Genomic DNA, 202,473 nt, shown 5'->3' with positions numbered 1-202,473 from the left:
CGGGGTCACGAGCTGAGGCGCACAGGTGGGCAGGGGGCCTGGGGAATGGGGCTGGCAGTGTGTGAGGAATTTGGGTGCAGGTCCCGGGTGATGATGACCCAAGTCACGGCTGCTTCCCCCCTGGCCTCATGAAGGTGGGGTCTGTGCCCCTCTGCTCAAGTGGGCCCTGGAATCCGGCCCAGTGCCCAGCATGAGAATGGAGGAGGGAAGTGTCCTGGACGAGCAAATGAGTACATGGCAGCCCTGAGCTTTGGAGCCTAGGAGGTGGGAGGAACAGGGACGCCACCACAAACGCGAAGCATCCGCGGGAGCACCCGGGGGTGCAGGTTCTGGGGAGCGGAGGCCCCGAGCTGAGGTGACACGGGCCGCTCCGTTTAAAAACAGCCTTTCACTGTCAAGTTAGAGTCTGTCCGACTGTCTGTGTGCTGCATGTGGATCTGTTTTTCCATGTGAGCTTTGGGGAACACCAGTTTGAGCACAGAGATTCAGAAGGGCAGCCCAGACCACCAGGCTGAAGCAGCTAGAGAACTCTGTACGTGGTCACCAGGGGACTCCTGGCGCTGCGAGGGAGGCCCCGAGCCTCGTGCCCCCGTGAAGCTTCAGCTCCCCTCCCCGGCTGTCCTTGAGGCTCTTCTCACACTCAGATGCACGTGGCTCAGAACACAGAGGTTGCAGGGGAGCTCCTGCTGGGCCTGCCTGCACTCCAGGACACATCCTGAGGAGGCTCTTCCAGACACGGTGCATTCACTTAGAAGGTCAATTTGTGTAATCTGAATATGACTGGAGTTCATCTGTGTGCCTCCTAGGACACAGCTAAAATTGGGACACTGGGGTCAGCCTCCTCCTGGTCCCTTGGAGGGCACACGTTACGAACAGGCTCTCCAGCTCCAGGAGCTCCTGAAGGTCTGCGGAGAAGTTCGGGTGCAGGAGGCCTCAAAACCATAGTTCCTTTCAGATCCAGTTAATATCAATAAATTTAAACATTTTATTTTCCAAGCAAGATGGCTAATGCCTGTAATCCCAGCACTTTGGGAGGCTGAGGCAAGCGGATCACTTGAGCCCAGGAGTTCAACTCTAGCCTATGCAACACAGTGAGAACCCATCTCTACAAATAATAAAAATGAACAGCATTGTCTTAGTATATTCTTTTAAAAATAGGTATTATGAGATTTATCGCTGAAGCTCTCATTTGTTTAAAGTGAAATTCAACTAGAAATATATGTATTATTCGGCCGGGCGCGGTGGCTCACCCCTGTAATCCAAGCACTTTGGGAGGCCGAGGCGGGCGGATCACGAGGTCAGAAGATCAAGACCATCCTGGCTAACACAGTGAAACCCCGTCTCTACTAAAAATACAAAAAATTAGCCAGGCACAGTGGCGGGCGCCTGTAGTCCCAGCTACTCGGGAGGCTGAGGCAGGAGAATGGCGTGAACCCGGGAGGCAGAGCTTGCAGTGAGCCGAGATAGTACCACTGCACTCCAGCCTGGGCAACAGAGCGAGACTCTGTCTCAAAAAAGAAAAAGAAATATATGTATTATTTATCTATAAATCTCACTTGTTCCTGAAATCTAGTGAGATTTAAAAGATTTCACTGGCCAGTTGCGGTGGCTCACGCCTGTAATCCCAGCACTTTGGGAGGCCAAGGCAGGAGGATCACTTTAGCTCAGGAGTTTGAGAGCAGCCTGGTCAACGTGGTAAAACCCTGTTTCTACTAAAAATACAAAAAAAGAAATTAGCTGGCTGTGGTGGCGGGGCCTGTAATAGGAGGCTGAGGCAGGAGAGTCGCTTGATCCCAGGAAGCAGAGGTTGCAGTGACCCAAGGTCATGTCCTTGCACTCCAGCCAGGGCAACAAGAGCAAAACTCCATTTCAAATAAATAAATAAATAAATAAAAATAAAACATTACCAATTTTTAACTTTTTAATTTTTATGTATTTATCTTTTTGAGATGGATGGCTGACTTAGTCCATTTTGTGTTGCTGTAACAATACTGGAGACTGGGTAGTTTATAAAGAAAAGAGGTTGATGTAGCTCATGGTTCTACAGCCTGGGAAGTTCAAGGGCATGGCCCTGGTTTCTGGTGAGGGCTTTTTGCTCTTTTTTTTTTTTTGAGATGGAGTCTCGCTCTGTCGCCACCCAGGCTGGAGTACAATGGCGTGATCTCAACTCACTGCAACCTCTGCCTCCTGGGTTCAAGCGATTATCTTGCCTCGGCCTCCCAAGTAGCTGGGATTACAGGTGCCTGCCACCGTGCCCGGCTAATTTTTGTGTTTTTAGTAGAGATGAGGTTTTGCCATGTTGGGTAGGCTGGTCTCAAACTCCTGACCTCAGGTGGTCCACCCGCCTCGGCCTCCCAAAGTGCTGGGATTACAGGCGTGAGCCACCACGCCCAGCCTATTTTTTATTTTATTTTATTATTTATTATTATTATTATTATTATTATTATTATTATTATTATTTTGAGACAGAGTCTCACTCTGTCACCCAGGCTGGAGTGCAGTGGTGCCATCTCGGCTCACTGCAACCTCCGCCTCCCAGGTTCAAGCGATTCTCCTGCCTCAGCCTCTGGGGTAGCTGGGACTACAGGCATGTGCCAACGCAGCCAGCTAATTTTTTGTATTTTTAATAGAGATGGGGTTTCACCGTATTAGCCAAGAGGGTCTAAATCTCCTGACCTCATGATCTGCCTGCCTTGGCCTCCCAAAGTGTTGGGATTACAGGTGTGAGCTACTGCACCTGGCCCTATTATTATTATTATTATTCGTTTTTGAGATAGAGTCTTGCTCTGTCACCCAGGCTGGAGTGCAGTGGCACGATCTCAGCTCACCACAACCTCCACCTCCTGGGTTCAAGCAATTTTTCTCCCTCAGCCTCCTGAGTAGCTGGGACTACAGGCACGCACCACCACGACCAGCTAATTTTTGTATTTTTAGTAGAGACAGGGTTTCATTATGTTGGTCAGGCTGGTTTCAAACTCCTGACCTCGTGATCCGCCCACCTTGGCCTCCCAAAGTCCTGGGATTACATATGTGAGCCACCGCGCCCGGCCTGTTTTATTTTATTGTTTGTTTTGTTTTCTAAGAGACAAGGTCTCACTCTGCTGCCCAGGCTAGAGTGCAGTGGCACAATCATAGCTCACTGCAGGCTTGAACTGGCCTCAGTGATCCTCCCACCTCATCCTCCTGAGTAGCTGGAACTACTGACTGGCTCCATTGCACCTGGCCTTCCTGTGGTTTTAATTTGCATTTCCCTGGTGACTAATGACATTGAACATCTTCTCATGTGTTTATTGGCTATTTATATATATTCTCTTGTGAGGTAGCTTTTCAAGTCTCTTGCCTATTTTGAAAATTAAGTTCTTTTCATTACGGAGTTACAGGAGTTTTTAAAAATTCTGCTTAGATACTTCTGTCAGATGCATGTACTGTGAATATTTTCTCAATGTGTGGCTCATGTTTTCATATTTTTCATTGTTTTGATGAGCAAAATGTATTTTTTCTTATAAAATTATCATTTTTTTCTTTTATAGTTATCACTTTTTAGGTCTTAAGAAAATTTTTCCTATCTCAAAGGAACAAAGACAGTCTCCTATGTTTTTTTTTTTAATTTTTAAAAAACTTTTTACTTTTTTAGAGATGGAGTCTCTCCCTGTCACCCAGGCTGGAGTGCAATGGTGCGATTTCAGCTCACTGCTAACTTCACCTCCCAGGTTCAAGCAATTCTCCTGCCTCAGCCTCCCAAGCAGCTGGAATTACAGGCACCCGCCATCATGCCCAGCTAATTTTTATATTTTTATAGAGACAAGGTTTCACCATTTTGGCCAGGCTGGTCTTGAACTCTTGACCTCAGGTGATCCGCCCACCTTGGCCTCCCCAAAGTGCTGGGATTACAGGTGTGAGCCACCATGCCCAACCAACAGTCTCCTATGTTTTATTTTTGGGAGCTTGATAATTTTAGCCTTTGCATATAGGTCCATCTGAATTTTATTTTTATGTATGGCATAAGGCAGGGATTAGTGCTTTTGTTGTTATTATTATTGTTAAAACAAGCCCAATTTTCCCATAGAACTGTTTACAGTGTTTTGTTTTGTTTTGTTTTGTTTGGCTAAGCATAGACATTGACCCTCTTGGTCTTGAAGCTTGAGAAAATTAACATTTGTTTTATCTGAATTCCTTTCTTAGGAATCCAGTCCTCAGGCCTTCCAGATAGTATCGGGGAGCTGAAACTTTCCAGAACACTAAATCCGACCACCCCCAGCTGCCTGTTGACCACCTCCTCTTCCTTACCCCTTCCTACTTCCTAATTTCCCACCCATAGTTACCTTCCTTCCCTGCTATCTAAAACCCTAACTTCAGTGGGTTGGGGAAGTGGATTTGAGACTGGTCTCCTGTCACCTGCTGACATCATGACATCACTTGCAATAAAGCCTTCTTCCCTGGCAATACTCGTTGTCTCCGTGATTGGCTTTCCATTTGGTGAGCAGCTGGACTTGGCCGAACCCCTGGCATTGGGCAACGTTGGTAATCAGATACCCCGTACTGTTTTTTCAACAGACTTTGCTTTCCCTATTGAACAACCTTGGCACTATTGTCAAAAATCAATTGACTCTGTATGTGGGGGTCTATTTCTGGATTTTTCATGCTGTTCCACTGATCTAGTTCTTTTCTTTTTCTCTTTTTTTTTTTTTTTTGAGACAGAGTCTCGCTCTGTCGCCCAGGCTAGAGTGCAATGGCGCAATCTCGGCTCACTGCGACCTCCCCCTCCCAGGTTCAAGCGATTCTCCTGCTTCAGCCACCTGAGTAGCTGGGATTACCGGCGTGCGCCACCACGCCTGGCTAATTTTTGTATTTTTAGTAGAGACAGGGTTTCACCATGTTGGTCAGGCTGGTCTTGAACTCCTGACCTCGTGATCCACCTGCCTCAGCCTACCAAAGTGCTGGGATTACAGGCATGAGCCCCTATGCCTGGCCTCACTGAGCTAGTTCTTATACCAGTATTATTATACCATTCTTATACCAGTATTCCACAATTTTAATTACTATAGCTTTACATTAACTCTTAAAATTGGGTGCTGTACTTTGCGAGACTGAGGCAGGGGGATCACAAGGTCAGGAGATCAAGACCATCCTGGCTAATACGGTGAAACTCCATCTCTACTAAAAATACAAAAAAATGGCCGGGTGCAGTCGCTCACGCATGTAATCCCAGCACTTTGGGAGGCTGAGGCGAGTGGATCACGAGGTCAGGAGATCGAGACCATCCTGGCTAACATGGCGAAACCCCGTCTCTACTAAAAATACAAAAAATTAGCCGGGCGTGGTGGAGGGCACCTGTAGTCCCAGCTACTCCTGGAGGATGAGGCAGGAGAACGGCGTGAACCTGGGAGGTAGAGCTTGCAGTGAGCCGAGATCACACCACTGCACTCCAGCCTGGGCGACAGAGCGAGACTCCATCTCAAAACAAAAACAAAAACAAACAAAAAAACAAACAACAACAACAACAAAAACAAAAACAAAAAAATGAGCTGGTGGCCGGGCACAGTGGCTCACACCTATAATCCCAGCACTTTGGGAGGCCGAGGCGGGCAGATCACGAGGTCAGGAGATAGACCATCCTGGCTAACATGGTGAAACCTCGTCTCTACTAAAAATATAAAACAATTAGCCGGGCACTGTGGCGGGCCCCTGTAGTCCCAGCAACTCGGGAGGCTGAGGCAGGAGAATCGCTTGAACCCGGGAGGCAGAGGTTGCAGTGAGCCGATATCGCACCACTGTACTCCAGCCTGGGTGACAGAGCAAGACTCTGTCTCAATTAAAAAAAAAAAAAAAAAAGTAGTCCAGGTGTGGTGGCTCATACCTATAATCCCAGCATTACTTTGGAAGACTGAGGCGGGAGGATTGCTTGAGTACAGGAGTTCAAGACCAGCCTGGGCAATATAGTGAGACCCCATCTCTACAAAATTTTTTTTTTTTTTTGAGAGGAAGTCTGGCTCTGTCACCCAGGCTGGAGTGCAGTGGCGCAATCTCGGCTCACTGCAAGCTCTGCCTCCCAGGTTCACGCCATTCTCCTGCCTCAGCCTCCTGAGTAGCTGGGACTACAGGCACCTGCCACCATGCCCGGCTAATATTTTTGTATTTTTTAGTAGACACGAGGTTTCACCGTGTTAGCCAGGATGGTCTCAATCTCCTGACCTCGTGATCCGCCCGCCTTGGCCTCCCAAAGTGCTGGGATTACAGGCGTGGGCCGCCGCTCCCGGCCTCTACAAAAAATTTTAAAAATAGCTGGGCATACGGTGGTGGGCACTTGTGGTCCCAGCTACTCGGCAGGCTTGAGCCCAGGAGTTCTAGGATACAGTGAGCTATTACCATGCCACTGCATTCCAGCCTTGGTAAGAGAGAGAGACCCTACTGCTAAAAAATAATAATAAGGCCAGGCACCGTGGCTTATGCCTATAATCCTGGCACTTTGGGAGGGTGAAGCAGGTAGATCACTTGAGCCTAGGAGTTCAAGACCTGGGCAACATAGCAAGATCCTGTCTCTACAAAAAAAATACAAAAATTAGCTGGGTATGGTGGTGTGCTCCTATAGTCCTAGCTATTCAGGAAGCTGAGGTAGGAGGATCACTTGAGCCCAGGAGGTGCAGGCTGCAGTGAGCCATGATTGCACCACTGCACTCCAGCCTGGGTGACAGAGTGAGACTGTCGAAAATAATAATAATAGTGGGCCGGGTGCAGTGGCTCACACCTGTAATCCCAGCACTTTGGGAGGCCGAGGCGGGCGGATCACGAGGTCAGGAGATTGAGATCATTCTGGCTAACACAGTGAAACCCCGTCTTTACTAAAAATACCAAAAAATTAGCTGGGTGTGGTGGCGCGCGCCTGTAGTCCCAGCTACTCGGGACGCCGAGGCAGGAGAATCGCTTGAACCCAGGAGGCAGAGGTTGCAGTGAGCCCAGGTCGTGCCACTGTGCTCCAGCCTGGGTAACAGAGTGAGACTCTGTCTCAAAAAAAAAAAAAATTTTTTTTTTTTGCTTGAAGCATTCATTCAGTAATCTTTAAAATAATTATTTTTATTTTATTTTTTATTTTTTGAGACAGGATCTTGCTCTGTGACCAGGCTGGAGTATAGTGGTGCGATCTCGGCTCAATGCAGCCTTCACTTCCCACATTCCAGCGATCCTCCCACCTCAGCCTCCCGAGTAGCTGGGACCACAGGTGCTGCCACCATGCCCAGCAATTTTTTTTTTTTTTTTTTAGTAGAGATGGCATTTCGCCATGTTGCCCAGGCTGGTCTCAAACTCCTAAACTTAAGCAATCCACCCACCTTGGCCTCCCAAAGTACTGAGATTACAGGCATGGGGCGCCGTATGGCCAATTATTATTATTATTATTTTCGAGACGGAGTCTCACTCTGTCGCCCAGGCTGGAGTGCAGTGGCATGAACTGGGTTCACTGCAGCCTCTGCCTCCGAGGTTCAAGTGATTCTCCTGCTTGAGCCTCCCAAGTAGCTGGGATTACAGGTGCCCGCCATCACACCCAGCTAATGTTTGTATTTTTAGTAGAGATGGGGTTTCACCACGTTGGGCAGGCTGGTCTTGAACTCCTGACCTCAAATGATCCACCTGCCTCGGCCTCCCAAAGTGCTGGGATTACAGGTGTGAGCCACTGTGCCCAGCCTATTATTATTATTTGAGACAGTGTTGCTTTGTCACCCAGGCTAGAGTGCAGTGGTGTGATCACTGTTCACTGCAGTCTCCACCTCTCAGGCTCAAGTGATCCTCCTGCCTCAGCCTCCTGAGTAGCTGGGATTACAGGCGTTACCTGTGGTTGTCCAGGTTCTTGGCGTTTTGAACAAAGAATTGGACAAAATGCACAGCAAAGCAAGGATAGAATGAAGCAGACGTTGACTGAAAATGAAAGTACACTCCACAGGCTGGGGGCGCCCAAGCAGCAGCTCGAGGGTCGTGGTTACAGAATCTTCTGGGGTCCAGTACCCCTTAGAGGTTCTCCATTGGCCACTTGGCGTACATTCCACGCAAATGAAGTAGCAGCCTGTGATCAGTTTGATCTGTTTCGGAAAGCAACCAATCAGAAGGACTTTCAATTTTCCATCTGCCACGCAGAAAGCGGGGAAGGGTTTGCAAAGGGAGTAGCCTCTGGTCCTTTTGTTACTCAGGTGTGGGAAGTTGGGGTTTTACTTTTGATTTAGTTCTAGGAAGTCAGCATGAATCAGCCTTAGGTTCCCTGCCTCGGTCCCCTATTCTTCTGCCTCACAGGCACACGCCACCACACCTGGCTTTCTATTTTTTTAGAAATGGGATCTCACTATGTTGCCCAGGCTGGTCTCAAAGTCCTGGGCTCAAGCAATCCTCCCGCCTCGGCCTACCAAAGTGCCAAGATTATAGGCATGAGCCACTGTGCCTGGTCTAAATAAATTATTTTTGGCCGGGCACGGTGGCTCATACCTGTAATCCCAGCACTTTGGGAGGCCAAGGTGGGCAGATCACAAGGTCAAGAGATCCAGACCATCCTGGCCAACATGGTGAAACCCCGTCTCTACTAAAAATACAAAAATTACCTAGGCACGGTGGCGTGCGCCTGTAGTCCCAGCTACTCGGGAGGCTGAGGCAGGAGAATTGCTTGAACTCGGGAGGCAGAGGTTGCAGTGAACTGAGATCGCACCACTGCACTCCAGCCTGGGAACAGAGCGAGACTCCATCTCAAAAACAACAACAACAACAAAACTGTTTTATAGTTACCCACATAGCCACTTTCCCAGGCGTTCTTTATTTCTTGGTGCAGCACTGGGATTCCACTGGAGATCATTTTCCTCTGGTCTGAAGCATTTCTGTTTGTTGGCTGGCCATGGTGGCTCATGCGTGTAATCCCAGCACTTTGGGAGGCTAAGGTGGAAGGATCACTCTAGACCAGCTTGGGCAACATAGTGAGACCTCGTCCCTATAAAAAATAAAAAATAGGCCAGGCGTGGTGGCTCACGTCTGTAATCCCAGCACTTTGGGAGGCTGAGGCGAGCGGATCACGAGGTCAGGAAATTGAGACCATCCTGGCTAACATGGTGAAACCCCGTCTCTACTAAAAATACAAAAAAAGAATTAGCTGGGCGTGGTGGCAGGCGCCTGTAGTCCCAGCTACGGGAGGCTGACGCAGGAGGATGGCGTGAACCCAGGAGGCAGAGCTTGCAGTCAGCCGAGTGAGCCACTGCACTCCAGCCTGGGCAACAGAGCGAGACTCTTGTCTCAAAGAAAAATAAAAGGGCCGGGTGCGGTGGCTCATGCCTGTACTCCCAGCATTTTGGGAGGCCGAGGCGGGCAGATCACGAGGTCAGGAGTTTGAGACCACCCTGACCAACATGGTGAAACCCTGTCTCTACTAAAAACACAAAAATTAGCCAGGTGTGGTGGCAGGTGCCTGTAATCCCAGCTACTCAGGAGGCTGAGGCAGGAGAATCGCTTGAACCTGGGAGGCGGAGGTTGCAGTGAGTTGAGATCGTGCCATTGCACTCCAGCCTGGGCGACAAGAGTGAGACTCCATCATAAAAAATAAATTAAAAAACAAAAAAAGGAATAAATTATATAATAATTTCTGTTAGTATTTTTTTGAAGGCTGAGTCTTCTGGTGATAATTTTCAGCTTTTGTTGATCTGAAAATTTCTTTCATTACCGTTTCCTTAATTTTTTCTTTTTTCTTTTTAATAGAGACGAGGTCTCACTATGTTGCCCAGGCTGGTCTTCAACTCCTGAGCTTAGGTGATCCTCTCACCTCAGCCTCCCAAAGTGCTAGGATTACAGGAGTGAGCCACTGCACCTGGCCACCTTTCCTTAATTTTTATTTTTTTTGAGACAGAGTTTTGCTCTTGTCGCCCAGACTAGAATGCAGTGGCACAATCTCTGCTCACTGCAACCTCCGCCTCCCAGGTTCAAGTGATTCTGCTGCCTCAGCCTCCCAAATAGCTGGGGTTACAGGTGTGCACCATCATGCCTGGCTAATTTTTGTATTTTTAGTAGAGATGGAGTTTCACCATGTTGGGCAAGCTGGTCTCCAACTCTTGACCTCAGGTGATCCACCCACCTCGGCCTCCCAAAGTGCTGGGATTAAAGGCCACTGTGCCTAGCCAATTTTTTTTTTTTTTTAATTTTTGAGACAGAGTTTTGCACTGTTGCCCAGGCTGGAGTTCAGTGGTGCGATCTCGGCTCACTGCAAGCTCTGCCTCCTGGGTTCACACCATTCTCCTGCCTCAGCCTCCTGAGTAGCTGGGACTACAGGCACCCACCACTACGCCGGGCTAATTTTTTTTTGTATTTTTAGTAGAGACGGGGTTTCACCATGTTAGCCAGGATGGCCTCTATCTCCTGACCTCATGATCCACCCGCCTCGGCCTCCCAAAGTGCTGGGATTACAGGCGTAATCCCAGGAGCACCCAGCCGCGCCCAGCCAATTTTTGAAGGACATTTTTGTTAGATATTCAATTCTGATCTCAATGACTTTGTTTTACTCTTAGCATTTTACGGATGTCAGTTCTTTGTTTTCTGGCTTCCATGGCTTTCAATGAGAAGTCAGCTGTCATTCTTATTCTTATTGATGCCTCCATGAATGTATTGTACCTTTTTTTTTTTCAGACGGAGTTTCCCTCTTTTTGACCAGACTGGAGTGCAATGGCGCGATCTCGGCTCACTGTAACCTCTGCCTTCCAGGTTCAAGCGATTCTCCTGCCTCAGCCTCCCAAATAGCTGGGATTACAGGCATGCACCACCAGGCCCGGCTAATTTTGTATTTTTAGTAGAGACAGGGTTTTTCCATGTTGGTCAGGCTGGTCTTGAACTCCTGACCTCAGGTGATCCACCCCCCTCGGCCTCCCAAAGTGCTGGGATTATAGGCGTGAGCCACCGCGCCCGGCCGAATGTAATGTACCTTTTAAAGTCTGCCTCTTTTTAGGACTTTTCTCATTATCATTGGTTTTCAGCAGTTGGACTATGATATGCTTTTATGTCTTTTTCTTTGACTGTATCTTTTTGGGAGTTTGCTGAGCTGTTTGGATCTGTGGGTTGGTATATTTTCACCAATGTATAAACTTCTTACATATTATCTCTTTAAATATTTCCTCTGCTCTATTTTCTTTCTCCCTACTTCTTGGCAGTCAAATTTCACATTTATTCAACCATTTGATCTTGTCCCACACGTCTCTAATATTCATTTCTGTTTTCTTTTTTTCTCATTTTCCTTCTTTCTTTTTATCTTGGAATTTTGATTCAGATTATTTCAACCGATGTAACTTTGAGTTGAAAAATCTTGTCTTCAGCTGTTTCCAGTTTGGTGTTTAGATAATTCGATAAATTCTCCATTTCATATATTTTAGCTTTTTCTTTATACTGGTGAACTTAACACTAGTAAAGTTTACACACCCCCTAATCCTAAAGCCCTTACTCCTAAGGTGTTCCCTTTCTGGGGTCTCAACTGAGTGCCCAGGTTGGACCAAGATGCTTTACCTTTGCTGCCATGTATCCCAGTCCTGTGTCCTCTGCGATCGCTTTTCAGCTCCCTTGTAACAGCAGCAATCAAAAGAGGTTCAAAAATCTGAGTTAGGTTGTTGTAATAAAACTTCCTCTCGTTCTATTTATTTCTATGTATACATTAATGAAATAACAGGGATAATATTTATATACACCTGTCTCATTATAGCAATAAGCACTTTTCATCAGTGGATACATGAGTAAATTGTCAGCGGGGAAAAGCTCCAGACATGTTATTAAAAGATATGTCTCCAATGTAATTCAATTTTTTGGTCTTAATAAAAATTTACAGGCTGGGCACGGTGGCTCATCCCCGTAATCCCAGCACTTGAGGAGGCTGAGGCGGACGGATCGCCGGAGCTCAGGACTTCGACACCAGCATGGGCAATATTGCAAAACCCCGTCTCTGAAAAAATTCAAAAATTAGCCGGGCGTAGTGGTGCACACACCTGTAATCCCACCACCACTCCCGGTGTATTTTTAGTACAGACAGGGTTTCTCTGTGTTGGTCAGGCTGGTCTTGAACTCCCAACCTCAGGTGATCCGCCTGCCTCGGCCTCCCAAAGTGCTGGAATTATAGGCATGAGCCACCGCACCTGGCCCTAATTTTTGTTTTTGTTTTTGTTTGAGACAGAGTCTTGCTTTGTCGCCCAGGCTGGAGTGCAGTAGTGAGATCTCAGCTCACTGCAAGCTCTGCCTCCCAGGTTCACGCCATTCTCCTGCCTCAGCCTCCCAAGTAGCTGGGACTACAGGCACCCGCCACCACACCCTGCTAATTTTTTGTATTTTTAAAAGAGACGGGGTTTCACCGTGTTAGCCAGGATGGCCTCGATCTCCTAACTTCATGATCCGCCCGCCTCGGCCTCCCAAAGTGCTGGGATTACAGGTGTGAACCACCGTGGCTGGCCAATTTTTGTATTTTTAGTGGAGATGGGGTTTCACCATATTGGCCAGGATGGTCTCCATCTATTGACCTTGTGATCTGCCCGCCTGGGCTTCCCACAGTGCTGGGATTACAGGTGTGAGCCACCATGCCTGGCCTGCCCATCTTTTTTTGTTGTTCTTTTTTTCTTTTCTTTTTTTTTTGAGACAAAGTCTCACTCTGTCACCCAGGCTGGAGTGCGGTGGCACGATCTTGGCTCACCGCAACCACCGCCTCCTAGTTAAAGCAATTCTCCTGCCTCGGCCTCCTGAGTAGGTGGGATTACAATCATGCGCCACCACGCCCAGCTGATTTTTTGTATCTTTAGTAGAGACAGGGTTTCACCATGTTGGGCAGGCTGGTCTTGAATTCCTGAGCTTTAGTGATCCGCCTGCCTCGGCCTCCCAAAGTGCTGAGATTACATGTGTGAGCCACCACACCTGGCCTGTTTTTTTTTTTTTTTTTTGGTTAAATGATACACTTCCTATTTATCATTTCCATAGTTATCTCAATGTCCCCTAAAATCCCTCTAATATGGCTGGGCGCGGTGGCTCACACTTGTAATCCTGGCACTTTGGGAGGCCAAGGCGGGCGGATCACTGGAGGTCAGGAGTTCGAGACCAGCCTGGCCAATATGGTGAAAACCCGTCTTTACTAAAAATATAAAAATTAGCTGGGTGTGGTGGCACACGCCTGTAATCCCAGCTACTCGGGAGGCTGAGGCAGGAGAATCGCTTGAACCCAGGAGGCGGAGGTTACAGTGAGCAGAGATTGGGCCACGGCACTCCAGCCTGGGCAACAGGGTGAGACTGTCTCAAAAAAAAAAAAAAGAAAAGAAAAGAAAAGAAAAAAAATTCCTCTAATATATAAGTGAATATTTAATGAAACAATTTTTTCTGTCTAGGAAATCCTGCCAGAACACTTTGCACCTGTAGGAATTTGTACTATAATTACAAACACATATATGGCAATTAAGACATGTAAATGTAGGCCGGGCATGGTGGCTCACGCCTGTAATCCCAGCACTTTGGGAGGCCCAGGCAAGCGGATCACGAGGTCAATAGATCGAGACAATCCTGGCCAACAGGGTGAAACCTCGTCTACTAAAAATACAAAATTAGCCAGGCGTGGTGGTGAGCACCTGTAATACCAGCTACTTGGGAGGCTGAGGCAGGAGAATCACTTGAACCTGGGAGGTGGAGGTTGCAGTGAGCCAAGATTGCGCCATTGCACTCCAGCCTGGGCAACAAGGGCAAAACTCCACCCAAAAAAAAAAAAAAAAAAAAAGACATGTAAATGTTACATTCAGAGGGACACATTAATTTCCATTTCTTTTAGAAGAAGTTTTTACACACTGAAGGAATAAAAATGCATGAACTGACCCTGATGTCTCCTGCCTGGGGCCCCCAGTTGGTGGTTCCTGTTCAGGATCTCCACTTTATCCTGCTCCGTTTAAGTCCAGTCTCAAGTCTTTCTGCTCACACTAAACTCCTTTCGTACCTACATTATGATGATGATTATTATTTTCGAGACAGAGTCTGGCTTTGTCACCCAGGCTGGAATGCAGTGGTGCAATCTCCACTTGCTTACTGCAATTTCCGCCTCCCGCGTTTAAGCGATTCTCCTGCCTCAGCCTCTCAAGTAGCTGGGATTATAGGCACGTGCCACCACACCCAGCTAATATTTGTATTTTTAGTAGATACGTGGATTCACCATGTTGGCCAGGCTGGTCTTGAACTTCTAACCTCAAGTGATCCACCCACCTCGGCCTCCCAAAGTGTTGGGATTCAGTCATGAGCCACCGTGCCAGGCCTCTGTACCTAAATTATATCATTTCTCTCTTCTAATTGTTCTTTGCCATTTAACAAGCAGCAAATAGAGGAACCCTGGGGTGTTTGCTATAACCTGTATATATAGGCTGTAATAGGATCTTCTCCTCACACACCCTGCAGGAACCACCATGCTGAAAGAAGTGAGACAATTCAGGGGGCAGTCCCTTCCCAGCAGAGACTAAATTGGTACCATTTGTTGCTATTTCAGTTTTGCGAAGATGCGCGCTTGGAGCCTAAGCCATGGTTTCTAGGGCTGACACTGACTTCCCACGGAATTCTTCCTGTTTAAGAGGTTGTAGACTTTTCATGATCCTGAACCTTGAACGTCTCCACAACTGGTTAAGTACCCGTGAGATACATTTACAGGATTTTTTCTTTCTTTTCCCTATTTTTTTTTTTTTTTTGAGACGGAGTCTCCTCTGTCACCCAGGCTGGAGGGCAGTGGCGTGATGTCTGCTCACCACAACCTCCGCCTCCCAGGTTCAAGAGATTCTACTGCCTCAGCCTCCCAAGTAGCTGGGACTGCAGGCACGCCCCACCATGCCTGGCTAATTTTTGTATTTTTAGTACAGACGGGCTTTTACTATGTTGGGCAGGCTGGTCTTGAACTCCTGACCTTGTGATCCACCCGCCTCGGCTTCCCAAAGCGCTGGGATTACAGGTGTGAGCCACCGCGCCCGGCCACAGGATTTTTTCTTTTTAATGTTAGGAGTTTCATTGATTAGTAAACATCTGGACTATTGATCATCTTGATTTAGATGGGATCTCGTAATTTTTTAAACGGTGGCGAAATTCTGTTTTTTAAAAACTTAGTATCAGATTGGTTAAGATATTAACTATTCGTTCATGACAGTTCATATATATATAGTTCATATATATATAGTTCATATATATACATATGAGACGTAGTTTCACTCTTGTTGCCCAGACTGAAGTGCAGTGACGCGATCTCGGCTCACTGCAACCTCCACCTCCCAGGATGAAGCAATTCTCCTGCCTCCGCCTCCCAGGTTTAAGCAATTCTCCTGCCTCAGCCTCCTGAGTAGCTAGGACTACAGGTGTGCACCACCACACCCGGCTATTTTTTTTTTTTTTTGTATTTTTAGTAGAGCTGGGAGTTCACCATGTTGGCTAGGCTGATCTCGAACTCCTGACCTCAGGTGATCCGCTCGCCTCGGCCTCCCAAAGTGCTGGGCTTACAGGGGTGAGCCACCGCGCCCGGCCTCGTGTATATTTTTAAACTGTGTGCTGACGACAGTTAAGTAAATGTGATTCAGAACTTCTGCGTATTTTGCAGGACAGTTTTGACACAATGACATGACTCGCTGGCCAGGAAAGATAACGACATCCAGTCCTGGAGCTGCTGGTTAAAAACGAACGTGTCACCGGGTCCCCTGGGTCTGAGGCCACGCGGCACGCGGCCCCTCCGCGATGTTCCCGCACCTCGCGGGGAAAAGGCCGCTCGGCGGCCGGGCCTGGGCTCACGGGCCGCCGCCTATCCGCACCCCGGCGTCCACGCCGGGTTGGGGGCCGCTGCGTGCCTGGCGCCCGCTGTGACCTTGGGCCTGGTCCCGTCCGCCGAGCCTAAGGCGCTGCCAGGCCGGGCTCAGACCCCCGAGCTCCCGCGCCCGCGCCGACCCCGCGCCAGCCCCGATCCCGCGCGGGCTCCCGGCCGTCCGCCCCGGGTTTTCCGCGGCGCCCGGAGTCGGGACTGCGTCGGGCGTCGCCGCCGGACGTGCCGGCAGCTTGGTGCGACGTGTCTTGCCATTGGCCAGCTTCGGTAGCCCCACTGCCGTACGCCGCCCCCATTGGCCGGCGTAGCCGTCCGTCAGCGAGGGGCGGGCCCGGCGTGCCGGCTCGGTGGCGCGGCCGCGCGTGCTCCCGCCCCTCGCCGCCGCTCGCTCCCTCGCCGGCCGGCGGCCTCGGCTCGGCCCCCTCCCTCAGCTCCGGTGCGCGGCGGCCGACGACCCGCGCGGCCTGGGCCTCGGCCCGCGCCACCGGCGCCCGCGCGGAGCGGCCTGGGGGCCCTCACGCAGGCCCATGGCGGCGGCCGCGGCGGCGCTCTCGGGCGCGGGCACGCCACCCGCGGGCGGCGGGGCCGGGGGCGGCGGGGCCGGGGGCGGCGGGTCCCCGCCGGGCGGCTGGGCCGTGGCGCGCCTGGAGGGCCGCGAGTTCGAGTATCTGATGAAGAAGCGCTCGGTGACCATCGGCCGCAACTCGTCGCAGGGCTCGGTGGACGTGAGCATGGGCCACTCGAGCTTCATCTCCCGGCGCCACCTCGAGATCTTCACGCCCCCGGGCGGCGGCGGCCATGGCGGGGCCGCTCCGGAGCTGCCGCCCGCGCAGCCCAGGCCCGACGCCGGCGGCGACTTCTACCTGCGCTGCTTGGGCAAGAACGGGGTATTCGTGGACGGCGTGTTCCAGAGGCGCGGGGCGCCGCCGCTGCAGCTGCCGCGCGTGTGAGTGGCCTCGGGGCGGGGCGGGCGGGGTCTGCGGCCTGCAGCGCCTGGCAGGACGGGACGGGACCCGCGCCCAGTCCCGGGACCACCCACGAGCGGGGGCCCGACTCTCCCACAGCCGGGACCACCAGCGGGACCCAGGCCCCGGCTGGATCCCAACGCTCGACAGCCCCTGGCCCCGACCCCCGTCCTCCCGGTCCCCCTCCTGGCAGGTGCAGCCCCCCGTCTTTCCGCCTTCCTGGAGCCGGGGCTGCGGGCGGCTGCGCGCGCGGGTCAAGGTTTCTGGGTTCTGTGCGTGCGGGGAGTTCACGTGTGCTGTTTCTATTCTGCAGCGAGGTCGCGCTGAACAGAAATGTGAAAACGGTGTGCGGTGGGAGGAACTGCCCCGAACTAAAATCTATGTCTCTTAACCGATGAAGGGTTGTCTTTTGTCTTTTTTTGTTGTTGTTCAGTCGTTTTCAGTAGTGAGCTGTTTCAAGAGTGCGGTGTTTTAAGCAGGAAGGACTCTGTTTTCCCTGCTGTGTTTTCAGTAGCCCAAATTGGAAGACGCTTCAAGCATGATGGATTTTCAATCTGTGCTCTGAACCTTAAAATTTAGGGAAAACTAGATGCTTTTCGCATAACTTCTACAAAAAGACAGTTGATTAGGAATTATTATAAGGTCATGTAGAGTGTTAAGTCAGCCTGATAGGGAACTGTCTATCCTGCTACAAAACAATTTAGCTTGGTCCTGTGGGTTTATGAAGTTATCATTTACTCTGCTTGAAACACAAACTTGTTGTCTAGGAAATGCTAATTATTCCTCAGGGGCTCACTTCTAGATCATTGCAAGTACAGCCTTTGTCCACACAAACTGGATTTTTTTTGTTTTTTGTTTTTTGAGACGGAGGCTCACTTTGTCGCTCAGGCTGGAGTGCAGTGGCGCGATCTTGGCTCACTGCAATCTCCGCCCTCTGAGTTCAAGCGGTTCTCCTGCTTCAGCCTCCCGAGTAGCTGGGACTACAGGCGCCTGCCACCGCGCCTGGCTAATTTTTTGTATTTTTAGTAGAGACGGGGTTTCACCATCTTGGCCAGGCTGGTATTGAACTCCTGACCTCGTGATCCACCCGCCTCGGCCTCCCAAAGTGCTGGGATTACAGGCGTGAGCCACCGCGCCCGGCCTACAAATTGGAATTTTTAACGCTTTCGGTTGTTGGAGATGTTGGTAAGAGCTGTTGCTTTTCTTCTTGACTTGCGTGTTGTGTGTGTGCGCATGCGCTGTTCTGTTTCTTAGCATGGAAGGGTGCACCAGCGTATTCCTTAAACTTTGGTAGTAGCATTTTAAAGAATGTTATTTTCAGGCCGGGCGCGGTGGCTCACGCCTGTAATCCCAGCACTTTGGGAGGCCGAGGCGGGCGGATCACGAGGTCAGGAGGTCGAGACCATTCTGGCTAAGACGGTGAAACCCCGTCTCTACTAAAAATACAAAAAAAAAAAAAAAAAAAAAAAAAAATTAGCCGGGCGTGGTGGCGGGCGCCTGTAGTCCCAGCTACTCAGGAGGCTGAGGCAGGAGAATGTGAACCCTGGAGGTGGAGCTTGCAGCCAGCCGAGATCGCACCATTGTACTCCAGCCTGGGGGACAGAGGAAGACTCCGTCTCAAAAAAAAAAAAAAGAAATTTTCAAATGAAAATGCTATTTATGTGTGTTTATACTGTAGACGGTATGAAATCAATGGTAGGGTCCTAAATGGCTACCCTTTAATCTGACTTTTTTTTTTTTTTTTTTTTTACAAAATACTGTGTCACAACAAAGGAAGTTATGCGTCTACTGTGGGGATCTTGAGTTTTTGTTTGTTTGTTTTTTATTTTGAGACACGGTCTCTGTGACCTAGCCTGGAGTGTACTGGTATGATGACAGCTCACTGCAGCCTCAAACTCCTGGGCACAAGCGATCCTCCTGCCCCAGTGCTCAGGAGTTTGAAGTTGCTGTGAGCTGTGATTGCACCACTGCATTCCAGGCTGGGATTACAGGTGTGAGCTATGATCTCAGCACTCCTCCCACATACCTGGCCAAGATTTTGAGTTTTTTGGAATTTTTTTTTTTTTTTTCTGAGACGGAGCCTTGCTCTGTCCCCCAGGCTGGAGTGCAGTGGCGCAATCTCGGCTCACTGCAAGCTATGCCTCCCGGGTTCACACCATTCTCCTGCCTCAGCCTCCCGAGTACCTGAGACTACAGGCGCCCGCCACTACGCCCAGCTAATTTTTTTTGTATTTTTAGTAGAGACGGGGTTTCACCATGCTAGCTAGCCAGGATGGTCTCGATCCCCTGACCTCATGATCTGCCCGCCTCGGCCTCCCTAAGTGCTGGGATTACAGACATGAGCCACCGCGCCTGTCCCGATTTTGAGTTTTTAAAGAAAATTCTCCTCACCATTCAGCCAGAACGATTTGTATTGAATTGAATTCTGCACATGCTAACATGATAAACATGGAGATAAGTTGACCTTTCAGTGAGGGCCAGAATTCAGACCTTATTTTTTTTGAGACGGTGTCTCGCTCTGTTGCCAGGCTGGAGTACAATGGCGTGATCTTGGCTTGCTGCAACCTCCGCCTCCCTGGTTCAAGCAATTCTTGTGCCTCAGCCTCCTGAGTAGCTGAGATTACAGGCACACACCACCACACCCAGCTAATTTTTGTATTTTTAGTAGAGACAGGGTTTTACCATGTTGGCCAGGATGGTCTTGATCTCCTGACCTTGTGATCCACCCGCCTCGGCCTCCCAAAGTGCTGGGATTACAGCTGTGAGCCACCACGCCTGGCCGAATTCAGACCTTTTGAACAGTAGGAATGAGTCTTGCAGTAGAGATTAGTAAGAAGGGCAGTGAGATGGAGGCTGGGCCTCCCACTTGTGCTCAGGGAAGAGTCTTGTGGCCACCGAGGCGAACATGTATCCTGGACTTCTCATGGGCCTGGGACTCTCTACCCGTACTGAGTACACAAGGGGATGAGTGGCTTTTTTCACAGAGGGGAGTTTAGCATTTGTGCAGTGTGAATTAAATTATTAACCTAGAGGATATTTCAGCACTTCCTTTTTTGTAAGGTATCATTTCCAAATTTGTGGTGTAGGGCAGTAACACAGGTTAATGGAATAAATCATAAAGAATTGGTACCAGTGAAATGCAGATAAATTGTTTAAAATCTTTTTTTTTTTTTTTTAAGACAGTTTTTCGCTCTTGTTGCCTAGGCTGGAGTGCAATGGTATGATCTCGGCTCATTGCAACCTCCGCTTCCTGGGCTCAAGCGATTCTCCTGCTTCAGCCTCCCGAGTACCTGGGATTACAGGTGTGCACTACACCACTGCACCCAGTTAATTTTGTATTTTTAGTAGAGACAGGGTTAATCCATGTTGGTCAGGCTGGTCTTGAACTCCTGACCTCAGGTCATCTGCTCACCTCCGCCTCCCAAAGTGCTGGGATTACAGGTGTGAGCCACTACACCTGGCCCTAAAATCTTTTTTTCTGAATTTAAGCTCAGTGTTCAGGTTGATGATACAAGTTCTTTTTAAGCTTAAAAATCAAATTAAATGTATAAGCTTGAAAGCACACGTAACTTAGAGTAATTATGTAAAGGCCAAAGTATTATTACGAGTCTCACTCTGTCGCCCAGGCTGGAGTGCAGTGGCGTGATCTTGGCTCACTGCAACCTTGGCCTCTTGGATTCAAGCCATTCTCCAGCCTCAGACTCCTGAGTAGCTGGGATTAAGGAGCCCACCACCACGCCTGGCTTTGTGTTTTTTGTAGCAACAGGGTTTCACCATGTTGGCCAGGCTGGTCTCAAACTCCTGAACTCAGGTGATCCGTCCCGTCTCCGCTTCCCAAAGTGCTGGGATTACAGGCGTGAGCCATTGCACCTGTCCTAAGGCTGAAATATTATTAATGCTTATTTCAGATTTGTCTACTAAATTTAACATCACTGTAGAGTTAGAAAATAATGTAACAACCCGTCGTTGGTCTCTTATTTGAACCACAATGATTTTATTCAAATTCCAACTTCAAAATGAATTTATGTTTTGAATTTATATTAAAAATTATCAGAAAATTTGCAAGAGTACATAAGTAGTTTAGGTTTAAAATTTGGCTCATTTCATTGAAATACTAAATAATGTATTAATGTGGGGGAAGAGAGAAAGATGAGGAGTATGATCCTGTCCTTGTCTGCTGTATTTTAATAATTTGACTAAGATGTGGCTCCAAATACTGTTTCCACAGTGGCTGGGGAGCCTCGAGTCCAGTGTGGTTGGTGGGGGCTCAGTGTGTACAAAGATTGTCAGGGTGTGTGGTTTTCTGGAAAACAAATGGCTTCTTCAAGTCCTTGATTTTTGGATACACAGGATGCAGGGCTGTGTGTAAAGAAAGGCAGCGTTTTCCTCTCTCAGAGCCTCTGACTGACCTGAGGCGCAGGTGTTCCTGGGAGACTGGAGGGTGGGCTCCATGGGGTTGTCTGGGCCCCACCTGGCAGGGCTCTTGGCGGTGAGCCGGTGGAGGTTGCCTCCCACGTGTGGCTGGCCCTGTAGCCTGGCTCTAGAGAACCTGCAATTCAGGCTGGAAGAGACTTTGGAGCAGCTGGAGCGTGAGGTCTGCCTGGGTCTGGTGGGGAGTGTTTTTACTTTGCCAGTGATAGACTGAAATGCCCTCTTTGAGGACAAGGTGGCTTTTTTTTTTTTTTTTTTTTTAAATCGGTCTCTCTCTGTCGCCCAGGCTGGGGTACAGTGGCACGATCTTGGCTCACTGCAACCTCCGCCTCCCGGGTTCAAGTGATTATCCTGGGTTAGCCTCCCGAGTAGCTGGGATTACAGATGCCCGCCACCACGCCCGGCTAATTTTTGTATTTGTATTTTATTTATTTATTTATCTATTTATCTATTTTTTGAGACGGAATCTCGCTTTGTTGCCCAGGTGGGAGTGCAGTGACGCAGTCTCAGCTCACTGCAGCCTCCGCCTCCTGGGTTCTGGGTTCAAGCAATTCTTCTGTCTCAGCCTCCGAAGTAGCTGGGACTACAGGTACGTGCCACCATGCCTGGCTAAGTTTTTTTGCATTTTTAGTAGAGACGGGGTTTCACCATGTTGGTCAGGCTGGTCAGAACTCCTGACCTCGGGTTATCTGCCCACCTCGGCCTCCCAAAGTGCTGGGATTACAGGCGTGAGCTACTGCGCCCGGTTGAGGACAAGGTTCTTATTTGTCCAAGGGCCTGGTCTGGAGGCTATGATTAGTAAAGTGTTTTTTAGGAAGATCAATTGGACAGGACAGTTTGGGTTTGTTGTTGCTATTTTTGTTGCCATGGTAACAAACTAAGTATAATTTATGAATAAAAATAGGCAACTCTTTAACAGTTGTTTATACTTTGAAAATGTCAGATGAATTTGACACATTCTGATCAGTAAGATCCCGGAATATCTAATAGTCAAATATAAATAGAACAAGTTGAATTTACTATTGCCTACAACTATTTAACGTGCTAAACTAAAACTCTGTTTATTTAGAAAAGTGACCCCTGTCCAATGCCAAATGAACTCTATCAGTTCTACCCAGTGGTAATTCCACACTTTCTTACGTGGCATGAATTCCACACTTTCTTATGTGGCCTGAATCCCACACTTTCTTTGTTATGTGGCATGAATCCCACACTTTCTTATGTGGCCTGAATCCCACGCTTTCTTTCTTATGTGGCATGAATCCCTCACTTTCTTTCTTATGTGGCATGAATCCCACACTTTATGTGGCATGAATTCCACACTTTCTTTCTTATGTGGCAGATTGTGTTTGGTAATGTCACATTTGAAGACTTGCTTATTAAATCAGAGACAGTATCTTCCAAGGTGAAGACTGGAGAGAGATGAGCCGACAGTCAGTGGCTTCTGGAGCTTTCCAGGTGGAGACTCCAATAAATGAATTGAGGGAACTCACAGTGATTCTGTCCTACTCAGAATGCAGATGGGCAGAACTGAGCTTCCCGGAGAATCCCAGTACCAGAAAGAAAAAGTAAGAAGGAGGGGGTCCTGGGAAGGAGATGGCCAAGGGACATGGCTTGGCAATCAGGAAGTCTTGGGCAGCCTTTGAGAGGGATGTTGTCTCCAGGATAAGGAAGGAGGCTGGACACAGGGCTGGAGAGTAAGGAGGGAGTGGAGGTAGAAGGAGTGCATGTAAAGTGGGGGCCTTTAAGGAGAGCAGAGTTGAGATTAGGGTTAGGAAGAGCAGAAACCTCATCACTAAGGTGAAGTGGCCGAAGGAACCACCAAGAAATGGGAGTTGAGCCTGGGTGCGGTGGCTCACGCCTGTGATCCCAGCACTTTGGGAGGCCGAGGCGGGTGGATCATGAGGTCAGGAGATTGAGACCATCCTGGTAAACACGGTGAAACCTCATCTCTACCAAAAATACAAAAAATTAGCTGGGCATGGTGGCAGGCACCTGTAGTCCCAGCTACTCGGGAGGCTGAGGCAGGAGAATGGCATGAACCCAGGAGATGGAGCTTGCAGTGAGCCGAGATCGCGCCACTGCACTCCAACCTGGGTGACAGAGCGAGACTCCGTCTCAAAAAAAAAAAAAAAAGAAAGAAATGGAGTCGAGGCCTGGTCAGCTCTTTGCCGAGTAGACAGCAGACGATGTGTGAAGGAGGACAGCTCCCAGTGGAAAAGAAAACGAGATTGTCTTGTTTGAAGAGCTGAGCAGAGCTGGTCGGAACGGAGCCGCTAGGAAGGTCTGGTGTGTTTCCGTATTGAAGGGCTGCAAGGGTGGCTGAAATGCCTTCGTTTTGCGACCTGAAACTCCTGACAAGCTTGTAAGTGGAGCTGAGCCTGGGACACAGGAGTTGGCATGTGTTGGCATAAATAAAGGGATGTTCATAGCAGAGGGCAGATGCCGCTTTGCACTTTGAAAAGTGTTCAGTGTACAAATCAGTTGCCTTTAATAACTATCTGTATTTAAGCTCCGCCTCCTGGGTTCAAGCGATTCTCCTGCCTCAGCCTCCCGAGGAGCTGGGATTACAGGTGTGCACCACCATGCTGGCTAATTTTTGTATTTTTGGTAGAGATACCGTTTAAAGAAATTTTGGCTGGGCCCAGTGGCTCTTGCCTGTAATCCCAGCACTTTGGGAAGCCGAGACAGGTGGATCACCTGAGGTCAGGAGTTCGAGATCAGCCTGGCCAACATGGTGAAACTCCGACTCTACTAAAAATACAAAAATTAACTGGGCATGGTGGCGGATGCCTGTAATCCCAGCAACTCAGGAGGCTGAGGCAGGAGAATCACTTGAACCCACAGGGTGAAGGTTGTGGTGAGCCGAGATGGCGCCACTGTACTCCAGCCTGGGTGACATAGCAAGACTCTGTCTCAAAACCGAAGATATTCATTTGGCAAATTGAGATACATTGTTATCACTGATATGTAGACACAGAACACAGTGCAGCTATTTTAGCATAATTGTTACTTTAAGTTAAAAACCCAGTGACCAACTTACTTCTGCCTCACCTTAGTGTTTAGTACTTCTTCCAGTGGTAAAACTCTGTGTTCCTTTTATTTTACTATTTAGAGTCTCACTCTGTCACCCAGGCTGGAGTACAGTGGCGCCATCATAGCTCACTGCAGCCTTGAACTCCTGGACTCAAGCGATCCTCCCACCTCAGTCTCCCGTGTAGCTGAGAGTACAGGCCTGCATGGCCATTCAGGGCTAATTTATTTTTTTTTGGACCTGGGGTCTCGCTATGTTGCCCAGGCTGGTCGCAAATTCCTGTCCTCAAGCAGTCCCCCCACCTCAGTCTGCCAAAGTGCTGGGATTACAGGTGCGAGCCACCCCGCCTGGCCTATACATGTTTTCAAGTGCTGATCATTTATTAATAGTGAAGTGATTGTAGTCAGGCGTGGCTCCCCCATTTACTGGCAGGTCCCATTTAGACCTGCGGTTGCAGAAGTACAGCACAGCTCCATGCATGATTGGTGGAAATATTCCAGGAGATGAGGCTGTTATAGTAACAGCAGATTTTTCCATTGTGAAAATGTAACTATTCTTGCTTTGTTGAAGAGAAAGATTTTTTTGGAAAATGAAGAAAAGAGGGTTTCTAAATTAAGGAAGCTTTTAATGAAAGCAGTTGGCATTTGGGTAGTATTCTTATCTGTTTAACATTTTTGTGGGGCTCTTGTTTTCTTTTATGTTTGGTTTTTGGAGCAATTTATAATATCTTAAATAATGACAGTCATAGTAAATCAACCTCCACACTTTTTCATGAGGAATTTTTGAATTTGCTGCTAAAATGCAGTACAGGAGGGCATGTTTAAGGCACACGTTTCCATCTCTACAATGTGAAGCGGGCTTTGAGCACGGAACAAGGTGTTACAGCTGCACCTAGGAAGTGGTGGCAGGGAGACCAGGAAGTACCTCGCGCCAGAGCCACAGCCCCTGCGGCCCTGCTTTCCTCGTGCACGTCAGCTTAGAGTGCACATTGGGCTTCAAACGCCTCTGCTGATTTGTTAGGAACAGAGAAGGTGCTCTGCTGAGAATTCCATAGGTTTCTAGACAGTATTTGGTTTTTGCTGCAGTTTGTCGTTTGAGATGGAATGCTTGTGTTCTTTGTCCTGTGAAGGGCATTGGAGTACGACACCAGGGTGAGTCTGCCTCCTTCCCCTCCCTGGGACGTATGACAGTGTCTGGAGACACATTTGGTTGGCATAGACTGGGAGGACTGGTGCTACTGGCATCTAGTGGACAGAGGCCAGGGATGCCGCTAAAAAATCTTACAATGCACAGGACACAGGAGGGGAGAGCCGCCTGTTGCATAGCAACCTAGCAGTTGATAATATAATAAAAGTTGATTATGACTCTTGGTCCTACTGGTGGTAAGTTTTGATAATTTTTTTTACAGATGATTCCTGCTTAAAACCTTTATGCTACCAAAGCATCTGTTCAAATTATACTTGAAAGCGCCTTTTTTTTTTTTTGAGACAGGGTCTTGCTCTGTTTCCCAGGCTGAAGTGCAGTGGTGTGATCTCAGCTCATTGCAGTGTCCACCTCCTGGGTTCAAGCGATTCTCCTGCCTCAGCCTCCTGAGTAGCTGGAATTACAGGCACATGCCACCACACCGGCTAATTTTTTTTTTTCAAGATGGAGTTCTGCTCTGTCGTCCAGGCCGGAATGCAGTGGCATGATCTTGGCTCACTGCAACCTCCGCCTCCCAGGTACAAGTGATTCTCCTGCCTTAGCCTCCTGAGTACCTGGGATTACAGGCGGGTGCCACCAAGCCCAGCTAATTTTTGTATTTTTGGTAGACAGGGCTTCACCATGTTGGTCAGGCTGATCTCGAACTCCTGACCTCAGGTGATCCGCTCGCCTCGGCCTCCCAAAGTGCTGGGATTACAGGTGTGAGCCATGGCGCCCCACCTGAAAGTGCCTTTTCTAAAACAGAGCCTGGAGGTTGAGACTCATTGCGGAGTCACTAGATAACTCCTCCCTTTGCAGCTTTGAAAGGACACTCTCGGAATGCAGTTCTGTCTTGCTGTCCTTGGTTGTAAGAAGATACAACTAGGTCCCTTAAGGCAGTAGTAGCCTAACATTGTTACGTTTGTAATGTGTTCTTTTAGTCGTATTTATTGACTTAATTAGGCTGATACAGATATTCTGAGAACCAGACTACCTTAGTTACATTGATACAGATATTCTGAGAACGTTTATCTTTAGTGTGAAAAAAGACAATGAGCTGTAGCTGAATTGTTCCAGTTTTTTGTGTTCCTGGTTCCACTGGAGAATGAACTGATGATGTGACGTCATTGTTAGCACAGCCACGCTGGGAAAGATGGCTCTCAAGGTGCTGTTTTTAATGGTGTTTAGTGATTAATAATTGGCAGTAAGAAAACTCATCTTTTGACTTTTATTTGAACAGATGGAATATAGAAAACCTGAAATAGGCCGGGCACGTTGGGTCACGCCTGTCATCCCAGCACTTTGGGAGGCCGAGGCAGGCGGATCTCCTGAGATCGGGAGTTTGAGATCAGCCTGACCAACATGGAGAAACCCCGTGTCTATTAAAAATACAAAATTAGCTGGGTGTGGTGGCGCATGCCTCTAATACCAGCTACTCGGGAGGCTAAGGCAGGAGAATCACTTGAATTCCAGCCTGGGCAACAAGAGCGAAACTCCATCTCAAAAAAAAAAGAGAACACCCGAAATAAGGAAATTTAAAATTACTGATGTGTTTTTTTTTTTTTTTTTTTGAGACAGAGTCTCGCTCTGTCACCCAGGCTGGAGTGCAGTGGCGCCATCTCAGCTCACTGCAACGTCCTCCTCCCGGGTTCAAACAATTCTCCTGCCTCAGTCTCCCGAGTAGCTGGGATTACAGGCGCCCACCACCACGCCCTGCTAATTTTTGTATTTTTAGTAGAGACGGGGTTTCACCATGTGGGCCAGGCTGGTCTCGAACTCCTGACTGCAAGTGATTCCCGTCTTGGCCTCCCAAAGTGTTGGGATCACAGACGTGAGTCACTGCGCCCAGTCTACTGTTGTGTTTTCAAAGTGGCTTTTTTGGTCTTGTATTTTTCAGAATACAATAGCATTTTGAGTGTATAGAGAATGTTTTAAAAATTTTGTGTTTTTGCCATTTCTGAGCTGTTGGAGGATGTTAGGATAATGAACATCATTTTGATAGCCATTTGAGCTGGGTGGAAGAAGATGTGGTTTAAATATAAACTGTCTGTTCTGGGTCCTCCTTGAGGACCTGTTCCCACTTTGCCAAGCTTCCCCCTGGACTTGTCCACACGTGATTAAACACAACTGAAATCCTGTATGCTTGAGTGAACTGCATGTAAGTGTTCTGTGGGCTGGGCTGATTCATCTTTACGTTGTACACTTCCTGGGGTTGTAGCCTTTGACCCCTGGGTGACCTCCTCCAGGAATTCTGGGTACTCGATAGGACTCAAATGTTTATTGCTGAATTGGTTGGATGTGGGCTTCTGAGTTTGGATTGGGTGAATACTGTACCATAGGAAACCATGTAAAACAGTTATAAATTTAAGTCAGATTAAATTCACTTCTGATTCTACAGTTGCTCCCACTTTTTTTTGTTTTTGTTGATGGTAGACTCCCCAGAGTGACTTTTTTGGCCTTGTACAGTCATGCATCACTTAACGGTGGAAATCATTCTGAGAAATGCATTGTTAGGTGATTTCATTGTTGTGCGAACATCATAGAGCATACTTGTACAAACCTAGATGACACAGCCTGCTGCACACCCAGGCTGTGTGTATATCCTGTTGCTCCTACAGCCACATGCTGCACAAACTTAAGCAACGTGTGACTGTACTGAATGCTGTAACATGGTGTTTGTGTATCTAAACATATTAAAACATAGAAAAGGCACAGTAAAAATAAGGTACAAAAGATAAAGGTACAGCTCTCTAGAGCACTTAGTATCAGCAGAGCTTGCAGGACTGGGTGAGTCAGTGAGTAAATGGTGAGTGAATGTGAAGGCCTAGGACATGACTGTACACCGCTGTCAACTTCATAAACACTGGACATTTAGGCTATACTTTATTTATTTGAGAAGGAGTTTCGCTTTTGTCGCCCAGGCTGCAGTGCAATGGCGTGATCTTGGCTCACTGCAACGTGTGCCTCCCAGGTTCAAGCAGTTCTCCTGCCTCAGCTTCCCGAGTAGCTGGGATTACAGGCGCACGCCGCCACGCCCGGCTAATTATTTTATTTTATTTTAGTAGAGATGGGGTTTCACCATGTTGTCCAGGCTGGTCTTGAACTCCTGAGCTCAGGTAAACGCCCGCCTTGGCCTCCCTAAGTGCTGGGATTATAGGTGTGAGCCACTGTGCCCGTCTTATTTATTTTTTTGAGATGGAGTTTCGCTCTTGTTGCCTAGGCTGCAGTGCAATGGCGCGTTCTCGGCTCACTGCAGCCTCCGCCTCCTGGGTTCAAGCAATTCTCCTGCCTCAGCTTTCCGAGTAGCTGGGATTACCAGCACCCGAGACCAGCCCAGCTAGTTTTTGCATTTTTAGTGGAGACGGGGTTTCACCATGTTGGCCGGGCTGGTCTTGAACTCCTGAGCTCAGGTGATCCATCTGCCTTGGCCTCCCAAAGTGCTGAAATTACAGGTGTGAGCCACTGCACCTGGCCTAAATGTATTTAAAAAGAGTTTTCTTGTCAGGTAAAAGAAAAAAATTGTAAATAATGTATTAGTCTTAACATACTATAATTTTTTTTACTTTATAAACTAATAGTTTAAAACACGCATTGTACAGACATAAAAAATATTTTTTGTTGTTTTTTTCTGAGACTACGTCTCACTGTGTGGCCCAAGCTGGAGTGCAATGGTGTGATTGTGGCTCACTGCAACCTCTGCCTCCCGGGTTCGAGTGATTCTCCTGCTTCAGCCTCCCGAGTAGCCACCTCGCCTGGCTAATTTTTGTATTTTTAGTAGAGATGGGGTTTTGCCGTGTTGACCAGGCTGGTCTCGAACTCCTGACCTCAGGTGATCCGCCTGCTTTGGCCTCCCAAAGTGCTGGGATTACAGGTGTGAGCCACCGCGCCTGACCACACAAATATTTTTATATTCTTATTTGATAAGCTTTTTTCTGTTTGTAAAATTATTATTTTTTTCTTTTTAAACTTTTTTTGTTTAAAAACTAAGACTGAAACACACACTAGCCTAGCCCTACATAGGGTCAGGACCAGCAGTATCACTGTCTTCTACCTCCACATCTTGTTCCACTCCAAAGTTCTTAGGGGAAGTAACGTGCATGGAGCTGTCACCTCCGGTGATAACGCCTTCTTCTGGATACTTCCTGAAGGACCTACCTGGGGCTATTGTATAGTTAACTTTTTAAAAATAAGCAGAAGCAGTATACTCTAAATTAACAATAAAAAGTATAGTGCTGCCGGGCGTGGTGGCTCACGCCTGTAATCCCAGCACTTTGGGAGGCCGAGGCGGGTGGATCACCTGAGGTCAGGAGTTTGAGACCAGCCTGGCCAACATGGTGAAACCCTGTCTCTACTAAAAATGCAAAAAATTAGCCAGGCGTGGTAGCACACGCCTGTAATCACAGCTACTCGGGAGGCTGAGGCAGGAGAATTGCTTGAACCCAGGAGGCAGAGGTTGTAGTGAGCCGAGACTGTGCCTGCACTCCAGCCTGGGTGACGGAGTGAGACTGTCTCAAAAAAAAAAAAGTATAGTGCAGTGAATACATAACCAGTAACAGTCATTTATTATTATTAAGTATTACATATTGTACGCGATCGTATGTGCAGTACTTTCATACGGCTGTTCGCGTAGTAGGTTCGTTGACACCAGCATCACCCCAGACTCATGAGTAATTCATTGCACTATGACATCACGATGGCTAGGAATAGGAATTTTTCGGCTCCATCATAATCTTAACGGGACCCTCATATATGCGGCCCATCATTGACTTGAAACGATGTGAATTTTGTTAGCCGGGTATGGTGGTGCGCAGCTGTAGGTTAGCTGGGCGTGGTGGCGCGCAGCTGTAATCCCAGCTACTCGGGACACTGAGGTTGGAGGATCACTTGCACCCAAGAGGTGGAGGCTATAGGGAGCCGAGATCACACCGGTGCACTCCAGCCCAGGCAACAGAAGGGGAGACCCTGTCTCAGGTCGATAGGTAGATAAGATAGCCGGGCATGGTGGCACACACTTGTAGTCCCAACTGAGTAAGACCCTGTCTCAAAAAAAAAAAAAAAAAAAAAGAGAAAAATAGCCAGATGTTGTGGCGAGGGCCTCTAGTCCTAGCTACTTGGGAGGCCGAGGTGGGAGGATCACTTGACCCTTGGAGGTTGAGGCTGCTGTGAACTGTGATTGCACTATTGCACTCGAGTCTGGGCAGCAGAGCAAAACCTCGACTCGAAAAAAAAAGAAAAGATGGCTGATATGTAGAGGGGTAACCTGTGGAAGCCTGGCTGCATATGGACAAAATTTCTTGTAATTGAATAAAAATGTTCGGATAATGTGTGTCAGGGCACATGACTTGTCGTACTGCTTGGTAATTGTTGCGGCTCTAATATAGGAACAAGTCAGACCATGAAGTTGGTGGCTTGTTGTTCCCGAGTCTTTGCACCGGGTGCTGCTCTGCTGCTTCTCCTGCAGAGCATGTGCACAGACCTGGCTCTGCGTCTCATGCCACGGGCTAGAGGAGGGGCCAGGCTCCTTCTTGCTGAGAACTTTAGCAGAGCTCTGGAGGAGACCCTCCTGGGACTGCGCTACTGGAGCACATCCTTATCGCACATGAGATGGTCTCTAGCTCTGATCCTTCTCACCACACACTTCAGCCCATCCAGATTTGACTTTAGTGACTGGGTGGCTCCGCACTCACTCCTGTTCCTGTCTCCTCTTACAGATGGTAACGAACTCGTTGAAACATGTCCCCAGAAGTAATATTTTATTTTCCATGGATCTTTTATCTTGTTCTCTCTTAAAAGTTGTTTTTCAGGCTATGCATTTTCTTGTTGACACAAATCTACCTGTTAATTATTGAGTGCTGAAAAACGCACATTTTTTTGAGGCAGGTTCTTGCTCTGTCGCCCAGCTGGAGTGCGGTGGCACCATCTTGGCTCACTGCAACCTCCACCTCCCAGGTTTAAGCGATTCTCCTGCCTCAGCCTTAGGAGTAGCTGGGATTACAGACGCCTGCCACCACACCTGGCTGATTTTTGTATTTTTTGTACAGATGGGGTTTCCACATGTTGGTTAGGCTGGTCTTGAACTCCTGACCTCAGCTTATCCACCTGCCTTAGCCTCCTAAAGTGCTGGGATTACAGGTGTAAGCCACCGTGCCCGGCCTTGGCCTTCATGATTTCTGATGAGAAGTCAGCTGTTAACAGTTATCCAGTCGCTTATCTCTTGCTGCTGTCAAGATTCTCTCTTTTTTGTCTTTTGGCTTTCAACACTTTGATTAAAATGCGTTTCATTTTGGGTCCTGTGAGTTTATCCTACTTGGAGTTTGTTGAGCTTCTTGGATTTGTAAAATTCTTGTCTTTCATTAAACTCGAAAAGGTTTTGGCCATTATTTTTTCAGACATTCTTTCTGCCCATTTCAGACTCCCATGGTTGGTTGGTGAGCTGACATCTCACGGGTCCTTTAGGCTCTGCTCGTCTTCTTTGTTCTTTCTCCTTTCTGAGGAGACTTGCGGGAGCAGAATCTCAGTCTTCCTATCTTCAAGTTTCCTGATTCTTCTTGTGCCTGCTCAGATGTGCTACTGAACTGCTAGCATGAGCTTTTCATGTTTGTCATTGTACCTTTTAAAAGCTCCAGGATTTCTGTTTCGTTCCTTTTTATGCTGTCTCTGTCGATAGTCCTGTTTGGTTCACACACACGTTGTTTTCCTTATCTCTTTTAGTTGTGTGTTTTTGTTTTTTTTTTGAGAGGGAGTTTCTCTTTTGTTGCCCAGGCTGGAGTGCAGTGGCGCGATCTGGGCTCACTGAAACCTCTTCTGGTTCAAGCGATTCTCCCGCCTCAGCCTCCCGAGTAGCTGGGATTACAGGCATGCGCCACCATGCCCAGGTAATTTTGTATATTTAGTGGAGATGGGGTTTCTCCATGTTGGTCAGGCGGGTCTGGAACTCCTAACCTCAGGTGATCCACCTGTCTCAGCCTCCCAAAGTGCTGGGATTATAGGTATGAACCACCGTGCCTGGCATTTTTTTGTATTTTTAGTAGAGATGGGGTTTCACCGTGTTGGCCAGGCTGGTCTCAAACTCCTCACCTCAGGTGATCTGCCCATCTCGGCCTCCCCAAGTGCTGGGATTACAGGTGTGAGCTACGGTGCCCGGCCTGTGTTTTTATTTAAGTTTTTGAGCATATTTAAGGCAGTTGTTTCAAAGTTTTTGTCTAGTAAATCCAGCATCTGGCCTTCCCCAGAATAGTTTCTGTCAGTTTTTATTTCTTTGACTGAGTCATACTTTCCTGTTTCTTTGTGTGCCTTGTGATTTTTGTTGTTGTTGCAAACTGGACCTGTGATGATTAGAACGCAGTAGCTCTGGAAATCAGATTCTTCTCCTTTCCTTGGGTTTGGTGGGGTTTTTTGCTTGCCAAAGGATATAGGGGCCGTTTTATTTAACGACTTTTCCAAGCTATTGTTATTGCAGACTATCTTCCTTCGTTATGTAGTCACTGAAGTCCTTGTTCCTCAGCTTGTGTTTAGTTGGTGTTTTGACAAAGACTTCCTTGAATGCCAGGAACTCTTCCAGTCTTTACGAACTGGCTCTGTGCCTGAGCCCTCCTTGAACTCTTGATGGGCTTGCCCTTGGCCTAGGGATGAGCCCAGAGTGAAAGCAAGCTCGAGGCCTGAGGAGGTCTTCGCAGAGTGGGCATTTTGCCCTGGGCATGTGTGTAGCTTTCTGAATTTTCCAGCACACACTGAGGCCTCTGAGTGTCCTGATTTCCCAGAAACACACCCAGTTTTTTGCCTTAGGCAGTCTGTTGTATGTTGGGACTGTAATCTTCTGCCCCAGGCATCTGAGAGTTAAATGGGTTTGAAATGTTTTTAAGCTTTTTTTGGCCTTGGATCTGACTTAGGCAAAACAGAAGAGGAGTGCCTTGTGTCAGTCAGACTCCAGACAGGTTAGAACAGACACACACAATACATTTTGAATGAGGTCTCCAACAGCTTCTGGTAGGCACTTAAGGTTAGAAAACATTGTTTAGGAAAAGAATAGAATATAAAGCTTAGCGGTTGGTTGTAGAAGGTTCTTGCTGCTGGATCCACTCAGCTCCTGGGCAGTTGGTGGAGGCCAGCCTCCAGCTGACCAGTGAGTGGGACGCTGGGCTGGAGCTGCTGGTATTATGTTAGGAAAGTTATTCCTGAGAAATTCAGATACTTATTGACTGAATTGGTATGATGCTTATAGTCTTTCTTAAATGATTAAAGTTTAACATATTATTGAATTTAAAAATATTGTGAAATAATACTTGTTGTAGAACATTTAGACCGTAAAAGTGGATGTGAAAAATTATCCATTGCCGGGCGGGCACGGTGGCTCACGCCTGAAATCCCAGCACTTTGGGAGGCTGAGGCGGGCGGATCATGAGGTCAGGAGTTTGAGACCAGCCTGGCCAGCATACAAAAAATTAACCAGGCATGGTGGTGTGTGCCTGTAATCAGCTATTCAGGAGGCTAAGGCAGGAGAATTGCCTGAACCTGGGAAGTGGAAGTTGCAGTGAGCTGAGATCATGCCACTGCACTCCGGCCTGGGTGACAAGAGTGAGACTCCATCTCAAAAAAAAAAAAAAAAAAAAAAAAAAGGCCAGGCACGCGGTGGCTTATGCCTGTTTGCCAACACTTTCGGAGGCCGAGGCGGGCAGGTCACGAGGTCAAGAGATTGAGACCATCCTGGCCAACATGGAAACCCCATCTCTACTGAAAATAAAAAAATTAGCCGGGCGTGGTGGCACATGCCTATAATCCCAGCTACTCTGGAGGCTGAGGCAGGAGAACCCCTTGAACCTGGGAGGTGGAGGTTGTAGTGAGCTGAGATCGCACCACTGCACTCCAGCCTGGCGATGGAGACTCTGTCTCCAAAAAAAAAAAAAAAATCCGTGGCCGGGCACAGTAGCTCTCACCTGTAATCCCAGCACTTCTGGAGGCTGAGGCAGGTGGATTGCTTGAGGTCAGGAGTTCGAGACTAGCTTGGCCAACATGGTGAAACCCTGTCTCTACAAAAATACAAAAATTAGCTGGGCATGATGGTCGGTGCCTGTAATCCCAGCTACTTGGGAGGCTGAGACAGGAGAATCGTTTGAACCCAAGAGGCAGAGGTTGCAGTGAGCCGAGATCGTGCCATTGCACTCCAGCCTGGGCGACTGAGCAAGACTCCGTCTGAAAAAAGAAAAAAAAGACATAGGCCGGGTGGGAGGTGGGAGGATTGCTGGAGGCCAGGAGTTCGAGACCAGCCTGGCCAACATAGTGAGACTTCTTTCTCTACAAAAAATTTAAAAATTAGGTGTGGTCGTGCATTCCCCCAGTCCTAGCCACTTGGGAGGCTAAGATGGGAAAATCCCGTGAGCCCGGGAAGTTGAGGCTGTAGTGAGCCGTGCTCGTGCCACTGCGCTCCATCCTGGGTGACAGACCAAGATCGCGTCTCCAATTAAAACAACATTAAGCTCATTTTGTCAAAGGAAAAATTACCGTCCTCGCATTTGCCTTCGTTGTTGCGACGGAAGAATGCCCTTGTCCTCTGCTGGTGGACACAGTCCCCACAGGAGCTGCGTGGGGTTTTTCCTGTGTATCATGTATGGTGTAGAAGAGCAAAATGCTCTGCACCGTGTTTTATAGGGAGTGAAAAAGAACCCCACCAAACTTAGGATGCATCTTTCCAGCCGGGCCCTTCCTCAAGCCCCTCACTGTCACCTCTGGCCCCAGGGCAGGCCTGGGGCTCACCCCTTGGACAACACTGAGGCCCAGCCCAGAGAAGGGACTTGTACCCTATACCATACCCACAGCTCACAGCCACTCAGCCCAGTGTGGGTTACCCCAGCCAGATCTCCTTCCAAAGCAGTTAGAAGAGTAATGATGAAGAGTCCTTCAGAATTTTGATTCTTCTTCCTCTCCTGGTTTATCTTCTGGTGGAAAGAGAAAACACTTTTGGAATGTTTAAGACTGAGAGGTGATGGGATTTCTTTTTGAGCTAGAAAATGTGGTATGAGAATGGGAGGGAGAAATAGAAAAGTATTGAAGCTTTTAAAACTGTAAGGTGGCCGGGCCTGGTGGCTCAGGCCAGTTATCTCAGCACTGTAAGGTGGCCGGGCGTGGTGGCTCAGGCCAGTTATCTCAGCACTGTAAGGTGGCCGGGCGTGGTGGCTCAGGCCAGTTATCTCAGCACTGTAAGGTGGCCGGGCGTGGTGGCTCAGGCCAGTTATCTCAGCACTGTAAGGTGGCCGAGCGTGGTGGCTCAGACCCCTAATCTCAGCACTGTAAGGTGGCCGGGCGTGGTGGCTCAGGCCTGTCATCTCAGCACTGTAAGGTGGCCGGGCGTGGTGGCTCAGGCCAGTTATCTCAGCACTGTAAGGTGGCCGGGCGTGGTGGCTCAGGCCAGTTATCTCAGCACTGTAAGGTGGCCGAGCGTGGTGGCTCAGGCCAGTTATCTCAGCACTGTAAGGTGGCCGAGCGTGGTAGCGTGGTGGCTCAGGCCAGTAATCTCAGCACTGTAAGGTGGCCGAGCGTGGTGGCTCAGGCCCGTCATCTCAGCACTGTAAGGTGGCCGGGCATGGTGGCTCAGGCCTGTCATCTCAGCACTGTAAGGTGGCCGGGCGTGGTGGCTCAGGCCAGTAATCTCAGCACTGTAAGGTGGCCGAGCGTGGTGGCTCAGGCCAGTAATCTCAGCACTGTAAGGTGGCCGAGCGTGGTGGCTCAGGCCCGTCATCTCAGCACTGTAAGGTGGCCGGGCATGGTGGCTCAGGCCTGTCATCTCAGCACTGTAAGGTGGCCGGGCATGGTGGCTCAGGCCAGTAATCTCAGCACTGTAAGGTGGCCGGGCGTGGTGGCTCAGGCCTGTCATCTCAGCACTGTAAGGTGGCCGGGCGTGGTGGCTCAGGCCCGTAATCTCAGCACTGTAAGGTGGCTGGGCGTGGTGGCTCAGGCCTGTAGTCTCAACACTTTGGGAAGCTGATGCGGGAGGATCAGTTGAGGACAGGAGTTCGAGACCAGCCTGGACAACATAGATGGACCCTGTCTCTACAAAAAAAATGAAACAATTAGCTCTGTATGGTGGCACATGCCTGTGATTCCAGCTACTTTGGAGGCTGAGGTGGGAGGATTGCTTGAACCCAGGAATTCAAGGCTATAGTGAGCCATGATCATACCACTGCACTCCAGTCTGGGTAACACTCAAGACCTTGTTTAAAAAAAAAAAATTAATTAAAAGATATATGTAAATGGGCCGGGCATGGTGGCTCACGCCTGTAATCTCAACACTTTGGGAGGCTGAGGTGACTGGATCACCTGAGGTCAGGAGTTCGAGACCAGGCTGGCCAACATGGTGAAACCCTGTCTCCGTTAAAAATACAAAAAATTAGCTGGGCATGGTGGCACTCACCTGTAATCCCAGCTATTCGAGAGGCAGAGGCAGGAGAATCTCTTAAACCTGGGAGGTGGAGGTTGCAGTGAGCTGGGATCATGCCACTGCACTCCAGCCTGGGTGACACAGCGAGACTCCATCTCAAAAAAAAAAAAAAATCGAGAATTGAAAGAGCTTGTTGGACGCGGTGGCTCACGCCTGTAATCTCAGCACTTTGGGAGGCCAAGGAAGGCGGATCACCTGAGGTCGGGAGTTCAAGACCAGCCTGGCCAGTGTGGTGAAAACCTGTCTCTACTAAAAATACAAAAATTAGCTGAGTGTGTTGGCAGATGCCTGTAATCCCGGCTACTTGGGAGGCTGAGGCAGGAGAATTGCTTGAACCTGGGAGGTGGAGATTGCGGTGAGCTGAGATCATGCCATTGCAGTCCAGCCTGGGCAACAAGAGCGAAACTCTGTCTCAAAAAAAAAAAAAAAAAAAAAAAAAGAGTTACCTTTCAGAATGGGCTCAACCGCTTGAATGATTTGGAGAATTGGAGGTAAGAGATTTTGGTGTTAATGACTTTAACTTCCCTGTCTTATGTCCATTCTTTCTGCACAATTGTTGTTTGTGGGTATGCGTCCTTCTGCACGTAATATGTTTGAAGCCTTTCCAGTGATCCCATGTCTATACCCCCTTTCCCCTGTGTAGCCATCCCATTGGCCTGGATGCTTGGGGTTGGTTTGTCTACTCATGCCCCTGTCTTTTCTCCTGGAGGTGGCACACTCCAGTCCAGCACCCACCCTCAGGCGTAACCCTTTCCTTCCTCCCACACGCCTGCCCACCGGATGCTACTCTGCAGCTGCCTCTCCTGTAAGACCAGCCGTGAAGGTTCCTGCTCAGATGCTTTCCCTATGTCTGTCTCTCAGTGCCATCTAGGGAGGGAGCAAATAGTTATCAAGTTAGCACTTTATTCTGTCTTGAATTCTCTAATTGTTTTATGCCCACTAACAAGGTTGACAGCTGAGGTCCCATATCAGTAAGTGAGCATTTATTATTTTTTTTTCCCAGCGCGTCACACCTGGGCTTGTTGAACAGAAAAGCCTTTTTATGTGTTAATACTATGTTGGCTTGAAATGGAGTGGCATCTTCAGGGGCTGACAGTGGCATAGCTTGGAGTGTGATCTTTCTCAGACAGAGGGGTCCACAGTGGGTGTGTGTGGTGTGTGGCTGCTGCTTCATTGTCCTTGGAGTGGGCCCTCCGAGCGTTGGAGGGTGTTTGAGACCAAGCACATTCCTGTGTGGGCAGCTCCGTCTTCTCTGGTTCTGCTGATGGATTCACTTTTTAGCGTAGGTGTCAGTGGGCCAACCTCAGGGGCGTGCAGGGACAGGGATAAAGGGTGTGGTATAAGCACAAGTAGGCCTGAAATAGACAGGTTTTTGGAGTTAGAATTTTAAAATAGTTGTAGATTCTAAATAACTAATGATTTACAGTTTTGTTTTGTTTTGTTTTGTTTTTTGAGACAGAGTTGCGCCGTATCACCCAGGCTGGAGTGCAGTCGCACGATCGTGGCTCACTGCAACCTCCGTCTCCTGGGTTCAAGTGATTCTCGTGCCTCAGCCTCCCAAGTAGCTGGGATTACAGGCGCCCACCATCACGCCCAGCTAATTTTTGTATTTTTAGTAGAGACGGGGTTTAACCATGTTGGCCAAGGCTGGTCTCGAACTCCTGACCTCCCGCCTCAGCCTCCCAAAGTGCTGGGATTGCAGATGTGAGTCACCACGCCTGGCCAAATTTTTAAATGTATTAACTTGTATCTGTGTATTACAAATTGATACTTGTGTGACAATCAGATATGACACTCAAAGGAAAACTGATAATTTTTTTTTCATACTTAACACACTGTGAACTGCATTGTACCTGTTTCAAGAGGTAGGAAGGGTGATTTTTTTTTTTAATAGATGGAGTCTTACTTTGTTGCCCAGGCTGGAGTGCAGTGGTGCGATCGTGGCTCACTGCTCCCTCGAATTTCTGGGCTCAAGGGATCCTCTTTACCTCAGCCTCCTGAGTAGTAGGGACTAGAGGCACAAATCACTGCATCCAGCTAATTAAATTTTTTTTTTTTTTGAGATGGAGTCTCATTCGGTTTCCCAGGCTGGAGTGCAGTGACACAATCTCAGCTCACTGCAACCTCCACCTTCCTGGTTCAAGTGATTCTTTTGCCTCAGCCACCCTAGTAGCTGGGATTACAGGCGTGCACCACCACGCCTGGCTATGTTTGTATTTTTTGGTAGAGACAGGGTTTCGCCACGTTGGCCAGTGTGGTCTTGAACTCCTGGCCTCAGGTGATCCACTTGCCTCAGCCTCCCTCCACAAATTTTTTTTTTCTTATTTCTTTTTTTTTTTTGAGACAGTTTCGTTCTTGTCGCCCAGGCTGGAGTGCAATGGTGCGATTTCGGCTCACCGCAACCTCCGCCTCCTGGGTTCAGGCAATTCTCCTGCCTCAGCCTCCCGAGTAGCTGGGATTACAGGTGCGCACCACCAGGCCCAGCTAATTCTTTTTGTATTGTTAGTAGAGACGGGATTTCACCATGTTGGCCAGGCTGGTCTTGAACTCCTGAACTCAGGTGATCCGCCCATCTCTGGCCTCCCAAAGTGCTGGGATTCCAGACGTGAGCCACCATGCCCTTCCCCAGTTTTTTATTTTATTTTATTTTATTTGATACGGACAGGGTCTCACTGTCCTGCTCAGGTTGGTGTAGTACTCCTGGGCTCAAGCAGTCTTCCTGCCTTGACCTCCCAACTTTGAATTACTGGGATTACAGATGTGAGCTGCCACACCCAGCAGAAGGGCAGTTTTGGTGTTGATAGGAGAAACAGCAGAGGACCCTGCTGGCAGGAGAGGACAGGTACAGAGTGCGGCCAAAGCAGTATTACCAAGGGTTTGGTCAGCTTTAAAAGTGGTCTCTGGGCCGGGTGCAGTGGCTCATGCCCAGTACTTTGGGAGACTGAGGCAGGAGGATCAGTTGAGGACAGGAGTTCGAGACCAGTCTAAGGAACATAGTAGGACCCTGTCTGTACAAAAAATAAAAAAAATTAGCTGGGTGTGGTGGTGCGCACCTGTAGTCCCAGGTACTCAGGGGGCTGATGTGGGAGAATTGCTTGAGCCCAGGAGGTTGAGGCTGCAGCAAGCCATGATTGCAGAGTGAAACCCTGTATAAATGAATAAACGAATGAATGGTCCCTGGTACTTAACAGGTTATTTACCTGGAAAGGAAAAGTAGAATAAGTTAAACTTCTTCAGTGCTGTTACCAGAGTGGCCAGTGGGTCCTCAGCAGAGGACATTTGCCACGTGGGGGTTTCGTTTGATACTGTGATTTTTGTCTTAAAACTGTTTTCTAAATCCACTTCACAACTATTTGTAAATGCTTAGTAAATAAAACTGGACGTGCTATCAGAATAATATTTTGAGATACCTTTTTTATTGTGTTGTGTTGTTTTAGAGATAGGGCTTTGCTCTGGTACCCAGGCTGGAAGTGTCAGTGGTGCAGTCATAGCTCACTGCACCATGTTTTTTAATAGATGGAGTCTTACTTTGTTGCCCAGGCTGGAGTGCAGTGGTGCGATCATGGCTCACTGCTCCCTCGAATTTCTGGGCTCAAGGGATCCTCTTTACCTCAGCCTCCTGAGTAGTAGGGACTAGAGGCACAAATCACTGCATCCAGCTAATTAATTTTTTTTTTTTTTTTTTTTTTTTTTGAGATGGAGTCTCATTCGGTTTCCCAGGCTGGAGTGCAGTGGAACTCCCGGGCTCCCGTTATCTGGGGAGGCTGTAGGTGAGAGCTTTTGGCATCTAAATGAAGGCTTCTTTTAAGGGGCAAACTGATCGCTCAGTGCTGTGTGAGCACCTGCTGTGGGGGTGCCACACCCAGGAGCTGAGCAGAGGCCCACCGCAGCTGCCCACTTGGAGCCCAGAGCTTTTGCCTCTTCTGGCAGCTTCTCTTTGCTTGTTTGAATAGTTCTGGGCTCTGCTCTGAGAATGGTCACGAGAAACTGGAGCAGTAGGAAGGCCATGATAGGGAAGAGTCTTTCTTTTATTTTTATTTTTTAGTGAGACAGGGTCTTGCTAGAGTGCAGTGGTGTGATCATGGCTCACTGCAGCCTTGAACTCCTGGCCTCAAGTGATCCTGCTGCTGCAGCCTCCTAAGTAGCTGGGACTACATGCCAGCATGCTTAGCTTTTTTTTTTTTTTTTTTTTTTGAGATGGAGTCTTGCTCTGTCACCCAGGCTGGAGTGCAGTGGCGCAATCTTGGCTCATTGCAAGCTCCGCCTCCTGGGTTCATGCCATTCTCCTGCCTCAGCCTCCTGAGCAGCTGGGACTACAGGCACCCGCCACCACGCCCGGCTAATTTTTTGTATTTTTAGTAGAGATGGGGTTTCACTGTGTTAGCCAGGATGGTCTCGATCTCCTGACCTCGTGATCTGCCCGCCTCAGCCTCCCAAAGTGCTCGGATTACAGGCGTGAGCCACTGCGCCCAGCCAAGCTTTTTGTTTCTTTTATAGAGATGAGGTCTCACTATGTTGCACAAGCTGGTCTCGAACTCCTGGGCTCAGTCGATCCTCCCACTTCGGCTTTCCAAAGTTCTGGGATTATAGGCGTGAGCCATTGCGCCCAGCCAAGCTTTTACTTTGAAAATTCTTTGGCTTTTACATTTTATGCCATGTGCATTTATCATCTGTTAGTGACAACAACAAAAATACTTATTGATCATCTTCTCTGGACAGTAGTTAAATGGATTTATTCCTTTTTTTTTATGTAAGCCACCTAATTTTCCCCTTAAATTAGAATATTTGTGGAGAAAGTCCTAGGGAAATGGCACTGTGCTGGTACAGTACACACACACATGCCACCCAAAACCATGGGCCCAGAGATGCTTTGGAATCAGAGCAGACTGGATTTTACAACAGTAGCACAGCGTGTGTACTGGGTATGATTTCTTATTCCCAGCACTGCGTCATCCAACATGTGAGCATTTCTGTTGCTGAACTCATGAATATTCTCACTAAGTGGGCTAATTGAAGGGTATAATTAGCTCTTTCTCAGTTTAGGTCAGAATTGGCTGCCAGATGATTTCAGGTCAGATTTTTTGGAGCTTTTTTGCTTTCTGGAATTGTGCAAAAGGGATTGTGGACCTTTATGGGGCATAGAGCGACTCCAGGCAAGTCGCTGTGGGAGGGGTGTGCAGAGTGAAGTGCTGGCGGGTGGCCGTCCTCAGTGGCTTTGGGACCTGGTTTCCGTCCAGCTCTGTGTCTGCAGTGCTACTGTCTGTCCCCCTTTCCTCTTGGGAGCCAGTGCTGCCCACCCAGGTCCCGGGGGCGCACCCTCTCCATGGTGTGCTCTGTTGCTCTGCGTTTACGGAGATGGAAAAAAATAATTAAAAAAAAAAAAGAATTGTCGATCTGCCCCGTCTGTCCTACTTGAGCGTTTCTCGGACCTGTCACCTGTTCTTCCTTCTTCCCCATTGCTGCTGACCTAGTGGTTTCTCACTTGGACTTCTGGAGGGGTTTCTTAGTTGGTCTCCATTCCTCTCCACTTTGTAAAAGTATCATCTAGAAACAGAAAAGTGCACAGATTCTAAGTATAGCTCAGTAAGAACCACTGGCACGGTCTGTTCTAGTGAAGACGTGATGTCATCAGCATCCACCTCTCCCAGCCAGGGCCTCCCACTCCTCAGCTTGGAATTCCTATCCCGAATTCTAAACCATAAATTAGTTTTGTTTGCTTTTGAACTTCATATCCATGAAATTGTACAGAGTCCTTTGTAGGAGACGGTGTTTGTTTTTTATTGAATACTGTGTTTCTGAGGTTAATCCATATTTTTGCACGTAGCTATTGGCCATTCTCATTACTGGAAAGTAGTAATGTGGATATACAACAATTCAATATTCTGCTATAGGTGGACATTTAAAGTAATTTTATTTGGGGCTATTATGAATAATGCTGCTGTGAATATTCTTATAGTTTTTTGTTTTTTTTTTGATGTTGGAAGGCTTTTTTTTTTTTTTGAGACAGAGTCTTGCTCTGTCTCCCAGGCTGGAGTACAGTGGCATGATCTTGGCTCACTGCAACCTCTGCGTCCCAGGTTCAAGCGATTCTCCTACCTCAGCCTCCTGAGTAGCTGGGATTATAGGTATGCACCAGCACACCTGGCTAATTTTTGTACTTTTAGTAGAGACGGGGTTTCACCATGTTGGCCAGGCTGGTCTAGAACTCCTGACCTCACATGATCCACTTGCCTTGGCCTCCCAAAGTGCTGGGATTACAAGCGTGAGCCACCGCGCTTGGCCGATGTGTTCAACTTTCTTACCAACATGTTGGAAAGTGCTTTGTGCAGTTTATAGCCATTTACACTGTGTGAGATCCAGTTCAGGGTGCCTCAGAACTGCCTCAACTTTTGACATTTTCTTTCTTTTTTTATTTTAGATATTTTAGCAGGTATTGTGGTTTTAATTTGCATTTCCCTAATGACTAATGATGTTGAAGATCCTTCTATGTGCTTATTTGCTACCGAGCATGGTTGTTGTTTTTTTTGAGATGGAGTCTCGCTTGGTCGCCCAGGCTGGAGTGCAGTGGTGCCATCTTGGCTCACAGCAACCTCCGCCTCCTGGGTTCAAACAATTCTCCTGCCTCAGCCTCTTGAGGAGCTGGGATTACAGGTGCCCGCCACCACTCTCGCCTAATTTTTGTATTTTTGGTAGAGACGGGATTTCGCCGTGTTGGCCAGGCTGGTCTCAAAGTCCTGACCTCAGGTGATCCACCTGCCTCGGCCTCCCAGAGTGCTGAGATTGCAGGCATGAACCACTGCACCCGGCCAGCGTGGTATATTAAAAATACTTTCCTGCACATTAGCAAATGTTCACCTCTCGGTGCAGCTCGCCTTGTAAGTGTGGTGGGGAAGCTAGGAGTCTGAGTGCACATGCAGGAGCTCTTCGCTGCAGGTCCCGAGTGGAGGGAGAGGTGATCTGTAGAGTGCCCCAAGAGTGAAGGGCTGCGTCCCAGTGTCAAACAGAGGTAACACCTCGCTTTGCTTTTCCTTTTTAAACGGTGACGGGGGTCTCACCATGTTGTCCAGGCTGGTCTTGAACTCCTGGGCTCAAGTGTTCCTCCCACCTCAGACTCCCAAGTTCAGGGATAATAGGTGTAAGCCACTGAGCCCAACCTAAAACTCGCTTTTAAATAAAGAACTCAGGCCGGGCGCGGTGGCTCACACCTGGAATCCCAGCACTTTGGGAGGCCGAGGCAGATGGATCACCTGAGGTCGGGGGATCGAGACCATCCCACCCAGCATGGTGAAACCCTGTCTCTACTAAAAATACAAAAATTAGTCGGGCGTGGTGGTGGGTGCCTGTAGTCCCAGCTACTCTGGAGGCTGAGGCGGGAGAATCACTTGAACCCGGGAGGGGGAGGTTACAGTGAGCCGAGATGGCACCACTGCACTCCAACCTGGGTGACAGTGCAAAACTCCGTCAAAAAAAAAAAAAAAAAAAAAAAGGAAGGAGAAAGAAAGAAAGAATACACTGATCTCTATTATAGTGTATACTGTCTATTACTACTCTATTTTAAAGCTACAACCTTAAGCATCATACTCCCTGTGTTTAGAATATTCAGGGTGTAGTATTGTGGTTCACATTGTAGTATTGTGGTTCTCCATTGTGGTTCCCTGGAAGTGATCAAGGTGATACTTTACATTCAGGGTGTCCAGTCTTTAGGCTTTCCTGGGCCACATTGGAAAAAGTATTGTCTACACTAACAAGAGCTGGTGAGCTGAAAAAATCACAAAAATCATAATGTTTTAAGAAAGTTTATGAATTTGTGTTGGGCCACATTCAAAACCATCCTGGGCTGCATGCAGCCCATGGGCCGTGGGTTGGACAAGCTTGTTTTAAGAGTTTAGGAAGAAAAATAATACTTCTGGTTATTTTTTTATCCTGCTTAGTTGCTATTTTTCTGTTTTACAGTGTGCAATACTGTAATATAATTTATACATATATTAATATATTGTTGCCAGCTTATTTTTACTTTAAACTTTTTTGGGGGGAATATTTCACATAAAACAAACTTAAGGGTACCTTTCAAAGAGTTTTGACAGCTGTATACACCATGTAGCCGAAATCACAATCAAAATAATAGATCCAGATATTACCCCTCACCGCAAACCTTCCTCTTGCCCCTTGGCAGTCAGCCGCATCCCCCTGGAGAGTCCCAGACACTCAACTCTGCACCTCCCCTCCCATAGAAGTGTTTTCTTCCAGGGTTTCATAGACATGGAATCATGTAGAATATACTGGTGTTTGGCTCGCTCTTATTCACATGGTATATTTGAGGTTCATCAATGTTACTTGTGTGGGCAGTTTTCCTTTGCGATTGCTGGGTGGCAGCTGAGTGGATTCTCTTCTATGGATGTACCCCCATTTGTGGATCCATTCACCTACGGCTGACTGTCTAGACAGTGTCCAGTCTGGGCTGCTGTGCATCACGCTGCTGTGAACGTCTGTGTAGGAGTCACATTTGTGTGAACTGGTGCTCTCACTTCTCTTGGCAGATAACTACAAGTACGAGTGGTGGGGCCAGGTGGTCAGTGTGCATTTATTTCACAGAAAAGCTGACCCACTTTTCCAGAGCAGTTGCACCAGTTTGTATTCTTGCTGGCAGTATGTGACAGCTAGTTGCTCCATATCCTTGACAGCACTTGGTTTTGTCAGTCTTCTTATATTAGCCATTGTCTGGGTGTGTAGTGGTATGTCAGTATGTGTATTTTTTTTTAATGCTTTGGATCATTTACATCAACCATGGTTTAATTTGCCTTGCTGTTGAGCATCTCTACATGTGCTTTTGGCCATTTCTATGTCATCTGTAGTGAATGACCATTTTTAATGGGTTGTTTACCTTCTTACTGAATATTAAGCTTAGTTTATATACCCTGAACAGAAGTCTTTTGTGAGATAGGTGTATTGTGAATATTTTCTCCCATTCCATCCTTTGCCCTGTTGCTTGATACCGTATTTCATATATTCAAATATTGATTTCTACTTAATTTTTCACTTGGAGGTGTACAGTCAAAACCATTTGGAGGCGACTGCTCGGCTGAATTAGCCGAAGGAATTGCTGTGGACTGAATAGAGGAAGGAAAGGACCCAGGCGCTGTCCCACAGCCTCTCCCGTGACCTCACCCTGGGGGAGGCATGGGTGTTTGGCGGAGAGCCCTTTTTGGTTTTCCGTGGATGTCGTTTGGGCGGGTGTGGGGTAGAGTGTCTCAAGAGCATTCTCACCTCCGAGGAGTGGTTGCGTCTTGACGCATCGGCACAGGAGGGCTGTGCACTTTCCACTGCCGCCACCCGCGGGACCTCCAGAGAGCCTGACCCCGCCGTCTGCACTAAGACCCCCAGCTGTTGTCCGGTGATCCAGGTGAGAGGACCAGCGTGATAGTTTCTCACAGCAGCCTCTGGCAGGACCTGGAGTGGAAATCTTCCTTAGTCTAAAACACATCCCGAATGACTGAACGTTATAGGAGAATGTGTCTTTGTTTTACGAGGCCACTTGAAGTCGACCTCCCTCCTCTTCTGGGTGTGGCCCTTGCCTGTAGCTCCGAGTGTGAGGGTCTTAAGTGTGAGGGTGTGTGCTCCTGAGCCAGCCTTTACCCCAACAGCAAGTTGCCACACCGAACTGCAGACCTGGCAGCCCTTTCCAGCAACTTCCTTATCACAGTTACAGTGCAGCAAATGGGAGAGGGGCCAAAACCCCCAAAATTATTCTCCTTATTACAGTTACAGTACAGCAAATGGGTGAGGGGGGCCAAACCCCCAAAATTATTCTCCTTATTACAGTTACAGTACAGCAAATGGGAGGGGGGGCCAAACCCCCAAAATTATTCTCCTTATTACAGTTACAGTACAGCAAATGGGAGGGGGGGCCAAACCCCCAAAATTATTCTCCTTATTACAGTTACAGTACAGCAAATGGGAGGGGGACAAAACCCCCAAAATTATTCTCCTTATTACAGTTACAGTACAGCAAATGGGAGGGGAGACCAAAACCCCCAAAATTATTCTCCTTATTACAGTTACAGTACAGCAAATGGGAGAGGGGGGCCAAACCCCCAAAATTATTCTCCTTATTACAGTTACAGTACAGCAAATGGGAGGGGGACAAAACCCCCAAAATTATTCTCCTTATTACAGTTACAGTACAGCAAATGGGTGAGGGGGGCCAAACCCCCAAAATTATTCTCCTTATCACAGTTACAGTACAGCAAATGGGAGGGGGGGCCAAACCCCCAAAATTATTCTCCTTATTACAGTTACAGTACAGCAAATGGGTGAGGGGGGCCAAACCCCCAAAATTATTCTCCTTATCACAGTTACAGTACAGCAAATGGGAGGGGGGGCCAAACCCCCAAAATTATTCTCCTTATCACAGTTACAGTACAGCAAATGGGAGGGGGCCAAACCCCCAAAATTATTCTCCTTATTACAGTTACAGTACAGCAAATGGGAGGGGGGGCCAAAACCCCCAAAATTATTCTCCTTATTACAGTTACAGTACAGCAAATGGGAGGGGGGGCCAAACCCCCAAAATTATTCTCCTTATCACAGTTACAGTACAGCAAATGGGAGGGGGGGCCAAACCCCCAAAATTATTCTCCTTATTACAGTTACAGTACAGCAAATGGGAGGGGGACAAAACCCCCAAAATTATTCTCCTTATTACAGTTACAGTACAGCAAATGGGAGGGGGACAAAACCCCCAAAATTATTCTCCTTATTACAGTTACAGTACAGCAAATGGGAGGGGGGGCCAAACCCCCAAAATTATTCTCCTTATTACAGTTACAGTACAGCAAATGGGAGAGGGGGCCAAACCCCCAAAATTATTCTCCTTATTACAGTTACAGTACAGCAAATGGGAGGGGGACAAAACCCCCAAAATTATTCTCCTTATTACAGTTACAGTACAGCAAATGGGAGGGGGACAAAACCCCCAAAATTATTCTCCTTATCACAGTTACAGTGCAGCAAATGGGAGGGGGGGCCAAACCCCCAAAATTATTCTCCTTATTACAGTTACAGTACAGCAAATGGGAGGGGGGGCCAAACCCCCAAAATTATTCTCCTTATCACAGTTACAGTGCAGCAAATGGGAGGGGGGGCCAAACCCCCAAAATTATTCTCCTTATTACAGTTACAGTACAGCAAATGGGAGGGGGGGCCAAACCCCCAAAATTATTCTCCTTATTACAGTTACAGTGCAGCAAATGGGAGGGGGACAAAACCCCCAAAATTATTCTCCTTATTACAGTTACAGTGCAGCAAATGGGAGGGGGGGCCAAACCCCCAAAATTATTCTCCTTATTACAGTTACAGTGCAGCAAATGGGAGATGGGGGGCCAAACCCCCAAAATTATTCTCCTTATCACAGTTACAGTACAGCAAATGGGAGGGGGGGGCCAAACCCCCAAAATTATTCTCCTTATTACAGTTACAGTACAGCAAATGGGAGGGGGACAAAACCCCCAAAATTATTCTCCTTATTACAGTTACAGTACAGCAAATGGGAGGGGGGGCCAAACCCCCAAAATTATTCTCCTTATTACAGTTACAGTACAGCAAATGGGAGGGGGACAAAACCCCCAAAATTATTCTCCTTATTACAGTTACAGTACAGCAAATGGGAGAGGGGGGCCAAACCCCCAAAATTATTCTCCTTATTACAGTTACAGTACAGCAAATGGGAGGGGGACAAAACCCCCAAAATTATTCTCCTTATTACAGTTACAGTACAGCAAATGGGAGGGGGGGCCAAACCCCCAAAATTATTCTCCTTATTACAGTTACAGTACAGCAAATGGGAGGGGGACAAAACCCCCAAAATTATTCTCCTTATTACAGTTACAGTACAGCAAATGGGAGGGGGGGCCAAACCCCCAAAATTATTCTCCTTATCACAGTTACAGTACAGCAAATGGGAGGGGGGGCCAAACCCCCAAAATTATTCTCCTTATCACAGTTACAGTACAGCAAATGGGAGGGGGACAAAACCCCCAAAATTATTCTCCTTATTACAGTTACAGTACAGCAAATGGGAGGGGGACAAAACCCCCAAAATTATTCTCCTTATTACAGTTACAGTACAGCAAATGGGAGGGGGACAAAACCCCCAAAATTATTCTCCTTATTACAGTTACAGTACAGCAAATGGGAGGGGGGGCCAAACCCCCAAAATTATTCTCCTTATTACAGTTACAGTACAGCAAATGGGAGGGGGGGCCAAACCCCCAAAATTATTCTCCTTATTACAGTTACAGTACAGCAAATGGGAGGGGGACAAAACCCCCAAAATTATTCTCCTTATTACAGTTACAGTACAGCAAATGGGAGAGGGGGGCCAAACCCCCAAAATTATTCTCCTTATTACAGTTACAGTACAGCAAATGGGAGGGGGACAAAACCCCCAAAATTATTCTCCTTATTACAGTTACAGTACAGCAAATGGGAGGGGGGGCCAAAACCCCCAAAATTATTCTCCTTATTACAGTTACAGTACAGCAAATGGGAGAGGGGCCAAAACCCTCCAAATTACTCTCCAAGCCAAAGAAAAACTCTGGAGTGCTCGATAGCCACTTACAGACCTGCTCATCAAATGCGTTGTTGGAACACCTAACACCAGCCTCCTGGTTATGAATGTTTCTGGAATCGAGCCTCCCTGATATGTGCCTACAGAAGCGGATCTGCCTGAGGACATGCACCATTTCCTAATATTTATACCTTAGAATATAGAGCCAGCTTCATAACATGTGGGGCCCAGTGCAGAATGAAAACGTGGGCCCTGTAGTTGAGAAAGCAGGAAAAGGCCGGGCCCAGTGGCTCATGCTTGTAATCCCAGCACTTTGGGAGATTGAGGTGGGTGCATCACTTGAGCCCAGGAATTTGAGACCAGCTTCAGAAATACAGTGAGACCCCCATCTCTACAAAAACAAAACAGCCAGGTGTGGTGGTACGTGCCTGTAGTCCCAGCTATTCAGGAGGCTGAGGCGGGAGGATTGCTTCAGCCTGGGCTTTCAGTGAGCCATGATTGTGCCACTGCCTTCCAGCCTGGGCGACAGAGCAAGACCTTGTCTCTAAACACACACACACACACACACACACACACACACAAAAAGAGCTTCTTCATGTCTTCCGTGGATTCCTGGCCTGCCATAGTGTTTTTAATTTGCCACTTGACTTCAAGCTTTCCCAGGAATACGTGTCTGAAGCAAGGCACCCCTGTTCACACCCCACCAGGGACATTGGACAGTTGTGGGGGAAGAAGGGGGTGCAGGAGCAAGATGGGCTGTGTCCCATTGAACTTCACTACAGAACACCAATTTAAAGATAAATGATTAGGAATTTCAAGATGTTGGCAGTAAGGCATTAAACTCCATGCCTGGCCCTTCTGAGGTGGGCCTTTTTTTTTTTTTGAGATGGAGTCTTGCTCTGTCCCCCAGGCTGGAGTGCAGTGGCGCAATCTCTGCTCACTACAAGCTCCGCCTCCCGGGTTCATGCCATTCTCCTGCCCCAGCCTCCCGAGTAGCTGGGACTACAGGCGCCTGCCACCACGCCTGGCTAATTTTTGTTGTATTTTTTAATAGAGACAGGGTTTCACCGTGTTAGCCAGGATGGTCTCGATCTCCTGACCTTGTGATCCGCCTGCCTCAGCCTCCCAAAGTGCTGGGATTACAGGTGTGAGCCACGGCGCCCGGCCCTGAGGTGGGCTTTGTGCAGCTGTGCTGGCCACACAAGCCTGAAGCCGGCCTTGTCTGTATGCAGTAAGTGTGCTTCACTGAAAGATGACACTTGCCAGCCAGTACTGAGCTGGGTCGTTAGGTGTCAAAGCCCGTTTTAAGCTTCGGAGGCTTAGGTTAGAAGATTTGTGCTGAAAGGCCGGAAGTGGTGGCTCACGCCTGTCATCCCAGCACTTTGGGAGGCCGAGGCAGGCGGATCACGAGCTGAGGAGATTGAGACCATCCTGGCTAACACGGTGAAACCCTGTCACTACTAAAAATACAAAAAATTAGCCAGGCATGGTGGTGGGCGCCTGTAGTCCTAGCTACTCGGGAGGCTGAGGCAGGAGAAAGGCGTGAACCCGGGAGGCAGAGTTTGCAGTGAGCTTAGATTGCACCTCTGCACTCCAGCCTGGGCGATAGAGCGAGACTCCATCTCAAAAAAAAAAAAAAAATTAAAAAAAAAATAAACATGATGGCGTGTCGTGAGTTTTGAAGGATAAGAAGTTAAAGCTGGCCGGGCACGGTGGCTCATGCCTGCAATCCCAGCACTGGGAGGTCAAGGCGGGTGGATCACCTGAGGTCAGGAGTTTGAGACCAGCCTGGCCATCATGGTGAAACCCTGTCTGTACTAAAAAAAAATTACAAAAAATTAGCCAGGTGTGGGGACATGTGCTTGTAGTCTTAGCTACTTGGGAAACTGAGGCAGGAGACTCACTCGAGCTTGAGAGATGGAGGTTGCAGTGAGCTGAGATCACGCCACTGCACTCCAGCCTGGGCAACAGAGTGAGTCTATCTAAAAAATAAAAATAAAAAACATAAAAATTTGAGGCTGAGGTGATAGTTGCTGCTTGAGGTTTATTGCTGATGACAAAGTATGGGCTATTTAGGGTTTCTAATGTATTTCTCATTGTCTTAAACGGTCTTCAGCTCTGTCAAACTGTTTATTTGTAATTTGTGTGCTTTAAGATGACACTTGCCACTCAGACCTCCTCCAAGGAGGGGCAGGGGAGCCCATTCCTGGGCCTGGCACGGTGCTCCACCTCCTGCACACCCCTTTCTGGGGCAGGTCCTTGGACTGTGGGGAAGCACCCGCTGCACTCTGGGTGGTGGCAGCCTTGGGCCCTGGGCTCCCCCTTGTGGAGTCCTCAGGGTGTGAGGCACCACAAAATTATTCAAAAAATGAAGTGGCTTCCAAACACTCTCCATGTCCGCACTCCCCTCGCGGTGGACCAAGGCACACCCTCCCAGGCTGGCCATAGGCCTAGACTAGCGTTGAGGTTTGCATTGGACATGTTGAAGGCTTACAAATGTTTTTCTTTTTCTTTTGAAATTACTTCAGAATTAAAGCAAAATTGCAAAAATAGTACAGAGAACTTCCGTTTTCCCAGATTCCCACTCCGTTACTGTTTCACCAAACCTGCATGTTCAGGCTCTCTCCCTCTCCTGAAACATTCCAGGGGCAGTTGCAAAGGTGGCGCTTTTCCTGCAGGCATCCTCTTCTGTGCCTGCCCCGGTGAGAACTGCTACGGCAACTGTGTGGCCTAAAGGCCGACCTTCTCCAGGCTTCACCCACCATCGCTCCTGCCCTTCACTGATAGGCCCTGTGTCACGCTGAACCCTCCTGTCGCTTTAATCCCCTTCTATGTGTGGCCATCCTCAGCCTTTGTCTTCTGTGACATTGATGTTTTTGAAGAGCACAGCATTAGTGATTTCGTCGAACGTCCCTCAGTTAGGATTTGTTGGATGTTTCCTCTTGATTAGATCTAGGTTAGTTACCTTTGGCAGGAACTCTAGAGGCGAAGTTGTGTCCTCTCAGGGCACCATGGCCGTGTCACCCTGGTGTCGTTTTGTGCCATGGACAGTGATGCTGGCTGTGAGCACTTGGCTGAGGTGGTTGAAGAGCAGCATCCCAAACAGGGCTCTGGAGTGCCACTCTGGTCAAGCGTCTCCGCGTGCTCTGCAAGGCTCCAAACCTGACAGGTGCTCTGTAGGTCACCCCGTTACGTAAAATCACAAATTGGAAAGAGTTTGTTAAATTTTCTTTCTTTTTTATTTTTGGAGACAGTCTTGCTCTGTTGCCGAGGCTGCAGTGCAGTGACATGATCTCGGCTCACTGCAACCTCTGCCTCCTGAGTTCAAGCGATTCTCCTGCCTCAGCCTCCCGAGTAGCTGGGATTACAGTCATGCGCCACCACACCTGGCTGATTTTTGTATTTTTAGTAGAGATGGGGTTTCACCATGTTGGCTAGGCTGATCTCGAACTCCTGAGCTCAGGTGATCTGCCCGCCAAGGCCTCCCAAAGTGCTAGGATTACAGGCGTGAGCCACCGTGCCCAGCCAGACTTGTTTTTTAAATAGGCAGAAAGGAGCTCACCCATGGAGCATTTTTTCTGAGTCGTCTGAGTTATCTGTGTCACGGCAGAAAAGGACGTCAGGAGTCTGGGGGAAGCAGGGCCATCCTGGAGGCCACAGCCCAGGCAGGTGCCAAGGCCAAAGGCAGCTCTTCTGTGCTTGCCTCTCAGAGTAGGACTGCCTGGGACCAGACCTGCTGCTCCTGAGCTGTGTTGGCCCTGGCCTTGTCTCCTCTGCATGTCAAGGACACATGGCCTGCTCGAATGGCAGGGGCTTTTGTTATGCAGGTTCCCAGCCATGCCGTCACTCCACAGAAGCACAAACATGGTTTTCGGGGACTTTGGATGTTTCTGGAGGGGTCTGACTCTGGGTCTGTGTTCATGAGATCCACATTCACAGGCGTGGCTGCGAAGAGGCCCCTAGACCTTGGGATGTGTGCTGAGCCCTTAAGACATGAACCACCACTAGAATCGGCTAAGCTCCAGGGACACAGCAGTTGCGCCTGTGGTGGAGATTGTCCCAGAGGGATGTGTGTCCTGTTGCTGTGACGCAGATGGTGGATGGGCCGTGGGGCTGCTTTCGAGTACTTTTTTTTTTATTTCCCGAGACGGAGTCTCGCTCTGTTGCCAGGCTGGAGGGCAGTGGCGTGATCTCAGTTCACTGCAGTCTCCGCCTCCCAGGTTCACGCCATTCTCCTGCCTCAGTCTCCCGAGTATTTGGGACTACAGGCGCCCACCACCACGCCTGGGTAATTTTTGTATTTTTAGAAGAGATGGGGTTTCACCATGTTAGCCAGGATGGTCTCGAACTCCTGAGCTTGTGATCCGCCCACCTCGGCCTCCCAAAGTGCTGGGATTACAGGCGTGAGCCACCGGACGTGGCCTCAAGTACTTTTTTGAAACTGGTTGTAGGGAATAGTTTGACAAATCGGCTAGTTGGTTGAACTTGCTTTGCATAAAGAGACATCACTAAATATAACTCTCCTTAAAGTTGGGGACTTACTTAAATCTGATTCATTTCTGTGGGGCTGTATGATGTTGGTTAATACTGAAGTCTTGCAACAAACTCTGGCTTTGTTCCCAAGGAACCCGTCTTTGGAGTCCTTAGAGCTTCTTCGTGAGTCTGTTAATTCATAAACTCCAGACCATTGGCCTGCACGTTGCATTTGTAATAATTTCCATTCCCACAAGAAACTAGAACAGGAGAATGAGAGAGCCAGGCTGGGAGAAGGATGTTTGCGACACTGAATCCAGTTTAAGTTGTTGGTTTGTTCAAGTGAAGGAATTGGAATTTTTATCAGGGCCCTCTGAACAGGTTTGAAACTGTCAGCTGTTGCATTGCTGCCGGGTCAGTTCTGATTTGTGGTCTGAGGTGCACACCCCCTCCCAGCTGGTCTGTGTCCTCTTCTGGGATTCGCGTTTCTGGTCAGTTTTTACTTAGGGATTTGCCATTCTGCTTTCTGCCACCTAGTGTTCCTTTCATGTAATGCATCTCTTAACCTGTCCCTTCCTTCCATTTTTGGTCAGACGTCTCAGGCTTGTAAACAGATTCCTAGTCTATACTGAGCTTCATTACAAATCTTGCAGAATCCAGTAAGGTTTTTTTTTTCTTTTTTTCCAAGACAGAGTCTTGCTCTGTCACCCAGGCTGGAATGCAGTGGCTCGATCTGGGCTCACTGCAACCTCCGCGTCCCATGTTCAAGCAATTCTTCCTGCCTCAGCCTCCCAAGTAGCTGGGATTACAGGTGTGGGCCACCATGCCTGGCTAATTTTTTTTTTATTTTTAGTAGAGGCAGCATTTCACCATATTGGCCAGGCTGGGTTCGAACTCCTGACCTCAGGTGATCTGCCCGCCTCGGCCTCCCAAAGTGCTGGGATTACAGGCGTGAGCCACCGCTCCCAGCCCCAAATAAAGTACTTTTAGGAACACACAGTGCCAGGAATTGGGATGGGCTGACTGTGTGAGACAGCCCCCTCATCATCCTAGTGTCTTCCAGACACTTAAACTCCGTCATTGACCCCAAGTGCTTCTCTGGAGGAAAGTTGCAGGGCCAGGGAAGAGGCACCTCAGGCCTTGGGAAGTCAGGGGCCCTTCTAGCCAAGACACCAGCTGCATATGGACCTGCACTGAGCTCATTGCTCTGCAGCCATGTGGGGAAGACACAGGTCCCAGGAGGATCTAACCCCCGGCATCTGGTTTCGCCCCCACCTCCGTTCTGTTGTAATATTTTGCGGCTCTTTTTAGTGTCATGAGGCAACTCATCCAAAATTATTCCACAGTTTTTAATTTCTAGTTTTGAAAAGGGGAACAAGGATTTCCAAGGTAACTGAACTCCATAGAGAACCTGAAAACAGTTTTAATGTATCTTGTTTCGAATGTAACCTACATTCAAATAAATTATAATTATAGTGTGGGTATCCATGCAGTCACAACCCAGGTAAAAGAAATAGGTCACTGTCACCGGGCGCGGTGGCTCACGCCTGTCATCCCAGCACTTTGGGAGGCCGAGGCAGGCGGATCACAAGGTCAGGAGATCGAGACCATCCTGGCTAACATGGTGAAACCCCGTCTCTACTAAAAATACAAAAAAAAAAAAAAAAAAAAAAAAAAAAAAAAGAAATAGGTCATGGTCAGCACAAAAGCATAGAAAATGGCACGGTGAACCCCCCACGCCTGTTATATGATCCACATTTTGCTCATTTCTACATCCATCTGCATGGACGGCTTTTATTTTTTAAAACTGTCTATTGAAGTATGCTGTCTATACAGAAAAGTGTGTGTATCGTGCGTATGCAACTGATGCATTTTTACACACAGGAACTCTCACTGATGCAGTCAGAATCTAGATTAAGAAAAAGCAAGTTGGCCGGGCATGGTGGCTCACGCCTGTAATCCCAGCACTTTGGGAGGCCTAGGTGGGCGGATCATGAGGTCAGGAGATTGAGACCATCCTGGCCAACATGGTGAAACCCCATCTCTACTAAAAATACAAAAATTAGCAGGGCGTGGTGGCGGGCACCTGTAATTCCAGCTACTCAGGAGACTGAGGCAGGAGGATCGCTTGAACCAGGGAGTCGAAGGTTGCAGTGAGCCAAGATTGGGCCATTGCACTCCAGCCTGGGCAATAGAGTGAGACTCCGTCTAAAAAAAACAAAAAAGCAAGTTACCAGGACATCTGGATAGCTTTTAAATGTATTTCATGGCTCATCAACGTGGAGAGGCTCGCACTTAGATTAAAACACAGAGCACCTCCCTCACCTGGCTGGGGCTGGGGCCGGGGCTGGGGCTGGGGTGGGGCTGGGGCTGGGGCTGGGCTTGTTCTGTGGCAGCCAGGATGGAGGACGAACAGCACATCCCCATGATATTGGTCAGGCTGTGAGCAGATGGCCAGCAGCACCTTCCTATCTCTCTCTTTTTTTTATTTATTTTTTATTTTTTTTTTGAGACGGAGTCTCTCTTTGTCACCCAGGCTAGAGTGCAGTGGCAGGATCTTGGTTCACTGCAGCCTCCACCTCCTGGGTTCAAGCGATTCTTCAGCCTCAGCCTCAGCCTCCTGAGTAATTGGGATTACAGGCACGTGTCACCACACCTGGCTAATTTTTGTATTTTTAGTAGAGTCAGGGTCTCACCATGTTGGCCAGGCTAGTCTTGAACTCCTGACCTCAGGTGATCCACCTGCTTCGGCCTCCCAAAGTGCTGGGATGACAGGCGTGAGCCACCGTGTCCAGCTTCTCTTTTATTTTTATTTTATTTTATTTAAAAAAAAATTTTTTTTTGAGACAGAGTTGCTCTTGTTGCCCAGGCTGGAGTGCAATGGTGTGATGATCTCAGCTCACTGCAACCTCAACCTCCCAGGTTCAAGCAGTTCTCCTGCCTCAGCCTCCCAAGTAGCTGGGATTACAGGCATGTACCACCACGCCTGGCTAATTTTGTATTTTTAATAGAGATGGGGTTTCTCCATGTTGGTCAGGCTGGTCTCGAACTCCTGACCTCAGGTGATCCTTCCGCCTCAGCCTCCCAAAGTGCTGGGATTACAGGCGTGAGCCACCGCGCCCGGCCTATTTTTATTTTTTATATATATATTTTTGAGACAGAATCTCACACTGTCGCCCAGGCTGGAGTGCAATGGCACAATCTCAGTTCACTGCAACCTCCGCCCCCCAGGTTCAAGCGATTCTCGTGCCTCAGCCTCCCAAGTAGCTGGGATTACATGCGCATGCCACCATGCCTGGCTAATTTTTGTATTTTTAGTAGACATGGTGTTTCACCATGTTGGCCAGGCTGGTCTTGAACTCCTGACCTCTGGTGATCCACCTGCCTTGGCCTCCAAAAGTGCTGAGGATTACAGGTGTGAGCCACCGTGTCCGGCCTCTGCCTTTTTAAAAAAAACTAGAAATGGGATCTTGCTCTGTTGTCCAGGCTAGAGTGCAGTGGTATGATCACAGCTCACTGCAGCCTCAAACTCCCAGGCTCAAGCAATCCTCCAGGCTCAAGCAATCCTCCTGCCTCAGCCTCTGAGTCACTGGAACTACAGGTGTGCACCACCATCCTGGGTAAGTTTTTAAACATTTTTTGTAGATATGTGGGGGTCTTGCTGTGTTACTGATGCTGGTCTTGAACTCCTGGGCTCAAGTGATCTTCCTGCTTTGGCCTCCCTCAATGCTGGGATTACAGGTGTGAGCAACCGCACCTGGCCCTTTTCCTCATTTTAAATGCCCTGTGCTCCTGAGGATCCTCTGCAGTGGAATGTTGTCACAGCACTGATTGTCTGTTGTCCTTAATTGGAAACATTGGGGTTGGGTACAGTGGCCCATGCCTGTGCTTCCAGTACTTTGGGAGGCCAAGACGGGAGGATCACTTAAGCCCAGGAGTTTGTGACCAGCCTGGGTGACATTGGGAGACCTTGTCTCTACAAAAAATGATAATAATAAAAATTAGCTGAACATGGTGGCGTGTGCCTGTAGTCCTAGCTACTCGAGGCTGAGACAGGAGGATCCCTTGAGCCTGGGAAGTTGAGGCTGCAGTGAGCTGTGATTGCGTCGCTGCACTCCAGCCTGGGCTACAGAGCGAGACCCTGCCTGAAAACGAAAAGGAAACAGAACCGATGCAAGGGAAGGATGGCTCAGTGTGGCAGTGCCCTGTCCGCGGAGAGCACTCAGCCAGGTCTGGACGAGGACATTGTGCATAACTCTACGGAGAAGTGCGAGCTCACAGATAATATATATGGGGGTGTGGTCCTGTTGTGTGAAAAGCAAACGAAACACTAAGACGACATTGGGTTCCCCATCATTCCAGGGCTACTGCCCCCACAGGGGAGGAAGAGCTCGCCTCTTTCCCTGTTGGAATTGTGCACACTGCTGGAGCCCTCTCCTGGGAGGACCGGCGGGGAGTCTGTTCTGCTGGTCAAGGCTGGGCCTTCTGCAGAAGTTCAGGGTGGACATGGAATAAATATAGCACAGTGGACACCAGATGTGTCTGTGGGAAGAAGTCACTGTTCACATCTTTACATCTTTTTTTTTTTTGAGAGCTCTGTCGCCGAGGCTGGAGTGCAGTGGTGTGATCTCTGCTCACTGCAAGCTCCGCCTCCTGGGTTCATACCATTCTCCTGCCTCAGCCTCCCGAGTAGCTGGGACTACAGGTGCCTGCCACCACGCCTGGCTAGTTTTTTGTGTTTTTTTTTCAGTAGAGACGGGGTTTCACCATGTTATCCAGGATGGTCTCGATCTCCTGACCTCGTGATCTGCCCAACTCGGTCTCCCAGAGTGCTGGAATTACAGGTGTGAGCCACTGCGCCTGGCCCACGCTGGTTAATTTTTATGTTTTTAGTAGCAATGGGGTTTCACCATGTTGGTCAGGCTGGTCTTGAACTTCTGACCTCAGGTGATCCTCCTGCCTCGGCCTCCCAAAGTGCTGGGATGACAGGCGTGAGCTTCTGAGCCTGGCCTAGTAGTACAGTGTTTGATTTGGTGTCCTGAGTGTCTGTATGTGGATGTGGAGTGCGGTTTTCCACTGAGCTTCAGTCTGAGGTTGCGCGGTTGGTGCTCGCTGTTCTTCCCATCTCTGCTACTGGCTGGCGACCGTGCGGACTCCACAGCTGCGCTCAGCTCAGAGCCAGCTTCGTGTGCGGAGCCCAGCAGGGATGGCGGAGCCGCTTGGCATCCAAGCACCTTGCCCTGTTTGTGTCCACCTGGTTCTGCTGTGAGAACCCCTGGGTTGTAAGCCGTTAGGCTGGTATGAGAGGGTGGGTGGTCCTGGGAACATGCCCCCACGTGGGACGGGCTGCTCATTAGCAGTGAGGAGGACTCAGGAGATGATGGGTGGGAGTCTAGGGTGGCTTTCGGATCCTGCTGGAACCTCGTGCCAGGCTGGTCTTCCTTGTTGTCCTCAGAGGAGGTGACAGCTGTACACACACACCACCCCCCACCCACCCCCCTTGTTTGCAGACTCTAGAAGTAATGTCTGTGTAAAGGGAGCTGAGCTCAGTCGGATCTCAGATACATGGCAGGTGATCAGTTTTATTATTTATTATGTATTTATTTAGAGCAGCACTGAAGGCTTATTAAAAAGCTTTAGAGCAGGAAGGAAAAGAGGTAAAGTACACCTGGAAGAGGGCCAAGCGGGTGACTTGAGAGATTAAGTGCCGGTTTTCTTTTAAAATGTACTGATAAACAGGTGTTTGCATCTGGAAAGTCTAAAGCCAGCAGTGAATGCCACTGAATGTGAAGTGTTGCAGATCTTTGCTCTGGATAGACTTTTTTTTTTTTTTTTTTTTTTAATGGAGTCTCGCTCTGTCGCCCTGGCTGGAGTGCAGTGGCAGGATCTCGGCTCGCTGCAGCCTCTGCCTCCCGGGTTCAAGAGATTCTCCTGCCTTAGCCTCCCGAGTAGCTGGGATTACACGTGTGTGCCACCATGCCTGGCTTATTTTTTTTTGTATTTTTAGTAGAGATGGGGTTTCAGTGTGTTAGGCAGGATGGTCTCGATCTCCTGACCTCATGATCTGCCTGCCTCAGCCTCCCAAAGTCCTGGAATTACAGGCATGAACCACTGCGCCCGGCCCTTCTCGCTGTTATTTAAGGGAAGCGGTCTCACTCTGTTGCCCAGGCTGGTCTCAAACTATCCTCCTGTTTGGCTTCCCAAAGTGCTAGGATTACAGGAATGAGCCACCGTGCCCAGCCCTTCTCCCTGTTATTTAAGGGAAGCGGTCTCACTGTGTGGCACAGGCTGGCTTTGAGCTCCTGGGCTCAAGCGATTCCACCCCTGGCGTTGTGGTGCAGCTGGAAGCATTTTGCTATCTTTTGTTTTACTGATTCTTTTTCTTTTTTCCTTTGTTTCCTTTGGTTTCGATACCAGTGGTCCGTTTCTCTCTTGGTCTTAGTTGATTCAGTTAATAATTTGCAAGGATGTAAAATAAAATAGAGCTTTATAGACCAAAAGATCATTGTCTTAAATATATCATTTATAGACGAGATCAGGCATGGTGGTTCACGCCTGTAATTTCAGCACTTTGGGAGACTGAGGTGGGTGGATCACTTGAGCCCAGGAGTTTGAGACCAGCCTGGGAAACAGCCTGGCATGGTGGCATGTGCCTCTAGTCCCAGCTACTCAGGAAGTTGATGCGGAGGATCACTTGAGCCTGTGAGTTCGAGGCTGCAGTGGGTCAGTGATCGTGCCACTGCTCTCCAGCCTGGGTCATAGGGGTCTTTGTTGTTGGCCAGGCTAGTCTCAAATTCCTGCACTCAAGCAATCCTCCCTCCCCAGCCTCCCAAAGTGCTAGGATTACAGATGTGAGTCACTGCCCAGCCTTCAGACGTTTTCTCCTGAAGGTGAACAAGAAAAGAAGGTAGCTTACTTTTTCAGTGTCTTAACAGGGGTTTTGGCAGAGAAGCTTTTTCAGTTTTCATGATGGGCGCGTTTTGAAGGCCAGAGCTGATGGCACTGGTGGATGGACTCCTGTATTTCTGGCCTGAGCACCTGAGTGCTGCCTGTCCCTGCTGAGGGGAGTCCTGGGAGAGGAGCGTGGGCTGGGAGTCTTGTTTGAGACCCCCAGTGTTGATGCATATGAGGGGCCAGAGTGTAGGGAGACCCTGGAGCTGGAAGTGGGGATTTTGGAGCCATTTGGGTATGTGTAGAGTTCAAGGTCTGAGGCCTGGATGAGCTAGGAGTGAGGGTAGAGGGAGAAACTGGAGTCGAGGCCTGGAGCATTGAACATTGAACATCGGGCGGTAAAGAGAGGAGGTTCCGGTAAGGGATTGAAAAGGAGTGCTGCAAAGTGGGAACCAGAGAGTCTGGTGTCCTGGACACCCAGGAGGTGGTCACTCTGTGAGGTTCTGCTCTGTACACCAAGACCGTGGGGAGGACTGGCCGTCCTGTGTGTGCCTCACAGGGAAAGGAGAGGGGCAAGGGGAGGCAGCGGCAGCACGGCAAAGAAGCGAGTGTTGAAACCCTCGGGTGCTGTCCTTCCCGACCCCAGCTAGAGGGTTGGGAAGTGTCTTCTTGGAGACGTCCCTGAAGCGGGAGGGCCATGGCGTAGCTTCCGACCTCCACAGGCTGGACCCTTCTTGGGCAGGTGCTTGAAGCGGGAGGGCCATGGCGTAGCCTCCAACCTCCACAAGCTGGAGGTGCCCCTGGGGCAGGGTGGTGGACAGAGTCTTCCTCTGGGGGGGGGGGGGGGGGTGCCCGCACTGGGTGCACAGATGTGAGCCTGGCTGAGTCCCACGCCGGGTGTGCGGATGTGAGCTGGGCTGAGTGTGGCCGGCCGCTTGTTTGCGTTGTTTGTAGACAGACAAATAGGCTGTTGTTGAACTGGGTTCGTGGTGGGGACTTAGAGACTCTCAGAGTCTATGGCTATTTTTAAATTTTATTCTTTGAAGGTATTTGGCTTTCATGACCTTTGTTTGGTTATGTTTTACTTGAGTCATGTCAAGGAAGCTACATGAAGTGTGAACCAGAGTGTTCACTGCAAACCTTCTCCCCTGTAGCTTAATGTCCCTGGCTCTTTGTTTGCCAGAGCCAACAGTGAAAAGGGCGATAGGATTTTTTATTTAAAGAAAAGGAGGCCGGGCGCCATGGCTCACGCCTGTAATCCCAGCACTTTGGGAAGCCAAGGTGGGCGGATCACGTGAGGTCGCGAGTTCGAGACCAGCCCGACCAACATGGAGAAACCCGTCTCTGCTAAAAATACGAAATTAGCCGGGCGTGGTAGTGCATGCCTTTAATCCCAGCTACTCGGGAGGCTGAGGCAGGAGAATCGCTTGAACCTGGGAGGTGGAGGTTGCAATGAGCAGAGATAGCACCATTGCACTCCATTCTGGGCGACAAGAACAAAACTCCGTTTCTTAAAAAAAAAAAAAAGGAAAGGAATTATTTTTCTTAAATAAGAAAACTACCACGAAGTTATTGCTTTGTGACCCAGATACATTTGTATGTTTATTTTGAAAGGAAAAATAGACACTGGGTGGTATTTGAGTTTTTTTTTTTTTTTTAACATTTTGATATTAGTTTTTTTTTTTAATTGATCATTCTTGGGTGTTTCTCGGAGAGGGGGATTTGGCAGGGTCATAGGACAATAGTGGAGGGAAGGTCAGCAGATAAACATGTGAACAAAGGTCTCTGGTTTTCCTAGGCAGAGGACCCTGCGGCCTTCCGCAGTGTTTGTGTCCCTGGGTACTTGAGATTAGGGAGTGGTGATGACTCTTTAACGAGCATGCTGCCTTCAAGCATCTATTTAACAAAGCACATCTTGCACCGCCCTCAATCCATTTAACCCTGAGTGGACACAGCACATGTTTCAGGGAGTACGGGGTTGGGGGTACAGATCAACAGTATCCCAAGGCAGAAGAATTTTTCTTAGTACAGAACAAAATGAAGTCTCCCATGTCTACCTCTTTCTACACAGATACAGCAACCATCCGATTTCTCAATCTTTTCCCCACCTTTCCCCCCTTTCTATTCCACAAAACCGCCATTGTCATCATGGCCCGTTCTCAATGAGCTGTTGGGTACACCTCCCAGACGGGGTGGTGGCTGGGCAGAGGGGCTTCTCACTTCCCAGTAGGGGCGGCCGGGCAGAGGCTGCACTCGGCACTTTGGGAGGCCAAGGCAGGCGGCTGGGAGGTGGAGGTTGTAGCCAGCGGAGATCGCGCCACTGCACTCCAGCCTGGGCACCATTGAGCACTGAGTGAACCAGACTCCGTCTGCAATCCCGGCACCTCGGGAGGCCGAGGCTGGCAGATCAGTCGCGGTTAGGAGCTGGAGACCAGCCCGGCCAACACAGTGAAACTCCGTCTCCACCAAAAAAATACGAAAACCAGTCAGGCGTGGCGGCACGCGCCTGCAATCGCAGGCACTCTTGAGTTTTGTTTTAAGTCTACTATAAGACCCAAAACATATTCAGGCACTTAGTTTAAAAGGAGTCATGTAAACTAAGTAGTATTTGAGTCTTTTTGAATCTATGCTTTTTTTTTTTTGGTCGGGGGAGTCAGGGCCTCTTGCTCAGACTGAAGTGCAGTGGCACTATCATAGCTCACTGCAGCCTCGACCTTCTGGGCTCAAGCAATCCTCCTGCCTCAGCCTCCTGAGTATCTGGGACCACAGGCATGCACCACCACGCCTGGCTAATTTTTTGTAGTTTTTGTAGAGGTGGGGTCTCGCTGTGTTGCCCAGGCTGGTCTTGACCTCCTGGACCCAAGTGATCGGCCTGCCTCAGCCTCCCAAAGTGCTGGGATTACAAGCATGAGCTACGATACCTGGCCTTGTCTGTGCTTTTTATTTTCCTGTATGGCTGGTCTAAGTAGTGTTTTCTTACTGGTGTTTTTAAAGTCATGAAGCACCTTAGTTGTGGTTTTGTTTGTTTGGCGACTTGTAATAACACAGTGAGCTGAGCTTGGAAGTGTTGCATCCATGTCCTCAGCTGCTCCAGTGTTGTAGGGACACGTGGGGACTCTGCCCTGCCCCGGCTGGGACAGCAAAAGGTGCTGATGGTGGGCTTTTCTTTTCCAGGTGCACATTCAGGTTCCCGAGCACAAACATCAAGATAACGTTTACTGCCCTGTCCAGCGAGAAGAGAGAGAAGCAGGAGGCATCCGAGTCTCCAGTGAAGGCCGTACAGCCACACATCTCGCCCCTGACCATCAACATTCCAGACACCATGGCCCACCTCATCAGCCCTCTGCCCTCCCCCACGGGAACCATCAGGTGCGGCCATGGGGATGGGGGACTGGAGCATCCTTAGTCCCAGTGGCAGCCCCAAGGAACGCCTTTCTCCTTCCCTGGTGCTGACTTATGTGGAGAGAGAGAATGTGAGGTGGTGTTTAAAATATCATTGGATTTCTGCTCTGAATTTCCTGCATTATGAAATGCAGTTCCCAAAGGTTCCTGGTTTTTATTTACTCATTCCTTTTTTTTTTTTTTGAGAAGGAGTCTCTGTCTGTTGCCCAGGCTGGAGTGCAGTGGTGCTATCTCGGCTCACTGCAACCTCCGCTTCCCAGGTTCAAGCGATTCTCCTGCCTTAGCCTCATGAGTAGCTAGGACTACAGGCACCCACCACCACGCCCACCTAATTTTTGCATTTTTAGTAGAGACAGGGTTTCACCATATTGGTCAGGCTGGTCTTGAACTCCTGACCTCAAGTGATCCGCCCACCTCAGCCTCTCCAAGTGTTGGGATTACAGGCTGAGCCACTGCACCTGGCCTGTTTACTCATTCTTCAAAAGATGTTTTTAAAGTGTTTTTTTTTTTTTGGAGATGGAGTTTTGCACTGTTCCCCAGGCTGGAGTGCAGTGGTGTGATCTCGGCTCACTGCAACCTCTGCCTCCCGGGTTCAAGTGATTCTCCTGCCTCAGCCTCCTGAGTAGCTGGGGCTACAGACATGTGCCACCATACCCGGCTAATTTTTTGTATTTTTAGTAGAGACGGGATTTCACTGTGTTGGCCAGGCTGGTCTCAAACTCCTGACCTCGTCATCCACCTCCCAAAGTGCTGGGATTACAGGCGTGAGCTACCACAGCTGGCTGGTTTTTGTTTGTTTGTTTGTTTGTTTGTTTTTTGTTTTTAAGAGATGGATTCTGGCTGTGTTGCCCAGGATGAACTCAAACTCCTGGACTTAAGTGATCCTCCCGCCTTGACCTTCTGAGTAGCTGGGACAACAGACGTGCTCCACTGTGCCTGGCCTGGGTTCTTTTTATTGGAGTCTAAATGAAAGGGCAGACAGTGGTCTAAAGTCTGAGATAGATTTTAATTTGAATTTTGAATTTTTTTAGAGAGCCCACAGCCTGAAGAACCATGAGCCAATTAAACATTTTTTCTTTATTTTTTTTTTTAAAGAAGAGTAGAGAGCCCAGAAATAAACCCTCACATAATGTAGTCAAATGGTTTTTTTTTTTTTTTTTTTTTGAGATGGAGTTTCACCCTTTTTGCCCAGGCTGGAGTGCAACGCGCGGTCTTGGCTCACTGCAACCTCTGCCTCCCGGGTTCAAGCGATTCTCGTGCCTCAGTCTCCTGAGTAGCTGGGATTACAGGCATGCACCACCACGCCCGGCTAATTTTGTATTTTTAGTAGAGACGGGGTTTCTCCATGTTGGGCAGGGTGGTCTTGAAATCCTGACCTCAGGTGATCCACCCACCTCGGCCTCCCAAAGTGCTGGGATTACAGTCGTGAGCCACCACGCCTGGCCTCATCAAATGGTTTCTGACGAGGGTGCCCACATGCCCACACCATTCATTCAGACTTCCCAACAAGTGGTACCAGGTAAACGGTATGTCCACATGGAAAATAATGAATTTGGGCCCTTATCTTATACCATGTGCAAAAATTAACTGAAAATGGATCAAAGACCTAAATGTAAGTCCTGAAACTGTAAAATTCTTAGAAGAAAACATAGGCAAAACCTATGACATTGGATTTGGTATTGATTTCTTGGATTTGATACCAAAGGCACAGGCAACAAAAGAAAAAGACAAATTGAACTTCTTGAAAATTTAAAAAAATTTCTGCATCAAAAGACAACATCAGTAGTAAAAAGGTGTTCTGCAGAATGGGAGTAAGTATTTGCAAATCATACATCTGACAAGGCATTAACATCCAGATTATAGAGAGAACTCCTAAAACTCAACAACAAAGAAACAAAAGACCCAGTTCAAAAACGTGAAAGACATTGTTTCAAAGAAGATATAGAAATGGCCAATAAGGACATGAAAAGATATTCAGCATCAGTAGTTATTAGGGAAATGCCAATCAAAACACAGTGAGATCCCACCTCACACCCATTGGATTGGCTGCTATTAAAAAAAAAAACCCAGAAAATAGTGTTAGTGAGGATGTGGAGAAATTGGAACTGTTGTGTGCTGTTGCAAGGAATGCCAAACCGTGCAGCTGCTGTGGAAACAGACTAGCAGTTCCTCACAAAACTAAAAATAGAATTACCATGTGATCCAGCAACCCCACTTCTGGATATAGACCCAAACTGAAGGCAGGGTCTTGAAGAAATATTTGTATGCCCGTTTTCATAGCAGCCGTATGCACAATTTCCAGAGAATAGAAGATACAATGGAATATTATTCAGCCTTAAAAAGGAAGGAAATCCTGACATATGCTGAAACATGAATTAACCCTGAGGACGTTATGCTCAGTGAAATAAGCCAGTCATTGAGATTCCTAGAGTATCACATTCGCAGAGACAGAAGGCAGAATGGAGAGGTGGCCAGGGGCTGGGGGCGGGGAGGGGAAGCCGGTGTTTCTTGGGGACAGAGCTTCAGTTTGGGAAATGAGAACATTCTGGAGCGGGGTGGTGTGATGGCTGCACCTCTGTGTGAATGCGCTTCATGCTGCTGAAGTGTGCAGTTTAAAATGGTTAAAATGGTAAATTTTATGTTGTGTGTATTTTACCACAAAAGAAAAAAAAAATAGGCCCCCTGGAAAAGCATCCGTTGTGCACGTGTTTGTGAAACGGAGGTGTGGCCAGTGGACTCTGGCCACCATCCTGTGCCTGGTGCTGTCTGAGAGTCGCCCCGGCTGGCATCAGGGCCTTCTCGTTGCTGCTCTCTCCCCCATTGCTCCTTTGCTGAGAGGCTGCCCTCTCTTTTGGCTGAATTTGGCTGAACTTAACTGAGTGGGCCAAATAGTAAATGTGCGAGTGGGTAGGCAAAAGTCAGTCCTGCCACCCAGTGCTTATTAAGCACTGCATGAAAAGGACACAGAATTCCCTGGAGTAGAATGTGCCCGAGTTTACCTGAGTCACATACAGCTCACCGCCAAGCAGCAGCCTTGAAGACCCCACTTCAAATGTGACTGACAGCAGCGGTGGGTGCAGGGGAAGGGTCGGTCACAGCTGCAGCCCTGAGGTTGGGTCGGCTCCCAACTCCGCCTCTCCTCCCACCTGCTGCTTTCTTTTCATCCTGTGTTTCCTTGCTTGCCCCTCCCCACACCTGCACAGACCTTTGTCAGGGGGAACCCAGGTCCCCGGGGCCTCCAGGTGGAGCGAGCCTGAGCAACCTGACTTTCCAAACCTGCCGTCCAGCCAGCAGGTCACTCGCCTTCCTCGGGCCACACTGGCTGCATCCTCCACTTGTTAAAAGTTGGCTCTTTAAACTCATAAATTGTAGATGCTTTTTCTCCAGTGCTTTAAGGATGGTTGCTGGCATTGAGTAAATACTTGTTGAATGGGTGAGTGAGTATACCAGTGGTGCATATTCATGGCGGAAAGTCTAAGAAGCACTGCAGAGGGTACAAGGCCACTGGTGTGTTGCCCTTTCCCTCCTCCTCCCCACTTCTCCATCTCCCTGGCCCTCCTTTTGAGTTGTTTCTCAGAGGTCATGCCTTTAGGTTTCTTGGTTATTTTTTCTAGACCTTTTCTGTGCATTTGCAATGTTTTTCCCCAAAAACCCCTCTCTAACTTATAAAATAATCTTATCTTGATATTGTTCCATTTCAATGGCTCGTTCTTTTTATTGAAGTGCAGAAAATGAGGCATGGAGAGAATCTGCAGCTCCTTGACTTACCAGAAATGCACGTGCCCTTTAATCGGCACAGAGATCAAGAATCAGAACACTCCCTGTGCCCCCGTCCAGCCCGGTGGGAAAAAGTGCCTGTTTGAAAACGGGCCTGATTCTGTGTCCCGGGCGCCCCCAGCTGACCCGCTGCTGCGTCCCGGGCGCCCCCAGCTGACCCGCTGCTGCGTCCCGGGCGCCCCTAGCTGACCTGCTGTTGTGCCTTCAGCAGGTATCCATGTCCACGGCTTCATCTTCAGTGGAACCGCTTGCTCCACTTCCGCTCCAGGGGCCTTGGCTGGCAGACCCCTCCCCTCCCCCACCTCCCCGACTTTCCCTGTCTTTTCTGTGCCCCCTGTCACAGCTCCTCAGTGAGGACCTCTGTGCCTATCTTGTGTCACTTTGTGTCTTTAATAAGTTCTGGAACCATCCGGAGCCTCAGTTTCCTCACTGGTGAAATGAGTGGGCCACTGCCTCCCGAGAGCTTGTGTCACATTTCATGAGCTGACGTTTATAGAAGCAAATACCCTATTTCCACATTGCTTCTTGGGACGATCTTAAATTTTACACATCATTTATAAGAATCTGTGTTTCCGTAGGAAATGCTGATATTCTCTTCCTTTTTTTTTTTTTTTTTTTAACATTTCTGTATTTGTTATCCCTGTAATTAAAGCCAGTTGCTGAAGCACAGTAGGATGTATGCACTGTGATAGACTAATAGGAACAACTTTTTCTCTTCCACAGCGCTGCAAACTCCTGCCCCTCCAGCCCCCGGGGAGCGGGGTCTTCAGGGTACAAGGTGGGCCGAGTGATGCCGTCTGACCTCAATTTAATGGCTGACAACTCACAGCCTGAAAATGAAAAGGAAGCTTCAGGTGGAGACAGCCCGAAGGTAAAGGCTTTGTAGCCTTGAAGCAGCCCCTGGGGGACAGTGTGTAGCCACAGGGCCCTCAGTGTCACCTGCCTGTCACTCACCTGCCTGTCCAGTGACAGCCCTGCCAGGGCATTGGTGGGGATGTGGGCTTGATTCTGGTGTTGCTGCTGTGTTCTTGGTATTGGGGCTTTGCAAGTGTACTTGTTTAGTCGTTCAACGCACATCTTAGGGTCTCCCTAATAGCTGTAGGCCCAGGTGCTGAGGGCTGGGCAGACAGCGGAAGATGGAGGAGTACTTTGGTCTTTGTGGAGCTCATGTGTGTTTGTGCCGGAGTTTATCCCCTTGTCCCAAACTCTGAAGGTTATGCAAACGCACACCCTGCCACTCATGTTTGTATAGGGCACGTTTGTCACTTGTTTGGACAGCAGTTGTTGAGAGTCACACTATGACCTGGCACGTTTGTATTCTTTGACCCAGTAATTTTCCTTTTAGGACTTTGACCAAAGGAAATGGATGAAAGTTTGTATAAAACAATGGAATGCGGCTGGGTGTGGTGGCTCATGCCTGTAATCCCAGCACTTTGGGAGGCCGAGGCGGGGGGATCACTTGAGGTCAGGAGTTGGAGACCAGCCTGGTCAACATGGTTAAACCCCGCTTCTACCAAAAAAAAATACAAAAAGCCAGGCGTGGTGGCACGCAGCTGTAATCTCAGCTGCTCCGGAGGCTCAGGAGGGAGAATCACTTGAACCCTGGGAGGCGGAGGTTGCGGTGAGCTGAGATCACGCCACTGAACTCCAGCCTGGGTGAGAGAGTGAGCTCCTGTTTCGAAAAAATAAAATAAAAAATAAAAAGAACGCAACCTCAGTGTCCCTAGGGAATGGTGATTAGGATATTGTGCTTCCACTTAGGGAATAGCATGCAGAGTGTTTGCTGATATGGAAATATTCCAGATGTAATGCTGAGTGGAAGAAAGAGAGTAAGAACCATGCATGGTATTACTTGATATATTGAGGAAGTGTGATCTATCCCAGCAGAACGCAGCACAGCCATGAGAATGAATAAGCCACAGCTGTGCATCCCCCACCTGCGGCCGACTACGGCGTCTAACACAGGGTGCTAGGCAAGGAGGGCGCATCACGTGTGGTGCTGTTTCTGTCAGGCTTACAATTGGACAGATCTAAGTTGTATTGTTTAAGGATGCAGCCAAGTGGTAAAACGTAGTAAATCCCAGCAAAACTGTGGTCACTCTAAGAAGTCAGTAGTAATGGTGGCCTCTTGGAGAAGTAGAGGTAGTGGGCTGAGAGGGCCCATACGAGCATGTTGGGGATGCTGGTGGTGCCCTGTCTCTTGACCTAGTATACTGATGTTCACTTTGCAAAAATTTGTTCAGCTGACATAAATGTATCATGAGCTTTTCTGTCTGTTTTATATGTTTTTCAATTTAAAAAGTTTTTAGAAACATAGAAGAAAATCACAGGGAAGTACACCAACAGCACAGGCACAGTGACGAAGGCTTTGTTAGCTGTTTAAAGGAAGAGACGTAGCGGGCAGTGTGGCATGCACCTGTAGTCACAGCTGCTCGGGAGGCTGAGGCAGGAGAATCACTTGAGTTCAAAGCTGTGGTGAGCTACGATCAATCCTTGACTAGCCACTGTACTCTAGGCTGGGCAACATAGCAAGACCCTGTCTAAAAAGAAAGAATTAGGTGTGTGGAGGGTCTTCTTGTGATTACATTTTTCTGTTTAGAAAAAGAAAAGCGATAGGCCGGGCGCGGTGGCTCACGCCTGTAATGCCAGCACTTTGGGAGGCCGAGGCGGGCGGATCACAAGGTCAGGAGATCGAGACCATCCTGGCTAACACGGTGAAATCCCGTCTCTACTAAAAATACAAAAAATTAGCCGGGCGTGGTGGCGGGCGTCTGTAGTCCCAGCTACTGGGGAGGCTGAGGCAGGAGAATGGCGTGAACCCGGGAGGTGGAGCTTGCAGTGAGCCGAGATCACACCACTGCACTCCAGCCTGAGTGACAGAGTGAGACTGTCTCAAAAAAGAAAAAGAGACAAATTTGACTTTGGGAGGCCAAGGTGGGCGTATCACTTGAGCTCAGGAGTTTGAGATCAGATTGGACAAAAAAGCAAGATCCTATCTCTACAAAAATACCAAAAATTAGCCAGGCATAGTGGCATGCGCTTGGAGTCCCAGCTGCTGGGGAGGCTGAGGTGGGAGGATCACCTGAGCCCTGGGAGTTCACGCTTCAGTGAGCCGTGATCAAACCACTGCACTCTGGCCTGGGCGACAGAGTGAGACCGTGTCCCCAGAAAAGAAAAGACAAAAGTCCCTCTGCCCACTCTGAGCTGTCAGCGCTGAATGCGGCCTGTGCTGTGGAAGCCCATGTGGGCGCCTCTGATATCCTTGCCGCCTGTCTGTCAGCCTGCCTGTTTCCCATTCCATTTGTGTTTATCCTTGAACAGTATCTATAATTGTTCGTTGTAAGACTCCATGTATATAGTATCATCTTGAATGTATTTTTTCATCCAACATTATCTGTTGCTCTTCATCCATCTTGACAAGCGTGTTGCCCAGAAGTTCACAACCAGGAGTGATTCCCTTTCCCAGTGGGCTCGTGCCTATAAGTGTGGGTTTCAAGTTGTCACTATGACAGGGAGCCACCAGTGGCCTTGAAAGAGCCAGGACCAGGGATGCCAGCCTGTCAGCGGGGCACTGAGCAGCCAGGATGTCTCCAACCCCAAGGTGAAGCCTCCATGGGGCTCTTCGTGGGCCAGGGGGCTCCTCCTCATGGGCGGCAGGGGCTCCTTGTGGATGGGTATTTGGTGAGTCCCAGGGGCTCTGAGCAGCCCTGGCCACCCCTGGTGCTTATGCCTGGGGAGGGGTGCTGCTGGCTGTGAGCCCTCAGCCAGCCTTACCCACCCCTCGCCTGTACCCCTGGGGTAGCTGACAGGATCTGGTCGTGGTTGAGGTGCTTTGCCTTGGACTCCACTGAGGTCAAGCAGACTTTATGTCTTCATTTTTGACATTTGGATTTTTTCCTTATGTAATTTTTAATATTCTTTATAGTTTTCCATTTGTTTCCTCCATGTTTTCGAATTGTATTACTTTCATAGTAAGAAAAATTAGGTATTAGGCTGGGCGCAGTGGCTCACACCCGTAATCCCAGCACTTTGGGAGGCCGAGGCAGGCGGATCACCTGAGGTCAGGAGTTTGAGACCGGCCTGGCCAACATGGTGAAACTCCGTCTCTACTAAAACCACAAAAATTATCCGGGTGCGGTGGCGGGCGCCTGTGATCCCAGCTACTCGGGAGGCTGAGGCAGGAGAACTGCTTGAACTCAGAGGGCGGAGATTGCAGTGAGCCAAGATCGCGTCACTGCACTCCAGCCTGGGCGACACAGCGAGACTCTGTCTCAAAAAAAAGAAAAATGAGGTATCAGAGGAACACTTAAAAGCACTGAGAATCTTTAAATCTAGTAAATTTAATACAAAATGTGGTAACTTCAATATTACTTTTGTGTTTGTTTTTTAAATACAGGATGATTCAAAGCCGCCTTACTCCTACGCGCAACTGATAGTTCAAGCAATTACGATGGCTCCCGACAAACAGCTCACCCTGAACGGGATTTATACACACATCACTAAAAATTACCCCTACTACAGGACTGCGGACAAGGGCTGGCAGGTAAGTGCCTTCAGTTTGTTGTTAAATAGAGGCTGATGGATACCCAGAAGAAAGTGGAGCGGCTGCTGTCTGGAATGCAGGCACAGGTTAGGAAGGTAGAAGAGGGGGTTGGAGCCTCCCGTGCTGGGAGGAAGAGGAGTTGGGGGCCGGTGCTGCCATGCTCTGCCTCACCTTCTTCGTGTGGAGCAGAAGGAAGCGTGGTTCTGGAGGAGCGTCTAGGCCTGCGTGCTTTACTGTTGTGGAAATTCATGTATCTGCATAGGATTTGTGAAGTGTGGATTGTTTGAGATATTTCCCTTTGACCAGTGCAGTTCATATTTGAAATGTAGGAGAGATTTAAAACCCAGCCTGTCCTTCCCTTTGGCATTCTCCTGTCTTCCTCATCTAGTCCTGCTAATGGACAGAAGTTCTGAAGTTTGCAGAGACAGTTTTCAAACCACCTTTTACCAAGGAACACTTAGAAGACATCTTAACCAGTTGGCCGGGGTGAAAAACAGATGAACGTGGTGTGCCCTGTCTCAGCCGGGGAGCCCACCTGGTCGTGGAACCACGGGGCTACCCCCAAGAGACACTTTGAAATCTGCAAAATATTCCCTTTGGTCAGCTCACACACCAATAATTTTTTTTTTTTTTTTTTGAGTCAGAGTCTCGCTCTGTTATAACAATAATTTTAACCCTTTAGACTATGTAGGTTTTTTCTCTGTGTATCTGTGTTGTGTTGGCTGTTTACTGGATGTATATGAGAATCTTGCTATTTGAAATAATTTGGCAGTGGGTAGGTTTGAAATATAGAATATTAAAAACATAGAGAAGAAATGTATGTATGCTTATAGTTTTTTAATTCATTAAGTAACCAGGAACATCTATAGAATTTCTTTGAGGCTTTCATTTAATGAGTAAATGATCCTTAAAAAAAAATCTAAACTACATGGCTTAGTGGTGAGGGTGGTGCAGGGGCAACTGTTTTCTATTTATTGAAGGGGAAAAACCTTTTTTCTTTTAACCGCAGATGTATAAACACGTTATATTAAAATATAGCCTACCGGCCGGGCACAGTAACTCATGCCTATAATTCTAGCACTTTGAGAGCTGAGGCAGGTGGATCGTGTGACTCTAGGATTTCGAGAGCAGCCTGGGCAACATGGCGAGACCCTGTCTCTACAAAAAATAAAAAAAAATTAGCTGAGTGTGGTGGCTCACGCTTGTAGTCCCAGCTACTCCAGAGGCTGAGGTGGGAGGATCACCTGAGCCCAGGAAGCAGAGGTTACAGATACCTGTGATCACACCACTGCACTCCAGCCTGGGTGACAGAGCAAGACCCTGTCTCAAAAAGGAAAAAAAAAGCCTACCAGCCACGTCTTCCATATTTCCTTTGTGGAGGGGCTTGGGGGTCTTTAATCATGGAAGGTACAGAATGAGACCCAGCCTCCCCTCTGGCCCACCTTGTGCCCACCCCCCCATACCTGGAGCGTCTACACCCTGTCCTGCCTGCCTTCCTGTCTACAGCAAGGGGGCATCTCTTAATTGACCGTTAGGAGAATGCTGGATTTGGAGAGTAGTTCCATATTCAGTTACATGTCAGGGTCTCTTAACATATTGCATGCTAAATTCTGGCCGTATTTACTCTATAAAACTGAGGCTGTGCTTCAAACTGTATACATACACACACACACACTCTCCCTCTCTCTCTCTCACACACACACACACACACACACACAAAACCAGACAATAACTTCTACCCATGTTCCAGTGACCATGGCTTTATGGCTTTGTCAAGGAGAGAAACTCCACATGGGGTCCAGCTTGCTCTGTGGGAGCGTGTGAGGGTCCCTCAGAGTTTACAGCTTATTCTGATGGTTTGAGATACCAGTTACCTGGGGCTTTGTGAGTGTGTTTCTAAGAAGCTTTATTAGACTCTAATGTGGTTCTCTTAAGTGGTATTTCTGTGTGTTTTTTCTAACATCCATTTATTTGAGAACTACCTATGAACAGGACAAGGCTTTCTTGCTAAAGAGGGTGGCTGGATAAAGGCCTGGCCTCAGTTTTGGGGGGGCCCAAGTCAGGACAGGCCTTTTGGGGAGCAGAGCCCTTGGAGCAAGCCTCTCCTGGACCACAGTCGTGAAGTGGCGAGGACCCCACGGGACCCCTCATGCATGCCCTGCTTTCTGTCGTCTATTGCAGGTGCCTGCACAGCTCACGTCGGCAGGGAATGACAGACTAGCACACGTCAGGCACCCTTCTCTGCTGAACTGCTATTAAACTTGTTTCTGTTGAAACATTTTCTCTCCTGTCTAGATGGAGGTCTGTAAGTCTACAGCTGCATCTCTTTCCCCAGTAAGGCCACTCCTGTGTCATTTCACGCCTCGTGGCTCCAGCTAATTAAGCGGGAGAAGGATTAGTTTCTCCAGATTCCCCCTAGTTCATGGACATTACTCTCTCTCTCTTTTTTTTTTTTTTTTTTGAGACGGAGTTTTGCTCTTGTTGCCCAGGCTGGAGTGCAATGGCGCGATCTTGGCTCACTGCAACCTCCGCCTCCCAGGTTCAAGCGATTCTCCTGCCTCAGCCTCATGAGTAGCTGGGACTACAGGCTTGAGCCACCACACCCGGCTAATTTTGTATTTTTAGCAGAGACGGGGTTTCTCCGTGTTGGTCAGGCTGGTGTTGAACTCCCGACCTCGGGTGATCTGCCTGCCTCGGTCTCCCGAAGTGCTGGGATTACAGGCGTGAGCCACCGCGCCTGGCCAATGTACTTTGAATTTCTTTCTGTCCTCAGCTGTACCCTTGGCTGTCGGAATAGTGACCCTCACGGGCTCTTCCTGTGCCATGAGATTCTCTGAGCCGCCCTTCCCAGTGCCTCACACCTTATTCTGACTTCGTCCCTCCTGGCTTACAACAAAAGCCAGGTGTTTTGTATTGTCTACCTATGGTATAGCTTTTTGGTCAATCCACAGAGGACATCTGAGGGTGAAATGAGATGGTCTGAGGAATCCTATTTGAAAAGATGTCATATGTCTTTCCTTTGTTTGCATTTACCTCCTATGATTTGATTTTTTCATGGTACAAAAGTATTTAATAAGTGACACTTCAGTACAGAAAACACAGAGCTTGTAGCTTGTCCTTTAAAACCAGGACGGCCAAGTGAAAAGTCAGTACAGAGTCTTATTTTTACTATTAAAAAATCAAAGGGACACACTGGGCATTGAACTACTACGTTTTTTCTTCTTTCTAGAGATGACATACGTGTTTTCTGATAAGTAATGTACCACACATTGCACTAAAGCAAAGCAGCAAACAGCCAGTAAAGCTGTGCCCTGCCTGCTGCTCCCGCAGGGCTGGACCAGTGGAACACCATCTCGGTAGGAGAGGAAGAAAATGCAGAGTCCCTAACCCAGAGAGCCTAACAAACTGGTTTATACCGGAGTGATCTTCAGCAAACACGCAAACACACTAACATGCTGTAAGAATGTTTTAGTCTATTTCTAGCACACAGCATACATTCGTAGGTGCCCAGACAAATAGGAAGGAACGCAATCGTAGAAAGCATTTTTGCCTTCACAGCACTTAACACCTAAAAAGCACACGGCATATAATACTTTGATCTTTAAGTGGATAAGCATGGAAGTCCCAAGATCATATCCACTAGATTAGCCTGAGTATTCATCTATAAAAATATATATTTTTAAAATAATGCTTAAAAGAGACTTCTAGAAACAGTGGGACTACATCAGGAGCAGAAGACAGCGACACAAGGACTGCAAATGTTAAGACTAGGAGTGGCTTTTCACGTGGAGCTTTTACGTAGAGGACGTCTCTTTCTGTTGATTGCTACAGCCGAGACAAGCTGTGATCACAGGAGATTCTGAAATCTCAAGCTGGGCTTGAGTAACACCCTAGATAGACATCAGGAACCCCATTGAGGCTGAAGTACTGAAACTGACCCATGTGAAGAAGAGATAAAGAGATGCAGATGTGCAAAGATTCACGCAGAGCCTGCTGGGACAGAGGGTGGCGGCGGGTTCGTCTACACATCCACACCAGCGTGTGTGCTCGGGTGGCGGCGGCGGGTTCGTCCACATGTACACACCAGCGTGTGTGCTCGGGGAAGGACCCCCAAAGTGGAGTGCTGGACATGGGCTCGCTCCAGAGGCGTCTGACTCAGAAGCTCCTGAGAGAAGTGTCTCCTTGAGGAGGGGAGGAATAGTACGGTTAATGAATACAAGAAGGTGTTTCAGGAGAAATAGGTGTAGAAGGGTTAGGTCATTTTGGTTTTGACCTGTCAATGCTTAACATAAATGAGGAATTACAAAACAGAGTCAGTCTTTTTCCAAGATGTATTCTGTCATCATGAGCTGAGCCTGTTGGGCTGGTGACATCCAGAATGTTCCAATTCATTGGCTGGAGGGAGGACCCACTGCCACAGATTGTTCTGGGAAGCTGGCACAGAAGATGATTGACACAACGAAGTCACCACTAAGCCACTGCTTAAGTCTAGTCCTCGGCCTTCTTTTTCTGCTCTGTAGTCCAAAACTGTGAAGGTAGCAGCATGTCGAATATGTCACCAGCTGCTTCATTTTTATGGTGCTGTAATGTGGTGGTGAAAGCTGCCATGTTGAATCCAGAAATCCGCTCCAGCAGCTGTTCTTCAATATATTTTTCTACCAAACAAATGTATGCAGGCTGGGCGCGGTGGCTCACGCCTGTAATCCCAGCACTTTGGGAGGCTGTGGCCGGCGGATCACCTGTGGTTGGGGGGTTCGAGACCAGATGACCAACATGGAGAAACTACGTCTCTACTAAAAATACAATATTATTAGCGGGGCATGGTGCTGCGTGCCTGTAATCCCAGCTACTCAGGAGGCTGAAGCAGGAGAATTGTTTGAACCCACATGGCGGAGACTGCAGTGAGCTGATATCGCGTCATTGCACTCCAGCCTGGGCAACAAGAGCAAAACTCCGTCTCAAAAAAAGAAAAAGAAAAAAAGAAATGTATTCATTAAAAATAGGTGTGTAGGTGAGTTTATTCTCTTCCATGTCTTCAAACTCCAGGTAGTACTTGTCCATGAAATTTCTCTGTAATAACTGGAACTCGTTATCCATGACAATGTTCTCTAAATATCCAACCACAACAGCAAATTCATCAGAGGTGGAGGAGAAAGACAGCACAAAGCTCTCTTCTTCTAAGGTGTCCATCACTGTAGCCCCGAACAGGCTCCTACCCTGCCTGTGGCCCAACCTGCATGCAGGGCGTGGCGGGCGGCCGGGTTAAGGTCTCGCAGCCAAAGCTGCGGCCTGCTCACTGCCCAGTCACGGCGGCACCTGCGTGCCAGGCCCAGCCCTGGGTTAGGGCCCCGCCGGGCCCTCAGTGCGTACCGCTGACACTGCGGGTCAAGGTCTGGGTGACTCCGAAATGATTTTTTATGGTTTTATAATTTTACTTAACCCAGAATTGAGATAACTGTTGTGACTATGAGAAGTTTGAAAGGACGGGCCTCTCAGCCTCCAAAGGGACTAGAGCTGGTTCCTTTTATTTATTTTTGTTTTATTTTATTTTATTTTTTTGGGACAGAGTCTTACTCTGTCGCCCAGGCTGGAGTGCAGTGGCGCGATCTCAGCTCACTGCAACCTTTGCCTCCTGGGTTCAAGTGATTCTCCATTCTCAGCCTCCTGAGGAGCTGGGACTACAGGTGCATGCCACCACGCCCGGCTAATTTTTGTGTTTTTACTAGGGATGGGATTTTGCCATGTTGGCCAGGCTGGTCTCGAACTCCTGACCTCAAGTGATCCACCCGCCTCGGCCTCCCAAAGTGCTGGGATTACAGGCGTGAGCCACCGCGCCCGTCACTTGATCTCTTTTAAAGGGAGGACTGTACTCTGGACTCACCTTCACCCTTGCACTTTTGGAAGCGTTCCTGGACATTAGACCCATCCTCTGAAAGGAACTTGTCCTGTTCCTTCTCCTCAGTTTCTGTACACGTCCTTACTGTGCAGAATGCACACTGGAGCGCACTCAGGGCTGGGTGAGGTTAAACAGACAAACCGTCCTTGAGAAACGTGAGGTCTGCTTAGGAAGGCTGCAGGAAGGCACAGAGGAGAGCCCCGGAAGGGAGGGAGCTGGTGCTCAGGGAGGGCTGATTTTCAGCAGACGCTCAATTTGGAAAGCCTTTGGGGGAAAGATAAGTGCTCAGAATTGCAAATCCTTTTCTTCATGTTTAGCGTTAAAGAATAACAGCCCACGTTTTCTCTGAAAGCTTTACAATTTCTGAATCATTAGAGTCCAGTCAATGTGGTTTTAATACATGTAGCAACAGAATGAAGGAACATCCATCCTGAGTTTGATCAAATTACAACGGCCTTAAATTACCTTAGAAACATAGTTACTTTATTCTATTTGTGTCTACATTAAATGTCTCATTAATTCCTCATATTTTCTGGAGTCTTGTTGGCTGGCAAATCACAAGTAATCTTTCTTCATTTGCCCTTGGAGTTGTTGTCAGGGAGATGGATTGGAGAATAAAATAGGTTAGAATCTATTCTGATGCTGCGGACTGGGTTCTTTTACGTTTTCAGGACAGAAAATAGCAGCTCCTCAATTCCACAGACTTACTTTGCGTCTCGTAAGTGATGGTGGTGGTGACGCAGGGGCAGGGCTTCTGGCCCGTGTCACGTTCTTCTGCTCACATGGCTGGAGTCTGGCCCCGAAGTCACCTTTTCTGCTTCCAGATTCCCACTGTGCTAACCTTCTTTCGTCCTAAGAGCATGCAAATTAAATGACTCCACATCAGTCAGTACAGCCACAGCCTTCACTTCGGGGCTTGTTGACTGTTGTCTGTTCTTCAGCCTCGGATGCTGCGTGGGGCAGCTCTTTCTGAGTCCCCGCTTAGGAGGACTGGTCCTGGTAGAACAGCGAGAGGGGAAGTCGTCCTTCTCAGGCAGTGGCTGGGATTGCCATTTGCACTGCTTGAGGGTTTTATATTACCATCGTGTGGGTTTGCTTTTCTTCAGTCCTAGTCTCAGAATCTACCTTCTACTTCACACTTAAAATTCTGAGAGCAGTTGGCAAAGCTTTGCCTTCTCTGTCTTTGTCGGGGCACCAATAACAGTCATGTTTGATTTTCTGGAGGAATTGATAGAAAGATTGGGCGTCAGCTAAAGCCAAATAAAACATTATAGCAGTATCTGTGGTTATTAGAATATTTGAAATCTCATCTGATGCCCTTACCTATAAACAGTTTCACAAATCCCACACATGGCCTAGCCCACCTCTCCATGTCGCCCATGAAGTAGCTCCATCCACAGGGCCCAAAGGCATTAGGATGGCACTTGAACAGCCCCCGAGATGGGTTGTAAAGTGTTATTTTATATGTTGGATTTCTTAGTCACCTTTGACGATTTGAAATTCAGGCTGAGGCTTGCAATTCTAATAAGGTTAATTGGGGAATTTAGAAATGATTTTTTGGATAGCTCCAGATTTTGTTTTGAGTGATCACCATTTTAACACTTTAATAGCTTAATTTTAAATCTACACATTAATGTAAATTCACGAAATGTTTCTATGAACCCATGATGTTCGTCCGGCTTTGGCTGTGACGGTGCGGCCTGAGTCAGGTCCCAGCGGGGGCTTTCTTCAGGGTATCTGTCAACTCTTAGCTGGGCTTTTTTTTGAGATGGAGTCTTGCTTCTGTTGCCCAGGCTGGAGTGTAGTGGTGCGATCTGGGCTCACTGCAACCTCCTCCTCTCAGCTTCAAGCGATTCTTCAGCTTCAGCATCCTGAGTAGCTGGGACTACAGGTGTGGGCCACTGTGCCCGGATGATTTTTGTATGGGGTTTTTTTTTTTTTTTTTTTTTTTTGAGATGGAGTCTTACTCTGTCGCCCAGGCTGGAGTGCAGTGGTGCAATCTCGGCTCACTGCAAGCTCCGCCTCCCGGGTTCACACCATTCTCCTGCCTCAGCCTCCCGAGTAGCTGGGACTACAGGCGCCCGCCACCACGCCCCGCTAATTTTTCGTATTTTTAGTAGAGACAGGGTTTCACCGTGTTAGCCAGGATGGTCTCGATCTCCTGACCTCGTGATCCGCCTGCCTCGGCCTCCCAAAGTGCTGGGATTACAGGCGTGAACCACTGTGCCCGGCCGATTTTTGTATGTTCAGTAGAGACGGGGTTTCACCATGTTGGCCAGGCTGGCCTCAAACTCCTGATCTCAACTGAGCCACTGCGCCCGTCTGGCTTTTTGTAATAGAAAGAATGATGCACTGATGAGGAGCTGGGAGGGAAATTTTTCCTGTGTACCTTACGAAATTATTTCAAAGATCAAATAAAAAAACAGGTACTTTGCCAAGTCCTGTCTTCCTGGAAGATGGTGTCCATCCTGATTTTCAGCCTCCTGCTCATTTTTCTTTTTTGCTGGTTTACCAAATACTTTATAGTGGATTAATTTACTTTTAATGGCATGACAGATTCTGTAAGCTAATTCTGTGTGAAAAAGTATTTTAACAGAATGGCTCACATCAGCTCTGTTTGTCTCCAAGCAGGGAGAGGTTGGCAGCTAAGTCATTGCCTCCACCTGGAATGCTCAGTGCTGACAGTTGCAGTCCTGGGTTTCCCACCTTGAAAGGAGATGGAGTCAGAAATGGCCTCTGTCCGCGCTGTGCGGATTGCTCATCCCTCCTGTTCCCAGCTCTCCACCCTGCCTCCCGGGGCCCGTTCTGCCACAGAGTGCGGTGTCCTTTCCTCTTTGGAAGCCCATAGCAGCCTTGGGCGGAAGGGCTCAAACCCCAGGCTGCTACTTCCCTTGAGAATTGCTCACCAAGGCGGGAGGGCTGCTCCTTCCACACAGCACAGCCTGTAAACGTCACTCTCTGTCATCGTTTATAAGCATGATGACTGGGTTTTCACGCTTCTCCATAGGATGGGCCTTCCTCAAATCTTGTTATGTTGTCAGCACATTACTTGTGTGACGCAAAAGAAAAAAAATTCACTCTTGCAGTCTGCCAGGCCCAATATGTAGGTTTCTGCTTTTTAGGGCACTAAAACGAGGACACATTTTTATTTCTCAGCAAATAAATATATGAATTCTACGTATTTTTTTATGTTTCATAGAATTCAATTCGCCACAATCTCTCTCTGAATCGTTATTTCATCAAAGTGCCGCGTTCCCAGGAAGAACCAGGCAAAGGCTCGTTCTGGAGGATAGACCCAGCCTCTGAAAGCAAATTAATAGAACAGGCTTTTAGGAAACGACGGCCTAGGGGCGTGCCCTGCTTTAGAACCCCTCTGGGACCGCTCTCTTCTAGGTAAGGAAAAAGAAGAACAAAAGGCCTCACTTCATGCTTACTAAACTTACCTTCAGTGTATTGGGAAAATTTCCTTTTGAAAATGAAGGAACTACCAAATGCATTATGATTAAATGTTGGGATGCGGATTTGAGCAAAAGTGTTGGGTGCTGCCCAGGTGTTTCTGGTTCTAGTGGTTGAAACATTTGAGACGATTTGCAAAGTTTAAACTGCATTTGACGCAGTGATTGTTGCTTCATGGGGCTCATCGCATGTTGTTCATACCAGTGCCACGTCGACGTTTTTCCTTTCCTTTGGCACAGGAAAAGTTCTTTAAAACTACTTTTTAGGCCGGGCGCAGTGGCTCACGCCTGTAATCCCAGCACTTTGGGAGGCCGAGGCGGGCGGATCACCTGAGGTCAGGAGGTCGAGATCAGCCTGGCCAATATGGTCAAACCCCGTCTCTAATAAAAATACAAAAAAATTAGCCGGGCGCGGTGGCGCGCGCCTGTAATCCCAGCTACTCGGGAGCATGAGGCAGGAGAATTGCTTGAACCCAGAAAGGCAGAGATTGCAGTGAGCCGAGATCGCGCCACTTCGTTCTAGCCTGGGCAAAACAGCGAAACTCCGTCTCAAAACAAAAACACACTACTTTTTAGCTGCTTAAGCTCGAGTTGACTTATACAGTGTTAATTTGCCTGAGTTTAAATGCTTATTTTTAGCTTCACTAATACTGTTTTTAACCAAAAACACAATGAGCGTAATGTAAGTCTTAAATGCCCACGGACCTGCCCGCTGCCGGCTCCACCGTCAGTGCACGGGAGCTGCTTAGAGAGGGCAGCTAGCTCCGCCCCACAGCCGCGCCGCGTATGTGGGTGAGGGCCCGTGATGGCCCTGTCACACACAGGCTGAGTCTGTCTACCCGAGTGTCCCGCTCAGTTCACAGGCGTGCAGAGAAGTAGAACTTAACACAACAGTACTTGGTTGTCAGGAGACAAATGACACCCCCTTTGCAAAGTGCACTTATTAAAACAGCAAGTGCTTTCTGAGTGCGTCAGCTGTAAACATGCAATGTCTTCTTCTCGGTGACACAGGAGTGCCCCAGCCTCTCCCAATCACGCTGGAGTGCTGTCTGCTCACTCTAGTGGCGCCCAGACCCCTGAGAGCCTGTCGAGGGAAGGTTCGCCGGCCCCCCTGGAGCCTGAGCCTGGCGCCGCACAGCCCAAACTCGCTGTTATCCAGGAAGCCCGGTTTGCCCAGAGCGCCCCAGGTGAGACAGCGGGAGAGGAAGCGAGGGCCCCAACAGCGTGAGCCAGACGCGGACGCCTGGGCTCCACAGAGAAGAAACAGCCGGACTGGAGGCCTGCCTGTCCCTCTGTACCTTATACTAATACCTGATTTTATAGGCCTTGGAAAACTAATAGCACTGGGAGTGTTTTTTAAAAATCAATGAACGTTCTTTAAACGACACTGGGTAGATGCCTGAAATAACTTAGAATTAACCTGTTTCTTAGTTTGTCATTCAAAAATCCATGAAACAGCCCCCGCACCCCCACCCCCCGCAAAAAAAAAAAAAAAAAAAACAAAAACAACAACCCATGAAGTAGACAAACTAGACACTGGAAGCAAAAACATGTCCTTTTTTTTTTTTGAGACAGAGTCTCACTTTGTCACCAGGCTGGAATGCAGTGGCGCAATCTTGGCTCGTTGCAACCTCTGCCTCCCAGGTTCAAAGAATTCTCCTGCCTCAGCTTCCCGAGTAGCTGGGACTACAGGCACACACCACCACACCCAGCTAATTTTTGTATTTTTAGTAGAGACAGGGTTTCACCATATTGGCCAGGATGGTCTCGATCTCTTGACCTCGTGACCTCATGATCCACCCACCTTGGCCTCCCAAAGTGCTGGGCGTACAGGTGTGAGCCACCACGCCCAGCCTAACATGTCCATTTTAAGGAATAGGTAAAACAGTTTGCAGTTTACTTAGTCATAATGTGGAATAAAAATGTGTGCCCTGGGGAATTAAACAAACAAACATAGTGTGGAAATGTGTCCAAACTAAGTCTGTTACAGTTGACAGAAAGTGAATTGGGTCATTTGGGATTCCTGACCCTGCCGGGCCAGAGAACAGCCCTCCCCTGCCCACTGGCGGTGGCCCCTGACAGCCATGTCTCCCTCTCTTTGCTCTAAGCCCCCAAACCATGGCAGAGGCCCCTGACAGCCGTGTCTCTCTCTCTGCTCTAAGCCCCCAAACCACAAAGGGCAGAGGCTGGGTGCCAGAGGCTCTGTGACAGCCCCACTCTGTTTTTGAACTTTCTGCTTCCCTTCCACTCGTTACAGGAGGAAGATGTTGATCCTAGGTGAATGTGGCCCTCGTCTTTCTGGCCTACAGGGGCAGTTTCTTCTTCTTTTTTTTTTTTTGTTCGTTTGTCTTGAGACAAGGTCTTGCTCTGTCACTCATGCTGGAGTACAGTGACGTGTTCTTGGCTCACTGCAGTCTCCACCTTCCAGGCTCAAGCAATCCGCCCTCCTCAGTCTCCTAAATAGCTGGGGCTGCAGGCGCACACTAACATGCCCAGTTAATATTTGTCGTAGAGACAGGGTCTCCCTATGCCCAGGCTGATCTCAAACTCCTCCCACCTCAGCCTCCCAAAGTGCTGGCATTATAGGCGTGAGCCACTGCGCCCGGCCCAGTTTCCTCTTTTATTGAGTATTGACATTTTCTTTTTTATAAAGAACTGTGGGAAGAGGGGTTACCAGATATCTAAATAGAGCCAAAATTGCATTTTTAGCAGTTAGAGATAGGAATTAAATACCCCTTTTAAAATACTACACCTCCCTCATTATTAGTAACTTTACTATTGTGAGGTGAAATAGGGCCATATCCTGTATTTTAAATTAAAGTTTGTATGTTGCTTGTCAGTGCTGAGTGTGAGAACCTTTGTTTGTAGAAGTCAGTATCTGTAAGTGTCAGTCCTGCTGTGTCTTTCACCAGGGTCACCTCTGTCCAGTCAGCCAGTCTTAATCACCGTCCAGCGGCAGCTACCACAGGCCATCAAGCCTGTCACCTACACTGTGGCCACCCCAGTGACCACCTCGACCTCCCAGCCACCTGTCGTGCAGACGGTTCACGTCGTCCACCAGATCCCAGCGGTGTCGGTCACCAGTGTGGCCGGACTGGCCCCAGCGAACACGTACACTGTCTCTGGACAAGCTGTGGTCACCCCGGCAGCCGTGCTGGCCCCTCCTAAGGCAGAGGCCCAGGAGAACGGAGACCACAGGGAAGTCAAAGGTGGGCAGGGGGGGAAAGGAGGAGAGGGGAGACCACAGGGAGGTCAAAGGTGGACAGGGGGGGAAAGGAGGAGAGGGGAGACCACAGGGAGGTCAAAGGTGGGCGGGGGGGAAAGGAGGAGAGGGGAGACCACAGGGAGGTCAAAGGTGGGCAGGGGGGGAAAGGAGGAGAACGGAGACCACAGGGATGTCACAGGTAAGCAGGGGGGGAAGGAGGAGAGGGGAGACCACAGCGAAGTCAAAGATAGGCAGGGGGGGAAGGAGGAGAGGCTGCCGCATCAGCCTCACACTCTTGGAAGTCCATAAGATTTGCTCATCCTTGGCCGGGTACAGTGGCTCACACCTGTAATCCCAGCACTTTGGGGGGGCTGAGACGGTCGGATCACCTGAGGTCAGGAGTTCGAGACCAGCCTGACCAACACGGAGAAACCCTGTCTCTACTAAAAATACAAAATCAGCTGGGCATGGTGGCAGGTGCCTATAATCCCAGCTACTTGGGAGGCTGAGGCAGGAGAATCACTTGAACCCGGAAGGTGGAGGTTGCAGTGAGCTGAGATTGCGCCATTGGACTCCAGCTTGGGTAACGAACGAAACTCCATCTCAAAAAACAAAAAAAGATTTGCTCATCTTTTTCTAATTTGCTGTTTGTTTTAGAGACATTTTCTAGCAGGTGTGATAGCCATCTGGTTATTGTTTTAAACTGGCAAGATTTTTATTTGCTTTCCAGTAATATTAATGTCGTTTCTTTTCCTTTTAATTTCAGTGAAAGTAGAGCCTATTCCCGCCATTGGCCACGCCACGCTCGGCACTGCCAGCCGGATCATTCAGACGGCACAGACCACCCCGGTCCAGACGGTGACCATAGTACAACAGGCACCTCTAGGTCAACACCAGCTACCAATAAAAACTGTAACACAAAACGGCACTCACGTGGCATCAGTCCCCACTGCGGTCCACGGCCAGGTGAACAATGGTAAGACGTGCCGGTCGGTGGCTCCCCGCGGCTGTGGGTACTGGGAGCAGAGCCCCTTCTCACTCGGGGTTTCGGTTCTGACTGTAACGATTTTAGCTTTTGTCTGAGGCAATGTTTGCATTTCGAAGCTGCAGGAAATCTAGTCATGCTGTAGGAAGTGGTCGTGGAGTCGGCTGTCACGGGATTCCCGTGGGAGGACCTGCCTGAAAAGAGATGAGAGTTTCTAATACGTTGAGAGGGAAAAATACTCTCGCCTCTTGTAGCCTGTCTTTTCCGTTGGCCTCGCGCGCCCTGTGGCCTGTGGCGGTGCTGAGCTGCTGAGGGTGGGGGAGAGGCTGCTTTTCTGTGTGCTTTGCTCTCAAAGTCCGTTGGAGGCCGGTGCACAGAAAACCGCACGGATGTTCTGACATTGACGAGTGGAGACACCAGAACCTCCGCGCCGACACTGGGTTATCTGCCTTCGCCCTGCCCTGTGGAGTGTGGAAAGGGTGGGAGTCCCTGTCGGCTGCCGAGTCAACTCTGGCGTTGGGGCCTGGCTCAGGTGTGGGCTCCCGCTGCTCTGGGTTGGGTACATGCGGGCTGTTGCCGGCTACGTGGCTGATCCTGGCGCTTGCGGGATCTCAAGCAGGCAAATCCGAAGCTACCAACTAAAACTGTCTCTGTGCCCACGACACGCTTTCTTTGAAAGAGGGTACAGGTCAGAAGGCTTTATCACGACGTTTGAATCCTTACCGAACGCTACGAACAGAGACCTTGAAACCTGCAGGTACCTCCTACTCTGACTCAGCACCACCCTGCCTCTCCCCAGATTTATGGAAGAACAAGGTCTGGAACCTTTTCTAGGGAAGACTGACTACCTGGGGTTTTTTTTGTTTTTAAGTAATAGCAACACTTGCTGCCTGTAGATAGATCACAAAGTTTGCAGTCATCAGTTACCTGTTTGAATGCCTTCGTCCCCAAGCCCTGCGTCTCCTCCTTCTCTTCTCTCTGGGTAACTGTGGCTGTGGATGCTCTAAGGTGATAAACCTGGTGGCACTGCAGGTAGCTGGGAGGAGATGGAAGCCGGGAGGGCTGGCGGTTGGAGGGCTGGCGGTTGGAGGGCAGGCGGTTGGCTTTCTGGTCTTAGTCATTCCCAGTCTGAAGACAGGGCGGAGGCCTAGTGATTCCCAGATTCGATATGTGTCAGAATCACCCAGAAGGCTTGGCTGTTAGAGGACAGAGTGCTGCGTTCCCCAGAGTTCCCGACTAGGCATGTCTGGTGTGGGGCCCAAGAATGCATTTCTGAAACAGTCCAGGTCTGCCAAGAGCCTCCAGTGCAGGTCAGAGGCTTTCTGGGTCCACCTCTCTTAGAAGCAGTTTGAAAAACCGTATCCCTGCCTGGTATAGTGGCTCACACCTGTAATCCCAGCACTTTGGGAGGTCGAGGTGGGTGGATCACGAGGTCAGGAGTTCAAGACCAGCTTGCCCAACATGGTGAAACACCATTTCTACTAAAAAAAAAAAAAAATTAGCCAGGTCTGGTGGCGGGTGCCTGTAGTTGTAGCTTCTTGGGAGGCTGAGGCAGGAGAATCGCTTGAACCCGAGTGTGGAGGTTCCAGTGAGATGAGATCATGCCACTGCACTCCAGCCCGGGCGACCGTGCGAGACTCTGTCTCAACAAAAAAAGAAAAACTGTATCCTTTTTATGTATTTAAGTTATCTGGAATTTTTCATTATAAATTTAAGCAAGTGTTTTAATTTTTCACTATTGAAAATATTGATATTTTAAAATAAAGCTTTTACGGGATTATTTTCAGTGTACTACTGGACTCCAAATACAGACATCATGAGATGTCCACTTGCCCACGTGTGGACACACAGGCAGGAGCGGCCCAGATCCTCCCTCGTCTGTGGCCTGGTCTTTCCATCTCACATTCCCCAACAGGTTTTGTACGAGTCACATACTTTAGGCTTAAATGTCATTTATTAGTCATATCTTTTCTCTGCAGCAATAAAATATAGATATAAATATTAAAGTTTGTCTATGAATAACAAAATTGATAAAACCCAAAAATATAACAAATTCTTATAAAACCAAAAATTAAAATGTTACTGAAGATGCCTTTCTTAGTGTATTTAGCTTTAAAGGAAACCAGCTGATTCGTTCTGTATTCACTGATGGTTGCACAGTCCTAGTGTCAGCACTGAGGGCCTGTTTCCACTCAGGAAGGAGAGGACAGTGTCAGCACTGAGGGCCTGTTTCCAGATGTACGTGAAAGTCTGTCAGTGATCTTGGCTGGGTGTGGTGGCTCACGCCTGTAATCCCAGCACTTTGGGAGGCAGAGGCGGGCGGGTCACTTGAGATCAGGAGTTGGAGACCAGCCTGGCCAACATGGTGAAACTCTGTCTGTACTAAAACTACAAAGATTAGCCGGGTGTGGTGGCGCATTCCTGTAGTCCCTGCTACTCTGGACGCTGAGGCAGGAGAATCGCTTGAACCTGGGAGATGAAGGTTGCAGTGAGCTGAGATCATGCCACTGCACTCCCGCCTGGGCGACAGAGCGAGACCATCTCAAAAAAAAAAAAAGTCTTGTCAGCACCAGTATTTTCTATTATTGCTTTCATGCTCCATCCCATAGTTTTCATCCCCAAAGCCAGTGCCCAGTTGAGCAGATGAGAGAGGCTGTTCAGAGAGAGGAGGTGGCAGATGGGCTTTAAGAAAAGACTTCAGGACCAAGAGGAGATTCTGGAAATGATTTTCCTTAAAACAGTGTCGGCTACAGCCTGGATGCTGAACACCTAGGATGAGAACCACTGCACAGGTGCTCATAACTTCGGCCTCTTGTAGTCTTTTATTTTTTATTTGAGAGGTAGTGTCTCACCATGTTGCCCATGCTGGTCTCAAGCTCCGGGGCTCAAGCAGTCTGCCCACCTCAGCCTCCCAAAGTGCTGAGATGACAGGATGAGCCCACCGCCTCTGGCCAGCACGTCTTTTCATGTACTTTATGGTTATTTGTGTATCTTCTTTGAAGAAATTTTTAAGTCCTTTGCCCATCATTTAATTGGGTTGTCTTTTTGTTGTGAAATTTGTAGTTCTTTATTCATATGTAGAGATTTCAGGCCTTTTCAGACATGTAAGTGTAACTCAGAGACATTGCAGGGTTGGTTCCAGACCACTGCAAAAAAATGAATATTGCAGTAGAGCTGCCAGTCACATGAAATTTTTGGGTTCCTACTATATTAAGCAATTATGTTTATACTAAATTGTAGTGTAGTGTATTACCCCAAGGTAAATGTAGTATTTTTACTGAGGAATTATGTGGATGTGGCCGAGTTTTCTGACCCAAGCATGTGGTTAGAATGTCTTGTGCAGGGAGGGACTGCACAGGCTGCCTGAGACTCCCCCAGGGGCACCAGAGGGCTCAGCACCACGAGCAGATAGGCCGAGGCTGGGCTGCCTGCCCTAAGGGGGTTCCATCCTCACCCTGGCCCCAAGGGCAGCCTGGACCAGTTCTGCCTCTGCCACCAGCTGCTGTGGGACCCGGGGCTCAGGGCTTGGCCTCTGCGTGTGTCGTGAAGACAGTGCTGACAGATGGGAGGTGGGGCTGACAGGACGAGGGGTCAGGATGTTCCGGCTATGCACTGTAGCCCCGGCCTTGCAGGACAGCAGGTGGCTTGGTGGGATGATAGGTGAGGTCCGTGGGCAGGCGCAGGGCATGAGCTGCCAGTGTCTTCCTGGAAGGTGACTCTGGGGTTGTCGCTCCAGCTGGAGTGTGCCCTCATTCCTGCTTCCATAGGGGTCTCCACGGAGGCCTCATTCAAACACAGGCGAGCCCATCCCTGGCCTGTCAGGTTCACCAGGGTGGCCCCTGGTCCCATTGTCGCCGTCGTCCACACCCTGCCCACCTGCCAATGCTCCTGTGTCCCCTGCTCTGCTCCAGGGCCCCAAACCCTGTGCAGAGCTGGGGTGCATCATGCTGCCGCCCCATGGAGAAGGCCTGGAGGAGATGGAAGCCGGGAGGCTTCCTCTTACAGGAAGGGAAGCCCCAGAAATGTGCCTGGCACCAAGAAATTGCTCCAAGCTTGTTCCAGAGTGTGGGGAGGGCTTGAGGCCTCCCCTTTTTGAGTACATGGAAAGGAAAGCCTGGCATTTTCTGGAAACGCTCCCAAGTCTCCCTGGCAGGGAGATGTGGGAAGAGTCCAGGCGCCCAAGCTCATGCATATTCACTTCCTCCCATCACACGTGCTGTGTACAAGCACCCTCAGAGCTCGCTTTGGGAGACCCCTGCCTCAGGGCTGCGGGTGCCGCTGTCCACACCACAGGCCATTCTGCTTCCTGTTTCCAAGGCTCACCTCCTGTCTCTGGGCTGCAGGTGCTGTTTCTGGTTTACTGGCACAACTGTGGTTGTGTTTTTGTCAATGACTTCATCTTTGCTGCTCTTGTTTTGAGATACTGTCTTGCTCTGTCACCCAGGCTGGAGTGCAGTGCCGAGATCTCAACTCACTGCAGCCCCGACCTACTGGTCTCAAGCTATCCTCCTGCCTCAGCCTCCCAAGTAGCTGGGACTACAGGTGTGCAACACCACATCCAGCTAATTTTTTGTATTTTTTGTAGAGACGGGGTCTCACTATGTTGCCCAGGCTGCTTTCAAACTCCTGGACTCCGGTGATCCTCTAGCCTTGGCCTCCCAAAGTGCTGGGATTACAGGTGCGAGCCAGCATACCCAGCCAGTGTTGTCGTTTTGATTTGGGAGTTCGGGGCTGAGCTGTGTTTGGCCAGGGCCTCGCCTGCTCAGTGTGGTCCTGGGCTGAGCTGCGGTCCTGGAGCATCTCTTGGCTCACACATTGACTCCTCCGGCCTCTCTACTGTCCTGGTCCTTCATGGGGCTCACATGTGTGTCCTCTTGTTTTCTTTCTGTCATCTTCTTAAGGGTTCACAGATCACTGTCAGTGGAAGGTGTTGCCACAGCTCAAGCCTCACAGTGGAGGAACCTCATGAGGCCCTTCACGGGGCCACTCCCTGTCTGGCCAGGCCTGCCTGACCAGCCCTGCTGGGAAGCCTGGGCCCTGCTGCTGCTTCACCCTGCGACGTTCTCCTCAGGCCCTGCCTTTCGCTTCTTTCGTCAGCATTGTTCCTGCGTTGATCGTTTGCTCCCTCCTGCCTAACTCTGCTCTTCTTCCTTGTGTAGCAGTTACGTGGTCCTCAAATATCATTTGTTGACTCCAGTGTTTCCTGGGGCATCTCCTCAAGCTGGCTGGGGTTCTCTGCATCTCAGCTGTGGTCCCTGGTGTGAGGGCACACGCTTCGCAGTGAGAGTGAAATGCCCAGTTCGCGCTGGCAGAGAGACCCTGTGAAGGTCTCCCTGTGCCAGGCACAGGCTCTTATTCTGAAAGCAGACCCCGTGAAGGTCTCCCTGCGCCGGGCACAGACTCTTATTCTGAAAGCAGACCCCGTGAAGGTCTCCCTGTACCGGGCACAGGCTCTTATTCTGAAAGCAGACCCCGTGAAGGTCTCCCTGCGCCAGGCACAGACTCTTATTCTGAAAGCAGACCCCGTGAAGGTCTCCCTGTACCGGGCACAGGCTCTTATTCTGAAAGCAGACCCCGTGAAGGTCTCCCTGCGCCAGGCACAGACTCTTATTCTGAAAGCAGACCCCGTGAAGGTCTCCCTGTACCGGGCACAGGCTCTTATTCTGAAATGGTACACAGCAGTTTCTGGAAGGAAGGAGGGAGGGAGGGAGGGAAAAAGGAAGGAAGGGAGAGCGATCGGCACAGAGGAAGGTAGATGAAGCCCCGCGCCCCCCGGAGCCCAGCCCTGTTCACCGCGTTGCTGTGCGGGTGCCTGTGCCAGGATCAGCTGGCTGGACGGCTATAGCCCCACGCCTGCAGGCCACATACCTGGGAGAGTGTGGGCCTTCCGAGCCTTCTGGCTCCCGGCCCCACAGAGGAATTACGGTCCCATGTCCCTCACAAGGACCCTTGCAGAGGGAGCAGTGCATCGGCACAGAGCAGGACACAGGGGAGCCGGGCTGAGGCTGCGGCTCCCTTGTGGCCGCCAGGTGCTCACGCGTGCCTCGGTGGGGATCTGGCAGCCAGATTTGGGGTGAGGATTTGATGATGTGGGTATCCCTAGCTGGTCCCACAGTGACGATGGGTGTTGGGTTGTGAGCATGTAAAACGGCAGTGACGTCTGAGGGTCCCTGGACGTCTTTCACACCCAGCCTCAAAGCGGAGCCTTTCCAGGCAGAGCAGCAGCTGCCGCCACTGGATTGACAGCCCCAGAGCAGCGGGATCAGGCCACGCGGACGAGGAGGTGCGAGGCCTCGGGTCGGGGCCTGTGTTCTTCGGGAGCCGCACCCATCATCATTGTGGCGGTGGCAGTGGAGCAGCTGCCCTCGTGTCTGAGCTGCTCCGGCGTCTCTGTCCACAGTATAGGGTCTTCTGATGCTTCCTGGAGGTCTCGGAGGGGCTTGCTGCGTGTAGTACCCACACAGCCCACAACTGGGGTGTTGTCAAGTGTTATGACATAGGTTGCCTGTGGGGTAAAAGTTGGCTGCTAAGAAATGCTCTAGACAGGCCGGGCGCGGCGGCTCACACCTGTAATCCCAGCACTTTGGGAGGCCGAGGCAGGGAGATCACGAGGTCAGGAGATTGAGACCATCCTGGCTAACATGGTGAAATCCCGTCTCTACTAAAAGTACAAAAAATCAGCCGGGCGTGGTGGCAGGCGCCTGTAATCCCAGCTACTTGGGAGGCTGAGGCAAGAGAATGTGAACCCGGGAGGCGGAGCTTGCAGTGAGCTGAGATCACGCCACTGCACTCCCGCCTGGGCGACAGAGCGAGACTGTCTCAAAAAAAAAAAAAAAAAAAAAAAAAAAAAAAAAAGAAATGCTCCAGACACTTCAGTTTGAAAATATTGGAATTTATATGGGGAGGATTAGTGTGCATGGAAGGCCAAAAATGTGAATGCATCTCCGCAATCATCTTTCCAAAAGCCACCCTCTGAATCAGTGAGGACCCTCAGGGTGGGGAACGTCCCCTTGTGAGCGTCTGGAGACTGGAGCAGGCAGCAGCGGAGCCCGTCTCTGTAGATGGACTCGCAGAGGAACTTAGTTCTTTCCCTAAAGGAGCAGGAACAGCTGGGCGCCGTGGCTCACGCCTGCAATCCCAGCACTTTGGGAGACCAGGGTGGGCGGACTGCTTGTGCCCAGGAGTTCAAGACCAGCCTGGGCAACATGGTGAATCTGTGTGTCTACAAAAAAATCACAAAAGTGGCTGTGGCGGTGGCACCTGTAGTCCCAGCCACCAAGAGGCTAAGGCAGGGAGATCGTTTGAGCCAGGGAGGTTGAGGCTGCAGTGAACCGTGATCGCCCCACTGCACTCCAGCCTGGGAGACAGGGTGAGACCCTCTCCACATAATAAGTAAATGGAGGAATAGAAATGCAAGCCGGCACACATCGTCTTTGACAGCATTTTGTGGATAGGCAAGTTCTAACCACGGGGGCAACGTGGGATGCAGCAGGGTTTGGTGTGCCGTGGGGCAGGGGTAATTTGCTTATTTCTCTAAGACTTTGTACAGCTCTATAAACAGATTCCCATTAAGTCGTCCTTTCCTTGTGACAGGTAATAGTGGAGGTGTCACAAGGTAAGTGGCCTGTCTTGCCTGGTTTTCAGGTTCTATGGCTTTTGTCTTTGTTTTTTTGAGAAAGGGTCTGTCACTGAGGCTGGAGTGCAGTGGTGTGATCACAGCTCACTGCAGCCTTGAACTCGTGGGCTCAAGTGATTCTCCTGCCTCAGCCTCCTGAGTAGCCAGGACTACAGGCATGTACAAACATGTCCAGCTAATATTTTTTTTCTTTTGTAGAGATGGGGTCTCACCGTGCTGCTCAGGCTGGTCTCAAACTCCTAGGTTCAAGTGATTCTCTCGCCTCTGCCTCCCAAAATGCTGGGACTACAGGTGTGAGCCACCGCGCCCGGCCTTCTCCTTGTGTTTGAGCTGGAGAGGACAGAGTGCTATACATGTGGTCATGGTTTTTCTTCGTTGAAAGCTGTAACAGTGGGGTCGGTCCCTGTTATTAAGCCTGTGTCACTATTCCCTGGGCCCTAAAAGTGCACCTGGCTCCTGTGACTTGGGGTCCTTTCCCACTCCTCTCCCCAGGGCCCCCTGGCCTCAGAAGGCCCCCATGTGCCAGCTCAGACTGGAGTTGCCTCAGTTGACACAGCAGGCCCCATCCAGGCAGACCAGCAGGTGCTTCTGGAGACAAGAGCAAAGCCTTTTCCGGCAGCCCGGAACCTGGGATGAGAAACGACAGGTGGAAGGTTGTCCAGAGACACCTACAGCGTGGATGCTGTTCCGAGTCAGCGTAGGAGAAAGGCCACTGAAACCAGAGTCACACTGCGCGTCTGTGCATCTCTGGCCCACCCCAGTGGCCCCGGCTGTCTGCACATTTTTTGTAGACACATTAGAGTCAGTTGAGGCCACACCTGCGGCCACAGACTGCGACCGCGATTGCAGGGAGGAGCATCTGAGGTGGTCACAGGGTTTGCCCAGCTCACACCAACTGCAGGTCAGTTCCTGCTTTGCCTTCAGTAGCCTGAGTCCTTTCTTCTTTTTCTTTCACGTTACTAGGGCAGTTGTTCGCTGACGCCTTAATTCTGGGACACGTTCCTTGCCCAGATTCTTGGTGGCTGCTTGTTCCCTTCTCATCGTTCCTGCTGTGTTTTCCATGCTTGGTGTAGGGGGAGCCTCAGAGCTTGGTGTAGGGGGAGCCTCAGAGCTTGGTGTAGGGGGAGCCTCAGGTGGCGTCAGGACGTGCCTGCCCCACCAGTTGCCCTGGTGCCCTCATCACGCCCCGGGACCGTGCACACGTGGGGACTGTTTCCAGACACGCTTTCTGCCCTGGTGCCCTCGTTATGCCCCGGGACCGTGCACACGTGGGGACTGTTTCCAGACGCGCTTTCTGCGGTCAGTCTGTGTGGCAGGGCCCCCTGCCCAGCTCCTGCAGCCTCATCAAGTCTCCCACTCAGGAGGTGTCGCTCCTCCAACTTTGTTCTTTTTAAAAATCGCTTCAGCCATTCTAGGTCCTTGGCATTTCCGCGTGAACTGGAGGATTCCTACACCAAGCCTGCTGGTGTCTTGATTGGGACGGTGTTGAATCCAGAGTGTGTGGCAGAGCTGGCGGAGCCCCTCTTTCTTTGATCTCTGCCGATCTCCTTGATTTCACGCTTGTTTTATTCCACACACCACCCCTCCCCATCTTCTCACCTACTTCAGTTTCCATTTCATGGTAGGAAATTCCTGTAGTCCTCCTGGGCTTGCTGAAGTGATGCTCCAAGTTACAGTCCCCGGGTTGTCAGGCGTGGCGAGAGCCCCTTGTGCTCAGAGCTCTCACGGAACACAGAGCAAGCCTGTCTACGAGTTCAGCCGGTGAGGGGCAGGGGCTGGTGAAGGTGGCGGCTCTGGGTGTGCTCAAGGGCAGGGTCGCCTCCAGGCCCCACGCGCTAAGCCGTGACTCCCTGTGCCACGCCCGTGTCGACACAGCTCACGTGGGCCCGAGGTGCTCATACATCACACTCCTTGTCCAGGATGGTCCTTCCTGGCACCATGTGGTCCTTGGTGCAAACCAGAGTTTGCAGTGCTCGCTGGACGGACCCTTCTGCCTTATTCAGCATCTTTAGATTAACAGAGTCAGTGCCTTCCCAAGAGAGCACGTGTGGGCCTCATCAGGAGCATCTGCCCAACTCGTGTGCGTGTTCCTTCTCTGCCCTGGAGCAGAGGGGTCGCCCTCTCTTGTGGCCCACCCCGGGGCTGCAGGGCTGATGGCTGCTCCCTCCCCAGCTCCGGCACCTCCAGGGCCCTGCTGCCTTTAGCCTTCCTTGCGTGCCCTCCACCTCCCTCAGCGCCTCTGCCGGGACCTCTGCTTCAGGGCCGGGCGTGTTAGCACAGCCCCTCTGCTGTTACAGGGGTCCATGTGAGGTCTCCACGTGGTGGAGTACCTCGCGACAGAGGCTCTGTGAGGGCAGGGCTGGGTGGATGAGAGTATTTAAGTGTCACCATTTCTTTTCTTTCTTTTTTTTGAGACAGAGTTTTGCTTTTGTTGCCCGGGCTGGAATGCAGTGGCATGACCTTGGCTTACTGCAACCTCTGCCTCCTGGGTTCAAGCAATTCTCCTGCCTCAGCCTCCTGAGTAGCTGAGATTACAGGCGCCCGCCACCACACCTGGCTAATTTTGTATTTTTAGTAGAGATGGGGTTGCACCACGTTGGCCAGGCTGGTCTCAAACTCCTGACCTCAGGTGACCCGCCCACCTTGACCTCCCCAAGTGCTGGGATTACAGGTGTGAGCCACCGCGCCCGGCCTCCCAGTTTCATTTCACTCCAGGCCTCTCACTGCTGTTCTCTAATTGACACAGAATAATTGTGCAAGTGTATGGGGCGCACAGTGGTGTCGGGAAGCATGTGACTCGTGATCGGCACATCCGTCATCTCATTGACCATTTCTAGGTGTTGGGAACCTTCTGGCTGTTTGAAACCGTATTGTTGACTCCCATCATCTCGCAGTGCTGCAGAATACTAAACTTATTCCTCCTGTCTAGCTGTCGTTTCTAGTTTTACGTCTTTTTAAAAATTATTCCTCCTGTCTAGCTGTCATTTCTAGTTTTATGTCCTTTTAAAAACTATTTATTTTTTATAGAGACGGGGTCTTGCTATGTTGTCCAGGCTGGTCTCAGCCTCCTGGCCTCAAGGGACCCGCCTGCCTCAGCCTCCCTTGGGATTGCAGGCGTGGGCCACTGTGCCCGGCCTACGCCACTTGTATTCTCTGGGTCATCCAGTCAACTTGAGCCCTGGTGAGGGTGAGGCTGTTGCGTTGGGTGAGTCAGCCGTGTTGTGCTGCCGTAACAGAACACCCAAGATGGAGTACTTTAGCATGAACAGAAACGGATTGGCTTGCAGTTCTGGAGGCTGGCAAGGCCTTCTTCCTGTGTGCTCATGTGGTGATGGGGTGAAGGCATATTCACCCTTTTATAATGAACTCACTCCTGGAATCATGACCCTGTCCCTTGGTGACAGCATTGAGCTGTTAGTGAGGGCAAAGCCTTCATGGTCAAGTCACCTTCTGAAGATGCCACCTCTTAATGAGGCTGCGTGGGCAAGTGAGTTTCACATTTCGGGAGACAGATGCCCACACCACAGCAGTGACCTCATCTCATTCAGGGTATTGGTGCTTGTCAGACACTGGCCGTGACTCGCGTCTGGGTGCATGTGCCTCTCTCTGTGGGGGCCACCCTGCCGTCAGGCGCCAGGAAACCGACATCAGGGAATGTGGGGGTCTCCCTGAGAGGGTGCCATCCTAACACAGCTCCTCCAGATCACGTGGGTGGGCTCAGCGGCCTCCCGTGCCTCCCCTAGGTCTGGAGTCTCCCCTGCCCTCTCGCTGGGCTCCAAGCCTCTTCCTCAGCCCAGCTTCCTGCTTTGTGGCAGCCGTGCTTTCTGGAAGTTGAGCAGCTTCTTTTTTTTTTTTTTTTTTTTTTTTTTGAGACGGAATTTCTTTGTCACCCAGACTGGAGTGCAATGGCACGATCTCAGTTCACTGCAACCTCCACCTCCCGGGTTCAAGTGATTCTCCTGCCTCAGCCTCCCGAGTAGTTGGGACTATAGGCCCCCACCACCTCGCCCGGCTAATGTTTTTGTATTTTTAGTAGAGATGGTGTTTCACCATGCTGGCCAGTTCGAGACTGGTCTTGAACTCGTAACCTCAGGTGATCCTCCCGCCTCAGCCTTCCAAAGTGCTGGGATTACAGGCGTGAGCCACCGCACCTGGCCTCTTGTTCATGTTTTATGTGTAAATTTGTCCTCTGCTATTTCTGTTGCTCAGAGGTGGAAAGGAGAAGGGAACACGATAAAGTCACACATCCACATTGTTGACAGGGGTTTGGCTTCCAGGGAACACACCTCTGTGGCCTCAGGGCTATGTCCTGAATTCTAAAACGGGGCTCTCACGGCCGACCCAATGTCACTGGGTCCCCATTTGCTGCTTGAGTCTTTTCGGAGCCCAGTGTTGACTCCCGCTCTTCGTGGCTGCCCCGGCTATCTGGCCATGAGGAGCTGACCACGCACCTGGCCGAACTCACATGCGCTCCGCTAGGGAAGACCTGGGGGCGGAGGTCGGTCTCTGACCAGCCAGCGTCCCTGAGCATCTGGCCGAACTCACATCCGCTCCGCTGGGGAAGAGCTGGGGGCGGAGGTCGGTCCCTGACCAGCCAGCGTCCCTGCAGGGGACTGCGAGTAGCAGGCGGGTATTGCCCACGCCAGGGCCTGTGGTCTGAGAGGGCTGGCCCCTGACGGACAGGTGGGCAGGTCCCCCTCCCACATCTCTAGGCACCAGGGCGGGGCGTACCATGTGTGCCGTGTTTGTGGTTGGGTTCAGGTACTGCCCTGTAGGCGTGTCTGCTCTGAGCCTCCTGGGACAGCCTGAAGGGGCTGCACAGCTGCGCTGGGGCCTCCCGGGGGTGTGTTCCTTCTCCCGCCCTGGGGTGCTCTGAGTTGGTCTGAGGTTAGAGAAGTGCAGTGGCTGGTGTGTGCGCAGCCTAGGGGCCTAGGGCCTGCTTCTCAGAGCATCACGGGGCCCACCAAGAAGTGCCCCATGGGGAGGTGACAGCGTCTTCCAGAAATGCCGCCGCCCACAAGGAGGACTGGCCTGTGCCGGAAGCTGGAGATGGTGGGGTCCCGATGGCACCTGGTAGGTGAGGGTGCCCCAGAGAAACAGAGCCAAGGCGGCGGCCTGGAGACAGATTCTGTGGAATCTGCCCACTCTGTTGTGGGGCCTGCCAAGCTCAGCATCTGCAGGGTGGACCGAACCCCAGGGAAAGAGTCAGTGCTGGATTCTCAAGAGTCTGGAGGCCCTCCAGGGCAGTGCTCCCTTCAGAGGATCTCAGTCTTTTCTTAGTCCTTCACCTGATTGGATGAGGCCCACCCACTCGTGGCGATCAGCTGATTTACTCAGAGCTGACTGATTTAAATGTTAATCTCATCTAAATAAGTAACTATACAGAAACATGCAGAGTAATGGTTGACCAAAATCTGGGCACTGTGGCTCAGCCAGGCTGGCACATAACATTACCCATCACATGTTAGTTGGAAGCTTGGCCTTTGGAATTAACTCAGCCTGGTCAGCCGTTGGCAGCCAGCAGTCTCTGTTCTGCCCACACACCTCTGTGGACTGACCCAGGACACAGATGAGCAGCATCCATGAGAAACTGTGGTGCTTCTCTCCTATGGGACAGATGGAGCCCTGCTCGCTTCTGTGTGGAAATGGTCCAGGAGCATCTTGTGTGGGTGGTGGGGGGCGAGGGCAGGGCCTCCGCATGACGGAGAGCAGCGAGCGGCAGCCACTCCTTCGCCGAGCCAGCAGGGCCATCTCCTGTCTGCCTCAACCATTACTGGACTCAGCCTTTCTCCCCCAGCAGTGACATCAAAATAGCCTATTTATAGGACATAACAAAGATGATGCCAGCTGTTAATAAAAATGTCCGCTAATCAGGCAGTTCACTTGCTGCAGTTTTTTGGGGTCCCAAGGGCCCAGCCCAGGCTCCTGTGCCCTTGGCCACCGTGGGCCAGTCCCTGGGGTCTTGTGGGAGCCGCCGTGGGCCTGGGAGTGGCAGGACCCTTAGAGGACGAGGGTCCACGTGAGAGCGTGGGGTTCTGAGTCGCGAGGGTTCACGTGAGAGCGTGGGGTTCTGACTCCCTCGTGTCATTTCAGCCGCGGCGAGTCCTTTGCACATGTTGGCAACACACGCGTCTGCATCGGCCTCCCTGCCCACAAAGCGCCACAACGGTGACCAGCCGGAGCAGCCGGAGCTGAAGCGGATCAAGACAGAAGACGGCGAGGGCATCGTCATTGCCCTGAGTGTGGACACGCCACCGGCAGCCGTAAGGGAAAAGGGTGTCCAGAACTAGCGACTGGGAGAGCTTTTCTTTAACAATATCAACTCTGTGGTGCCAAAAGGAGACGTGGCCTCCCGCCAGCACTCGGGGGTGCAGGGCCCTGTGGTTGGACTTCACCTCTCAGCACTGAAAACAGAAAACCCAGCTGGCCTTAACACTCCTTAAAGACAGAAGTCACACTTGAACAAAACCCACACACAACAAAACCTGATTTGGGAGACGGTGTCTCCACTGAGCACCTGCTGGGCTGAGCTTCTACCTACGAGTGAAACTCTGTCCTCCCGCGAGGACCAGGCATCGCTGTGTGAGGACGGCACGGCCAGCGCCTGCTGTGAGTGGGTCTCCCAAGACTAGGCCTCAGGACGCGGGGGGAGCCGTCCCCGCCGCCCTCACAGGACCCACCAGGCAGCGGAGACATGTGGAATTAGAGTATTTTGAGGTGTCCTTTCTTTACAAAATAATGGGGTCTTGGGCATTTCACATCACTCCACTTCTACTCAGACTTTCGGAATCACACAGGCCCTTTCCGTGGATTTCATTTGGGGCAAAGAAACAACGTAGTTTTGTTTTTGTTTTCAGCCTATGGAATGATTTCCTTTTGTCTGTCTTGTTCAAGTTCAGATGAAGCTACTCTGGCATCTGCACGTTTCCGTGTTACAGCAGCTGCCTGATGAATTTTATCCACCTCCATTTCAGCATGTGGCTCGCGTGGACAGGTGGATGGACGCTGTGGCCGCATGGAACCTTGAGAACCCAGGGACGAGCCAGTGCCGGGAAGGAACTGCCGGGACTCACCGAGCTGCACTTAACTGTTCTCTTTCTGGCTATTTTTTGTTGTTTGTTTCTTTGTGTTGACTTTGTCCCTGGCAAAATTTTCCACTCTGAGTAAAACAAGTCTCCTAAGTATTGTGTATGTTTAAAACGACAGAACCATTTCTACTTCATTTGGAAAAAAAGATTCAGTCGTCTTTTATCACAGGCCCTTTTGAAACTCAGATCCCAGGTCTCTCCGTGGTATGTTTGTATTTGGGGTGTCCCTCCGGCTCTAGGCGGCCTCTGACCCGCTGTCTACTCCCCACCTTCGGTGAGCGGCCGCCATGGTGGAGCAGGGTCCGAGCCACGTCCTGCAGGGGACGTCTGGGGCATTTCCTGTTTTGTGGTAGGAAATGTCCCTGACCTTTCAGAACCGAACCCAATCCTGAGGCTGACTCCTCTACGGAAAATGAGGACAGGACGGGGGTGAGGGAATGAGAGTGGGAGCTCCCCGCGCCTCCTCTCCCAGCTCCTCAGGAAGAAAACCGCTCGCCCTTCCCGAGTGTGCCGGCCGAGGGCCGCAGGCGGTGCACATGGGGAGAGGGCGTCAGCCTGATGCTGAGCTTTTAAATGTCATCATCATAACATTATTTATTTAAATGTAGTTATTTTGGTATTTAATTTTTTTTTAGAGAGGAAAAAACCTGTATTTTCCTGGTGGGATGAAATGGCTCAGAATGGTATATTTAGGCAATTTTAAAACATTTATTATTTACATAAAGACCAAATATGATGAATCTGTTCCGTGAATCGTGTCGGCCCTCAGCATGGGGCTGTGGCAGCGTCACTGTGGTGACGCCCATTGAAAGGTATGAAATGACTGCACACTAGCTGGATTATCACTCAGCCGTTTAAGAAATAAAAGCAAAACCATCACGTGACTGAGACCGTGTGTGTGACCGCAGCAAAGCGCAGCGTGTGGATGGATCAGAGCCCCTCGGTGCAGCTGTCTGCATCTTCCAAGCACTTTACAGATAGATACCTTGGAATGTATATTTTTGTCTTCTTACTCAGAAGGTTTGCAGTTTGTAAAATAATCAGGATTCTGCTCTGTCCTGTGTGTGGGGTCAGCTCCCTCCACAGAGGGCTCCAGCTCTGTTGGTCACAGCTGATGGGGTTCTCTGATTGATTGATAGGAGACAAGCTCTCGAGCTCCGAGTCAAGGAACAGTGAGGTCGCCGGTGGGGAGCTTGGCTGGGACACCAAGCAAATGCTTCGTATGTCCCCTTGGAGACGTTTTTATGCAGCTGTGTATGTTACTATCCAGAAGGAGTCGGGGGTAGACTTTCCTGTGTAAGCTCAGTCCATAAACTGGTTACTTCTGATCCTGGAACGTGGACTTTACATGATAGGTCTGGATCTGTTTCTGTTGGGATCACAGGTAAGGAAAATGTCCATTCAAATGGTAAAGAAGGGAGGAGGGTGTTTTTTTTTGCTGTAGGCACCATTCTGCATCTTGAACCCAGACTGAAGTGTGCCTCTCACAGATGGAAGGTGCACACGCTCCTGTCTCCTCACTCTGCCACGTTTACTTGGCTTTTTCATTGGTACCTAGGAATTTAAGAATATCGAAGCGAGAGCAGTAACAAGCCATAGATGAGCAGACTCCCACACCGGGTTTTCTTGCCCGTCTTTAAGGCACTGTTTCTAAATTTTGAACTTAGCTCTGAACCCCCAAGAACTTGAGCACAGCAAGGGTTGCTGAGCTGCTGTCGCCACAGCCCTGGCCCCTGGTGCTGGAGCTGCAGCATCTTTGGGAGAGGTCCTGCGTCGTCCTCAGCTGCGTCGCTGTGAACTCCCGCTCTCCACTGTGTTCCTCAGTGTCTGATTTTCAGGAAGTCTGCTGTGACCTTTGCCCAGCTTCTGAGCTCCTCAGGGACTAGGAACAATTTCAGTAGCTTTGCCCTGAACCAAACGAGAAAACAAAAGGGAACTCCCGTATGACCCACGTCACGTGGTGCACTCAGAGTGTGTGCGGCATGATCCTCCTCTCACTTTAGTAGAGGACGCGGTGGACAGCTGATCTCCTGCAGTCGTCTACCCACTTCCGTCATTGTCCTCCGCTAGAATAACAGAGTAGTTGGTAGTCATGGCCAGAAGGGGGGTGGGGGCAGTGTGAGGACTTGGGGTTTCTGTGCTGTGTGACACAAGGAGATAAGTGACAATCTTGAAGTCCTAACTTCCACTATTCTAGAAAGTATAGTGGTGATTTGTGTGCAAAGATTTGAAATTTTAAAAAAGTACCAAGTTCCTGAAATTCAATAAAATATTTTTATTAATTTTAATGGAATGCAGAGTATCATTTTCATTTTGATTGACTTTTTAACTTCATGCTCTCTTCTGAGCACACCGGAGGCCTAGTGCATTGGCAAGAACTTTTAACCAGGGAGCTGCACTGAGGACCAGCACTGCAGGCCCTGCACGGGTTGAGCGTGCAGGTAGAAAAGGCGCCGTGTCACAGGCAGTGGTAACAGGGTCTTGATTGATTGATCTATGATGTCGGAGTTTTAAAGTTACTTGGAGATTGTGGCTGCCACTATTTCTTCTGCAGACTTTCCCTCCAACCTGAGAATGAAGATCACCGCAAAGCACCTTGAGGGACATTTTCTCAGAAAATGAAAAAGCAGCTCTTGGCCGGCGCGGTGGCTCATGCCTGTCATCCCAGCACTTTGGGAGGCCGAGACGGGCAGATCATGAGGTCAGGAGATCGAGAACATCCTGGCTAACACGGTGAAATCCCATCTCTACTAAAAATACAAAAAAAATTAGCCGGGCGCAGTGGCGGGCGCCTGTATTCCCAGCTACTCGGGAGGCTGAGGCAGGAGAATGGCGTGAACCTGGGAGGCGGAGCTTGCAGTGAGCCGAGATTGCGCCACTGCACTCCAGCCTGGGCGACAGAGCGAGACTCCGTCTCAGAAAAAAAGAAAAAGCAGCTCTTCTGAAGAGGTACTTGGGTATTCAAGTTCCCACACAGAAACACTTTGATCTTTCAGCCCCTGAAAATCTGGTGTGGATCGCTAATGTCTGGAATCGTGACGACATTATCAGTACTCACCCCAGGGTAGCAGAGGGAAGAAACCGTGCTGAAAATGACACAGAGGCCTTTGGGAGCTAAATGATGTTCACGGACAGAGAGTTCATAACGGAGTGTTTTATTCCTTACACTGGGACTGATCCCCTAATTTAAAACAGTTCATACTGGCATAAAAGAACTGTTTGTTTATCACACCCTGCGAGACTGCCTCTTCCAGCAAAGTGAAGCAGTCATTTGTAATTTGTTTCTGCCAGGTCTGCGTCTGCAGTGCACCCGGGCTGCGTTGATGGGTGCTGGGAAATTGTCACTGTTTGTTGCCCCCTTTCTGAGCTATGTCCACAGCAACACAAAATTACAATTCAAGAGTGGGTCTCAAGTGACCTCTGATGACTAAACTGGCTACAAAGATCCCAGTGGACTCCTCCACCCCTGTCTCCTAGGGGTTATGACTAACTGTGGACCTAACAAACAGAGCAACTATCTCAGTCCTATGGAAAGTCAGTCGTATATAATACAGAACAGCAGGCAGACTAGAGCCAGAACAAGGACCGGTGTGATGGGTTTTTCCTGGGTTTTCCCCTCCCATTGCTGAGCCTAGTCCCTTGCTGGGCCTAGTCGGGGGCGGTCTATCTGAACCGCACATTAGGGATGAACATTAAAATCTCCAAGAGAAGCCCGCTTCCCTCTCATCCTGGGCAGAGACAGTCGTGGGAAACTCCTGCAAGCAGCAGCCCCGCAGACACTGGCGACTCCCACAGAGCCCTTCACGCTGACGAGAGGAATTGGAAAACAGGCCCCTGTAGTCCAAAGAGCATGAGGGAAATCCCTGCTCCACTTTGGCCCCAAGCTGGACCTAGTCATAGGAATGGGAACAGCACAGAGAGGCTAAAACCTGGGCTTTTAAGTCAAAGGACACAGCAGAGGAGTTAGAGACCCCCTAAAGCTCCACATGAATGGCACTGACGTGGGGAAAACAGCAAAGGCTATTTGAGCTCAACTCCTGTGTAGACTGGCCCCTGGGTGAACAGCACGACACAGACTTGGAAAACTAGCCTGACACCAGAGTCACAGCTCCAGGAGGCAGGCTGGCACATGCAGTCAGAACATAACTGGGTTACTTGCCTGCTGAGACACAACTCAGCATCCTGCAGAGGGTTTCATGGACTTGGAGTCTCAAGGTATGCCGAATGTCTAGAATACAAAATTACTAAACGTAAAAAGAGCCAGAAAAATCTCAGCCCTAAAGTGAAAAGACCGAATGCCAACTCTCACATGACCCAAATATTGGGAATATCAGATAAAGAACAGTTATTATAACCACGCTCTGTGAAATAAGGGCAAATGCTCTTGAATCAAAGAAATGAAAAAATTCAGTGAATGAACAGAAAAACATTTGGAAACAAAAATGAACTGGGACTTGTAGGACAAGATTGAAGGGTCTACTGTGTATGTCACTAGATTCCTATAAAACAGAGAAACAACGTATACAATTTTTTTTAAAGAAATATTTTAGTCCGGGGCGCGGTGGCTCATGACTGTAATCCCAGCACTTTGGGCGGCCGAGGTGGGTGGATCACGAGTTCAGGAGATCAAGACCAGCCCAGCCGACATGGTGAAACCGCACCTCTACTAAAAATACAAAAATTAGCCGGGCATGGTGGCGCACACCTGTAATCCCAGCTACTCGGGAGACTGAGGCAGGAGAATCGCTTGAGCCCAGGAGGTGGAGGTTGCAGTGAGCCCAGATTGCGCCACTGCACTCCAGCTGGGTGACAGCGAGACTGTCTCATTTTAAAAAAAAAAAAAAATATATATATATATATATATTTTTTTTTTTTTAATTTATTTTTATTTATTTATTTTTTTGAGACGGAGTCTTGCTCTGTCGCCCAGGCTGGAGTGCAGTGGCACGATCTCGGCTCACTGCAAGCTCTGCTTCCCAGGTTCAAGCGATTCTCCTGCCTCAGCCTCCTGAGTAGCTGGGACTACAGGCGCCCACCACCATGCCCGGCTAATTTTTTGTATTTTTCGTAGAGACGGGGCTTCACCATCTTAGCCAGGATGGTCTCGATCTCCTGACCTCATGATCCGCCCGCCTCGGCCTCCCCAAGTGCTGTGATTACAGGCGTGAGCCACTGCGCCTGGCCTGTGTGTGTGTGTGTGTGTATATATATATATATATTTTTTTTTAATAAATACTTTAAAGATTCACGAAGGTCAGTGAATTCCAATAAGATCATCTCAAGGAAAACCATGTTGAGGCAATAAACTAAAGAAAACACATTTTTTTTTTTTTTAACTTGGAAAGCAGCCAAAGAAAACTGACTTATCCAGGTTGAGTATTCCTAATCTGAAAATTCAGTAATCTAAAATCCGAAACTTTCTGAGTGTTGACACGATGCTCAAAGGAAATATTCATTGGAGCATTTTGGACTTCAAATTTTTGAATTAGGAATGCAGGGCGGGGCACAGTGTCTCATCCCAACACTTTGGGGGGTCGAAGTGGGAGGATCACTTGAGCCCAGGAGTTGGAGCACAGCCTAGGCAACTTGGCAAAATCCTGTCTCTACTAAAAATAAACAAAGTGTGGTGGTGTGCACCTGTAGTCCCAGCTACTCAGGAGGCCCAGGCGGGAGGATCGCCTGAACCCAGGAAGCTGAAACTGGACTGAGCCGTGACTGCACCACCACACTCCAGCTTGGGCAATGGGAGTGAGACCTTGTCTCAAAAAACAGACAAACAAGGATGCTGAAATGGAAAGTACATTGCAAATATTCAAAAATTAAAATTAAAAAAATTGCATTCTGAGGCCGGGCGCAGTGGCTCACGCCTGTAATCACAGCACTTGGGGAGGCCGAGGCGGGCGGATCATGAGGTCAGGAGATCGAGACCAGCCTGGCTAACACAGTGAAACCCCGTCTCTACTAAAAATACAAAAAATTAGCCGGGCGTGGTGGCGGGCACCTGTAGTCCCAGCTACTCGGGAGGCTGAGGCAGGAGAATGGCGTGAACCCGGGAGGCGGAGCTTGCAGTGAGCTGAGATCACACCGCTGCACTCCAGCCTGGGTGACAGAGCGAGACTCCATCTCAAAAACAACAACAACAAAGTAAATGTAAAGCAAGCAGGCAACAAAATTGAAAAAAGAAATCAAAATTGAGGGGAAAAAATAAAACTTTTTTTTATTTGTAGAGACGGGTCTTGCTATGTTGCACAGGATGGTCTCGAACTCCTGGACTCAAGCTATTCTCCTGCCTTGGCCTCCCAAAGTACTGGGATTACAAGCATGAGCCACCATGCTTGGCCACTTCTAATTTAAAAAAAAAAAAAAAAATAGAAAACAGGCTGGGTGTGGTGACTCACGCCTGAAATCCCAGCACTTTGGGAGGCCAAGGTGGGTGGATCACCTGAGGTCAGGAGTTGAAGACCAGCCTGGCCAAGAAAGTGAAACCCCATCTCTACCAAAAATACAAAAACTAGCCAGGTGTGATGGCACGCATCTGTGATCCCAGCTACTCAGGAGGCTGAGGCAGGAGAATCACTGTGAAGCCGGAAGGCAGAGCTTGCAGTGAGCCGAGACCTCACCATTGCACTCCAGCCTGGGTGACAAGAGCGAAAGTCTGTCTCAAAACAGAACAAAACGAAACACACAAAGGAATAAGAACAATGAGCCATTCATGAGGTTGGGGCAGGGGACATAGTGACAGAAACCATCCTTGAAGAAGCCTGGAAATTGGACTTACTAGACAAACACTTTGTCTTAAATATGCTCAAGGGGCTGAAGGGAACCAGGGACAAAGAAGTAAAATAAGAACAAAGCCAGGTATGGTGGCTCACGCCTATAGTCTCAGCACTTTGGGAGGCTAAAATGGGGAGACAGCTTGAGCCCAAGAGCTCAAGACCAAGCTGGGCAACACAGTGGGACTCTGTCTCTACCAAAAAAAAAAAAAAAAAAAAAAATCAGCTAGTCATGGTGGCATGTGTCTGAGGTCCCAGCTACTCCGAAGGTTCAGGTGGGAAGATTGCTTGAACCTGGGAAGTTAAGGCCTCAGTATACCGTGATCACACCACTGCAGTTTAGCCTGAACAGTAGAGCCAGACACTGCCCCTCCCTCTGCCCCAAAAAGAAAGAAATGAATAGTGTGTGAAACATTTGGAAATAGCAGAAAATAGAAATTATAAAAAGAGACTAAAAAGAAAGTCTAGGCCTGAAAAGTAAAATAGCTAACATAAGAAATTCACTAGAGGAATTTGGATTTCAGCAGGCATCAGAAAAAGCAGCCGTGAACTTGAAGGTAGGTCAGTGAAATTACCCAGTCTAAGCAGCAGAGAAGAAGAATGCAAGGAAAGTGAACAATAAGGGGCCTATGGGATACCATCGAGCATAACAACATAGGCATTATGAAATTCCAGAAGTAGAGAAAGAGAAGAAGACACACTTCAGGAAATAATCAATGAAAACTTCCCTGATCTGATAAAGACATGAATCTGCACATCCAATAAGCTCAACAAAATCCAAGCAGGAAAAATGCAAAGAGACCCAGAGCTAACCGTATACATACTCAGCAGTAAAAGACTGAAAGCTTTTCCTTTCAGATCAGGAACAAGAATACCTGCCTTCACTACTGCTGGTCAGCACTGTACTGGAAGTCTTAGCCAGAGCCATTGACCAAGAAACGCAGGCATCTACATTGGAAGGGGTGAAAACTCTCCTTGCAGATGGAATGATTATGTATAGAAACTTCCACAGAATACACACACACTCAACCTACTAGAGCCTGACACATGAATTCAGCAGTGTGGTAGTGTACGAGATCAAGACAAAAATAAGTTGTATTTATATGCACCAGCAATAAACAATCAAAAAGGAAATTAAGGCCGGGCGTGGTGACTCACGCCTGTAACAGTTTGGGAGAGCAAGGCAGGAGGATCGCTTCCGCCCAGGGGTTTTGTGTGTGTGTGTGTGTGTTTTGTGTGTTTTTTTTTTTTTTTTTTTTTGAGATGGGAGTTTCGCTCTTGTTGCCCAGGCTGGAGTGCAATGGGGCAATCTCGGCTCAGTGCAACCTCCGCCCCCTGGGTTCAATCGATTTCTCCTGCCTCAGCTTCCCAAGTAGCTGGGATTGCAGTCATGCACCACCACACCCGGCTCATTTTGTATTTTTTTAGTAGAGACGGGGTTTCTCCATGTCGGTCAGGCTAGTCCCGAACTCCTGACCTCAGGTCATCCGCCCAACCTCGGCCTCCCTAAGTGCTGGGATTACAGGCGTAAGCCACCACGCCCAGCCCCGCCCAGGAGTTTGAGACGAAGCTGGGCAACACAGGGTGACCACCACCTCTAAAACAAAATCATAAAATTAAGAATTAGGTAGGTAGGCTGAGTGCAGTAGCCCACACCTGTAATCCCAGCACTTTGGGAGGCAGAGGCAGGCAATCACCTGAGGTCAGGAGTTTGGGACCAGCCTGGCCAACATGGTGAAACCCCATCTCTACTAAAAATACAAAAAGTTAGCCAGGCGTGGTGGTGCACACCTGTAATCCCAGCTACTTGAGAGGTGGAGGCAGGAGAATTTCTTGAACCCGGGAGGTGGAAGTTGCAGTGAGCCGAGGTTGAGCCACTGCACTCCAGCCTGGGAGACAAGGCGAAACTCCATTTCAAAAACAAACAAACAAACAAACAAAGCAAAGCAATTAGCCAGGCATGGTGGTGCATGCCTATGGTCCTAGCTATTTGGGAAACTGGAGCAGAAGGATCACTTGAGCCCAGGAGGTCGAGGCTGCAGTGAGCCTTGATTGCACCCTGGCACTCCAGCCTGGGTGACAGAGCCAAAAAAAAAAAAAAAAAAAAGAAAAAGAAGCATGGCTGGGCACGGTGGCTCACACCTGTAATCCCAATACTTTGGGAGGCTGAGGTGGGAGGACTGCTTCAGGCCAGGTGTTCAAGACCAGCCTGGAGAACATAGACACCGTCTCTACAAAACAATAACAAAAATTAGCCGGGCGTGGTGGTGCATGCCTGTAGTCCCGGCTACTCAGGAGGCTGAGGTGGGAGGATCACGTGAATCCAGGAGACAGAGGTTGCAGTGAGCCGAGATTGCATCACCACACTCCAGCCTGGAGTGAGACCCTGTCTCAAAAAAAAAAAAAAAAAGGATAGGCAGCTGTCGTATATGCTGATAACGGTAAAAATAATGTGAGACATGAAGTTCAAGTCCCTTGTGCAAATACTGAAACTGAGGTAGAAAAATGCTGATTTTCTGGAGTTACACTCTGCTATCAAGGTCAGGAGGACACCCTTTTCCACAGTATCTGGCCAGATCCTTGCCTGTTTTTTCCACATACCTGAGAGAGACTAGGAGATAATTAGCCCTCAGCTCACATGCCCCAGAAGCGTCGTCAGACTCACCATCTGAAACATCTTACACAGATGACAGGCTTCTGGCTGGCAGCCAGCATGGACAACTCAAGATGGGGCCGCAGGTGTCTGTGGGAGGCTCAGAGCAAATGTCGGGGGATTCACGGCCTCTACAGACGGTGGCGTTTCTCTTGAACAGAGCTATAAAAGAAATGACATTTCACTAGGTGCCACCTCAGTCTCAAGTCTACATTTGCTTTTGTTAAAACCCATTGTATGTCTACATTTTGGTGGATGTTGCGTAAGACAAATCATTTTAAAATTAATGCCAAAACCACAAAATCACTAACCTGATCCGAAATTCCAGAATGCGGCAAGAATATTACAAACAAAATTAGAAATAAGAATCCTCTATACCTATACATCCAAAAAAAAAAAATCCCCAAGTATTAGAATTCTTTTTTTTTCCTGAGATAGAGTCTCTGTCACCCAGGCAGGCGTGCAGTGCTGTGATCTTGGCTCACTGCAGCCTCCATCTGCCCGGTTCAACTGATTCTCCTGCCTCACCCTCCCAAGTAGCTGGGACTACAGGCACGTGCCACCACGCCTGGTTAATTTTTGTATTTTTAGTAGAGACAGGGTTTCACCATGTTGGCCAGGCTGGTCTCGAGCTCCTGACCTCAGGTGATCCACCCACCTCAGGCTCCCAAAGTGCTGGGATTACAGGCGTGAGCCACCGCGCCTGGCGAATTCAGCAGTATTTAAGGATAACACACTATGACCAAGTGGGCTTTCCCGCAGGACAGCAAGGTTGGCTGAACATTCAAAAATCAACGTGATGTTCCACGTTAATGGAGTAAAAGATAGGTGTGATCATCACAACAGATGCAGAAAAGTCACTTAACAAAATTAAACAGCCATTCCTAGCGGCAGGCAGGGTCACCCCCGAGTCCCCACTCGGAATAAAGGAAAATCAGGAGGCATCCTCCGAGAAGACCCAGATGCTGGAGTCAGCAGACAAGGATTTGAAAGCGCACAGAGTGCGTACAAATGGGCAGACACAAGCCACCAGCCACGAATTAGAAACCAACTTTAGAACTGACAAATGTATCTGGAATAAAAAAGGCGGCCAGGCGTGGTGGCTGTAATCCCAGCACTTTGGGAGGCCAAGGTGGGAAGATCGCTTGAGCCCAGGAGGTGGAGGAGAAACCCCGTCTCTACTAAAACAATTTTTTAAATAAAAATAGATGTTAACATTCAGGTGTCGGGTTGTCCGAGAGTGATCTTCTCTGGAGGTAGAAACACGGGGCAATTTTGCTTACAAATTTATATTTTTCTATTATGTTATTTTATAAGGAACTTTTTTTTCATTGTATTCTGTGATCCATCTGGAGGAGAAAAATTTTGGTACAAGTTTCAACAATGTCATCAACCAAATGCCTCTGACACAACAGAAGAGAGATGAGGACTAAGTCACGTGAAAGAGCTCTGGCATTCAGGGGCTTGGTTTGGTTGCAGAAAGAAAACACAAATATAAAACTCTTTGATCACAGAAGGCTGCAGACGGCCAGCGCCCCCGACTACAGTGGTGGGAGCGGGAGGGGGCCAGGGGTTCACACAGGCATCACCGCCAATCACAGGGTGGGTATGGGTCAGGGCTGCGTTCCACAAGGCACAAGCCGCCTGTCCCCGCAAGACATCCCAGGGCCACAGGGGAGAGAGGACAGACCAGAAACGCAGCCGGAGTCATCCATGCCCACGAACCTGTAAGATCAGACAGGAAAGCTGCTGAGTAGGCACCATCTGAGGCAGTCACTCTGGAGTCCCTTCGCACCCACGTCCGTGGCGCAGGAGGTTCGTGGGGGAGGCAGCAGCCTGGCCTTGTTTCCCATACACTGCACTTCCCGTCAGTTCCACTTGAAAAGCAGCTGCGCTCCCCTGAGTCCGCCGGCCTAGGGACACTGCGTCCTTGCCGCTCTACAGTGATTTTTAAAAAGCACATGCCTGGGGAGGGCCGGTGCCGCCAGGGCCTCACATGAGGCACGTCCGTGCAGGCCCTCACCACGTTCCTGGTGAACGGTCCTGTGGCACAGCCCCGCCGTCCGCATCAGTTCTGAGGCTGTTCACGTGCACTGCGAGAAAACCCACCCTTCTTGCATGCATTTCCCCCAGATTCATGTTTATCAACTGGTAATTACGCTCCTACTCCCCCACCCAGAGTCAGATCTCAAGTGTTAGACAAGCTAGAGTGACGCCGGCTCACTTGAAGCTGCCACTTCAACATGCAGGGACATTGCCGCTGCCAGCCACCCTCCACCTCCGCAGGCCAGCAGGAGCCTCAGACCTCCCAGAGCCACACAGGCCTCCTACAGATGCATTTCCTCCCTCCCTCCTCCAGAGCTGCCCTCGGGGCACAGGGAGAGAGGAGGGCAGGCCGCCCCGTCCCCCGACGCAGGGAGTGAGGAGGGCAGGCCGCCCCGTCCCCCAATGCAGGGAGAGAGGAGGGCAGGCCGCCCCGTCCCCCGAGGCAGGGAGAGAGGAGGGCAGGCCGCCCCGTTCCCCGACGCAGGGAGAGAGGAGGGCAGGCCGTACCATCCCCGACACAGGGAGTGAAGCTCCAGGCTCCGCACCCAGTGGCCCTGGCTTCCACCTTGTCCTGTCACAGGCCGGCACCTCTTCAGGCCCACAGGCTGTTCTGAAGCCTACAGTCCAACCAGATTCTCACAGCAAGGGGAAGTGTTTGGCTTCATAACACACAATTCTACTTCCCATTACAGGTCCAGACTACAACAAAATTAGTCACTTTTATTTAAAAGAAACATTACAAATAAGTGTGCAAAATTAAACATCATGATTAAATACACATAAAAGGAACATGCATACTTTACAGCAACATCCACACAGAGAATTAGCTGATTACATGACAGTGACAGTAAAAGAACTAAAGAAACCGGCAAAACCGAGAAGTCGCTGCTACGCAGGTTTTACATGTTTGCAATCTGAAATCAAAACCATAAAATAGAGTTTAACGGGAATTTAAGAAAATTAAATATATATCCCAAGTAGCTGACAATGTAGAGCCCATAACCTATTTTAGTTACCAAATGTTAAAAAAACTTCTGTGCCTTTCCTTCCCAAAATGTTAGTGTGTAGCTATTCTTATAAATGAGGGGAGGGGAGACGGTGGACCTGGGGGCTCTGAGGCCAGACCAGAGCATTTCCCTCCACACCAGCAGGAACTGCATGGGCCCTCCCAGACCCTGCTCTGGTAAACGACCCCGAAGTTAAAGGATGTTTTCCCCCATAACGAATGTTCAAAGTTCGTGCATCACTCTGCTGTTCCCTACAACATAACCGGGAAACAGATTTAATCCAAAATGTAACCAGGAGACCCCCTGTCCCCGCCCCGCACACGCCTGAGGTGTGACGGCTCGGCTTCTAGAGTGACCTGGTGTCTGCCTCATTCTAATGGCCCCAACAGAGACGGGGACGCCACGCACGGGCACAGGTGACGTCACGGGCACAGATGACCACGTTGCGGGTACGGAGAAGACCACAGGCTGGGCTCACACGAGGGGAAACATTCACACTGTCTTCTCTCTACAGGGTCAGGTCGTTTTTCTTCATGTTCGGGCGGGAAAAGGAATTCCTTTCTCCTTTTCTAAGGCAAGCTGCTGGTGTTCTATTCAATCTGCTTATCATGTAAGAACTTACATTTGCACACTTGTTCACTTCCCCGCTGCAGACTCAGTAAGAACGACGGAATCTGTTGCAAAAACAAACCTGAACTCGTCCACCCTCTCAGCCCAGTCCCCAGGTCCGTATGGAGCCCCCGTCAGTGTGAGGATGCGGCGGAGCCACTGAAGCTAACGTCACAGCTGAACTCATGGGAGCAGCCAGTGGCCGCCACTCGAGCTGGTCACAGCCACTGAGTTACCTACGGTGCCTTGATGATGATTCTCTCTTTAATACTGGAAATGGGAGTCCTTAGGAAAGCAGACAACCACGTATGGCTTCGAGACCAAGGTCCCTGGGCAGCCCCTCCAGCCCGTGGCCCAGGAGGCCCCTGGGGCACTGGCACCAGCCCCGAGAGCCTGAAGGCGGCAGGTGGTGGGTGCTGTGGCGCCCCCAACTGGAGTCACAGCTTGTCATCGGTCATCTCTAGAAACTGCGCGTAGACATCTCGGATGCACTCCCCCTTGGGGTTGAACAGGAATTTGTAGTAGCTGCCGTCTGCACAAATTGCTGGGATAGAAGGAGACCATTTTACCTGTGTGTTTCTTTCCCTCAAGTTAAAAGCAACGAGTCCCACTGAGCTGAACTGCAAAGGGCCTCTTGGAGCCAGGCAGCTGCTCTGAAAGCCCTGAAAGGCCCCAGGTCCCCACTGAATGCATTCGGTCGGCACCGTGGCCGAGAATCCTGACGGTCTTGGGGTGAGCATCTCATCACCCAGTGTTGGCTACAGGGTTAAGAAACATTCTTGGTCATCTATACAAACATTGGAAGACCTGTCCCAGTGATTTCCTGGGGGAAACTGGAGGGATGGGGGCTGAAGACATCCCAAATGGCCGTGCAGACCGTAAGCGGGACACACGGAGCCCACAGGAGAAACAAGGGGAACTGGGCGGCCATCGGTGCCACAGCGTGGTGCTGGGACGTCTATGGGAAGTTGGGTCTGACGCTCAGCGGATGGAGCCCAGGTGGGGTGGGAGGGGACGTTCCCTCCAGGAAGGACCACTCACCAATGACGGCATTTGGCTCTGTTCCAAAGGCACAAATGCACGGAGAGCCTGAGGGAACCTGAAACTTGGAGAAACTCCACTTGGAACTGAAGTATTTTGGAAGGAAACTGGCTGAGGCCAAACTGTGAAGACAAGAAAAGAAAGGGTGGTTCAAAGTTTACAGGAAAAAAAATCACCTGCGTAAGCTCAGAATATGCTGCTGAAAATACTAAAATGCTCCTTCATATGATTTGAGCTTTAATGAATTTTTTTTTGCCATGCATGACAAAGCCTGTTGTCCAATTTTATTTAAAAAAAAATTTTTTTTTTTTTTTTTTTTTTGAGACGGACTCTCACTCTGTAGCCCAGGCTGGAGTGCAGTGGTGCAATCTCGGCTCACTGCAGCCTCCACCTCCCGGCTTCAAGCGATTCTCCTGCCTCAGCCTCCCGAGTAGCTGGGACTACAGGCACCCGCCACCACACCCGACTAGTTTTTGTATTTTTAGTAGAGATGGGGTTTCACCATGTTAGCCAGGATGGTCTCGAACTCCTGACCTCAGGTGATCTGCCCACCTCGGCCTCCCAAAGTGCTGGGATTACAGGCATGAGCCACTGTGCCCAGCCTGCACTGATTTTTAAACCCCAACAAATATCAAATTAAATGAAAAAGATTTCAGCGCTGATAGCATATGAGGTCTATCCACACTGCTCTGCTGGCACGGGGGGTCCGTCCTGTCCACACTGATGGTGTGGGGGGTCCGTCTACACCGCCCTGATGGCGCGGGGGTCCGTCCCGTCCACACTGAAACACTGGGGACTCCTCTCATCCCTCGGCTTTTCCCCAGCAGGCATCCTAACACCTACCTGGACTGTTTATTCCTTTTTGGATCTTCAGCTGCAAAAATATGCACTGTGCCGTGGTCGCTGGATACGCAGATGAGGGATGCATCCTGATTGAAGTTGATGCTGCAGAGAAAACCAGCACAGCTCAGGCCTTGTGTGGATGTGGAGGAGTCCAGAGACTTAACCCACAGCACCTGTCGACACTGTGGAACACCTCAACATTCCCACTCTGGAGGTGCCAATTCTGCATACCGCCCTTTCTTTAACAAGCCGACAACCATCCCCACAGCACCACAGGTTGAAGCCACAAAGCCACAGCCACAATCCAGTGTATCACGGCAAGTTTTCCTTGGGTGCCCCACAAGTGCAGCTGATGAGCTGTGTGTCTGGGAGAGGGAAGGGACTTCTTGCAGACCACCCTCCACATGCTGCTCAGGGCTGCTCTCACAAGACTTGGGTGAGAAACACACATTCTCTCCAATGATCCTGGCCTCAGGAGGTGCAGGCTGCCCCTATGGAGGTCAGCTGGGCTGGGGCAGGCATTGGCCGCGTGCTGTCTGTTCTAGGAGCAGACAGGGGTGTGCTATGCACACCACAAGGCCCAGGACCTCACAGATAAAGCTGCCGTATTTATAAATTAATTACATTTTGTTTCTTTCTTTCTTTCTGAGACAGAGTCTTGCTCTGTTGCCCAGGCTAGAGTGCAGTAGCACGACCTTGGCTCACTGCAACCTCCACCTCCCAGGTTCAAGCGATCCTCCTGCCTCAGCCCTGCCTAGTAGCTGGGATTACAGGCACGCGCCACCACGCCCAGCTAATTTTTGTATTTTTAGTAGAGACGGGGTTTCGCCATGCTGGCCAGGCTGGTCTCGAACTCCTGACCTCAGGTGATCCACCTGCCTCAGCCTCCCAAAGTGCTGGGATTACAGGCAGGAGCCACTGCACCCAGCTATATTAATTACATTTTCATCTCAAAGACCCAAATGCTGCTCAATACTAGCCAAGGGGGAGGCACCAGGCCTCCTGGCCGTGGCCACAGGGCATGAGATCCTACCCAAGTAGGGCTTCAGCACTAGATACCCGGGGGCTGTAGGGACACCACTGTGGGGCGGCAGTGTGGCCTCTCAGAGTGTAACAGGCTGGAATCAGACAAACCAACATGGTCTCCAGCATCGCCTTAAACACAAGCCAGAGCGCTGGTGACGAGATGAAACCGGCAAAAACACCAGAAAGACTAAAAATAAACAGGGATGAACCCAAGCCCGCCAGCCAGGGCAGCAGCAAGACCCCTCTACAAAAACACAATTAGCCGGGCGTGGTGGTGCACAACTGTGGTCCCAGCTACTCAGGAGGCTGAGGCAGGAGAATCGCTTGGGCCCAGGTCGAGGCTGTAGTGAACTGTGACAGCGTCACTGCACTCCAGCCTGGGCGACAGAGCAAGACCTTCCCTCAAAATAAAAACCCCAAAAATACAACAAAAAAAACCCACCAACAACGAAAACCATCAAATACTGATAAATGCTGAAACAGGGTTAATTACGACATTCTTTCTACTTCTGTGTAATTTCCCACAATAAAAACTTAAAATTAATCACAATTTAAAAAGCTGAAACCCAACCCCCTAGCAGCCCAAGCTTCTCCCTCCTCTGGCCTTACGCGGGGGAGGGTGGCTGCTCCTACCCCCTCTCCCAAATCCCAAAGGCCCACTTCCATGCTGTCAGCCCGAAGTTCTTCTCCGGTGAAGTTGGAGGTGCCCTTACCAGTAAATATTGGCTGCTTGAGATCCTCTTCGCAGTTCCTGGATTAAATGCCCTGATGAAGTATCAAATATTCTTATAAGCGTCCCCTTTGAAAAACAGTGAAGTGTTTCATTATCAAAGATTCAAAACTTTTTCGTTAGTTTTTGAAATGACTCACATTCACAAATCCATTAGTCCACACAAGCCTTTCTCAAACTCACCCACATCATCTACTACTTAACTTTCTCCTCCAACTGCCAGCACACAGTTGTGCCCAAGAACGAGTTGGTTGGTGGCTCCTGGTCCCACGGCACTGGGCACAAGTCAAGAGAGGCTTCCAGAGACAACCTCCTGACCAGGCAGGGTGGACTGACCCTGGACGCCCGCATCCCTGGCTGAGACCCAGGAGGAACACCCAGGCCCAGGCTCCCTGCTCCTGCTACACAGGGAGCTCATCTGAGAAGCATTGTCCGAATCCTAAGTCCCTCAGATAGCTAGGAAAAGTAGCACGGGAATCCGGCCATCAAAAAGGTGAGGCAAAAAATAAATAAATAAAAGGACTTAAACCCATCCATGTCAGCTGTGCTGGCTTTCCCAAGAAAGAGGTGCCCAAGACCTCAGGGAAGTTTTTAACATCTCCTCCAGAACGAGGACGACTCTTCAGCTGATTCTGACAGCTGGGAAAACGAGAACTGCTGCATCTTTTGTCAAACACTCTGACAACATCCAACAAAAAATCTTTATATCCTTCAACCCAGCAGCCCCTACTCCTGGGGGTGCAGTAAGGAGCCAGCTTGTCGGGGACAAGGCAGGAGCAGCCTCACGGGGTGACTGCCGACAGCCTCACGGGGTGACTGCCGACAGCACGGGATGGGTCACAGATGTTGCAAGGCTCTGCATAATCCCATCTACCTGGCTAACCCGGAGGGCACCACTGAGGCTAAGAAAGCAGGAAGCAGAGAAGCATCCACATTTGTAACGGGGATTCTATCTAAAGAAGAAAAGTTGCAGGGAGGTGGGGATGGAGAATCTAAAGATAAAAAGGGTAAGAAAAAATGTACCAAAAATATAGAGGAACCGTATTTCTAATTCATACAAAATTATATCTATTTTGTTGCTAATATAATACCATTCTAAAAAATACTACCTAAAGGGCTGGGTGTGGTGGCTCACGCCTGTCATCCCAGCACTTTGGGAGGCTGAGGCGGGCGGATCACCTGAGGTCAGGAGTTCCAAGCCAGCCTGACCAACATGGTGAAACCTCGTCTCTACTAAAAATACAAACATTAGCCAGGCATGGCAGTGGGTGCCTGTCACCCAGCTACTCGGGAGGTGGAGGCAGGAGAATCGCTGGCACCCAGGAGGCGGAGGTGGCAGTGAGCTGAGATCACGCCACTGCACTCCAGCCTGGGTGACACAGCAAAACTCAATCTCAAAAAACAAAACAAAACAAAAACTACCTAGAAATAACTAAACCTGTTCTCAGCTGAGTCCCAGGAGTGAGCGGGACACACCCCAAGCCACGTGTCCCCACGTGCTGAGGAGTGACCCTGGCACTGGCACCGCGTGAAAGGGCAGGAGCAGGGCCGCACTGAACCTCAGTGCACTGTGCCCACAAACGGATACCATCACCGGCTTGCGGTCTCACCTCCTTAACAATTTATAATTTCCTACAAAGTAACACCGGGTTTGCAGTCTTCAATGAAAACTATAGTAAAAGATACCAATTTTCTTTGTAAAAATCTGAATTCAGGCAAAAAGAAGTATAAAGAACCCCAGATTTAAAATTATTTAAAAAAAATTAACAGTTCTTCTGACCTTGCAAATCAAAGGACAATGTGTCCAATATGTCAATATTTTCAGTTACAATCTGGTGGTAATTCAATGAAGACACGTAACTAAGCAGGTAGAAAAGGGTTTTGAGCTGTCTGTTATCAGGCTGTGAAGACAGGAGCACAGAAGTTGAGTGGTTCTGCAAAATCTATGACAATATGACAAAGCTGTCATACCTGATCACTGTAGTAAACTTGGATGTGTACGTATTTTTGTTTCTTTTTTTTTTTTTTTGAGACGGAGTCTCACTCTGTCACCCGGGCTGGAGTGTAGTGGCATAATCTCGGCTCACTGCAATCTCCACCTCCTGGGTTCAAGTGATTCTCCTGCCTTAGCCTTCTGAGTAGCTGGGATTACAGGCACACACCACCATGCCTGGCTAATTTTTGTATTTTTAGTAGAGACGGGGGTTTCACCATCTTGGCCAGGCTGGTTTCGAACACCTGACCTCAAGTGATCCGCCTGCCTTGGCCTCCCAAATTGCTGGGATTACAGGTTGAGCCACTGCCCCTGGCCCTGTTTCTTTGGCTTATCATATTTTACAAGACACTGCTTTGTAAATAATTAGAAATAAAACCACTCCCTGGGCACAAGACGACCTGTGAAGACTTCAACCTGTCTGGTGACATGACCAGCCAGGTCCACAGGCCCCTGAGGGGCTCCAGGTTGGGGCAGGCCCACTGCCTTTTGAGTCTTGATACAGGGAATGGCCATTTTGCTGAGCCTGCTGCTCCAGGAGGCACGACACCAACAAGGTGAGGGGCACACTTACTTTCTCGGATGCAGTTGCAATTCTTGTTCCCTGCAGGTTGAGTGCAATGCAGCTCAGGACACCCTCGTGTGCAGGAATGTCCACGGGTGGCTTCTCCGTGCTGGCCAGGTCCACGAGCTGCACATGGCCCGTGTGCGTGCCCGGAAAGGCCAGGAGGGAGTTGTTACTATTGGGACAAAGGACACAGAGGCCTGCGTGGAGACAGAGGACACCAATCAAGAACTGCCTTTGACTTCTCACAGCCAAAGTCCACTTTCTGCCCCCAAAGTTTTCCGAAAAAATAGATGTATATCATTTATAAATATCAGAACCACAAATTCAATTTAAAGACTTTTCATTGTAAATAAAGAGTATGAGAGGGCTAAGCAAAGCTACCTCGCATGAGACCTCCTCATAATCAAGACATGTGCTGAACAACTTTACCAACTGTCCGTCCGTCAGGGTACGCGCCACCAAAAATGCAATGCAAAATTATACAGTGTAAAAGCTGCTCCATCAGCAACAGCGTAAACATATTAAAACACGGAGGAATAAGTTAACAGATGTACAAGACCTATCCATGGACTGTAACATCTTGCAAAGGAAGACCACAGAAGATCTGAGAGAGAGCTGATCTGTGATCGTGGGCTGGAAGATTGGCTATTACTATCTAACTCATCTGCAGTCAGTGTGATCACAGCTAACCTCTCAGAAAGGGTTCCTGAAGAAAGACAAGCTGATACTAAGAATTATAAGGAAAAATAAAGGCACTGGAACAGCCCAAATTTTTTATTTTTTTGAGACGGAGTCTGGCTCTGTCACCCGGGCTGGAACGCAGTGGCGTGATCTCGGCTCACTGCAAGCTCCCCCTCCCAGGTTCACGCCATTCTCCTGCCTCAGCCTCCCGAGTAGCTGGGACTACAGCCATCTGCCACCATGTCCAGCTAATTTTTTGTATTTTTAGTAGAGATGGGATTTCATCATATTAGCCAGGATGGTCTCAATCTCCTGACCTTGTGATCCACCTTGGCCTCCCACAGTGCTGCGATTACAGGCGTGACCAAATTTTTTTTTTGTAAAGTAAGAAGAAGATTGCAAGACTTATATTACCTAATTTCAGATTTACTTTAAACCTCTTATCAAGGCAGGATGGTACTGGGATAAAGACAGAAACACAGATCAATGGAAGAGAACAAGAAGTCCAGAAAAAAACCTTGTATTTATTTAATCAAAACAAAGCTACCAAGCTTAGATATCCACATAGAACAGAAAGGCACCCAGGCGTGTGCCTCACACTGAATACAAAAATGTACTTGAAATGGATCGAAGATTTAACTTTAGGTGAAAAGCTACCAAATGTGTAGAAGAAAACATAAAAGAAATCTTTTAGCAATACTTGCAAAAGTGTGCCAGGGAAGAGGCTAAATCTACAACATATAAAGAATTCTTACGGCCGGGCGCAGTGGCTCACGCCTGTAATCCCAGCACTTTGGGAGGCCAAGGAAGGCGGATCACCTGTCAGGAGTTTGAGACCAGCCTGGCCAACATAATGAAACCCCGTCTCTACTAAAAATACAGAAATTATCCAGGTGTGGTGGCGGGTGCCTGTAATCCCAGCTACTTGGGGGACTGAGGCAGGAGAATCGCTTGAACCCAGGAGGCGGAGGTTGCAGTGAGCTGAGATCGCACCACTGCACTCCACCCTGGGCAACAGAGCGAGACTCTATCTCCAAAAAAACAAAAAACAAAAAACAAACAAAAAAAATGGGGCTGGGCGCGGTGGCTCACGCCTGTAATCCCAGCACTTTGGGAGGCCAAGGCAGGTGGATCACGAGGTCAGGAGATCAAGACCAGCCTGGCCAACATGGTAAAATCCCGTCTCCACTAAAAATACAAAAATTAGCCGGGCATGGTGGTGTGCCTGTAATCCCAGCTACTCAGGAGGCTGAGGTGGGAGAACTGCTTGAACCTGGGAGGCAGAGGCTGCAGTGAGCCGAGATCGTGCCACTGCACTCCAGCTTGGGCAACAGAGGAAGACCCCATCTCATATTAAAAAAAAAAAAAAAAAAAAAATTCTTACATCTCATGATAAGATAAACAACCAGCTAAAAAATGGGCAAAACATCTGGGGCACTTCCCAAAAGATCTCGAAAGGGAAGAACCACAGGGAAAGATGTCGCCACCGCCAGTCCTCAGAGAAATGCAAACCAAAACCACAAGGAGATGCCGTTACCAGTGAGATATCATCACACACGCACGGAACGGCTACAGCTAGAAAGACCGACAATGCTGGAACACTCATAAATCATGGATGAGACGCAAGAGGACACAGCCACTCTGGAAAATAAACGGCCGCATTTTATAGTCAGACACAACCACAACATGGTTGTGACCGGGCAGTCGAACCCTCAGGATCGACCCAAGAGACATGAAACTACCCACACAAAGGCTGCTATGGGAACATGCACGACACTCCTCCTTCCTAATAGCCAAAACACGGCCGAAGGGACCAACAAAGTAACACACATACACACACACAGAGGACGAATACGTGTAAAAAAACAAAACCTGAGGGTTGAGTGGGGAGGGGACTGTCCCAAGAAAGTTTTCCAGGAGATGAAACTGTTTTTTTTTCTTTAGAGTCTCACTCTGTCACTCAGGCGGGAGTGCAGTGGCACAATCTCGGCTCACTGCAAGCTCCGCCTCCCGGGTTCAAGCGATTCTCCTGCCTCAGCCTCCCAAGTAGCTGGAACTATGGGCACCCGCCACCACATCCAGCTAAGTTTTGTATGTTTAGTAGAGATGAGGTTTCACCATGTTGACCAGGATGCTCTCTATCTCCTGACCTTGTGATCCGCCCGCCTTGGCCTCCTAAAGTGCTGGGATTACAGGCGTGAGCCACCGCGCCCGGCCGACTGTTCTGTCTTGACTGTGATGGTGGCTACACAACTGTTTACAATGACAGAAATTTACTGAATTTTTTTTTTTTTTTTTGAGATAGAGTCTTGCTCTATCGCCCAGGCTGGAGAGCAATAGCGTGATCTCGGCTCACTGCAACCTCTACCTCCTGGGTTCAAGTGATTCTCCTGCCTCAGCCTCCCAAGTAGCTGGGATTACAGGTGCCCGCCACCATGCCTGGCTAATTTTTTGTATTTTTAGTAGAGACAGGGTTTCACCGTGTTAGCCAGGATGGTCTTAATCTCCTGACCTTGTGATCCGCCCACCTCGGCCTCCCAAAGTGCTGGGATTACAGGAGTGAGCCACCGCGCCCGGCCACAAATGGTATTCTTAAAACGAGTCAGTTTTTTGTAAATTTTACACTAACAAAGCCAGAGGCAAAACCCCCAATATAAAAAGATATGAAGATGGTACAATAAATGACAAAGTCAAACACAATCAATCCTCCAATTCAGAAGACAAGGGAAGGAAAGGCTTGAGTCCAGAACTCAGTGGCTCCCGAAGTGGTGAAAACATAGGTTCCTGGTTCACTGTGGAGGTTCTGAGAGCCCACAGTCACTGGGTGGGAGGGGACAGGGGCCCCCACTCTGTGACTCTGGTCAGAAGGTAGTTTGGGGATGCTGAGCTGTGGGTCCTGGAAGGTCCATCTCCTCTGAAGGCCCCTCTGTGCTCAGGACTGCTCTCACCAAGCACTTTGCTCAGACAGAGACCTGCTTGGAGAAGGGAGTGCCCAGCACAGCCATCTCCATGTGGACCCATTTCCCATCGCCACCCATCTGCTCAATCTCTCACCTTTGGGGTTATAGCAGGTTTCGAAGACGTGCAACTGATGGGGATTGTGTGTGAATGTGAACACCTTAATCATGGAGTCCAAAACCACCACAATTCTGGAAAGAAAAACATGATCAGAGTTGCTTTCCTCAAGAGTCAAACCCAAACATTTTATGCTCCTGTTCTTATCATACTGAAACTGAGAAACACTGAAAATACCACACAGAAAAGGAGTGTTCCTGAAGAAAAAGCTCTGGAGGCAGGTAGCCAGCGCCAGGCCTGGAGCTCGGCGAGTGCACGTGGGCTGGCTCTGCTGAGGGAGTGCTTCTCGCCTGGGTGAAGGTCAGCCTAAGAGACATCTCTGAGGTTCAGAGAGACATCATCAAGCACTCCATCTAGGTTCAGAACCGAGCAAAACACACAGAAGTGATATTTTTATGCTACTGTGTCTGGAAAAAATAAGAAAAATCTGAAAGTAGAAGATCCTCGATCTGGCTCAAGCGTTTGCATTATTATTATTATTACTTTTTTTTTTTATAGATGGAGTCTCACTCTGTCGCTCAGGCTGGAGTGCAGTGGCACAACCTCGGCTCACTGCAACCTCCACCTCGAGTTCAAGCGATTCTCCTGCCTCAGTCTCCTGAGTAGGTGGGATTACAGGCGTGCACCACCATGCCCAGCTAATTTTTGTATTTTTAGTAGAGATGGGGTTTCACTAGGTTGGCCAGGCTGATCTCTTAACTCCTGACCTTGTGATCCGCCTGCCTCAGCCTCCCAAAGTGCTGGGATTACAGGCATGAGCCACGGTGCCCGGCCACATTTGCATTACTAAGGGCCTTTAAATACTGACGTTATTAAAATGACAAACCCACACAAAAATGCAGGAAAGTTGGCCGGGCGCAGTGGCTCACACCTGTAATCCCAGCACTTTGGGAGGCTGAGGCGGGTGTATCATGAGGTCAAGGGATCAAGACCATCCTGGCCAACATGGTGAAACCCTGTCTCTACTAAAGATACAAAAATCAGCCGGGCTTGGTGGTGTGCGCCTGTAGTCCCAGCTACTCCGGAGGCTGAGGCAGGAATTGCTTGAACCCGGGAGGCAGAGGTTGCAGTGAACTGAGATTGTGCCACTGCACTCCCGTCTGGCAACAGAGCAAGACTCTATCTCCAAAAAAAAAAAAAAAAAAAAAAAGGCAGGGAGGTGAAATGACCTCTGTTTACATTCAACTTGCTCGGCTGCTGTCCTCCCACAGCCGACAGAGATGGAAATCTTAGAGTAAAATATGCAAATCATATTAAATAAAAACCCAAATGAATGAACTCTGCGCTATCTTGCTCAACGTACTAGGACAAACTTCCATATTCCCCCTAAACGCCCCTGAGGCCATGGCTGACAGAGCCACCTGCTACTTTCAACACAGAAAATTCAATTTTCCTTTACCTTCAAACCGAAAACCTTTATTGAGAGGCAGCATTTGGCAAAGCATGGGCTAAAAGCCCAGGGCAATTCAAGGCTCAAAACTCATGTCCTCAGCTCTGCACATGTTGGCATGGGACGGAACTCACCATGGTGAGACCCACTGGCTGGTCCACTGTGGCGCACGTCATCCACGCCACCACCTACTTACCTCCAGCGGAGCCCTGGAAACAAACACAATTCGCTGCCTTTCTTGCAGCAATATAAATAATCCTTATATCCTTATGGTCATAAAAACCAGGGCCAACATTTTAATACATCATTTCCTAAACATGTTTCTGCCAAAAATAGAAAAGTATTTCAGCCATCTTTAGAGAAAGTGAAATAGCACTTTAAAAAATTACTGACACCAAACCCACCTATCTCGCCGCAGTTTGACTGCCTTGACTTCTGTAGAAAATTCTATTTCAATAACAGTCTTCTTCTTCAGGTCATCCCAGATCATTACTGAAATATCAGAAAGAAGAGATGAATGCAGTCACAAACAGGCCATGGTGCTGGGATGCAGCGATGCCAGCTTGACGCCTAAGGTGTTTTCTCTTTCCACTGGCACAGCTGCGCCCACCCTCAGGCCTCAGACACACACCCGCACCTGGGAGGCCTTGGGGTACAACTCAAACCGTGAGCTGTGCCAGGGATCTGCCCTCGGGCACCTTCCCCACTCAAAGCGTCTCCCCTTCTTGGTAGCTGGCTGCCCACTTGCTCCCTCCCTGCCCATTCCTCTCTCAGTGCGCACAGCCCGGTCCTGTTCTCAGGTGACCCACTCACTGGCCTCACACACAGGCGCGCTAAGCACATTCACCTCTCTCTGTCAACCATTGCTCCCTCCCCGCCCGTTCCTCTCTCAGTGCGCACAGCCCGGTCCTGTTCTCAGGTGACCCACTCACTGGCCTCACACACAGGCGCGCTAAGCGCGTTCATCTCTCTCTGCCAACCCTTGCCCTTGCCTGGTTACGTTCCTCTCCCTGACCTTCCTTGATTCCACCCGACTGAGCCCATAGGCAAGCCTGACCACAGGTACTGATGTTAAAAGTGCTGCAAATAAACCTGCATCAGGAAGGGAGGTTTCAGTTTTAAAGTGAAATCAGAGGGACACAAATCAGGGCCAACGAGTTCTTCACTCAAGGTCCGGGGTTGTTCTTCCTCTTTTTCTGTTTTTCTTTTTGAGACAGGGTCTCATTCTCTCGCCCAGGCTGGAGTGCGGTGGCGCAATCTTGGCTCACTACAGCCTTGACCTCCCAGGCTCAAGAGATTCTCCCATGTCAGCTTCCCAAATGGCTGGGACTACAGGCATGCACTACCATGCCCAGCTAAGTTTTGTATTTTTGGTAGAGATGGGGTTTTACCATGTTGCCCAGGCTGGTCTCGAACTTCTGGGCTGAAGTGATCTGCCCACCTCAACTTCCCAAAGTGCTAGGACTGCACGTGTGAGCCACTGCACCCAGCCCCTGCTCCTTTTTAAGTTCAAAATTTCTTCTGTCTTGTTTGCCTGCTAACACTGCAACATTCTATTAGCATAAATTAGCAGTTTGTGTTCTAAGGGCTAATGTACTGACAAGCTTTAGGGATGAGAATGCCAACCAGCACCGAGCTTTTGAAGAACCATAGGAGGGATGGGTGCGGTGGCTCACGCCTGTAATCCCAGCACTTTGGGAGGCTAGGGTGTGAGATCGCTTGAGGCCAAGAGTTCAAGACCAGCCTGGGCAACATAGTGAGACTCCCATTTCTGAAAAAAAAAGTTATTAAAAATTAGTCACAGCTACTCAGGTTGAGTCCAGGAGTTTGAGGCTGCAGTGAGCTATGATCACCCCACTGCACTCCAAGCTGGGCAACAGAGGGAGACCCTGTCTCAAAAAAACACACAAAATACACAGCTGGGTGTGACAGCTCACACCTGTAATCCCAGCGCTTTGGGAGGCAGAGGCAGGCGGATCAATGGAGCTCAGGAGTTTGAGACCAGCGTGGGCAACATGTGGAAACGCTGTCTCTACTAAAAATACAAAAAGTAGCCGGGTGTGGTGGGTGCTCCTGTAGTCCCAGCAACTTGGGAGGCTGAGGCGGAAGGATCACCTGAGACTGGGGAGGTAGAAGCTGCAGTGAGCCAGGATTGCGCAACTGCATTCCAGCCTGGACAATACAGTGAGACCCTGTCTCAAAACTAAATAATAAAAATCAAGTTTACTAGTAAAAAAAAGTAGCTTTAAACGCTACAAAAAGTACATTTACTCAAAAACCTGCTGAATACTGCTTTCTTCTAAGTCTGTGAAGTTTCTAAGGCTTTTTCACCTCTTAGAAACTTTATAATGAGAATGAGACCTGAGATTATCTCATACAAATGGCTCCCTTGGTAGCACCTGGGGTCCCCCAGCAGTGCCAGAGGTAGGGCAAGGGAGGCGGCCCTCTAGGCCTCCTGACTTCCATCTAGAAGCTTCCTTTCCTCCTTAATGGTCAACGAAGTTCTCCATGACAAGACACAGACCAATTCACCAGCAGGATTTCTGCCCATCCCCAATTAGCCAGGGCAAAGTCATTCTCCTGCAAATCCTGCCCTGCTCTCTCTGTGGAACCTCCACTGTCCCTTCTGGGTGGGCTCCTCCAGAGGACTCACAAGCCACAGGCCTCTGCCCCTCTGGGCTATGCTAGCAGCCACTCTCAACTCTGCTTTAAAGCTGGCACAGACAAACCTTGTGAGACTACAGAACCGCTCAAAGGCCAAGATCTCAAGCCCTGTCTTCCACTGTTTTTCCTACCGATAATCTCTTCCCATTTCATTTCTCTGCTCCTAATTCCAAAACAAAAATAAATGTATCAGGCAGGGCCAGTCCTCACCCGAGTGTGGTCTCTCTTCCGCACATTCATGTTCACACAGTTCACGGGGCTCTGCTGAGAACTGTGAGCTGGGCCCCAAAGCTTGTCACGAGTCATCTGGAACCTTCTGCCTTTCCACACAATCCTTTTGTGCCTGATCTGATCTGGGCTATTCTATTCCTAAGTACGTGATCTCACCCAGATCCTAGTTCACCCACTCACTTCCCACTTGGCATGCGGTGCCCCCAGAGCCCCATCCTGGTCTTGATTCTGAACTGCCTCCCTCACTGAGCCTCTCCTTCCCTCTTCACCTCCTCCCACCCTACCCACCCACCACTGGGCTCCCACTCAGTCATCCTGTGAGACCACCGGTGGCCTTCAATGTCACCAGAACCAGACGGCTTTTCTCAGGCCTCCTCCCGCCTGGCACTGGGCTCAGACGAGGATGCTTGCTCCACTTTTCCTGCCTCTCCCCATAAACGGGGGCTTCCCACGCCTGCCCCATCCTCTGGTGTCTCTTCACTCACCTCATGCACTGCGTCTAGACCAGAACTTTCCCAAAACACAGATCTGACGGCATCTCCTTCCTGGCCACACGTTACCTGGCATTCAAAGCCTCCCCCAGATCTGCCTCCCACCTCCCCCACCCAGCCTACCTCCCGCCTCCCATCCCCAGCCCACCTCCTGCCTCCTGCCTCCCACCCCTTCCCTCTGTTCTGCCCTCCATTCCTGGATCTTTCGCCTTGAGCCCTCTTTCCTCAACAAACAGCGAGGTTAAGCTGGCATGAGGCACACGGCTGTCAGGAAAGCTATCTACTCCTCCCTCTACTTAAAAGGGCCAGGGCTCTTATGCCACGTCATCTGCATACACACACGTACTCCCACTCCGACAAATATATCCCGAAACCCAGAGCCAAACTGGTGTTTTGTTCTACGTGGCTATGAAACTAATGTTCCTTTAAGTCAATGGCTCTCAGTAAGAAAAAAAATCCTTCTACCTGGCTTTAAAATGAATTCATGACATTTACGATGTCAACCTAAGGTGCAGCAGGCCCGTTTTCCATTTACTGACTGAAAAGCAAGTGTTCTATGACAATGCAAGCGAGTGATGCTCTTTAGGTGCTCCTTATGGGAACAGAGACCTGGTGCCCTCTCCACCTGCTTCCTCCCCAGTGACCAGTCCTGGATATTTCACAGAACTACCAGCGGCCCATGTGCTCCATCTGGGAACAGAGACCTGGCGCCCTCTTCGCCTGCTTCCTCCCCAGTGACCAGTCCTGGATATTTCACAGAACTACTAGGGAAAATCACACATGGCCACAAACATAAACACATTCAAAAAAAGACTGGGTGGGACACGTGAGGCATGATTCTTCAATACACAATTACAGTACCTTTGTTGGGAGGGTATTTCGGCTTTTTTCCACCACCAACTAAAGCTAAATAGTTGCAGCGAAATAACATTTCAACATGGCCAACTCCTCCTTCTAGAAATTCTGAAATGATAGTTTTAAAAAGACAAATGTTACAAGTTAATATGTATATTTTACGATAAAAAAGAAAAGAGAAAGTCAAGACAGGTAACGCAGCAATTTTCTATTTTTTGTAAGAGACAAGATCTCACTGTGTTGCCCAGGCTGGAATGCAGTAGCTATTCACAGGTACAATCACAGCTCACTGCAGCCTTGAACTCCTGGGCTCACATGATCCTCCTGCCTCAGCTTCCCAAGTAGCTGGGAATACAGGACTCATTTTTTTTTGAGATGGAGTCTTGCTCTGTCACCCAGGCTAGAGTGCAGTCGCGCGATCTCGGCTTACTGCAACCTCCACCTCCTGGGTTCAAGCCACTCTCCTGCCTCAGCCTCCCCAGGTAGTTGGGACTACAGGCATGTGCCACCATGCCCAGCTAATTTTTGTATTTTTAGTAGAGATGGGGTTTCACTATGCTGGCCAGGCTGATCTCAAACTCCTGAACTCAAGCGATCAGTCCGCCTCGGCCTCCCAAAATGCTGGGAATACAGACATGAGCCACTGTGCCCGGCCTACAGGACTCATTTTTAATCAGCAATTTATATCTAACTATCATCAGAAATAAGAAAGGTGACTGGCTAAAAAAATACTGAGTGCTAGGTTTCCAACTTCTCTCAGTTTACTGTCATCCTGTTCACTGTTTCATAAAGGCTGAGCACACAACACCCTAGGAAGCTAACTCAGCAAAATGTATGAAATACCTGAATTCACATTTCAAGAGGTGGCAAAACCTGTCAACTCCAAGAAAGCATACTAAAAGCTTTAATGCTTGGGAGGCTGAGGCGGGCAGATGATGAGGTCAAGAGACTGAGACCATCTGGGCCAACATGGTGAAACAGTGTCTTTACTACAAATACAAAAATTAGCCGGTGGGGTGGCAGGCACCTGTAGTCCCAGCCACTCAGGAGCTGAGGCAGGAGAATCACTTGAACCCCGGAGGCTGAGGTTGCAGTGAGCTGAGATCACACCACTGCACTCCAGCCTGGTGACAGAGCGAGACTCCATCTCAAGATAAATAAACAAAAACAAAAATAAAAACAAACCAAAAAAACCCCACAAAACTTTAATGCAAAAGCTGAGACTTTTATCATTTCCTTTTTTTTTTTTTTTTTAAGAAACAGGGTCTTGCTGTGTTGCTCAGGCTGGACTGCAGTGAAGTGATCACAGCTCACTGCAGCCTCAAACTCCTGGGCTCAAGGACTCCTCCTGCTTCAGCCTTGTGAGTAGCTGGGACTACAGGCACCCATCACCGCGCCTGGTTAATTTTTTCAGAAAAGTTTTTGTAGGGGCGAGGTCATACTGTATTGCCCAGGCTGGTCGTGAGCTCCCGGTCTCAAACAATCCTGCCATCTCAGCCTCCCAAAATGCTGGGATTATAAGTGTGAGCCACCGAAGTCTGAAATGCTCCAAACTGCTCATGAATTATGTAAGAGGAAAATGTCCACAGATTTTCAGAGGTCTTCCATGTCCTCCATGACATAAGGATGACCAGTGCTCTCTGAGGGGAGCAACACGGGAACACTGATGAGAAACTCCCATGTTCTGTATGGTTCACCTAACTCAGGACTGTCCACCCAGCTGTCTGTCGGCAATGACTCCCACGTTCTGTATGGTTCACATAACTCAGAAGGACCATCCACCCACCCACTTCTGTGTCTGCAATGACCATGAGCTCTATCTCTCCAGTCACAGCTGCACGAAATGACTCAAAAGCTCCTCAGCTCGATCTTCGAGATATTTAAAATTCAAGGCAGCCGGGCACAGTGGCTCACATCTGTAATCCCAGCACTCTGGCAGGCAGAGGTGGGAGGACTGCTTGAGCCCAAGAGTTCAAGGCCATCCTGGGCAACATAAGGAAATCCCTTCTCTACCAAAAATAAAAATTAAAGAATTCGCCGGCTGCAGTGGCTCACGCCTATCATCTCAGCACTTTGGGAGGCGGAGGCAGGTGGATTACTTGAGGTCAGGAGTTCGACCTGGCCAACATAGTGAAACCCAGTCTCTACTAAAAATACAAAAATTAGCCGGCTGTGGTGGCAGGCACCTGTAATCCCAGCTATATAGGAGTCTGTGGCAGGAGAATCGCTTGAGCCCGGGAGGCAGAGGTTGCAGTGAGCAGGGATTGCACCACTGCACTCCAGCCTGGGCGAAGGAGGGAGACTCCATCTCAAAAAAAAAAAAACAAAAAAACCCAGCACAGGCAACGTGCTTTTGGGACATCAAACTTTTGTGCACCAAAGGATACAATCAACAGAATGAAAACACAACCTATGGAACGGCAGAGCATATTTGCAAACCACACATCTGATAAGTGCGTAATATCCAGAATATATGAAGGACTTTTACAACTCAACAATAAAAAAATTAATAATCTGATTTTAAAATTGGCAAAGGATTTGAGTAGTATTTCTTCAACGATAATTTACAAATGGCCAACAAGTACAAAGAAAGATGCTCAACTTCATTAGGCATCAGAGACATCCAAACCAAACCACAATGAGATCCCACCACCTCATACCCAGCAGGATGACTAATTTTTTTTCTTTTTTTGAGACAGTGTTGCTCAGGCAAGTGCAGTGATGAGAACAGGGCTCACTGCAGAGGATGGCTAATATTGTTTTTTAACCCAGGAAATAACAAGTACTGGCCAAGATATGAAGCTATGGGAACTCTCATGCACTGTCTGATGCAGCTGCTCTGGAAAAAAGTATGGCAGGTCCTCAAAAAACTAAAAAGAGGCTGGGCACAGCAGCTCACTCACACCTATAATCCCAGCACCCTGGGAGGCCAAGGCAGGATGATGACTTAAGGCCAGGAGTTTAAGATCAGCCTGGGCAACACAGTGAGACGCTGCCTCAATTAAAAAATAATAAAAAGGCCAGGCGTGGTGGCTCATGCCTGTTATCTCAGCACTTTGGGAGGCGAGGCAGGTAGATCACTTGAGGTCAGGAGTTTGAAACCAGCTTGGCCAACATGGTGAAACCTCATCTCTACTAAAAATTCAAAAAAATTAGCCAGGCGTGGTGGCAGGTGCCTGTAATCCCAGCTACTTGGGAGGCTGAGGCAGGAGAATTGCTTGAACCCGGGAGGCGGACGTTGCAGTGAGCCGAGATCGTGCCACTGCACTCCAGCCTGGGTGACAGAGTGAGACTCCATCTCAAAAAAAAAAAAAAAGCTGATTTTTATAAATCAAAAAGTTACCATATGACCAGATGCAGTGGCTCATACCCATAAACCCAATACCTTGGGAGGCCGAGGCAGGCGAATCACGAGGTCAGGAGATCAAGACCATCCTGGCTAACATGGTGAAACCCTGTCTCTAGTAAAAATACAAAAATTAGCCAGGAGTGGCAGTGCACATCTGTAATCCCAGCTACTCGGGAGGCTGAGGCAGGAGAACTGCTTGAACCCGGGAGGTGGAGGCTGCAGTGAGCCGAGATCTCGCCAGTGCACTCCATCCAGCCTGGGCGACAGGGCGAGACTCTGTCTCAAAAAAAAAAAAAAAAAAAAAAAGAAAAGAAAGACAAAGTTACCATATGATCCAGCAATCCCACTTCTAGTCATATAAGCAAAAGAACTCAAGGCAGGGTCTGGAAGAGATACCTGCACACCCACGCTTGTAGCAGCATCATTCATAATAGCAAAGATGCAGAAGGACCCGAGCGTCCACAGATGGAGAAATGAACGAACAGCACATGCTCCATACGTGCAATGATTTATTATTCAGCCAAACAGAAACAATATTTCTCATTTATTATTTTTTCAAGATAAGGTCTTACTATGTTGCCCAGACTGGTCTCAAACTCCTGGCCTCAAGCAATCCTCCTGCCTCAGACTCTGAAAACACTGGGATTACAGGGGTGAGCTGCGGTACCCGGCCTGAAATTCTGACACAGGCTGCAACAGAGATCACCTAGAGGACACTACACTAAGTGAAATAAGCCAGGCATATATGATGGCATTCACAGGAAGTCCCTACAGCAGTCAAGTTCATGGAGACAGAAAAGTAGAATGGTGGTTACCAGGAGACAGGGGAGACAGAATTGATGGATGTAGAGTTTGGCTTCCCAAGATGAAATTCTAGAGGTCTGTTTAACAACAATGTGAATATATTTAACATTACTGATCTATATGCTTAAAAATGGTTAAGATTGTAAATTTTATTTTACATAATTTTTTACCATAATTTTTTTTTTAAAAAATGCTACCACTTGAAGACCTTCTTTGCCCCAGGTGTTAGAAGTGTAACTATTTCCTCAATGTAGGTTCAGTAAGTTTTAGAAACACATCTGAGTGACCTGAGAATTATGTCAAGGTCACTAATGTATTCTTCAAACACTATTCAACCGAGAGACAATGTTTAGCCCTTTTATAAACTACACGATCTTAGGCTTATTAATAAAGTTATTAATGCTTGATTATATCATAAGTCTTTTCAGGTTCTTTTTTTTTTTTTTGAGACGGAGTCTTGCTCTGTCACCCATGCTGGAGTGCAGTGGCGTGATCTCGGCTCACTGCAACCTCCACCTCCTGGGTTCAAGTGATTCTCCTGCCTCAGCCTCCCAAGTAGCTGGGATTACAGGCGCCCATCACACCCAGCTAATTTTTGTATTTTTAGTAGAGACGGCGTTTCACCATGTTGGCCAGGCTGGTCTCAAACTCCTGACCTCAGGAGATCCACCCACCTCGGCCTCCCAAAGTGTTGGAATTACAGGCATTAGCCACTGTGCGCAGCCGTCTTTTCAAGATCTAAAAGCAACAAGTCATTCCCTTAGCAAGATGTGATTCTAGCTAATGGTTAAGTAAAGAAATGTTGGCTGGGTGCAGGGGCTGACACCTATAATCTCAGCACTCTGGGAGGCCAGGCCGAGGCAGGTGGATCCCTCAGGTCGGGAGTTCAAGACCAGTGTGACCAACATGGAAAAACCCCGTCTCTACTAAAAACACAAAACTTGCCAGGTGTGGTGGCGCATGCCTGTAATCCCAGCTACTCGAGAAGTTGGGGCAGGAGAATCACTTGAACCCAGGAGGCAGAGGGTGCGGTGAGCCGAGATCGCACCATTGCACTCTAGCCTGGGCAACAAGAGTGAAACTCCGTCTCTCAAATAAATACATAAATAAAAAATAAAAATACAAAAGTCAGCCAGCTGTGTAGTCCCAGCTACTCGGGAGGCTGAGGCAGGAGAATCACTTGAACCTGGCAGGTGGAGGTTGCAGTGAGCCGAGATCACGCCACTGCACTCCAGCATGGGTGACAGAGCAAGGCTCCGTCTCAAAAAAAAAAAAAAAAAAAAAAAAAAGACAACAAACACAGTCAGTCACAGGCACAGTTAGCTATGCGGTCTCTGGGTTTTAAAAATGGAAAGAAAAAAAAGAAAAACAGATTTTTCAGAATCCAGTAAAGAGGCAGAGAAGGAGAGTTAAGGCCTTTCCTGGAATGAGAAGTAATCAAAGATAAGAGCCAAACTTCAGGAATTAGAGAGAACTTCTAAACCCCGCCAAAGAGATTCTCCCATAGTACCTGACCCCCACCTCCTGCAGCTGAAGAGGGGGAAAGGGTCTCCCCACAGAAAGACCAGGGTTACATTCAGAGCTTTCTATGTTCCAGATCCCAAGGGCTGGTACTGAAATATTACAAAGGACATTCCTTGTTACAGAAAAATGTAAGATACAATAAATCTTTCTGAGTTTCTCTTCAAAGGGTTTATTTAGCCTGTTAACTTCCTTATCCTTTGTTCTCGAACTCGACTTTCTTGTTCTTCCTTGCCCCTACTGTAAACAGCCTACCCGCTTCCCGTCAACTCTAATCAATAACTCACACCTGTTCCCTTGGTTACCTGTACACATTGTTCCCCCGAAATTGCACGTCTCACACGCTCCACCTCTGTACCTCACGTCCCCCTCCCCTTCTATATTTAGAAAATATGTACAAGTAGCCTATTGGGTCAGCTCAGATTGTGCAGTCCGACCCCAGCCCATAGCAGAGTGACACAGAGATAGGGACTGCGTTCAGGATAAAAACCCCCTGGTCTCCTTTGTTCTCTGTGCTCTTGCCATCTTGACTGATGCGAGGGGCACCCTTCTGCAGAAGTAAACTGCCTTACTGAGAGAATTAAACTTTTGCCTGAGTGCTGGTTTTACTTCACAGCACCGAGCATTTATCTATTCCTGGAACATTTTATACCCACAAAAAGAAGAAATGCCCAAGCCTGCCCAGGATGTCAGCGTCTACATCTCTAAGGGTCCCTGGCATTCGGACTTGTCTGTAACAGCAACTAAAATTGCAGCAATAGGTTGCGTAGGACACAAAACAGGCTCCTACTAAACATCAGCTGAGGAAAACTTGAGGTACACCCCAGTCCTTGTGGTACAGAGAAAAACCCTCTCCTCTAATCATGGTCTCTATTCTCACACAATCACCAACACAGAAGACTTCTGTGACTAAACCAGAAACCGCGCAGCAAACCCCAGCTGGTCTTCCTCTAACTCAGTTCTGACACCATCTACCTGGAGACAGTATCAGATCCCACAGGTTGAAGGCTCAGTCCCCAAGACCGACTGCACCACACACCAGTCACAAGTTAGAACCTTCAAAACTTCTGACTGACCAGCTTCAAGTTGGGGTTCCCGTGACCCCTTCTTTGGGTTCAATTTGCTGGCACGGCTCACCGAACTCAGGGAAACACTTCCTTATGTTTACCAGTTTATAACAAAGAATATTACAAAGGATACAGATGAAGAGATGCATAGGGCAAGGTATTAGGGGAAGGACGCAAAGCTTCCGTGAAGCTCTCTGAACCCCGTCTCCTTGGGATTTTATGGAAGCTTCATGATATCAGCATTCCTTCCCCAGGGGCAGAGGGTACGGCCTTCTCTGGGGACGGTCTTAAGACCCACAATTAGAAAGGGTGGGGGTGTGGTGGTTAATGCCTGTAATCCCAGCACTCTGGGAGGCCAAGGCAGACAAATAACTTGAAGTCAAGAGTTCGAGACCAGCCTGGCCAACGTGGTGAAACCCCATCTCTACTAAAAATACAAAACAAACAAAAAAACGTAGCCGGGTGTGGTGGCATGTGCCTGTAATCCCAGCTACCTGGAAGGCTGAGGCACAAGAATCGCTTGAACCCATGAGGTGGAGGTTGCAGTGAGCCAAGATGGAGCCACTGCACTCTAGCCTGGGAGAGATTCTGTCAAAGAAGAGGGGAGGGGAGGGAAAGGGAGGGGAGGGGAGGGGAGGAAAGAAAGAAAGAAAAAAGAAAAGAAAGGAAGGAAGGAAGGTGGGGTGGTGGTGGGGAGACAGGACACGTTAGGGTGAAAGGGGGGAAGGAGAAGGTCAGAGGCCTCCCCTGAGGGCCAATATTGTAACAAAAAGACTAACCAGGTCTGTGGGAGTTACCAGCCAGGGTGAAAACCAAAATATATAATTACACCACATCTTGACAGGCCCAGACTCTCCCAACAGAGCCTGCTGCAAAACACAAGAAACTAATAAAAGAAAATGGGGAAAGGGGATGTCTGAATACTGGCATAACTTCTATTCCACTAAGAGATGCTTGAAAAATGAATCACTTTATACAAATGAGTGAAAATCAACCATTCTAGCACTTGAGGCTAATAACCTTTTTATTTTTGCCTCTGTCATGTCGTGCAGTCCCTGTTTCTCGTTCCTATTTCTGTGGAGTTTTATTTTTAAAGAAAACCTTATTTCCCATTATAAAAATTATGCATCATTTCTATAAAACAACACAAAAGCATAAAGTAGAAAACACTGTGAAACAACATCATTTATGTACTTTTTTTGAGACAGAGTCTCGCTCTGTCACCAGGCTGGAGTGCAGTGGCAGGATCTCGGCTCACTGTAACCTCCGCCTCCCGGGTTCAAGTGATTCTCCTGCCTCAGCCTTCCAAGTAGCTGGGACTACAGGCACCCACTACCATGCCCGGCTAATTTTTGTATTTTTAGTAGAGATGGGGTTTCACCATGTTGGCCAGGATGGTCTCGATCTCCTGACTTCGTGATCCACCTGCCTCGGCCTCCCAAAGTGCTGGGATTACAGGCATGAGCCACTCTGCCCGGCCGCGTATGTTCTAAACTTTGTGCATAGATATTTTGTTCCTATAACACCATCTATGCTATTCTCTATGTTCTTTTTCCTTTAACAATGCCATGGCCATCTCTCCACATGAGGATTCAGATTGGTCTCGGCATTCTTACCGCATGAGGCACCATTTTGAGGATGTGCCACAACCACAGTAATCACCCCTTTCAGGAAAGTCATTCGGGTTCTCGAATTTTCCACTCTTGGAAACAGCGTTGCAAGTAATATTGGTATACCGGCACCAAACAGTACATCTATAATGAACACAGCTTGCCAAATTACTCCACAAGGCTCTACCAATTTAACCTTCTACCACCAGGTTACCAAACTTCCCCTTTCCACCTCCTTCCCAAAGCTACCCACCACCTCTGTATCCTCCCCACCTGCAGGAACCACCTGCTACCTACACATTGCAAGCCTCCCATTTCTCTAGCACCTTCACCTGGCACGCTGGGTGAGCACACAGCACGAAGCCTGCAGGACCTGTTGTGAAGCTAGATGTGCTGAGGCTGCCGGGCTGTGTGTGTGTTGGGTCAGGTGGGCTGCTGGGCTGTGTCAGGTCGGGAGGGCTGCCAGGCTGTGTGTCAGGTCAGGTAGGCTGCTGGGCTGTGTGTGGGTCAGGTCGGGAGGGCTGCCGGGCTGTGTGTTGGGTCAGGTGGGCTGCTGGGCTGTGTGTGTGTCAGGTCGGGAGGGCTGCCGGGCTGTGTGTCGGGTCAGGTGGGCTGCTGGGCTGTGTGTGTGTCAGGTCGGGAGGGCTGCCGGGCTGTGTGTCGGGTCAGGTGGGCTGCTGAGCTGTGTGTGTGTCAGGTCGGGAGGGCTGCTGGGCTGTGTGTGTCGGGTCAGGTGGGCTGCTGGGCTGTGTGTGGGTTGGGAGGGCTGCTGGGCTGTGTGTGTGTGGGGTCAGGTGGGCTGCTGGGCTGTGTGTGTGTGGGGTCAGGTGGGCTGTTGGGCTGTGTGTGTGTGTTGGGTCAGGTGGGCTGCTGGGCTGTGTGGGTCAGGTGGGCTGCTGGGCTGTGTGGGTCGGGAGGGCTGCTGGGCTGTGTGTGTGTCGGGTCAGGTGGGCTGCTGGGCTGTGTGTGGGTTGGGAGGACTGCTGGGCTGTGTGTGTGTCGGGTCAGGTGGGCTGCTGGGCTGTGTGTGTGTGTGTCGGGTCAGGTGGGCTGCTGGGCTGTGTGTGTGTTGGGTCAGGTGGGCTGCTGGGCTGTGTGTGTGGAAAGAACAAACCTGGGTGTACAATGGATGCAGGACCCATGTCGTGGAGCAGGGTTGGAGAACACTGCCTCCCAAGACTGAAGGAGCAGGGAAGGCAGGGAAGCCAAGAAGGCTTCCCTGAACTACCGGCTTCCCGTTCCTGCCAAGTGGCAGAAGGCGTATCTGGAAGCAGCAGTCTGCTCAGAGCCCACAGTCTCCTTACTCAATGCACAGTCACCCTGGAGAGAACCATGCCACAAGCCCAGATCCAGGACACACTGTCATGCAGGCTTCCTTCCCCACCACTCAGGAAAGCAAACTGCTACAATTAAAAAGGAACAAGGGCAAGTCTGCTGCTGCTCTTCACTGGGATTTTTTTCTTTTTTTCTTTTTTTTTGAGACAGAGTCTCACTCTGCCATCAGGCTGCAGTGTAGTGGCGAGATCTCGGCTCACTGCAACCTCCGACTCCCTGGTTCAAGCAATTCTCCTGCCTCAGCCTCCCGAGTAGCTGGGATTAAAGGCACGCACCACCAGGCCCAGCTAATTTTTGTATTTTTATTACAGATGGGGTTTCACTGTGCCGGCCAGGATGGTTTCGATCTCCTGACCTCGTGATCTGCCCACCTTGGCCTCCCAAAGTGCTGGGATTAGAGGCCTGGCCTGCTCTTCATTGTTAAACTGTAAGCTGCCAGACACAGAGCAGCAGATGAGTCTGTAAGTGCAGAGCTAAACTGTTTAAATGTGCCATCAAAAAGACAGTGTGGCCCTACTGTATCCATTTCACATTAGGGCCTATCTACTCACATAAGCTGGAAACGGGAGCACACCACACATGCACATGTGAGAACTCACTGCATGCTAAGCTCAGGGACAGCCTGCCCCAGACACAGCCGAGCTGGCAGATGCACAGGACCGGGTATATGTGTGTGATGAGCTAAACCATGACAATGGTATACTTTTCTGGAATTTAGAAGTTTTAGATGTTTCTTGTCTGGTTTTTTTTTTTTTTTGAGACGGGGTCTTGCTCTGTCGCCCAGGATGGAGTGCAGTGGCGCAATCTCGGCTCACTGCAACCTCGGCCTCCCGGGTTTAAGTGATTCTCGTGCCTCAACCTCCCCAGTAATTTGAATTACAGGCATGCGCCACCACGCCTGGCTACCTTTTTGTATTTGTAGTAGAGATGGTGTTTCACCGTGTTGCCCAGGCTGGTCTCGAACTCCTGAGCTCAGGCAATCTGCTCGCCTTAGCCTCCCAAAGTGCTGGGATTACAGGCGTGAGCCACCGTGCAGGCCGTCAAACTCATTTTTATAAGAAATGTTGAATTCACTGTAAACACTTCATTAATTAGGAAGCAGTTGTTAATATGCTGTTGTGGTGTTATGAGAGACACATACAGGTTTTCACCCACGGTTCCTGGCTCGTAACTCCCAGACCTTGTTACAATCTTTTGTTATAATATTGGGTGTGTTAGGCCCTCAGGAACCAGAATCTCTCTCCTGCCCTCCTTTCACCTGCTAAGGCAGAACTCAAATCTTCTCCACCTGATTGTGGGTCTGAAGAACCTCCATAGAGAGGCTCCCACCCTGCACACTGGGAGAAGCAATGCAGATACTATGAAGCTTCCTTAAAAATCCAAGAGGTGGCCGGGGCGCGGTGGCTCATGCCTGTAATCCCAGCACTTTGGGAGGACAAGGTGGGCGGATCACGAGGTCAGGAGATCAAGACCATCCTGGCTAACACAGTGAAACACCGTCTCTACCAAAAATACAAAAAAAATTAGCCAGGCGTGGTGGCAGGTGCCTGTAATCCCAGCTACTCAGGAGGCTGAGGCAGGAGAAAGGCCTGAACCCGGGAGGCGGAGCTTGCAGTGAGCCGAGATCACACCACTGCACTCCAGCCTGGGCAACAGAGCGAGACAACGTCAGAGATAGATATATATATATATCTCCAAGAGGTATTTTCTGTAACACATGTGGAAAAAAAGAAAAAAAATCAAAGAAAAATGAATTTTGAAGTAAAAAAATAAAAAACATAAAAATCCAAAAGGTCAGCTGAACACATGGAAGGTTCTGGAGGGTGGCAGCCGAGGGAGGGCTTGGAAACTCCATAGCCTGTCCTCCGACACCTTGTTCCGTGCTTGCCCTCATCTGTATTCTTGGCAATTATCCTTTACAATGGGTCTGCAACCCCGGGGCAGTACTGGTCCGTGGCCTGTTAGGAACCAGGCTGCACAGCAGGACACAAGCAGCAGGCGAACAAGCATCCCCACCAAGCTCTGCCCTGTCAGATCAGCGGCAGCGTACGATTCTCACAGAAGCATGAACCCCACTGTGAACAGCACACGCGAGGAATGGAGGCTGCACGCTCCTCCTGAGACTAATGCCTGATGATCTGAGTGGGAACAGTTTCATCCCGAAACCATCCCCCCATGAAAAAAACTGTCTTCCATGAAACCAGTCCCCAGTGCCAAAAAGGCTGCAGACCGCTGCTTTATAATAAACTGGTAAATGTGCTTCCCCAAGTTCTGGGAGCCGCTCCAGCACATTAATTGAATCCAAGGAGGGGGCTGTGGGAACCCCAACTTGAAGCCAGTCAGTCTGAAGTTTAGGAGGCCCAGACTCATGCATGGTGGGGACTGGGGCAGTCTTGGGGACTGAGCCCTCAACCTGTGGGATCTGACTCTATCTCTAGGTAGATGGCATCAGAACTGAAAGGACACCCAGCTGGTGTCCACTGCTTGGTGTGTGGGGAAAAATTCCCCACATTCGGTCACAGAAGTCTTCTTCTGTGCTGACGACTGTTGTGCTGTTAAGAGTGGAGAGAAAACATGGTTGGGGGGTTTTTCCCACACAGCTGCTAATGATTCAACTTGGACACCAACGTCTACAACTCTTCTGTAAGCTTCTGGGTCAATTCAGTAAAAAGTATCCTGAGATTTGCAAGTCAAGCTGTTTTAAAATGTTTTGCAACTACTTATCTGCATAAATCCCATCATTATCCCATCATACATTTATCTGCATAAATCCCATCATACAGTGTATGTGGCATCATACAGTCCACAGCACCTATCCACAGCACCTAATGCGCGTGCAGGCATTAATCTGCGTGTTTTACGCACCCTGACTCATTTTTACAATAACTCTGAGGCAGGCATTGTTATCAACCTTATTTCACGTACAAAGAAAGTGAGGTGGCCGGGCACGGTGGCTCACGCCTGTAATCCCAGCACTTTGAGAGGCCGAGGCGCATGGATCATGAGGTCAGGAGTTCGAGACCAGCCTGGCCAAAATGGTGAAACCCCGTCTCTACTAAAAATACAAAAATTAGCCGGTCGTGGTGGTGGGTGCCTGTAATCCCAGCTACTCAGGAGGCCGAGGCAGAACCGCTTGAACCCGGGAGGCGGAGGTTGCAATGAGCCGAGGTCATGCCATTGCACTCCAGCCTGGGCAACAGAGCAAGATCCCGTCTCGGAAGAAGAAAAAAAAAAATAGAGGCCCAAAGAGGCTGAGAAATTTGCCCAAGTTCGCACAGCAACCTGGTAGAGGGCAGAACCAGGACTCAAACGTACACAGCATGGATGCAGGCTGAGGAAACGCACCCTGACTTACAAAATAAACTCCCAGACATAAAGCACCACTTACTGTTCTACATCCCAGGGTTACAGGTAAGACTTTACTTGAAAAGAGGTTTCTGCTGCCAAAAATCCCTGATGTGATGGGGAAAAGGCACAAGAAGTTCATGCTGATCGATAATTCACTAGAGAAATCAGGCCAATGAACAAACCTGCTCAACACACTCCTGTATCCCTCAGCACCTGTAGAAGCTCAACGAAAGAAAGAGGACAGCTCCCTCCAAGTTTATGAGGGGCCATGAACCCTATTTACTTCTCGAAAACAGCCATCCCTTCCCTGCTCCACCTGCAAGGTTAAATTTAGACTCTGAGGGTTGGAAAGGGGAGAAACCAGAAAATGTCCATTAATTCTTACCTTGTTTCTCTTTTTCTTTTAGTGGATCAGTGTTATAGACTCGGAATCCATTTTCCATCCCACATGCAAAGCATCCTAAAGCAGAAGTGTAAAAGAGACATTAATCCCCAGGCCTGGAGTGGTTAAAAGTAAGAGGTCTGGAGAAATGACAACTACTGAGAACTCTTGCAGATGCTCAAACTACACAGACACGATAGATGCTAAGTCACAACTCCTGTCCTTGTAGAAATGTTACTAAGTGACAAGCACATTCAATGCGGGGCATTTTGTTTGTCCTTTAGCAAAGGAGTCTTGGAGTTGTTCACGCAACTTCCCCACTGCAGGGGCCTTCTGTGGCATCCCCATGGCCCAGGCTTGGAGGACGATGAGTGACAAACGTGAAGGACACATCTAGAGGAAACGCACCAAGCAGGCAATCCCGCCCACTGTGGACACCAGGTGAAGGGAAGGGCAGGGTGCTGGGGAGACAAGAGGTAGTCCTAGACTCCAGGAACCGGGAAGGTGAGGAAAGGATGCTCTTTCCCATTTACAGGGTGGTCTCCCGTGACTTTGCTCCCACCTATAAATCATCCTAACTCCTTAAAATCCTGTCAGAGTCTCAACGAGTTACCCAGGTCACTCATCCTGGTCACTGCCTCCAAGTCACACAGCAGGCTGTTAATGGTCCAAATAAACAGCACTGTCAGAAACTGAATAAAGCACTTAAGTGCGTAGATGATAGTGTTAATGCTCGTGTGTGACCCAAGGACTACATCCATCTCCTTAAATGCCGTGTCCAACTGTTGGCTCTATGAAGCTGTGGCTGGAAACAGAAAAAAAACAAACCCCTCAATTATTTTTCACATGAAATGTTGCAAAGTCTGGATCTTTCCAATGACTGCACAAGTGGTGTGAAAGCCCAACGCAAAGGCCTCTAAAACTCCCATTGGAGGCCGGACGCAGCGGCTCACGCCTGCAATCCCAGTTCAAAACACAAGACAAAACAGGCAAGACGTGGTGGCGGCTCACACCTGCAATCCCAGCACTTTGGGAGACCGAGGTGGGCGGATCACCTGAGGTCAGGAGTTCGAGACCACCCTGGCCAACATGGTGAAACCTACTCTCCACTAAAAATACAAAAATTAGCCAGGCATCGTGGCATGTGCCTGTAATCCCAGCACTTTGGGAGGCCAAGGCAGGTGGATCACCTGAGATCAGGAGTTGGAGACCAGCCTGACCAACATGATGAAACCCCATCTCTACTAGAAATACCAAAAAATTAGCCAGTCGTGGTGGTGAGCGCCTGTAATTCCAGCTACTCAGGAGGCCGAGACAGGAGAATCACTTGAACCCAGAAGGGGAAGGTTGCAGTGAGCTGAGATCACACCATTGCACTCCAACCTGGGCAACACAGCAAGACTCCGTCTCAAAAAAAAACAAAAATAAAAAATAAAAATAGAAATACCCAAACCACCTCCTAGAAATCCACAAGAAAAAGGCAAAATCCTCAATAGAAAAATGAGCAAAAGACTTAGACATGTCACAAGAGGATATCCAAGTGGTCAAGAAACACAAAATCAGGAAAATGCATATAAACAACAGAGAGATGTACACAGCCACCAAAATGACCAAAAATAAGAGAAAATATCAAATGTGAGCTGGGTGTAGAGCCATGGGAACTCTTAGACCTGCTAGTTGAGGGCAAAGTGGTACAACCACTTTGGAAAACTATTTGTACTATCTACTATACTCTCAATTCTACTCCTAGGTATATAGAAGTACATGCCTGTGGAAATGTGAACATATGGTCACTGAGAGACATCTTCTAGATTAATCATTACTCTTATTACTCATATTATGCTTATGGTAGCCAAAAACTGGAAAGTACCCAAATGCCCAACCATGGTAGAATGGATATATGAATTGTTGTATGTCTGCACAAAAGAACATTGTACATCAAGAATGATCTGGCCGGGCACGGTGGCTCACACTTGTAATCCCAGCATTTTGGGCGGCCGAGGTGGGCGGATCACAGTGTCAGGAGATCAAGACCATCCTGGCTAAGACAGTGAAACCCCATCTCTATTCAAAATACAAAAATTAGCCGGGAGCGGTGGCGGGCACTTGTAATCCCAGCTACTCGGGAGCCTGAGGCTGGAGAATCGCTTGAACCCAGGAGGCAGAGGTTGCAGTGAGCTGAGATCACGCCACAGCACTCCAGCCTGGGCAAGAGCAAGACTCTGTCTCGGAAAAAGAAAAAAAAAAAAGATCTACAACTATACTCAACAATACGGAAAAAAAAAATCACAAACATGATGTTGAGTAAGAAACCTAGAAACAGCCTGGCGCCGTGGCTCACGCCTGTAACCCCAGCACTTTGAGAGGCCGAGGTGGGCGGATCACCTGAGGTCAGGAGTTCAAGACCAGACTCAACACGGAGAAACCCAGTCTCTACTAAAAATACAAAAGTAGCCAGGCATGGTGGTGCATGCCTGTAATCCCAGCTACTCGGGAGGCTGAGACAGGAGAATTGCTTGAACCTGAGAGGCGGAGTTTGCAGTGAGCCTAGAACGCGCCATTGCACTCCAGCCTGGGCAACAAGAGCGAAAACTCCGTCTCAAAAAACAAACAAAACAAACAAACAAACAGCTAGAAACAAAATTAAGTACAAAAATAAAGTACAGAAGTAGGCAAAACTAATCTATGATGTCACAAGTCAGGTAGGGAGCATTTATTGGAATCAAGGGTGGCCAGGTATATTCAATTTCTTAATTGTCAGTGACAGGTGTGTACAGTTTGGAAAATTCATCACCTGAACACTTATGATATATCCACCCTTCTACAGGTATAGCACACTTCACTAAAAAGACGGCATTACAAACACCAGATGGTTGGAAACCACCCTCTGAGAAGGCTAGGCATCTCCCTTACCATCTCAGCAAAACTTTCTTCCGGAGAAACCCCAGCACACAACCCTGGGGAAGCTGGCAGCGCGCAGGAAGCCTGACCGGTCCCAGAGCATCAGGCATCAAAATCACTGAGAGAGAGTTCTTTCAAATATGTGTAATCCGGCCGGGCGCAGTGGCTCACGCCTGTAATCCCAGCACTTTGGGAGGCCGAGGCGGGTGGATCACCTGAGGTCAGATTGAGTCCAGCCTGGCCAACATGGTGAAATCCCGTCTCTACTAAAAATACAAAAATTAGCCGGGCGTGGTAGCCGGGCGTGGAGGCAGGCGCCTGTAATCCCAGCTACTCAGGAGCCTGAGGCAGGAGAATGGCTTGAACCCGGGAGGAGGAGGTTGCAGTGAGTCGAGATCGCACCAGTCTGGGCGACAGAATGAGACTCCGTCTCAAAATGAAATAAATAAATAAATAAATAGAATTGTCTTCACAAATACGGGATCATACAGCACCTGCCTGGATTCTCTTCAAAAACAAAACTTCCAAAGCCAACATGTAAAGCCTCGCAGAAGCCTGTCTCGGAATAACGGACATTCTTTTCCTCCCCATCAGGACCTTTGGGAAGTGCGCCCTTCAAATGGGAGGTGAGGAGGCAACCATCCGAATCCAGGTCCCGCCCGCCTCCCGCGGGAATCCGACCGCGCCGCCCCGGCCGCATCCCCGGCAGCTCCGAAGCACCTGCGGGGAAGGAGGTCACCTTCCCTGGGCGCTTTAAATCATTCAGTGCTTACACCTGGATTCCGACACGGGAAAAGAAGATTTCCCTCAAAGGCCTCCCTTAAGTCCTTTTACTCCACCAAACACGAAGAAAAATCCCGGGGAGTGGGGGTGGGGAGAATGACATTTTCCGATGGAAACCGACGGGAAAGGTGAGACCCGCACCCCACCCGCGCCACTCGCCACCAGAGGCGTCGGAGACGCCGGCTCCGCGGCTCCAGTGAACCCAAGCGAAGTCAGCTCAGCCACGGCTACCTGCTAAAGACCCTGAAAGGAATAGGGGGCAAAACGGGGTTCTGGGCAGAGCGTCAATCACGCTGTGGGGAAAATCCCGATAACCGTGGAGCCCGCAGGGAGCCAGGGAACCCGAGTGGGCGTGGCGCGCGGGGAGGGGCGTCCGCGCAGGAGGCTGGGGTTCTGTGCCGTCTCCCACCGACCTCGACCTCGGCCCGGGACGGCCGGCTGGGAGCGGTCACAACCCGTGGGTTGGGGGGGCGCGAAAGGCCAGGAGGGTGGGAGCCGGTTCGGGCCTGGTCCGGACCCCGGCTCGGGCTGGGAACAGCGGCGAGGGCCGGGGGCTTCGGAAGGGAGCTCGGGCGGGGCCGGGGTCCCGGGTGGAAGGCCTGGCCGGAAAGGGGCGCCCAGGAGAGGCCTGAGAGTCGGGGACCCCGGGCTGCGGGAAGGCCCGGCCGGGCAAGGCGACAGGGCCGCGCCTCGCGCCTCCTCACCGTGGTCCTGGTTGAAGCCGGCGTAGAGCAGCCCGTTGCCGTGAGGGTTACACGGCAGGAGGTTCATGGCGCCGCCGTGCTGGGTCGCCGCTCCTCAGTGCTGCATGCCTCTCGCGGGGGACAGCGGTCTGGTCCCTTCGGGCCGGCGCTGAGGCCGCCGCGGCCGGAAGTGCCGGACGTACGTGCGTGCGTGCTGGATGTGCGTGTGTGCTGGATGTGCGTGCGTGCTGGACGCCCGTGCGTGCGCGCGCGCCCCACCAGGGAGCCTATGGAGCGCCGAGCGCATCTAACCGAAGCGAGGCGAGGCGAGGCGAGGCGAGGCAAGGCGGGGAGGGGAGGGGCGGGGCGAGGCGAGGAAAGGCGGGGAGAGGCAGGGCGGGCGGGGTGGGATGAGGCGGGGAGAGGCAGGGCGGGCGGGGCGGGATGAGGCGGGGAGAGGCGGAGCGAGGCGGGGCGGGGAGGAGGGGGGATGGGCGGAGGCGGGGCGGGGCAGGGGCGGGGATGGGCGGGGCAGGGGCGGGGATGGGCGGGGCAGGGGCGGGGATGGGCGGGGCAGGGGCGGGGATGGGCCAGGCGGGAGCGCCGAGTACGTTCGTGGGAGGGTCTGGCCTTGTCATGCGCGGGGTCGCCCCGGGAAGGAGGATGGCCCGTTGAGGGCTTGGCAGGGATACCTGACGGTCAGAGGAAGTGGGGAGAGCCGGTAAGGGAGGCTGACCCAAAACTGAGGCCCGGTGCATCATCCCTCATGAGAGGCAAGCCCAGAAGCGCCACAATACTAGGGCCCCCCTTCAGGAGACAGGGACCCCCAGGACACAGAGGGCCCCAAGTCACTCAGCGCCCCCAGGACACGCAGCTCCTGCAGGACACAGAGGATGCCCAAGACACACAGTCCCCAGGACAGAGACCCCCCAGGACACAGAGGACCCCCAAGACACGCAGTCTCCAGGACACAGAGGCCCCCCCAGGACACATAGTGCCCCCAGGACACAGAGGTCCCCCAGGACACAGCACTCCTAGGACACACAGCCCCCCCGGGACACAGAAACCCCCCCAGGACACAGCCCCCCTAAGACACACAGCCTCCCCCAGTACACAGAGTCCTTTCCAGGGCACATATCCCCCCAGAGAACGCACAGCTCCTCAGGACACAGAGGTCCCCCTAAGACACACAGCCCCTCCAGGACACACAGACCGCCAGGACACAGAGACCTTCCCAGGACACATAGCCCCCCCACGACACAGCCCATAGAGGACACAACCCCTTAGTACCCCACCTAAAGGACAGGTGGCCCTCACACAGCACAGACCCCGCAGGACTCCGGGACCCTCAGGTCACATTGCTCACAGGGCACAGTTCTCCTCAACTCTTAGGTCAGGCTGCTGGGGGCATCCTGGTCACAGAGCTTTGTCCCTGGGCTTGGCTCATGCAGTGGATGGCTGTGAAGGCCTGAGTGCTGGCCCTCGTGTCTCTTGTCCAGGGAGTCCTCTCCACTCCCTCTCCTCACTTTCCTGTCCCCTCCTAGGCTCTCCCTGTTCCCTGCAGCACACCTGATCTCCTAGGAGGTCCTGACACTGTCCCCTCGCAGCCACCTGCCTCCACCCCTGTCATCCTCATCCCACCCTCGCCACTTGCCTGAGCTGGTGCTGACCTCTCAGCCATGGGGAGGAAGGAGCTGGACTGTAAGCTGAGATCACTGGCCCACTCGGGCCAGGTGGTCCCTGCATCGTGGGCATTGAACACCTCGATTCCCATACGAGAGGGGCTTCTCCCTGAGAGTGACCAGGAGCCTTCCGATGGCGGAGCGAGTTGGGCCGCCCAGGCTGTGACTAGGGCTCAGGGGCCCAGGTCCAAATCACAGAGCTGGGGCGAGACCTAAGTGCGGTCCAGGGGCTCAGCACCCTCTTCCCTGAAGGGCACTGGGTTCTCCTCTGTGCACACGTACCGGTACCTGCTGTGAGAAGTGTCACGTGGGGGAAGGAGAGAGGCGTGGGTAAGGGACATTTCCCTTCATTTCTCTGCTTGCCACCCTTGGGGCCTCCTTCAGTTCACATTTTACTCAGTCTCCCGGTGGCTGTACAGCCGGGGGTGGGGGCATGTGTGGACATCCACACACAGCGCTGGTTGTGTCCTAACCAGGAAACTCAAAGCAGCCTTGCCCACCACCGTGGGTTGAATGGCGGCCCTCTAAAGATGTGTCCTGGGGGGCTGAGGAGGGAGGATGGCTTGAGCCCAGAAGGTTGAGGCTGAGGCTGCACTGAACTGAGATTGTGCCACTACACTCCAGCCTGGGCAACACAGCAAGACTCTGTCTCAAAAACAAAACAAAACAAAACAAAAGATAGGTCCACCCAGAACCTGAGAATAGGGGCTTCTTTAGGTAAAGAATCATTGCAGAAGTAATTAAGGATCTCGAGATAAGATCATCCTGGATTTGGGGTGGGCCTGAAAGCTGATGACCGGCACCCTTGGAAGAGACAGGAAGGGAGGAGATACAGGGGACGGCAGCCAGTGGGACTGGAGTGCTCAGCCCCAAGTCAGCAAGTGCAGGAATCGTGGGGCCACCAGGAGCCAGGAGAGGCATGAACGGTTCTTCCCCAGAGCCTCCGAGCCTGGGAAGGAACACAGGCTGTTGTCCAAGCCACCAGCCTGTAGGGTTTTGTTCCAGCAGCTCCAGGAATCCCGCCGTCCACTGACAGCTCAGAGGTCTCCACGTGGAAGACCTGAAGCGTGACTTGGAGTGAGGGACACGGCTCATCTCGCCCACCCTTCTCCAAGGCAGGCAGAAAGCAGAGTCTCACCTCTGGGGGTGGAGAGAATAGAAATTACACACACACACACACACACACACACACGTATATAAATACATATATATGTATTTATATATATATATAAATATACATGTATTTATATATATGTATATAAATATACATGTATTTATATATATGTATATAAATATACATGTATTTATATATATGTATATAAATATACATGTATTTATATATATGTATATAAATATACATGTATTTATATATATGTATATAAATACATATACATGTATATATATGTATATAAATACATATACATGTATATATGTATATAAATACATATACATGTGTATATATGTATATAAATACATATACATGTGTATATATGTATATAAATACATATACATGTGTATATATGTATATAAATACATATACATGTGTATATATGTATATAAATACATATACATGTATATATATGTATATAAATACATATACATGTATATATATGTATATAAATACATATACATATATATTTATATATATGTATATAAATACATATACATATATATTTATATATATGTATATAAATACATATACATATATATTTATATATATGTATATAAATACATATATATTTATATATATGTATATAAATACATATATTTCTATATATATGTATATAAATACATGTGTTTTTATATATATGTATATAAATACATATATATGTGTTTTTATATATATGTATATAAATACATATATATGTGTTTCTATATATATGTATATACATATATGTGTTTCTATATATATGTATATACATATATATGTGTTTCTATATATATGTATATACATATATATGTGTTTCTATATATATGTATATACATATATATGTGTTTCTATATATATGTATATACATATATATGTGTTTCTATATATATGTATATACATATATATGTGTTTCTATATATATGTATATACATATATATGTGTTTCTATATATGTATATACATATATATGTGTTTCTATATATATGTATATACATATATATGTGTTTCTATATATATGTATATACATATATATGTGTTTCTATATATGTATATACATATATATGTGTTTCTATATATATGTATATACATATATATGTGTTTCTATATATGTATATACATATATATGTGTTTCTATATATATGTATATACATATATATGTGTTTCTATATATATGTATATAAATACATATATATGTGTTTATATGTATATAAATACATATATATGTGTTTTTATATATATGTATATAAATATATATGTGTTTTTATATATATGTATATAAATACATATATATGTGTTTTTATATATGTATATAAATACATATATATGTGTTTTTATATATAAATATATATGTATTTTATATATATGTATATACATATATATGTATTTATATATATGTATATACATATATATGTATTTATATATATGTATTTTTATATATATGTATATACATATATGTATTTTTATATATATGTATATACATATATGTATTTTTATATATATGTATATACATATATGTATTTTTATATATATGTATATACATATATACGTATTTTTATATATACGTATATAAATACGTATATATGTATTTATATACGTAAATACATATATATAAATACATATATGTATATACATATATAAATACATATATACGTATTTTTATATATATGTATTTATCTCCTGGGCTCAGGTGATCCTCCCACCTCAGCCTCCTGCATAGCTGGAACTACAGGTACACACCACTATGCCAGCTTAATTTTTTGTATTTTTAGTGGAGACAGGGTTTCATCATGTTGCCCAGGCTGGTCTTGAACTCCTAGGCTCAAAGGATATGCCTGCCTCAGCTTCCCAAAGTGCTGGGATTCCAGGCGTGAGCCGCTGGGCGTGGCCTAACGATGTATTGTTTAAAGATACAACATATTTGGACACACATAAACATATAAAGAAAACCAGGAGGATGGTTTGCACAGAATTGGAGATGGTGGTTACTGCTCGGGGCAAGAGAAGAATCTACAGTAGGCCGGGCACGGTGGCTCACTCCTGTAATCCCAGCACTTTGGGAGGCCAAGGCGGGCTGATTGCCTGAGGTCAGCAGTTTGAGACCAGCCTGGCTAACACAGTGAAACCCCATGTCTACTAAAAATAGAAAAATTATCTGGGTGTGGTGACAGGCTCCTGTAGTCTCAGTTACTCGGGAGGCTGAGCCAGGAGAATCACTTGAACCCGGGAGGCGGAGGCTGCAGTGAGCTGAGATCGCACCACCGCACTCCAGCCTGGGTGACAAGAGCGAGACTGTCTCAACAACAACAAAAAAAGAATCTGCAACAGGGGAAGGGTGTGTGGTTGACCCTGAAGAACAGCCCCCAACGACACCCCCATCCCCGTGCTCAGAGCTTGTGCATGTGTTGCTGTATATGGCAGCAGGGACTTTGCAGATGTGACTACCTCAAGGACCTTGAGATGGGGAGGTTAACCTGGATGATCCAGGTGGGATCACGAGGGTCCTTACGGGAAAGAGGGAAGGGGGTCGCTGAGAGAGACCTGGATGATCCAGGCGGAATCACGAGGGTCCTTACAGGAAAGAGGGAAGGGGGTCGCTGAGAGAGACCTGGATGATCCAGGCAGGATCACGAGGGTCCTTACAGGAAAGAGGGAAGGGGGTTGCTGAGAGAGACCTGGATGATCCAGGCGGGCCCCACATGGAATCATGAGGGTCCTTACAGGAAAGAGGGAAGAGAGTCGTTGAGAGAGAGGGCTGTAGTGTGACCACAGAGGCAGACTGGAGGGATGCAGCCGGGAGCCCAGGAATGCTGCTGTCTAGAGGCTCAGGAGGCTGGAGATTGACTCTCCCTGGAGATTCCAGAAGGAACCAGCCCTACAGACACCTTTATTTTAGCCCATTCCTCCAGAACTGTAAGAAAATAAATGTGTGTTCCTTTAAGTCACTAACTTTGTGATAGTTTGTATTAGACTGAAGAATGGCCCTCAAAGATACCAGGTTGTCATCTCTGGAACCTTTAAATGTATTATTCCTGGCTGGGCACAGTGACTCACACCTGTAATCCCAGCACTTTGGGAGGCTGGGGTGGGTGGATCATGAGGTCAGGAGTTCAAGACCAGCCTGACCAACATGGCAAAAACCTGTCTCTACTAAAAATACAAAAATTAGCCGGGCGTGGTGGCAGACGGACACCTGTAATCCGAGCTACTTGGGAGGCTAAGGCAGGAGAATCGCTTGAACCCGGAAGGCAGAGGTTGCAGTGAGCAGAGATCGGGCCATTGCACTCCAGCCTCGGCGAGAGACAGACTCCGTCTCAAAAAAAAAAATTAATAAAATAAATAAAGAAGATATTCTCTTATTTTGGAAAAAGGGTCTCTGCAGATATGATAAAGCAAGAGGCCCTGAGACAGGAAGACTGTCCCAAATTGTCTGGACGTCCCCAAGTGCCATCACATGCTTCTTCAGGCAGAGGAAGGACTGACCAACAGAAAACACCACATGGGGACGGAGACGGAGACTGCAGTGATGTGGCCACAAGCCAAGGAATGCCCGGGGCCCCCAGAAGCTGGAAGAGGCCGGAAGGACCCTGCCAGAGCCTCCAGAGGGTACCACGCCTTGATCTCAGCCCAGTGATGCTGATTTTGGACTTGGACTCCAGAACAGTGACGGAACACACTTCTGTTGTTTCAGGCCCCCGGGCTGTGGTAGTTTATTACAGCAACAGTAACAGACCTTGAAACCCGCGCCGAGGGCTTGGCAGGTAAGACTACTCCTTCTGCTTCAGCTGCTGTGTGTTGGGCACACAGGTGTTGATATTCATAACAGTACTACTGTTCATTCAAACAGACACACATGAGCTGTTACATGAAGGATCCATTTCACAAATAGAACCATTAGAGGACCTTTTAAGAAACCCATCTCCCTTATCCCCTTTCTGTAGTGGAACGTGGAGCAATGTTAAGATTTCAGCCTGGACACTCTGGAACCTTTAATCCTCACGCCTGGAATCCCAGCACTTTGGGAGGCTGAGGTGGGAGGATCACTTGAGCCCAGGAGTTTGAGACCGGCCTGGGCAAGTTATGAAGACCCTGTCGCCAAAAAAAAAAAAAAAAAAAAAAAAAGCCAGGTGTGATGGTGCACACCTGCGGTCAGCTACTCAGGAGGGCGAGGTGGGAGGACCACTGAGCCCAGGATTCAAGGCTGCAGTGAGCTGTGATTGCGCCGCTGCACTCCAGCCTGAGCAACAGAGTGAGACCCTGTCTCTAAAAGAAAGAAAGGAAAACATTCAAGGCAAGGAATCAAGAAACCAGCAGATGGTGGCAATTGGCTTTGAGCAACACACAGAGTCTTCCTCCAGCTGAACTGGAAGGTCAGCGTCTGCCCGGTCAAAGGCATGGAGACCGGTATGCCTGCCTCTCACCGTGGCCCACACGGCGATCTTCCTGTCACCTCAAAGGGCACCAAGGAAAAGCAAGGCAGCCCCTGGGCACCAGCGAGGCTCTGGAAGGCTCCTGTTGGACCTGGCCCCACGGACAAGGCCACCCTGTGACGAGGGGGCAGGACAAGAAAGAGCAAGGCAGCCCCTGAGCATGCACAGCGAGGCCCTGGGAGGCTCCTGTTGGACCTGGCCCCGCGGACAAGGCCGCCCTGTGACGAGGGGGCAGGACAAGAGCAGGGTCCCCTCTGCACACAGGTGGGAGCAGTGCCCACCTCCCCGACGACCAACACTCCCCATCCTGCTGGATGTGAGTGACTGCCACTTTTTACCAATGACGCACCTTGCTGCACTTTTCTCACCTTCTAGATAAGAATTATTAAGATAGTAAGTCCCGGAGTCCCTCCTGCTTCCTGACAGCATCAAACAGGGTGCAGCAGTTGCCGTGAATGTTCCCTAAAACCTCCACAAAGCTGCCCAAATCCCGCCCATCCTCCCTGACTCCCCAGCACCCTCTCGATGGTCAGGGGCTCGGTGCTGCAGCAAGTCAGGGGCGTTCACGGTGGCCTTTGGCTAACAGCCTTGACAGCACCTCTGGGCTGCTGGGAAGCAGCCGGTCACCTCACCTAGAAGAGGGTGAAGGCTGGAGCAACAGAACTGCTTTGGGACTAGGTGGAGTTTGGAATCCCTCTCCACAGTGGCTCAGGGCCTCTGTGCTCCAGCAGGGTTTGCTGTCATCATGGGAATGTAGAGGAGAAAAACCAGTATCAGCTCGAGTTCAGCACTGCGGCAGGGTAGGGACAGTGGTTTTATTTTTATTTGAGATGGAGCCTCACTCTGTCACTCAGGCTGGAGTGCAGTGGTGCAATCTCAGCTGACTGCAACCTCCACCTCCCAGGTCCAAGCAATTTTCATGCCTCAGCCTCCTTAGTAGCTGGGACTATAGACGTGCACCACCATGCCCGGCTAGTGGTTTGTATTTTTAGTAGAGACGGGGTTTCATCATGTTGCCCAGGCTGGTCTTGAACTCCTAAGCTCAGGCAATCCGCCTGCCTCAGCTTCCCAAAGTGTTAGGATTACAGACATGAGCCACCGCGCCCTGCCAGGACAGTGGTTTAAAACATAAGTTGCCCAGGCCGGTCTCAAACTCCTGGGCTCAAGTGATCCTCCCACCTCAGCCTCCCAAAGTGCTGGGATTCCAGGCGTGAGGATTAAAGGTTCCAGAGTGTCCAGGCTGAAATCTTAACATTGCTCCACGTTCCACTACAGAAAGGGGATAAGGGAGATGGGTTTCTTAAAAGGTCCTCTAATGGTTCTATTTGTGAAATGGATCCTTCATGTAACAGTTCATGTGTGTCTGTTTGAATGAACAGTAGTACTGTTATGAATATCAACACCTGTGTGCCCAACACACAGCAGCTGAAGCAGAAGGAGTAGAGTCTTACCTGCCAAGCCCTCGGCACGGGTTTCAAGGTCTGTTACTGTTGCTGTAATAAACTACCACAGCCCGGGGGCCCGAAACAGTGGTTTTAAAAGGCAGGTGCCAGCCTTTCTTAAGAGAAGAAAGGTGTGTAAGAATCTGTAGATCTAAAGCAACAGGCCACACCTCTGAACATGACAAGAAAATGACAAAGTTTCTCTAAGGTTTAACTTATATTTATGTTTTTTGTATATTCACCACCCAAACACAGTCTTCTACTTAGTCCGGTCTGTATTAGGTTTCGTCTGTTTTTGTTCCGCCTTGGTTTGCTGTAGCACTTTCTGCCGTGAGCGTAACTCACTTCCTTGTAGGAGTTTCCTGAGGCTGCCATAACAATCGCCACAAACCTGGTGACTTAAATAACAAATATTTATTTTCTCGTAGCTCTGGAAGCCGGAAGTCCAAAACCAATACCTTGGCAGGGCTGTGCTCCCTCTGGGAGATCTCGGGGAGCCTCCTTGCTACATGTTCCGCTTCTGGGGACTTCTGGTGGTGTTTCCCTGGAGGGCCAAGGCCTCCGGGTGGCCCGTGCATTCGGTGAACACCTCCAAAGGGCTCTGAGTCACAAAGCCTTGGGAAACTTTATTTTATTCCTTCTAGGACATTATCAGTAGTCCCGAGGAGACATCAATTACAAAACAAGAAAAAGGAAGGAAGAGAAAAATACAGGTTTGGCCTGGTTTAATGTTGCAACGGGAGGATCCGTTTCCTTACCCTTCACCATCACTGAGCCAGGAACGGAGGGAGAAGAGGCCCCTCAACGTGGGTTTCTTCATCGTGGACTCTCCTTTCTGTGCATCTCAGTGTCCTTGTGTTTGCAGCTGGGAGGTCGGCCCTGTCGTTCTCACCCCACCTGTGGCACAGCAGAGAGAAGGGTGCAGAGGTCTTCGCAGTGTGTCTGCACAAGGCTGGCCACCCTCTCCAGACACTGTCCCCTCAGGGTTCACCTTCTGTCCACAGACCACACCCCTGCCTCCCCATGGACTTTGTCCCCGTGGCTGCCGTGCCCAGGTGGCCAGACACCCCCAAGCCTGGCTCCACCCGCAGGGACCAGTGCTCCTCTCTTCTGTCTGGGCCTCAGTTCCACCATCTCTGAATACAGGCTTTGCCCCTGATTCTAGGGTCCCTTAAATTTCTTTTCTTTTTTTTTTTTTAGATGGAGTTTCACTTGTCGCCCAGGCTGGGGTGCAGTGGTACGATCTCGGCTCACTGCAACCCCTGCCTCCCAGGTTCAAGTGATTCTCCTGCTTCAGCCTCCTGAGTAGCTGGGATTACAGGCGTGCGCTGCCATGCCAAGCCAATTTTTGTAATTTTATTAGAGACAGGGTTTCATCACGTTGGCCAGACTGGTCTTGAACTCCTGACCTCTGATCCGGCTGCCTCGGCCTCCTGAAGTGCTGGGATTACAGGTGTGAGCCATCACACCCAGCTGGGTCCCTTACGTTTCTAAGAATCTACAGATCATCAGCAGGAACTAGGAACATCTGGGTATTTTCTCGCTTCGTTTTTTTGGTTTAGTCCCTCATTTGCAACCCCCAGCCACAGAGAAACGTTCAACAGCGTGACCAGGGAAGAGAGCGGCCCTGGAGGTCTTTGCGGTCAGCCCTGCTCTGAGGCAGTCGGGGTCAGGGCCTGCATCTTCATGGGGAATTCCTGACAGCCCCTCGGAGCTCCTCACCGAGGCTCAGGAGCACGGCTCTGATTTCTCAGACAGGCACATGCCTGGGTGCCAGCTTTTAACTCTCCGCTCTCTCCTCCTCTGCACTTCTGTTCCGGAAAAGGAATCCTTTCTCAACAGGCGACAACAGTTCAAGGATTCAGCCTTGTTGCCAGTGTCGTGTATTAGCTCTGATATGTGATGTCTACACCAGGCAGTGGCACAGTGAAGTAAAGGGCTATAAGAAATACACAAAATCTGGCCGGGCGCAGTGGCTCACGCCTGTAATCCCAGCACTTTGGGAGGCCGAGGTGGGTGGATCACCTGAGGTTAGGAGTTCAACACCAGCCTGACCAACATGGTGAAACCCCATCTCTACTAAAAATACAAAAATAAGCCGGGCATGGTGGTGCACCTCTGTAATCCCAGCTACTCGGGAGGCTGAGGCAGGAGAATCGCTTGAACCCGGGAGGTGGAGGTTGTGGTGAGCCCAGGTCGTGCCATTGTACTCCACCCTGGGCAACAAGAGCGAAACTCTGTCTCAAAAATAAATAAATAAAATAAATAAATACAAAATTCGAAAGAACCGGCCGCCAACTCTACCAAGAGAGAAACAACTATACATTTTATTGTTGAGAAACATTTTCCTAAGTAAGTGTTTTCACTTCATTCTTTGCTGAAACAGCTCTTCCTTGACCTGTCGAAACTGCGCTGGCTGTGTTCAACATAACTAGAGGTATCTTTGGCATTTTCTTCCCTTAGCTTCATAACTTGTAGAATATCTTGTACAAAAAACTGTAGATTTACAGAAAAATACGCATATAAATCACTTATTAATCCCAAAATGTAGTAAATAAAACTAGCAAAAACTTTATCAAATCCATTTCATACACAAACTGGACAGATCAGTTGCACATAACCTCTACATCTGCAGCGTTTTATAAATTGGTGCTTTGACATTGAAAAGGTTTACAAAAAGACCCCTCTCATAATATCAGTGACTGTAAATTATCCCACTGCCATTGCTTCTCAAATTCCATTGAATTTATACTAATCACTCCAATATCACCGTTCTTACAAAAGCAGTTATTTTAAGGAAAAAGTTGCAGTGCAGTCATGATAAAGTAACATTCAGAATTTCATGTTACCAAGAGTTGAGCAGAGTACTAATTTTCCCTTTACAAACACACATCGAAAACAAGAGCTTCATGCACATCCACGTAGAAATTCGAAGTCCGACGGTGTAGTGTGTTTCCATCACACGGAAGACGTCGCACACATTCGCAAGCAGCATTCGCCGAGAGGAACCGGGATCTGAGATGCATCCGCCAGCTGCCAGGGGTAACGCCGAGCTTCTCCTGGAGAGATTCCGCCGTGTTTCTTTCAGCGCTTTCCTTAAGAAATTTTGCAGCTGTTTCTGGTGCAGTTTTTGGGGGGGCTCTGGGGGGGGCGGACGAGCTTCACTTTGCGGAGGCTGCTCCTTTTGTGGGTGGAGCTGGTGGTGAGGGAGTAGGAACCGCCGTGCATCATCCTGGCATTCAGGCCGTTGGCCATCGAGAAGGACTTGAGGTGGCTTCTTAAGGCAATGGGGAGCGGGAGCTTGTCCACCAGGTGCACCGGCGTGCAGGACACGACCGCCCGGCAGCAGAGGTCTTGCAAGCTCAGCACTTGGGAGAGAAAAGATAAACCATGCTTAGTGGATGTCCCCACCTGGGCTGGGAATGAGGGGTGGTGCCCACACCTGTTCTCCCGCCTTCCCAAGGCTCGGACACCCGTGGCCCTGGCTTGTACATGCAGCAAGCCCTGCCGCGACGTCCCCTCTGCCCACGTACAGATCCCAGGAGCTCCCTCATGAGCTTTCTGACAAAGCTGTAGTCATTACTTCTCTCAAATGCCTTGCTCTGAGAACGGACATGGTGGCCTTGAGACGGGTCCCGGGAGGCAGACACTTATCCAGGGGGCCGCTGAACCACCTCGGCATCTGGAGGGCAGAGGTGGCCCCCGGAATAGCCCCTGGTAGCCTACCCTTGCTCGGCCGCCAGAGCCGGTCCATCCCATGCCGCAGCAGCACGATCCTGGCCAGCTCCGTGAACGACTCTGTGATGTTGAAATTGCACAGAGGGCTGACCTCAAAGAAGGTCACGCCCAGGCGCTCGGCGTAGGCCTGGGCCTGCTCCGTGGGCACCTGCCGCTTGAACGCCAGGTGCAGGCGGTTCCCCACCAGGATCTTGGGGACTCCGGGGGCATGCTAGCGGGCAGGAGAAAGGCGAGGAGCGTGGGTTACTTCAGTGAGATTTTGCTGTCGTCGTAATGTGGGTGCTCTGGGTCGAGGAACCCCCCACGAGTTCATGTCCACCCAGAACCTCAGCGTGGGACCTCGTTCGGAAAGACCGTCTTTGCAGACGTAAATAGTTACGGTGCGGCTGCACTGAATTAGGGCCCTCATCTAATGACTGGTGTCCTTGGGAGAAGAGAAGACACAGACACTCGGAGGAGGCCACGTTACGCGAAGGCAGAGGCTGGAGCGGTGCAGCCACAAGCCAGGGAGGGCCCAGGGTTGCTGGCACCGCCGAGAGCTGGGAGAGGCGGCTGTAGGGAAGTGGCCCTGCCGACACCTTGGTTTTGGGCTCTGGCCTCCAGAACCGTGAGAGAATGCATTTCTGTTGTTCAGGACGCCCAGGTTGTGGTCGTCGGTTCTAGCAGCCCCGGGACACTCATACAGTGGGCTTAGTGTTGACCACGCCATGTCACCATTGCCAGGCGGGCTGGTCTGCGTGCCAGCAGGCACAAGCGCCGGTCACTGCTGGTCAGCCCAGCCTGACCACAGCAGGGAGTGAAGCAGGCCAAACCTGACCCCACGCATAGCCGAGGTACGCCGTGGACGCTCGTTTCGTCTGGACCAGCTTCCTGAGCTTTGGTGATTGTCTGTAGCTACACTCATGAGCCCAGCCCTATCCAGTGCTGTGCCGAGGTGAGGCACCCTCCTTCCTGCTGGAGCCCCATCCAGTGCCCTGGCCTGTGATCCATGGGTACCCATGAGCCCTGGAGGGCCCGGCCCCAATTCCTGGCCTGACGTCCTCCCAAGCCCACAGGGATCTTGGGCAGTGGCATTTCTACAACATACCTCATCGATCTCCTTAATCCATCGATCAATGCCGTCGAAAGACCAGCGGTTCGCAATGTCATAGACCAGGATCACACCCTGGGGGAGAGGTCACAGGCTCAGCACGCAGAACACAGATGCAGGCACAGCTGTGGCCATGCACGCAAAGACATACAACTAAATAACCACTTTCCTTATTTTAACACAAAGTACATAATTTTGATTTATCAACTGAATGTAGCAGTTTTATGATCATTTTCAGTGATACTTCATAAGCTCAGTGATAAACCCTCAAATGTCACGGTGAGCTGGGGACTAGAACTCAACACCCACGAGCCACTCCAGGAACACAGGATGCAGGGGCACCGCAGTAATCGCCACCTCTCGAGGAGTGCGGCCCACTCACCTGGATGGATTGCACGCATACACGTGCACACACACATACAGCTCACGCACACACAGGCATTCATGCACAGAGGCACGCACACGCAGTGCACCTACCTGCACACATGTTGCATACACACACGCAGGCACTCATGCACACACAGTGCACATACCTGCACACGTGTACACACGTGTACTCATGCACAGACGCACACAGTGCATACGTGCACACATGTTGCATACATATACACATAGGCACTCGTGCACAGATGCACACACAGTGCACACGCAGTTCATGTGTGCACATGCATGCACATAAACAGGCAAGCACACACGTACACATTACACACACAAGCAGGCACTCATGCACAGACTCATAGACAGGGCATGTACCTGCACGCACGTGTACACACACACGCACAGGCACTCATGCACAGATGCACGCATACACAGGGCATGTACCTTCACACACGTGTAAACACACACGCACAGGCACTCATGCACAGATGCACGCATACACAGGGCATGTACCTTCACACACGTGTAAACACACACACGCACAGGCACTCACACAGATGCACGCATACACAGTGCAACTACCTGCACATGTGTACACATACACGCACATGCAGGCACTCATGCACAGATGCATACACAGTGCACGTACCTACACACACGTGTACACACACACACACAGGCACTCATGCCCAGATGCACACATACACTGCACATACCTGCACACACGTGCACACACACACGCACAGGCACTCATGCAGATGCATGCACAGTGCACGTACCTGCACACACATGTACATGCACACACAGTCCCATAAATGCACGCTTACATCCCTAATACTGATGAAGTCTTTCAAACAACCAACCACTCTACAGCACGTTTTTAGACTCTCAGCACCAATTTATACGTAAGCTTAACCGCCTTGTCCTCCAATCATCCATTAAAGGATGGTAAGTTAAGCATTGTAAATGTTATTATTCAAAGTTGGTTTGATCTCCCAGCTCGGGAGATGCTGTGTTACCTGTGCGCCGCGGGAGTAGGAGCGGAATATGGTACAAAATCTTCCCTGGCCCGAAGTATCCCTGGAAAAGATGTTGGAGACCATTAAGAAGAAACCAGTGCTTCTTCCTGACAACAGGTTCTGGAACTTCAGAGCCACAGTGAGTGCACCACACACCCGCCAGTCAGCAGCCACCACGCCGCCAGCGTGAGACCCCAACAAAACTGTCCCATGTCCCCGACGGGATCCGGGTGTTGGGATGTCCTCCCAGGCTCATGCTCTTCTCTGTCATTTAAAAAGTCAAACTAGAAAAAATAGTGATGGTTTTAACATAATTCTCAGATATTTAAATACATTCAATGTAGGCTTTAAAAAACTTGTTGAATCTGAAGATAAATCTATGCAGTAAGGAGTGTGGGTCTACACCAGGCGAGAGAGACCGGTGGGATTCCTGCTCTTCCAGTTCAACTGTAAGAGCTCACATGGAGTCAGCCCTTCCAGTGTGCCCCTAAGAGGGGAGGGATACAGGGAACTGCCTGGCTTGAGCTGCAGGCAGGGCTTGAGTTCTCAGATGACGGCACATGCAGCAGGTACTGGGACCCACAAAGACCAGAACGGAGCTCCAAGAAACAAATGAAAGGCCGGGCTTGGCGGCTCACACCGATAATCCCAGCGCTTTGGGAGACCGAGGCAGGCGGATCACCCGAGGTCAGGAGTTGGAGACCAGCCTGGCCAACATAGTGAAACCCTGTCTCTACTAAAAATACAAAAATTAGCTGGACATGGTGGTGTGCTCCTGTAGTCCCAGCTACTCGGAAGGCTGAGGCAGGAGAATTGTTTGAACCCGGCAGGTGGAGGTTGCAGTGAGCTGATATTGTGCCACTGCACTCCAGCCTGGGAGACAGAGTGAGACTCTGTCTCAGAAAAAAAACAAAAAAAGGAAGAAACAAATGAGGGTGGAAAAGGTGCTCCCCAGGGATCAGTTCCCAGAGGAGGCGGCCCTGGGACAGCCAGCGCTGTTTCCCGGAGTCTGCACATGCAACGAACACACCTACATCAATGGGAGATTCCCCAGTGGGCCAGGGGCTGGCCCCGCACACGAGACACAGCCTCACGGATGGGTGGTGGGACGCGGCATGGTTTTGCTGTTTGTGTTACATGCACCTGTGGTCGGTGACCACCCTCAGCACCAGAGAGAAGGGCCTGGGGCTCCAGAGGGGACCAGAGACACTGGCCATTGCCAAAGCCTAGGAGTGAGTGCCTCATTTCCTGAGAAGCAAATTGATCTAGAATTCAAGCCTCAGCAGGACCTCAGGTGCTCAGGCTTTGCACACAGCGGGAGCTGCCCAAAAGCTATGGTCGAGGAGGCAGCGGGCCAGGTCAATCTGCCAGCTTTGCAGGGAGGCCGAAGGGCCAGCACGTGCTGTCAGAGTGCCCCGTCGTGAAGTGGGAGCACTCCCTCCTCAGCTGGGACAACGTGCCGGCCTCCTGGGCCGCTGCCACCCTAAAGGAGCAGAGCAGAGCCCAACCCCAGCCCCAGTGGGTGTGGGGAGGGAGGTGAGGGCAGGTGGGGGCAGGCAGAAGACCCAGTTGTGGGTACCAGGAAGGACCACACTCTGGGGTCCACACTCCGGGGTCCACGGTGGGAGTGTGACCTTGCTCAGACGACAGTGTGGACAGAGCTGGCACCGGCACCACATGAGAGCAGCCTCAGGGCCCTGCTGGGGCCTGGGGTGATTCTGAGCTTGGCAGAAGCCCCCTGGGATCTCACTCCTGAGGTGAGAGGGAGAAAAGTGTGAGGGTGACTGTTCGGCCCGCCGGGCAGCCGGGGTCAGGGAGGCGTTCGCTAAGGTGAGCAGCCAGACCCGGGGTGGAGCTGGGAGAGGGCACGCGCCAGCCCTGATGCCAAGCAGATCTTTAGGAAGGCACTGAGCTCAGGGGCAGGCGTGGGGCCGAGTGCGGCCTTTGGGTGGCCTTGGCCCCTCAGGAAGGATGGTCTTGGGGAGGGAGGGAGAGACTTGAGAACAAGGTCCTGGACCTGCAGGGCTCAGGGCCAGGAGGAGGCAGCAAAGGCCCAGCTGGCGGAGGGTGGGGAGCAGGACAGGGGCTGACGGCAACCCCAACGCCAGCCCAGCAAGGGCATGGCCCCGGGGGAGTGGGGACCTGAGAGCAGACTGGGCGGGAGGACTGAAGCTGTGCAGCAGGAAGGGTCGGGGCGCTCGGGGACACTGTGGAGACAGGCTCCCCGGGACTGGCCACTACTAGACGGGGCAGGGGTAGGAAGGGGACAGGTAAGAGAAGGGGGTCCCAGCTGCTGGAGGCACACGTGGCTCGGGGGTGGCCCAGCAGGCAGGAAGGGCCAGGAGGCTCGGGCGAGGGTCACCCAGGAGTGGCAGCAGTGCAGGAGGGATGCCCAAGAGGGAGGCAGCCCCAGGATGAGGCACCACAGGAGCCCCCCATCCCCACCGCCCCAGAGCTGGAACCGCAGGAGCCCCCCCATCCCAAGCCAAGAGCTGGTGGAGGGAGAGGTGTTCCAAGCTGGCCCCAAGGTGGGGGTGCTGGGGGAGGGAGAGGTGCCCCAGGCTTGCCCCAAGGTGAGGAGCTGGGGTTCTCACAGCTGAGAGAGCAGAGCCAGCAGCCCCAGGCTGGCCAGCAAGTCCTCACCTCCCCACGCCTGGCTCCTCCACCTGCAGGTCCGACCACAGCCCCGCTGGCACCAGGACGCTCCGAGCTCCCTGCCGGGTGCTCAGTGGCATCACTGAGCCAGGCGTGGGGGACCCAGGAGCCCCGGGCTGCCTCAACCACGCTGCATAGGTCCCCTCTTGGCATCTTCCCACAGACACCAGGCCACAGGTTCTGATCCCAAAAGCCGATTCCCAGCCACAGCGCTATGTCCGTTCTGGAGTCCCCTACTCTGGATGACGGGGGCCCAGACAACCGGACCACCGCCTCCTTCAGAGAAGCCCTGGTGCAGCTGGGGCTGGGAGTGCTCCCCGGGGCACTGTGCCGACGGTGGTGGGGCTGGGGGTGCTCCCCGGGGCGCTGTGCCGACGGTGGTGGGGGGAGGGTGCTCCCTGGGGCGCTGTGCCCACGGTGGTGGGGCTGGGGGTGCTCCCCGGGGCGCTGTGCCCACGGTGGTGGGGCTGGGGGTGCTCCCCAGGGCGCTGTGCCCACGGTGGTGGGGCTGGGGGTACTCCCCGGGGCGCTGTGCCGACGGTGGTGGGGGGAGGGTGCTCCCTGGGGCGCTGTGCTGACGGGGTGCTATGCCAGCCAGGGGGGTTACTCCCTGGGGGTGCGGGACACTCGCACCTCCTCCAGACTCACCAGAGCTGCAGCTTCACCCGCCGCCCGTCCAGCAGGATGGTGGTCGTCTTGTAGTCGATGCCTGCGGAAGGGTTAGAGACGGCTTAGACCTGAGGCTGCCGCTAACAGGACGCTGGAAGTCTCACGTTCAGGGAAGAAAAGGGTTTCTCGTCAGTGCAACTTCCAGGTTTACAAGGCAGGTGGATGGGACCCCCTCCCTGTGTCTGCCCAAGCTCACAGGGGCCCTGCCTGCACCCTCCCGCTTCGGCCTCCCGCACCCGGGCCCCTCCTGTCCTCAGCCGCCTTGGCCTCTGTGGGGGTCAGGCTCGCATCACCCTGGCCCAGGGGGCTCCCCGACAGGCACTGCAGGGCCTACATGTGACCTGGAGGCCGGTGGGTTTGCCTCGGGGCTGTGGCCGCTGGGTGTGCCCCCGTCTGGGCTGGTCCTTCCCTCCCCACCTCCTCCCCAAGCCTGCAGGCCTGAGAGTTCTGACTCAGCTCTGTTTCCAAGGGAACGGGGCTAAGGCAGCGGCTCTGCAGACACTGAGACTGCATCCCCCAGTATCACACTAGGAAAGTACAGTAAAGACAGACGTGACGCTGCGTGGGACGCCCGCTCTCAGCTGTGTACATGTGCATGTGAACCACGCGTGTGCAGGGACACGGGACTGCACGCCCATCCCAGCCACCTCTGGGGTGCAGATTACAGGTAGGCTGGAACCTTCTTTCCACATTTCTATTTTTTCAAGTTAAAAAAAAAACAAACAAAAAAAAACCGAGAATGCCTTTCTTCTTTTTTTTTTTGAGACAGGGTTTCTCTCTGTCGCCCTGGCTGGAGTGCAGTGGCGTGATCACAGCTCACTGCAGCCTCCACAGCCCAGGCTCAAGTGATCCTCCCACCTCAGTCCCCTGAGTAGCTGGGACTACGGGTGTGTGCCACTAGGGCCAGATAATTTTTGTATTTTTTTGTAGAGACGGGGTTTCGCTATGTTTCCCAGGCTGGTCTCAAACTCCTAAGTTCACACAATCTGCCCGGCTCAGCCTCCCAAAGTGCTGGCATTACAGGCATGAGCCACCATGCTAGAACACTTCTTCTAAAATAAAAAGCTACAATTAAGGGCTGGATGCGGTGGCTGACGCCTGTCATCCCAGCACTTTGGGAGGCTGAGGCGGGTGGATCACTTGAGGTCAGGAATTCAAGACCAGCCTGACCAATATGATGAAACCCCATCTCTACTAAAAATTCAAAAATTAGCCGGGTGTGGTGGTGGGCTCCTGGAATCCTAGCTAGTAGGGAGGCTGAGGCAGGAGAATTGCTTGAACCCGGGAGGTGGAGGTTGCAGTGAACTGAGATTGTGCCACTGTGCTCCAGCCTGGGCGACAGAGTGAGACTCTGTATCAAAACAAACAACAACAACAACAAAAAAAAACAAAAAAAAACTACACTTAAAAAAAATCTTTTTTGAGACAGAGTCTCCCCCTCGCCCAGGCTCTAGTACAGTAGCACAATCACAGCTGACTGCAGCCTCTACCTCCTGGGCTCACAGGCACACCACTGCACCTGCCACCACACCTGCCACCGCACCTGCCACCACACCTGCCACCGCACCTGGCTAATTGACAGGGCATTGCTGTGTTGCCCAGGCTGGTCAACCTCCTGGACTCAAGTGATCCTCCCACTTCAGCCTCCCAAAGTGCTGGGATTACGCATGAGCCACCATGCCTGGCCACAATACATTTTTTTTTTTTTTTTGAGATGGAATTTCGCTCTTGTTGCCCAGGCTGGAGTGCTGTGGTGCAATCTTGGCTCACTGCAACCTCGGCCTCCTGAGTTCAAGTGATTCTCCTGCCTCAGCCTCCTGAGTAGCTGGAATTACAGGCATACACCGCCACGTCCAGCTAATTTTTGTATTTTTAGTAGAGATGGGGTTTCATCGTATCAGTCAGGCTGGTCTTGAACTCCTGACTTCAGGCGATCCACTTGTCTCGGCCTCCCAAAGTGCTGGGATTACAGGCATGAGCTGCTGCTCCCGGCCAATAAATATTTTTAGAAGGGAAAAATATGTTTCCCCGTCCCCGTCCCCCCAGACACCAGTGTTCTGCTTCTTTAGGAAACATCTCCTGTGTTCACTTCTAGCGCTTCCGGATGAGCACCAGGTCTGTCACTGAGAACATAGAAAGAGAGGGTTTGAATTAAGGGGCTGGAGAATGCCGGGTGGGAGCACTGCCTTCCTAAAACCAGGTACAACGACACGTACAATCACAGGAACCCAAACTGCTTAGTAACAAGACATGACCAGCCTTTGTGGGATTTGCTTGATTTATTTCACGTATAGGATTTACTTGAGAGTATCTCTCAAAGCACTAAACCTACAAGAGACAAGCCCTGGCCTCACTCTCGGCTGTGATCAGATGTTGAGTGCTTTGACAAGTATGGCTGAATAGGGAATCAGAATTCTAAAGGGAAGCGCGCCGCCGAGAGGCCGAGGGGAGAAGCAGCGCCGCCGAGGCTCGTACCAGACCTCGCCCTGGAGACCGTCGTGGAGCACACGGCCTCTGCAGCTCTCCTTCCAGAGAAGCCCGCGATGTAGCCAGTGAGTGCCCAGAAACAGGCTCCTCTAAAAATGCGAGGCTGCGGAGGACATGGTTCTCAAGCAGCTTCTGCCCCCTCGAAGGGTCTAGAACCCTTGGACTTGGCCACAAGCCCCCCTGCATCCCAGTAGGCAGTGTGCCGTGTTCCGGTCTCCTGTCGGGCAGAGCGAGGTGTGCGGTGGCGGTGCCACCAGTGGCCTCCCGCTCGGTTTGGACAGCTGTTCGCCCACGTCTTCAGGCAGGCCTGGGCGTTGCAGCCGCTCTGGGCCTCTGTCCTCCACTTTCCACTTATGCAGCCGTGAGCACGTGCATGGCACACCTTCCTGATCTGAGCACACCTATGCAGCGCCTTCCATGAGATCCCGAGCACCCCTCCCTCCCACAGCTGCTGTGTCCAGCCTGTCCCCTGCCCTCTGCTTCCTCCTCCGGGCCCTGCCCCCTTCCTGGACTCCAGAGGCTCTTCCTGCGGTGCCACCAGAGCCCCAGAGACATGGAGTCCAGGCTTCCCGCATCCTCCTCTGTCTCCTGCTAAACTCCACACTCTGTCCACAGAGACTGCCCATCACACCACCAGGTAGATTAGACCAAGCAACACCAGAGCAAACTCCCCCCGTCAGAGGAGAGTGATTCAGAGGACAAAAGATACAGCAGCACTGAGAACGCCTGAAGCACCCGCTTTGCAGATGCCACCTGCCTCGTGATGAGGCTCAGACAGAGCGGCCAAGCAGTCCTCTGACCCACCCAGTACGAGGCTTTCCTGAGCTGGCCAAACGTTTGCCACCGAGCCCAGCGGGCACGCTGAGTGCACCGTCTGTCTCTCTCTCCTTGGCATGGGCGCTGACGGGGCAGTGATGGGGCCTTTGGGATGTTGCTCTTCCGGCTGGAAACCTCTGTGGCTGCTGAATTATTGTCCTGCATCCAGGAAGAATGAGGTACGCAGACAAGTGGAGGGTGAGCGAGACGAGGAGGAGCTTTACTGAGTGTTAGAACAGCTCAGGGGAGACCCACAGTGGGTGGCTTCTCTCTGCAGGCAGGTCGTCCTGACAAGTGTTCAGCTCTCAGCAGACAGGGTAGCTCTCCGCAGCTGGTCATCCCGACGTCCGCGTTGCTCTGAGTCTGGGGTTTTTGTGGTCTTCAGGGTGGGGAAGTGCATGCTGATTTGCCCACAGGCAGCCCACCCCAACCAGCATGCACATCCCCCCTCTGACAAAAGCACCGAGTCCTCCTTCCAGTCCACAGGACTGGCAGCCCAGGCCCCGGCCCCCTTGAAGCTTCAAGGTGTGGCTTCACCAGGGACCTGCCCCCTTCCACCCAGAAGTCTGTCTGCCTCCCACTGCTGTTCATGGCACCCAGCTTGTTCATGCCAAGGGGCGCCTGCAGGCCAGCACTGAGCCACCCTCAGCCCCCACTCAGCTTCCCTCCCATGTTCAACAGCGCCCAGTCCTGAGGGGGCTGAGGTGGCAGGGGCTGGCGTGTCAGTGCTGCCCCAAGTGTGGACCCACCCGGATGGTCTGCAGCAGCACCTGGGCTCAGCCCCAACTGTGCTCCACGACTGGAGCGGGCGCGGGGAGTGAGGAGACGCCAGGCATTTGGAGCAGGCACATCTAAGCCTGCAGGGGGCAGGGGTGGCCTTCCCAGGCCTCCAAGAGCACAGAGATGCCCGCGTCTAGAGCTGCCCCAGGGCAGCGGGCCGCGGCAAGCAGGGAAGGCGGAGCTGCTGCCTGATCCGTGGATCGAGAGGCCCAGCCATGCCTCCCCGCTGCAGCCGGCATCTTGGCAGCAGCCACTCTAGAGGGGCCACTGCTACCATCAGCATCTTAGCACCAGGAGCTTGACCTCACCACTGTGGGGCACGTGGCGTAGCCTCCATTGCTCTCAGACCAAAATCACACTGCTGCGGTTTTCCCAGGTGACCAAGTGAGTATCAAGGAAATAGTCCTTTCACAGAAAGGAAAATAGCCAGGCACGGTGGCTCACGCCTGTAATCCCAGTTCTTTGGGAGGTTGAGGTGAGAGGATCGCCTGAGCCCGGGAATTCGAAACCAGCCTGGGCAACATGGTGAGACCTCATCTCTACACAAAATTTAAAAATTAGGGCCTGGGCGCGGTGGCTCACGCCTGTAATCCCAGCACTTTGGGAGGCTGAGCGGGGTGGATCACCTGAGGTCAGGAGTTCGAGAGCAGCCTGACCAACATGGAGAAACCTTGTCTCTACTAAAAATACGAAATTAGCCGGGCGTGGTGGCGGGTGCCTGTAATCCCAGCTACTCAGGAGGCTGAGGCAGGAGAATTGCTTGAACCCGGGAGGTGGAGGTTGTGGTGAACCGAGATCACACCATTTCACTCCAGCCTGGGCAACAAGAGCGAAACTCCATCTCAAAAAAATAAAAATAAAAAATAAAAAAATTGGCCAATCATGGTGGTGCACACCTGTCGTCCCAGCTTCTCAGGAGGCTGAGGTGGAAGGATCTCTTGAACCCGGGAGTTGGAGACTGCAGTCAACTATGATCGTGCCACTGCACTCCAGCCTGGGTGACAGAGTGAGACTCTGTCTCTAAAAAAAAATGTAAAAGGAGACAAAAACATTTTTCTGGAGCCTTCCAACTAGATAGTTCTACTAGCCCCAGCGCGGGAGCTTCAGGCCCTGTGAAATTACGCTTTGAGCGACGACCAAAAATCTCTTCACAGTCCTTTAAAACCCTACTAAGCTCTCGGGAAGGCACTGTCACGTGCCAAGTCCTGCAGCCGTCAGCAATGAACACACTGAGCGTGAAACACAAACAATAAATTAAAAAAGAACATACATATTTGCTCCATAATAGCAATCCTCAAAGAGAATTTTGGAAATATTTATTTTCCCTTGGCAGGCACGAGGCAATGAACGAATACACTTGGGAATCTATTTTCGAATGCGGAGATAACTCCAGCTTTGATATGTCTGTCTCCAGACGAAGGGACACTCACCCCCACAGGCTGAGAGGCTCATATTTGTCCTTCCGGAGATTAATCCACTGCCTGGGCTTGGCTGGGTCCCCTGACTTAGAAAGTATCCTCTTGTCCTGTCCTTGAGGGCCAACAATCTTTTTTTTTTTTTTTTTTTTTGAGACAGAGTCTCGCTCTCTCACCCAGCCTGGAGTGCAGTGACGTGATCTCGCTCACTGCAACCTCCGCCCACCGGGTTCAAGCAATTCTCGTGCCTCAGCCTCCCATGTAGCTGGAATTACAGGCACACGCCAGCAAGCCCAGCTAATTTGTGTATTTTTAGTAGAGACGGGGTTTTACCATGTTATCCAGGTTGGTCACGAACTCCTGACCTCAGGTAATCCACCTGCCTCGGCCTCCCAAAGTGCTAGGATTATAGGCATGAGCCACCACGCCCAGCCAAGGGCCAAACAACTTTAAAATGTGTTCATAAATGTAAAAGAATTCCTGATTTTTTTTTTTTTTGAGACGGAGTCTTACTCTGTCGCCCAGGCTGGAGTGCAGTGGCGCAATCTCAGCTCACTGTAACCTCCGCCTCCCGGGTTCAAGGGATTCTCCTGTCTCAGCCTCCTGAGTAGCTGGAATTATAGGCGCCCGCTACCACGCCCGGCTCATTTTTGTATTTTTAGTAGAGATTGGGTTTTACCATGTTGGCCAGGCTGGTCTCCAACTCCTGACCTTGTAATCTGCATGCCTTGGCCTCCCAAAATGCTGGGATTACAGGTGTGAGGTACCGCGCCCGGCTTCCTGATGGTCTTTTTAAGCGCCCTATGAGTTTCAAAACCATCTTTCGTTTCTGTTTTCATGGAGTCATGGATGCGCACAGTCTGAAGTGCTGTCACGCTCCACGATGTTGGACCCTGGCCCACCCGAACCCCTGTCTCCCCTTCCCCATTTTAATCCTTTAAAATAATTTATTTTGCTATGCATCTCCAAATTGATAGAGAACATACATTCCTACTTCCTGACATTTCAGGTTTAGGCATCCACTGACTTTCCACTATAGAAGGTGAAAATGTAGCTCTCGGTCACTGACACACCCCACCCCTGTAACTCCAACACACACAGTCACACACATCCTGTACTCACTGACACACCCCACCCCTGTAACTCTAACGCACACACTCACATGCTCCCTGTACTCACTGACACACCCCACACCTGTAACTCTAACACACACACTCACATGCTCCCTGTACTCACTGACACACCACACCCCTGTAACTCTAACACACACACTCTCACACACCCTGTACTCACTGACACACCCCACCCCTGTAACTCTAACACACACACTCTCACACACCCTGTACTCACTGACACACCCCACCCCTGTAACTCTAACGCACACACTCACATGCTCCCTGTACTCACTGACACACCCCACACCTGTAACTCTAACACACACACTCACATGCTCCCTGTACTCACTGACACACCACACCCCTGTAACTCTAACACACACACTCTCACACACCCTGTACTCACTGACACACCCCACCCCTGTAACTCTAACACACACACTCTCACACACCCTGTACTCACCGACACACCCCACCCCTGTAACTCTAACACACACACTCACACGCTCCCTGTACTCACTGACACACCACACCCCTGTAACTCTAACACACATTCACAACTCCCTGTACCCACTGACACACCCCACCCCTGTAACTCTAACACAAACACACACCCTGTACTCACTGACAAACCCCACCCCTGTAACTCTAACACACACTCACAACTCCCTGTACCCACTGACACACCTCACCCCGTAACTCTAACACACACTCACACACTCCCTGTACTCACTGACACACCCCACCCCTGTAACTCTAACACACACTCACACGCTGTCTGTACTCACTGACACACCCCACGCCTGTAACTCTAACACACAGTCACACGCTCCCTGTACTCACTGACACACTTCACCCCATAACTCTAACACACACAGTCACACGCTCCCTGTACTCACTGACACACCTCACCCCTGTAACTCTAACACACACTCACAACTCCCTGTACTCACTGACACACCCCACCCCTGTAACTCTAACACACACACTCACACGCTCCCTGTACTCACTGACACACCTCACCCCTGTAACTCTAACACACACTCACACGCTCCCTGTACCCACTGACACACCTCACCCCTGTAACTCTAACACACACACTCTCACACACCCTGTACTCACTGACACACCCCACCCTGTAACTCTAACACACACAGTCACACACTCCCTGTACTCACTGACACACCCCACCCCTGTAACTCTAACACACACAGTCACACGCTCCCTGTACTCACTGACACACCCCACCCCTGTAACTCTAACACACAAACTCTCACACTCCCTGTACTCACTGACACACCCCACCCCTGTAACTCTAACACACACACTCTCACACACCCTGTACTCACTGACACACCCCACCCCTGTAACTCTAACACACACACTCACAACTCCCTGTACCCACTGACACACCTCACCCCGTAACTCTAACACACACACACGCTCCCTGTACTCACTGACACACCCCACCCCGTAACTCTAACACACACTCACACCCTGTACTCACTGACACACCCACCCCTGTAACTCTAACACACACTCACACGCTCCCTGTACTCACTGACACACCCCACCCCTGTAACTCTAACACACACACTCACACGCTCCCTGTACTCACTGACACACCCCACCCCTGTAACTCTAACACACACTCACATGCTCCGTGTACTCACTGACACACCCCACCCCTGTAACTCTAACACACACTCACATGCTCCGTGTACTCACTGACACACCCCACCCCTGTAACTCTAACACACACACTCACACGCTCCCTGTACTCACTGACACACCCCACCCCTGTAACTCTAACACACACTCACATGCTCCGTGTACTCACTGACACACCCCACCCCTGTAACTCTAACACACTCACACGCTCCCTGTACTCACTGACACACCCCACCCCTGTAACTCTAACACACACTCACATGCTCCGTGTACTCACTGACACACCACACCCCTGTAACTCTAACACACACACTCTCACACACCCTGTACTCACTGACACACCCCACCCCTGTAACTCTAACACATACTCACACCCTGTACTCACACACCCCACCCCTGTAACTCTAACACACACTCACACGCTCCCTGTACTCACTGACACACCCCACCCCTGTAACTCTAACACACACACACCCTGTACTCACACACCCCACCCCTGTAACTCTAACACACACTCACACGCTCCCTGTACTCACTGACACACCCCACCCCTGTAACACTAACACACACGCTCCCTGTACTCACTGACACACCCCACCCCTGTAACTCTAACACACACTCACATGCTCCGTGTACTCACTGACACACCCCACCCCTGTAACTCTAACACACACACTCTCACACACCCTGTACTCACTGACACACCCCACCCCTGTAACTCTTAACACATACTCACACCCTGTACTCACACACCCCACCCCTGTAACTCTAACACACACTCACACGCTCCCTGTACTCACTGACACACCCCACCCCTGTAACTCTAACACACACACACACCCTGTACTCACACACCCCACCCCTGTAACTCTAACACACACTCACACGCTCCCTGTACTCACTGACACACCCCACCCCGTAACTCTAACACACACTCACATGCTCCCTGTACTCACTGACACACCCCACCCCTGTAACTCTAACACACTCACACGCTCCCTGTACTCACTGACAAACCCCACCCCTGTAACTCTAACACACACACTCACACGCTGCCTGTACAGTTTTGTTGCTTTTTAAGCTAGATGGATATTCAATTCTACACTGTCATAACCAGGTGCTATGGTTTGAATATGTCTGCTAAACTTCACATGTTAGAAACATAAACCCCCAGTTTGTATGTTGATTGGAGGTGGGGCCTTTGCGAAGTAATTAGGATTAGGTAGGGTCAGCAGGGTGGGGCCCTGATGATGGTACTGGTGGCGTTACAAGGAGAGGAAGACACCTGAGCTGACGGGCTTGCGCGATGCCCTCTGCCAGGTTATGACGCAGCAGGAGGCCCTCCCCAGATGCAGCCCCTCAACCTTGGACTTCCCAGCCTCCAGAACTGTAAGAAATGCATTTATTTTCTTTATAAATTACCCAGTTTGTGGTATTCTGTTACAGCAACAGAAAATGACACCAGGTAGATGCCATCCACAGCTGAACCACCATATGGTATACAATGTTTATTCTTCCTTCATGTACGAATTTTTGTTTCTACTGGAGTTAAAAATTGCCTCATTGTACCAGGCGTGATGGTTCATGCCTGTAATCCCAGCACTCTGGGAGGTCAAGGCAGGTGGATCATCTGAGGTCAGGAGTTCGAGACCAGCCTGACCAACATGGTGAAACCTCATCTGTACTAAAAATACAAAAACTAGCCAGGCATGGTGGTGGGCGCCTGTAGTCCCAGCTACTTGGGAGGCTGAGGCAGGAGAATCACTTGAACCCAGTAGGCGGAGGTTGCAGTGAGCTGAGATCGTGCAACTGCACTCCAGCCTGGGTGATGGAGTGAGACTCTTGTCTCAAAAACAACAACAACAACAAAATTGCCTGTTTACTTGTTGTTTACTTGTTGTTTACTCATTGTTTACTTGTTCAGTTTTCTCTGCATTTATTACTAATTCATCACTGTAATTTTCCCCAACTATCTAAATCTGCTCTCGGTACCTGCAAACATTCAAGAATTTCACTTTCTTTGGGGCATCTTTCCAGACCTTCTGTCCTGCTCCCATCTGGACTGGGAGGACTGTTGCCCTGGGGCCCCTACTCCCTTACTGCTGGATTCCATCCTTCCCTCCCTTAGCTGACTCCTCTTTTCAATTCCTGAGAAAGGTGCATGGAATAAGGTAGTATCTGAGACTCTGCATGTCTGAAAATGTCTTTAGACTGCCCTCACTCTTCCTTGTGTTTGGACAGGCATACAATTGAGGGAGAAGATGCTTTTCCCTTAAACACGTTCACGTCATTCCAGAGTTCCTTTTGAGATTGGCCGTAAACTCATTCTTGACCCTCTGAATGTGACCTGGTTTTCCTCCTGGCGGGCATGGAGGCGCTTCTCTGAAACTGCACGCCTTGTGGGCCTTGCTGTAGAGATCTTCGTGGCCAGGCTGACCACTCCATGGGGCTTTCAATCTGGAGACACAAATCTCAATTTTGGGGAACTTTCTTGGATAATTTGTTCTCTCCTTCTGGGATGTGATTAATCAGATACTGGGCCTCCTGAGCCTGTTTCCCACCTTTCTTGTCTGATTTTGCATCTCTCTCTCTTTTTCCCAGCATTCTGGGAATTCATCTCGTTTTAACTTTTATCCCTTCTTTGAAATTATTGTTTTCAATGTCCAAGATCTTTCTTATTTTGTGACTGTCAACACTGGACAAACTAGAAAATGCAACAACCTGGCCGGGCGCGGTGGCTCGCGCCTGTAATCCCAGCACTTTGGGAGGCCGAGGCGGGCGGATCACCTGAGGTCAGGTGTTTGAGACCAGTCTGGCCAACATGGTCAAAGCCCAACTCTACTAAAAATATGAAATTAGCCAGGTGTGGTGGCGGATGCCTGTAATCCCAGCCACTCAGGAGGCTGAGGCAGCAGAGTCACTGAGGCTGGGAGGCGGAGGTTGCAGTGAGCTGAGATCGCGCCATTGCACTCCAGCCTGGGCAAAAAAGAGTGAAACTCCGTCTCAAAAGAAAAGACCGGGCGCGGTGGTTCACGCCTGTAACCCCAGCACTTTGGGAGGCCAAGGTGGGCGGATCATGAGGTCAGGAGTTCGAGACCATCCTGGCTAACAGGGTGGAACCCCATCTCTACTAAAAATACAAAAAAAAAAAAATTAGCCGGGTGTGGTGGCGGGCGCCTGTAGTCCCAGCTACTCGGGAGGCTGAGGCAGGAGAATGGCATGAACCCAGGAGGCGGAGCTTGCAGTGAGCCGAGATCGCGCCACTGCACTCCAGCCTGGGCGACAGAGCAAGACTCGTCTTAAAAAAAAAAAAAAAAAAAGAAAAGAAAAAGCAACCTAAAACACTTGGGGAATGACTGACTGAACGGGGGAGGGGCCTCCTTGTCACCTGCCTCACTCTGGCATCGCAGGCAACGTTCGTATGGTTTGGAGTTGCTGCCGGCCAGCTTCCTCATCAGGTGGGAAGAACGAACCCCAGAATGAACCTAATACAGAAGAAAGCAGGGCCAGGGTGTGTGCAGGGAGTAGGCAGAGGAGAAAGAACAACACGAGATAATCCTGACGGCATCGTTCAGGCACCAGGATCCAGCCACGCCTGAAACTACACCTGCCCCTCAACCTGCCGGCTGTGTGAGGCAACACATTCCTCTGTGCTTAAGCTATTTTGAGTTAATTTTCTTGTTTGCACCAAAATGTCTGGTAGAAAACCCACAAAGCACAATGACTGGAGAGAGAGAGAGAAAACATCTGACACCCCCTAAACTTGGAAAAGCTACAAAGGATGCATTTTCACATCTTCCCCAAGCAAAGTACAATGACCTCCACATCCCGGAATTTCACTAACAATAAACAAGAACTGGAAATAAAATCGAACTCAATGATAATGATTTCATTATTCACCATCATGACCAAAACTGAACTCAGTGTCTTCTTCAGCTGGCAGTTCCCATTAGCACAGCCCGGATGCATAACCTACACCCACAACCTGCCCTGGCAAGTGACCAGCTTTGAAAGGACAATGACAGCCGCCTGTCTGACATGGTCTCCACCAAGTGCTGTCTTCCTTCAGAGCAGCACTTGGCCCTTCTCCCGAATCTATTCTGCTCCTGTGGATGGCACTCCCTTTACCCCATACTTCAGAACTGGGGGTGGGGCAGGGTAGGGTAGTACCTTAGCCAGTGGGGTTGCCATAATGAAAATACCATAAGCTAGGCAGCTCCTAAACAACAGAAACTTGTCATCACAGTTCTGGAGGCTGGAAGTTCTAGATCAAGGTCCAGGCAGAGCCAGTGTCTGACGAGGGCTGCGTCCTGGTTCATGGAGGTGTCTTCTCCCCATGTCCTCCCCTAGCTGGAGGGGCGAGGGAGCTCTTGGACGCTTCACTCATCCCATCCACAAAGCCCCACGTGACCTAATCGTCTTCCAATAGCCCCATCTTCTAACACCATCACCTTGGGGTTAGGTTTCAGCACCCGAATTTGGGGGGGTCACAAACATTCACTCTCTTGCAGGCGGGTGGGGAGATAAAACCTTAAAAAACAGTGCCCTCCATCTGCTACGTGGGTCCTTCTCACCGGGGGGGGAGAGGTGGCAACAGTGACGACCTGAAGCCCCTGGTACTCTGAGTCTCCTGGTACTGGACGGTGAGGACCCCACAGGGCTGGTAAAGCACAGATGCTGCAGCCTGGGGCCTGGGATCAAATCCAGTCCCAACACCAACGTCTTCCTCCATCTCCCCCGGGTCTCTGTTTCCCTGTCTACGAATGGGGAACCGACCGCCTCGTGGGACGCACTCACCACAGCTCCTCAAAGTCTGTGTACCTGCTGCCAGCAGTCCACGTCAGCTCAGCAAAGGCTCCAACTCCTCCCCAAACCTCTGTGGTCACACACAGTGAGGGCACCCCCCACCTTCAACAGCCTCTCCCCGCCACACAGTGAGGGCACCCCTCACCTTCAACAGCATCTCCCCCCTACACAGGGCACCCCCCACCTTCAACAGCCTCTCCTCACCTACACACCAATTCCGTGGTGAGTCTCTCGGCTCTTCCCAGCCACCCCTACAAAGCACCATTCCCTTTGCATTCGGATGGGTCCTGTTTCGAGGCTTACCCCCGCCAGTTTGACATCTCTGCTTCAGTGGCCTACTAATTTTTCTTTTTCTTTTTCTTTTTTGAGATGGAGTCTCGCTGTGTCGCCCAGGCTGGAATGCAATGGCGTGATCTCAACTCACTGCAACCTCCGCCTCCTGGATTCAAGCGATTCTCCTGCCTCAGCCTCTCCAGTAGCTGGGATTACAGATGCCCGCCATCACACCTGGATAATTTTTTATTTTAGTACAGATGAGAGTTCACCATATTGGTCAGGCTGGTCTCGAACTCCTGACCTCAGGTGATCCACCTGCCTCAGACTCCCAAAGTGCTGGGATTATAGGCGTGAGCTACCGCGCCCGGCCGGTAGCCTACTAATTTATTTATTTATTTATTTATTTATTTTTTCTGAGACAGAGTCTCACTCTGTCGTCCAGGCTGGAGTGCTGTGGCACGATCTCGGCTCACCGCAAGCTCCGTCTCCCGGGTTCAAGCAATTCTCCTGCCTCAGCCTCCTGAGTAGCTGGGATTACAGGTGCCCGCCACCACGCCCAGCTAATTTTTGTATTTTTAGTAGAGACGGGGTTTCACCATGTTGGTCAGGCTGGTCTCGAACCCCTGACCTCGTGATCCACCTGCCTCGGCCTCCCAAAGTGCTGGGATTACAGGCGTGAGCCACCGCACCCGGCCAGCCTACTAATTTAAACAATTAATGTTCAAGCTATCTCTGAATTAATACCTGAACTAAAAGCTGAATTTCTTCCAAGTCCCAGGTTCTCAGCCCATCGTAAAAGCTCATTACAATGAGATTCCCCACAGAAAAAGCTAAAACCAATCACTGGTTTCTCCCGTCCCAACAGGACAGAAAGCATTACAAGCCGGGCTGCTTCCAGGAGGTGGCCCGTCCTGCAGCGGCCAGCTCAACCCACTCCGGCCCTTCCCTGATGCGTCCCCCTTGCCACAGGTCCGAGGCCCAGAGGCGGCCTGTGTTGTGGCTCTCCATCAGCCCTGACGCCGCGTCTCTGTCCCTGTGGACTCGGCCCTTCCCAGTGGGAACCCTGCCTTCCCGTGTCCACCTTCCAATCCTCGTCCACCACCCGTCTCCAGGGCCAGCACCCAAGCGTTTGGGGTTTCCAGGCACAGGTGGCCTGGCCCTACACAGAGCCCGCATCCTCTTTGCACAGGACACTTGAAGTCTGCTGGAACCCCCGGATGTGGGGCCCTCTGACCCCAGATGAGGGCGTCAGTGATGCTGTGGTGCTGCACCTGCCCGACCCCTGCACCTGACCCGGGGCCTCTTCTCCATCCCTCAGCCACAGCCCAGAACGTCTGGACACTGGGCCCAGCGAGCAGTGACCAAACTCATTTCAAGTCTCTCTTTTTTTCTCTAAAATCAATGCTGTTCCAAAGATAAACCCTCTAACGCAGCCATGTCTGCCTAGAGAAATCTTCAAACCATATCCTTTCATAGCTACGTTCAAATTCAATTTGTGAGAAGACTCTTCTTTTCATAAACCCATTGATGGAGCCATTTTGTTTTAGTCTTTGCAGGTTTTTTTTTTTTTTTTTTTACCTTGTCTCCCATCTGTGTGTTTGCTCTTTCGTTATTTACCGTTTCTCCTTCTCTGTGTTACCTTACGTTTTGGTCCACGAGAAACTAAGAAACATTTTTGACATCAGCAGTGTTAGCATTAGGATAATACAATTCAAGCTCACTGCACTTAGCTGATTAACTTACCACGTACTCTGTCCATCAAAATATAATAAAGATATACAAAGCTTCTAGAACAAAGCCCGTCAGAACGTTCACTGAGTGAGTCAGAAAACAGGGACAAAAAGATAATTTTAACCTTCTAAAAAACAAGAACAAAAAAGGGAGAAGTCAAATGCCACACCATTCTCTACACTTGGAGCTGCATAATGAGTAAATATTTTAGGAATCCGTTTTAAGTCATCTACCACCTGCTTAATTCTATTTTAGTAAGTGGCATAACTGCCTTCACAAGCAAGTATCTGTTGATGGTGCAAATACTGATTCAATACAATGTACAGACGTATTTATCTCTCAGCCCAGCTTTTGAGAAATCTGTCTTACGTTGAGTTATAACACCAGAAAGCCAGAAAGCAGACTGGCGGTCCCCGGGGCAGAGGGGAGGGGCAGGGCGAATGGCCACTGGACAGCACAGGGCTCCTGGAAGTGGCCGGTGCTGACGCTGCAGTGTGGTGGTGATTCAACGCCACTTTACACCTGCACCGTAAAATGCTCACATCTGACTTTAAGTGTGTGGTTTTCGTGAAAGCAGCTCCCTTTCTGCGTTTTTTTTTTTGTTTGTTTGTTTGTTTTGCGCCAGAGTCTCACTCTGTCCCCCAGGCTGGAGTGCAGTGGCGCGATCTCGGCTCACTGCAAGCTCCGCCTCCTGGGTTCACGCCATTCTCCTGCCTCAGCCTCCTGAGTAGCTGGGACTACAGGCGCCTGCCACCACGCCCAGCTAATTTTTTGTATTTTTAGTAGAGATGTGGTTTCACTGTGTTAGCCAGGATGGTCTCGATCTCCTGACCTCGTGATCCGCCTTGGCCTCCCAAAGTGCTGGGATCACAGGTGTGAGCCACCGCGCCTGGTCGCCACAAGCCTTATTTATTTTAAATCACCTTTGTGTTAGGACACTAAACTCCCAAAAGGTGAGGCCTGGGACCAGCATCAGGCTGGACAAGTGCTGCAGAGGCCACGCCAACCCTGTGCGGCCACTGCGGCCCCGCCCAGTCACTAAGCACCTGCAGGTCACGGAGCACAGGGCAGGGGACAGCCTCCAACAAGCACAGGGCAGGGGCCAGTCTCCACCATGTACAGGGCAGGGGGCAGCCTCCACCGGGCACAGGGCAGGGGCCAGCCTCCACCGAGCGCAGGGCAGGGGGCAGCCTCCAGTGAGCGCAGGGCAGGGGGCAGCCTCCAGTGAGCGCAGGGCAGGGGGCAGCCTCCAGTGAGCGCAGGGCAGGGGGCAGCCTCCACCGAGCGCAGGGCAGGCGCCAGCCTCCACCGAGCGCAGGGCAGGGGGCAGCCTCCACCGAGCGCAGGGCAGGGGGCAGCCTCCACCGAGCGTAGGGCAGGGGCCAGCCTCCAGTGAGCGCAGGGCAGGGGGCAGCCTCCACCGAGCGCAGGGCAGGCGCCAGCCTCCACCGAGCGCAGGGCAGGGGGCAGCCTCCACCGAGCGCAGGGCAGGGGCCAGCCTCCACCGAGCGCAGGGCAGGGGCCAGCCTCCACTGAGCTGTCACCACCACAGGACACCTGGAAACACGAAGGAACACGGCCCAGAAGCGGTGTCCTGGAGCGTGGCAGCTGCTGCCCGAGCAGGCTGCGGGGTGAACGCAGTCGTGGGAGGCTCACGAAGGGACATCGTCTTGGGGAAGGGGGATCAAGGCAGCCACAGTGGCTCTGGGAGGGACAGAGGGGCCAGATCCCAGAGCTCCCCTCACAACCCATCAGAGTGGTGGATTCCCTGAGGCTGGTTGTGGGGCTGGACATCTTGTGACCACAACTCCCAGGGCCTGAGAAGGGGGCAGCTGTCCTCGGGCTGGCCCGTCCTGCTCAGACCGGAGGCCTGGCAGCGTTCGAGGGCTCAACTCAGGTGGGCCCAGGCTTTCAGGGTGGGGTGACCTCTCTTATGAAGGTCTCATGCAGCCTTGGACCCCACACTAGGGCCTGGGTCTCTCCTAGATTCCCATACACCCAGGGGAGTGGCCATAGGATCCAGTCCTGCCCTGGCCCTGGGTCGCAGGCAGGAGCCCCACCCACCATGGCCACCACCTGCCAAAGAGGGGTGTGGGCTCGGGGCAGGGCCACTCAGGGGATGGGACGGCAGTTCCCCCACATGTGTGAGCTTCTCAACTCAAAGTCCTGGCTGGAAGCTGGAGGGTTCCAGGAGGCCACCCCACCAAGGCTGCCTGACACTCTGCTTCTGAAGTTAAAAAAAAAATCGCATATGAAAAAGCTTATTTAAAATCAAGTCATTCATGCTTGGTACTAAATACTTACCACTACAATCTTATTACCCATGGACAACCACGATTAATATTTCAGTGTAGTTAATTTCACTGTTTATGTATATATATGATTTTCTTTCTACATAGCAGTAATACATATAATGATATATGTAATTTTAACATTTTTCATATGAAGTATTGATACAAATGTTTTAATTCTAAAATATAATTTCTGGGCCGGGCGTGGTGGCTCACGCCTTTAATCCCAGCACTTTGGGAGGCCGAGGCGGGTGGATCACAAGGTGCATCTCAGGGGTTCGAGACCATCCTGGCCAACATGGTGAAGCCCCGTCTCTACTAAAAATACAAAAATTAGCTGGGCTTGGTGGCGTGCGCCTGTAGTCCCAGCTACTCAGGAGGCTGAGGCAGGAGAATCACTTGAACCCGGGAGGCAGAGGTTGCAGTGAGCTGAGATTGTGCCATTGCACTCCAGCCTGGGCAACAGAGCAAGACTCCGTCTCAAAAAAAAAAAAAAAAAGAAAGAAAAAAGAAAATGATGTTTGAGAGAAAATTAGCTAAAAATGAAGGCAAATATATCTGCTTCATACACATTGAACACAGTTGCCAAAACACTACATGTGGTAATATATTAACTCAAAAAACATGAGTTTTTGGTAGGTAAGTGGTAAATGAGCTCCCCCACCCCCAACTCCTTAGTGAAGATTTGGCTAAAAATCAATTTATATAACTCAAAGATTGCTGGCTCTCCTAGGGAACATAACTTACCTATGGTAGGAAATATTACATTTCTAGACAAAAAGGCAAACGAGAGTAATACCTCTGAACAGTTAGAAGCAGCCGTGTGGGAGAAGTCTCCTAATACAGGAAGCAGTAGTTAACCAGTGCAGTCGGACACTGGGTAGGGAAAAAAGCCCCTCTGCTTGGATGAGCACAGCCTCACCCAGCAACCCAGGCCCTGAGTGTGAGACAAGCAACCCTGCAGCAAAGCATCTTAAGGCTCTGTGTGGAGGCTTTGGAGCCACCAGAACTGGGCTCAGATGGGGGATTTCTCTAGCACTGTGATTCCAGTCATTAAAATAACTTACTATAAAATAAATTAAAAGTAAAAATATAAAGTAAAAGAGATGACTCCATCAATAAAAAATATACCAAATTCGGCAATCTATTACTGTAGGAATGCAAGGTTGGTTCGACCTTTGAAAATCTATCAATGCAATTTATCACATCAATAAATCAAAAAAGAAAAACCACATGATCTCAGTGAGGCAGCATTTGACAAAATCCAATGCCTGTTCATGACAAAAGCTCTCAGCAAACTAGGAATAGAAAGGAACTCCCTTAACCTGATAAAGTGCATCTTAAAAAAAAGAACCTCAAAGCTAACATTTTACTTAATGGTAAAAAACAGAACGCTTTCCCCATGAAAATGAGAAAATATTTTCCCCATGAAAATATCCACTCTTACCACTCCAACTCAATACCATTTTGGAAGTTATAACCAGGGCAATAAGGCAACAAAAAGAAAGAAAAGGCATGCAGATTAAAACCATCTCGATTACCAGATGACATTACTGTACACACACACACGCATGCACACACACACACACACACACAGGCACGCATGCACACACACACATACACCTCTCCAAAAACCAATAAGAAAGCTATTAGAACTCATAAGTGAATTTAGTAAGATCAAAATATACAAGGCCAACATGGAAAAAAACAGTTGTATTTTTAAATACTAGCAGTAAACAATCAGAAATTGAAATTAAATAGCACTAGGTACAGTGGCCCTCAAACCATGAAATACTTGAGTATAAATCTAAAAAAAAGTGCAAGACTTATATATTAAAAGCTACAAACCACTAATAAAAGGAATCAAAGAAGACCTAAATAAATGGAGAGACATACCATGTTCATGATTGACAGAATCAGTATTGTTAAGATGACAAGTCTCCCCAGTTGATCTATAGTTTTAGTCCCAATCAAAAATCCTAGCAGGACTCTTCTTGGTAGAAATCAACAAAGCCAACATTTAAAAGGAAAGTCAAAAGAGCAAAGTTGGAAGACTCAGACTCCTCAAACTCAAGACTTACTATATATTTAATCAACACAGTATGGTACTGGTATAAAAAATACATGAATAGAAAAATGGAACAGAATTGAGTCTAGAAATAGGCCCACTCAAAAATGGCCAACTGATGTTTGACCAAAGTGCAAAGGCCATACAATAAAGAATAGTCTTTTCAACAAATGCTGCTGGAACAATTAGACATCCCTGTGCAAAAGTAATGAATTTCAATCTATACCTCACACTATATTAAAAAACGAACCAGGCCGGGCGCGGTGGCTCACGCCTGTAATCCCAGCACTTTGGGAGACCGAGGCAGGCAGATCATGAGGTCAGGAGATCGAGACCATCCTGGCTAACAAGGTAAAACCCTGTCTCTACTAAAAATACAATAATTAGCCAGGCATGGTGGCACATGCCTGTAATCCCAGGTACTCGGGAGGCTGAGGCAGGGGAATTGCTTGAATCCGGGAGGTGGAGCTTGCAGTGAGCCGAGATCATGCCAATGCATTCCAGCCTGGGCTACAGAGTGAGACTCCATCTCAAAAACAAAAAACAAACAAACAAACAAAAACCCCAAAATGGACCATAGTCATAAATGTAAAATCTAAAATTATAAAATTTATAGAAGAAAATCTTTGTGACTTTGGGTTAGGCAAAGATTTCTTAGATATGACATTAAAAAGACGGTCTATAAAAGAAAAAAATTGATCAACTGGATTTCTTCAAAAGTAAAAACTCTTATTCTTTAAAAGATACTAAATGGAAAGAAAAGGCACAGATGGGGTGAAAATACTTGAAAACACATTTCTGGGTAAAGACTTACATCCAGAACGTATTTAAACATTCTCAAAATTCAATAAAAAGAAAATAAACAATTCAGGATTTTCAAAATAAGCAAAAGAGGCCAGACATAGTGGCTCACAACTGTAATCCCACCACTTTGGGAGGCCGAGGTAGGATGATCTCTTGAGCCCAGGATCTCTTGAGGATCTCTCAAGGGCAGTCTGGACAATATAGTGAGACCCTCATCTCTATAAAACTTTTCTTTTCTTAATTAGCCAGGCCTGGTGGTGTGCACTTGGAGACCAGCTACTGGGGAAATAGGTGGGAGGATCACTTGAGCCCAGTAGGTGGAGGCTGCAGTGAGCTATGACTGCACCACTGCACTCCAGCCTGGGCAACAGAGCAAGACCCTGTTTCCAAAAAAAAAAAAAAAAAAAAGAAAAGGAAAGAAAAACTGGGCAAAAGATCTGAAAAGACACTTCACCAAAGAGAATATGAGGATGGTAGATGAGCACAGGAAATGCAAATTAAAATCACAATAAGATACTGACCGGGCACAGCGGCTAACGCCTGTAATCCCAGCACTTTGGGAGGCCGAGGCGGGTGGATCACCTGAAGTCAGGAGTTCGAGACCAGCCTGGCCAACATGGTGAAACCCTGTCTCTACTAAAAATACGAAAATTAGCTGGGTGTGGTGGCAGGCACCTGTAATCCCAGCTACTCGGGAGGCTGAGGCAGGAGAATCGTTTGAACCCGGGAGGCAGGGGTTGCAGAGAGCCAAGATTGCGCTTTTGCACTCTAGCCTGGGTGAGAGAGTGAGACTCTGTCTCAAAAAAAAAAAAAAAAATTACAATGAGATACCACTGCACACCCATGAGTGGCTAACATTTAAAAAAAACAAAACCAAAGAATGTTGACAATTGAAACACTCACACACTGCTGACGGGGATGCAAACGGTGTGGTCAGTGTGGAAAAGGGTTTGGCAGTTTCTTATAAAGTCAATCATTCATTTATCATATGACCTAGCAACTCCACCCCTGGATATTTACCCAAGTGAAATAAAAACAAGTTCGCACAAAAACGAGTCATAAACATGTACAGTGGCTTTCTTCATAGATCCCCAAAAGCTAGAAATCACCCAGACCCTCCTCAGAGGGTGGGTGGGTGATGTACTGTGGTTCATCTCTACTGTCCCACAATCAATAGCAATGAGCTCTTGGTGCACCTGACAAGTCAGATGGCTTCAGAGGCTCAGGGCTGCTGAGTGACAGGAGCCAGGTTCAAAGGCCTCCGGGATGCAGGCGCGTTGGAGGCTGAGGAGCTGGGGTTGGGGAGGGGCTGCCTACAAAGAAGCTGCGGAAACTTCTGCGTGGTGGAGGTGTTCTCCATCTTGACTGTGATGGTGGTCACACCACTGTCTTTGTCAAAACTCAAGAAGGGGCCAGGCACCGTGGCCCACGCCTGTAATTCTAGAACTCTGGGAGGTCGAGGTGGGTGGATCACCTGAGGTCAGGAGTTCGAGACCAGCCTGGCCAATATGGCAAAACCCCATCTCTACTAAAAATAGAAAAATTACCCGGGCGTGGTGGCAGGCGCCTATAATCCCAGCTACTCAGGAGGCTGAGGCAGGAGAATCGCTTGAATCCAAAGGCAGGGGTTGCAGTGAGCCGAGATCATGCCATTGCACTCCAGCCTGGGTGACAAGAGTGAAACTCTGTCTCAAAAAAGGAAAAAAAAAACAAAAAAACTCAAGAAGGGAGACATTTTACTGTAAGTAAACCATATCTCAATAAAACCAGAGAGGAAGCGGGAGAGGAAAGGAATGGGGAGGGGGAGGGAGGAGGGAGGGGGAGGGGGAAGTGGGCCAGAAGGGAAAAGGAGGATGGGGAGGGAGGAGGAGGAGAAACACCACAGAAAGAGACAGCACACGCAGTGGTCCTCAAATGTGGCCGTGCACTTAAACGCAGATTCCTGGGGCCTCCTTGGAGTCACCAAGTCCTTCACCGCACACAGGAACGAAGCTTCAATGCTCCAACCCCAAGCATGGACGACCGGCAGAATGAGCTATGTAGCCCGCAGGGTCCCACGGAGACAGCCCAGCAGTGAAACGCTCAGATGGGGCGGGCCCCAGGCACCCGGCCTGCCTCCGGGGCAGGTCCTAGGGGCCCCTCCAGGGCCCTAGCCAACAGGAACCAACAGGGCCAGGGGCTCCAGTGCTGAAGCTCCAAGAAGAGGGGACCCACAGGGTCCCTGGGTGCCCAGCTCTTCCTTCATGAGAACGAAACTGTCCTCTCGGGTTTCACCATCTAGCTATACTGGGTTGAAGTGTCCCCCAAAGGCTCACATTCACCCAGAACTTCAGAATGTGACCTGATTTGGAAACACGATCTCTTCTTTTTTTTTTTTTGAGACGGAGTCTCGCCCTGTCACCCAGGCTGGAGTGCGATGGTGCGATCTCAGCTCACTGCAACCTCCACCTCCTGGATTCAAACGATTCTCCTACCTCAGCCTCCCAAGTAGCGGGGATTACAGGCGCCCACCACCACACCCAGCTAATTTTTGTATTTTTAGTAGAGACGGGGGTTTCACCATGTTGGCCAGGCTGGTCTCGAACTGCTGAACTCGTGATCTGCCCGCCTCGGCCTCCCAAAGTGTTGGGATTACAGGCATGAACCACCACACCCGGCCTTCTTTTTTTTTTTTTTTTTTTTTTGAGACAAAGTCTCACTCTGTCATCCAGGCTGGAGGCTGGAGCGCAGTGGCACGATCTCAGCTCACTGAAACCTCCGCTTCCCGGGTTCAAGTGATTCTCCTGCCTCAGCCTCCTAAGTAGCTGAGATTACAAGCACCTGCCACCACGCCCAGCTAATTTTTGTATTTTTAGTAGAGATGGGATTTCGCCATGTTGGCCAGGCTGGTCTCGAACTCCTGACCTCAAGTGATCCACCTGCCTCGGCCTCCCAAAGTGATGGGATTACAGGCACGAGCTACCGCGCCCGGCCAAGGGTCTTTTCAGATGTAATCAAGTTAAGATGAGGTCATACTGAGTTAGGTGGGCCCTAAATCCAATGGCTAGTGTTCTTATAAGCATAGAGAGATTTGGGGACACAGACACCCAGGAGAGAAGGCTATGTGATGACAGACAGCAGGGACTGGAACGGTGCTGCCACAGGCCACAGAACGCCGAGGGCTGCCAGCAGCACCCCAGAAGTCAGGGGAGTCAGGAAGGGTCCCCGCTTAGAGCCTGCCAAGGGAGCGTGGCCCAGGCAACACCTTCGTTCTGGGCTTCTGGTCTCTAGAACTGTGAGAGAATAAATCTCTGTTTCAATTTGTCCAAAAGCGCCTTCACTCAGCAGCTCTTTTCCATTAGTCACAGCAGCCCATCCAAAAGCCACTTCACTCAGCAGCTCTGGAGCCCCCCACCTTCCTCCACGTTCCTCCCGTCCAGTGCTGGGGGGAAGGATGCTCAGAGCTCAGGGGCATGGAAGACCCTCCCATCCAGTGCTGGGGCGAAGGGTGCTCAGAGGTCAAGGGCATGGAAGACCCTCCCGTCCAGTGCTGGGGGGAAGGAGGCTCAGAGCTCAGGGGTATCAAAGACCCTCCTGTCCAGTGCTGGGGGGAAGGGTGCTCAGAGGTCAAGGGCATGGAAGACTCTTGTCTGTGGGCCCCCCCACACCCCCGATGATGCCCAGATCTGATGACGCTGGCCTCTGTGTCTCTCCAAAGTCAAACCAACACGACGCAATTTGAACCCGTGAGTGTACCACAGTGTTCTCTCCTCAAACATACATGGCCTCCTGAGCTGGAAGAAACAGACTTTATTTCCAGATGAATTTTATTAATCTAAGAGAAAATTTCATACTCTTCATACTTATCTATTTACTCTTTCCTATTAAGATAATAACTTCTGGCCTTATGTGTTAGGGTCACTAAAGTTTAATATGTATATTTATGCCTCTGTAAACTTGTTTTTGCTTTTATTTTTAGTCAAACAAAATGCCAGTCCTATCATGAGTCACAAATATAAATAACACACCAGTTGATTCAAATTCAGGAGCAAACTTTGCTGAGTCACATTTGGGGGAGGGTAATTAATTAATTATTAGCTGCAAGAAGTTGAGATACGTAACCCACATAAAGTAAAAACAGCCTGAGGCTCATTCCTAGCTGAGAAAACCCCAAGATCTGTTACAATGGCCTCGTTGTTCTCCACTGACAGCTTTCTGGGGCTCTCTCTCCAGGACATGGCCACCAGCTTCTGTGAGAGGTGCTGGCATCCTCGGAGAGACTGAGAAGTCAAGCACAGGGTTCCCGGGAAACCAGCCCTCCTGACTGGCTGCCGATCACGCAGGGCAGGTGCCTTCAAGACTTTACGCCCCCAGCCAGGCGCGGTGGCTCATGCCTGCAATCTCAACACTTTGGGAAGCCGAGGCAGGAGGATCGCTTGAGCCCAGAAATTCAAGACAAGCCTGGGCGGCATAGCAAGACCCTCTCTCTACTAAAAATAAAATAATTAGCCGGGCATGGTGGCATGCACCTATAGTCCCAGCCAACTGGGGGGCTGAGGTGAGAGGACTGCTTGAGCCCAGAAGGTCAAAGCTCCATTAAGCTGTGATCGCACCACTGCACTCCAGCCTGGGCAATAAGCCAGACCCGGTTTCAAAAAAGACTTTACACCCCTGAAAGTTTTCATTTCATGGTGCTGAGCGTCCATCAGTCCATCCTTCTCTCTGCCAGCCGGGGCCCAAAACACACTAAGTCACCATCACGCCCAGCTAATTTTTAAACTTTCTGTAGAGACGAGGTTTCCCTATATTTCCTAGGCTGGTCTGAACTCCTGAGCTCAAGCGATCCCAAAGTGCTGGGATTACAGGTGTGAGCCACCATGCCTGGCCCTCATGACCACTTTTAAAAATTGTTTTGGGCCGGGCACGGTAGCTCACGCCTGTAATCCCAGCACTTTGGGAGGCCGAGGCGGGTAGATCACGAGGTCAGGAGTTCGAGACCAGCCTGACCAACATGGTGAACCCCATCTCTATTAAAAATACCAAAAAATTAGCCAGGCGTGGAGGCAGGCGCCTGTAATCCCAGCTACTCAGGAGGCTGAGGCAGGAGAAGTGCTTGAAGCTGGGAGGCGGAGGGTGCAGTGAGCTAAGAACACGCCACAGCACTCCAGCTGGGTGACAAAGCGAGACTCCGTCTCAAAAATACATAAATAAATAAACAAATAGTTTTGTTTGGGCCGGTCGTGGTGGCTCACGCCTGTAATCCCAGCACTTTGGGAGGCCGAGGCAGGTGGATCACCTGAGGTCAGGAGTTCGAGACCAGCCTGGCCAACGTAGTGAAACCCTGTCTTTACTAAAAATACAAAAATTAGCCGGGCATGGTGGTGCATGCCTGTAATCCCAGCTACTCAGGACACTGAGGCAGGAAAATTGCTTGAACCCAGGAAGCAGAGGTTGCAGTGAGCCAAGATTGCACCGCTGCACTCCAGCCTGAGCAACAGAGACTCTGTCTCAAAAAAAATTTTTAAATTGTTTTGTTTGATAAAGCCTAGATCTCTAATATTTTTATGCCCAAGCCCTTTGGATGCTGTTGCTCTTTTCAGGTTTTGTGTATAGAGAGCTAATTAAGCTGAAGAATCCTGGGAATAAAGTTTAAAATAAAGGTTAAAAACATCTCTGAATGTGAACAGTACCCACAGCCAGCACATACCAGCTGATTCCACTGTTGCCTCTGACGCCCCTTGCCACTGTCTTCACTCCAAATGCACCCAGCGCGGAGCAGCCTGCACTCCTGGGGCAGGAGGCGCAGTGAGCAGGTGCGGATGGCAGGATGAGGCAGGACTGCGGGTCTGCCTGCTCCAGCTGCGTCCACTCTGCACCACGGTGGTGCCTGGTGCCAGGCTGGTGGACAGCCTGGTGACAGGGGACTCAGGGGCGATGGGTGGGCCTCCAGCCCCCAGAGCTGACCCTCTCTCTGCCTGGAGAAACCTGGCTGGCTTGTTTTGAGCCTCTCCCAGCTTGTCACTGGAAATCAGGTTCACCTGGGGCTGGGGTTACAGAAGTAACAGGTCAAGCTAAAGGATGGTCATCAGGGCGGGGCGAGGACCCTGCAGGACACAGGTGAGGTGGGGCCGAATTGAGGGCTTCTAATGGCAAAACTTGATACAATGCAATGGTGTTATTTTCAAATGCACAGAAACATTTATGATGCAATTTTTAAAACACAATGTATTTTAAAAATTAATTTTCTCACAAGTGGTACCGCAGGAGGTAAAGAAGTAGAAAACTGGCCGGGCGCGTGGCTCACACCTGTCATCCCAGCACTTTCGGAGGCCAAGGAGGGTGGATCACGAGGTCAGGAGTTCAAGATCAGCCTGGCCAAGATGGTGAAACCCCGTCTCCACTAAAAATACAAAAAATTAGCTGGACGTGATGGTGGGCACCTGTAATCCGAGCTACTCAGGAGGCTGAGGCAGAGAATTGCTTGGACCCAGGAGGCGGAGGTTGCAGTGAACCGAGATCGTGCCACTGCACTCCAGCCTGGGCGACAGAGCAAAACTTCATCTCAAAAAAAAAAAAAAAAAAAAAAAGAAGTAGAAAACCATCATCTCCTCCTTAAGGACTGCACTATAAAGAAGCAGGATAAAATATGATTTGACTTTCAGTTCAAACTTGAAAGTGATGACTTTATAAATCGTGTTTTATATCTCGAGGTGGTTGCCAAGGGAAACCAGAAGAGTAGCTGTATTAAGCAGCAAATCCACCTCTGTCTGAAGAATCAGAGGGAGCATGGAATGTGCATGTGTGTCCAGGGGAGCAGAGAGTGTGCATGTGTGAACGGGGAAGACCTGCAGAATTGGAGGGAGCACGGAGTGTGCACATGTGTTCTCGGGGAGCAGAGAGTGTGTACGTGTGTCCAGGGGAAGATCTGCAGAATTGGAGGGAGACGGAGTGTGCATGTGTGTTCCTGGGAGCAGAGAGTGTGTACGTGTGTTCAGGGGGAGATCTGCAGAATTGGAAGGAGCACGGAGTGTGCATGTGTGTTCCCGGGGAGCAGAGAGTGTGCACGTGTGTCCAGGGGAAGATCTGCAGAATTGGAGGGAGCACAGAGTGTGCATACGTGTTCTCGGGGAGCAGAGAGTGTGTACGTGTGTCCAGGGGAAGACCTGCAGAATTGGAGGGAGCATGGACTGTGCACACGTGTTCTCGGGGAGCAGAGAGTGTGTACGTGTGTCCAGGGGAAGATCTGCAGAATTGGAGGGAGACAGAGTGTGCATGTGTGTTCCTGGGAGCAGAGAGTGTGTACGTGTGTTCAGGGGGAGATCTGCAGAATTGGAAGGAGCACGGAGTGTGCACGTGTGTTCCCGGGGAGCAGAGAGTGTGCACGTGTGTCCAGGGGAAGATCTGCAGAATTGGAGGGAGCACGGAGTATGCACACGTGTTCTCAGGGAGCAGAGAGTGTGCACGTGTGTCCAGGAGAAGATCTGCAGAATTGGAGGGAGCATGGAGTGTGCACGTGTGTTGCCGGGGAGCAGAGAGTGTGCACGTGTGTCCAGGGGAAGATCTGCAGAAATGGAGGGAGCACGGAGTATGCACAAGTGTTCTCAGGGAGCAGAGAGTGTGCACGTGTGTCCAGGGGAAGATCTGCAGAATTGGAGGGAGCATGGAGTGTGCACTTGTGTTCCCGGGGAGCAGAGAGTGTGCACGTGTGTGCAGGGGAAGATCTGCAGAATTGGAGGGAGATGGAGTGTGCATGTGTGTTCCTGGGGAACAGAGAGTGTGCACGTGTGTCCAGGTGAAGATCTGCAGAATTGGAGAGAGACAGAGTGTGCACGTGTGCGCCGGGGGAGCATGGAGTGGGCACGCATGTCCCAGGGGAGCATCTGTCCAAGGCAAAGAGGAAGGAGCAAACCCCAGCAACTGTGTCACTTTCCGTAACGGAGGCTCTGATGCTCGTCTCCGGGAAGAAAAGCTCCCTCAGTGGAGCTTTCTCCCAACATTAAACATTGGAAACAGAGGGGAGGGCCAGGCCCTGAACCTGCACCCCAGTGTGTCTACGCACCGTGTAGTCTTGAGGGAGTGGCTCAGCCTCTCTGGGCCTCACAATATAACCTCTCTCAAGATGATTCCCCCTCTCAGTAAGTGAGGGTTATTATTATTAGCTCTTAGCAAAAATGAAACAAAGAAAGAACAATGGGACTTTCATGCTGAGAAAAGGACACTGAAGAAACAGCCAGGAGAAAGGATCAGAGAAGACAATGAGGCCCTCATGCTGGGGAAAAGGGCGGGAGGCAAGAGGTGGTGGCATCTGGTGTAGTTAATCCACCCCCCTCCCTGTCACCAACAAACATGTGCAAAAGGCCGGGCGCGGTGGCTCACGCCTGTAATCCCAGCTACTCGGGAGGCCAAGGCGGGTGGATTGCCTGAGGTCAGGAGTTCGAGACCAGCCTGACCAACATGGTGAAACCCCCGTCTCTACTAAAAATACAAAAATTAGCCGGGCATGGTACACCTGTAATCCCAGCTACTCGGGGGGCTGAGGCAGGAGAATCACTTGAACCCAGGAGGCAGAGGTTGCAGTGAGCCGATGTGGCACCATTGGACTCCAGCCTGGGCGACAGAGCGAGACTCCATCTCAAAAAACAACAACAAAAAAATGGGCAAAAGGCAGAAAACTCAGCACTCAGAGAAGGGACACAATCTGGTGTTGGAAACACCAGCTGGGGTGGTGGAAAGGCAGGGCCCTGCTGTGCCCCGACCATATCCTGGGCCAGCCTGGTGACGCCTTCCTTCTACCTCTGCCTGGAGAGACATGGAACTTCCGAGGGGAAAGAGCGTGAACCGGGGACCCAGCTGCTAGATGGAAACGGGGTCCAGGCCACCAGGAACCAGGGGTACCAGCGTGTGTGAGGTGTGCTGCAGAACAGAAGACACTTCCCTGGGTAACCAGCAGAGCAGTGGGGCCCGCACGGTCCGTGGACTGAGGTGACAGGCAGAGCAGCGGGGCCCGCACGGTCCGTGGACTGAGGTGACAGGCAGAGCAGCGGAGCCCGCACGGTCCGTGGACTGAGGTGACAGGCAGAACAGTGGGGCCCGCACGGTCCGTGGACTGAGGTGACAGGCAGAGCAGTGGGGCCCGCACGGTCCGTGGACTGAGGTGACAGGCAGAGCAGTGGGGCCCGCACGGTCCGTGGACTGAGGTGACAGGCAGAGCAGTGGGGCCCGCACGGTCCGTGGACTGAGGTGACAGGCAGAGCAGTGGGGCCCGCACGGTCCGTGGACTGAGGTGACAGGCAGAGCAGTGGGGTCCGCACGGTCCGTGGACTCAGCAGGCAGAGCAGTGGGGCCCGCACGGTCCGTGGACTGAGGTGACAGGCAGAGCAGTGGGGCCCGCACGGTCCGTGGACTGAGGTGACAGGCAGAGCAGTGGGGCCCGCACGGTCCGTGGACTGAGGTGACAGGCAGAGCAGTGGGACCCGCACGGTCCGTGGACTGAGGTGACAGGCAGAGCAGTGGGGTCCGCACGGTCCGTGGACTCAGCAGGCAGAGCAGTGGGGCCCGCACAGTCTGTGGAGTCAGGTTGCCGACAGGGTCCAAGATCCAAGAGCTCTGCCCTGCAACTACAGACCGAGAGGAAGACAAACGCCCAGGAGGGAGAATCCAGGCCTCACTGACTGCATCAGAGCAAAGGCAACACCTGGGCACAGCTGCCTGAGCAAGGACAAGATGCATCTGACTGCCCTGGCCAGCACAGGGCACGCCCATCCACAGAAGACAGAGTCTGACCCGGGGCACACACACAAGAGACAGGCGGGCCAACGGTGCAGACCCAGACCCACAAGCGGGCTCTCAGCTGGGACAACGGTGGCCGTGCAATGCGGGGTGGGGGTGGGGGGCATCCGACTGAAAAAAGTGTGTCTCGATCCCTGCCTCAGGCCTCACCCCAGCTGGAGGCAGCCATTCATGTCAAAGGTAAAACGATGCTTGTAGAGAACATTTTTTTTTTTTAATCTGGGAGCAGCAAAGGTTTGTTAAACAGGACCCAAAGTCCTAACCACAAAACACTGATAATTTGGATTATGTTAAAATTAAGAGCTTCTGTTCATCCAAAAATACTATTGAAGGAGTGGAAAGGTGACGCGCAGATGAGAGTGGCTATCCAGGATCACACAGCCGACAAAGGAGTCACAGACAGAATCTATATTTTAAACACTCCTAGCAAACATTGAAACAAATTCAACCTAAATGAAAAAACAGACATAAGACTTGGGCATTTTTCTTCTTTCTGTTTCTATTTTTTTTCTTTTTTTTTGGAGACAGAGTCCCACTCTGTTGCCCAGGCTGGTGTGCAGTGGTGCGATCTCAGCTCACTGCAACCTCCGCCTCCCGGGTTCAAGTGCTTCTCCTGCCTCAGTCTCCCGAGTAGCTGGGACTACAGGTGCCCGCCACCACACCTGGCCAATTTTTTTTTGTATTTTTAGTAGAGACGGGGTTTCACCAAGTTAGCCAGGCTGGTCTCGAACTCTTGACCTCTGGTGATCCATCCGCCTCGGCCTCTGAAAGTGCTGGGATTGCAGACGTGAGCCACCAGGCCCGGCCGACTTGGGCATTTTTCAAAAGAGGAATTTCGCATAAACGTATGAAAAGGTGCTCAGTCATCAGAGAAATGCAAAGGCAAACTACACACCACAGAAAGACAGAGACAGCCCCGTGCTGAGAGGGAAGATGACGCAGCCGGGGCCTCCAGCTTTGCTGGTGGGAGCACCAAGTGAAAAATGCTTTGCAAGAATCTACTACAGGGAAACCAGTGCAGACATTTGCATGCCTGATACCCAGCAATTCACACACATAGGGACCTTTCAACAGAAATGCAAAGGATGTGTACTAGGAATGTTCATGGCAGAACAAGCCATAATAGTCAGAAACCTGAAACCACCCAAATGCCCGTCACCCGCAGGATGGAGAATAAATCACGGTAGAGTCACAAAAGGGATGTCACCACCATGAGAATTAACACCCCACAGCCTCACACAACATGGGAGAGTCTCTTTCACATAACGGGGGCCAGAGACACGGTCACAGAAGTGCACATTGGCCGGGCGCAGTGGCTCACGCCTGTAATTCCAGCACTTTGGGAGACCGAGGCGGGCAGATCACCTTAGGCCTGGAGTTCCAGACCATCCTGGCTAACAAAGTGAAACCCCGTCTCTACTAAAAATACAAAAATTAGCCAGGCGTGGTGGCGCACACCTGTAGTCCCAGCTACTCAGGAGGCTGAGACAGGAGAATCGCTTGAACCTGGGAGGCAGAGGTTGCAGTGAGCTGAGATCGTGCCACTGCACTCCAGCCTGGGCAACAGAGCGAGACTCCATCTCAAAAAAAAAAAAAAAAAAAAGGAAAACTCCAAAATTAAGAGAAAATTAGGAGACAAAAATAACGTCTTTACCGAACTAATCAATAAGTTAGAAACAGCTAGAACAGTTTACTGAAATCAAAATTACCAACAAATAGGAAAGGCATAAGATAATCAGAAAAATTCAGGCCGTGCACTGTGGCTCACACCTGTAATCCCAGCACTTTGGGAGGCTGAGCTAAGCAGATCACCTGAGGTTAGGAGTTCGAGACCACCCTGGCCAACATGGCGAAACCCCGTCTCTACTAAAAATACAAAAACAAATTGGCCCAGTGTGGTGGCAGGCACCTGTAATCCCAGCTACCTGGGAGGTTGAAGCAGGTGAATCACTTGAACCTGGGAGGTAGAGGTTGCAGTGAGCTGAGATCACACCACTGCACTCCAACCTGGGCAACAGATTGAGACTACATCTAAGAAAAAAAAAATACATATACACACACACACACACACACCTGGAAACTCAAAGAGTACATGCATACTAGAAGTTTAACACAAAACATTCAACTCTGAGACATGGTCTGGTTAAGCAGAAGAACTATGAGACAAAAAGAAAGAATTCCTCAGAAATTCATGAAGGGAAGGACAAGCCTCCACATGGGGAAAAATCAGCCGACCTCAGGCTTCCCCACAGCACATGTGAGCCAGGGGATGGTGGAATGACAGCTGCAAAGTGTTGGGGAAGAAAATAAATCTAAGAGTATTATACCCAGCCAAGATATCTCTACATTGTTCAAAGATAAAGACCACGGGCAGACATTCTCAGACACAAAAAAACACTCAGGAAATACTCAAGTCCTTCTGAAAAAACGACTGATAATGAAATCTAAGTGATTAAGAGGGACAGCACAATGAACAGAGACAGAAATGGTAAAAGGACTTTGGTGAGCACTGACTGTATTTAAACGTTGAATTGATACTAAATCATTGCGGGCACTACAGCCACAATACAGAAGCAAGGGCTATAAACCTGGACAATATAAAAATAACAGCCTGGGCTACAAAACTCAGGAGGAATTGGGTGGAGGGAAATGGAGTGTGGAGTTACGAACGCCGTCATCTTTCTTTCTTTCTTTTTTTTTTTTTTTTTTGAGACGGAATCTCACTCTGTCACTGGGCTGGAGTGCAATGGTGTGATCTCAGCTCACTTCACCCTCCAGCTCCTGGGTTCCAGCGATTCTCCTGCCTCAGCCTCCCAAGTAGCTGGGATTACAGGCGTGCGGCACCACGCCCAGCTAATTTTTGTATTTTTAGTAGAGATAGGGTTTCACCATGTTGACCAGGCTGGTCTCAAACTCCTGACCTCATGACCCGCCCACCTCGGCCTCCCCAAGTGCTGGGATTACAGCTGTGAGCCACCGCGCCCGGCTGCCCTCACCTTTCAATAACAAGCACCTATACTGTTTCTCAGTGAAACATGTCATTAAAAAAAAAAAAAACATGGCCAGGTGCTGTGGCTCAGGCCTATAATCTCAGCATTTGGGGAGGCCAAAACAGGAGGATGGCTTGAACCCAGGAGGGTCAAGGCTGCAGTGATCTGCAATCACACCACTGCACTCCAGCCTGGGTGGCAGAGAAGACCCTGTCTCTGAAAAAATCAAAAACAAAACATAATGATCTCAACTTCTTACTATTTTTCAGAATATCTTTTCTTAACTCTAAAACAAATATTTGGTAAATCAAAAACCTGCAAGGGTACACCCGTGATATCAGTTTTTTCTACAGCAGCTCAGGCCAAGTAGACAATAAAGCTCTCGATGGGATTTTTTTTTTTTAAGACAGAATTTCGCTCTTGTTGCCCAGGCTGGAGTACAATGGTGTGATCTCTGTAACCTCCGCCTCCCGGGTTCAAGCAATTCTCCTGCCTCAGCCTCCCGAGTAGCTGGGATTACAGGCATGTGACACCACGCTCGGCTAATTTTTGTATTTACAGTAGAGACAGGGTTTCTCCATGTTGATCAGGCTGGTCTCGAACCCCTGACCTCAGGTGATCCGCCCGCCTTGGCCTCCCAAAGCTGGGATTACAGGTGTGAGCCACCGCCCCCGGCCCGGTGGGAGGTGTATTTTTAGGCTAAATCCTCCCTCCGTGTCAAGGGAAAGCCTTTATTACAAAGCATTGGTCCATTGTTTTGGGTCGTCCTCAGTTCAGCATGTAGCAACCAAAAGTCATGCAGCAGAAGCATCCCTGAGCCTCCATTCAAACCAACCAGAAGGAAGTTTCACAAACATTCTGTGCGTGGCCCTTCTCACACACGCCCCACGGCACTCACCTTCAATCAAACTCAACACTGTCAACCGTCTGCTCCCCCAAAACACGCACAGCTCTTAAAGCGCCACATTCGTCTGGGCGTACACGTTGTTGGGTGCTTTATTCCTGTAGCTCTGGTAGGGTTCATCCCTCACTGAGCCCAGACCCCGAGGGCACCGTGCAGACAAAGCCCTGTCCTCCAGGCGCTCAATCTCCAGCCCTGTCCTCCAGGCGCTCAATCTCCAGGGCAGCGCTGGCCCTCAGACTTTGCCACAGCGACATCCGAACTATCTAGAAATGTGACTAATGGAAGCTTTTTGTTTTCTTTCCTTCTAATTACACTTCCACAGCCACACGTGGCTCATGGCATCCTACTGGACCTACCACGGTCCTAGAGACCCGCCACCGAGCGGGGAGGGGGGTAGGACATGCGGGGGCTGCGGCGCCTGGACACAGGTAGAGACGCAGGCTCCCCTCCTGCCCCACGGAGCACACTCTGCACCCACCGGCTGCCAGAGACTCCCCCGCGTGCTGCAGTTTCAGGAGGCCTCTGGGTGCTGGTCGTGAGCCCAAGCCCATCTCAGCTGCTCCCCCAAACTCTGCCCATTCCTCACCCCGTCCCCTAAGCTGAGGTGTGGCCGGGCACCTGAGTCCCACCCCACGCTCCACAGTCTCAGGCTACCCCCTCCAGCCGTGCCACACTCCCTTGATGCCCACGCCGCCTGCCTGGAGCTGCCCTTAGGGGACAGCCTGCACCCTCTACCGAGCAGCCTCAGATCCCGCTTCCTCCCACCCTCTCCCGCAAAGTTCGTCTCTGGCAGGACCCTGGGCCTGGGGCTTCCCAGACCCTTCCCAGGCCCCAGAGCTGACAGGTCCTTCCCACCAAGACTCCATCTCCACGCCCGGCTGCCCTCCTCCACCCAGGACTCAGAGCGGGTCTCTGTTGGAAGTGTGGGTTCAGCCCCGAGGCGCGGCAGGAAGGTGGGCACAGGCGGGGCTCCTTCCACAGCCTCAGGGTCGGCCTCGTCCAAGCTGTTCCAGAGATGCGGGTGGGTGAAGGCCCTGCCTGCTCCTCACTCCCAGCCGAGGTGTTCGCCTCTGCGCGTTCCCCCTTTCTTTCCCCGGAGCCGTCCACCCCCTCGCCGGGCGCCGGCTTTCAAGCCTCAAACTTGGGGGATCCCCGGGCTGCCTGCCTGGGAGCTCTGGGCGCTCCGGCCTCCCCTCGCCCTGGAACCCCCTCTCCGGCCGCTGTCGTGGGGGTCCCCTCTTCCGCACGCGAGTCACCTGTGCTCCTTCCTCTCCCCCGGACACGCGGGACCCCTGGCCTCGGGGCCGGACCCTGGTCTCCCCTCCCCTCCGACCCACGCGCAGACCCAGCACCTGGGCGCCTGCTCGCCGCGCTCCGCCCCAGGCGCCCCGGACTCGCGTCCCCTCCCGCCCCTCCTGCCCCCGAGGCCGAACGCGCACTTGCGGACTCGATCGCCCCCCCCCGGGTCCCCACAGCAGCGGCCCCAGGTCGGGAGGAGCCCAGCGCCCGGCCCAGCCGCGGGCTCCCGCTGCGCGCAGACTGCGGAGAAGGATGGAGACTGCGCCGCGGGGGCCTCGAGTGGAACCGGGGGTGCAACAAGGACGCCGCCGCACGAGGGCCAGGGCCGGGCGGAGAAAGGCCCGCCCGCGAACCGCGCTCCTCCTCAGCCCCGCGCCCCCGGACCGAGACTCCTACCCTCCCCGGCCACGCGCCCCGGCCTCTTCCCGACCCCTGCCAGGTCTCGCGTCCCCGGACCCGGACCCCCACCCGCACCCCCTCCCCAGCCCCGCGCCCCTCCCCGGCCCCGCGCCCGCACCCCGGCACGCCCTCCGCCCGCGCTCACCCGCCGGGTGGCCGTACGGGGACTCGGCCGCGCCATCCTGCAGGCTCGCCAGGATCTCGCCCTTGCCCACGTCGCTGTCGCCCACCAGCAGGAACTTGAGCAGAAAGTCGTAGGCCCGGACCGGGCTGCCCAGGGCGCTCATCGTGCCGGCCCGGCGCCCCCACCCATGCCCGGCCTGCGGGTCTGAGCGCAGAGGCGGCGGCCCGGACCCGAGAGGCGCCGCGCGGGCCCCGAGTCCTTGCTCGCCTCCGGCCCCGCCCCGCCGCCCAGCGCTTGACAGCGCGCAGCCCCGCCCGGCCCCGCCATTGGTGGACCTCAGTTGCTAGGGCAGCTGCGCGCTTTCATTGGCTTGGTTGTCCGTCCATCTTACTCTCGCCACCGCCTCCGGGCTGTCGCCCCACCCGCCCCTCCTGAAAGGACGCTGTCACCACAGCCAATGGAGGCCCGGAGACGGGGCAGGGGCGGAGCCAGAACAAGCAGGAGGCGGGGACTCTGCTCCCGCAGCCAATGGCGGGGCGGGGTGGGGGCGAACAGGGGGTGGGGTCGGGTGTTTACACTCTCGCGTGCGCCCGTGAGCGCCACGAACTCGCTCCCACGGTCGTCGGGTCTGCACGCCCTGAGTCGGGAGGGGCGAGGGGCGGTGCAGGGTCCCAGCGTGGGGCCTCCCCACCTGCCCACCTGCCCACCAGGGAGACCTCGGGTGCCGGGCCGGGTGGGGCTCGGGGTCGGTCCAGTTGGCGGACGCGGCCGGAAGGCCCCCGCAGTCCGCCTCGCCGCAGGAGTCCCTGTCGCCGTAGAATCCAGGCTCGCGGTCTCTCCCCACGGTTCATCCAGGGCCTCGTCCTTGCCCCATTTACGCGGCGTGCCTGAATGCCTGTGTGTGCACATGCGCCTGTGTACGTGTGCATGTGTTCGTGTGTGTGCATGTCTGCGTGTGCATGTGTGCCTCTGCAGATATCTGCACATGTATGTGTCTGCGTGTGCATGTGTCCCTCTGCAGGTGTCTGCACATGTATGTGCGTGTGCATGTGTCCCTCTGCAGATGTCTGCACATCTATGTGCGTGTGCATGTGTGCTTCTGCAGGTGTCTGCACATGTATGTGCGTGTGTATGTGTGCCTTTGCAGGTGTCTGCGTGTGCATGTGTCCCTCTGCAGGTGTCTGCACATGTATGTGCGTGTGCATGTGTGCCTTTGCAGGCATCTTTGCATGTGTGTGTCTGCGTGTGCTGCTTCTATGCATATGC

General features: G+C 50.2%; 3 protein-coding genes and 1 pseudogene across 5 annotated transcripts; 2 read left to right on the top strand and 2 right to left on the bottom strand.

Annotated features, from left to right (window-relative positions):
- The first annotated feature begins 16,166 nt into the window (after window positions 1–16,166).
- On the top strand, window positions 16,167–103,043 carry FOXK2 (forkhead box K2). The gene is made up of 9 exons (XM_055389347.2): window positions 16,167–16,742; window positions 63,943–64,137; window positions 68,671–68,818; window positions 72,344–72,490; window positions 81,586–81,779; window positions 82,853–83,028; window positions 84,754–85,050; window positions 85,813–86,022; window positions 99,761–103,043. The coding sequence occupies exons 1-9, from the start codon at window positions 16,324–16,326 to the stop codon at window positions 99,955–99,957; spliced, it is 1,983 nt and encodes a 660-aa protein (XP_055245322.1). The 5' UTR covers window positions 16,167–16,323; the 3' UTR covers window positions 99,958–103,043.
- LOC115932755 (uncharacterized) lies at window positions 81,350–81,445 on the top strand (annotated as a pseudogene).
- On the bottom strand, window positions 103,016–147,726 carry WDR45B (WD repeat domain 45B). 2 transcript variants are annotated; one of them, XM_019026390.4, is made up of 11 exons: window positions 147,236–147,706; window positions 142,851–142,925; window positions 129,438–129,539; window positions 125,595–125,682; window positions 123,780–123,874; window positions 120,051–120,241; window positions 117,467–117,552; window positions 115,728–115,829; window positions 114,885–115,006; window positions 110,194–110,343; window positions 103,016–103,323 (listed from the first exon to the last, which is right to left on the bottom strand). In XM_019026390.4, exons 1-10 carry the CDS (start codon window positions 147,300–147,302, stop codon window positions 110,207–110,209), a joined length of 1,065 nt encoding a protein of 354 aa, XP_018881935.1. In that variant the 5' UTR covers window positions 147,303–147,706; the 3' UTR covers window positions 103,016–103,323; window positions 110,194–110,206. The 2 variants fall into 2 exon arrangements, with proteins under 2 accessions (XP_018881935.1, XP_018881936.1); XM_019026391.3 differs by lacking the exons at window positions 103,016–103,323; window positions 110,194–110,343 and adding an exon at window positions 112,914–114,387 and having other exon boundaries at window positions 147,236–147,726.
- Window positions 147,727–158,215: 10,489 nt separating this feature from the next.
- RAB40B (RAB40B, member RAS oncogene family) lies at window positions 158,216–201,487 on the bottom strand. Of its 2 annotated transcripts, none has more exons than XM_055389346.2 (6): window positions 201,229–201,487; window positions 165,443–165,503; window positions 162,140–162,200; window positions 160,740–160,817; window positions 159,641–159,863; window positions 158,216–159,282 (listed from the first exon to the last, which is right to left on the bottom strand). In XM_055389346.2, exons 1-6 carry the CDS (start codon window positions 201,368–201,370, stop codon window positions 159,011–159,013), a joined length of 837 nt encoding a protein of 278 aa, XP_055245321.1. In that variant the 5' UTR covers window positions 201,371–201,487; the 3' UTR covers window positions 158,216–159,010. The 2 variants fall into 2 exon arrangements, with proteins under 2 accessions (XP_055245321.1, XP_004065413.4); XM_004065365.5 differs by lacking the exon at window positions 201,229–201,487 and adding an exon at window positions 165,805–166,059.
- Between the last annotated feature and the right edge of the window lie 986 nt (window positions 201,488–202,473).

The sequence above is a fragment of the Gorilla gorilla genome, chromosome 4 (genome assembly GCF_029281585.2).
Source record: "Gorilla gorilla gorilla isolate KB3781 chromosome 4, NHGRI_mGorGor1-v2.1_pri, whole genome shotgun sequence".
Taxonomy (NCBI): domain Eukaryota; kingdom Metazoa; phylum Chordata; class Mammalia; order Primates; family Hominidae; genus Gorilla; species Gorilla gorilla.
The sequence above is the reverse complement of the archived record's forward strand: the minus strand, read 5'-3'. Positions and strand labels throughout refer to the sequence as shown.

Coding starts and splice junctions, on each gene's coding strand:
- FOXK2 (XM_055389347.2), top strand. CDS start 16,324: ATGGCGGCGGCCGCGGCGGCGCTCTCGGGCGCGGGCACGCCACCCGCG. Junction 16,743..63,942: donor CCGCTGCAGCTGCCGCGCGT/GTGAGTGGCCTC, acceptor TTTCTTTTCCAG/GTGCACATTCAGGTTCCCGA. Junction 85,051..85,812: donor AGACCACAGGGAAGTCAAAG/GTGGGCAGGGGG, acceptor TTTTAATTTCAG/TGAAAGTAGAGCCTATTCCC.
- WDR45B (XM_019026390.4), bottom strand. CDS start 147,302: ATGAACCTCCTGCCGTGTAACCCTCACGGCAACGGGCTGCTCTACGCC. Junction 115,830..117,466: donor CAAGCAGCCAATATTTACTG/GTAAGGGCACCT, acceptor TTTTCTCTGCAG/CATCAACTTCAATCAGGATG. Junction 110,344..114,884: donor AGAGCCAAATGCCGTCATTG/GTGAGTGGTCCT, acceptor TTTCTTTTATAG/CTCTGTTCAAGAGAAACGCC.
- RAB40B (XM_004065365.5), bottom strand. CDS start 165,976: ATGCAGTCTCAGTGTCTGCAGAGCCGCTGCCTTAGCCCCGTTCCCTTG. Junction 165,504..165,804: donor GCAAACCCACCGGCCTCCAG/GTCACATGTAGG, acceptor ACCCTTCCGCAG/GCATCGACTACAAGACGACC. Junction 160,818..162,139: donor CCTACTCCCGCGGCGCACAG/GTAACACAGCAT, acceptor CCTCTCCCCCAG/GGTGTGATCCTGGTCTATGA.